Here is a 253,602-nt window from a genome sequence, read left to right on the forward strand (position 1 = left end):
AAGAAATATGAAGAAACAATTGGAAATGCAATAAATATTACAACATATTGAAAATGCAAGAAATATTAACAAAATATTTGAAATGCAATAAATATTAACAACATATTGAAAATGCAAGAAATATTAACAAAATATTTCAAATGCAAGAAATATTAACAAAATATTTGAAATGCAAGAAATATTAACAAAATATTGACAATGCAATAAATATTAACAACATATATATATTAGGACATTAAACTTAATGATTACGAAAATTACAAAATACTTACTTCGTTAGTACGATTTTCCCCACTTTTATACAAGTTCATCGCTTTTGCCAAGACATCTCTCCATTTTGCCATCTCTTTGTTGAGAAGTTTCCACCTACTCGACAATGCCATTTCCGTACGAGTGGAGTCCGGAATTTTTTAAAATTCGGCATGAATTTTTTTCCACATATGGAAAAATTTCATCTCATTGCCTGACAAGGGACAATGACAAACTCGGAGCCAAGCCTCACACAAAGAAACATCTTCCATGGTGCTCCACGCCCCTCCAGTTTCAATAGAAGAAGCCATAAAAATAGAAACTAAAATTACAAGGTGAAAGAGATGAAAATGTTGAGTGAAGAGTGAAGAAAATGTTGAGTGAAGAGTGAAAAATATGTTGAGTAATTATAGAAGTAGAATAAAATGTATGAGAATTGGTGTTGAAAGTGAAGGGTATTTATAGGAAAAAAAATCAGAATTTTTTAGGATTTTTTAGTATTTTTTTAAAAAAAAATTTCAATTTTTTTTCATAATTTTATTGTCCAAAAATCGCCAGCCGTTGGATTAACATTTGGAATCAAATCGGACCGCTGGGAGTGCCACGTGGCTTCCACCCGTTGTGGTGGCGTCGACGTCGGACGCGAGTTCAAATTTTTGCGTTGGTGCGTGCATTGCACGCGCAACGAAAAATTTGAATAACGCGCGACGTCGCCACCGTCGTCATGGCGTCACCCCACCGAGTTTTGGACACAGGCGAAAGTTGCCTTGGGCCAGCCGGGTTGGTGGGTCCCACACCCCGGGCTGGGCTTCACTGAGCGATTTTTTGGCTTTTTCCCCCTCCCCTCGGGCTGGGCTGCATGGCTGGCGTCGCTCTTATGAGAAGCAACAAAGATTGAGAATCATGATCGGTGATGGGCCTCGACTCTCTCCTAAAGACGAAGATAAAAGTCCATTAAATTAATGGGATATCAAATAGTAAGTTTCCTGTTTCTTCCTTTAATAACAAAAAACAAAAAAACCAAAAAACCAAAAAAAAAAAAACAGAAAAAAAAAAAATAGTAAGTTTCCTATTTATAGTAGGTTTAGGCTTACTTTTTTTGTTTCTAGGAAGATTTTTTTTGGGTCTGATGTTTCTAGGAAGATTAATTAGTTCGTTATATGAGTAGATGCTTTGCAATTCAGACTTTACGGATATTAATGAAAGCATCCGCTCTTCCATCTTTATATTTCTACAATTTTCAGTGATTTCGAAACTTTCATATCATACCCAACAAAACCCCTTCTGCCGCAGCATCCCCAAACCCTAAATTCCCTTTGGCCTCTCAATTGAACCATTCCAATAGCAAAGGCCCTATCATGGGAGATCGGTATATATCTCAATTTTCCACCACCTTCGCCGCTGAGCTTACCTCGGATCAAGGCCATGCCTTGACGATGGCTTCACGCCAAGATGACCTACTGGGCAAGATATTGGAGATGGAGAAATCTATGGACAAGTTACCGGAGATGGAGAAAACTATGGGCCAACTGTTCGATTTGATGAAATCAATAACGCAGGAGCTTCGCTTACAAGGCCCCGGTCCAGCCACAACGACGACGCCACTTCCACCTTCCACGGTGATTGAGTACCGCAATCCTAACCATGAGGCTGATGATCTTTACCAAAGGTCAGTTCTTAATTCTCATTGTTGTTGTTGTTGCTGCTGTTTTTTTTATAAAATTAATAATTAAAAAAAAAAAGCTTATGAGAGAATTTTGCTTAAGTTTTCTCTCGCTGCTGGATGCATTTCGAATAATTTGCTTGAAATATATAATAACTGGTTTCTACTAGATAAATTCTCACTAGGCAGGGTAGGTCTTTAAAAAAAGATTTGCTTGACTTGTTGTATACATCTCTCTTCTCTGTCCAGCTTGCCCGATAATTGGGAGCATGCATCAATGACGGTAACTCAAGGGGAAGCTAGATCTGTATGTTTACTCGTGTCATCTTATGGGGATGGGATTTACACTAATGGAGTCTATGAAGTGAAATTCAAACACGGAGGAGAAGTCCCGGTAATTAGACATGTTGCCAAGTTCCGAGAGGGTTATTGCCCTCAGGTTGCAAGGGTTTTCAACCACTCCAATTTATACTACTTTGGTGACGACGGTGGATTTATTGTTGACATGGAGACTTGGTCAAAATATTCATCTATGCCTCCTACCCCAGCCCCTAATAATTCACAAGAAACTATTGTGTACGCGTACGACAAGGTTTATTATCTTGCACGTCGATCAAGCCTCCAACCAGTTACGGAGCCCTCCTTCGGGCGATATGATCCTAATCAGAAGGTTTGGGAGCAAATGACTCCTTTTCCATTTTATGATGATTATGACCGCCATATGCGAATAACTGGTTATGCCGTTTGTCATGGCATTATTTTGTTTTCATTGTGTGGCTTGATAAACGGGGATTTTTGCATCGTTGCTTTTAACGTGGGTAGAATGGATTGGAATCGGGTGAAATTTGACACTTCTGCTTGCTGTGCTCCTCCGTTCCGAGGGAGGGCTGTGGTTGTGGGCAAGACTATCTATGCCTTATACGGGGAGGCAGAGATTATAGCATTCTCCTTTAAGATGGAGAAAGGCAGTGATGATGAAATTGCATATTCCCTAAGCCAACTTTTTATATTGCAATGCCTTGAGTTCGCTCGTCCGCTAATGCCATGGTTTGACGATTTGACACAGTGTTTGGTTCATTTGGGGAACCATGACTTTTTCTATGTCCAGACTGGCTGGTGCGATTCACATCTCAAGGTTCAATATCTTAGTATCACCACGTTTCAAATTGTTGTTGGAGAAGGAGGAGGACATATGATCAAGACCATACATTCAACTGTTCATTCTGTGGATATCAACGGCTCTGAATGGTTCGATCTTGTTTTATGCTTCACACCGTAAGTGTCCCTCACGTTTATTGTGTTTTTATCAATAAGATTTAATTTGTACATTGAAAATTTGTTGCATCTCATATGTAACAATGTTTCTCATTCTTATGAATCAGTGAGTGCGAGGATTATGAACACATAGAAGAGGAGAGTATGGCTAGTATTAGTCAGCCAAGACAAGAAATAACCGCCATGAAGCTGGAAACAGAAGCCATGCTGCATGAAGAAGCGAATGATGATGCGATAATCGGATATTAGAAATTGTGAAATATGAAAATTCAAAAGCATTGGATAGCCACCCACCTAGAAGAAAAAAGTTCCTATAACCTAGTTTAGGTCATTTTAATTTGTCTTTGTTGACTTCCGTTTATTTTAATTTTATGTTTATTATAAGTTTGGCTTCATTCTTCCGAAAGTAAGATGGAAACTGTGGTACTGTGCTAATCTTTTATGGATTAGTTTTCCTCAAGCTGTGACCTGGTTCTATTTTTGCTCATTTTTTTTTTTTTTTTGGTGGTACAATAATCTTTATCCTTTATGTATCATAACTATATGAAGTTTCTCTCATCTCATGGAATGGTCAACGTTGTTCTGGATGTTTAGATCGGAATTGCTTTTGTTGGATCGGACCTATAGTCCAGATATTATTTTTATTATGGAAACCAAATTGTCCTCAAGATCTTTCGATGTTAAATTTACTACTTTTGGTTTTAATAGGTTTATAGAGATTCCACCTGATGGTGTGGCTGGTTGAATGATTCTAACTTCGAATGACAATAATGTTCAAGTTGGTATTCACTACATGAATGATCGTTTCTTGTTACCTTCTGTGTTTGATTCTGGGATTGGATAGACCTTTTTTTGTTTGTTGGCTTTATATGTTTCCTCAAAAAGATGAACAAAGTCTTATTTGGAACATTTTATTGGTACACCTTTATTCGTGTAGTGTATGTGAGTTTAGTATGTTATCGCCCCTCTCAATAGGAAAGGTCCCGAAAAAAACAAAACATCCTTTCTTACATGAAAAATTAGGCGGATCTAATGTTGTCACTAGATACATGTTGAACTTTCAAGACTTTATTCACTCTGCCGGACTCATTGAAGTAGCTTCGAAAGGTAATTCTTTTACCTGGACTAGTAATCAACAACTGGAAAACCATATTGATCGAGCTTTCTGCTCGCAGGATTTTCTTAGAATGTACACTATTGCTTTCTTGATGTCCTTCCCATTTGTGGTTCGGACCATAGTCCAATAATATTCATTCTCTCTGAGAATGTTTTTGTTTTTTGTTTTTTGTTTTAAAAATTATAAAAATTATTATTTTAAAGAAATATTCATACTACATATTAATTATTTATTAATGTGGCTTTTCTTTATTTAATATTTATTATGAAGACTTAAATGTTATAAAATCTTAAGCCTAGTATGAGATTATTCCTTTAGGTGAAAGATGGTACCATTCTTGTTTTCCATGTATATAGGCTTGGAATTGAGTTTTAATCAAATCATCATTGCCATGTCACCTTGCATAGTAGTAACAAGTGGTGTTGTGATATCATTGCCCAAAAAGGGATGAGTCTCATTATTCCCTTACTTTTCTATCATATTTTTCGGTGGTGGTGTTGTGATAGCATTTACCAAAGTGGAATGAGTCACATTATTCCCTTACTTTTCTATCTTATTATTTGATTGCATCTGTAGCCTCTCCTATAAGTATCATCCATCCTTACTTCAATCATTCATTCCAATTATTTAGAATAGATTTCTACCATGAAGTAGTGTTTGAGAGAGAGAGAGAGAGAGAGAGAGAGAGAGATAAATGTATCCGAAGGATAAATGTACCAGAAAGGGGAAATAGGGCAGTGAGGCCAATAGGTGTCACGAACTGGGTCCACTTTGTGAAGGATAACCAAGATATGAAGTAATGTTGTAAAATGATTTGGATTGTGTATATTTTTATGATATTTTCTAAGAAAAATTAGTATTAGACATAACTATCTTTTACTAATTAGTATTTGAGACAAACAATATTTTTACCTAGGAATGAAATTTTGTTTTGGATTTAGCCAAAGAGGAGGCTCAGGATTGGCGCCGAGTACAATGACTAGTCAACCCTATTTGATCTCATTTTGGTTCGTCAAAACCCTATTTGAACCCTAATAATGATTTGCTTCTTGTTGCGATTGTTGTGTTTTAGTATAGGGTTTCAAAAATTGGGGCTTGGATTAGGTTAGGTTTTCCGAATTAGATGTTTCCTATGATGATTTGATTGGTGATGCTACGATTAAATTCATTTAGCATTCTATTATGTCTATGTTTGTTTAGAAATTACAGTAATTGAATTGGTTTTTTGTGTGCGGGTGTGTGGAAAATTTGGGGTTGTAATAGATTTTGAAGGTTTTTATTCAGTTTGGGTGGATTTATATTCGATTTGAGTATGATTGATTGTATTTGTCTGTAATATTTGGTATGGGGGTATGTGGGTTAAATTTATTTATTTTTCTCTCTGTCTCTGTTTTTCGTTTCTGCTTGCCGGCTTGCATCATTATATTTCTTTATTTTTCAGTAGGGGTACATTAGCCTTGCAAATTACCCACCAAATGCTTGATTAAATGCCTCGATGAGGTTGAGCAGTGCAACAAGAGCACAAAACGTTTAATCAAATGCTTCATTAAAAATCATTTGTTAGATGGTCCTACTTGATGATTTCAATAGCCTGATTAACTAGTTTCATACACTAATTGTTTTTTATTTTTTAATGGATATCATATGCAGCTTTGAAGGGCAGGCTATGGCAGCTTTGAAGCGATGCGAGGAAAAAGATGTGTATTGAGGTTTGGGTCAAAAGGTCCCCATCTTATAGAGGCATGATATATATTGGGATTGGGTATGATTGATTGTGTTTGTTTGTAGTTATTTGGATATGATCTGGCGTTTGCAGCTGCAAATTCATTACACCTTGAGTTCTATATATGGAAAAAGTGTGGGGAATTGCCAGAGAGGTATTCTGCTTTTCAAAATCCTTTTTTGAAATATATTAGTCTGTACTATGTAGGTAACTATTGACTTGTTTCTTAGTTTATGGAGCTGCTTCCTATTGCTGCAGCATTTCTTTTCATAAGGGAAGAATAGAAAATTGTCTAATATGAACTGTAATCATAGATACTTGTTGGACCATTGAATTCATGTATGTTGTAACATCCCGTCCCGAAATTTAATTTAATTTTCAAAATTCTAAAGTGAAAGGACGACTTTAATAATAGGGTTCTTTGGTATGTGAGACTTTGTGATCAAATATATGTATGCATGTATGTCAGGCAATGATCTAATCTTATTATAAAGCTCACTTACTATGCATTTGTCTTGATTTGGAAATGGATGATGTCATCACTGTCATATGATATTTTGCAATACTATTTAAGCTTTAATTCAGTGAAATTTTATACAGGTTCTGCATTGTAGTTTTACACAAACTACATTGCAGTTTTGGTAATTACAATTGGATTTTTGCTCTTTCCTTGGCCTTCAACCTCACTAATTTGAAGAGTAGAGGCTACCTAGATGAGGAATTGGGTGGGCAAGAGAAGAGTAAAACCACTCAAGAGCAAGGCAACTCAAAATTGGACATTGCCCAATATGAAGCTCTTCTCAAAGATGGAGACCAAGTCACTTATATTCTTGTAATATTTCATACTTATCATGTTGAGTGGTTTATGTAATGTGATCTAAAAGTTCTTATTTTATGATAAATGTGAAAATCATGGATTTATTCTATTTACAAATCTCTCTCTATTTTCAAATCAATCATGTCTAATTTGTGCAATATTTCACCAAATATATATTTTTTGGAGTTTTTGTGAAGTGCGTATTATTCAGTGACATGGTATCCGAAGGATAAATGTACCAAACGGGGAAATAGGGTAGTGAGACCAATAATGGTCACGTGCTGGGTACAATTTGTGAAGGATAACCAAGATATGAAGTCATGATGTAAAATGATTTGGATTATGTATCTTTTTATGATATTATGTAGAGTGTAAAATGACATTGCTTGACTAGCATATAACATAATTTACTCACTGAGCGGTGGTTTGCTCATCCCTCGCCTATTTTTTTTTTTTTTTTCAGATCAATTAATAGGCAAGAAAAAGATGAAAATAAAGAAGTCGGATTAGTTTAGAGTGATAAAGTTTTTTTTATTTTTTATTTTTATATCTTGTACACTTGTAAGTATATATATATATATATATTAATTGGGTTTATGCTTTTCCTTTAATTTAATATAGTTCATCCTGCTTGTGTAAGTAATCTTGAGGAATTTAAGAGTTGCGGAATATCCTTTTGGCACTTGCATTGATTTTAGAGCAGACATATTTTGGGTAAAAGGATAGCTACACTAAGCAGCCGTCACTTCACGAATTCTGAAATTCTTGAGGGTACACTGTAGCTCTGCATTTTAGGTGTGTGAGGTCATGATTTTTGAAATAACGTTTTCCAATTGGTGTGTGAGGTCATGATACAAAGTAACTCATGTCAAAAGACACCAAAAAAAACTAAAAAAAAAAACAAAACAAAAAACAAACAAACAATTAGAGTACGCATTAAAGTATCTTATACAAATGGATGTTATCTAGTTTCAGTAGTCTAAGAAACTTCTTCTAAGCTATGATCACCAAAAACATGCCTCATCCACTGCCAATCTAATTGACAAGATGAATCCTATCAAAAAAATCAACCCAGCGTGTTCTGAAAATAGTGTCCACGTGCTCGATATTGATACCTTCCTTCTTATCACTATATTGTCTATAATGCTAATAGGTATTTCGCAGGAACCTTAAAAGCTCTGACGGGAGATCAGAATATGATTTACCTTTACCAGTCTCAAGTATCTTACACAAAAACGGCTCCAGCTTATGTCTGTCTCTAGTCCAACCTCGGAACACCTTAAAATCATCATTGTGGTTCAACTTATTCTCCACGTAAAACTTATATATCATCATAATAAATACCGACAATATGTTTCACCCTTTCATAAGGAGTTAATAAAAAGGGGTGCTTCTTCAATTTCTCAACATATTTTCCATAGCTGAAAAGACCAAAAAAAAAAAAAAAAACTCATTAACACACAAGTAACAACATATACTCCACACACACACACACACAGAGTTCAAAAGAACTTACCCATATAATTTTGCAAGATCGTCAAAACATTTAAGAAAACTATCACGCTCAGGCCATTTACTATGTCCCATTGTCAGCAACTTCTTCAGAGTGTCCCTTAAATCTTTGAAATCTTGGATTTTCCTTGAATGTTGATCTTGTACTCTAAGGCTCTTCAAACAACCACCGATGTTACATAGTGTCACTTGTTCCCCAACAACAACATACTTACCAGATACCTTCAACGAGCCATGGAAGAGCCCACAATCATGAATGTAAGCAATTGCCTCTATTAATTCCCTGTCAAATCATGAAATACATTAGTTAACTAAACCATAAATTTATAGCACTATAACAAAAATACTATTCCGCTCACCGTATAGTACCACGCCAGAAATCAGATAAGCACTTATTTCCAACATTGAAGTTCAACTTGTCAGGATCACTAATTTCTTTGTTTTGTAATTTGGCCAACCATTCAGTGAGTGTGTTATCAAACTTTTCATAACACAAGCTCCACCAACCTTTCACCATCTTTCTTTCAGCCTCACTGCATAATTCACCATTGAATGATTTCTGTTTGCAAAATGTATACATCCATGGGCGGAGAATCCTTTTATCAGTTAGTTTAATATTCAACCTGAAAATTTCTTCGACACTCAATTTAGTTCCAGCCTTGGCATCCATATTCATAAATGTCACAGGCATTCCACCTTGTTTATTTTCCTTGAAGAACAACTCACCATCATAATGTTGTTTTCCGCTAACATAATCAACATCAAAATTATAAAAGCTAATACGAGAACCCATTACTTTGTATTTTAAATTATTCTTGCGCCATTGAATTTTAATGTAATCAATGTAATCGGTGTCAATGGGATCATGATCAACCTCCATTTCCTGAAAATTTAAGACCAAAAGACATCATGAGTAACAAATTTGAAAAGACTAACACTGAGAGATTAAATAAGACCAACAAAAAAGAGAAATTAAAAATCCCACAGTAAACCATACCACATCAACATAAATATGGTAGCAATCAAAGGTTAGCTTATCCGTAGAAAACACTTGAGCTCAAAACGAACAGTATTCTCACAAAACACTTGAGCACAACTCTAACAAAAAACAACACAATGTTCAAAACAAAATAAAACAAAACTAGTTTATAAAAAAGAAAACAACCATGCACCACAATGGGAAAAAAAAACCTCCATGTTCAAAACAAAACAAAAGAAAACAAAAATCATGTTATAAATGAGAAAGCATAAGCTAACCTTTAATTGTCGTTGACAATGAGGCAAAAACGTATGAGATATGTGGAGTGGTCCAATAACACCACCTTTGATTAACGAGAGTGAAGCCAAAGAAGATACTGAGTGAAAGAGATATCCAAGAGGGAGGGAGAGAAGAAGGTAGATTATATAGGAGTTTGAACTAAACGGCTTACTCAATTGGCCCTAAAACCCAATCTCGTAAAAAAGAGTAACAAACTCAATCTCATAAAACGAGTAAGAAAACCAAAAATCATAAAAGGGGTATGTTTGTTAGTTTCTTCTTCTATCAAGTCTCCTGTTTCTTCCTTCCCCCCAAAACCAAAAAAAAAAAAAAGAGAAAAAGAAGGTTTTCTGTTTCTTCCTTCAGAAAAAAATATAAAAGAAAATAACTAATAAGTTTCCTATTTCTAGTAGGTTTAGGATTACATTCCTGTTTCTTGCAAGATTAATTAGGTCATTATATAAATACATGCTTTGGAATTCAGACTTTACGGATATTAATGACAGCATTTGCTCTTCTATCTTTATATTTATAGAATTTTCCGTAGAGTTTGAAACTTTCATATCAACAGTCCCTTCTGCCGCTGCAGCCCCAAATCCTAAATTAAATTCCCGTTTTGCCTCAATTTAAGCATTCCAATAGCAAAGGCCCTATCATGGGAGATCGGTGTATATCTCAATTTTCCGTGGCCGACGCTGAGCTTAGCTCGAGTCAAGGCCATGCCTTGACGATGGCTTCACACCAAGATGATCTACTGGGCAAGATATCGGAGATGGAGAAATCTGTGGGCAAGATATCAGAGATGGAGAAAACTCTGGGCCAACTGTTGGATTGGTCGAAATCAATAACGCAGGAGCTTCGCTTACGACAACCCGGTCCACCCGTAATGACGGAGCCGCTTCCACCTTCCACGGTGATTGAGTACTGCAATCCCAACCATGAGGCTGATGATCTTTACCCAAGGTCGGTTCTTAATTCTCATTGTTGTTTTTTGTTTAGTTTCTCGGAGAATTTTGCTTAAGTTTTCTCTCGCTGCTGTATGCATTTTGAATAATTTGCTTGAAATATGTAATAACCAGTTTCTACTAGATAAATTCTCTCTAGGCAGGGTAGGTCTTTGAAAAGATTTAACTTGAATAATTTTATACATCTCTTTTCTCTGTTCAGCTTGCCTGAGGATTGGGAGCATGCATCAATGACGGTAAATCAAGAGGAAGCTAGATCTGTATATTTATTCGTGTCTTCTTATGAGGACGATGAGCACGCTAATGCAGTCTATGAAGTGAAATTCAAACATGGAGGAGAAGTCACTCATGAATCCCCAGTAGTTAGACATGTTGCCAAGTTTCACAAGGGTTCTTGCCATGGTGCTGCACGGATTTTCAACCACTCCATATTATATTGCATTGGACATGATGGTGGATTTATTGTTGACACGGAGAGTTGGTCAAAATATTCATCTATTCCTCCTATCCCAGCCTCTAAATCACTAGAAACTATTGTGAGTGCATATGGCAAGGTTTATTATCTTGCATGTCCATCAACCTTCTTATCATTGACGGGGCCCTCCTTTGGGAGATATGATCATGATCAGAAGATTTGGAAGCAAATGACTCCTTTTCCATTTTATGATGATTATGACCCCCATATGCAAATAACTGGTTTTGCCGTTTGTTATGGTGCTATTTTGTTTTCATTGTCTGGCTTGAGGAACGGGAAATTCGGTGTCGTTGCTTTTCATGTGGGTAGAAAGGATTGGAATCAAGTGAAAGTTGACACTTCTGCTTATTGTGCTCCTCCATTCCAAGGGAGGGCTGTGGTTGTAGACGAGACTATCTATGCCTTATATGGGGAGTCAAAGATTATAGCATTCTCCTTTACTATGGACGAACATGATGATAATGGTATTCATTATTCCCTAAGAAAACTTTTTATATTGCAAGGCCTTGAGTTCGAGCGTCCGGTGCTGCCATGTTTTAATGATAGGTCACAGTATTTGGTTCATTTGGGGAACCATGACTTTTTCCATGTCCAGACTGGCTGGTGCGATGGATATCTCAAGGTTCAATATCTTAGTATCACCACGTTTCAAATTGTTGTTGGAGAAGGAGGAAGACATATGATCAAGACCATATATTCAACCCTTCATTCTGTGGATATCAAGGGCTCAGAATGGTTTGATCTTGTTTTTTGCTTCACACCGTAAGTTTCCTTCACGTTTCTTGTGTTTTTAACGATAACATTTAATTTATATGTTGGAATTCTGGTGCATTTTGTGTATAACAAAGTTTCTCATTCTTATCACTCAGTGAGTGCGAGGTTGAAGAACCCTTTGGATTAGAATGAATCAGCCAAAACAAGAAGAAATAACTGCCATGAAGCTGGAAATAGAAGCCCTGCAGCATGAAGAAGCCATTGATACGCGAATCGAATATTAAGAATTGTGAAATATGAAAATTCAAAACCCTTGGATAGCCACCACCTAGAATAAAAAATCTCCTTATAACTTGGTTTAGGTCATTTTAATTTGTCTTTGTTGACTTCCGCTTATTTTAATTATATATTTATGATAATGTTGTCTTGATTCTTCCGAAAGTAAGATGGAAACTGTGGTACTGTGTTAATCTTTTATGGATTGGTTTTCCTCCTCAAGCTGAAATTATAAAAAAACCCAAGAACTGTGTTTCTAGTTTTGCATGTCTTTTTTTTTCTAGTCCTATTTCTTTGCTTTTAGATTTTCACTCTTGTGGACGACCAATACTGGATCCTATGTTATCTGATGTTTGGATTATTTAGTTTCTAACAAGAACTGCGGGTCATTTTGATTGGATTGGTTTGTTTGCTGGGCACGAAAATGGTTCTGGGAATCTGTTTGGGACTAAAGATGGAAACTGAAATAGAAGCCTTCACGTTTCAAATTGCTCTGAGGAAATCCTTTGTTATCTGATGAGGTCCACCTTGTTTGGATTTTGTCAGTTTTCTGGAACCCTTCTGAGGAGAGCCCATACATCTTCAGCTTTCACTCCCACAAAGCCCAAATATTTAACGTATCTCTCATAATCTCCAATTCAAATGGGTCTTTTTGATTTTCTTAGCCATATTAGTGATTATGCCACTTCCCAATTACCATTCTTTGAGCCCGGAAGAGGTGGCTCAAATCCCAGATAAATTTTTTTGACCGTGCTAAAAAGCGGCAGCAATCGATATATAGATCCAGTTTTGGCTGCTTCCAGTGTAATCCTTAGTCTGCTGCAACATCTGTTTCACGTAAAGCCGACCCCTTGGATTGACAGGTTCACTAAAGACCTTTGTTTTATCACATATAGCAACTAGTATCTCATTCACATTATACTCACTCACATGAATTAAATGTTAACATCTTATTCACATGTACAAGAGGTACGACGTGGCCATACTACCATAGTATTCTATAATTTCTCTATCATATGCTTGTTAGACCCCCTTTGCAAGGAATAGCGCCCTCGTTACTCCGTATCCATTCAATTTCGTGAAAGCTAGCGAATATATCTTGCAAGTTGTTACAGTTGGAAACTTCCAAGGAGGTGGTGCATTCAATGTTATTCCAGATTACAATTGGTGGCACGTCCAGAGCATTTTCAAAGGAAAGCTTTATCCAACTTAAACAAAGAACATGAAGAGAAATATCGTATGCTGATTATCCATTTCTTTTACAATGTCCTATCACAAAATGTTAATTCTATAAGAATTGGAGTTGCAGGTTATAACAAGGCAAGCCAGTGTACAAAGGTGCAGTGCAACCGTCGTATTCAATGGAAACGATAAGCCCTATACCCCACCGTGGCTGTTAACGACAAGGATCTGCATTAACACTTCCGAAATGTTGCAGGACATTTGCTCGGGCATCACTACATAGTGGAGAGGCAACTGATGATGGGTTCAGAAGACTTCTCATTTTATCAAGAAGTAATTATTCCAGGATACTTTTTCCTTCTTGGTATGAAGAATGAGACTTGAGGAAAGTTTGAATCGGGGCATTCACCGTTGTTTAGAATAAATGAAGACGTTCTTCCGTATGGAGCAGCAATTGCATGCATCATTGGCCACAAGGTACCTCCTGGAAAATCAACCCAAATCTACTTGGCCAAAAGGGAACTCTCATGATTAGTTATGAAGCGCTAGGATGAAGTGAGGGTTCTACCCATGTAAACAACTTGCAGCCTGTGAGCTGCATGTGAATTTGATGCTAGAATCTCCCATATGTAAATCTGACTTTGCACAAACAAAGTCAGCTATCCCATTAAGTGTTCCCATTAAGTGTTCTTTCTTTTTTATATATTAATGGTAGAGGATTTGAATTTGGGAACTCGAGAAAAAGTACCATTAGAGCTAGCCTTTGACGGTTGAGAAGAGAAATACCATTAAACTACCGTCAAGTTGGTGATGTACAAATTTATTAAAGACAATGAAATTATTATGATACTAATGTTGAATTAAGTAGACGATGTCCTACAGAATGCTACAGAATCAAATTATGAATGTTGTTTAAAAAACGACAGGTCGTTTCCGTAGGAATCATGTCACGTGTGTAAAATACCCTTCGATTGATGACGTTCTGCCATTAGCGCCTATCATCTACGAGTCTTGGAGCTCTAAAACGGTTGCTTTCTCATCCCTCGTATGATGAGGTCACCGTCTTTGGATTGTTTTGTTGGTACCCTTCTGAGTGCAGAGTCACCTACATCTTTAGCTTTCACTCCTACCTAACCCAAAATTTTAACCCACTCTCTCATATTCTCCAATTCAGTCATCAGATTCACAAGCTCAGTTCTTGCAATCAATGGCTCTCTGCAAATGGGTCTCTTTGATTTTCATAGTTCTGGTGATTATGCCACTTCTCATTTCTTCAGACCATTCTTTGAGCCCGGAAGAGGTGGCTCAAATCCCAGTTAAGTTCCTCGACCATGCTAAAAGGCAGGAGCTTTTTGATTTTATGGTGGGTGTTCGAAGGAAAATACATGAAAACCCAGAACTCGGTTTTGAGGAATTTGAGACTAGTAAGCTTATCAGAGCTGAGCTTGACCAGATGGGCATCCCTTACAAATACCCATTGGCTGAAACTGGTATTGTTGGCTTTATTGGGACTGGTGGACCGCCTTTTGTTGCAATTCGAGCGGATATGGATGCTCTAGCTATGCAGGTTTAGTAGAATTCTGGAGCTTTATAAATTTAGTTTTTGTCAATGTTTGAGTAGGATTATATTCATGTTGGACTTTAGTGCTGGACTTGAGAGAGTTGGAAATTAATCATTAATATTGACTGTTATTTTGAACTAAAGCTAAAGACAAATTGATGACAAGTATTGGCTTTTGGTACAGGAGAGTGTGGAGTGGGAGCACAAGAGTAAAGTTCCGGGGAAGATGCATGCATGTGGACATGATGCTCATGTTGCCATGCTTCTTGGTGCTGCAAAGATACTTCAAGAGCATCACCACGAATTACAGGTTTCCTTGTCCTTCTATTTCTAGAATAGAAGTTGGATTTTTGTTGATGTGAACCTATTGTGTTCTTTTTACTGGTTAATTTTATGGGTTGAAGTAGTTACGTAACCTTGAACATCGTGCTGGTATGGACTTTTGACAATTTCATAAAGCAATTATACAATAAAAATTGTCATTTCAGATGGGGAAACATGGTTCCTGATTCATCTCTGCTCTTACACAAAACATCAGGTTATAAAAAAAATACAAAATCATTATACATATGTGTCCCCTGTTTGACAATCCCCATATAGAAGCATGCAGGTTAGCTGATTGAGATTATCAATCCTCATATGTGTTGAATTTCTTGGCTGGATGTTATGTGGTTACACACATTAGCAGTTTGACTTAGCTTCCCAGAAGTTTACTTATAAAAGAAGAGCTTAGACCCCTCAATAGTAATTGTCATCAAGTTAAAGATGTGACTACCAAAAGTGTATCAAGTACATAGATGACATAATAAGGAGGGAGGAAACATGGTGATGTTAATTGACTTTTGGAGTGCCCACTGGAAGTTGGAATTGCATTATGATGTAGCCAGCTACCAGGGTGGAGCATAGTACTTAGTCTATAGAATGCCAAGTGTGTGTGTATTTCTTAGTAGGGTTATTGGCATATTAAGTACACTTAGCATCAATGACACATTCACCATAAGTTCTTTTCTTACTTACATTTTTGTTAACTTCCCTATGTCATTGGAGCACAAGCATTGTATTCTTCAGTGGATTGTCAATTTGATGAAAATGTACTTTGAATGTAGCATAAGAAGTTGCTTGCTGACTAATGTTTCTACATAAAGAGCTCTATCTTTCCTTTATTGGGATATTTGATTATGGAGCTGCATTATTAGATATTCCATTGTTTTCTGTCAGCTGAATAGCGGTCTCATTTAATATATCTCTCATCTCCAGAAGAAAGTTTTCTTAGTTATTTGTTATGTTTCTTATAGGGAACAGTTGTTCTTGTTTTCCAACCAGCTGAGGAAGGAGGTGGAGGAGCAAAGAAAATGTTAGATGAAGGGGCATTGGAGCATGTTGGTGCCATCTTTGGGTTGCATGTCGCTGCTGATTACCCCATTGGTTCAGTGGTAACCAGGTCTGGCCCTTTTTTTGCTGCGAGTGGTTTTTTTGAGGCAGTAATAAGTGGGAAGGGGGGTCATGCTGCCATTCCACAGCACACAATAGACCCAATCTTGGCTGCTTCCAATGTCATTGTTAGTCTGCAACATCTTGTTTCACGTGAAGCTGACCCCTTGGAATCACAGGTTCTCTTTATGTCTCTCTGTCTCTCCCTCTCCCTCTCCCTCTCCCTCTCCCTCTCCTCTGCTTGTGTCATTTTATATCTCTCAAGTAACCCATCAAATCAAAATAGCCCAAGCAGTGCAGCTGTGTGGAAGTAAAAACTTGTATTGTTCTTGCAGCAGCCGTATGGAATGGAACTTCCAATTATATGTCGTATCAGTATCTTTTTTATAAATGATTTATTTTAGTTCCATAATCCATTTTAGTTCCTGTTATTCCTGTACCTTGGTTCTTCATTACTTTTGAACCTTGATCTTCTTGACCCCTTTGTTTTGCACTACACATATTTTATCGTTCCGTTGCAATAAAATCCTCTCTGTCCCATAAAATTTGAAGTGAAAATTCTACCCAGATCATTTTTGCTTTCAAATATAGAAAGTAATTAAATGTTTTCTTTTCCCTATGCTGTCGCTCACTCATGGGTAAATGTTAACCTCTTACTTCATGTGCCTGTTAGACCCCTTTGCAAGGAATAGTGCCGTGATTACTTCATATCCATTTAGTTATATGAAAGTATATCTTGCAGGTTGTTACCGTTGGAAAATTCCAAGGTGGTGGTGCATTCAATGTTATTCCAGATTCTGTTACAATTGGTGGCACGTTCAGGGCATTTTCAAAGGAAAGCTTTATCCAACTTAAACAAAGAATTGAAGAGGTATTCCTCCCTTTACTTTCGGCATCCTGACTGAGTGCTGAAGTAAAAAATACCCTTTGCTGTCTTTATTGATTTCGTTTACAATGCCACATTGTAAATGTTAGTTCTTTATCTGAATTGCAGGTTATCACTAGGCAAGCCAGTGTACAGAGGTGTAATGCAACAGTCCTATTCAATGAAAGGGATAAGCCCTTTTACCCTGTGGCTGTTAATGACAAAAATCTGCATGAACACTTCCGAAATGTTGCAGGTGATTTGTTGGGCCCTCAGAACATATTGGAAAGGCAACCCATGATGGGTGCAGAAGACTTCTCATTTTATCAAGAAGCAATTCCGGGATACTTCTTCTTTGTTGGTATGAAGAATGAGTCTCAAGGAAAGTTTGAATCAGGGCATTCACCGTTCTTTAGAGTAAATGAAGATGTTCTTCCATATGGAGCAGCATTGCATGCATCATTGGCCACAAGATACCTCCTGGAAAATCAACCCAAATCTACTTTGCCGAAAGGGAGCTTTCATGATGAATTGTGAAGCTCTAGGATTGATAGTTAAGGGCTCTACTCATGTAAACCACAGTATGAACTGCTTGCAGATTTGATGTAGTATCTTCGCCATGTAAAGCTGACCTTTTATCAATAATTCAGCCAACCTGTTGATGATGTGATAAACCTGTTGTGTTAATAGTGAGTGGAAATTTTGTTCTTTCAAAATAACAACTTAAACCCATTTTCATTGAAGAATATCAAAATATCCTTATTTAAATAGTAATGGTTCCTAATTAGTAATGTTCCTCCTGTTCTTCACAAATTATGGCCAATGCAGTTCTATTATACATGGATTTTATGTTAATGCATAGACCTCACCGATCCCTTCATCAAAGCAGAGTATAAGTCATTAGCTAATGTTTAATTGCAATGCCAATAATTATCTCATTTAAATTGAAAACCTACCTTGAACAATAATGAATAATCTCCTTGGAATTTTACTGATAATAAAGATGCTGCACATGTGACAATGTGGCATGTTGCTCATTATGAACCTAAAACTTTAAGTAGGGTATACCCTCAAATGGATAAATTATAGAATGGTACTGGTGCTGAAGAATGAAGATGACATTATGTTAATGCTTTCCCTTATTTGAGGTTACCACCCTTCATATAATTTCCAAAGAATTTGTTTGGGCCAATGGGGTCTACCCCGATGGAAAATGGCCTCGACTTGCAGATTATAGGTCTTAGGTTTGAAGGCTCATAGAATTTTGGTTGAAATCTTGGTTGTGTGTAAAAAAAAAAAAAAAAAAACCCCCCTCTCCCATCCCATGTAGGGTTATTTTTTTGTTGATAAAAGAACGATAGTATTTTATTGACTACCACATTATATCAATCAATCTAAGGCTCTTTTGAACTGTTTTCTAAAATAAGGCTCATGGCCCCAGTGAAGTAAGATTCTGCGAAAAGAAAAAAGGAAACAAAATCAATGAAGTTGTTTCCAAAATAAGAGTCCTGCTAAACCAAGTCTATTGCAATTGCAATTAACCAAAAACTCCTTTCCGTGTTAATTAAAGATCCCCCCAATCAGTGCAGCAGATTAAAGAAGGTGATCAGTTTGGTTGATTCATTCTGTGATTCTGTAAATGTAAAAACTTAAAGTCCAAAGCCAAAATCACCATAAACTTGCAGTACTCGTGTGCCTGCAGCTTGCATAAAAAGCTTCAATTGGTTAAGATAAACTAAAACTCATCTTCTTAAGAGAGAAAAAAGAAGCAGTTTTTTAGATCAAAATGGAGAGTTTAGAGTTGAAGTTTGACAGCGCATGTGATTGTTGGGTGTTGGAGCCCATTGAAGGCTTCAAACCAAGACCCTCAAATCCAACCTCTACCAACAGACCCTCCACTGATACTTTGCCATCATCAATACCTTCACCAACTAGCAATTCTGCACCACCATTGCAACCACTTCCAAGAAGTGGCTTGTCTTCTCCCACTTACTTCAATCTCCATGGTTTACGAAAGCCTAGTCAAGGAAGGTTTCGCAAGATTGTGATTCGGTTTTGGAAATGTATCAAGCCAAGAATTCAATCAAGTCCTGCAAAAAAAGCGAAACAAGGAATGAAGCCTGGTGGTGCCTCAACCAAGACAAGAAGCAGTGTGCAGTCACCACAGGCACATCATGCTGAGTATTATTCCACAATGAGCCCCGATGAGCGCGATGAAAATCTAAAGGCGATCATCATCTACTGCAGGAAGTCTAATTCTACAGAGTCTACAGAAGTGGTAAGAAAATTTCAACTTCATGTCTCTTGTTAACGGTGCTTCTCTCAATTGACAGATGGAAAAACATGAGATATATTGACATGATATGATTTGTATTACTTTGCAGATGGCAGAAAACTGATGTTATATAAGCAGGAGGCAGATTGGATTTTTTTATTCTAGAGTCTACATTGTCTGATTAAAGGTTTCTTTTGTCTCTTTTGTCATACAAATATATTATGAGTTATGGATTCTACTTTTGCCTGTGATGAGGCTTTAGGCTTTAAATGGATGCTACATATCAAGAAGCAGAGCAAGGAAGAGCCATTTTATTTCATGTATATTTCATTAGAATGAAAGCTAACCCCATTAATTTGTCAATTGTCACTCCACAAGAAAGCGAAACCGTAACATCTGCTAAAATTTCTATTATATTTTTCTAAAATGTTACTAAGCTGTCATGGCATTGTTTTTCTTGTTATCACTGAAGACCATGGAACCAAATTCAACATGATACAGGTTTTTTACTATCAGTTACCTACTGGTATTTATTTTGAATGCCATTTGAAGCCCAAAACTAGACCTGTTTTTGCAGGTACCATATGCCATCCCTTTGACTTGAATTTAAAAATGGATTTGAACCTCCAAACCCTAAATCCAAGTCTCAAACCTTTCTCAAGCCTCAAATCCTAACCCCAAGACTATTATGGGGCACTTATGACTTTATTAGGCTTGGATACTCACGTAACTCAACCTAGGGTCATCTTTTCCAATCTTTACCTTATGTTTGGTTGCTGAGAAAGCAATGGGGAAAGTAAAATTGAAAATAGACTCTTTACCTATTTAAGAGTATAGCCGCGCGGCTATACTCTCATATTCGAATATTTTTAGAGTATAGCCGCCCGGCGTTACTTTTAAAATATATTAATATGAATATATTTATGAATATTCGAAAATAGAATCCCACTTAATCGACGGTGCAGGAGACCGTATATTCTTCGGCTGAGAAACAAATTTTCCTTTTGTTTTCCCATCCACTTTCTCAAAGGCCAAACAGAGAGAGAACGAAGGAAAAACCTCAACTAGAAAAATTCTCAGCGATGAAGAAGCTAGCGAGACAATTGAGGAAGTCACAGGACGATGACTTCTCTCTCCCTACGTGGGACGACCCTACTCTCAACGATTCTCGTCCCCTAGACATTCAAGGTTTCTCTGAGTTCTATCTACGATTGGCTGCCAATAAACGCTATCAAAATGAAAATTTTGAATTTTTATTCGATTTTTGATTAAATGGGTTGTCTTGTTTGCAGAACAAGAAGAGTTGGTGCGTTCATTCGAGAAGAGTCAAGCTCAGCAGAGTCATTTATGGAGGGTATATTTTAGTCCTATCCACCAAGTAAACAATTTTGGTTGATTTTCTTTTCCTTGCAACCATGAACTAATTGCTTGCTGATTCTTCTTTTGCTAGCTTTTGTTTGCATCACTTCTCTTTTGCTTCACTGCGTTTCTGTTATACTCGATCTTCCAGCAGGTTTTGTCTCCATGGGAATTGGTATGTTTCTCTCTCTCTCTCTCTCTCTCTCTCTCTCTCTCTCTTATTTAAAGCCAGATCAAGCATTTTGCTTTTTTCTTAGTTCTCATTGAATTACATTTTCCAGTGTTATCAGCACTAGATGCTTGGCAATGGGAATTTTCTATCAATTACATTTCATTAATGCTTTGAAAGACATTGGGTTCAAATTTGGGATGGGTATTTAATAATATTTATTTAAACAATGAGACCTAATACAAGTAGTGAATATGTGGTATCTTCAATTAACGACTGTAAGGATTTCCGTTCTGAGATAAAGTTGGAAAATTTCACTAGGTAGATCTTGTTACTGTGGAAAAGTTTAGAGATAAGCTGTGGGTTGAGTGCATTTTTGTTGTTTATGGAACTTCGGGAATTTGAGGCATGTAGTATTTTCTTGTCAATCTGTTCTCTTCATTTGTTGTCACTCTCTAATATCGATGATGAGACAAAGGTCAGATGGGCAACTTGTTTATTATATGTTGAATTTTGTGGCTATGTTTTTCCGAAAGATATATTTACTCACCGAACTGTCATATTTTGTTCTTGATCACAGCGTTATCATGCTTACTTCATGGAGGAGTTGCACTCATGGATGATTATATCAGCAGGTGTTTTTCCAATACTTATCATTTGTTGATGGTAGAGTCACATGCACTCATGAGATAACCAACTTATAATAATATATTTCCAACCATTCGTTCCTTCAAATTTCTTCCAGTGGTAGCTTCACTGGTCTGATTTGAAACTGTATTCTGTACATGATATGTACCTTTTGGACTTGTTTCATATAGGAACAGGTAGTAATAACATACTTTTCTACTCGATCTATGTTCTTTGGGTTTTAAACCTAATCCGTAATTTTCACTGTTGAGGGAAGCAAACTTAGCATGATGTTTCAGTGTTTAAATGTCTGTCTTGTCACAATATTTTAAGATGAGATAATTAACTAATAAAAACTTTAACAGATTGGCTAGCTGTTATAGCATGTTCATCAGCCATCATAGGATTACTTCATGATTCAAAGCATCACCGGCGATGGATTTGGTACTCACTATTTACTGGCATTATACTCGCAGTTTTCTGGTTGTATTACATGTTGAGGTATGTTTACTTCTCAAACACACACATTCTAACGTGAGTTAATTATCTTTTAATTTCTCTAACCAATATACTTAAGGCACCAACTACTTCTAAACATATATGATACTTGTGCAGATTGCCAAGGTTCCGCTGGGATGTAATCTGGCTTCCATTTGGACCTCTAAGGTATGATCAAATGTGATTTATGTTCGTAAGTTGACCATGCAACTTTTAAATTTAAGTGAGTCATCACGAATGCATATGTATACGTTGGAATTGCAGTGGAGTAGGACTCACTCTGTACGTCGATCATCTACTAACTGAGTCATCAGAAGAGATAAGAAAACTTCGAGGCTATATGTATGCTTACAAAGCTAGCTGAATCTCATGTTTGTTTGTCTTTGACATTGATCCAAGATAGATAGCACAGGGAGTAGACTAAAAGTGTGACTCTGGTATGAGGGAGCTCGTATGAGCTGCGTTAATCGCATGGAAAAATCCTTGTTAAACTCTAAGGTAATTCTCTTTAATCATATTTTGTAAAACTAATTTTGAATAATTAGTGGGGTCTGAGAGTTTATGAATTTTTTTTAGAGGCCTCCTTAATTCTGCTCTCTAAAGTTCCCACTTTCACGATTGGATCACCTTTATCAATTTTTGTTCACACTGCATCAAAACATTCACATGCTAATGGAGTTTCAAAATGTTTTGGGGTTCTATTCACCTAGTGTTCTGGTACCTTATGTGCTCATTGATGTAGCCTCTTGTCCTCATGTATCCTAGTGCTTTGTATGAATGGTGATAAGTCAATGAGTTTCTAATGACCTGTTTCTTCTCTGTTTCCTGATGTATCTGAAATTCATACCTCATAATATTGGAATAATTTCTGTCGTTTAATGTGGTGTTGGTAGATTTTATTTTTACTCGCAAGCTATCCTTCAAATTCTGTTCTTTGATTTTATTTTGGCTGTCGACAGAGTTGTTATGCAATAATTTTTTATGTAGTTTACTAGGTTCCATGCCCTTTCTTTGAAACTGAATCTTAGTTTTTGACCTGGTCTACTTTCTTGGAATCTATGGAATGCTAACCTGAAAATGTATTCTAACTGGCTTTGATGGGAGATATTTGGTAATATTTGGGTCATTCCTATCTCCTTTTGTTGTTGATGGGGATCTGCCTAATGTCTTGGGAGTGTTTATAAACTTTGCTTCTGACTGCTAGTGCTACTTACAGGAAGGGGAATTTTTTATTTTTGTTTTGTAAAAGCGTGAATTTTGAGTTTTATGGTTGTTTTTATTAATATGCTTAATGGAGCTTTGGCTGTGTGTTTGCAGACTTTCTGTATTGGGGATTTGCAGGCTTCATATCTGCACAAAGAGTATCATAAAAGACCAAAAGAAAAATAAGTTGAACGAATTTTATTTATACTTTATGTAATATTTATAAACAGACCTTTTGAGGAACGGTATTGTTTTCCTAACAAAAGATGTTACTAAAACCATGTTAGTCGCGGAGGGCTGGACAAAATGTTTTTTTTACAACTTTTAGCGCCGGTTTCTGTACTGCTGCGTTTGTTGCTTTTTGAAACGTTCTAAACAAATATGGATACTTTTGTAAATTGCATGTGGAACTCTAAGGTATCTTAAAATGTGACATTCATGTCCATAAGTTGTTTATGCAACTTCTAGGTTTATTCATGAACACATAGGTATGCTATCATGTGTATTGTGTGGGAGAAAAACTGAGACAAAAGGCACACTTGTACATGTGAGATTAGGATTTCCTTATTCTTAATGGTTTTGTTTTAATTTTTCTTATTATTTATAAATATGAAAAGGCCAGATTTGTTTTACGTTCTTACGAAACAATTGGCAAAGCACACTCACTTTGTGGCAGTGAATGCGTTAGATTGTTTAAAGATATCAAACAGAGCCTTTTTTTTTCCTTTTCTTTCTTTCCCCTTTGCGTATAATAAAGCAGAGACATTTTGAAAACCAAAAAAAACAACCAAACTCTAAAAGTTAAAAAGTGTTACAGATTATAATTTTGATTTCTAGATTTCGCTTCTGACCAGAAAAAGAAAAGAAAAAGAGTTCTAGATTTTGCTTATTCGTTTTATTGAAAGTTTATATATGTATTTTATTTTCACACCTCATATCAATTAGTTTCGCTCACTGCTCGGAGTCTGAGATCCTCACACCCATCCAGCTTTCCTTGGGCAGCAAGAAAAGAAATCCTGTGACGTCCAAACCCTTATGCTTAATTATTTTATTGTAGGGTTTCCTGTTTGATTTAGGATAGTCCAGTGAGTATATAATCATCCCATCGTTTCTTTTCCTTCTTCTGCAAGTAAGTTTTCATCACCCACCAACCTAAATATTCAATTACAATAAGCTCCAATCTTCAATGGAGACGCACAGCAATCTAAAGACATGGATATCGGATAATTTAATGGCCTTGCTCGGATATTCTAACATCGTAGTTGTTCAGTTCATTATTCGGCTAACTAAGGAAGCAACATCACCGGCTGGTGTGGTGGACAAGCTTCTTGATTTTGGGTTTTCCTCATCGAGTGAAATCGGCACTTTTTCTAAAGAAATCTTCACAAGAGTGCACCGTGAAGCATCAGAGAGGGAAATTGCTAGTTTGGTGAGGAAGCTGCAGAGAACATATGATCACTTGGATGCAGATACCGATGATTATTATGAGTCCATGAAATCGTATTCAAAAAAGAGATGGTACAGGAAGAGGGTGTCGAGTGAAGAAGATGAAGATGAAGAAATGGAAGAAGAGAGACGGGTTAAAAGACGAACTTGGTCAGATGAATGCCAAGATAGTTCAGACTCGGAAGAAGAAAGATTGCGTGATCAAAGGGAGAGGGAGGAATTGGAGAGAAATATAAGGGAAAGGGAAAGGGATGCAGCAGCAGCCACAAGAAAGCTAACAAAGGAAAGGTTAAAACAAAGGGAGGCAGAGGAGGCTTTTTTCAGAACCAATGCTGATGTTGAAGCTTTGAGAAAAGTTTCGTGACAAGTATATTTAAAGAAACTAGGAGATCATAGATGATTTAGAAGATATGAACTACTTATTTGAAGGTGTGAAGCTAACGGAAGCAGAAGACAATGAATTAAGTTACAAGAAGCAAATATTAGAGCTTGTTAAGAAACAGTCAGATCTTGATGAGGCTGAGTTCTCTGTGGCTTTGCAACGCTACAAGGAGCTCAGTGCTTGTGACAAAACGAACTCGTTTTCGGAACAGAAATCTTGGGAGGATCAGCAAATTGGAAGGGCAACACTGATTTTTGGTTCCAAAGACAAAAAAAGATCAATATCTCAGGATGAGTATGAATTTGTGTTTGGAGACCAGATTGAGTTTATCAAGGCTTCAGAGATGGAGAGTACAGATGAGTTTGATGATGTTCGGCAAGTCCAACCCGTGCATATATCCATTTGAGTGTAGGACGAAATCAACCTTGCAGAAGCTGCGGGGAGAGAAAAACATTACCAGTCTACTCATATCGTGATGAGTTACTCCAAGCAGTTGAAAAACATCAGGTTCTTGTTATTGTTGGTGAAACTGGATCAGGAAAAACTACACAGATACCCAATATCTACATGAGGCTGGATACACAAAGCGGGGCAAGATTGGGTGCACGCAGCCATGGCGAGTTGCTGCTATTCTCAAGAAATGGGCGTCAAGCTTGGACATGAGGTTGGTAATTCAATTCGTTTTGAGGATTGCACCTCTGAAAAAACTGTTCTGAAATATATGACTGATGGAATGTTGTTGCGTGATCCACTGGTGGATCTTCTTATGAAAGTAAATAGTGGCATGAATGAGTACCTCAGTCGTTCCTTTTTTAAAGCTCTTCAGCCTAATAGCAATTACCTCCGAATTCAGGTAACACAATAAAATTGAGATAAATGTCAAGTGGTGGCTTGTTTGTTTTTATGTTATGTATATGTACGCAGAATCAAAATACATGCGCCTAAATTATGTTCAAGACAAACTAAGCATGGAATTGGAAAGGAAATCACAAACTGGAAGTTGCATCCAGATTTTTCCTTACTGCAGCTGTGGGATAGTAGCTGGTATGGTGGGTAGCCAACTTGGGCTGGGAGGCGTTTTCATCTTCCTTTTTCTTGAATTGGGAATTCCTCCTTAGGTATAGTTCAACGCAAGACAAAATTCACTCTATTCTTTTTGTCAGTCAGAAAATCTTGTCAAGAAATCCTTGGCAAGAAAAAATCACTGAAGAGGTTTGGATTCAAAATTCCTTGATATCATTGGTTTTGATCCCAAGTCTTCCACTTCCATTTCCAAGTGTTAGTTCTTTCTTATTAATTTTTTCTTTTAACTTGTTAATTTAATCTTAATGTATTCAGTTTAGACATAATTAAAGAACTATATGCCATCCTATTTGTCATCCTATTGCTTATCAGTTAAGATTGCAGGGTTCCAAATAAAATGAATGGTACAGCCAGATTTCCTACATGTCATCTCTGATTCTCTGCTGCTTCCATATAAATTCACTAATATATTGATATGAATGGCAATATGCTGAACATTGATATTTAAGTTTTGATGTTCTTCCAAGAATAGGAAAAGGAATGACGCTTACAGCGTTCCCTCAACCTTATGAGTAATTGTTATATTCTGTGTCCCTTGCATGATACGTGCCAATCCAAAATCTGAAATTTTTGGGTTCATTTGCTCATCCAAGAAAATATTACTGACCTTCAAATCTCTATGAATTACTTTCAAATAAGACTCATGGTGGAGATAAAGAAGCCCTCTAGCGATCCCCTGAATAATATTGAAGCGTCTGCCCCAATCAAGCGCAGGTCTCCGCGCTGGATCTTTTAAATGCAAGCATTCGAAATATAACCAATAGTTTCATTCATATATCCTATCCTATGCATTGAACAATGAAACTGTCCAAGAGAATATTACTGACTTCAAATATCTATGAATTACTTTCAAATAAGACTCATGGTGGAGATAAAGAAGCCCTCTATCGATACCCTGAATAATATTGAAGCGTCTGCCCCAGTCAAGCTCAGGTCTCCATGCTGGATCTTTTAAATGCAAGCATTCGAAATATAACCAATAGTTTCATTCATATATCCTATCCTATGCATTGAACAATGAAACTGTCACTAGATTTTAACGTTTAAATTTCTATAGAAAATACTGACGCATTTGTATGAACAATACTGAAACAAGGGTGTAATCAGATTCAAAATTGATTTCAGGTCCAGTTTAACATTGTCTCTTCTACTTTATAAAGAACTGAAACGTACTCGTGTAGTATACAATTCAGTTTACAGTTATGAGCATTAAATCTGCAGGATGTCTTGCTTGACTGTTTGTGTTGCAAATAAATCAGTGATTCTTTGTATCAATCCAAAATAATTTTGATTCTCTGTGCCCAAACATTTAGTTCATGTGAATTCGTTTGTGGCTTTAAGTTAGTAGGCAAATTACAATGATAAAGTCCAGTGAAACTAAGCAAATAGAAGAGCGTCCAAGTTTCTGTTTGGCATGAACTCATAAATCAGTATCTTCTCATCTTCTTTGACGCAGCAGCCCATGATCCTAGCAAGAGTTTTATGTTGGAGCTTGGAGATCAACAATGTCTCATTTTTGAACTCTTCTATGCCCTGCCCTGATCTACTAGATAGTCCTTTTACTGCTATTTCCTTCCCTTCTTGTAGGGTACCTACAAATTAATCACTTCATTCATGTCCTCATCTGTTATTGTAGCTGTGTGATACTAATTTTCCTTTAGAAAGAGAAAAACAAATAAACAATCACGTCGTAAACTGGACCAAATCCTCCTTCCCCGAGTTTGTTTGTGATGTTGATATTGTTCATTGCGATCAATATGCTATCAAAATTATAGATGAATAGCTCCGATGGATCTTGGTTTATGATATATTCTTGAAGAGTGTCTCTTGAATTCTCCGTAGTATCGATACTCAGAATTCGTGATATACCTGAAATTTTGTGTATTGGATATTTAATTGTTATTTGTTACTTATTAGTGGTTACTTCAGTGATTTTATAATGCAAAATCCATTTAATGTTGTATTTTATGAAGCCCAGGCCCTTCTCTCTTGTCCAGGCCCTTTTCTAAACCCTAAACATAACACGCAACCTCTCGTCTTCTTCAATCTCATCGTCGTCTCTCTCTCTCGCCTCATGTCACCATTGTCATCTCGTCCCAGACCTTGGAGTTCCAAAATGACCTTTTCTTTCTTCTAGGCGCCAGCTTCCGCCTAGACCGCCTAGCGCCCGCCTAGACCGCCTAGACCGCCTAGCCCCCGCCTAGCCCGCCTAGCGCCCGCCTAGACTGCCTAGCCCCCGCCTAGCCCGCCTAGCGCCCGCCTAGGCCATTTATTCAGATATACGTGACAGTGTGTTCAAGGATTTAACTTTTAAAGAAGATTTCCGAGAATTGGAAAAGAAAGAGATGATGCTTACATTGTTCCTACAACCTTTTGGTTTACTAGCACCATGATTTTAACTGTATCTGAACTTTGTGCAGACATATACTCAAACTTGCTCCACCAGTGAGTTTGATCTCCCTTAAACACCGTAGTTAATGCATCTCCAGCAAGAACACACACACGCATTGAGAGAGAGAGAGAGAGCGAGAACATAAAGGGGATATAACTTTTACGTCTAATTTTAGGGTATTTTGACTTGTTCCAATAAGATTTTATGATTCTTCCTTTCATGTTTACTGTTGTGGTATTTTGACTTTGACATATGTATTTTGGTTGTTCAGGAGATCAAGTTTGGTTGGAAAATTGTAGTTAATTGGCTCAATAGTTGGATTCTCTGGTGCAGCATTGGGTAGTGTGGGAGGTGTTGGGGGTGGCAAGGATCAATGTCTTGCTTCTAAGTGTCAGTAATCACTACTTTTCCTTTTAATCTTTTCTTTTAACTTGTTAATTTATTCTTAATGTATTCAATTTAGACAGAACTGAAGTACTGTATGCCATCCTATTGGTCATGCAGGTATGATAATGGGTGCTGCAGGTTCAACAGTATACTTCAATTTGAGACTTAGGCACCCAACACTGGACATGCCCCTTTATAGATTATGATCTGGCATTGCTCTTTCAGCCAATGCTCATGCTGGGCATCAGCATAGGAGTTGCCTTCAACGTCATGTTCGCCGACTGGATGGTTACAGTTCTACTTATTATTCTCTTCTTAGGTAATAACATTTTGACCACAATTTCCTAACTAATTTTTTACTTTGAGAATGAGAACTGAACTGATAAAATGGAATATGTACACAACTAAAAGAAAAGCACATCAAATCTTTATATTTATTGCGCTTAATCGTTCTCTAGAAACTTCAAAACTTGGCATAAAAATGCTTTCAACACCAAACATTTGAACTATTTTTTTATACTTTCAAAGCTTCTACTGGATTGTTTATTAACTTTCCTGTTCCTTCTGAAAGTCACTATTTCTTGAATTATTTGGAAAAATGTAGGAAAATTTTATAGAATAACTGGCGGCTATAATGGGGGTTTATAATTTTTTAAAAAGAAATAGTATAGCCGCTCGGCTATACTCGGGGGGCTATACTCGGGTTTTCAAAAAAATTTAAACAATATTATCGCCCCGATTTTTAAAAACAATTAGTATAGCCTCTCGGCTATACTTGTTTTTTCTAATTTTTTGGAAAAGAAATAGTATAGCCGCTTGTCTATACTGGGGTTTTCTATTATTATTTTTTTCAAAACACATAAGATATTTAATTATAATTGATCAATTTACAAAGCACATGATTTATGTGTTTTTGCAAGATCATCAACAATTCTCCTTATGTCCTTCATTCTAAAAACAGGAAGACAATTATGAGGCCATTGTAAACAACGAGTCGAATGAAAGCGATAAACTTTCACTTTTACCATTCCCTTCACGTTTAGGATACTTTTCTCCTAGGTCAGTTAATCAAGGATCTTGTTGAGGGGATATTATGGTTTATACACCTTAGGTTCTTGCCTACGCAATTTCCAATTCATTGACTGGCTATATATACAGTCAGATGCAGTTTATGTTTTTTTTTAATAAAAGAAAAAATTATATGTTTTATGATATAGATTATATTTTTATTTGAGGAGGAATATGAATCATATTATAAATGGTGTGGTTTGAAATTTTCTCCAATTCTCCATATTGCCTTAACATGTTGTTGTATTAATACTTTAAACCTAAACACAAACTGAAATTTATACAATCTCCTGCCCTGTTCCTTATGCTAGACTCATTGTGACAAATATTTCTCTGACATTTTTTATTTAAAACAAAAACAAAAACAAAAAGGTGAACAGTTGTAACTCTAAAAAAGTTATCATGCACTCATACTCCGGAGACATCCCGCCCAAAGCTCAGCCCAGCCTGTCCATTGATATCGAGCTCAACCTAACCACCTGGACCTGAGCTCAGCTCGATCATTTGTACTTTAGCCCAGCTCGACCAAGAGGTATTTTACCTCACAAATAGAAATCCCCCAAGTCCCCAGATGGGAGTTTTGTGTGGGGAATTGCATCTTTTGGACAACTCCTTTTTGGGACCTTGGTTCCCTTTATCCCCACTTACGTTTTGTGAATTTGGTATGCCACCTGCATGCCAAAACTTGTATATGTTGCTTGTGTTTGTTATACCAAATACCAATTGGATCATGTTTGTGAAAAAAATGGGCACATCAATGTGCACCTGAGGCAAAAATCCAATATAATTGTATGCAATTCCATGTGCTTGCCAATCTGAAACTTGACCCCTGCATATGCAAGACTGACAATTCTAAAACAAACAAGAAACATCAACACGAAATTTCATTCTAGCCAGTATAACCAAAATTAATGAAAAATATAACTAAATCTTATTGCCATCAGTTTTTGAAATTAACTTACCCCTATTGCCATGCTGGGAAAGAATATAACCTAAAGAAGAAAAATTGAAAAAACAAAAACCATTGAATAAAAATAACATCTTGAAGAGTAGTGTCTAGTTACCATGGTGGTCTCTCTGTTTAGAACAAGAGTTTCAACCTTGTTTATACTGCAGAGAACCTCAGACAATATTTTAAAGCAACGGCGATTAGATTCCAGAAAAAAAACTTGGCTTTTTCCGAAGACGTAAATTTCCCCAAACTTTGGCCAATCCATACATCATCCCCTGACAATTTCAAATACTTAAGATTTGGAGCAAAATTCTTGACCAAATTCTTGACACAGTTATGAAGATCCAAGTGAACAAGTATGTCTTCAAGTTTTTCAGCTGAGCTGCTAAGGATAAGGTCAATATACACAGGGGAATCAAGCACAAAACTAAAAGATTTCAAAGAGGAGAATTCAATGGTGATCTGATTTATTCCAAAAATATCTTCATGATGTAACTCCTTGATGCACTTACATGAACGTAAGATCCATTTGAAAAACCCCTCATCTTCTATGAAAACATCATCCAACTTCAAGTATTTCAGTCAATCGCAGTGTTTGAAAAATGGGCCTAGGCGGGCTCGCTAGGCGGTTGCTAGGCGGCTAGGCAGCTAGCTAGGCGTAGCTAGGCAGTCACTAGGCGTCTAGGTAGTAGCTAGGCCGGAGCTAGGCGGCTAGGCGGGCGCCTAGGCGGGTTGGCTCTTTTTCCGGTGCCGAACCCGGAGGACGAAGCAGTGACCGCGAGTGCAAGTTCCGTCCTCTGCGAGTGCGAGCTTTTGGAATATATTTAAAGAGTATAGCCGCCCGGCTATACCTTTAAAATATTCGAATGTATTTAGAAAGTATAGCCGAACGGCTAATGCGTTTAAAAAATTCAAACATATTTGAAGCGTATAGCCGCGCGGCTATACCCTTTCAATATACAATTTTGTTGTATTATTTTAGGGTTTAGGGCTAAAATCCCAAAAACATGAGAAGAAAGCTCCAACTGCACATCATATCTCATTGAAAAAGCAACAAATTACTGTCCACCTTCTTAAATTACCGTGACAAGAAGATGAACTAGGTTTGCACAATGCTGGAGGATGGTGATGGCTCCCTTAGTTCTTTGTTGATAAGTTATAAAAATATGGAATGCAAAGTTTTTCACCATATAAAATCAGATTTACCTCGATACAGTCATATAGATGGATAATGCCAAGTATATTAAGCAGCTGCCTTTTTTGTACTCGAGTATTCTCTTTGTCTGCACATCAAACATTGCATCTAAACTAACCTGCAGTTGAAAGTGATAAATTTCAGTGTAATCTATTAGACATACTATGGAAAGCTGACTAAAGTTGGTAGACGGATGGCAGAGTTTCCTCTTGATCCAATGCTATCTAAGATGATTGTTGCTTCCGACAAGTATAAGTGCTCGGATGAGGTTATTTCCATCGCTGCTATGCTTTCTGTTGGTAATTCAATTTTTTACTGTCCAAAGGAAAAACAAGTTCACACTGACAATACGCAACTGAATTTTCAAACTGGGAACGTGGGAGATCACATTGCCTTGCTTAATATTTACAACACATGGAAAGAGGTAAATTACTCAACACAATGGTGCTACGAAAATTTTGTACAGGTTAGGAGCATGAAAAGAGCAAGAGACATCCGGGATCAACTTAAGCGGCTCCTGGAGAGGGTTGAGATTGAAATAACCTCAAATCCTGCTGATTTAGTGTCGATAAAGAAGGCCATTGCCTCAGGTTTCTTCCCTCATGTGGCAAGGTTGCTTAAAAATGCGTGTTACAGAAGAATCAAACATCCAGAGACTGCCTACTTACACCCCAGCTCAGGGCTAGCACAAGTGTCTCCGAAATGCGTTTTATACCATGAAATTGTGCTCACAGCAAAAGAATATATGAGGAATGTGACGGAGACAGAGCCGAAGTGGTTGGCACAAATAGCTCCACATTACTACCAGCTAAAGGATGTTAAGGATTCTGAATCAAAGAAGATGCCTCGCTGCCAAGCCACTTAAACTGAATACTGTATTTAGAAGAAAATTGTGTATTCTAATGTTTAGGTTTAGAATGTATAGATTCGAATGTATGATAATGCTCACGAAATCCTTTCTGTTTATTTTTGCTTAAAAACTAACTTCTAGAAATTTAATGTTTTCTTTCATGTGTCATTTGCAACATCACGCACTCCGTTTTAACCTTCTTTCTTGAAAGTTTAACAAATGGGCAGCTCGGCTATCAGACTCACTTTTAGATATCAGTACGATTTCCTCCAGACGGAAAAGAAATTTCAAGCGAGAGAGAGAGAGAGATTAAAAGGTAACCAGAAAACCAAATCACTTAAACCAAAAAGTACATTACTGATGCTGAATATTTAGCCAAACAAAAATACACCAAACTACTGAAACAAGTCTTTAGTCTCTCAAGGTTTTTGCCAAAAAGCTTATAAAACTCTTTTTTCTGCCTATTGAATAGATTACTTAGAACACACATTAATGGATCAATCATCCTCTTCAATGACCTTGGTGCCCAACCCACTCAGTCCTTCAGCTGGGATCTCTGCAACGGTAACAAGCGAGTAAAGCTCTTCCTTGGCATCTTCATCATCATTCCTCTTGCGAGCAATGCGAACCCTAATCCTTCTTGGGACGCTCCTGATTCCTCTGCTCCAGATCTGCTTGTTCAGCTTCACATCCACCCTAACGTCATTTGTCCCCATTGCTTTCTGAGCGAACTTCCTGATCTCCTTTATGGCATTAGGAGCCTTCTTCTTGAATGTGCTGTTATGCGAATGGCAGTGCATAAGAAAGTTACTTGCGTGCTTTTCCAAAGCTATTACAGAATTCAATTGATATTGTAGTTCAAGTATTACATGTTGTGCAAATATTACAAACTTCACAACAAACACAGACACTGCAAAAATTTCACAACAATGTTTGTAGGTGCAAAGGCAACAGTAAATTGAAGGTATTATGTGGAAAGCTATATCTGGTTCAATTACCATGTACCAGGTAACAAACAAAGCAACATTCAAGGAAATAAAAACTTATATGAAACCTCCTGCCACCCCAGACCTTTAAACGCCATCACATCTGAGACAGTGATCCTCCTATGACTTCAATAGTCATCCACCTCTGCAACAACTTATACTAACTCCATAGAACAGCCCTACAATCCATACTAAAGCGCACCCCAGCCACCCTCTAGTAGTCTCACCATAAAAAAGGCACCCTAATCCATACACCCAGGAAAACCTGACCATTTCCACCTGAAAACTCTAATTTTAATAATACTCAATCTATAATCACATTGAACAATGACAGCCATCGCCCATTTCCCTGATCCCAATCAAAGTGCCTGCAAGATGTTGCAACCTCGCAAGAAGAACCAGCCCGCCAATTTTGTTAACTAAGATCCGCATTATACCTTTTCTCTGTTCCTGATTTCTCTTTTGACACAATTATATCTTTCTAGTCAAATAACTTAACAGATTTACGTTGGCCATTAAAGCTAAACAAATAAACCCCGCTTGGGTGTAAGTTGAAATTACTCGCTACTGATTTCATAGAAGCAAAGGTGCTCTCTGACAATCCAGAAACCCATAACCATATATGAAGCTCAATTCTAAATCAAACTCAGGAAACAGACCAATATGAGGCTAGCCAAACAATGTGATGAGCAAAACAAGCAGCCACAATCAAACGTTTATAATAAAAATAGCTACAAACCATAAAAGAGAGCATAATATATTACCAGCCATGGAGGCGCTTGTGGAGATTGATGGTATACTCTCTGGTCACCACCTCCTCCTTCCTTCCCTTTGTCTTCTCAACCATTTTCACTCTCCTTCTACAACTGTACCTGCACTGAAATCCCCTCACTTTAGAATCTCCACAACTTAAATATCCAATCTTTAAAAGAAATCGTCCTAGCTTTCAACAATAGGGAACCAAAAAACAAAAGGCATAGATCCAATTCGAAAGATTTTTTCTTTTGTTTACATCGATTTCTCAGCGACCAAACAGAGAGTGAACAACTTAAGCTTTAGAAGAACAACTCCATACGAGGGAAAATGTGCGAAAGAGTGAGAGAGAGAGAGAAAGAGAGAGACTAACCTTAGGGCTTGAAGTGAGGCAGAAAGAGAGAGAGACGAAAGAGAGAGGCGCTGGGAGATCAACTAAAAAAGGAGCGGAAAACCCTAGCTTCCACACCGTTATAAGGCTCTATCAGACTTAGACGACATGTCGCTTGTTAATGCGTTTTGTTGTCATGAACGTCGTGTCCTCTTACATTTTTCTCACGGATGACACTTAAATTACCAATTAGAGATGGTAATAATTATCTGGCAAAAAAAATTAGAGATGGATAAAAAGTCGTTCTGAATAGAAAATTAAAAAAAAAAACAAAGGATCAGCCACCTTTTGCTTTTAAATTTGTGTTCGGGTTTCTTCTTTTGTTACAACTCATTGAAACTTTGTTTGCCTCTTTTTTTTTTTTTGGCTTTCTTTTTCTTTTCTGTGCAAGAAGAGCAAGGCATGAAAGAACATCTCAGTAATGAACGCATATATGTAGACAACAACAAATGAATTTTATGGGTTAAATTTTTAAATAATCCAAAATTGTTCTCACTAATTGTACAAGACAGAATTATTTCATTTTAAAAGGGCAAAGACAAATACGAAAAACAATAGTCTATTAAAATGCAAATCATTATAAAACAAAACGAAAAAAGAACGAAAACAAAAGTCCATATCCTACAAAAATTCTCTATATAGTGTGTATAAAATAAAAAATACAAAAAGCCTATTGACACCGGCGTGGCCGCAGGTCGAGAGGCTAGTGTTTATAAACCGAAATGTCTACTCCGATAATATATTACTGGATAGATAGTATTACTAAATAAATGTTATGAAGCTACAAAGGAGAAATACACATTCATGTTACAAGCCTCGAATGGGGCCAAATAAATTTGTATTTGCTTCCATCTTAGTATCTTACCCTCTCTATAAATTCTGGTTCTACAGAAATTCAGCTATTATTGAGCTTATATGTACCCCTCAAATCATTGAGCATTGAAAAAAAGAACCATCCTAAACTTATTACCGGAACCTTGGCGCTTTTCATGTATCTAGAGCTCTGTTATGTCAATGTCACCTACGATTTTAGGGTCTTCTTGAATATCTCCACAAGCTAAGAGCCAAAACTGTGAGACCAGCAATGCCAGCCAAAATCTGTTACAACCAGCAAAACTAATTTGTTATACAGCTGCTCTAAAGTTTACGAATAATTTGAGATAATTCATTCAAGGACAAATTTGAATAGAACTCACCTTCGCATGTCTTCCGTAACTGGTTTCAGTAGATTGAAAGAATGATCTTAGTGACTTAAAGTGAGATGTACGGGGCATCAAGATCACTACAGTGTACTGTTTTTTGCAAGGAAAAGGCAGTATCTTTTGTAGTGCCAACTGTGCGGTTACTGGTGTCAAAGATTGTCTGACTTTGGACCGGCCTTCTTCTTGAATCTGCGATATACGTTTAATAGTCGTTTGAGTATTTGAATGCATACTACCTCAAACTTTTTGTTGCAATAAATAATTTCCTTCGAATGGAAGCTAGGAAAGGTTTCTGTTTCTAGGAACTACTGTATCCATGACAATTTCTTCTACCCTAAGACTTCACTTGAGAACATTAAACTCCAAATCAAACTGGAACCACTACCCATTCACCAGGGAATTGAGCAATTTAGAGAGACAAATTTAAGCTAACAAAAATGCAGGGGCGGTAGGCAAGTAAGATTACAGCAACCAACCTCAAAACAAGTGCCAACATCACCTGAGTAGACCCTTGACTGGTAGCTGTGCAAAATCCTGTCCAACCAGTAGTAATTCTCCTGAAAGAGTGGGAAATCAGAAACAGAAATCAAGTGGTTTACAATTACATCCATTTCATTCATCTCTAAGATCCAGGAAACTTTATGCACTAAGTGATCATCAGGAACAATTGAGTTGAACATTTGATGTCCTACAATTTGGGGTAGAATGATGTTTAACCGACCAAAATGAACCCTATTGTAACAAGAAAACTTACTTGAAGCCCATTTTCATGGGCTCTTTGCTCAATTTCAAGGATGGTTAAGACATCCTCGTCTGACGGCCCTTCCTCTTGAAGACGTGAAATTTCATCCAAAGTAAGATCGACCTGTTATACGGTATCAAATAGCTAGTTCACCAACCATTCAATTAATAAATAAAAAATAGAAACCTGTCAAGCTACAAAAGCACCAACCAGCTTTGAGGAGATTTCTGGATCACAAGAAAAGTTTATGCTTATATCACCACGAACATTTGCAGTTCTGGAAGGCTTATTACCACCAAGAAATACAGAAACACCTACAGTGTAGATCTATTGCATAGAGGTAATTAAAGAAGAACTGAACCAAAGATGAAGGTGATTAATAGAACTAAAACAATTAAGACACATGCATACCTGTCCATGCTTGAACCGGAGAACCTGCATGATTTTTGTTTCAAGAAGTTTGCTCAGGAACCCAATAATGTGAATATCTTCTACCTGTCATTTAATTGTTTTTCCCCAGATATAAATCATCAGTCAAATTGAAATCGCAAAAGGTCATTGCATCATGATCTGTCACATGCTTCGTAACATAGGAAAGGAGCACACACCATGGTTCCATTGTTCAGTTCCACAGGGAAACACAGCTGGACAGAACATTGTTCTTCCACCATTGGGCTGCGAACAACTTCTCTGCAAGCACGTCCAGTCAAGTGTATTAGAAGGGATTTGGAGCAATAAAAGGAAGTAGGTGTTCAGATATGCACTAACATGTCCAAGGAGTGAAATGAGAAACTTTAGTGGCCTCTTAGATTTAAGACAAGGGCAGGAATGACAATATTCAAACATCCAATAAATTGGGTGGCCGAGGCAAGGGAGAGCAGGGATGCTGCTTAATCAAACCCTTATCAAATAACGGTATTTTTTGTTTGGGAAAAAAAAGGTCAGCTTGAACAATTAGTCCAACTGAAAGCATCCAACCCCATGTAGGTATTGATATTATATTATTATTTCTTATTTGCAACACCTTCTAACCCATGTAGGTATTGATATGATATTATAAATACAATGTGCTATTGCTGCATATGGATTTGTGCTCTATTCTACCTTATTCTGGTTTTAGGAAAAGTGAATGGTAGTCCCTTGAGATCATCACGATTATATTGCAGGAGAGGTTCAGGGGGGTTTGGTATTCCACCCTGCATGGTAAATCACATACCTGTGAGGACATATAATATAATCCAGGTGTAAGTAGACTCGAAAGGAAGTTTTACTTACCAAATACTGCAATATAAGAGGAAGTGCTATAGAGGGATCAATGTTCCCAACAATAACAATGGAGAAAGTTGATGGATCCTTGAAACATTTGTTGAAATATTCACAGGCTTTCAATGGATCAACCTTCCGAAGATCACTTATTCTAATAGGCTGCAAAATATATAATTAACCCAGAATTATAACTAGAACAAACCACATGAATGAAAACTACAATGAACTCAGAATGGGCATCGTACTCTAAAGAAATAGGAGTTTCCATAGTTGAGCTCCTTCACACGGTTTGCAAATGCAGTGTAAGGATCCCTGTCTTGAGCACGGACCACTTCTTCTGCCATTTGCATCACTATTTTGACATCTTCTTCTCCTGGTGTTACATTTGTCGTAAATAGTTGATAGACAAGCTGCCAGCACAAACATTGCAAAAGCTTTGTAACTTAAGAAAACCTTGCAAAAACATGACAAATAAAGAGAACTACGGGATAAAGAGAAACCATTAATTTTTTTTTAATATTTTAAATTTCCATCCTACAACACTTCGTTAACATTGTGATCATAATATGAGAGAGAGAGAGAGAGAGAGAGAGAGAGAGAGAGAGCATGCCTGCAAAGCAGTTTCCAAGTCTGAGGGTGAACAATCACCAGAAAAGGTTCTCATATATGCTCCAAGTTTTGTGCTGACTTCTGCTCTCTTACCAGCAAGCATATCCATAAGAACTGAAGGTCTATAACCATATACGCCAATTTCCCCTGCAATGGTTGGTCCCATTGAGCAAGAAAAGTACTCGCTTTCAGGAAGTTCGGATAAACCCCCATATGAGAACCCTGTAAAGATAACCTATCAAAACAAAATGTCGATAAGAATTACAAACCAACTAAATTACTAGACATACTATACAACAACTCTCAGATCTTTGGTACTACCATACATGAGAACAGAAAGCCATTATATGAGATGGAAAATTTCTCTCCTAATGATTGGAAAGGAACAATATCATATATAATAGTTCTTTTAGCCTTGAATTAATAAACGTTCATTTCATGCATTGGAAATAGAATTTCTTCCTTTCTCTTTCACCCCTAGTTCTAATGACTACAGATCAATTAGAATGATGAATGTCGTCTTATGTTCATAACTTTAACTACAAAAAAACAAGTGACATATTGACAGAGCTTTAGAGCTAAACTCATATAATGAGATCCACACAGTTTCTCCCCAGACATTGAACTACAGATATTGCATTGCTTTCACAGAGTTCCACCTGGTCATCAAGGAAGTTTGTACACTTATAGCAAACTCTCATGCCATTTGATAGAACTAACTCAGTAACTCCAATTTTTGAATATTCCAACTCCTGCACTATATTCCTGAAACAAATAATTTAGAAAGGCTAAGAATGCTGAGATATCAGAAAACGGTTTAAGAGAATTCATAGAGCTGATGATAAATGTAGAATACATAAGAATATAAACTCCCAACAGAAAATGAAACAATTTTATGCCCTTCTCAAATACAAGCAAGCAAAAAACAGAGTTTGCTGCAGAGAAGAGATTCTCATGTGAACTAGAAAACACAAGCACACACAAAGGGGAAAGAACAAAGCAGAAATAAAACTGATATGGTGATATGCATTTCTAAGAAGTTAAGGTCCAAAATTACCCAGGATTAGGTTTTGTATTAACAATTTCCTCTGGAATCTGTTCATCATCCCAAGGAGAAATGATTCTTTTTTCCTCAAGATCATTGATCATTGATACAACATTTTTTAGATCACCTATTGTTGCAGAAGCTCGTGGCTCAATTGTCTTAATGACACAGCTGCATGATGTTTGTAACTTTACTGCATATTTGGATATCTCTGCTGCGGTTATCTCTACAGGTGTAAAAGTCATGGTGAGAAGAGCTATACATTTGTTATATAATAAATCAGATCATTACATGTAGATATGCAATGACTCACGAGGTAGAAGAGTCTTCTGGAGTTGAGCTTCATATTCAATCCCAATAACAGGTTCATTGCGGAGAAAATGCTACCCAAAGGAACATAAAGGCAAAACATTTTTCCAAATCAATACAAACGTCATATTATAAATTGAAAGTTTACAAGAAATCTACAATTTGGAAATACTTGTAAATATTCATCTCGCAAGCTAGTTGATTGCATTTGATCACGCTCCAAATAGGCAGATTCAATCTCTGACATCAGTAAAGCTCGAACAATAGACACTTCTCGTTCTGAAAACCCATGTAATTGTACCCTTGCAACCTGAAGGTAAAGTGTCATTACAATTAGTTCCAAATTAAAAACAAAACAAGTAGAGTTTTTGTATAGGATGAAAAACATGCCTCAGTCAGCATTGATTCTAGGGCCTCAATAGTCCCTTTTTCTTTACAGGATGAAGTCATTATATAAGCCTTCAATGGATTAACAAGAACATCTGCGGAAGCTGAGCATGAGAAATAGGGGGGGTCCTTCCTACGAGCTATCTTAAAGAACCTCTGGTTTAGGGCATAAAGGAACATGGACTCTGCCAGCAAATCCCTATAGTCCCTCACTGTATTCAGCTCACCAGCTGCCATCTTATAGCTAATAATTACTGCAGACTGTCACAAGCGAATTTCAATGTTAAAACTGAAAATTCCACGTATATCACTTGCACGTCCATGAATGTGCAGATCAATTGGTACAAACAAGATTGAGATTTATTTCTGTACTAACCCCAGTAGCTTCAGATTCAACAAAACATGAAAAACGTGGCTCTTCATGAGATGGAACTGTATATCTTGGTATAAGAGGCTGCTCAGGTGATGAAATTTTATGTCCGAAATGATTCTTTATCAACTCAACTACACTCTGAGAGAGAGAGAGAGAGAGAGAGAGATTTTAAGGCATCTTGACTACGAAACAACTCTTATAATTCCAATATGAACATTAACATGTTGACAATGCCAAACCTGGGTATCAGAGAAATCTCCAACAGCTATCACTGCCATGTTGCTTAAATGGTACCACTTACTATAGAATTGCTTCACAGTCTCAGAAGAAACAGTTCGAATCACCTTCTCTAATCCAATCGGTAAGCGGTCAGCGTACTGCAATGAAAAGAAGGTTCTTTTATTTTGGTCAAAACAAAAGAGGGGTCTAAGAATAACATAAGATTGACAAAAAAATTCAACAAGTTTACCTAGGTCTTAGACTTCAGCATACATAGCAGAGAAAATTAAAAAAACTTAAATTCATGTACTTTACCTTAGCAACATCCTTCTACTTAATATAACATTAAAGAAATTATGTAAAACTAGTTCCAAGTTCCAACCCTCTGTGGTTATATGTGTGCATGGTACATTGTTCTATCATGGACCCCTAAATCTAAGACTCAATTGCATAGTCAGAATGTTGTAGGAGGCGCATAAAAACATTACAGGTGATGGTTCATCAAAGAATAAAAAAATCTCCTGATCAAGTTAGTCAGGGATTATAAGCTTCATAGTAGCAGTACCTGTGAACCTTCCATCATCAGAATCCAATGTGCATCCTGCATCCTTCCTGTAGCATTCCGGTTCCCTCTGTATTCTTCCATAACCGCACCTCTTTCTCTTTCTAGATCATCTTTTGAGACACGAACCTGCACATTGCACGTAATTAAACCAGAGATTAAAAATTGTGGAGAATTACCGAACAAGGTAAACTTTGTTTATACCTCAGAACTGAATTCGGCCAAGACTGAAATGGCCTGAGATAACAGTTCATGCTTATCAACAGGAACAAACAACTCGTAAACAGTGTCGTCGGCAGATGTCACTGCATTCTGACAAGCGCCAAATTCTGCCCCAATACTCTCAAGAAATCTGATTATATCATGATTTGTGTATTTCTCAGTTGCACTGAAAGCAAGATGCTCAACTATGTGAGCAACTCCTCGTTCGTCCTCCTCTTCCAAAACTGATCTGCCATGAACCCAATAATATAACAATCCTTTATAAATTCAGGGATATATACATATATGAAAGGTTTGAACCTATTTATCTAGTCAATGAGATAAAATGCTAACTCTACATATGATATAACTTTCCAACTCAAGCACATAATATATTGTTGTGTCATTATGTGCATTTCAATTCCATGTTATTCAATTTCAGTTATTTAATCATCCCAATTGGGGATGGAAAAATCTTTCCTCTTCCTTTACTCACTGCATTGTTCGGTTTCAGCAAGTATAATTGATATTTCAGTTTATTGCGTTGTGGATCAAATTACATTATCAGAATCCCAGAGTATAATAGCAAATGGCAGTTCCCCCACCAAGTTCACCAAAACCCACAGTGAAAGAAACCACTAAATTAAGCACAGAAACACAATTGCCCATGTAACACCAATCAACGACCAAATGCACAGAAGCAATAAAGATAAAGAAAAACAAACCCAATTATAAACAAAAAAGAAGTTGTACCCGACTTTGACAGCAAGAGCGAGCGCTGCTCTCATTCTGGGCTTAGAATTACAACGAACATAGTAACATAGACCATTGTCAAGCCTGCCATAGTCAACTCCAACAGGTTGTTCCCCAAGCACTTGGTCCATGTCTACGTTCACCAGCTTCAATGACCTGAACCCATGTTTCTTCTTCACTGTATTTGAGGTCTCTGCCGGAAGCAAATCCATCTCTGTGTCTCCCTCTTCAAATTGGGAAATTGGACTCACTTAAAAGTTTCAGTCTTTCAGATTTCAGTTATTTGTTGGCAAAGAAATAATCTTTATAATAATAACACCATAATGTTTGTCAAGACTCAGAAAAAAAAACACGAAAGCTACGAACTGCTACTTCTGTGTCGTCTTTTACAATTCGAGAGCTCTCAGCTTTGACTGTGATGCCATCAGACCTTGCACACCATGATCTTGCCACGTCAGCGTTCACATCTTGGGCCTGAGCCCATTAGGAACAAACTTGGGCCCTTTCTTTTCCCTCTAAAGAAGAAGAACTTGGACTTTTACGGCTCCACAGTACCCAAATGGATAGTCTCCTCTTCGGAGTCTTCCACTCTTGAGCTAAGCTGCGTTCTACTTTCATCACCGCAGTCTACAGAGGCGCACGTTAAGGTGCTCAAGAGAGACGCCTTTGCTAAAAGACGACGGTATTTAAGAAACCATGCCTATCCTGCACACCTGCGCGCCTGTTCTTCAAAGTCCCAACACTTCCTTATCCTTATTTCCCAGCAGCGCAAGCCGCTTCCCGCCATTTTGTACAGTTAAGCTTCCATTTCGGAGCTTTTATGCACAGCCGGGCCAGCCCAGGAAGTCTGTGTTTGTGGCTAAAGCGGGTCGAGGCCTAAAGCTGAAGACAGAAAAAGTGAGTGAAGGAGAAGACGATAAAGAACATGACTTTATTGATATAGAGGCTGAAGTTGAAGCTGAATCTGAAGACAGATTTTCAGGCCGAGGTGGGTTCACAGGGAGAGAGGAAGAAAAGGACTTTGATCGGGACCCTGAGTTTGCTGAAATTATGGGTGCTTGTCTTGATGACCCACAAAAGGCTAGGTCCAAGGTAAACCTTTTTTTTTTTGTGGTTTTATTTTAAGGTTTAAGGAGTTTTTATGTGTGAGCATTGACAGAGGTTTAACCAAATTGCAGATGGAAGATAGGTTGAGGAAGAAAAGGAACAAGATATTGCACACAAAGTCTGGTTCAGGTGTACCCATGAATGTGACATTCAACAAGTAAGTTCAGATGGTGTTGGAACAGAAAGCAATTTGTCAGTGTGGGTTTTGGTCCATTTTCTAGCTTGTACATGCTGGGGATGCTTAATATAAACAAATGATCTTGTGCTAATTATTTCCAGAGGTTGTTCCTATATGCAAATTGTGTAAACTACCATTTTTTTATGGTTAAATAACTGTCTTTTTTAAATTTCACTGATGAAACAAGATCATCAAGTGCATTTGTTTACTAACTTAGTCTTGGCTTCTGGCACAACCAGCTTTGGTTTCTCAAACTCATATATATGGTTTGAATTCTACAACACTCCATTGGAACAAGATGTTTCCTTAATCTCTGATGTAAGTACCTTATCCTCTTCTTGAAAATACGTTCTTTGTAATATATCATCAAGTAACTCAGTTGATCTGGCGTCTACAGACCATTCGATCATGGCACATCATTGGACGCATGGGTGGATGCAATTCCATGAATATGCAAGTAAATTTTCAATTACCCTATAAATTTCCGTTTGAAACTTGGTGAGAGCCGATCGGCCATAGAAATATCATACATGACTTCATATCAAGTTTATATACTGGAAAACAAAATGCAAGTTTTTGAGCCATAAATCCCCACCTGCTTTGATCTCATTCATGCAGTTGTCACAATCTCCTTTGGATAAAAGACCGAGTTATGATGCCATTCAGGGAGCAAATGTAACACCAACTACATTTTACAATATTGGAGATCTTGAGATTCAAGACAACTTAGCACGTGTTTGGTATGAGCTCAACTTGAATTTCATGATTTGGGACTTTATGGTGATGCTTAGTTAAATGCTGATGCTTTTTTGTAATTGGGAGGAATGGAAGTGTAGATGGTTCTTGCTCACCAATCTGATAAATTTTTGACAGGGTGGATATTGGCACCAGTGAACCATTGCTACTGGATGTTCTAATAAATGCATTGACTCAGATAAGCTCCGAGTGCGGCTCTCAAATTCCCATATCTTCTACTGGATGTTGCTTGTTTAATGCCTTGGCCTAGATTCATTTGGAAGCTTCTTATTTCGTATATTTATTCTTACTCTTGTTACTTGATGTCTGTTAAACAGCTTTGTTGGAATCAAGCAAGTGGTGTTTGGTGGGTCTGAATTTGAAAACTGGAAGGAGAACTTGACATCAGAGGATGCAGGTTACAGTGTTCACAACATTTAGCCAATTTGGTGTGCACCCAAGATTTATATATTATGCGCAACGTCTGAAGATTGAAGGTCTCAGACTGGGTACAAAGAACGGTCAAGATTAGAGATGCTGGCGTAAAGCCAAATCAATGATAAATTTCGGGTCGTGTACGTGTACCTCATGTTTTGATACTAAGAGATGTATATGGACTACTGCTGAAGGGGGAATATAGGGGAACTAAAATGGGGGCCATTTTCAACCCAGTAATTTAGCATGCGAAGGATCTCCTTATTTTCCCATTAATGAGTATATATCTGTGCAAGTTTTTGTTCCAATATACGATACTTTACTTTGTACCAAACAGATATTACCTAAATTGACAAAGTGGATGTGAAAAAAGCAGGTGACTTGTTTTGTATTTGTAAACACGGATCCCATAACTTGATGCAAAATTGAAATAAAAATGCAAGTTACAGAGAATGAAAACGACACTGACATGTTAAAGGTGGCGTTAGCTGCTCAATTTCATTAGAAGTAATAAAGTTCTGCAAATATTCGAATAACAAAAGCTAGGATGCAAGCATAGAGCTCAAAGATTTACAGATAAGCCTCCAATATTCCAACCCACAAACCACTTTCACCCTACAAATTGCATCAATCGGTAAAGTACAAGGGCATCGCCAAAATTGAAGTCCTTTATGATGCCTCAGCAATGATAGAGAGCTGCACAGACACTTTCTCAGCTATTGATTTGATCTCTTTCACTCTCTCATCAACTAACTGCTGGAGTTGCTCCTCCTGATTTGGTTGATTCTCATCTATCTGAACAGTACTAGCAGCTTCACCAGCTTGTGACCTGAACATCACAAATGACATCTCGGGTTCATAATTGCTTGGAACTTCAATCACTTGCTTCCCAACAGTCCCAGAATCTTTTCCGATAAGATCTTCCTTCATGCGATTAGAAATAATTCCCACAAAATCATCCATATAGCTGTCCACATGATCAAGGCCGAGATAAAGGAAAACCTCCCAACACTGAAGAAACTGTTTCTTGTTGATTTTCAAACTTTTCCGGACATCCTCAATGACTCTAGTGTCTGGCATGAGTCGAGGAGTGTGTGTCTTCTTCGACAATTTTCCTTGCTTTAGTTGCGAAACTGCTGAGCTGACTGCATGCTTGATTGGATCGAACTTATGAAGGCGCAGTACATCAACACAAGTGCGTACATGTTGAAAGTAATCCAATGGTTCTTCAACGGTGAGGTCATAGACGTTTTCAGATATTGCACCATCATTGAGAACCTCAAGAAGGTATCGTCCATAACCCTTGTGTTGATAAGGAGGCAATACCAATATCTGCCATCAACAAGGAAGCTTGTTAAAACTCAACAGCACCAAGATTGCACAAAAAATGAAATTTATTTGAACTACGGACGCACCAAGCTGTTTCTCTAGAGTATGCATAACTAGCAACTGATATATACAAGGAGCAAACCTGACCAATCCGCAACCGAGAACTATCAGGATAATGGTAAAAACGATACACAGCTGTAAAACCAAGCAACATATTGTAGATTTCCCCCTGCTGATCTGTTTTCCTCACGATCAGGACATACAACTCCCAGCTTGGATCCACAACATCAATTGGACTACTACCTAATTCAAAAAACAATTGATGTCATATTCTTACACTCCCCCTTCCCACCTTTTCTCCATAAAAATAAGAAAATAACAGTGTTCTCTGATGATGTGAGATAGGTGATAAAATTACCATCAATAAGAAGAAGAACAAGAGGAATCAAGTGACTGTAAAGGTGTCCAGCAGCTGTCTTGCCCACAACCAAGCGCACAACCTGAAGTTGGCTGTTATTAAAAAATGCAACACAAATTTCTAATATTTTATTATAGTACGAAAAAACAAAGATCTGCACATCAAAATCACCTCCACATCAGAAGTGGCTGCATTAGAATCATTTATTTGTCCATTGGAGGTCTTGTACTGCAACACCTCCCCATTTGAGACAATGGATCTGCACATGTTGTAAAGATAGAATTCATTAAGTAAATAAGCAAAGTTACAAAAATCCAAAAGTTATGGACATAATTAATTTTGATATTTGACCTATGAAAGTATTTCACCATTCATTACCTAATAAAATTCCTCTGTGTTGAAAAACTTTGTAGGAACTCCTCCTCACTCTCAACAAGGGTCAAACCAAAGATTTCCTGGAGAACACTACTAACTTAGCAGCCGAACTAACAACATACTAAACTGAAGTGACAGTTTAAATTGGGAATCAATCCATACCTGAAGAGTTGATTTCAAATCGGTGATCCCTTTGCCTCCCTTGTAACATTTAACCATTTCAATCAGCAATATGACAGAGACAGTGCTAGAAGGATAAGCAATCGGCAAAGTTGACAAATAGAACAGATTGATGTACACACAAAGAGAGAAGGGGCAACAGAATGCCAACACTTACATCAGTTGTGCTCTCAAATGCAATATCAGCAAAGGCATGAAATGAAATACTGCTAACCCATATGGTAATCTGCATTGGATGGAAGATAATAATGAAGCCATGTTGAATCATTCCGTTCAGACTATTAAAATAGTTTAAACATTATTTGCACCAGTGAAGCAAATGATATGAAAGTAAACTTCAATTAAAATGTACAAAGATTACCTGCAGTCCTTTGTAACCATATATCTTCCCCTCATCAAAAAATCTATCCAAGTCAACATCATCTAAACAAAAGTTGTTTGAAGCACCCACTTCCTCTTTGCTAGAAACTGTGATAGCAGCCATTGATTAAGCACGCATGTGAGCTAATGATTGAGATATTATAAAGAAAATACATAGGATTTAAAGCAGAGTATTCGTTCCCAAGTCAACAAGGATAAAAATATCGACAAAAAGTAAGTTTAATATCACATTCCACAATTAAAATTTTCCAACCAATCTGAAAATGTATAAAGCACGCAATTGCATCTATTTTTAACATCCTCGTATAAATTATTAAGCATTCACGTAATCTCAACTCATACGTGTGATTAAATCATTTTCCAGTCACCAAAATCATCACGGCTTGGTTGCTGACTGAATGTCAACCTCAAGTCCAAAATAATCACAACTACGAATTTTCTAGTTCCACGTTTTCTTATTAATCAATAACCAAATAGCTAAAATGGGGTGAGGTCCCAAATTTATTTATTTTAAAGATAAAGTTTCTGGCCTAGGCTCCAACTTTACTGAGCCACCAAACAGCTCATTAAGTTAATGTTCAACCAAACCATCTCAATCAAAATCCCCAAAAAAGAAGTTACCTAAAACTAAAATTTAGCCTCACTCAACAGTATCAAACAGTAATATCCGGTAAATGCGCATAAAACCCATCATACCTAGGTAAATCTTGATGCAATCTTTGGCGTCTACTCCAACATCTGCTCCCAAACCCACAAAAGCACACAAAATTTAGGTCTAAATTAAGTACCAAAACATACAAAACAGAAAGGAGAAGAGAATATAGTGGTTTATAGAAACAACGGAAACATAACTTGGAAAACAGAAGTGAAGAGGACTCACCGGGATGGGAGAAGCCCACACGACGTCGTTTCTTAGGTTCGGTGGCGGTGGGATCGGCGGTGGGTCCTTGCTTCTGGACCATTTCTGGTTAGGGTTTCGGGAGCTGGAAATGAGAGGGAGAGAGGCGGGAAAAATTACACTGTTATAAAATGGGGGGGAATTGGGCATCATCGGTGGTATTTATAGTGAAATTGGCGAAGATAAATATCACGTGATTTGCACGTGCGACGCATTCCAATTTTCCAAATTTATCTGGGCCATTATCCTAGCGCGCGCCCAGTTCATGTTTTTTGGAGCCTTTGGTTGGTAGCTCTGCTTTGCTTTGCTTGCTGGATCTTTGGGTTTTAACCCAGAAAATTGGAGCCGAGCCCAAAATGTTGTTTTTAATTTTCAATTCAATTTTTTTTAACGAAATTTTCAATTCAGTTTTGTTGATGGTTTAGTGTTAGATCCTATTTTGGTGGCTGCATTCCGAAGGAAGTGATTCTACTCCGCCTATAGCAGCGGTTTCGGACAGCAGGCTTTTCGGTCCGATCTTCATGTTTGATTTTTGGTGTCAGTTTGATTTCCTGCAGGATTCTTTCGGGAAGATTGAGATCATAACCCTTCCATGATTTCTGAATAGCACCTCTCAAAAGAAAAACTGAAATCACTTACCAGGTGATACTATGTTTTTAACACCAAAAAAAGTTTCAGATAAAATAGATAACCCAGGAAATTATGACAAAAATATAGGCACAAATTCCTTATATCTTGCATTTAACCTGGTAAAACTTGAATTTGGATTTAAATCGTCATTCTTCAACCACAAGAATTGCATCCCGAAAATCTATGATTAAGATATTTCTGAAAACTACATAGCATTACCAAATCAATCTTCAGCAAAACTTTGTGATAAGAAAAAAAACACAAACAGGGACCTTCCCTTTTTCAGTAAAAGGAAAAGTTTCCACATTCGTCTGGAGATAAATATAAAATGGGAAATCATGTCTCTCTGAACCTGGAAAAGTAAAACTAAAGACACCAAATGAACATAGTAGAGCGATGACACATCTTCCCCACTATCTCACTTCCTACCAGGGGTCTTGACAGCCTGCCTATTCCTCTTCTTGACACCAGACTTGGAGACCTTGAGACTCCTGTGAACAACACTAAGCCTGGCAAGGGCTGCTTTCTTCAAATCGGGTCTATAGAAATTATCTGCCACCTGAAACAATTTACAATTAAAAAACAATTTAGCTAGTGCAGATATCAAAACTGTAGGAAACAAAATGCAACTTTGTGCTCTACAATGAGAAGAAAAAAAAAGGCGAATCACAAAAATCCATATGTTTGACACAAGAGGGCTTAAAAGAAACATACTATTCCAGAACATACAGAACAATTTCAAACCATTAATTCTGTTATGATCGCATGATTTGTGAAGAGAGAGAGTTTATGTTAAACCCGGGGTAGGAATTATAGACACTCATTAAACTGGATAAGTTATTACTTGAATGAGAGGCTCCAAACATAGTATGATCATATCAAATGTTCCAGAAAACCAACTTCATTATAATGACACCACAGTTGAACGAAAATCAGAAAACATTGAAAGGCCATTTTCATTTTTCTTTTGTTCTCACTAAATTTGGGTCTTCAAATACCATGTCAATTTTCAGGTATAAATGAGTGCTCAGAAGCCAAGCGTAACAATTGTATTTCATTGAAAATCCTACACAAAGTAGGATCTTCTTACGTGTTAGCTGCTCATCACTGCTAAAAAGTAACCAGGCGGCTGATTAACATGTTAACAACTGTGGCCACACAGATAATAAGATTGCAACGACATTGTAATTAACCTCTATTGCATTCAAGCATCATTGATATTAAGCATATTAATAATTCAACTCAAATAGCAATAGCTAAAACTAGAGCTCAGGATATGAAATTCGGAGGTACCTGATTGATAACAGCCTTGGCCACACGAGGAAACTCCTTCCTGATCACAGACTTGTGAAGCAAACTGGCAGGCTTGTTCTGCTTCTTCGTCTTAGTGGTGGCGAGCACCACAGACTGGTCTTTGCCTCCGGGCTGAATAGTCACCGTCTTCTTGTTCGCCAAGCCTAATTGAAGTTAAAACAACCGAAAATGAATCAAACGAGTCGTATTCCTAGGGTTTAAGTTTTTTTTTTTTCGGGAAACAAACAGAGGGTAAGAAAATACCAGAATGCTTGTAGGAGTGGAGGTTGTAGAGGTTGTTGGGCTCCTTGCTGAATCGGACGCCAGCGTTGCCTCGGCCGAACTGCTTCACCAAGAAGGAGTTGTTCTTCTTCACGACCTCCCAGATCAATTGTCCTGGAACAGTAGCCATGGCACCTAGCAGCTGTAATCACAAAAATCACAAAATATCAACGGCTCTGATTCATCCAAGACTAAAATGATTCAATATCAGCATGATCTGATTCAATGGAGCGAGAAATGGAATCAGAGAGCGAAAGATCTTAGAGATGGTGAAGAACTTACTCTTGCAGGGAGCGAGCTTCTGTGTGTGAGAGAGGAGGAGGAGGCTCGGTGGGTTCACGAATAAGCTCAAGTATTTGGTTTATATAGTTCTTTTACAAAACCCTAGACACTAAAATGACATGCTGTGGAAACTATATTTATAGATTGAGGAATAACATTGTATCAAGTCCGGCCGTTTGGTCTAGTGGTATGATTCTTGCTTTGGGTGCAAGAGGTCCCGAGTTCGATTCTCGGAACGGCCCTTTTTGTAATTTTAATATGTTTTTCTGAGTTTACTTCATTCTTTCTTTTCTTTTTTGTTATACATGTATCAAAGTTTACTTCATTTTATTAATTACTGTTTTTCACTCCCCTTAGAATTCAAACTTTCTCACTTAACTCTTAATGGCTCTAAAAACCTTAATTTGTATCTCACTGTATAAAGTTCAAGTGATTCACAGACACGACAAGTTTTGAAAGATTCTTTTTCAAATGTCGATAATGTTAAAGCTCTAAAAATCTTAATTCGTATCTCATCTGTATAAAGTTCAAGTAATTCACAGACACGACAAGTTTTGAAAGATTTTTTTCAAATATCGATAGCGTAACGTTCTGACATGACATGAGTATTATAGTAATTTCAACTAATAGAAATTAAATTTTTTTAAATTTTTTTAAAAGTGTTTTAAAAATAAAATAACTATTAAATAATTTACCAAAGTCTATTTATTTCAATTTTTTTTTGCCACGCTGCTTGAAGAACCCATAAAAGCTACCCTGCTCAAGTTGCAAGCTTTAATTTTTAGAATCAAAGCGGCAGCCTTTTCTCTTTGCTCTACAGTTTCGTCGAACTCTCTCCGCCTCTCTCTCCGGCTGGTAAAGTTTCTCTTTCCCTTTGATTTCGAAATATATGAAGTTTCGTTGATGGGTTTAAAGATGAGAGTTTTGGATTGTTCAAATGTCTTTCCTTTCTTTTCTTTTCTTTTTATTTGAAGTGTTTTGCGGGTGAAGCAATGGAAGACAACCTGATAGCAAGCGCGCACTCTTCTGCTTTCAGAGAGTCAGAGGATTTGGAGGGCCAATCCAGCGAAATCGAAGGGTACGATTTCAATCAAGGCATAGACTACCCTCGCCTCCTCAGCTCCATGCTTTCCACTGGCTTCCAAGCCTCCAATCTCGGAGACGCCATTCAAGTCGTCAACCAAATGGTAAACTTTCTATCACCAAACCAACTTCATTGTCATTTAGTTTTTAACCAAACCCATCGTTTTAATTGCACTGAAGCTAGATTGGAGCCTAGCAGACGAGGGTCTAGCTGAAGATTGCGGTGAGGACGAGACGGATTTGAAGTACAGAAAGTCGGTGAAATGCAAGGTGTTTCTGGGTTTTACTTCGAATTTGGTTTCGTCTGGGATTAGAGACACGATTCGGTACTTGGTGGAGCACCGTATGGTGGATGTGGTGGTTACAACTGCTGGTGGCATAGAGGAAGATCTTATAAAATGCCTTGCGCCCACTTATAGAGGTGATTTCTCTTTAGCTGGAGCTCAGTTGCGGTCGAAAGGCTTGAATCGTATCGGTAATTTGCTTGTTCCTAATGGTAACTACTGCAAGTTTGAGGATTGGATCATACCTATTTTCGACCAGATGTTGAAGGAACAAACTGAGCAGGCATGTATCTTAAAGGAGGATACTTTCTTTTGAAGTTAGTTTATTCAATTTATGGGGGGTGTGTGATTGATATGGTTTTTTTTAGCAGAACATATTGTGGACGCCGTCTAAATTGATTGCACGCTTGGGGAAGGAAATAAATGATCGACGTTCATATCTTTATTGGGCATACAAGGCAAGAAATCAACCAAATCGAGCACTTTATGTTTAGCTCTTAAGCTTGTACATCATGTTGGTATTGTTTATTTTAAAGTCTAAATTTGGTTGGATAAATGTTACTGTTAGTTAGTAATGGGGTTGTGTATCAAAATTATGCAAGAGTACCATTGGAATGTTTGTTATCTTCTACTTGTATCTATGAAAATAGTGGCAGTGATCTTTGCAGTAACATTTGGTGTATTTTTGTGGTTGTTTTCCAGAACAATATCCCAGTTTTCTGTCCAGGCTTAACAGATGGCTCACTGGGAGACATGTTGTACTTTCATTCTTTCCGCAGTCCAGGTCTGATCGTTGATGTAGTGCAAGGTATGCTGCTCGTTACTTTGTCATTGCAGCTGATAATTAACTTGGGAAAATGTAATCACAAGATAGCATGCCTTTGAACAGATATTAGGGCCATGAACAGCGAAGCTGTCCATGCAAATCCAAGGAAGACTGGAATGATCATTCTCGGAGGGGGCCTGCCCAAACACCACATTTGCAATGCCAACATGATGCGTAATGGTGCGGATTATGCTGTCTTCATCAATACTGCACAAGAGTTTGATGGGAGTGATTCTGGAGCTCGTCCGGATGAGGCTGTATCATGGGGGAAAATACGGGGTTCTGCTAAAACTGTTAAGGTATTACCTAACCTATGTTATATCTTTACTATGCCCATTCCCTTTTAGCTCTCATTTTTGTTTGCATTATAATATGTACTTCTATCCACCAAATGCTTACCCTTCCAGCGTTTTATCCCTCTGTTTAATTTCCCTCCTTTTGATTGGTTGAACCAGGTACATTGCGATGCAACAATTGCTTTCCCTCTGCTGGTTGCTGAAACATTTGCCAAGAAAGCTGTCGAGACCATGACTTAATATAGTTTCATTGTGAAGATTGATTTATGATATAGAGTTTCAAGTAGTCGTGATGAAGCTGATAACTGCTGGATGGGGCTCAGCAAACATGATAATTACCACATCGTATTCAAGGGTTTGCAAGATCCTATGTAGGATTAGGAATACAGAAATTCACATTTTTCCCCTTGTGTTAGATTTGTTTACTTGTTCTGGTCTATCGTAGGGGTTGAGATGACATACTAGGGGAATTTACTCCTATATGATTGCTAAGTCCATTTACTTAAGAGGTATATATCCCTCTTCTAGTTAGGCCAAAATTCTTGTCAAATTGTTATGTTCACCAAATTACGCCGTTTTTAAGCCATTCCTCCATGAAAATGAGTATTCTTCGATGACCAATCTTTAAATTTTTGAACAATCCTCCCTTTTTAAATTATAATCATTTTGAGCTTGAATGGTTTGGACCTTGGGTTTGCCATTTCATTTGGGAACTTTGGAGATGAAGTTGTTCGTGCCTCATAAACAACGCTCAGAAGAGCAGAGATCACTACAGCAAAAATTTATTTCATTAAAACTCCTGAGTTCAGACTTATAATTCAAATCTCATTAGCATAGGAATATTGCCAAATGCTCAAGCTTAGAAACGTAAGATTTCAACTTTCAAGCATGAATCAGTTAATTCTCCTGCAAATTGTGATCCCATCATCCAAAGAAGCATGTGAAATTTGGACACGAGCATCGGCTGCGAGTAACTTGTTAAGCTCAATAGTCGCCTGTCTGCCTTGTTTCATGTATTCTGGAGTCAATTCCTCAGGCATTACAACTGTTCCTCCCCAGAGGGTGTTATCATAGACAACTATGTTACCCACCTTCAACAGCTTCATTAGCCTCTCATGGTAATTCCAATAGTTCACCTTGTCGGCATCAATGAAAGCAAAGTCAAAACTGCCTTCATTTTCATGCTGCAACATAATCCCCAACCCATGAGAAAATTAAGTCACAAACTTCGTTGTTTTCAGCTAAGCCGAAAAGAATGGTTCCAAATGCAAAATACTTACATGTTCTAGTAGCTTATCAAGAACTGGTAGGGCTTCAGATTCAATGAAGTCAATTTTGTGTTGAACACCAGCTTTCTTTATGATTGGCAACCCTATTTGATCATATGCCTCACGATTCACATCTACTGCTACAATCTGCAATAAGGTATTCAGAACCATAAATAGTTTCAAGTACATGGAAGTTCATTACTTACTAGCTTTCAGCATATTCTTTTATTATAGCCTCGCATGACAAATAAGCAAATTCAGAATTAGTAGTGGCAGACCTTGCCATCCTCAGGAATTGTAAGAGCAGTGAGGAGAAGAGAGTATCCGGTGAAAACACCAACTTCAATTGTCTTCTTTGCATCTACTAGCTTCAACAGCATAGTCATTAACTGACCTGCATCTGGTGCAGTAGCCATCTGAGACCTAAAAAATAACAAGCTTATTAATAATCCACCTTAATAGTTTTCACTCACTCACATGTCAAGTTATGGCTTGGTTATCAAGAAGCTTAATGAAACTTAAGATGCAGGCCACCTTGGGATGTATATGATTTAATCAACATCATAAGCGCTAAGATAAGAAGGACGACAACCTTGGGTGGCTGGCAGTGGCAGCCCTTAGCTCCTTGAGAGGCTCCGGTTCACGGGGATATACACTAGTCTCCAAGATATACTGCCACATTTTCAAAATGAAATGTCAAAAAATTTACAGAAAGAGCATAACAAAAGTTGAGAGAATGTGTGGAACCTGATATAACTCATCACTCTGCAGCAGTCCCTTTTGTGAAGGATCCGATTCCTTTTTCAGGTTGCGCTCCATTTCTCTCCAAATATCTCACAATAGAGTTCTGATAGGCTGCAAGGAGGAAGAAGCTAATCCAAGCAATTCTACAAATCCAACAGTTAAGTTAAGAAGAGAATGATTAAAAATTAACAGGCTTATCTGTACAAAGGCAGAGCACAATTGCAACTCAACTTCAATGGCATCAAGAACAGAGTCACAGGGCCCTATACAAGAATCCCAAAGTTTTGAGTATCAAACTACCACCTTTTAATCTTTTTAGAGTGTCCATGAAGGCTAAAAAGTCTATGAGTATTTTGTGGTTCACAAAATCAAATGCCAACATAGTAAATTTTTATGAACAGATAAAAATCAGACTCAACAGATAAACCCAACTCCTGTAAATTTGACAAACTGTGTGATCATTCTCACATCGACTTTCATCAACCTAATAAACCCATATGCCCATTTATTTACCGCTCATCAATCTCTCAAGGACAAAGTTACCATCTAGGCTACAAATATTCAGGGTATGTATCATTTCTTCCTCAATCTAAAAGTCTGCAATATATTCATTGAAAAGAAAGTATAAAAATATCAAGTCTGAACCTTCATGCATAGTAAACAAACAATTGACACTACGCTTATGCAATAAATTTCACTGAGAAAGGGAAAGAGAGATGGAGAAAGAGAGAACCCGATGAAAACGGAAGGTTGAGTCTTGGCCTTTGAATTTGCTGCGACGGTGGAACCGAAACACATCAAATCATAAATGAGCAAAATGTGCTTTTGATTGATGAGTTGGGAATTTTCCGACCCCACCAACCACAGAATTTTCGTATTTTCCATTGCCGTTCAATTTTCTTTTTCAACTGCAGGCTGGCTGTTATACGACCGTACTAAAGTGTACGACATTCTTTGACTTGCCGTCGCCGCTCTTTTTTCAGAGAAGAACAAGTAATGCTAAGAGCATTTCCACCGATTATGGCAAGGGAGTTACTATGACATTCTTATTCACATAAATAGCTGCCTATCTCTCTAAAGTGTGTTTCAAAGCAGATTTAGGTTTATCATGGCAAATATTATTCATTTTTTTGTTTTTTTCATAACTTTGTTTACTTAAACAATTAATTTGGATAATATTTTCGGATAAGATTTTTGGGTTCCTTACGTGTCAATACCATCATGCTCCATGCCCCTCCGATTTCACTAGAAGAACCTATAAATTTTTCTAGAAAAATACAACTTCAAAATGAAAAAAATATTGAGTAGAAAGTGAATAATAGTAGAAGGAGAAGAAAATGTATGAGGAGTTGGTGTTAAAAGTGAAGAGTATTGGTTGGTATTTATAGAAAGAAAAAAAAAAATCAGTATTTTTTGGGTATTTTTTAAAATTTTCTGGCGAGCGATCGATTAGGGATTGATTTAGTGCCCTATTACAGAAGGCCAATGGATAGACCCAATATCTATCAGTACTCGTGATCTGAGGAGTACCTAGGGAACTTCTAAGGCCTCTACATTGAGGGAAACCCTGCTCTACGTTTCTTTTTTTTTTTTTTTTTATTGGGAAAAAATTGGGCCCCACTCCTTGCCCAAAACGAGTTTTGGTACTCGGGCCAGCCCTCACCTCAAGCCAGCCCAGTTCGCTGGGCCCCACTCCTTGCCCTGACAAAATTTTGTTGCTGAAAACACCATTTTGGGTTTAATCCCCCCAAAAAAGCCCTCCCTTGGGCCCTTGCTGAAAATGCTCTAAATGACCCTGTCTCAACCGTTTATTGCTATAAAAAGTCCTAAAAGTCCAAAACTTTCACTTCTATATAACAACTCTTTTTTGTTTGCCAAAATTTGGAAGAGGAGGAGGGAAAACTCACAGACACTGATATCACGAGAGCTTGAACCCAGGACCATTTAGAAGCATGCCAAAAGTCTGGGTCAATCCAACTAACACCCAATTGGTAACTTCTATATAACAATTGATGCGGCAGCGTTGGTTTATATTTGAGAAAGCATTTGGTGATTGTAGATTGTAGCATCTTTTGACCTGAGTTTTGGATGTGTTTAACTCAGCAAGGCTGTGATGAATGGGACTTGAGTTTTGAATATATTGAGTTCTTGATCAATCACTTCACTTGCTCAACATTGTCATTTTTATGAACTGGGTGATTTTATTTCATCTCAATTCTCAACTGAGGTTTATAAAGTAGTTTCTTAACAGAACTAATCTGATTATGATATTCATATCGACTTTCTGACTCAACTTGATGATCAGCATATGCGCCTGCAGATTGTGATCCCATCACCCAATGGAACTTGGGAAATGTCAACGTTTGTGTCTGCAGAAACCAATTTGTTAAACTCAATTGCGCACAGCCTATACTCCCTTTTGGCCTCTGGAACATCCTCTTCAGGCCAAGCAACTGTTCCTCCCCAGAGTGTGTTGTCATACATAAGTATCCCACCAACCTTAATCAGTTTCATTAGCCTTTGATGGTAGTTCCAATAGTTGTTCTTGTCCGCGTCAACAAAAGCAAAGTCGAAACTCCCTTCCTTCTCTGGCTGCAGCACAACATGCACAAAGCATCACCAATCTTCGAATACTTGAAGTTGAAAAGAAAACAAATAGAGTCAAATACAAAGTAGCAATTTTTTCTCTGCTTACATCTTCTAAGAGTTTGTCGAGAATAGGAAGAGCTTGGGACTCAATGAAGTCAATTTTGTGTTCCACACGGGCTTTTTTTATAACTGGTAAGCCTATTTCGTAAGTTTTTCGGTTGATGTCTATGGCTGTAATCTGCATTCGTGCATTATAAACTATAAAGCATAACTTTTGGTTGTTGTTATATCACTTGAATTGGATAGATATATGGACCAAGTTACCAACCTTGCCATCATCAGGAATTGTAAGAGCTGTGAGGAGAAGAGAGTAGCCAGTAAAAACTCCAATTTCAATTGTTTTTTTTGGGTTCACCAGTTTCAAGAGAAAGGTCATTAGCTGACCTGCATCAGGTGCAGTCCCCATGAAAGCCCTGCACAAGAAAGAATGGTTGGTTCTAAAGAAGACGTGTAAATGTTGTAATTTCACAGTTTTGCTGCACCTTCATTTTTGAAATCTAGAGACTTACATTGGGTGGTTTGCAGTAGCAATTCTCAGTTCCTTGAGAGGATTTGGTTCTCTTGGGTACACACTAGTCTTCAGTATGTACTGCCATTTCAATTGGGACAGGCAGTTTAATTGTTAATATCATGCATACTGGACAAGTATATTCAAATTAGGCAGACTATATATGCAGAGTTACCTCATGTAACTCCTGGCTCTGCAACACAGTTGGGTTTTTCAAGCTCACTGGCTCTCTTTATTTTCCATTGCCGAATAATTCTGAAAATCCTCCTGCATAAAGCAATTTTAGAATAGTACTTGAGGCAACCATGAGATTCATGAAAGTAAAAGAAACCACCAAATATAAATTTCACATGGTTCCAAATTGATATGGAAATTACTTTGATCCAGAGATAAACCCAAAATGTGTCTGGATTGAAGTTCTGAATAGATACTAGCAACACTGAACTTATGAGGCTTTTGTCTCACCTTTGTGCTTGTAACATTTTTACTTTTGTCCTTTTTATAAGCTCTTGTAAGTCGGTTTTGCCTCACAAGCTTTTTGTTTTAACTTTTTATTTATTTATTACTATTACTTGGTTACGTAAAGCAGTTTTCACCCTAGCTTTTCTCAGTTGGGACCTCACAAGCTTGAGGCCTTCTCCAATCATGGTTGTAGCCTCAAAATGTGTCAAACTCATCCTTAGCTGTGGGCCCCAAAAATAAAATTAGGTCAAATTTTGAGATGGCTAGTTTTTATTTAGGAGTTATGTGTGTGGCTTGTATTCATTTAAGGTGTTGTGTGGCTTGTATTAATCTAGGGGTTATGTGGCTAGTTTTCATTTAGGTGTTGCGTGTGTGGCTTGTTTTCATTTAGGAGTTATGACACGTCACTACTATAATGGTGTCTTGTCACTTTTTTTCATGGTTAGAGACTATGATATAAATTGAAGTTGACAACTTGTTTTCATAAAATTTTAAGGGAGATTTTGGAAAAACACAAAGAAGAGAGAAAATTTGTAAAAGAAGCCAAAATGGACAAAATTGCCCTTATTTATTTTTGGATTTCTAAGAAATCATTTACATTTGCATGTCTTTGATTTAAAAGTTGAGAGGTTTTTTTGTCTTTTTTGAAAAAGCTTTGGCTTTTTCCAAAAGTGAAATTTTTTTTGTTGGCTACAACCTAAATTTACTAAATGGGGTAATTGAAATTTAAAAGTTACAAAAGCTTTTTAAAAAAATTGATGCACTTTCCAAATGGTTCTGACCGTTAAAAAAAAGTAACGGCTAGCTAACATTAGTGCGTCTTTAACCCTTGGATATATATGTCTGTTAATTTCTAGTTGCACGAATTGATCTCGTGATCACACCCACATGGTTCTTCCTCATGTTAGGTAGCACCTGCGATGGGCCCATGAAATAAGTTTGGCATGTGAAAATGACTAAATGGCTAAATAACATCTCACATCACTCCAACCGAATTGTCACAAAGCTGATGTGAATGAATGTTGGAGGTTCAACTGTTATTTTTGACATCCTAAAAGCAAGATGTCAAATAAATATTTTATTATTTTTAAAGACAAATGGCTGTGACTTTGATATATAATTTTACTTATTTATTTTTTTTCTTCTTTATCTTTAATGATTTGACTGTTACAATAATTATTTATTTGATATATCGGATAGAGTGTAAAATTGCCACATCAGCCATCAAATTTAAATTTGATGTTTGGTATGGAGATGTCAAATCCTATGTGGCACTTTTAATGAATAAAAATAATAGCTGAAATTTACTTCAACCAAACAACTATAGTCTACGTGGAATGGCGTGTGAAGCCTCCGTTGTCAAAATTGCCGTCAAGTGTTGAAGACGTCTTTTGATTAATTTATAATTTCTTTACCCATCTGGTTGTGGCTTTATCATTCATTTAATACTTATCTATATATTTTTTTTCTTCTTGTTACTATGTCATGCATCTGCTGTCATTATATGCTTTCATTATTATTATTATTTTTAATTCTTTTCCTTTGTTATCGTCACTTGACACTACTATATTGTTGAAATTTTTACCGTTGAAAATTTATGTTGATCTTTTTTATGTTCTTTTCATCAACCAACATGGAGATGGATGATTTTTTTTGTTTAATTGTATTTATGTTACATTTTATAATTAATTTATAAGTATTTTAACTTGATTAATGAATTACTCTTAATACTAAAATTTAAAAATACATTCATTTAAGAAAGTAATAAATAAATCAACACTAATGTAATAAAATAATATTTTTATTTGACATATCGGGTGGGGTGTAAATTATGCAGGATGTCAAATTACCACATCAGTCATCAAATTTAAATTTGATATTTGGTATTTGACATCTCCCACTTACATAATTTTACACTCCACCCGATATGTCAAATAAATAATTATTGTAACAGTCAAATCATTTAAGATAAAGAAGAAAAAAAATTAAAAAAAAGAAAATAATAAATTTAAAGTAACAACCAGCTTTCTTTAAAAACTAATAAAATATTCATTTGACATCTTACTTTTGGGATGTCAAAAATAACATCTCAACCTCTAGCCTTCATTCCACATCAGCTTTGACACATCGGTTGGAGTGATGTGAGATGTTATTTCTAGCTATTAAATGTTTATGTGGCACTTTTGACACATCTGTAGGGAGATGTTAAATACCAAACATCAAATTTAAATTTGATGACTGATGTGGCAATTTGACACTTACACAATTTTACACTCCACCCGATATGTCAAATAAATAATTATTGTAACAGTCAAATCATTTAAGATAAAGAAGAAAAAAATTAAAAAAAAAAGAAAATAATAAATGAAAGTAACAACTAGCTGTCTTTAAAAACTAATAAAATATTCATTTGACATCTTACTTTTGGGATGTCAAAAATAACATCTCAACCTCTAGCCTTCATTCCACATCAGCTTTGACACATCGGTTGGAGTGATGTGAGATGTTATTTCTATGTTAAATGTTTATGTGGCACTTTTGACACATCGATTGGAGATGCTCTTAGCTGTCCTCCAATGGCCTAAATGAAAACAAGCCACACAACACCATAAATGAAAACAAACCACACAACAACATAATAGTAGAATGAATGAATGTTGTACCATAATTTTTCTCAAAATAATAAAATATGGTGGGCCCTAAAATAAAGCCATGCCTGGCTAGAGATGAAAAAATTTAGCCATACATTATTTTTTTAAAAAAAAATTAATATTCTGAAGAGCTAAATTGTAACATGGGTCTACATTTGGCCCTATGACTGTCTTCCTATGAAAATGTTGTTGAAAAACGTATGCCTTTTAAAATAAAAAGTCTTTTACAATATAACCATTTGAACCATATTTTTTAGCCACAATTTTTACATGGCCAAAACAAACCAACCATCTTGGTGAGATATATAAGCAGTAATGTAATTGGCAGATACGATCCATATAGCATAGTCTCGGATATTCTCATAAAATTTAGAACAAAGAGAAACGGAAAAATGTTTTATTACATAACTCTTACAAATGGTAACCTCATCATATTTGCAATATAATGGTCTAAAAATGAAAAAATAAAAAATAAACGACTCAATTTTGACACGAAATTTACATATAACCATCAACCCTTACTTGACAATCATAAAAAATTCAAGTATGTCAAAGAATAGCAAACCTTTTGTGATAATCACATAAAAATGTATCCTATATTACTATGTGCATATAACTATATCTATTGTCGACTCTGCCGGAGGGCCATAAACTTGGCAATTATTGCATCGGAGTCGGGAAGCTTTGGGTGGACATGAGAAGCTCTCTCCTTTGGTGCACTCTCCAATGTAGAACCTGAAGATTTTGGAGTTTCAGTGCTCCGTGCTGTTGCAATCTTTGGAGAAAGACTGGATGATTGCTCCCTTGGAAATGACTTTGAAGTCTCTACATGCGCAGAGGACCTCTTGGATTCCGGTATTGGTTTAGAAGCTGCTTGTTCTACTGGTCTATGTCGCTCCTGACTTCCTGGGCGCATTGAACTCTTCGTCTGGGACAAGGGCATTTGTAGAGTTTCAGTGGCATAGGAGGGGTTTCCGTATGACTTTGAAGTCTCCATGGGTGAGGACCTCTTGGATTCTACAATTGGTTTAGAAGCTGCTTCTTCTGCTGGTCTATGCCACTCCTGACTTCCTGGGCGTTCTGAGCTCTTGGTTTGGGATGATGGCTTTGGTAGAGTTTCAGTGGCATAGGAACTCCTTGAAGAGGTGTTTCCATATGACTTTGAAGTCTCTACAGGAGAGGACCTCTTGGAATCTGGAATTAGTTTAGGAGCTGCTTCCTCTGCTGGTCTATGCCACTCCTGACTTCCTGGGCGTTCTGAGCTCTTGGTCTGGGACAAGGGCTTTCGTACAGTTTCTGTGGCATAGGAACTTCGTGAAGAGGGGTTTCCATATGAATTTGAAGTCCCTACGGGTGAGGACCTCTTGGATTCTGGAATTGGTTTCGGAGCTGCGTCTTCTGCTGGTCTATGCCACTCCTGACTACCTGGGCGTTCTGAGCTCTTGGTCTGGGACAAGGGCTTTGGTACAGTTTCAGTGGCATAGGAACTCCCTGAAGAGGAGTTTCCGTATGACTTTGAAGTCTCTACAGGCGAATACCTCTGGGATTCTGGTATTGGTTCAGGAGCTGCTTGTTCTGCAGGTCTATTCCACTCCCGACTCCCTGAGCTCTTGGTATGGGATGAGGACTTTGGTAGAGTTTCAGTGGCATAGGACCTCCTTGAAGAGACTTTTCCATATTCTGAAGTCCTTGACATGTCAGAAACAACTGCTGTCTTTGAGCTAGAACTTCTAACAGAATTTGAAGAAGAGGGCTGTGTCCTTCTAGATAGTTTAGCACTTGGACGAGCATTGCTTGTGGAAATCTTTGTATGAAGATCTTCCTCACCTTCGCTATCCTCTGAATCAAAGAAACCAAATGTGGATTTTGAGCTTGCCTTTACTTCAGATCCCAATTTTTTATTGAATGGGTCTTTACTACTGCTAACAATTCCATGTGACAGTTCATCCTCTGAAGAATCATCATCGGGAGCAATATATGAGACTCGGTTTCTTCTGCTCTGTTCCTTAATCAGTTTTGTGCTCCCTTGCAGATTATTTGGCTCTTGACTAGAAGTACCAGAAATGATGGAAGTCCCGACTTTCGGAGAATGGGAAGGTTGCTCAATCTTAGTATCCTCAGTGACTTGTTTGACAAACAAAGAGTTTCCTGATGGTTTCCTGGTAAATGGTGGATGCTTATACCCCTTATTCCGCAGGCCACCTGTCAAAGTCCCATAGTTCAACTCATTGTCAGTGTCGCTTACACAACTACACCCCTCTGAAACCTCACTATCTTTCACAGTTTGAGGCAACTGTAGTGTTTGAAAATCGTCCTTAACATTTGAGTCTAATCCAGATTTCATTAGCCCTCGAGATGGCTCACCAGTAGGCAATTCATCATAATCAAACTTTTCTTCCGAGGCAGTGCTATTTTCAACTCCTTGGCTTCTCTCAGGCTGTACATCAACGGAGTTCAAATTAAGAGATGAAGGCAGTAACCATGACTTTTGATTAGAACCCAAATTTAACTCCTCCGAAGATGAAGATCCAAATGACCTATGTCTTGCACTATGGCTCTGTCCAGAAGAAAATTTAGAAACTGTGCTCTGGGAAAGCTTAGACTTGTCTAACTCCTCTTCACTGTCTGAACTTGGGCCATCTGAAGCATCAAAAGCAACAGGCAACAAGTCATTTGGTTCTGAAGAAGCCACCGAACCTGTCAAGTTTTCTGAAAAAACAGGAGGGGAGTGCTGCATCGATGAAGAACTTAATTGTGAAGTGGACTTAAATTGTATTTCATCAGTCTGATGTTTGGAGCTCCCATCATTTAAATGAGCTGAAGAAGAAAATGAGTTTCTATCGGGAGAAGGAAAATAAAAACTAGATTCTTGGCCCTTGAAGTCCTCCACATCAAATTTATATTTATCATCATCTGAACCAGAGTCATCAAAAACCAAAGCAGCATTTCCATAAGAATTCATATGCTTTGTGCTCTGATAGATGTTAGCATCACCAACAAAAGAATCCTCACCCAGGCCAGCGGAAACATTTACGTGATCATTGCTTGAATTTCTTGAATGAGACCTGGCAGATTGTTCTCCAGTCCTCATATCTCCCGAATAAGAATTGTGATCATTCCCTCTCAAAACATCCTCCTGATCATCACTACCAAAACTTGAATTAGATTGGGAGGCAGGCCTACTAGATTTCTCTTCAGATCTCATATCGCCAAAATAAGAAATATTATCAGGTTTCTTTGCCTTTTGCATCTCACTCAAATACACATCAATGTTGCTGGACTGTCTCTTCGTACTCACTTCACCTATAGAATTAGATTGGGAGGAACGCCAGCTAGATTTCTCTTCTGATCTCATATCGCCAAAATAAGAAACATTATCAGATTCCCTTCCAGTTTGCATCTCACTAGCATACACATCAATGTTGCTGGACTGTCTCTTTGTACTCACTTCACCTATAGAATTAGATTGGGAGGAACGCCTGCTAGATTTCTCTTCCGATCCCATATCACCAAAATAAGAAACATTATCAGATTCCCTTCCAGTTTGCATCTCACTAGCATACACATCAATGTTGCTGGACTGTATCTTGGTACTCACTTCACCTATAGAATTAGATTGGGAGGAATGCCTGCTAGATTTCTCTTCCAATCCCATATCGCCAAAATAAGAAACATTATCAGATTCCCTTCCAGTTTGCATCTCACTAGCATACACACCAGTGTTGCTGGACTGTCTCTTTGTACTCACTTCACCTATAGAGTCACGTTTCTCAGGTTCAGATGACTTCCTTTGAGGATATCGATCTGCCATTTGGTGACTATTCAGTGAAGGATCAGTGTTAATGGAAGTCCTACTAGATGTTAAAGAATCTGACTGGCTAAATTTATCCCGTGATTCTGAAGAATGTTGCCTTGAAAGTTCTGCGGCTGCTCTGGCAGCCATGCTTGCCATTTCTGCTGATTCAGCAGCTGCCTGCGCTGCAGTGGCAGCATCCGTAAAGTTCATGTTCCACTTCTGCCTACCCGTTGAAGAAGCATTTCCGTCCCCATGAAATGAATGCCTATTTTCCGTCCCATCAGTTCTATTTCCTGTATGTAAATATCCAATTAAGAATGAGACAAAAGAGAAATTCAAAATAACACTAGCAAATACTAAAATTTAATAAATCACCACCTTCCAGTGACTATTGATGTACCTGAAGATCTCACTTCTGGATGAAATGTGTCAGATGTGGTTACTTTGTTGGAAGAAACATTTGAAGAAGCAGAATCCCGGAAGCGAGGTGAAGATCTTGCACTCTGCTGATTAAAGTTCATAGATACATCATGATTCTCATAACTTTGAGGCGGAACCTGAACATTAGAAGGTTCCTTGACATCATGATTAGGTGGAGGTGGGCCACGCGGAGGTTCCACATGAATTTTACTGGCCGAGCCAAAAGTATTTGGTCCATTCTGCGCAAATGTCACAAAATTCCTTTTTGCCTTAAACAATGAAATGTAATACGACCCAGATGAATCTATAGTTTTATGTTATCCATGCAATATCAAGCAATGAATGAACCAGGCTAGAGCTGAACCAATCTTACCAGCAGGTCCTCCGGAGGCTTGGACTCTTTCTCTTCAAATGATTCAGGATCCCATTTGATGTTATGTTCCTCTGCAATTGCAGCCAAGATTTTCATCTTCGTAGGGCCGTCAGGTGATTTGGCAGATAATTTCTCCACTAACTGAGACAATAACATTAAAAAAAAAATTATCAATAAAACTAATCTGCTGACTTTTGACAGAATACATCCAGCCATCTCCAATAGGACCCATTTAGTTTCCATGTTAAAACTATCCGTGGAAATTGAACAGGTATATGAACATACCATGCGATTTACGCCACAATCTGGCCGCAATTCAACAGCTCCAGAGATAAACTCCTTTCCATATTTAGCAGTGAAATGCTTGCGAACATCCATGAGTTCTGGTATGTCTGCACATCTTGGAGATGCAAATACTACACTAGTAATTGCTTCCTTCAGATCAATGGGGCAGTTTCTGTAACATATTAAACAAATCAACACAACCCAAGTGCTTTTAAAGCAAGAATAGAAAAATACAATATTCAAAGGAGTATAACAATATCACTTATTCTATGATGATAAAATAAAAAAACCAGACAGTAAAATATTCTAAACTCCAAATCCTTAGTTACAGAAACACAGAAATACCAGTAGCTTTATGAATCTTAAAATGAGCAATATTAAAGCAAGCACTGAAAAAAGAGCACTTAACTGACGCGTAACAAAGTATTGCTAAATTTAAACACAAGAGCACATGCATGAACAAAGATGACAAAACTATTGGATTTACATACTTTTGCGACTCGATCATAGGCAAGCGCGCTGCAATAAGTTCACAATATATCTCAATAAGTTCATATGCTGCCTTCGTCTTCTCTTCCCTGAGGACATGTTCAACCTGAGATACAGGATGCACGTAAAAGTCATAAAAAAAAGTGTATGTTATCACACTGGAAATTTCAACAAGTAGAGGCTGCTACTAAGATCAGTCATCAAATAAAAACAACTAGGGCGAGAAGTTTCGTTTCTTCTATATTACTCTTTGGCCTTTCATGGGTGCACCACAGTTGAAATTGGCAAAACTATGGGTTCCTTGCCCATTAAAACCATTTCAGACGACATATTAAGAGAATAAAACATATCAATGCCTTCCTAAAATGCATATTGATGATAGAGCAGGTCCTCCAAATTAAATGAAATAGGACCAACTCCATGAAGAAGCATAGTGTGTACGTACTATACATCTCTGGTTATAATAGAACATAAAACAAAAAACAAAACTTGATTGCAAAAGCAGAGTTGTTGAAGGATCAAAGACAAACCCGAATTCTAGCAGTTCGTTCCTGACCAGTCTCAAGTAATTGGGCCAATTCCCTCTTTATCTGCTTCACTTGTGCATCTTTCTTGTTCTTCAATAGCTTTATCCGAGAAACCGCAAGCTTTAACGACGTTTTGCTGCATCGACACCAATCAAGCCCGCCAAATTCATCAATAAAACAGTCAAATTCAAATACATAACACAAATTTGCGGTAACAAAAACTTGAAACTCCGCAGCAGCATAGTCAACCGCGCAGGAATCATTGTACAAGTACAAAACTCTGTTTCAAATTTTCTTTCTTCTCCTATGATTCTCGGAAACCAAACAGGCCACTAATAATATTTATAAATTTAGAAAAGAAAAAAAAAGGAGAAAAATTACCATTTGGCTGGCTTGAAGCTCCTGTGAAGCATGGTGAATTCAGAATTGAGATTCTTCAAGACCAAATATTTGAACTCTCGACGTTATATGATCTTCTGATTAATTTTCCTCGGCGCCCAAGAAACCCAGATGGCGTATTGATTCGGGAGAAGCGCGTGATAATATAATAATGGAAGTTTCTGATTGTGGAATTTCGTAAAAGCAAAAGAAGGATCTTGCAGAGGAAGGCGCATGGATATTGAAATTTCGTGGAAAAGGAAAACGAAGACTTTTCCCTTCTCCTAAATCACACGGAAAAGATTAAGTTTGGGTGTGGAAGGGTGCAGGAAACAAACAATTAATTTTTTTCTTTTTTTAAGTTTCTGTGAATAAAATAATCCAAAATTTGTTGTCCTGTTCTTTTTATTTTTTTGTTAGTAAACTCTCTTGTCATGTTCTTTCCTTCCTCCTTTTGTGTCTGACATTCTTCTCTTAAATTGTCTTTTTATTTTATAAATAAAATTTATATTCTTTTTCTTTGAGGTTTGGGAAACGGGTATTCGTGGATTTCAAACCGTTAAAATTCAGCAAATATGCATACACCAAGTTAGATTAGATTCCTAATTGTCAATTCAATCCAATTTGATCAAAGCTAGGATCTATGAGATTGGATTGGATAATCGATTTTAATAACGGAAAATAGTCATTGATATATAAAATAGTTATCATTAAATTTATTCCAAACACACATTAGATTGGATGAAGCAATTAGATTGGATTGGATTCGCCCTAGTAAATTTGTCATATGATTTTCACAGTTTTGAGATTTTAAGATTCAATCCAATTCATCAAATCATTAAATTATAAAATACTACGGTAGCATGATCACATGGTACATTTTGTATACATGTTATAATATAGGTGGAAGACATGATTTATTTATCTCTTTTAGGGAATAATATCAATAAATATTCACTTATATTATAATATATATACAAGATGTATAATATGACCGTACTATCGTAGTATTCTATAATCACTTGTATTTCTAGATTCCAAATCGTTAAAACTCAACAAATATGCATCCACCAAGTTAGATTAGATTGCTGATTTTCAATTCAATCCAATTTGATCAAAGTGATCCATGATTTGGATTGGAAAACGGATCACATATTAGAGTATTTTCATAATATTTTTTAATTCTCATATAAGATCAAAGTAGTATGAAGCAATTAGATTGGATTGGATTTTCGAGACTCCAAGATTCAATTCAATTCACCAAATCGAATCAAAATTGAATTAGATCGGTTTAAGCCAATTGAATTTGGATTATAAACACCCCTTACTTTGGAAGACAAAATCATAATAGCTGGAGTTGATATCTCATTGTTTTATTATAAGCCGGTCATTTTAGTCTTTAGATATATTAATTGAAAATCCCTGAGTTTAATGATATCTTAGAAGAAATTTTTCTTTTAAAAAAATACATATGATGTAGACACCGATGTCGGACAAGTATTACAGACCATAAAGTTTTGATTTGAGGCGCACAAAAGTTGAAAAAGGAAGAAAAGGACCATATGCAGCCCACGCTAAAAATGAGTCATGGAATTCATTCAAGTGGATTGACAGATCATCCCACAATATTATAAATCCAGTTACTGCTCCTCACGTCTTGAATATTTGTCCTCAGATACCCACAAAGGTTGCAGAATCTTAATCCAAATGGTTGTAAAATATAGTTAAAGATTCCAAAAACATCAATCATTTGATGTGCAGAAAACAAAGAGCTAGAACATAAAATAACATATATATATATTTTTTTTTTTCATGTATGGAGAGGTTGTAATGATCGGAATTGTCTGGGTTTTAGGTTATTTTTAAGTATTATTCATGCGAAAAATTAGTTAAATCGGAAATTGTTTATCCATTTGATCATCCGGATAATTTTGACATTGTCAACATAAAATATATCTCAACTTCTTAAAGGGTAGTTGACCCACCACCAACATATATTGCCTAACTCCCAACGCGAAACTAACAAATTGTGAATTTAATGAGTAGTTGTCTTGTTCTTTTGTTAATGTCATGCAACTGATGAAAAGAAAAAAGTTGAAAAGGAATATGCTATTACAGGCACATAGTGACAAGGACCTCTTTGAAAGCATAGTTTTCAGGACTCTGCATACATATGAAAACCTTTTCCGTGGGATTTTCCAAATACACAAATCCTAAGGAAAAAGTGTTCAAATGTGCAGCAATATATAGTTCAATCTTCAAATCCAACATCCCCACCTCTATTTTCTCTCTCTTTATGCAGCTGTTAAACTTCTCATGGAATTTGACATTGGTCATAATCTCAAGTCCCTGATGCTTCAATAAAAATTATTGTTTTTGAACTTCTAACAGGACTTGAAGAAACGGATTTGGTTCTCCTAGAAAATTTAGTGATCAGATGAGCAATGCTGGGGGAAATTTGTCTGGGAACATCTTCCTCAGCCTCATTATCATCTCAATCAAAGTAACGAAAAGAGGAACTTGTGCTCACCTTTATTTCAGAGCTCCATTTCTGACTGCATGGTTATTTTTCAAGGCAGTTACCATTTGCAGTGAGAGTTCATTTGCTGAAGAATCATCATCATAAGTAATATATGTGACCGAGGTTTTGGTGGACCCCTCCTTGTATTCCTTGTATAGTTTTGTGATCCCTTTCTCATTGTATGGCTCTTGAACAAGAGTACTGGAAACGAAACAAGTTATGTCTTTTCCAAAACTCGGGTTTTGAAATTTCTTTTCCAACAATGGTATAGCCAACGCGGCTATACTATCACCAGGCCGGCCTTTTTTTGTTTTATAAATAGTATAGCCGAACGGCTGTACCCGGTTTACCAAAAAATTCCAAGAAATAGTATAGCCGCCGGCTATACTCTGAAAAAGTTTTCCAAAAAATAGTATAGCCGGACGGCTATAACCGGTTGCCAAATTTTTTAATAGTATAGCCGATCGGCTATACCATATTGTATACCCTTTATTCAAATGAAGAGCTTAATTGCGAAATGGAGTTAAATTGTACTTCATCACTCCTTTGTTCAGCGCTCCAAGCCTATACTATTTATTTTATAATAAAAAATTTGAAAAACCTTGTATAGCCGAACGGCTATACTATTTCTTGCTAAAAAAAAAAGAAAACCCGAGTACAACAGACCGCTTATACTATTTCTTCTAAAAAACTGAAAAAAATTTAAAAATTCGAGTATAGCCGAACGGCTGGACTATTTCTTTGTTAAAAAATTCTAAAAACCGTGTTTAGCAGCCCGGCGATACTATTTCTTTTTTTAAAAAAAATCTTAAAATCCAGTATAGCCATTCGGCGGTACTATTACATTTTTAAAATTCTTGTCCCTTGTAGTCCTCCTCCACATCAAGTGCTTTGAGGGCTTTCTAAGACATTTGTGTGATTGTTACCAAAATTTATTGAATGAGAACAAAGGGAAGAACTAGATTGTTTTCCAGTCAGCATATCTCCGAAATAAGAAATATGATCATTCCCTCTCAAAACATCTGTAGTAAGACATTTTGAGGATAATGATCTGTCATTTGGGAAGTGTAAGTAATAAGCTCATTCCATCTCGAATTACCTTCCCAATCATCACTACAAAAGGTTGACTCAGATCGAAAATAAGACATGCATGATTTATTTTCAGATCTTATATCTCCGAAACCAGCTTGCAAGTCACTCTTACACATCACCTCAGATTTACTGGACTGTTTCTTCATGCTCGCGTCACCTAAAAAGTCAAACTTCTCAGGTTCAGATGACTTCTTTTGAGGATATCAATCTGCCATTCGGAAACTATTCGCCGAAATGGAAGTTCGACTGGTTCTTGAGGAGGCTGACAGGCAAATTTTGTCATGTGAGTTTGATTAACACATGTACAAGATGTATCACATGACCGTACTATCGTAGTATTCTATAATCACTCATATTCGTGGATTCCAAATCGTTAAAATTCAACAAATATACATCCACCAAGTTAGATTAGATTGCTGATTTTCAATTCAATCCAATTTGATCAAAGTTAGGATTCATGATATTGGATTGGAAAACGGATCACACATTAGAGAATTTCATAATATTTTTCATTTATCATGTAAGATCAAAGTAGTATGAAGTAATTAGATTGGATTGAATTTTCGAGATTTTAAGATTCAATTCAATTCACCAAATCGTTGAAACCAATCAAAATTGAATTAGATCGGTTTAAGCGAATTGAATTTGGATTATAAACACCCCTTAGTTTTGGAAGACAAAATCATAATAGATGGAATTGATATCTCATGGTTTTATTTTAAGCCTGTCATTTTAGTCTTTAGATATATTAATTGAAAATCCCTGAATTTAATGATATCTTAGATGAATTTTTTTTTTTATAAAAAAAGTACATAGGATGTAGGCACCGGTGTAGGACAAGCTTTACAAACCATAAAGTTTTGATTTGAGGAGCACAAAAGTTGAAAATGGAAGAAAATAAGGTGACATATGTAGCCAAGGCTAAATATAAGTCATGGAATTCATTCATGTGCATCGACAGATCATCCCCAATATTATAAATCCAGTTACTACTGCTCACGTCTTGAATTTGTCCTCAAATACTCACAAAGGTTGCAGAATCTTAATCCAAATGGTTGTAAAATATAGTTAAAAGATTCCAAAAACATCAATCATTTGATGTGCAGAAAACAAAGAGCTAGAACATAAAATAACAATAATTTTTTTTTTCATGTATGGAGAGGTTGTAATGATCGGAATTGTCTGGTTTTTAGGTTATTTTTAAGTATTATTCATGCGAAAAATTAGTTAAATCGGAAATTGTTTATCCATTTGATTATCCGGATAATTTTGACATCGTCAGCATAAAATACATCTCAACTTCTTAAAGGTGGCTATACCTTTTTTGACACGCAGGCTCTTTACCTCAGGCTGGGGACTCTTATTTTTTGTTTTATAAACCGTACCGCCGCGCGGCTATACTCGGTTTTCAAAAATTTCCAAACAATAGTATAGCCGAACGGCTATACCAGATTTTCAAAAATAGTATAGCCGTCCGGCTATACGCTGTTTTCAAAAGTTGTTTCCCTGTACTATTTTTGACACGCGGGTTCCGAATCGCCAGGTGGGTGGGCGACTCTTTTTTTTTGGGTTTTATAAATATTATAGCCGTGCGGCTATACACGGTTTCCAAAAATAGTATAGCCGGCTGTACTCTGTTTTAAAATTTTCTTTTCCAAAAATAGTTTAGCCGTTCGGCTATACCGTTTCTCACACGCGGGCCCCTTATCTCAGGCTGGCGACTTTTATTTTTTGTTTTATAAATAGTATAGCCGGCTATACACGGTTTTCAAAAATTATCCAAAAAATAGTATAGCCGGGCGGACGATACCCGGTTTTAAAAGTTTTTTGCAAAAATAGTCTAGCCGACCGGCTATACGCTGTTTTCAAATTTTTTTCTCTGTACTATTTTTGACACGCGGGCTCCAAATCGCCAGGTGGGCCGATTTTTTATAAATAGTTTTTTTTGGGGTTTTATAAATAGTATACAGCCGCGCGGCGATACTCGGTTTATTTATTTCCAAAAATAGTGGAGCGGTCCAGCTATACTATTTAGTATCCCCTTCGTTCAATTGAAGAGCTTAATTGCGAAATGGACTCAAATTGTACTTCATCATTCCTTTGTTCAGAGCTCCAAAAGAATTGAGGATGAATTTCCACCTGGAGAAGAAAATTTTAAACTAAATTCTTGTCCCTTGTAGTCCTCCTCCACATCAAATTCACAGTTGTCGTCATCTGAACTGAACCAGTCATCAAAAATCACAGCTGCATTTCCATAAGAATTCATTCCCTCTGTGCTTTGATGGATCTTACCATCACCAAGTCCGAAATAAGAAATAAGATCATTCCCTCTCAAAACATCTGGATGATCATAACTTGCATATATCATCTCAGGTTTACAGGACTCTCTTAATACTCAGTTCACCTAATAAGTCAATCTTTTCAGGTTCAGATGACTTCTTTTGAGGATAATGATCTGCCATTTGGGGAGTATAAGTAATATGCTCATTCCATCTCGAATTACCTTCCCAATCATCACTACAAAAGGTTGACTCAGATCGAAAAGAAGACATGCAAGATTTATTTTCAGATCTTTTATCTCCAAAACCAGCTTGCAAGTCACTCTTATACATCACCTCAGATTTACTGGACTGTTTCTTCATACTCACGTCACCTAAAAAGTCAAGCTTCTCAGGTTCAGATGACTTCTTTTGAGGATAACGATCTGCCATTTGGAAACTATTCGCCGAAATGGAAGTTGTACTGGTTCTCAAGGAGGCTGACCAGCAAATTTTGTCATGTGATTTTGATGAGCATTGCTGTGAAAGCTCTGCAGCTGCTCTGACAGCTATGCATGCCATTTCTGCTGAATCAACAGCAGCCTCTGCTGCAGTGGTAGCATTCTCGAATTGCCTGTTCCAATTCTTCCTACCGGAAGAAAAATCATTTCCATCCCGAGGAAATAAATGCCTGTCTTCCATCCCATCAGTTTCATTTCCTGATTGCAAATGTCCAATTAAGTATCAAACAAGTGATAAATTCAAAACACCACCACTACATACTAAAACTCAATAAATCACCATTGCGCTGACTATTGATGTACCTGAAGACCCCACTTCTGGATAAAATCTGCAAGATCTGGTTTCTCCGTTGCCAGAAACATTTATAGAAGCAGAATGTTGGAAGCAAGGTAATGATCGTGCATGCTGCTTATTATAGTTTACGGATACCTCATGATTCTCATAATGTGTGGGTGGGCTGTCATCATAATTAGGCGGAGCTGAGCTATGAGGAGCTTCCACTTGAATTGTACTAGCAATGCCAAAGGTATTTGGCAAATTCTGCTCCGATATTTAAAATTAATGGACAGACATGTCTTGAACAATGCAATGTAAAGTATAACCAAGATGAAGTTGAAGTTTTATGTTATTTATGCAATTGCAAGTAATAAATCAACCACCTACAGCTGAACCAGTCTTTTCCTTTTTCTTTTTGGAAACAGAATTTATTAATATCTTATAAGCATGCTATGTTGTGGATTAGAAGTCCACACAAAACAATATACAGCCAACACTCCTCTACCCTATTTCGTACCCCAACACCTTATGTTTCTCACAAGAATTGATATGCAAGCTTGTGGAATAACCCTGCTCACTTCTGCTTCCTTAAACAACCTCATCCACAAATCTAAAGCAATGGTACCTATAGCTGAGCCAATCTTTCCAGCAAGGCCGCAAGAGACTTAGACTCATTCTCTCCATATGAATCAGGATCCCACTTGATGTTATGTTCATCTGCAATTGCAGACAATATTTTGAATCAGCAGATAAAACATACCAAAATAATTAATACATACAAAATAATTAATACAACTATCATACGAGTTTTGACAGAGTACATCCTGCCATCTCCAATTTGCCCAATTTTGGTTTCCATATAATACATAACCAAAGAAATAACACAAGGTATATAAACATACCATAGGATTACACACCACAATCTAGGCGCAGTTCAACAGCTGCAGAGACAAACTCCTTTCCATATTTAGCTGTGAAATGCTTGCGAACGCAAATGAGTTTTGGTATTTCTGCTGCACATCTTCGAGATGCAAATACTACACTTGAAATTGCTCCCTTTAAGTCAACTGGGCAATCTCTGTGGAAACATTAAATAGGTCAACACGATACAAGATCTTTTAAAGAAGAAACTGAAAAAGTGAAAAAGTAAAACAAGATCACTTGTTGCACGATTGTATAAAGAATATAGACAATTAACTAGGACATAAATCACACATAAAAACTTAAGCTACATGGAAGACTTTTGGTGCCCTTGAACCCACAAAAGCATGCAAGACTTTTTAGGTTATTTTTAAGCATTATTCATGCGAAAAATTAGTTAAATCGGAAATTGTTTAGTCATTTGATTATCTGGATAATTTTGACATCCTTTACATAAAATATATCTCAACTTCTTAAAGGGTAGTTGACCCACCACCAACATAAATTGCCTAACTTCCAACGCGAAACTAACAAATTGTGAATTTCATGAGCAGTTGTCTTGTTCTTTTTTTAATGTCATGCAACTGATGAAAAGAAAAAAGTTGAAAAGGAATATGCTATCTTACAGGCACATAGTGACAAGGACCCACTTCGAAAACATAGTTTTCAGGACTCTGCTTATGAAAGCCTTTTCCTTAGGATTTTCCAAATACACAAATCCTAAGGAAAAGGTGTTCACATGTTCAGCAATATATAATTCAACCTTCAAATCCAACATCCCCACCTTTAGTTTCTTCTCTCTTTATGCAGCTGTTAAACTTCTCATGGAATTTGACATTGGTCATAATCTCAAGTCCCTAATGCTTCTGGAAAAGTTATTGTTACTGAGCTTCAACTTCTAACAGGATTTGAAGAAACGGATTTGGTTCTCCTAGAAAATTTAGTGATCAGATGAGCAATGCTGGGGGAAATCTGTCTGGGAACATCTTCCTCAGCCTCACCATCATCAGAAGTAATATATGTGACTGAGGTTTGGGTGGACCGATCCTTGTATAGTTTTGTGATCCCTTTCTCATTGTATGGCTCTTGAGCAAGAGTACTGGAAACGAAACAAGTTATGTCTGCTGGAGATGATAGAGATTGCTCGAACTTAGTATAACCGCCGGCTATACTTTTTCTGACACGCGGGCGCTTTTTTTCCCCAAAATAGTATAGCCGCGCGGCTATATCCGGCAACGGCTATACCGTATAGCCGCACGGCTATATTTTTTTAATTTCTTCTGAAAATAGTATAGCCGCGCGGCTATACTGTGTTTGACACAAGACAGGCAACTCTTTTTTTTAAAATAAATAGTATAGCCGACCGGCTATACCTCTTTTGACACGTGGCCTCCTCATAGCCAGCGGCGATTTTTTATTTGTGTATAGTATAGCCGGACGGCTATACTCTGTCTTTAAAATTTTTCCCCAAAAATACACGTGGGCTCCCAAAAATACTATTTCCCCTCTGTTGAAATGAAGAGCTTAATTGCGAAATGGACTTAAATTGTACTTCATTACTCTTTTGTTCAGAGCTCCAAGCATTTAAATTATCCAAAGGAATTGAATTTCCAACGGGTGAAGAAAATTTTATACTAAATTCTTGTCCCTTGTAGTTCTTGTCATCTGAACCGAACCCGAGTCATCAAAAATCACAGCTGCATTTCCATAAGAATTCTTTCCCTCTGTGCTTTGATGGATCTTATCATCACCAAAGCTAAAGCAATGGTACCTATAGCTGAGCCAATCTTACCAGCAGGGCCTCAGGAGACTTGGACTCATTCTCTCCATATGAATCAGTGTTATAGAGTTACGATAGTATTTCAGTTACAGTAGTTAATCCTACTAATGATAGGAAATGGTCAGTTGTCAGTTACATTGTTATTAGGCCATAACTCCATATTTATGTTTGTGATAATGACTTGTTGTAACTGTAGATTATTCTCTGCAGACTTTATATATATTGTATAATGATCATATGAATAATATAAGGGAAAATCAGTTTCTACATGGTATCAGAGCTAATGGCTAACGCCAATTAGCGATCCTTCATTTGCCAACATTGATAGTCGTTGGCTCTCCTCGCCCGAAAGGGTGTTTGCGTATGTATAGTTCTCCATCTTCTCCTCCCTTCTATAATCAGTAAATTTTTTTTTCTTTCTACAATCAGGATCCCACTTGATGTTATGTTCATCGGCAGTTGCAGACAATATTTTTACTTTAGTTGGGCCTAAACCCTTCATCTGAAAGGAAAACATACAAAATAATTAGTACATCCTGCCATCTCCAATTTGCCCAATTTTGGTTTCCATATTATACATAACAAAGAAATAACACGAGGTATATAAGCATACCATAGGATGTACCCCACAATCTGCCGCACATCATCGAGATGCAAATATTACACTTGAAATTGCAACTGGGTAATCTCTGTGGAAATGTTAAATAGGTCAACGCAATACAAGCTCTTTTAAAAACAATTAGATAAAACAGAGTACAGTGGAGCGGAAAAAATTTAGTATAGCGCGGCTATACTATTTCGTTTTAAAAATTTGGAAAAATTGAGTATTGCCGTTCGGCTATACTATTTGTTTAAAAAAAAAAACCAATAACAGCCGAGCGGTTATACCATTTCTTTTAAAAAATTGAAAAAAAGGCGTATACGTTCGGCTATACCATTTCAAATTAAAAAAATTAAAAATCGTGTATAGCCGGTCGGCTATACTATTTTTTGAAAAAAAAAGAAAAACCGAGTACAGCCGAATGGTCATACTCATGCTATCTCTTTTAAAAAATTGAAAAAAATAACGTATAGCCGGCCGGCTGTACTATTTCTTTGCTTAAAAATCCGGAAAACAGAGTATAGCCGAACGGCTATACCATTTAGTTTTTAAAACTGGAAAAATCAAGTATAGCCATGCGGCTATACTATACATAACCGAGTACATAAAAAGGTAGTATAGCCGATCGGCGGTACTATTTATTTGGTAAAAAAATTTAAAAACCAAGTATAGCCGAGCGGCGATACTAATTTATTTCTTAAAAAATTTAAAAAATCGAGTATCGCCGATCGGCTATACAGCTTTTAAATAAATTTAAGAAAATCGATTATAGCCGCCCGGCTATACTATTTCTTTTTAAAAAAATTCTAAAAGCCGATTATAACTATTTCTTTTACAAAAAATTGGAAAAATCCGCGAAAGCTTTGAAACTGTGCTCTGAGCAAGCAACAGACTTATTGCCTGTTGCATATACCACCTTCGGTTTACTGGACTCTCTCTTCATGCTCAGTTCACCTAATATAGTTGAAGTTGATCAATTAAACTACCTGTGAGTAAATTTTGTTGTGATAATATAGTCGATCTTCTTCTTCTTTTTCTTCAGCTTTGGGGAGATGATGCTGGAAATTGGAAGTAATGGAAGGTTGACGAATACGGGAGCAACCTTGCAGAGCAAGTGAAGCAAAGTAATTCTTAGAGAAATCTAATCTACAATGATAGAGAAGTTGTTTCCGCCATTGCAGTTGAAGAAGAGATGAAGCTGGTACTTGAGGTTGCCATGCTTTGCACTAAGAGCAGACAATCTGATCGCCCATCCCATCCATCCAAGATACATTGATTTAGAGCTTTTACCGGGTCAAAAAACTACAAGAAAAATAAACCCTACCTTTGAAGCAGCAGGAATTATGATTTTGGATGCAGATTACCAATTAGAACAAAACAAAACAAAAACAAAAATAGGATTTCTCATGTGCAGAAAATAGGTTTCCTTCTTGGGTGGCCAGTTGTTGAATGTATCTCAATAACCAGATGGCTCTAGAATAAGAACCAATTGTAAAAATGTACATATCAGAGTCAGCAATACAATACAAAATCAGGTAGGACTGAGGATCCATTCACTTAATCGTAGTTAGTTCATTTCTGTCAAATGAGTTCCAATACCAAGTTTCTGGGTCTTGGAGAAAAATTGTTTGAAGGTAGGCGTACTCTTGAACAAGATTTCTCTTTGGCAAGTCATAGTTCGAGCTTCGAGTTACTGAACTGGCTCAGCATGATAGCCAAATCCATACCTTGTACCATTGTAGGCACGGCTGTCTCATAAGGACACTGCTGAGAAAATCCAACCTTCCCAGATTTTTGTACTTTCTTTATGCAGGTCTTGAACTTCTCATGGCATTTTATATCGGTCATACCTATAAAACCAATATATTATAGCAGAGGATGTTGTAAAACAAACAATGCTAATAACATGCCAATAAAAAAGAAAATAGTAAATTACTAGAATTTAAAAAAATATATATATTCAACAACCAGCTACAAAAAGGGAAGGACAGACAACCGTATGTGCATGGTTCATGACGAACTGCAAACAAAACAGGAAGGACAACTGTTTTGGCATGATTCATGATGAACTGCCCAATCCTTGTATCATCTAAATTCGGTAATATATTTAATTCATGTTGCCCAAGTTGTCTGCCCTTTGTTAATTTATGGGTTTGGTAGTTAATCAAAACTCCAAGAAAAAAATGTTTATATCCGACTGTCACGATGCACCAAGATCAGACAACCAATATATCAACGTGTTGAGCCCTCTAGTTTAAACAACCTTTTCTTTACCCCGCCCTAGATAGAGGAGATGATGCTGTTATTGTTGTTAAATGAATGAATTGTTAACTAGAAACCAACTTGCTCTGTATATGAGTTATCTTATAGAGGAGCAGGCCTAGAATTCAACCAATTACATGTTAGTTTCCATTACATACTTTTTCTATTGACTGGCAAAATGAAACTAGAACCCTTTTGACACAACAAGGACACAAGTTTCTGAGAAATCATAACAAGGATCCAAAGCAAATGAAAATGTGGCTGCGATTTTTTCGAGTGAGTGAAATAAAAAGTTACCAACCATATTTTTACCAGGGCTGATGGCACATAAGAAATAAGCTATTGATGGTTTGTTACCCAATTCACTGCTACTTTCTAACAATCAAAAGTTTGATTCTTTTTCCCACCAGAGAATGCTACTTGTCAACCAAAATGCCAAACAGAAATGACATTTTGTTTCCTATTCATCTAATTCATCTAATCATCCAACACCCAAGAGTCTAAAGCTTATTAAATCAGTGAAGTAACTGAAACAAACACATAAATTGCAGCAAAGCAAAAGCCAAAAACATGTTACTTTATACTTCAAGTTCCACCAAAATTAAAAAAGAAGATACCTTTTTTTCCAACACAATCGTCATGAATCTTGCAGCAAGCATCAAGATCATCGCAGGGCTTCTCCCCTGGGCAGCCGGTCCACCCTACTCCGCAGTACTTCCCGTACCGAATTCCAACAGCTAAAAGTTCACAAACAACAATATCAAAATAAATTATTAATTTAAGAATAAAATACAGAAAAAGAGTTGGATTTGAGAAAGTTATAGGAATTAAAGGATCTAGAGCTTACAATTACAGTTCTCTGCTACGCAGATTCGGCTGCAGGTCACCTGCACATTCCAAAAGCCCAGTTTATTTTAAAAACAAAGTGAAAAAGAACAAATCCGAAGCTCCAAATAATATGGGCTCAATTTTTTTGTCCAATTTTGTGGGAAGAGATATTTACCTCGGAGTCATTGTTGGAGCAGCGGGCGAGGGCGATGAGGGAGAAGATAACGACGGCAAATGCGGCGGCAAAACGTGTCGTACGACGGAGGCCAGCGTCTCGCGACATTGACATTGTCGCTCGCTGTTTTAGTTTTTGGGCTCAACGGGATTAACAGAAACTGAAGTCTTCGGCGCCTTCTTCCTCGAAGCGTTCCGTGTATTAATATTTGTCGTTTCTCTGCGTGTCTGTCTGTCGGTTCCTCATTCGCCGGAATGACGTTACTGGATTTTACTAAAGTGCCCTTCCCGGGTCGCAGCCAAATTGCCAATGGAGTAGTCAACAATAATACATAAATCCATTTTATTTTTTGGTGCAACTTAATTAATAATATATTTTTTTGTTATTTGCGTAGGCAGCTTTTAAAAGTCTATTTTTAAGTAAAAATAATTTTCAATAACTACGATTAATTTTAGAATTTGCTATTCCTACTCCCAAAAAATCCATATGCACACATTTTTCTTATATAAACATATCATAAAGAACAAAAATTACATTTAAAATTATACATAATGACTATTTTGAAGTGTCAATAATAATTTTGTAAAATCACTTTTATACGCAGGCAGACCAAGCACATCGAACAAAAGGTGCAATAATTTGATGTAGCAAAATTTGTTGATGTGTAAAGAATCAACATTGTCTGCATAATTCTTGAGAAAAAAGTTCAAAAGATGAAGAATACTAGTGCAAATGTTTGTCTGAAACTGGAGACATGCAATGGCAGTGTGTACAATTGCAATGTGATTTCACGTATGTTTGATGGCCGAGCAAATAAAAAAAGGCAATTGTTCCTTTCTCCATGGAAATTTGGCCAACCAAGTAATTTTGTTCGAGATTCTCTATCAATAAGGAACATAGCAACAAAATCAGATATCATTTGAGATTTCATCAGAACCAGATTCTACCAGATACTAGAATCCCTTTTAGATTATGACATGCTCATCTTGGCATAATCAGATGGCAATACCGATAATATCCGGCCGCACCATACATTTGGATTCGAGGGATTGATCAAAGCACAAGTAAAAGCTGTTGATTTCAAAGAGTGAGTGAGTCTAACAAAAATTGTGAAGTATTATCATCATATTCATGATTCCAAAAGAGATAACTAAAAAACATCCCATTCAAGTTACTTTCAAATACATTTGATTATTAAGGCTGTCAAACTTGCCCACCGATTTCTCAGCTTCAAAAATTTGTCTAGGAAAACAAAAAAATTGCAAGTACAGTACCCGCAGTTCAGATCCAGCAAATGACATGAGAGGCTTACACGTGCAATCCCTAGAAACATTTTATCAAATGGTTGCTCTCAAGGATAGTAACCAGTGAAGGTAAATCCCCTTCCCACAATCTCACCAGCACAATACCATGCAAAGCACTCCAGCCCAAACAAAGCAGCAATGCCAGCATCTTCAACCTTCAGGTCCTGCTTGTTCTTCCACAAATGCTTGACGTAATCAACTTCCTTCCAGAATGATTCGGTACGGCCAGGAATACTGTAGAATAAAAACTAAGTCAGATGAAGTAACATATATATAATATAAATGTGCATACAAATCATTACAGAAAGACATATTGGGTTATTACACAATGACTACTGCAATTAAAATGCACTTCCAATGAAAGTTCTAAGCTTGAATGAGTTTGTTGGGTATATGAAAGACTTCATAAAAATAAATGTATGAAAAAGAGAGAGAAATTGTATCAAAAGCCTTCTTAGTGATGGGTTCTCAGGTCCCAAAATAAATCCGAGATTTGATGATACACACAACCAAACCATTGGATGCCCATGAACAAATTGCAATTCAAGCACGTATCGAAATAGTCGCTATAAAAACATATTGCCACATCCAGGATGTACAAAGAAAATTGACACTTGGATGCCCAGTACTAAACTATAAGCTACATTATCAACATAAAACCCACCAAGTATCTAGAGCACTTATGAACATAAAGAAAAGGACGAAAAGAAAAGAAACTTTAATTAGCTTTTCCAAAGAGCACTAATTTCTTTACAAAGCAGAGAAATTAAATGGAGGCAATAAGAACATGCAAGGCAATCTACATTCTTCTCCTTCAATTACAACAACTGTATCAACATCAATTCAAGCTTCAGAGCTAGAGAATGTTGCTTATTTAAAGCAGATAAATTACATGATAGAAAATAAAGGAAACTAATACCATAAAAAATTTGCAATTACAAGTTGAAGAGAATAGTTTCTTTGGAGAATTTTCATGGTTTCAATCCTGATGTTGGGCAGAGTGGGTCTGAAATAATCGTATGCCATTATTGTGTGTAATGATAATGCCTGCTAAGATTTGTTACTCAACTCACTTATCTTGAGTTAAGTTGTTTAGTTACTTACTATGCATTAATTCATTCAGGCTCTCTAGGTGGTAGGAAGGAGATTCAACTCACATAAATCTTGAAGAGCATGTAGTCAACATATATGAAACTTTCATTCACTCTGGTACTCCTACCAGAGAAGCCCAAGTTATAACTCAATTCAGTCCTTAGACAAAGAAGGTTAAGAAATATAACCTAGCAAGTCGAGTATAAAACAATTGCTTTGACAGCTCATTGCACTTCTCAACTGTTGGTGGATGCTGAATGTATTGCTTGTTCTGCTCTAACAAATTCTTGTAGTAGGTACTTCCATGCTTGGACACAAACTGTGTTGCTTGACAAGCCTTAGATTGCAACTGGCGCAACTTCGATGCCATCAATGCCCAAATCAATCCTAAGTTCAGAATATAATCAGTTAATTACCTTAAAACAAGTGAAAGAACTATAATTCAACAAGAACAGGTAATCTAGGCACAATTAAAAAGAAAAATTCATCAATTTGCACCATTCACAACAATGCCCCATAAAACACAAGACCATTCTTTATACCGGCACCGCAATCTCTTGCCCAATTTTTTTTCCCCAAATTTCTGAACCCTGCGTTTCATTTGCATCAAAATTAAAATTGCTTATGGGTATCAAGCCAAAACCCTACCCATCGAGATTCTCACATAATTAAATCAGCCGTAAACTTCATATGCTAAAAATAAAAATAAAAAAATTTGCTTCTTGGTCTAAAACCCATAGATTCACATGCTCCGATTTCCAAATCAAAGCATCACACAAAGGGGTCAGTCCAAAATCGCAAGATCTAAACAATCAAAAGAGGAAGCCTTGAGATCAATCAACAAGTTGCAACTGGAAGCAGAGAAAGCAAAATCTGAAGGACATTTTACCTTCGTCTTCGTAGTGTTCGATTGGAATGCAAAGCCGAAGAGAGAGAGTCTCAGACTGTCAGACTCCTTGTTTCTCTTGTGCTGCGCTGCGCGGACTGCGTGCTGTGGTATAGAGGGAGCTCTCTCGTTTTGGGATCAGAGAGGTTTTACCTGTTGGGCTTTCCACTCATTTTCAATCGGGGGTAGTTTCGGAATTTCAGTATGAATTGTAGGCTTTCATTTTTGCTATCTCAAGCTGGCCCAAAAGAAAATCAATTAATTTTCGTCGGCCCACTATTATTCTCAGCCTGCATGAGATCCAATAAATTTTGTAGGCCCACTAAAAAAGCCCGTCGAGAAACGAAAGAAGACTTCCATCTCCAAGTTTAACTCAGACGTAGCTCGCTTTTTTTTTATGGGAAATTAATGCATGAAATATATTATTTTTTTTATTTATTTTAACATGGAATGCCCCTTTTTTTAAATACAAATTTATAAATAAATCCAATCCTAGACATGTATTTATAAAAAAACCCAAACACTGTTTAAACATAGAAACACACCCAAATCAACCCCAAAATCAACAATTGTATATTTTTTGGGTGTGTTTATAAATGGGTTTTGAGTGTGTGTAATAATGAATTTTGGGTGTGTTTATAAAGTGTTTTGAGTGTTTGGTTTTTTTATAATTTCAACTTCCATTTTGGGTGTTTTAGTGAAACTCCCTTTTTTAAAAGGGTATAATACCTTTCCGTGTTCTTGAAATGAGAATTGAAGAAAGACTTTCCACCATGGTCAAACTAACTCTCCCGACAACTTGTTCCTCTACTTGCCCAATGAAAATGAACCTTCCATCAATAGAGTGAAAGGATTTTTTTTTAAATTTTAGCATCACATCACATGAGAGTGATTTGATGACATCCGTCTACTCTCAACCAATGGATCGTATTCGTAGAAGAACACAATATTCATATAAGAAATTAACATATTTGGAAATTTCTAATATGTTAATTAACACAAGATTAGTCTCTTTACACGCATTTTTGCGCTTGTGAAAGGCCTTTTTTTATATAAAAAATTTAAATTTATTTTAGAATTAAAAAGATAATGGGTAGTTGTGTTCTATAAAAATATGATTCATTATCTGATTTTTATTTTTATTTTTAATTTTTTAAAATAATATGAAAAAGTGTGAATTTACCATATTATCCTCACTTAATTAATAACTTCAATTCTTAATGTTTGCATTAATCAATGGCATTTTCTAGTATTTTGAATGTTTTACCATTCTTTGCATTTTACTCTATATATGTAGATAATGAAGCTTAATAATCATATTATATTGCATGCTAAATGACAGAAGCATGGCCGGCTAAACCCTAATGGCCCAATGCTCCTATCTGACATATATAAATCTCATATTCAAATTCAAGGTTATTTGTGTTTATAACTGGATTTATTTCCCATTACAACCCACATAAAACCAAGTGGTCTGATAAGGCATCCTTGATGATTTTATCCTAAATAATTGACGCGGTAGGCTGAAAAGATTTTACGGTCAACATTTTGCTAATGTTTGTAATTGTACGCAGTATCAGTACACAAAATCCTAATTAAAGTCGTGTTAGTTGAAAAACCAAAATTTTATGCCAACCTTCTACACTCGTATAGGTCTAAAAATAAAAAATTCCAGTATCGATAACTTATATTATTGCGATTTGAATCATTTGATTGGGATCATTGTGGACCCCTGCTCCATATTGCTCCATATGGAAATTGGCAGCGACCATCACGCCACTGAAAGCTTTGCACTTTCCAGCATATCATCGAGACTTCATGGAGCCTGTTCAAACCTCATGCCAAGGCCAAAAATCAAATGGAGTAGTTGGCCAAATTTGTTATTTTATGCATCTCTACGTGCTTACTTGGCAGCTGATGATTGCCCTCGCGAGCCACATGGTGGTGATCTGGAGGACTGATTGGTGGGTTTGTTTTCCGTGTGATTTGTCATGGGTAGCGATCGCATATTTTAATGATATATGCGATGTATAATAGTTGACATTTGGCTTGGAAAATAATTAATGGGGTTTGGTGTTATGTGTCAAGAAATTGTCAACAGGAAACTCTGCTACGCAGAAGAATATATGGCAACAACTATAAATATATTCACACTAAACCCTATTAAAAAAGAATGGGTCGTAAAAGAAACTCGAAGAGCGAGAGATAAATTTTTATGTGCGACGGTAATACCAAAAATTAAGTAGGCATCGAATTTCACATAAAAATGAGTTGTTTATTGATTGAGAAAGTTTAAAGAGATTTTTCAATGATCATACCGTCTAATGTCGTTGTTTCCGTGTATATGAAATGACATTATCATAATCTTCGACATATTAGAAAATAAATTACATTTGGAAGTGACTTTCGTGAAGTTCAACCAACGAACAATCCACGTAAGCCTTGAATTAATATATACTTAAACAGTTTTTATAATTTATGAAATATGACAATTTCTCAAAGACAGTTTTGATGGAAGATGCTAGAAAGGTGATGAAAGAGAGATTGAATCTTTTCCTAGTTATATTATGATTTCGCTAAGATTGTTATATTTGAAGATATAAAGGATTATCAAAGTCAAATGACACTTAAAAGTAGTAATATCGATAGACATAAGACAGCTACTAACCATATTATCCCTACATGATTAGATTATCTACTGATGAGCCTCCTGACCTGAGCTCATCTAAACCCTCTCTGCTTTCTTCATCTCTCTGCTTAAACCAATTTCGGTTAGCTATAATCGAGCTCGCCGTATCTCTCAAATGGATATTTACGTTAATTAGATGATTAATATAGCCTAATTATAATTTGATATATTCTGGGCCAGTCTGTATCAAATGGTATATATTATGCATGTGGTGGACCAACATTTGGTAAAGCATGGACATTGCACGCAATGCTCATATAAAAAATTAAAAATTAAAAAATTAAAAAAAAAAGAAACAAGAGAAAATTAACCTACTACATCAATCAGGCTTATGTTATATGAGCATGATATGATAGTGACAGAATCAGAGCTTAATTAATTAAAATGTCAAAGCCTCAAGGGGGGTGTAGACGTTTGATGTTCTAATTTCTAGATATATATGCCATGATGTTTATATATGGCTACGTCTCTCTCTCTCTCTCTCTCTCTCTCTCTCTCTCTCTCTCTCTCTCTTCATCTGTTAATATTCTCGACCCCACATTAACATGTTGTTTCTTGGGTCTTTCTTCGAAACTTGATTAATTGCCCAATGTCATGTATCAAGAGTCAAGTCTTCCAAACTCCATTGATGAGTTCTATATTAACACACGACATGCATTATTTAAGTGACACCAAAATTAGCTCCAGACATGGACTAATATATGACTAATGAAAATGTAATGCTAAGAGATTTTTTTGAGATAAAAACGATAGATTGTATTTATAATTCGGGCACAAAAGTCGTTAGCTAAAGGATATGTTTAGGATGTTTCACTATGGAATGTTTCTCTCTCAATATCAGGCACACTTCCTTCCTCACCACTTGATGAGCTCACTTAAGAGCTAACGCTTTTGTTCAATATTTTTGTTAGAAGCATATCAGAAATTTCATTCAAACTTAAATTAATGCTTCTTGCTCATTCGAGAAAGATAGATGCTTTTGTAGGAAACACTAAAAGAGAGAAAAGTATGCTACTATCAATTGATTATAGAAGTTGGATTTCTGTGAAACTTGCTTTTCCAAGCAAGAAAACAAGGGTGTTGTTTCATCCAATCTAAAGTACGTGTGATGAGACAAATCTGCAATTCCTGATGAACTAGCTAGATTTTGTCTTCTCAAGAATCAAAATGGGTAGAACCATTCAAAAAGAGAAAAAAAAGATAAAAGGATCAAAGAGAGGAAAATAGATTCCAACTTCTCTCTCTTCGTTCCATGAAATTATGTATTCTTTTGAGAGCAACTTCAAGTGTCTGCTCACTCATGTTGGCAAAACACACCCTAAACCAACCTGGTTCAGAGCAGTGGCAAGAAGAGCCTGGAGATATATTTAACTTCACTTCGTGCAGCATAGAGTCCCAAAGAGCCAGTTCACCTCCTCTTGTTGGTTTCTCTAAGAGTGGACTTAAATTCATCCAGCAAAACAACCCAGCATTTCCTTTCAAACACTCAATCCCAGCTTTCTTCAACCCTTCAATGATCATATCATATCTCTTCCTCAGTCTCTCTCTGTTTGTCTTTATGTAATTTTCAGTGAATTCCTTATCAGACAACATGGAAGCCAAGAGATGTTGTGTTTGAGAAGATATTAATGTGAAGCTTGACATCCTTCTTGCTGTTGTTACAATCTTTTCGTTGTACGAGTACACGGTGCCAATTCTAAATCCCGGAAGGCCAAGGTCTTTGGAAAGGCTATAAACAATGTGAACTCTTTCTGAATTCTTGTACTGCCTGGCTTCAAGAATCTCTGCAATGCTCACGAATGCAGAGGATGAGAAGGCGGACCCCGAATAGATTTCATCAGAGACAAGATGGATGTTTTTGGAGGTAACAAAATCAAGAATCTCTTCAAGAACTACCCTTTGGATTGTTGCACCTAAAGGGTTTGAAGGGTTTGTGATTAGTACCCCTCTCACTCTCATGTTCTTGGCTTCTGCATCTTTGTATGCAGCTTCCAAAGCTTGAGGAGTAATCTGGAAATTGTTTGAGCTGTCACAGTGAATTGGTACAATATTCACACCAGTCCTCCACCTTAAATCTCTATCAAATCTGTAAAACAGAATTTGCGCAGAACATAATTAGTTTTGATACATATATGGATTACATAAAAATAATATGCATAAAATGTAAGTTTGAATTGTGGAGGGAGGGACTAGTTCTTACCCTGGATAGTATGGGGTTGGCACAAGCAAAGCATCACCAGGATCAGCTATAATGAAAGTTAAAAGCTCATTGGCTGCAGTTGCACCTGCAGTTAGGACAATTCTATCAGGGTCAAATTTGGCTCTTCCTCCTCTGATTTGTCCCATGAAACTTGCCATTGCCTTTCTGAAAGACACAAGGCCATGGTAATCTTGAAACAAGGCATTTTCTCTAAAGCAAGGCGCTCCTTTTGATCCCCAGTTGGAAGCTTCTGAGTGCTCTTCCAAGTACTTTTCCAACAAATCAAATGAAACCTGTTCAAGAATCAAAACAACAAATGAACTTTAGATGAGAATTCCAACACAAAAAAAATTTCAAAATAAAGTTTCAAGTCTTGGTCATGAGCATGCTACTTACTTGATTCTCTGCCAGCCCCATCTGTATGACACCAGAAGGGTTAGTTGATTGATTATAAGGGTCTTCATCATATGCTTTCCAGCCTGCAAAGTATGGAGAGTCTTCTCCATGAGTATCAGAAACAGCTATCTTTGATAGCCCAACAGAAGGCTGCTCAATCTCTATAGCCATCACTAGCTAGCTCAATTCGTTGCGAAAAAGGTTCACGCTTCTCCTTTTTTTATCTAGGATTGATGGCAACGGCAATGCCTAAAAATATTCAGGCTTCTCCTGTTTTGTCTACGATTGGTGGCAAAGGCCAATGACTAAGGGATTAGAGAAAAGAGCTGAACAGAGAACTGTTTGAATGAAACCTCAAACGGACGGGCCTCTTATATATAGGGAAGGCAAGCCTCTGCCTCTATAGTTTTTTCTTTAAAATATAAATCTCATGCAACAATGGTTGGTTGGTTCTGTCATATTACCAAACTTTCCCTATCTCAATCATCCTAAGATCGCGAACGGCGGTAGCCCGATAGAAAAGAGTCTTGATGTAAGAAATACCGAGGCCCCTCCCGTAGTTTAGAATATCACTTATATTTTTTTTAAAATAATAATCATCCTAATATTATACATATCGAATATGGTGGCTAAAAGGGTAGTTGTCTTATTCCTTAATTAATTTAAAAAAAAATTTATGGGATTTATTATGAGTGCTGCTATTCCCACTCCCGTCCTATTTTCCCACGCACCTTTATCTTTAAAATTAAAAAAATAAATTTACCCTATTATAAAATAACTTTTAAGAACTTAACTCTAAGTTAACACTGTTAAGCCATGAAAATAAAAGAGCCCAGCAAACAACCTCCAGACTACCCACCCGACCTCATGACAACCAAACCCAACCTCCCCTCCTCACCTCACCGCCACCCACATCATCAATTGCCACCTGAACCAAATGAGTTGCTCTTGTAAGATTCCCAGTTGCCCTCCTCTCTATCTTTCTTTTTTATATAGCAGCACTCTTTATTATGCAGCAAAATTGTAGTTGGTTGATACTTCAAACCAATCAAATGATTGCCGTTTCAAACCCAGGGGTTCTGTAGTTAATAAATTGTTTAACTGGAATATGTAAGTTTGGTATTTGTATATAATAAGAAGAAAAATAACCAATGCATAAATCAAAGATCAAATCCATTAAATCTTTTAATTAAACACTTTCCATGCTGCAAACCAAATATTTGAAGAGATCTAAGAGTAGTTAAGTTCTGCTAACCAGACACAGATAACAATTTATCCGAGATTTTAAGATTCTGATCGTTAACAAAGTAGGACAAAGCAGAAACTCCGAGAAGATCTGCTCATGGTCCCACACCATTTGTTCTTAGCAACAAAACATATTTTGACCTGCTTTTCTGCTTTTTGATTGTGTCAATTTACTGTGTTTTTTTTTTCTCTACAAAAATAATTTGCGATTCAAGCCCATCACTGTCCATTTTGATTATGTTTTTTTTTTCAATAGCATAAGAGTGTTACAAGTTTGCATAAATGGGATTGTGTTTTTTTTTTTTCAAATTGCATTCATAAATTACGCCATGAGAGCAATACAAATACAATAACTACAAGGCTCACTACAACTACTGCAATAGAGAAATCTAATGACAACATCAAACTTATAATACATACTACAAACTCAAAAATAGTCCGGACATAAATATGTCTGAAAAAGCCAAATATATAACACTCACAACGCAAACTACAAACGCAAACTCTCCCACATAAACACTACAACTCCGGGACCATGGGTATGAAGGTTGGTACTTCTCTACGAACCCCAAAATAGCAACAACAATATTTTTCTTGTTTATTTGCAAATTTAATAATTGTTATGGGTTGTATTTAGTAGGTATATTATGGTCGGGTTTATGTCCATTACAAATTTCTATTTTTTTGGCATTACTGATTAAGTCCATTAGACCATCTCCAACCATGTTGGGGCTAAATTCAAATTTTCACCCTCCAAAATACAACTATTCATGTATTTTCAGGACTCAAAATTTTTTTTCTCCAACCTTGTAGACTCATAATTTGAGTCCCAACTTTATTAAATTGTTTAAGAATGATTAACCCCTAAATTTTGTTTCTTGTTAATTTTTCTTGACATTTTTTTTGTTTCAACACTTGATTTAATTTTCTAAACATTTTAATCTAAAAAATAAAATTCCAAAACATAATTGAATTTCACTTAAAAATAAAAATTACAATACCAATGAATAATTTGAACTCTTCATTGAATTATGTAAGTGTGTTTAAATTATTTAAGCATTTTAAATAGACAATCATTAAATTTTGGTTGAGATTGCTTAAAATTAATCATGATTATTGATTCAAATATAGTTGTTGGTTTATGTGAACCATTACAAATTTCATATTTTTTTGAGATTTCTCAAATTTCCAAAATACATGGGTTGAGATGGTTTTTGGAGGCTAAAATCAAAATTTGAGTTTCCACCCCAAGGGTTGGAGATGGTCTTACAAGAGTTACACGAGCCTTTTTTTTAAGAATTCAACTTTTTCTCTCCGTTTGGATGAAAGAATTGAAAATTGCATAGAATTCTTAAATGACAGAATTTAGATTTCCATCTTTTAACTTTCTGGCAATTAATAATTTCAGTATTTGGATTTATATGTCGAATTTTGTAAATGACTTAAATTACAGTGAAAAACGAATTCATACTCAATAGAAATTGCGAATTAACGTCTCTTTTGGAGGAAATTAAACTCGAAATTTTGATCCCCGATTTCCACTATTATGTCCCCGTGTCATTTAATAAGTTCAATGCTTAAGTTGCCAAACAATGAAAATATCAAATTTTCCTCTTCAATTCCGGACTTTTAGCTAAATCTTGAGTTATTTTTCTCCATCCAAATAGAGAGTTTGTTTCAAACCAACTAGTGGTTTGTTTATATAGGAAATGAGACGTTAAGATAATCCACTCCTGTGATCTGGTAATGGAGAGGGTCATTTTTCCATTTACTTGTCACAACATGAATATGAACCACAATAACATAAGCATTTGTCCGGCAAAAGAACCAATACCCGTATATACATACATATATAAAATGTTATATGACATGAGCATATAATGTGGAAGGTATTTGCTATATATATATATATATACATATTCGTTGAGATCTCGTTTCTAATTTGTTATTGGTGTAAGATTTCATCAACTAACTTGGGTTGTGGATATGAGAAAGAAAAGCAAAAGATAATTTTAAAATGTTGCTCGAGGTCATGAAGATCCATGTACAAGATAGCAAGAGAGATTTTGCAATTAATAGATAGAATCCCTCCTACTACTGCACCAAACTTAGAGAGAACGTGAATACTAGCTACTGATGAGATGACGACTACAAAGCCAACTTCAGCCTTGCCATGGACAGACAAGTATCAAACAAAAGTTCCACACAAGATATGAAATTTCAATTTTATATCAATAAAACTTATAAATAAATAATCAGATTGCCCTTTAAAATAAATAATAATGAGATATATCGAAGTCGTGGGCAATTCATTTTCCATGTTTTCATGATGACCTTCTGTTTGCCGCCTATATATGTCTAATTTTTTTGATTAAAGAGTGTAATTAAGGGTTGCTGGCAGCCATCATAAACTAATTAGCTAGCTTGCTAAAGCAACTACATAGTAATGAATTAGGTAGTTAAATTAATATAATTAAGAAATTAATATTATGATATATGTCAAGCTCTTTGCCAAGAAAGTGTACTCACATTTCCTAGGTGGAGTCCAACTCAGAGGCAGCCATGGCCATGGTCGAAAATATCAATGATATCGGAAATATCGGTAGTCCAAAAACATGAAAATTTCAATGGAAATATCAAGATATTATCGATATCGATAAAAATTAAATAAAAATCACGGAAATTATAAGAAAAATTTGAAAATTTTTATTAAAACTTTGGAGAATGTTTATTTAGTCGATTATTTATTAGTTTATCAAAAAAAATTAGAAGGAAATGCATTACATGATAGATTTAACTGATTTAAGTTGAGTATACAGCGAGCTATCAAACACTGTGAGTGTAGAAAATATGTAGTAATTAATGAAAAAAAACATTAAACACACCATAATCATTTATATATAATGATTTATTACAATATTTTACATTATACATTGCATGGTAAGATATGTGTAGAGTAAGTGTACCGTGAAGAGTATTCATCAAATGATAAATTCCCAAAATAGTTTTGCATGTAATTGTTAACATGTCACCCATATAAATATAAATATTTTAGCATATTATCATTAAAACATAAGTGATATATGGTGGTTAAGGTGTTGGAGGAGTAAAATGGAGCGATATCGATATTTTCGATATTTTAGCGATATTACACCAATATTTTGACAAAATATTGCTGAAGTGTGAGCGAAATTATCGATATTGATATTTTTCGATATTATCGTCGATATTGTAGATATTTATACGATATGTACATGGATATGTTCCGAAATATCCGTGATTCGAAAAAACCGAAATATCCTCGATATTTTCTATATTTTCGATATTTTAGCGATATTACACCGATATTTTGACAAAATATTGCTGAAGTGTGAGTAAAATTATCGATATCGATATTTTCCGATATTATTGTCAATATTGTCGATATTTATACGATATGTACATAGATATGTTCTGAAATATCCGTGATTCGAAAAAACTGAAATATCCTCAATATTATCGATATTTCAGACTATGGCCATGGCCATGCATGGAAGCACCCCAAAAATTAGGACAAGTCAATTGGACTGTCTAATTAGGAAAATACTTGCCTCCTTTCTTGGAAATACGGCTATTAGTAGCTAATGTGTCAACATCCTCATAATAAAAGGCCAAAGTTGATGTCACTTTATGCTGTTCAAATGGACTACAAATGACAGATTGTATTTGCCTTTTATCTTGATAAAAGTGTTGTAATGTGTAGCTAGCTAGCTAGCCAAAAATGACCTAGAGATGGGAAAATGCTTCAATTTTGAAAATAATGGTCGGCCTTTAGCAAGATTGGGTAGGTACAATTTTTGTATTTTAGACATGATCGATCAATCATACATATAGGAAATCTATTTCAATTGACAAACATTGCGCCGAATCTCATCACTGGTTAAAAGCATATGCATATGTGGAAAAATCTCATTATGTTATATAAAATGCTTCTGTTTATGTAATATGTGGTATGAATAGGTCCACATTTGGTTCTTTCAGATTCTTTCAGATTTCAAATAAAATAAAATAAAATAAAGATGTGAGTCACATATATATGATCAAATGAAGAGGCTGGTCTCCTGCAAATGTACAAGGGGAAAATGGAGCTGGTGTTTGCAACCCAATCAAAGACCAAATATCTTCATGGAAGATATAGAACCAATGACAATGTGCGACTTGGACACGGAAATTCTTATTATAATTAATCTTGCTAGCTAAGATCATGCACAAGAGAGAGAGAGAGAGAGAGAGGGGAGTGTAGAATATTGGGCAGGTCAGATTTTAATACTAGTCTGCCTCTATTAAGAGAGAAACTTTGTTGCAAGTTGCAACAGGGATAGCACTATTTTTCAATCCCTGATTATAACGCTATAATACACTTGATAAATTTTTCACGTGGCATATTTTTATTGACCTTATTGACCAGGGATAACGAAACAATGTTACTCCCTCCTCTATTAGGAGATGAATTGCTGAACTGGTATAAGGTTTTGTACTTTTAATTAATTTCTAAGGAACATATATATATATATATATATATATATATATCCAATCCAAGCCTAAGTACGTTGTAGTAGCTAGTTTATAAAATAATTAAGGATTTCAAATTGCGTGGTTTTGTACCAACACGTTTTGTGAACCCCATATGAGGCTTTGAGAGACATAATCCCAACTTGGCCAAAACCGTGTTTACTGATGTCTGCAGAAAAGCATATGTTTTAATTGTCTTTATTATACAACTTTCCTTATGGCTCTGCAGAAAACACGATCAGCCTTACATTTAGTACACACAAATTAATATACAGCCTTACATTTGCTCTTGTTTTTTTTTAAAACCCCCACTTGCATTTGTGATTATATATATCAAAGCGAATTAAGCTTTTCTGATGCATATATGTGACAAGAATGACCTTTTTGTGCATAATTTTCTGTCTTAACCATGTGCCTCCTTCTTATTCTTCTCAACCAAATTAATGCATGTATTTGTGTGTATGTACATTGTATTTCATTATTATTGATGTCCCTAATGGGGACATTCAGACATTATTATCGTGCGGATACCATGTATTTTGTACTACTTCTCCTTACTTTTTTGCTTGTTTACAATGGCATTTGCACGATAATAATGTACGAACATTCAGATAAAAGAATATTGATAAGTCCATAAATTTACACATTTATGTACTCTTTATACTTAGTTTTTGTAGGAGAATTTGATTTAAAAATGACTTATTACTTTATTTTCTCAATTTTCAGCTTTCCAAAGCAAGTAATTTGTTTTCAACGAAAATACGATTTTTTTGCTGGAGTTTTAGTACAAGACCAATTGGAAATGAAAGCTTAGACCTTGAAGATGATTGTAGAATTTTTCTAGAATTTTCTGAGCAGCCAATGAGAGCAGTCTTTGAAGTTAAGTCAGCATAAGGTGCAATCCCGTCAAAACTGTGTTGATGTGGAAGAATGACTATTTGAAGACTTTCCTAATTTTTTCTCAAGGCGTGTGATATATGGCTGGAAAGATATAAGACAAAAATATACAATTTACATAGTTTTGCCGAATTTTCTTGGAGGAGGAACAACCCCAAACGTGTCTGCAAAGTAACTGACGTGTTATCCCAGTCCAAGTAGGAAGATGAGTCAATTACTTACCAATTTTGAATTTATGTTTTAATTAGGTTTTTCTTTATTTTTACGCTGCTGTAAAAGCCTACCTAGGGTAGGAATAGACGTGGGGTTTAAGCATGAGAAACAACTCCCTTGGGGACACGAAAAGACAAGAAGAAATTGAAGACGCCGGAAGAGTACCGCAATTGGCTAAGTTTTATTGTTTCTTCCTTATGTTTTTGTTTATGTCGAATTCTATGATTTGTGTAGCTAATCTTCTTTTGCTACGGCATGATGTAGTCCTAGTATAATAATCTAGTTTTTTTATTTTACATATTTATTGATTGCCGTTTGATGCTGGATTCTTAATCACTGTGCTTAATAACTTGGTTGATTATCTTGATGCTTGGATCGCCTATGATATTTAGTATAATAATCTAGTTTTCTTATTTTACATATCTATTAATTGCCGTTTGATGCTGGATTCTTAATCACTGTGCTTAATAACTTGGTTGATTATCTTGATGCTTGGATCACCATCTAGACTTTTAATTGAGTTAATTAGATGCAAATTATAGTAAATATCATACTTAATTTGAGGCTTGCTTCTTGTGATTAGGATTTGTAATTCGTCTAGGGTAAATACCATACTCCTAGAGTTTACATGCTTGTTCGAGATTTTCATTGATCTTAATGAGTTTCTCTATGTTGATATTTGACCTAAATATCATAGGCGAATTGCATGTAGGAATATACGAGTTAGCCTAAATACCATAGATAATTCATGAAAAATGAAAACTAAGTGGCGATATCAAATTGTTAGTTAATAGGTAGGTGAATAAGAGGCTAGATCGGATTACTAGTGGTGAATTCATTGTCCTAGTGCTTTTATCAATTTGAATTTCTCATCCTTGTGTTTCGTGACTTTCTACTTATTTTGTCTTTTAATTTCGTTGTTAATTAAATCATTCTTTCAAAAACCCCTTTCGTGTTTACGTGAGTATGCTACGTGTTTAATTTCTTGTTTATATAATTAGAGTAGTTAAAGTATTTTGTGAAGTAAATTAGGTTGGACTAATTGGAAGTTGAACTCAATCCTCGTGAGAATGACCTTGTATTTGCCATACTATATTACGATTGACATTGTACACTTGCGAGTATAATACTAATCTTTATAATCTCCGTTTTTCAGGTTGTCTAAAATTCACAACAAATATATACATATATATAGTGAATTTGTGATCCAAGAACATCCATGCACACAGGCTTTTGGTGATAAAATTAGATCAAGATTATTGACACCAAACATGCACGTTTGTTTCTGGTTTTGAATTCTTAATATATGTGTCACCTAACCTAGCTCTTATTAAATTTTGTTTTCCATATCTGATCTTGATCTTTCTTTCTCTTTTCCAATATATATAAATGTCTATTGCACCTCCCTTGCCAACCAGGCAACCACCGCTGGCTCATACATGCCTTAGTTTGCATGCATGGGAACTCATGAAAATGCTATATATATTTCTAATAATAAGGCCTCGTAAATTGAATTCAAACACATGCTTGCATATTTTATAAAACATATATTCAAGTCTAAATACAATAAGTAAGAGGAAATTGCTTTGAAACTGAAGGCTTGTAGACCTTTTCTCTTGGAAGAATTGGGTTACTAAAGCTGCCAAGTAATCTGGTTTTGTTCCCATGCATATATATATTAAAATGTCATTATAGTTGGCCTATGGTTGCAGAAGGCCTGACAAATTGAGGGTTTGGACTAATAAAATACATGTTATATGATAGTTTGGAGTTGACTTTGTTAATGACTTTTACCGCAGATTAGAAGAAAGTTTCAATTGGCAAATGTCTCAAGATCAACGACAGTATATAAAAGCGACTGAATGTTTACTTATATTATGTCTTACACTTATTGTGATTTTTAAGATTTTTTTATATTTCCAAGTTATAATTGTCAAAGTCAAATGGTGCGCTTAAATGCTAAACTTAAATATAATACTAAGTAGAGAATCCGAACCCCTTTTTTATACCCTTCGAACTCAGATCAAAATATGAAATATATGATCTTAAATATCTCTCGAATGCGTGTTTACATTATTTTTTTGATTAATTAATGTAATCAGTGTTTACTGATTAATATATTCAGGGCCTGCTGTGTATCAAATTGTATATTATGCAAACCATATCTTAATTAATCATGCCAGGTTATACATGAGAATGACATTGCAACGTCAAAATCAGCTTACATATTGTCAAAAGTTGGAAGTTCAAGGCAATATTAATTGAAAATAATAATATTAATTGCAAGACAAGTAAGAAAAATGCATAATATTAATCTGAACTCCATCAATTATACAAAATGAATTTGTGAGAAACTTGCTTTTTCAAGCAAGAAAACAAGAGAGATGGTTGTTACAATTCAATCACATCTACAGTACTGTATATGTAACGAGACAATCCTCCTAAGAATAAAAAATGGGTAAGATCACCAAAAAAAGGAAGATAAAAAGAGAGGAAAACAGATTTCTAGCTAGCTCTCTCTTTTTTCTCCATGAAATTATGTATTCTTGTCAATGCAACTTCAAGTGTTTTCTCACTCATGTTAGCAAAGCACACCCTAAACCAACCTGGTTCAGAGCATTGACAGGAAGAGCCTGGAGAAATGTTTAGCTTCACTTCATGCATTATAGAATTCCAAAGAGTCAGCTCACCTTCTCTTGTTGGTTCGTCCAAAAACGGACTTAAATTCATCCAGCAAAACAACCCAGCATTTCCTTTCAAACACTCAATCCCGGCTTTCTTTAATCCTTCAATGATCAGATCGTATCGCTTCCTCAGTCTCTCTCTGTTTGTCTTTATGTAGTTTTCAGTGAATTCCTTGTCAGACAACATGGAAGCTAAGAGATGTTGTGTTTGAGAAGATATTAAGGTGAAGCTTGACATCCTTCTTGCTGTTGTTACAACCTTGTCGTTGTATGAGTACACGGTGCCAACTCTAAAGCCTGGAAGGCCAAGGTCTTTGGAAAGGCTATAAACTATGTGAACTCTTTCTGAGTTCTTGTACTGCTGGGATTCAAGAATCTCTGCAACGCTTATAAATTCGGAGGATGAGAAGGCGGATCCCGAGTAGATTTCATCGGAGACAAGATGGATGTTTTTTCGGGTGACAAAATCAAGAATCCGTTCAAGGACTTGTCTTTGGATTGTTGCACCTAATGGGTTTGAAGGATTTGTGATTAGTACCCCTCTCACTCTCATGTTCTTGGCTTCTGCTTCTTTGTATGCAGCTTCTAAAGCTTGAGGAGTTACCTGAAAGTTGTTTGAGCTGTCAGTGTGGATTGGCACAATGTTCACCCCAGTCCTCCACCTTAAATCTCTATCAAATCTGAAGAAGGAAATTTAAGTTGACATTAGTTATGAGAATTCGAATACAGAAGTCACAGATAGTATGCATGAAAAACAATAAATAACACTTGACATGTTATGTTGTCAGATTATCATTTGGATAGTGTCAACTGTCCGACAAGAGAACATTTCCGTAACTTCTAAAATAGTTAAATTCCGTGTTGGAGGATAGTTCTTACCCTGGATAGTATGGGGTTGGAACAAGCAAAGCATCACCAGGATCAGCTATAATGAAAGTTAAGAGCTCATTGGCGGCAGTTGCACCTGCTGTTAAGACTACCCTATCAGGGTCAAATTTGGCTCTTCCTCCTCTAATTTGCTCCATGAAACTTGCCATTGCCTTTCTGAAAGACAAAAGGCCATGGTAATCTTGAAACAAAGCATTCTCTCTAAAGCCAGACACTCCTTTTGATCCCAAGTTTGAAGATTCTGAATGCTCTTCCAGTTCCAAGTACTTTTCCAACAGATCAAATGAAACCTGTTAAACAAATTAAAAAACTAACATTAGGTGAAAATGCTAAAAAAAAAGAAAAAAAATTCAGAATTTCTTCTTCTTGGTTTTCTAAAGCAATTGATCATTGTGATCATGAGCACTTACTTGATTCTCTGCAAGTCCCATCTGTATAACTCCAGATGGATTGCTTGATTCATTATATGGGTTTTCATCATATGCTTTCCAGCCTGCAAAGTATGGAGAGTCTTCTCCATGAGTATCAGAAACAGCTATTTTTGATAGCCCAACAGAAGGCTGCTCAATCCCTATAGCCATAACTGGCTTTCTTATAAAAAAGCTGTTATGACTAAGAGAGATAGAGAGGAGTTTGATAGAGAACTGTTTGAATGAAACCTTTAAAATGACCTCTTATATATAGGAACTCTTTGAGAGCCTTGCCATTAAAAATTCTTAATAAAAAAAGGCCCCCCTCAACTTGCCTGGTCTATTGATAAAAAAGAACAAAAAGAAAAGAATCAATGATTGATTCTGTGACACAAGCAAGATACATAAAAGCTGGCCTTTTACTTATGCAGTTTTTATCTCATGAACATGTACCAACAACTGTGAATAAATTATCCTGCGTTGTCAAAGCTTTCTTTTATCTTAATCTCCATAAGATCTGATTAAGATATGGAGGTATAATTGGTTATTGGGTTCCCTCTCTCTGCAAATCCCCATGTTCTTCCCAACCTATGACAAATCAAATCCTTGCTGAGCAAACTCTAAATCCCATGCTGAAAACCAAATGATGCATGAAATTAAAATGCTTTTACAAACAAATTATTGTTTCGAAGAGATCTAGGAGTGGTTAAGTTCGATTACGTGACAAAGATACCAATTTTCCCAAGATTTAGATTCTGATTTGTGGACAAATTAGCTACAAGGACATATAATTGAAGCCCCATGCCTGCTGCTGACACATCACACATGCATATGCATTAATTCGCAGCAACAGAATTTATAACTTGGGGGTTTTGAAGTTTGTAGCAATAATCATCTCATGGTTCTAATTAAATTCTCAAAACATATGTACTATTGTTAATTATAGCAGAATGCAGTGTTTTCTTTTATTATATTATGTTAGATCATGCATTGCCCCTGATATCCAATCAGTGACAATTCTTAGGCATGTATGCAACATTTTTCATTTTCTTATTTTATTTTTTACAAGCGGAGGAAGAGATATTTTCTCTGTGTTTGTGCATGTGTGTGTGTGTAAATTCAGACACAACTTGTTTGAGTGGCAAAATGATTAGGGGAATATGTTTTTGGGGGGTGAAATTCCATGTGCAAAAACTCAAACAGCTAGCTGCATCAGAGATTTGCAATCACTACATAGAATCCCTCCTAATGCATATATATACAAAAGAGAACGTGAATGGAGTGATGAAGATGACGCCTGCTAAGGCCATTTCAGCCTGCAAGGCACGGACAAGTACCACCGCAAAAAGTATCCATCAGATATTGAGCTTCCTTCAATTTTAATCAGATTAATGCAGTCATGGGCAATTACACTTGTTTCAGTGGAAGGTGCTTTTCATCTCATTAAAAACAATCCAATAATGCAAGGGGCTTGTAGCTTAAGTGGATAAGAGCATTTATCCTTGCACCCGAGGTCCTAAGTTCTATTCCCCTCTCCCCAAACCCAATAATTATAAAAAGGGATGGTGGGTTGTGTTTTACCACTTATTAAAGCAGAGACATGCCAAAAAGTAAACTTATTGAAGCAAAAAGCTGAAGCCTTTCATCTGTAGTTAAGTATGTGCAGTCAAGTTCAAAATAAATGGATTAGGTATTAATTAGTAATTAAGAAGCTGCATTGTCGGTAAAGCTCATTGCTGAGAAAGTGTTTGATCACATTCCTATGTGGATTGCAGCTGGGAAACATCATCAAACATGTCATGGAATGGAATGGAAGCACACCAGAAACGAGGACTGACAAAGACAGACCAGTTGGCTTTACATGGAAACAAACTGCATGCACAGTCTGTACTGTCCAAGATGGCCTTTTTCCCAGCATCAGTAGCTACCTCTAATTAATCAATTAATTAATTAAGCAAGCCAAAAAGCTGTGGGGAGATCATATAATTACTTGAGATTAATGAGATTTTCTTAATGGTCTAGCAGCTGCTGTGTCAACATCTTCTGAATAAAGGGCCAAAGGTTGTCCTTTCATGTTGCTCTCAAGGACTACAACTGAGTCACAGATGAAAGCTAGCAATCACATTACATTGTACTAAATCCATCTTTATATATGTAATTTGTGGTAACTGGGCAAGCAGAGGTCTACATTTGATTCCCTGAGATGATTTCATATGTCAAAATAATAATAAATAATTGGGGATATGAAAGGGTTCCAAAAGTTGTAAAAAGCAAAAAAGAAAGGGAGTTGGCATGTTTAATTGTAACCCAATTATCAGGCCACAAATCTTGGTGAAGATATAATAGCAATGACAGTGAGCCACTTGGGATTTTTTATTATAATCATGCCATGATCATGTCAAAGAAGATAACTAAAGATTATCGGGTAGGTGAAGGCTACATCTAATTAATAGTTTATTCCTCACTCTGCCTCTACTACAATCAATTGCTTAAATTGGTTTATGGCTATATGGATTGTAGTAAGAGGTAAATTATCATAATCAATACTCATTTCTTCTCTTAATGTTGAAAGAGGTACCGTGTTTGATCCTCGTCTTTTATTAACTAAAACAAATAATTTCACCATACTCAACGATTCCTTTCCGTGTTTTCATATTTGTACGAACACGTCTTGTGAACCTCATATGGAGCCATGAGCTTTGAGGCATTGAGAGACATGATCTCAACTTGTGCATGCCAATGTTTACTAATGTGATGTCTGCACATACACATGCCCAAGGACCAAGGCCATGGTGGTCTTCATCTTAGAAATTTCCTACATGTTCTGCTTCTGCATATATAAAATGGAGGTCAGCCTTGTATTTAGTACGTACACAAATATATATGCCTTTTTGTATATATGCTTCCGTAATGCCATTTTCTTAATGTTGTTTGCTTTAGTTGTAAAGCATGAAATGCGATCCACCATCGTCCACATAGACTTTGACTTACCAATAATGCATTAATTTTCAAACCTCTACATTGGTTATAGTTTTTTTCCCCTCAACTTGCAAATTGTTTTTGTTAATTTCTGTGTAAATTATGGTTGAACATATATAGCTCAAAGTAATGTCTCTACATATGTGCCAACGATCACCTTTTTGTGGAGAATTTCCTACGTCTCAACCATGTGCTTTCCTCTCATCCCATCCTTTCTCAAATTCCTTCCCGATCAAAAAGTCAACTTTTCAACTAATAAAATATTCTAGGGATATTTTAGTCTTTTTCTCTAAATACAAATCCACGGCTAATAATTGCATAGTTGAAGTCTCTTGTATATATTCCCTAAATTGTGATCCAACAACCTCCATGCAAACACAGGCTTAGAGATAAGATTGCTTTATCAAGATTATTAATTATAAGATGCACACCAACCATGATTTCTTTCTTGTTCTAAAGTCCATTTTGTTAAAAAACGCTCCCGATTCGTGCAAGGAGCATGTAGCTTAAGTGATTAAAAGTATTTATCCCTACACTCAAGTCCTAGGCTTGATTCCTTCCTTCCCCAATATTACTTGTATAAAAAAAAAACCTCCCAATTCAATTATTATAGTCAAGAAGTTCTTACGTTTTATATTAAAACAAAAAAATAGAATATATATATATATATTGATAGTCGATCAACATAGCATAGCATGTTGGATTAATAGGCAATATATATTTAGATGTATCCATATACTCTAGCTCATTGCCAACCAGGCAACTACGCAGGATCAGCTAGCTGATTGACAATCATCTCACATTTATACATGGCTTCACATTGAAACTCATGAAAATTGTTCATATTCTAGTAAAGGCCTCGAAAATTGAATTCAAACACATGCCCACATGCGCATATATACTTACAATTTCTTCACTAGCTATGGTCCTTAAATTTTCTTTCTTTCTCAATTTGTAATCAATAGATCATCGTGACGTTATGAACAAAAAAATAATTGTAATTATAATTGCAATGAGTCATATGTTAAAAGTTACAATGATGTTCAGAACCAAAAAAAAGAAAAAAAAAAAGAATCGGGTCTAGCTTAGTGAAAAATGGTCTTGATTTGCAGACAAGTGGTTCGAACCCCCATAAAACCTTGATAGTATTTTGTAACTATCGCTTGTATTTAAAACAATAATAATAACAAAAGAAAAATCGATAATTATTTATTCATAGGACTAGCCCAAAATATTCATAAGATTAAATGGGCTTGGTATGAGCATAATTTAAGGCCCAAAAATGTGGGGTTCGATCCAATCATATATGTATGTCAGTACGTTGGTTTCTCGGTTCCTGGAAAAAGAAGCCATTTCCATGGCTTCGCTGTCGTCTCTCACTCCTCCTACAGTCCCGCTGGAGCTCTACGTCACCAACCGCGAAAAGCTCCTCAGTTCTCTTCGCCATAACTTCTCTCAGTCGTCTCGTCCCATCCATGGCTTCGTCTTTCTCCAAGTAATCCACTTTCTTCTCGCTGATTTTGATTCAATGTATTTTCATAAAAAAAGAAGAAAAAAAATTGAGCTTTGGTTTTTCGCAACTGGTTTTTGACTTGTTGTTTTTAGGGAGGCGAGGAGCAAAATCGCTATGACACTGATCACACCGAGCTCTTCAGGTGCATAGTTGAAATAATTACGTTGTTGATCATATTATTGTTGATATTCAATTTAGCTTGGTTTATGTCTGTTTAGGTATTGTTCAATTGTATGAAGTACCAGTATGTAAAAATGACCATTGGAATTTCCAATTTAGCTTTCGCTTTTACGTTCGTTTAAAAAAAAAAAATTGCCACTTAATTAGACTCGGTTAAGAAGTATCATAGTTCAGAGTATGATTTGTATATTATGCTATGAAAGGTGTTTGGCAACTGTTGGTTGTTGTGACTGCAATAATTGGTTTGCATCAATGGATGATTTATTTATTTAGTTTCTGATTGCTGTCGAATTTTCGTTTGCAGGCAAGAGAGTTTCTTCGCTTACTTGTTTGGAGTAAGAGAGCCTGGCTTCTATGGAGCTATCGTAAGTACATGGAAGTAGGACACTGGGGTTGTTCTTGAATGCAAATTTGTTTTTTATTCGGTGTTTTTTTTTCGGTTTTAGCTCTCATGGGTTACATGTAACGCATTGTTCTTCTTGTGGGCTGATCTTTTTGTATGCTTTTTCCTTAAGGACATTGCAACTGGGAAATCTGTTCTCTTTGCTCCTAGGTTACCCACTGAGTATGCTGTTTGGTTGGGAGAGATCAAGCCTTTATCCTACTTCAAGGTGATTGACGGCTTAATACATTTCTCTGTAAACATAAGATGCAGTTGTTATTCATTAGCTCACATTTATGTTATTCATTTGCAGGAAAGATATATGGTTAGCTCGGTATACTACACTGATGAGATCACAACTGTTCTGCATGATGAATACCAGGGATCTGGTAAACCTTTATTGTTTCTCTTGCATGGGGTCAACACTGATAGTGATCTATTCTCAAAACCAGCAGAGTTTCAGGTTAATAAATCTCATGCTCCCTGTTTATCTCATACCAGTTATAGATACCTTCAGAATAGGATTTGCTGCATCAGTTCTTGTTCAGGTGGTTAAAGCTGGAGTTGGGGAATGATAGGTGTTAGTTGACTAGATGAATAAATTATAAAAACAATAAAGTAATGACTTATTGCATTCTCTGTTTTAGACACATTTTTCTTTAAGCAGAATGTTATACTGAATATAAATTCTTAATCTTTTTTTAGGGGATTGATAAGTTTGACACAGATTTGACTACCTTGCATCCGGTTTTGACTGAATGCCGTGTCACAAAATCAGATCTGGAGCTTTCCCTTATCCAGTTTGCCAATGATATCAGCTCTGAAGCTCATGTTGAGGTAAGTTTCTATGAAGATGTTCCATTGCCCATATGTGTTACCAAACATCATATACATATTATAAGAAATAAATGTACTTTTAACACAAATTCTGCATGTCATCCTCACTTTATGCATGTCTAATGACAAGAAGCAGCTCAGAAATGGATCAGTTATTTCACTGTTGGATGAACTTTCTGCCCTTCGAAATCTTGATTTTGGACTGATCCTTATTAGATCTTTAGAAATGTTTCAGACCTTGAATGTTTTTTTTCTTAGTCATGATTGCTTTTTTTCTTTCTGACCAGGTCATGAGAAAAGTTAGGGTGGGCATGTACGAGTATCAGCTGGAAAGCATGTTTCTTCACCACACCTACATGTATGGTGGCTGTAGACATTGCTCGTACACTTGTATTTGTGCTACTGGTGAAAATAGGTAAACTTTTCTTAATTAAGCCATGAGTCAATAGAATAATCTGCTCAATTAAGATTTCCTTTTGATTTCATTGGAGGTATGAATGTATCGATATCGACGTTAATCTCAACTGTAAGCTATTGGCTAAAATTTCTATTGTTTCGAAAATACAGCAGTGTTCTCCATTATGGACATGCAGCAGCTCCAAATGACAGGGTACAATATACTTACATGCTAAGTACTTTGTTACATAATGAAAATTAGCGAAAATTCATAACATCTTTTGTGCAGACCTTGGAAGATGGAGATTTGGCATTGCTTGATATGGGAGCTGAATACAATTTTTATGGGTCTGACATCACTTGTTCTTACCCAGTGAGTATGCATAGTTTTGTTTGCAATTAAGTTTAGCTAGGGTTAAGGTTTACTAAACCATGGACTGCATGGTAATAAATAGTAGTATGGAGGAGACTCTTCTTGTGGTACAATGCCTATTTGTTTGACTTTTCCCTGAGCTTTCTCAGAATTCTTTCAACCTTATCTGCAGGTGAATGGAAAGTTTAGCTCTGACCAAGCACTTATATATAATGTAAGTGCATTAGTATTACGGCATAGATCATATCTTCAATTCTTGCTCTCTCTATCAGTGGACGAGCTCACACTCCTGTATGTATGTGTGCTTGTCACTCCAGGCTGGTATGCAGGCCTGCCACAAGAATCATATTTCTGTGTTTAACATTTTCTAGCATTTTGTAGTAGATATGTACTTTTTGTTTAAAATTGTCTTGTTTTCTGCAGGCTGTCCTTGAAGCTCACAATGCTGTCATATCTACAATGAAACCCGGAGTAAGCTGGGTTGATATGCATAAGTATGATTCAATCCTGACTGTTTTCTGTAAACAAAAGATTAAGGTGTTTGCTAATATTATGTGCATTCTGATTCTCTTTGCCTCATTATTTACAGACTAGCAGAAAAGGTTATTCTTGAATCATTGAAGAGAGGGAGCATCCTAGTTGGGTAAAAACCATTGTATCTCAATTATGTACTCTAGTATACTTACTTGCAAGTTGTGTGTAGTTTTGGAATTATAAATTTACTTAAGCTGCTCATTGCTCTTGGTTCTAGCAACGTTGATGATATGATGGTTGATCGATTGGGTGCTGTTTTCATGCCTCATGGTCTTGGGCATTTGCTTGGTATCGACACTCATGATCCTGGTGGCTACCCAAAGGTTATTATGAACAAGTTTATGCTCTCCTTTCTAGTTTATCTTTCAGAATTCCTTTTTAAATAATTTTTGGCATTTTTCCTTGATGGAACTTGGAACAACTGCATAATTTGCAGGGTTTGGAGAGGCCAAAAGAACCTGGATTAAGGTCTCTGCGTACAGCAAGAGAACTCCAAGAGGGAATGGTTAGTATTGATTTATAGATCAAACCCTTTCACTAATGTTCTGAATTTTTTTTTTCCTGAACGCTGGTTAAAATAATTCTTTTGCATTTGATAGTTTGTCTTTGGGGATTGTTTTGTAGGTGATAACCGTGGAGCCTGGTTGCTACTTCATTGATGCTTTGTTGGTTCCAGCCTTGGGAAGTTCAAATACTACTAAGTTCTTCAATCACGAAGCAGTTAGTAGATTTAAAGGTTTTGGTGGAGTTCGCATTGAAAGCGATGTGGTACATCCCATCTTCTGAACCCTATGATTCCTTTTACTGATTTTTGACCTGTGTTCCTTGTCCACTTGGTCGCATTCGCATTGTGGTTATATGAAATAATAACATGCCACTGAAACTGTACATTTTGCTCAACTCTCTTCAGCTGTGTTGCGTCTGGTTCACGTATATCTCGTTTTCTTTATATGGTTGATGTGTGCTTATACATTATTCTGGTTGTTGTAGCTTGTCACGGATACCGGTTGTAAGAACATGACAAAGGTTCCTCGGGAAATATCAGAGATCGAAGCAGTAATGGCGGGAGCACCGTGGCCACTTGATAAAGCTTCTACCGGAAAGAGCTGATAGAACAATCGTATCCATAATGGATTCTGCTATTTGTCATGGCATAAAGAATAATATAGAATCTCTCTCCAAAAAAAAAGAGATAGAATAGCGCAGCATCCGCTGTGAAATATTGTTGTAAACTTTTAACTATATATGCGGTCAGATTTATTTGTTCTCGTAGCTATCATCTCCACATTTTTTCATTATACTTTCAAATGTTTATTTTCTTCACTAAACAATAGAAGAATTCCAAAGCTAAAAAATTATAGTAATTTTTCCTCCATGATGAAAAGAAAGGGCAATGCTGTGTTATTATTAATCACATATTTTTCAAGGTCAAACAAAGAAATTGTATGGAAATGTCTTGTTAAAGAGGGCGAGACGATTAAAAAAAGAAAAAAAAAAACAAAGAAGTCAGTTTCAAGTAAACTAGAAACGCCGTCGTTTGGTTTCCGCATCATGGACCTTGGGCTCTCTCTCTCCCGCGTCGGCAAGCAAAACGACGACCCTTCCACTTGAAGTGGAAAACGACCTCCAACGGCCCCACTTTACTAATTTTAAACAAAAGCTTTAAACTTTAAAAAACACGGTGTCTCAAAGACTACGAGCCATTAAGTACCCAAAAACCCCTCGCAAAACCCTAAAAATCGCTGTCAATGGGTCGCCGAAAGAACAACAACAGCAATCAGAGCTCAGCTGGCTTCAGCCACTTGCCCCAAGGCTCCAAGATTCGCTTCGCAGACAAGGAAGACGAAGACGAAGCTCTCAAAGACGCCTCCGGGAGCGCCAACCACGACGAGTCCATGTGCGACCCCGAGCTTGACAAGGCCGTTGATGACTCCATGGGCGAGCCTGAGGTCTCTTTCATCGCCGCCGATGATAAGACCAGCGCCGACTATTACTTCGACTCCTACTCTCACTTCGGTAGCTTCCTTTCTCCTTCGTTTACTGGTTGTTGCTTGCGCTTTTGTTTTGGGTTTCTCTTTGGATGCTGTGAAAACTGAGACAAAAGGGATTTGAAAAAAGGGAAAGTTTTTGTTTGGATGATTGATTTTTGGGTGTGGGTTTGGAAAGTTTCGAACTTGGTTGCATTTTTGTTTTCTAAGTTAGACTGTTGTACTAGTTTTAGTTGATTGGGAGCTTTGGTTTGAGTGCAATGGCAGAAAATAATGGAGCGATATCACAAAATTTTGATGCTTTAATTGATTGCATATTGTGATAGTTGCATTTTTTTATATATTATAAAATCTTTCTTGTTTTGTTTCGATGAGCACTTGCTACAAAAGGCTTAATTTGTGTTTTGTGTGATTGCAGGCATCCATGAAGTAAGTGTGTGGCACTTGGATACCTCAGTTCTGCATTTCGTTCTTGTAACCTCTTGCTAATACCCATTGGATGCTCCCTGACTATTGTCATCTTTCAGGAAATGTTGAAGGATGTAGTGAGGACTAAGACATATCAAAATGTTATTTATCAGAACCAGTTTCTGTTTAAGGACAAGATTGTTCTTGATGTGGGAGCTGGGACTGGAATTTTGTCCCTATTTTGTGCAAAAGCTGGTGCACAGCATGTGTATGCGGTATGTTTTTCTTAAAGAAAGTTTGTTAACAAATCAATTTCTAGTAATGCATAGTATTTTTCTTATTTTGTAATGTAGCTTGGTTATGTCTCCTTAATATTACTGATATGACAAATGCTTTATCCACAGGTTGAGTGCTCAGACATGGCCGACATGGCAAAAGAGATTGTTGAAGCAAACGGATTTTCTAATGGTAGTATTTTCAGAGTTCATACCTGCATGTAGTTCTGTCTCTTGACAATGCTTTGACAAAATAAGTATTCTGTGTACTCATTGGTTATTTGATAAATGCAGTAATAACAGTTCTGAAGGGAAAGATTGAAGAACTTGAGCTTCCAGTCCCTAAAGTGGATATAATTATCTCAGAATGGATGGGATATTTTTTGTTGTTTGAGAATATGTTAAATACAGTCCTCTATGCTCGTGATAAATGGCTTGTAAGTAGTATTTACATCCTATATTTAATGTTTGTGATATCTATGCCAAGAATAAATACACCTTATGCAAACTAATTATTCGGTTGGGTGGGGCTTAGGTTCCTGTGACCCTTGTAGAGGGATACAATCCATTGTAATTGTGATGTTTTGAGCTCCTATGGGTTAATTTTACTTGTTGATCTTTGCATATAAAAGCCAGGGCATAATCTCTGTTACATTCAAGTCAAAGATCTATCATGCTTTGGCTTATTTATATAAAGATTTTTTCTTTCTTTCTTGTTTGTAGGTAGACGATGGAGTTTTACTACCAGACAAAGCTTCACTCTATTTGACAGCTATCGAGGATGCAGAGTACAAAGAAGACAAGATAGAATGTAAGCCTTTTAAACTCTTGTGTGTATACACGTTGATCATTGTTGACTTGGTCCCTTAGGTGGACTACAAATGTTCTTTAGTGCCATGCAAATGTACATGTAATCTTGCAGCTCATCTTTATGAATTTTTGCTTCTTACCTCTTGCAATTTTCATGCTATTCCAGTTTGGAACAACGTATATGGCTTTGACATGAGCTGCATCAAGAAGCAAGCCATGATGGAGCCCCTTGTGGACACAGTTGACCAAAATCAAATTGTTACAAATAGCCAGCTACTCAAGGTGGGAAATATCTATGCAGTGATTACCCTGCTGCACTAAGTGAAATAAGTCTGGCCTCTTTTATGCTATCAATTCTGTCCACTAACATTCTCTAATTTTCTTCATACAGACAATGGATATATCTAAGATGACTCCTGGAGATGCTTCCTTCACAGCACCTTTCAAGCTTGTTGCTGAACGTGATGATTTCATTCATGCTCTTGTAGCCTACTTTGATGTGTCTTTTACAAAATGCCATAAATTGATGGGCTTCTCCACAGGTCAGTATCTGTATGCTTTACCTCTTATTTTCATTCATTTGTTGTCTGGGTCAAAGTTTGTTTTGGAAATATGGTCATTTAAAGCAACAAATAAATGGAAAAAGAAGAATATGGGCATTCGTTCTCAAGTCAAGCCCCAAACCAAGTTTCAATCAAACAATGGAATTGAGGTAATCAGAACTTTCTGACAACTTGAAATATAATGCAGGGCCAAGATCACGGTCTACTCATTGGAAGCAAACAGTCCTGTACTTGGAAGATGTGCTAACAGTATGTCAAGGAGAATCCATTGTCGGAAGCATGACTGTGGCACAAAACAAAAAGAATCCCCGTGATATTGATATCATGCTCAAGTATTCATTAAATGGCCGACGATGCACGGTCTCGAGGGTTCAATATTACAAAATGCGCTAAGTTGAGTTATGCTATTGTTCCATCGAGAAAGCAATCCATAATTGCAACAACTCAGTGTTGTGGATTGTTGTGTTAAGCCTGTTCGAATGTTGCCTCCCTTTAGGTTATCTGTGCTAGAAGGAGGCATCATTGTAGCATCTGTACTTCTAATTATTCATTTCTTAAAATTGTAATGTCCAAATTTTGATGCTAAAAGGTTTGGAATTTATTTATTTTAGTTGATGACTTGCAATTCTATAAATCTTATCTGTTCTTTCCTTGAGGTAAAAAGTTTGCATGCAAGTGATTTTCATTGAAATAATTGCAGGCATGCATGTATGCTTTAAATTTTTTATCATAAGTGTAATGCTATTACGAACGAGGATATGAGCAAGAAAAGAAGTATTGGGTAGCTGCCATTGCTTTTCAGAAGTTAGAAAACACGCCAACTGAAGCAAAAATCGCACGCAGAAGTTGATACAATTGCAATAAGGTAATGGAAACAACTGTCGAGTATTCTGGAAGGGCATAACAAAACGGCAGCAAATCTACTTTTTAACTTCTCCGCAATTTTCGTCCCAAAAAAAAAAAAACTTCTCCTCAACTTCCTACTTAAATGTCAAAACAATATTGATACAATTAACAAAAACGTGATTACTCTCATACAAGTTACTATAATTCAGTGAATTTTTTGTTCTAAAGCTCTGCCTTGTTGGCCTTTGTACTCTTCTTTGAAGCTGGCTTTTTCAGTCCCCTCCACGTTTTCCGTAACCAGTTAGAGACTTGGTTTGCATGTTTCTTTAGTGTCTCCCTGGTCTTCGAAATTCCGTTGGTGATCCTCTGTTTCAAGTCACTCTTTGTGCTTTCTTTTTCTCTCAAAACTTTTCCCTGTTTAAGAAAATCTTTTAAATGCTGAAAGAAACAATATGGTTTTCTAATGGAGAATTTGTAGACTTAAGATTTTGTAATTACCAATTTTGAGGGAATCTGAGTGTCCTCATCGTCATCATCTTCATCATCGGCATCCTCACCACCATAATTTTGATTCATCAATTCATCTCTTGAATACATTTTCATGCCTGGGGCTCCTGGCATTCCCTGAAGAATGGTAAAGCAGAATATAGGTCAAAATTCAGCACACTAGTATGATATGAAAATTTTCAGCAATGCAAGGACAATTACCTCCATAGATTTCATTATCTTTTCCATTTCAGCTTCTTTAGCTGACTTGGCCACAAAAATTTCTCCAGGAGTCCTATTCTGGAACACACAAGATATTATCATGAGTATCAAAAGTAAGCGTCTGCTCATGCAGCAAGTCGCGCAAAGCCAAGCATCTAGATTTATAGTATCCTATGTAACATAATGACTTGACCTCCTCAAAAATCAAGGTGATTATGATCAGTGGTAGAGACTAGAGATTAACATGTATACAAGGCAGCAGTCATGAATCTCCACGTCAACCTTATTAGGGTCTCAAATCTGTATATCTAGTAGAAAGTCTTTGAAGCACGTTACCTACCTGATTTTATAGGTTGTGGAATAAAGACACCATCGTTGGTTACACATGAGACCCATGTGTGTACAAACAAGTTTCAGACTAATTTTCTACTGGCCAAACTTAGTTAGGAAATGAAGGATAATGTAATGATCAGCATCTTAAAATCTCTACTTGACATACCTCAAAGACGTACGGTTCATGTTGAAAATAAAATTACTTGGCGGAAAAGCACAAGAGTTGCAAAGATTGACCCATATCTCAATTAACTACATAGGATGATCCCTTACAGACATATTGTGCAAAGAATGAATTGAATTGAATATCAAGTCAAGAAAGCAGTTACCTTAGGAACTCTGGGAGGCTTGGTACTGCATGCTTTAGTAAGGTCTTTGCATAGATAATTAACCAATGAATCAATGTCAGGCTTGGATTTATATAGATATTCAGCAACGTCAGTATCAGAATACCCCAAAACCTGCACTATTTCAGATTAACGCTTAATTTAATTGTAATATATGAACATTCAGACTAATGCAAATTGAAGGCCAAAATCAAGAGAGAGGATGAATTGTTATCGTCGCATTTGCAGTTCCTAAAATAAAAAACATATTGCAGAGTTCATATTAAATTAAGAAATCATTTGACTTTCTCACAGTCAATTAAAAGGAAAATGAAGTGGAAAACCAAAGAATTTAACTTGATTGGTTGCAAGGATCAATATTTTAGGAAGCAAAGTAACCCAGATACACAAGAAACTAAAAAACGAGATCCAAAACCTCACCTCCTGACAAGCTCGCTCTATTGTCTTGCATTCCGAATTACATTGTCCTTCAGAACCTTGTTCCACCAGCTGAGAAGTAACAAATGATGTAGAAGGTCAGGACAATGAACAACAAAATGTCTAATATGCCTACAGGAATTTGTATATCCACTATACCATCAAAATATTAGCAAGCCATACTTTCCAAGCAATGAATAACTAAACTCAACTATATGTAAGCACAAAACTCAAAAATACCATTTAACTCATCAAACAGGCCTAAAACCAAAATCAAACCCAAGAAATTGTTACCTCCAACTTATCTCCTTGCTCAACTATATCAATCTGCAAAATCCAATCCGCCTCTGCCTTCTTCAAATTACAGACATTCTCCGAAATCTCAATAATCTGATACTCCGAGATCTAGCACCAAAAAACGAGCACCCACTTTCAAATTCAACAGACGCTCTGAAACAAAAGCATATTGAAGGCTCTGGAAGAAAACCCAGATGATAAAAATACCTTCTTGGGGGTGATCTCAGCTTGCTTCTTCTTAACTTGTTGGTGTAGCTGAGCTGCGAGCTTCTCACAGACTTGGCATTTGATGAAAGGAATGTCTTCCTTCCTGGCAACGGTCATTGGTTTCTTAGCACACTCGGAGATTGGCACACATGCTAATACCACCAACACTGAGATTGCTACAAGAATTCGCTTCAGTTTCGCCATAACTCTCTCTCCAGAATTCAAACAAGAACCTGAACACAGAGACCAAACAGTGACAAACACAAGAAGTTTGATCCTTATGATGATTTTCACCAAAAAAGACGCAATCTTTTGTTTTTTGTTTATTTTCGTTTTGATGGATCAATTTTTCACTTGGTCAGCCAAAACACGTAGTTGTGAAATCCAATTTGCTCCTATACGTGTTTCCTTGCATCTGATTGGTGGTTACAGCATAGTGTAGTAGTGGGTCCCGCTTACCAACCAATAGAATACGAGATACACGTCTTACTGTCAAACTCTGCCCATGACCCGACCCGACCCATTGACCCATCTTAGCTATAACAAAACGACACGTAGTGTTTACAAACGGCGGTATCCCCTTAAACCCTAAACCGTTGGCTTCTTCAACTGACCTGCTCATACAATTAGGGTTTTTCTTTAGCACAGCTCCTTATCACATTCCTCACTGAAACAAATTGGTCGCATTTTAGGGTTCAACCATGGCTCTCGCTTTAATTGACTCCAAAAGTTCCTCAATCCCAGCAAACCTAAGCCCTCTGATTGGCGAAAACTACGACCTAAAGCTAACCCAATCAATTCAAAACCTTTTAGTTGAAATTCACAAGGAAAACCCCAAATTCTCCCACTTCATCCAAGTCTTCTACGACCTAATGCAAGCTCAAGTAGACCCACCTCTCGAATCCATCTGGGTCTATGCCGCATTGACGTTTCGTAGCCGTAATCACCCAAAAGAGGACCCTTTGAATCGAATAGCAGCCGCAAAAGACTTATTTCAGCTGGTGTCCTCGTGCTCAGCTTCGGTCAGTTCTTTGAAGAGCATCGCATTGCTTGCTCCAGTGGTTTATGAGGTGTACACTGTGGTTGTTGATTTGTTTAAGAGGGACTTGTCATTGAAAGCAGAGAAGAAAGTGATGAAAGCAGTTCAGAATTTGGTAGGAGTGGTTCTTGGTTATGCAAATGTGTGTTCTTGCAAGGATTTGGGTGAGAATGATGGTTCAACTTGTTCAAGTTTGATTACTCCTTTTGCGGATTTAATTCGTGTTTGGATGAACTCAAATGAGGGATCAGAATTTTTCTTACCTTTAGTGAGCAGTGACGTGTTTCGGGGGCTTAGTGAGAGAGAAGGTGATGTGGGTTACTCGGCAGGAGTTGTTATTGCAGAGGTGTTTTTGTTGAAACTGTGCCTGATTTTCAAACTTGGGACTTCAACGAAGGAGTTGGAGATAGAGTTAAGGACTTGGGCTATTGCTTCCATTACCGGATTTCAGAACTTTTACCTTTTTGGTTAGTGTTGTTTTAACTTTTTCTTGAATTAGGACATGGTGTATGTATATTTGTTATCAAGATTTTTCCTTCTGCATCACACTTTTATATTAGTAAGGCATGAGTTCTTCATGGGCTAAAATGGCTGAGGGTTATTTGCACCAAAAAGGACTGGGATAGACATTAACAATGAATGCTTTATCATATATAACTTTTCATTGTGCTTTTGCTATGTTTCTTCTGTTTCATCGATTTCAAAAAAGTGAAATTATATCACACGAATCTAAAACTGTTCGGTAGTTTCCTAGTTACTGCATGCCTTGTGTTTCACTGAATAAAATTTCATGTCTCATATAGCGATGATGATTTCATCAGATTCTCATATTTATTGTGCTAACATCCTTATCTTTGTGTCAAATAGAGGTGCTTGTGAGGATGCTGCTGGAGAAGACTTTGCCTGTTACCTCCCTTTTGGTTTGTATTCCTCTTTTAAAATGTTTAGTTTGATACTACATCTGTCCTATTGTTTGTTTCTATTCAAATAGTGGGCTTCTAGATGCACATTGTGTTTGCTCGCCAGACTATATTGACAGGAAGTGGAATTATCTTTTTGTTGATATGATCTTAAAAGTAAAGTTCGAATCTTGTTACTCTTTATATGCAGAGTTCTGAGGATGAAGTTTTGTTGAGGCAAGTGCTGTATGATTCCATCATATTGGTTGAGTATTCTTTCCTCAATCCTGAGAGAGTAATTCACTTACCTCCTGAGCACATGAAAAGTATTGCCATGAAAAGATTGATTGTTACTCATGAAGCAGTGGAGTATTTCAGGTACGAAAATATAAATATAATTATATGTCCAGAAAGAAAAAATGAAATAGAAATCAGCATTTCATTATGTTTTTGAAATTCTAGTGAAACCCTTATGGAAAAATTTCACTACTGGCTTGCTTCAGGGAGCATGGGGATCAGAGGAGAGCCATTTCTTATGTAACTGCGTTTTCCAGTTCACAATTATCTTCCCAAATAATTAAATGGGTAAAGAATCAGATTCCTGAGGATGACGGTGCAATCAGATCAAAGGGCACTTCACCTAAAGCTCTTATAAGTAAGTGATTCTACTTCCGTTTGTGGTAAATCAACTATAAATAATTTTTTTAATGCTCTCTCTCATATCGATCTCATTCTCCAGAGTGGCTTCTTAACCTTGAAGATCATGGCTTAAGAGTATTTGATGATAGCATGGAAAACTTTCGTACTAAACTGGTTCATGAGATGTCCAAATCAGACTCTGAGCAACCGGCTTCTAAGTTGGATAGCAAGAAAGTGGATGATGATCTTCTCTTTTACATAGATAACAATGGAGACGAGGAACATGCAGATGAGGAGAATGAAAAGGTGAAAGAATCAATGAGTGCTGCGTTTGTAGCTGCTGCGCATACAATGACCTCATCAGAAAAAAGAGGAAGAAAACGGAAAGAGGGGAAAACCCCTGAGAAGAAAGAGAAGATAAAATTTGTAAAGTATGACCTTCGTTGTAACTCTGACTCAGCTGGTGGGAGGTCCTCATTCATCAATAATGATAGCCTAAACAGTGGGAGTGAAGTTGAGAATCCCCTCTCTGATGAGGATACAGAATGAGAAGGGCAATAATGTAGTTGCTTGTGTGATCCATAAAAAGTATACTATATTTTTTTCCGACTACCTCGTGCTCATGCAGAATACTCAGGCAACCCGATACTCGAGGCCTCCTTATAAGTTGTATACTGAAGGTTAATACACTGCCTTACAGGTATCAGTTTTGTTGTTTCTTTAGTAGTTACTAGAAGGGGAATATCGCATTTTTGTGTAACTTATTTGCTAGATGGAATACAAACTTTGTTGTGTGCAATAGTAAGAAATGTAACGTTTTGGCAAACCATAAAATTTTGGCATCAGTTTGGAGGGTCGGAAATGCCTTAGAAGTGTGTAATTAGGAAGAAGTTCCTAATTTGAAAGTTTTAACCAGTCAAGAAAAAAAAATATTACGTACTTAACTGTAGAAATCAGTAAGGAGCTTTAAGTTCATCAAAGAGATGGAGGTTCCATATCATACTGAAGCTTTACTCAATACAAATTTAAAACCCTGCAGCCAGCTAATGCCCTGAACCCAATGAATATATACAACTTTCTTTTGGTCAATGAATATATACAAAAAAATTCGGTGGCAACCAATATGATATGAAGGGTACCAGACGAAAGCAACACAACTAGGGAGGTCCACATGTGGCTTTCAAACTTCACAGTTCACATAGCATCGACGCCAAGCAGCTGCAGTTTTATACTGCTTATCTTAGACTCGCTGTTTGGTCTACACAACCCAGGCTTTTCCACATGTGAAAGTGCATATGAGGTTTCAATATTCTGGTCCTCTGTGTGCATAGGCTCGTTCCTCTGGTCAAACCTGATAAATAAAGAATCCAGACCAAAAGAAAACCGTGACAAAGAATGTTACTAAATGTTCCATTCTATGAACTTTAATGACAACACAATTCATTCTCAAGAAAGGGCACTTCATCCTTCAACTTTTATCTCATTCTGGAGCTTCAGAACTGCCACGAACCTCCTGTTGAGATGTATATCATACTCGTCACTCAACCTACAAAAGGAAGTAGAAGTAGAAGAAAAGGGATACAATCTTAGAAGACAACAATACCTTATCCAAGTGGCAGTGAAGGAAAGACTCTATTAGCAAACCGTACATGCCACAGAAATAGGAACCTTGTGATAAATCCATTCAGTCCAAGAGGGTGCTTTGCATTAAGGGAATTCAAGTACCAAACCAAGAATTCTTTCCCTATATTTCATCTATGGTACAAACCCTGATCAAAGAACTGAGACAGATACTCTGCACAAAGTTGCAAAAAATGGTGGGAATTACAGCAAATGGTGAAAGTATCTAACTGAGCACCCACTGTCACCCCCATGCACATAAGCCTGAACAAGGAGATGATTGCTCAATCAGAAATTAGTTACGCTGCAAGATCTCATCAGAGCAAATGACTTTAGAACATGAGTAGTGAAAAAGGAAATCTACTTCTACACCTACCTTTGGTTGCAACCCCATATTAGCACCAGCAAATGTATCTAATATTTGAGTCTTGAGATCAGCAACCAAAGAGTTCCAAACTCTCGCGACTTGAAGGATCAATTAAAATAAAATAAGTGTTAATCATTCTGCAAAAAAGTTGAGAACCTCAAGGAATCAGACAGGTCATTTACAGGAAGCACAGGATCATCAGGACAATCGAAGCAGCTCCCAACTGCAAGAACTATTGCGAAGTTCTGAAGAGGAACAATGTGAACAATAGCAATCAGTTTCACACAATATACTTCAGGAAAAAGAAAAGAAAAAAGAAGAAGAAATGCACACAAAGAAAACCATCTACGAACCTCATGGCCAGGAGGATTGATATGATATATGCAGACGCGGAGTACAAAAGAAGCGGCTTCAGGACAAAAGAATAACCTTTCAAACAGGGATACCAGCTCAGTTTGTTTTAAAATGGAGGAAAAAAAGGGTAATCAGGAACCATAATTTTTTTAATTGTCTATTTATGTTATGAAAAAAAAGAGAAGCAATATAATATGTTGAGAGGTAGTACTCTGATAAGATTACAGCAGCATTTCTTTGGATTTTGGTTCATAGTTCATTATGAGGACAATGTTTAAAATGCTCTGTGGAGCCCGACTATAGAGCTTCTAATGACAAATCACCAGAAGTCATTACAGGAGCAAGCTCCACTCTTAAAATGATGAAACCGCTTGACGTCACGAACAACTATTTCCCGATTTGTGACCTCTGAAATGAGCTTCATAACCTCATGGCAGTCTCCACAGATGCGTAGATTTTTAAAAATCCGAATAGTTTTTGGAGGATTGGTACTTATAAGGGAGAAGGCAAGAGCCAACCTTTCACTATGATATTGGAGATGCTCGTTTTTTTCCCTTTCAGTGATATTATGAAGCACGTCTTCTGTTTCCGGTATATAACCTACTGAATTCAGCTTTTCGCCTAGTTCCTCCAATTTCAAATGGATATCCCTGATTCTTGGATGTGAACCATCTTGAGAGACAAAAGTGTTGACTTGTCCGTCAACTTCAACCCAGCTACAACCAGGTTCTTTCTTAACACCCTGACTGGACATTAATTTCCTGACTTTGCTAACATCATCCCACCTACCTTTGACTGCAAAGATATTAGATAGTAAGATATAAGTTGAATCCATCTCAGGTTTAAGCTCAAAAAGCTTTTTTGCAGCTGTTACACCAAATTCTACATTACCATACATCTTACAAGCCCCTAGAACAGTCTCCCAAATAATGGGATACGATGTTAGTTTCATTGTCTCAATGAAGCTTTCAGCCTCAATAAATTTTCCAGCCCTAACAAGAATATCAACCATACAAGCATAGTGCTCAATTGTAGGAGTGATCCTGAAAACTTTGCTCAGTGAGTCAAAGTGCTTTTTCCCTTCTTCAACTAAACCCAGGTGGCTGCATGCAGAAAGGATACCAATGAAGGTTACTTCATCTGGTATGGTGCCTTCATTCAACATTGTTGAAAAGGCTTCAACAGCCTTCTCTCCTCGCCCATATTGGGAATATCCACATATCATGATGTTCCATGAGACTGTATCGCGTGAAACTAAGCCCGCAAAGATATCCTCAGCATCACCTATGCATCCACATTTTGCATACATATCAACAAGTGCACTACTAACAAATAAATCTCCCAAATGCCCACTCTTAATTGCCATTGAGTGGAGCTGCCGCCCATTTTCCAGCATAGCTATACGGGAGCAAGCACTCAAACAGCCAGCAAGGGCGAACTCGTTTGGCTTCACTCCTTCTTGTTGCATCTGACTGAAGCAAGCAACAGCTTTCTCTGCTTGATCAGTTTGTGCATAACCCGTAATGATGACTGTCCAAATGAAGAGGTCCCGAATACTCAATTTATTGAAAGCTATCACAGCATCTTCCAAGAACCTAATTTTGGCATACATGTCGATGAGAGCTGTCCCTACAAAGTCATTATCATCGAGGCTAGTTTTGACAATATGGGCATGTACTTGTTTTCCAAGGCCTACATCCAAGAGGCTAGAACAAGACCTTAAAACACTAATGAATGAGTACATGTTGGGCTTGAAACCTTCAACAAGCATTTGGTGGAAGATTCTTGGTCCTAGGTCACATATTTCATGATTGTGCGTTCCCGATAAAAGGGAATTCCATGAAATCAAATCACGATCTGTCATTGCCTCAAAAACTTGAGCACCATCTAGCACACGCCCAATTTTCATATACATTGTGATTAGAGCATTGCTGACTGAAATATCAGATTCACAACCGTATTTCCATGCAAAAGCATGGACGCTTTCACCAAAATGCAGATCTTTGAGATCAGTGGCAGCACTGATGATACTAGAAAGACTAAATTGATTTGGTGAGATTCCTGTACTTATCATTTCACGAAATAGCACAGCCACTTCTTGGCATTGCCCTTGTTGATCAAGGCAAGTGATAATTGCACTCCAGGCCACTACATCAGGATTTTTAATCCTCCTGAATACTTTTACCGCATCGATTGCCATCCCACACTTTGAGTACATATCAACTAGACTGCAACCCAGGAATTCATCTATCTCACACCCACTTTTAATTGCTAGGGAATGCAAAAACTGACCTCCTCTCAAATTTCCCGAGTTTGCACAACCTTTGAGAACAGTAGACAAGGTGAACTTGCTCAACCTCATTTCTGATTCCGTCATTCTGCAGAATAATTTCAGAACTTGCTGTCCGTCACCTTCTTGAGCATACCCATTAAGCAATGCATTCCACGATACAACATTCTGCTCGGGCATACAAAATAACACTGTATCTGCAAGTTCCATCTCACCACATTTTGCATAAAGACCGACAAGAGCGGAACCAACAAAAACATCCGAAAAGAACCCCAGTTTCACTGCTTCAGCATGCAACTGTTTCCCAAAACCTAAATCGAAGCACAAAGAACATGCTTTCAAACCAGTTGCCAATGCAAATTCATTTGCTCTCGTACCATCTTTCTTCATCTCACAGAATAATTTAACAGCATCAACACCAAAACCTTTAACTACAAATCCTTGAATTAAAGTAGTCCATGACACGACGTCCCGTTCTGGCATCTCATCAAGCACTTTACGTGCATACCCACAATCCCCACATTTTCCATAGACATTAACCAATGAAACCCACAAATGCGAATCTGGATCAATCCCATTTTTTATTACCTGTCCATGAATAGCCTTCCCCTCATTCAAAGACCCTTGCAAAACACAGGTACGAAGCATCGCAGAATAATGTATAAGCCTCTTCTTGCTATCGAAAACTCTAGGCCTGGTCTTCACATTGCTTCCTACCATTTCCTCATTAGTTGAACTGCCGTTATTTACTCTTACTTCATGAAGCTGAGTCTCAGAGTTTGGGACATCGCTGAGAGCCAAATCACTGATGGGATTCAAGTCAAACGCTTCCAGAGCAGCACAAGACGAGGGCTTTAATTTAACAGAGAGCAATAGTGACCTGGAACTGAGACTAATCTTGTTATGTAATTGAACCGAAGAAGTGGGTCTTTGGCAAATGGGCAATAAGAGACTCCGGAAAGCAGGTGACATTCGCAGAGCTTTCAAGTCACATTCCATCTATTTGAAACAGTTTGTAATTATCAAATGAACCCAAAAAAAATGGCTTTATAAACAGACACAAAAAGGTTATCCAAATATAGGCACAAGAAGAAATCAACAACACAACATAAATTACATAATCTAGAATCAACAACACAACATAAATTACACAATCTAGGAACGTTAGCTAAGATTACAGAAAAGTTTCATGCTTTTCACTTACATGTGCGACCAGGACGGTGACAAATGAACGCCGGTGACGTCGGTTGACGACTGGCAGCCAGCTACAGCGGCTGATGCTTCTTCTCTATCCTTTCTCTATTGGAAGTTCCTCTCTCTCTCTCTCTCTCTCTCTCTCTCTCTCTCTCTCTCTCTCTCTCTCTCACTCTCCTGTGTAGGGGTTTTGCTAAAACCCCGACTGACTGCAGTCGCGGGCTTTCTAAAAGTGTCGTAACCGCCGGGTCGCCTTACTTCATTCTCTTTGTCTAGATAAGATGAAACGACGTCGTAGAAGTGTTCAGAAAGCAAATTCTACTGAAGCCCAATAGCTAAGCATAGAGCCACAAAGCAGGCCCAAACCGGTTCAGAGCGAGGAGGGTGTATCATCGTCTGTCCTTCAATTTCGTTAATTGCATGGAAAAACTCTGAGGTAATTCTTATTAGATAACATTCGTAAAAATTAGCGGTTTGAGATTTTCTGGGTTCTGATTGTGTAGTCGGGTTTGGTTCAAACTTCAATCCTTTTGTGAAATTGTTTAGTATTTTAATTCAAGGAAGTTGAATTTGAACATTAGAATTGGAGGTTTTGAAAATAGTTCATACATCATTGCTGTTACCCCATAAGACATAGTAATCTTGATCGGCCGTCTGTTAATTTCTTCTTCTCCTCTTCAAACAGGTAAAAGGGATTGATCTTTTGCTTACCCAAAGAAAAAAGTAAAACACTTCGGTTCTAATTGTATGATAAATGACTAATTGGATGATGAGTTATTGGAATTTTATCTGTGTTTGGTCCAATAGAAGGGTTCTTGTATTAAATTACGTTTTTTTGTTATGAGCTAAAGTTCATCCTTAATAATTGGGTTCACTCATCACTTTGTTGATTCTGCATTATGTCATTTGTGTTGTGTTGTTGATTCTGGATTATGCCATTTGTGCTGTGTTGTTGATTTCTTGCTTTTTCTATACTTTGATAGCCTTTGTGTGTATGTTTATAGAGCCTTTTTCTTTGATTCATTTGATAATTAAAAGCTGTTTCAAATAGAAACATATAAAAGCCTTTCTGTAACCAGGACTTGAATTCCATTAACTTTTTCTGTGGGATACAAACAAGAACCTCCTGTATCAAATTTCAAAACAGTATTATTCTACCCTAGAATAGTTTTCAGAGTGGCCTCTGGGTTCTATTAGTTTGAAGATCAATATTTGTTCTTAGATTTCCATGTATGCGTCATCTATATGGTTGTCTTTCATTGACTAGTCGGACATGACAGTTTTGGCATCACTGTATTAGCATAGATGCTGTAAAAAAAAACAATAATAATATAAAGAACAGAAACACTGTTGACCCGCATTTGGCATGATTGTGTCCTGGTGCCAGGACATGATATACCTCTCCCATATCATGTCCTAGTGATCTTTCATTTGTTAAGTTTTGTAGCTGTTTAATTTCTGCAGATGTTTAATCCTTTACATTTTCAGGCTTTTCTTACTGCATTTAGTTGATTCATATGATGCATATAAGCTGTCGCATCTGGATCTCTCAGTTTGTCATCTCATGTTTTGTTAGTCTGTATGGATCACTCCATTATGGTTGGTTGTATTTGGCATGATATGGAATTCGGTGGTTCTTTGAAACATAATCTTAGCTTTTGACCTAGTCTACTTCTCTGTGGAGTGAGTTGGAATCTGGTTACATGCTGCGTGGATTGGAAATTTGACTGTTTTGAGGTTGTGATGGAGTGCTAACCTGAAACTATATTCTACCTACCTTTTATGGAAGATATTTGGTAATGTATGGTTTATTGTTTTCCCCTTTTGTTGTTGATTAGGTCTTGGGATTGTGATTTTTGGTTTGCTTTTGTTAATATGCTAATGGAGTTTTGGTTGTGTGAATTTTCAGGCTTTGTCAGGATTGAGTGTGCAGTCTTAACAAAATTACAAAATCAGGTTGGAGGTCGTAGTAGGTCCTTGGCTCAAGGAGTGATGTTTTGTAAATAATAAAAAAAGTAGCCTCAGCGAAACTTTTGACAATATTTTCATGTTGTGTCTGTAAGTATAAACCATATGAGAAACGGTTTTCCATTTTAAACAAGCGTAGATTCTTAAAATTCTGTTCCGAATGAACAAATCACTGCCCAGACAGAGTGAGGAGACGATTTACCACTCTGACGACTTTTAGCTACGGTTATAAGTTTCGTCGACTATAGTTTGAATTAGTGGCGCTTATCAACGGTTAGCGACGACAAAAACCGCAGCTAAATCTGTTTAAAGGATTGAGACTCAAAAGTCGTCACTAATTATTTTAAAACCGGAGCTAAAGATGCACACCGTCATTTAAAACCAGACTGGCTACTTTTCTGCTGAATTAAATGTTTTTTTTTAACAAGCGATAGTCTAAGCTAAAAGTAGAAAGGAGTTTCTTACACGTACAATCAAGATGTCATGAGGGTTAAAACCAAAGACCACTTGGCCGAAATAAGTGCTTTTATTTTCTTTTTTTATGACAATTTAATGTTTCTCCTTTTGTTTTCGAGTTCACAATTATTTTCCTTCCAATATAGGCAATTTAGTAAACCAAAAAAGAATAATTTTTATTTTCATTTGTCCAATATTATATCTACAATCACCACGGAGGAATGAGTTGTTCCATGTTATGATAAATCTTGATGTCTGGCAATGGGAGAGTAGAAAACCACAAAAGCAAAGTTAAGTTTTGGAAATTTTGTAATATCTTCTTACTTTTAGATATGTGAAAGCAAAGAAAGAAAAACTCTACCAAATATAAAAGAGAATCAAATCAGATTATGCTTACAAATTTCAATAATCAATATCATGTGGTCAATTTAGCAAGAATCGATATCTCCTCTTACTCAAATTCGATCAAAATGTTATGTCTCACACCAGTATAGGACATGAAACAACAATAGTAAAGACATTCACAGATTCATCTCCAAATAAAACCATCCCCTTTTGAATTGACGAGAGTAACTTTTCACCCAATTATTACAGTAATATCTCAACGTATTTTACAAATAACCTCACTGGTAATTAGTAAACAATTCAAGAAAGAAAACTATTTTCAGTAAGAAGAAAATATAGTATGTAAAGCTTGCCAAGTTGTCGACATTAATCTTATATATGCTAAATACTCATATAAATAACATGATATGCATATCCATATGTTTACTGCTAGAGTCTATATAAGCATGCAGTTTAGGATTCCTCATATATCCCATATATTTATTCCGTAGATTTATCTTTTATCTCAAGAAATAAAGATAACTAAATACTAAAAATGAAATGCAACCATTCTTTAGTTCTTTTTTTAAATAAATAAATAAATTAAATGATGGGTCTAGAAACTTAACAAAAAAGATTAGCACATAACCCATTTTGGGATCATCTAAATTACAGCTTAAAAAACATGAAGGCTCAAAGGAAAAGAAAGGTCAAGGAAGTTACACCAATTTTGGTGGGAACATAAGAATAAGAAAACTTGTTAACAAGAGAAATTGGCAACAATCCAATTATCCAATAGGTGATGCCCATATTGGGGGACATAATTTTAACACATTGTGATGGCATTGTTTCACTTTCTTGATGGTCATAAGAATTACCCCCATAAACTAATCAACCCATTTGCAGCCTGCCAACTCCATGTTTGGATTAGCACCTGTTCTCTGGCCTCCAAATCTGGCTTGTAATCTACTTCTAATGTCTGCTTGTCAAGCGCCCTCCATAGTTTTAGTTCCTTGAACTCCGGAATGGCCTCCTGTAGGCGTCTGCATTTTGTGTCAGTGGTCTTTAAGATGGAATGAGCTCTTGAGGACCATTTGATTCTCAGCCATAGGCAATGCATCAGCATATATCTGATAACATGTCCATGCCCCAAGCCATTCCCAATCTTAAGAGAAATTTATAGTTTTCATTCTTCATCGAGCTAGCCCTTCCAACTGTGAATAAATCTCCCTGATCATGGGATGTGTTCTATCTTGAGCAAAAAAAACATGGGTTTGAGCATTGACCTCTAGCCAGCTACACCCTGGTGCTTTCGTAATTTTCCGACTGTGCATCAATGCCCTAACCCTTGCAACATCATCCCACTGCCCATTGGCTGCATAAATGTGAGATAACAATATATAATTGAAGTCCATTTCAGGTTCAAGCTCAAATAGCTTCTGTGCAGCTCTCTCACCAAATTCCACATTCCCATGCATTTTACAAGCCCATAGAACAGTTTCCCAAATCAAGGGACTCTCTGTGAGTTTCCATTCCCCAACAAACCTTTCAACCTCATTAAATTTGCCGGCCCGACTAAAAATATTGACCATACATGCACAATGCTCAATTGAAGGAGTAAGACCATACTCCTTGCTCAATGAATTAAAGTGCATCTTCCCTTGATCAATTAAACCCATGTGGCTGCATGCAGAAAGAACACCTATAAAAGTAACCTCATCTGGCCGAACACCTTCATCTAGCATAATCTGAAAGGCTTCAAGAGCCTTCTTTCCTTGACCATGTTGTGAGTATCCACATATGATTGTGTTCCAGGAGACTCTGTTTCTTGAATCCGAACCCTTGAATATCTTCTCAGCATCTTCTATACATCGACATTGTGCATACATATCAACAAGTGCACAAGAAACATATGTATCGTTTGACAGTCCAGACTTCAATGCCAGTGAATGGAGTTGTTGTCCACTTTCTAGGATTGCTGAACTGGAGCAAGCACTCAAACAACTAGAGAAAGTAAAGTTATTGGGCTTCACACCTTGTCGTTGCATCTGATTGAAACTCTTTACAGCCTTCTCTCCTTGATTAGTTTGTGCACAACCAGATATGAGGACTGTCCAAGTGAAGAGGTCTCTTTCGATCAATTCGTTCAGAATTACATATGCATCGTCCAAGGACCTGCCTTTGGAGTACATCCCAATGAGAACAGTTGCTACAAATCTATTAGCGTTGAGGCCACTCTTTATGATATGCGTATGTACTTGCTTTGCAAAAAATACAGTTAACAGGCTGGAACAGCATCTTAAAATGCTGATATATGTGTACGTATCAGGTTTGAAACCTTGCGCAAGCATCTCTTTGAAGACATTTGGCCCATGATCACAGTTTTCACTGTCATAAATTCCACACAAAAGGAAATTCCATGAAGCTGTATCTCGAACAGGCATTTGATTAAATGCATGCCAACCTTTTTGTACAGATCCAACTTTCATATACATTGTTACAAGTGCATTGCTGACGTAATTATCAGATTCGAAACCGTATTTAAATACACAAGCATGAATGCTTTCACCATAGTGCCAATCACCCAGATTCGTTGCAGCAGTCACCATACTAGCAAGGGTAAACTGATTCGGTCTTAAGTTTGTGTGCCTCATTTGGCAAAACATCTCGGCTGCTTCAAGGCTTCGGCCTTGTTGATCAAGGCAGCTTATCATTGTACTCCAGGCTACTATTTTCGGATTTTTTATTCTCCCAAAGACTTTGAGTGCATCATCTGCCAATTCACACTTCGAGTACACATTAAGAAGGCAACTACCCAGAATTTTATCAAGCTCACAACCAATCTTGATTAGAAGAGCATGCACAGCTTGACCTCCTCCTAAATTTTCCATGTGAGCACAACTCTTAAGCACAGTCAATAAAGTGAATTTACTAAACTTCAATCCCTGAATTTTTAGTCCGCAAAACAATGTCAGAATCTCTTTCCAATCACCAATCTTACCATATCCATCAAGCAAAGCATTCCATGACACAGCATTCTTCTTGGGCATGTTAAAGAACACCTTATTTGCTAGTTCCAGCTGTCCACACTTTGCATAAAGATCAACCAGAGCAGACCCAACAATCCCATCCTGAAAGACTCCTAATTTTATAACTTCTGCATGCAACTGTGTCCCAAAGTCCAACTCTAAGCTAATTGAGCAAGCTTTCAATCCAGCCGCCAAGCTTAACCCGTTTGGCATACCACCATCCTTCCTCATCTGACAATAGAATTTAATCAAGTCGTAGCTACATCCTTCATGTTCCAGCCGAGACATTAGCTTATTCCACAACACAGCATCTCGTTCTGGCAATTCATCAACAACCTTACCTGCAAACCCAAAGCTCTCCAATTTCACAAAAAGACTATCCATTGAACTGCAAATTTCCAAACTTGGGTGAATCCCATTTTTGATCAGTTGATCCTGAATCGCCTTCCCCTCGGTCAAAGGCCCTTTTGAAGTGCAACTACGTAGCAACCCAGAAGGGCCAGAACAGAGACTCGTCCTCTCGTTTGGGTTATTCTTGGATAATTTTCTGAGTATGTTCTGAAAGCGCTCATCAAAACACGACGCCGTACAGTGTTCAGTGTCATTGCTAAAAGAAGTGGCTTCTGCATGGGATAAAGCGGTACTAATGGGACAGAAAGCAGCGCGAGAATGTGGGAAGGAGAGAAGGTTGCCAGGAAGTTCAACGAAGAAATGACCTCGAAAAGCAGTCCGTAGGATACGCATTGCAGTCCCATGAAGACAAGCCTCCGAATGTGGGAATCAATTCACTCTCATGTTTCCTCGTACAAATAGCGAAAGCGATTGATTAAAAAAAAAAAAGGTATGAATTGGACCCGTTACATCACCATATTGTATATTAAACTATTTCTAGTCTAATTACTCTAAATTAATTTTATGAGACGGACTCACGACCATAATGGCCCACCTCAAAATATTCTGAAAACTATTGAGATATAATTCAACCAACTAATTTTCTGTTTTGCGGTACGTTTGTTAATTATCCTTAACCCGATGAATAAATTTGATGACTCTAAACTTTTTATGAGGAAAATTTTATTTATATTCTTTGATGTAGACGTATCTAAGTGGAAATGCAGTTCAAAGGAATTGAGAGAGAGAGAGATTCTGAACGAATGGGAAGTTCCCCTGTTATTGATTTCTCGTCATCATAAATAAAAGTCAATCCAATTTGTTTATAGTAGAATTTACAGACAGCTCAAAGGAATGATTCCCTTATGACTGACTACAAAAGAATGAATCAAAGTCTCCTGCTCCCTATATAATTATATTATATATGACATATTCTTCCCCCCTCTGTATCTACAACCCCTCCCCTCCGGCCACTTCTTCTACCCCTTTTTCCTGCTTAAACAATAAAAAATTTAACAAAAGAACCAAAAAAATAAGCAACTTTTGAAACCTCATTCACATCACTTGCATTATTTCCAATTTCCGCCTGTCTTTTGACAATGTTATCGTCCTAGCGAAACACGGGTCTTTATTGGTTTTAGTTTCAAACCCATGCTTTCTGGGGAGAGAAGCTCTGGGAGATGCAAGACGGGCTGAGTGGGCTCCTAGGGCTGTCACTGAAATGGCATGGCCTATACAAGCCATACCCCATGAAGAAGTACTCCATAGGTATCAACATTGCATGTGGCTGCTCCTCTGTTACCATGGATCCACAAGCCTGGACCTGCACCAACACAACCCATCCATCCTGTATTGAACTCTCTCTCTTTGATTCTTTTCAAAATCATGCACATCTAATGATAGATATTTAGAAGAAACAAGTATAACATGGCATGCAACATACCTCTACTAAGGCACTATATCTCCTATCCAACTTTGCGGTCATGTGGAGAGCCTCAGAGTGGAAAGGGGAGCTATCCCCAACAAAAATAAGTGTGCGACACCTTAGCGACTTCAACCCTTCAGTTATGTCAGGTCTCCTGAAAGTCGGAAAAAACAAAGTTATAGACCATCAAAATATATTGCATTTATCTCTGTGGAGGGGAAACCGGAAAGTAAGTAAGCAACTCCAGCACTGTTTACCGATTAATTGCTTGAAGAAATCTAAAAACATTTGAGCTCTGCCTCTCTTCCAGCAACTGAAGAAGCAAACAATGCAAGTAAATCAAACAGATAAAACCATTTGAGAATCATGTTCCAGAAAACATGCAGTTTACCTAAAAGAAATTTAAATTAGCTGAAGCACTCACTTTTCTGCATGCTTGAACTATATCTGACTCTGGAACTTCAGCACTACCACGAACCTCCTGTTGAGAAGTATAACATACTCATCACTCAATCAAGCAAAGGTAGTAGAAGTGGAAGAAGGATACAATGTTAGAGCACAGCAATACCTTACTGAAGTAGCGCTGAAGCAAACACTCTTTTAGCAAACCACACATGCCATAGAAATATAGCATATTCGACATCACCTAAAAATTACAAGTAGGCATAGGTTTAATATTCAAAATTAACATTTACTCACAACAAATAAGAGCTAAGTTTAGAAAAAGGACCTTATTATAAAACCATTCTGTCCAAGAGGGTGATTTGCACAAAGGGGATACAAGTATCAATCCAAGAACACGCTCCCTATATTTCATCTATTGAATAAAGATTGATCAATGAACTGAGATTGAAACATTTTTAAACATAGTTGCAAAAAAATGAATGGAACTTACAGCAAATAGGGAAAGGATATAAGCACCCGCTGTCACCCCCATGCACATAACTGCACCAAGCCTGAAGAAGGAGATGTTAGTGCAATCAGAACTAGGTAATGTGCAAAATCTCATCAAAGAAAATGACATTAAAACATGATTAGTGAAAATGGAAAACCACTTCTACACCTAGCTCTAATTGCAACCCATTATTAAGAAATAGTCTTAGTCATTACCCAAAAAAGTTGAGAACCTCAAGGATCTGATCTGCCAAGTCATCAACAGAAGGCACAGGATCATCAGGAAAAATTGAAGCAGCTCCTAACTGCAAGAACTCTTGTGAGAGTTCCAAAGAGAAACTGTGAATAATGGCATTCAGTTACATAAAATATTTTTCAAAATTTATATGATTTGGTTAAAAAGTATACAAATTTATAAATAAACCCAATCCTATAATAGACATATAAACACACCCCACTTGAAGCAAACCATTTACAGACCTCATGGCCAGGAGGACTGATATGATATATGCAGAAGTTGTGGAGCAGCAAAGAAGCCGCTTCAGGACAAAAGAATAACCCTTGGAAACAAGACATATCTGCTCAATTTAAGAAAGAAAGAAAAAAAAGTGTTAGAAAAATAAACTTTGTAGAATTGTCTAATTGTGTTAAGAAGAAGCAATATATTTGAGAGCTTTAATGTCCATTCAGAAAATAAGGTATTAAATTTTTATTAAGAACAGCAAAAGGTAAAACTCAGACTGCCATTTCAAACAACGACAAAATGGAGCCAGGAAAAGAGACTTTATTGCACTTACGATTTAGAGCTAAATCGGGATAAGTGATAAGTGCAGGCTTCTCTTGGTCTCCATACACAATAACGGACACAGAACCACAGCCAGTTCGTATAAAATGTTCCTGAGGATAAAAAAATTGTAATAAATGAGTAACAACCAGAATAACAATATCAGAGCAAGAAAAATTAAGCATGCAGATTGCAAATCAACAACTATATCTAATTGACAAAGAAAACATCACAAATTTACAAGTTAAATTATTTTACTACCATTATATTTATATGATATATACATAAACATATAGCCTTTATTTAAGAGATATCTACTGTGTCTTATCTATGTGATTATTAAAACATTCAAGTAAGGGGAAAAAATTCCAGGAATCCAGCTTTCCAGATAATTTTATTCCCTAAAGAGCTTCCCATGTGCACTTACACCTTTTTCAGGGAACTCAAACTGACCTGCCACATCTTTGACATAACTTTGTTAAAAATAGATGAAACAAATAAGTGGTTCTGGATATCAATCATTTAAATCTCTTGAAAAAGGAAGAAAAGAAAGTGGTGACAGTTAAAAAGAGAAGCATGGAATCTAATATATTAAAGTAGAAACTAGCTTTAAACTAATCAGAAACTGATAAAAAAAAATAAGATATAGATGACATTTTAAAGCAACAGCTAGACTTGTCAATAGAGTGGAGAAATAAGACCACGAAAGGTATAACTTTGGTTTCTTCAACAGACAGTAACACACTTTGAATAAACCACAGAGATTGACTCATCGAAGCGACCAGCTTCTTGCCCAATAAAGAACATCACACAAGAAGGAAAGAATCAGGGAAAAAGAAAAAAAGAAAACCCCCCATTACTGAGTTGAAGCTTAATCCAAACAAATCAACAAAAGGGTCTAAATGAGTACTTCCTATACTAAATAATCCAAAGTCATCTCAAACATTCAACCCTTTCGCATAAAAGTTCACAAACCGGAACAAAGCTAAAAGGATATTAAAATATAAGGAGAGTGGAAAAGAAAATCACCATGAGAATAAATCAGGTGGGATTGCATATGGAGCGAGAAGATGTTAACGTGTACAAATCCCAAATACACAAATGCGCACTTAAAAGGAAAGCTTCGTTGCATCTATAACGGTGAAAATGTAAAAAGAAAAATGATATCTAGCAGATCTAGAATTACCATTTGCATATCTTCAGTATCCCAAAATTAAATTTTTAGCAAACCCATTTCTAGAAACATCTGAAATTAAATGGTTTAATGTTCTTCTTATCGAACCAAGCCAAATAGTCACCGCTGTCGCATGCTACAGAGGACTTGGGGATGGGGAAGAACAAGCATCCAAAATACAAAATGTGACTTTCCTATCTCTTTTCCTATATTTTCTATGTAACCAAACAGGAGATAACTCCAACATTTCAAAAGCAGCAAAACGTATTGCAAACCAAGGTTCCCAAGAAAATAAACATGAAAGAAGAAAAATGAGAACCGTAAAAAATTCAAAATTTCGAAAGATTAAACTCAATCTTTGGACCCAATGCCAAAACACTTCGTCCCAAATTAACTTAAGCTTTCAGCTAGAATACCAAATCCCAAAACAAAAGAAGAAGGAAACAACAAAAATTAATACAGAAAGAAGAAGAAAAAAAATCAATCTTTGAAGTAAAGCTCGAACCTTTCCACCAAGATAGATCTTCTCCATATCGAGGGAGACGGCGTCGTTTGATTCAGCCATGGCCAACTCTGCGCGTCTCCCAACAGCCCCTCTCTCGCTCTCCCTCGCTCTGTCTCTCTCTTTCTTTCTCTCTCTTGAAGAAATGTAGGCCTTTGGCTTCGTTGTGGCTTATATACAAAGCGACTCTTTCTCTCTCTAAAGCGAATAAATAACCTGCGGTTAACCATCACCGACGCTCCCACGCCTATCCGTACTAACGGAATTTAGTCGTTAATCTTTTACCCGCGGTCAAATTCAGGCAGTTGCTTCGATACGACGTCGTAGCGTCCCTTATCCGTTAAGTTTTCGCGGCTATTGAATTTACCGTAATTTATAGATGCTCGTTTTTACGGTTTCCGGATTTACTGCTCATTTTTTTGACTTTAAAGGGAATGATAGTGGCATGCCCCTATCATTGTGGTTTGACTAAAAGTGTTTGGTGTCCTAGTGATGTGTACACCAGTCATTGGATGCTTTTTTTTATGGGTCCCATGTGGGCCATGTGCACTTTATTTAATTTTTAATCCAAAGAAAAAAAATAATAAAAAGGTTACATGTTTTGGGGATTGGACATGTTTAGAAGTTACAATACTCTCTCTCTCTAGTTGCCTTGCCTTTCAACTGACTCAATGATTAATCATGCTATCTTAATCATGATTTGATGGAATATCTTTTTTCATCACATTTTTTTTTGCATGGTGTGTTTGATCCCTTTTGGTGTGAATTGAATTAGTTGCCATGAAAAGGAATAATATTTCAATAAAGCTAAGCTAAAAATATCAAAAAGAGGAAAAATAGAGTTTGGAATATGGCTATTTTAGGGTTTTTCTTTAGCATTTGGTTATGGACAGAGTCTTCTTTATGCAGGTTGCGGTTTGTTATGGGCATGAGCCCTGTTATGGTTAAAACTGAAGTTCTAGATGCAACAATTTTGCTCAACTCAAATGTGGAAGAGGTTAGAGCGTTCTTATGGGTCAGGTAATTGTTCTAGAGTTCTATTAATACTAAATCATGACATATTTTGGGCAATTGAAAACCGGCAATACGTAGTATTGTCAAATATAAACTCTACCATATTCCAGTATCGTTGTATTAAAAAAAAACTATAATCTTCCCAATATTAACTCAAAACATCTCATTTCCGAAACAATCAATTTTCTATTTGATATTTTTGTTCTAATGAAACTATACAACTTATTAGCCCTGCAAACAGTCCTAATCAATTACTATTTCATTGAAAAAGACCAATTGATGCTCCTGACCATCACATTATTGAGTATGTTGGCATTGTTGTTTCTACATTACCAACCACTTATATTAGGCCTACCGACTTTAATAGGACAAGAGGCCCAGTACAATTTTAGGGTTCCGTTGTTGTCCTCAAACGGGCTGTGTGTTCATCATTGTTCATTGTGTTCTTAAAATTCCAACATAGCCCCCAAAACAAAGTTTTCATTAATTAATTAGTTATTTATTTTTGAACAACAACAAAAACAGAAGCCGTCACCAAACGCCGTCGCTTAACTCTTGATTGACAGTTGGCGCGTTCAGCTGCTCACCGTGAACAGCTTTTCTTGGCAGGCTGGAAACCGCCTCCGGCGCTCGTAATGGCGGGAATAGTTGTGGTTTTTGACTTTGACCGAACCCTAATCGACGGTGACAGTGATAGCTGGGTCGTTGCGGAGATGGGTCTCACTCAGCTCTTCAATGAGCTCCGCTCTACTTTGCCATGGAACAAACTCATGGTTTGCACTCTCTCCTTCTCTCTTTGTAAATCTTTTCAGGAAGTAGATTTATAGAAAAAGTTCAAATTTTTATTGATATTTTTATCCTCTGGTTTATTGAACACTTAGCCTAATTGTTCTGTTTGGTCAGATATAAACAAGAAAAAAGATTAAGAATTTCTATGCAACCCAGTTTGCAAACTTTGTATTATTGCTGAGAGATCCTTGCGTTTGTGGGTTTTTAACTTTGATCATGGACTTATTGGTTTGTTAATGTTAATTAGCAACATACACACAACTAACAATGAAATGAAAACCAGTTATGATGCCGAAGGACTTAGCCTTATTAATGTTGACTGTTAAACTTTGTAGGATAGAATGATGAAGGAGCTGCATTTGCAAGGAAAAAGTTCTGTGGATATTAAAGAGTGCCTCAAAAGAATTCCAATGCATCCAGGGGTAATTGCTGCTATTAAGTCAGCTCATGCTTCAGGGTAAATTTTTCAGCCAATTCATTTATAGTCGATTGTATGTTAATTCTATTTTTCTTTTCGTTTGGTGCTAAAACAAACGATGTGGTGTTCAATATGGTCATTGCAGATGTGATTTGAGGATTATTAGCGATGCAAATCAGTTTTTTATTGAGACAATCTTGGAATGTCATGGGTTGTTAGGATGCTTCTCACAGATTGTCACAAATCCAAGCTTTGTTGATGGAGATGGAAGACTCAGGATTTTTCCATACTGTGATGTGGGCTCACCTTCTCATGGTTGTAATTTATGTCCTCCAAATTTGTGCAAGGTGAATTTTCTTCTCCAACCAATATGCATTTGTTTATGTCCGATGCTCATGTACTCGGAGTATCATCCATTTCAGTTATATATTACTTCCACATATGTGCTTTTGTTTCTAGTGGCATACAACTATGTTTATCTTTACAATTTAGTACCTATGTACTAAGAGTTTCTCAGTTGCTTTATCAAATAACGGACTGGTTTTGATGATTGGAGCTTCTCTTTAGATACGACTTACGCATTACCATCGAGGTATAATATTCATAAGTTTAGCAAATAGTATGTTTTTTGGCTTGCTGAGGGCTCTATCTTCGTCTATCCTATGCCTGGACCAGTAACAAATAATAACAAAATGGAGACGTGTTCAGTTTGTAATTGCTTTTTCTTCCTATCTATAGGTGATTGTAACTTTTGCTATTAATTATTTGGCCCTATTTACCTTAAAAAAAATTGTTTCAAGAACAAGAGATGCACACTTCTAATGTATATGATATGGTCCTGTTTCCAGAAAAAGATCACAATACATATAGGAGCCACATTGAACTGTTGCCCATTCCTTTCCAATCCATTTTCAGTAACATTTAGGGGAAACAAATTGGATGCACTTTTTGCTGGGTGATGAGTTATAAGACTCAAGTGTTTGTATAGAGGTATCAAATCCACTGATTCTTCCATGGTAGCTCCCAAGTAAAATTGATCTGCAGGATATGCAGAACATTGAATTGATTTCTTTCTATCATTCACCATCCCAACTATTTCAAATTAAACGCAGAGCTAAATATTTCTATCATTTCTGCTATGGGGGTCAGGATAAAAGTTTTGTGACTTGGTCTAATGCAAGTGTGCTTTAGTTTTGTCCCCAATTTTGCCATTTAAGAGGCTTATTTTCCCATCGATATGTTTTACTGCATAAAATGTTTTCTCCATCTTCTCATTACAGTAGCTTTGTTCCATATAAAACTGAGGTTCTATTTATGATTTCCATTTTAGGGTGTGGTGATTGATAAAATCCGAGCTTCTGTTTCTGCCAATGGGAGGAAAAGATATATCTACCTAGGAGATGGGAGAAATGATTTTTGCCCAACTTTAAGGCTTGTAGAAGGAGCCCATGTAATGCCAAGGAAGGACTATGCTCTATCGAAGCGCATTTACAGCAACCAAATGCTTATCAAGGCTGACATCCATGAATGGAGTGATGGAGAGGAGCTTGGGAAGATATTGCTTCACCTCATCCACAGAATTTCTACTGAAGAAATTAATTGTAGTGACCTCAGTCAGCTGAACTCATCTGACCACATATGACAGACAATGCTTGATGAAGCACTCCCTCAAACTCTCCCTGTTCGTCACTAGCAATCGAAGGCGGAAATTGCTTTCTGATAGAAAGCAATTTTTCCCGTGACTTAAATTTATGCAACACAGATTTGAATGTATTTTGGATCATTAATATTAGACTGTTGCTTCTGATCAAATTAAGAGTGGCTGGTGAGTGTTGAGAAACCCACAAATTTTCGGTCTCTAACCGAGTTTAGGAACTCTTTCTTTGGTAGTGTTGGACGGTACGCATTTTTTGGATAAGTTCAGAAAAATACTTTCTATATCAACTTTTTTCTGCTTCTGTTTTCTGTAGTTTGCAGGTTTTATTGATATCTATGTTCTATGAATCTATGCCTAATCTCTATATAATTTTGGTTTATTAAATTCACAAATGCTGGCACGTGTTACACGGTCCATTGATGCTACTAGCTAGTAAAATAATCAAATTAACCATTCATATTCATTGTTCATGATGACACTAATTACACTGAAGTCAAAATTGAACAAAGGGAGAAGTCTTTTATTTCGTTCAATTTTCTACTGATGGTGTGCTTGAAACTTGTGACTAATGGATTTGATTTGATTTTTATTATTTTTAATCTGGCTATATGGACCTGTTTTGACTTACCACATAAGCCCATGATCGAAACTGGCCCAGTAATTGGACGGTCCTGATTGTGAGATTCTTCTATACTTTTGAAACAAATAAAATAGAACTGAAAGTAGCTGAACATTTCTCTGTAAACCAATAATTCTTTTTCTTACATAGAAAAAGAGGGAATCCAAGTCAAGCGTGTGCGTCTCTTACTTGTACGCTGTCCTCTCCCATACATATAAAATCCATAAAACACATAGAGAAACGTTTCGATTCTTTTCTCTCTCCCTCTCTTCTCTGCGCCAACTCCTCCTTCGATCAGCTACCCAGAATCTCTCTCTCTCTCTCTCTCTCTCTCTCTCTCTCTCTCTCTGTTTCTTCAGAGGGTGCTGCAATGGCAAAGAAGAGGGAAGAGAGAGAGATGAATGCCTACCTGGATGGGATAATAGATGCCATGCCTGTGTTTGCCAAGGAGCTGATTGCTGGTGGTGTTGCTGGTGGTGTTGCAAAGACTGTTGTTGCACCACTTGAGCGTATCAAGATTTTGTTTCAGGTACAATTGTGTTAAATTCTCCTTCAAAATATGGACTTAGATTGATTCTTTAATCTTTTTGCTGTGAAAGTGGCTAAAGTTGACTCTTGATTTTGGGCACTGTAAAGATTGGTATTACATTTTGCTTCTTGGGTGTTTGAGTTTCTGGGATTTAGTCAGTGGGTAGATTTCATCTAAGATGACTGCTTTTTACTGAACTGGTGCAAATTTTATGGATTGTGAATTGGTTTCTGCTGTTGGGTGTTTGCTGGTCTCAGATTGAATAATACTGTGATCATTAGAAGTTCAATGGGTTACTTTATTTGATTCGATTTTTCGATACTTTGTTCTCCATGACTTTGTTTTATAGAGACAGTCATGGGGTCAATAATATACAAACAGAATTTCAGGAGTTCCAAGCAAGAAAATCCGAGTTAACTTTCCTTCCCCGACCCAAAAAGGAAAAACAAAAGAAGAGAACTTGGAAGATTTTTTGAGAGAGAGATAAATAGCTTATTTAATACGTGCCTTGATTTTGTGTGTGGTTTTGCTGTTTTGTCTTCTTCCTTGAGTGGGAAACTGGAGGTTAAGATATTCCTTCATGTTTCCCATGGCGATTAGAAACAAATTATTAACTTAAACTGGATTTACCATTAAGCAGATTATCCTTGAAGATTGAAATAATTTGTTTGTTGTCTTTTGCAGACCAGAAGAGCAGAGTATCAGAGCATAGGGCTGTTTGGATCCATTAAGAAAATTGCAAAGACAGAAGGGCCTTTGGGTTTCTACAGGTGGATCCCTGAGTACATAATCATTTATGTGAAGGTTGTGTTTTCAAGTTTTCAATAACTAACATATTTTCATACAGAGGAAACGGAGCTAGTGTTGCAAGAATTGTTCCCTATGCAGCTTTGCATTATATGACCTACGAACAATACCGCAGATGGATTATTCTCACCTTTCCTGACGTGGGGCGTGGACCTGGTCTAGATCTTGTGGCAGGGTCTTTTGCTGGAGGAACAGCTGTGCTTTTTACTTATCCTCTTGATTTAGTTCGGACTAAGTTGGCTTATCAGGTAACTAATTGAATCGTGAAAAATCTCTCACTCAAGTGCATGAATTAGTTGCTCTTTACACTTCCAAGAAACTTTTTTTTGACAGAAGCCATGTTTGTTTTGCAGGTTGTTGGTTCACCGAAGTTAAATGTTCAAGGGGTGGTAAATACTGGACAAATTTATAAAGGAATTCTTGATTGTTTCTCAAAGACTTACAGAGAGGCTGGACTTAGAGGCCTCTATCGCGGTGTTGGTATGGATTTGAAAACTGCTTGTATCATCCACTGCTGTCATTGTGTGTTTCTATAGTTGTTAAGATGTTTGCAACAATTTTGCATTTAACGCATTAACATCATTATCAGCTCCATCACTTTATGGAATCTTCCCATATGCCGGTTTGAAGTTTTACTTCTATGAGGAGATGAAGCGCCATGTCCCTCAGGAGCACAAGAAGAGTATTATGGTCAAACTTGTATGTGGTTCTGTTGCTGGTCTATTAGGTCAGACTTTTACATATCCCCTCGATGTGGTGAGGAGGCAAATGCAGGTAATGTACTTTATAAGGGTCCTTAAAATACTATTTGACAGAAAATTTGTGACATTGATGGGTGAAAATCATCTGAATAGGTTCAACGAATCGTGTCATCAAACAGTCCAGAGATGAAAGGGACAATGGAAGTCCTTGTCATGATCGCTCAGAAGCAAGGATGGAAGCAATTATTTTCAGGACTTAGCATCAATTACTTGAAGGTGGTAAAAACCTAGTCAGTCTTTTCACAGAAAATCCCTTGGCTTTCTTGTCTAATCATGTTTTGGGATGTTGTAATTCAGGTCGTACCATCTGTAGCAATCGGGTTTACAGTTTACGATGTTATGAAGTCCTACCTTCGAGTTCCTTCAAGGGATGAAGCCGTGACAAAATTGGTAACCAACAAAAGAAATACCCATCCATCCTCCCTTCACTCCTAGTTACTTTTTCTTCCAATTTTTCACTTCAAGTAACAGTCCTGCACAATTGATTGGGAGCTTTTCCTTCCCTTTTGAATTGTCAATTAGGTTGACTTTTTGTACCATTCATGCCATTTTCAGCTGTACATTTCATTCTTTGGAGCTGAATAATAGCCCCTCGGTAGGTTAAACCCCTCCCTTACACATCCTACAAGCTCTAGTTTCATTGATTAAGTTAGCAGAAATCATCAATTAGGCTACCTTGTATATTTAGGAGAGACGATTCTCTTGCAATGTACATATGGAGAATTTTGACCCCTGTAATCGTTCTTAATTGAATAATAAGGTTTGAGTAATCTTACTAGCTTTTCTTGTCTCTTTAAGATATTGGCTTAAGAACTTGAAATGCATCTGTTCAATGTTTTATTTACCACTGCCCCCCCGGAAGCAGATTCCATTTTTGCCTTTTTCTTTTCCTGGGAATAAAAGGCGAAAAAGGAATTCATTCTTCACTAATGGCACAGGCCCCAGAAGCGGATGCCATTTTAGGTAAAATATGAAAGATGCAAAAAGGAATCATACAAGGCACCTCCCAACTTTTGAACCATGGTTGCTTAATATTGAAAACACTCGACCAGATTATGCTTTCAGAAATAAATCAGAGAATCAATCAGCAAGCAAACAGAAACATAATCGTAAATTTGTTTTCTATTGAATGTAATTGAATTTAAATACAAGATTAATGTACAAGAAAAGATATTCATAAAAAAAACTACAAAGTTAATTTCCAGCCAAAAACTTCCTTTGATTTTTCATGCTGCACATTGAACATTACATAACGTAGCACCACAGCCTCGACTCTTGTAGAGAAGCTGTATGCACTAGCTGCTGATAAGTTTACCAGTAATCCCCACAGGAGCATTTCCCATCCTTGAAATGATGGAACCGCTTGTTATCCCTAACGATCAGCTCCCTCCCAACGATCTTTGACATGATTTTTATTGCATTATGGCAGTCGCCGCATATTCGAAGATTCTTAATTATCCTCAGAGTTTGCCTGGCTGGAGTACTGATCAGACCATAAGCAATTGCCAAACGCTCGCTGTGATACTGCAAGGCCTGCTCTTTTGCCTCCTGATCAATGTCATGAAGCACATATCTTGTATCTGGCACATAGCCTGCTTCCCTCATCTGTCCTTTCAAACCCTTCAGTTTCTCATATGCCTCGTTTGTAATCTGATACTCACTGACCCTATTCTTCTCCTCTAGCATGTTAATCTCAGAGTGCTTCTTCCGCGGAGGCAATGGGATTTTTTCAGCATTGGCCTTAGAAGGATCGAGACTAACCAACAAATCCTCAGCGCGATCTTCAAGCTCAATGTCTCCATGAATCCGTGCAAAGTTTCGAAGAGCCTCCCAAACTTCTGCAGTAGGCTCAAATGGCATTTTCTCAATGAATTCCTCTGCCTCATTCAAATGACCAGACTTTCCAAGAACATCAATAAGCCCTAAATAATGCTCAATCTCCGGCACAATCTCATACTCATTCTTCATCGACTCGAAGTAAGTTAACCCTTCTTCCACAGCTTCCGCGCTAGCACATGCCGCCAAAACCACTACAAATGTCTCCTTATTGGGCTTCAATCCTAAATTCCTCATTTGTTCAAACAACAGCAGCCCCTCATCACCCTGCCCATTCACCGCATACCCATGTATCATTGAATGCCACAAACTCATACTCTGCTCAGGCATTCGATCGAACACCTTGCGTGCGTCTCTCATACTCCCACATCTTCCATACATTTGAATCAATTTAGCGTTCAACTCAATATCTCCGCGAAATGGCGACTGTTTCATAAAATCATGAATCTTTTTCCCAACCTCAAGCGACTTCGAGCTGTCACACGAGTCCAATAACACACAAAATACACCATAATCAGCGGAAACATCTTGAGCCATATACTGCAACGCCTCTTTGACCTTACCCTCCTTGCACAAACGCATCAAATCCACATCTTTTGTGTTAATACGCAATGGGGCACTCACATTTTGGTTGTTTAACTCTTCACCGTTCGCTGTTGGTTCATTTGGTTGCTGGCTCTGGTACTTGTTGCCCTTGCGTAAAGGTTGGGTCTTGTACTGGGAATTGGAGCGAGATGTTGTTGGTTGGGGCTGAGAGGAGCCAGTGTTGCGGCGATGTACTCTGGGATTATTGGCACTGGGAACTGCATTGGTGCAGAGAGGTTTGGATGGGGTGGGATTGAAGGAAGAGGAAGGTGTGGTTTTGAGGACCGAAGGAAGAGTGGTGTTGAGATAGAGCTTATCAGGAGGGCTTGGAGTTATCCGAGCTCTGAAACGAAAAGAGATAATGGAGTTTCCAGTTGGCTGAAGAGAAGAAGTCAGAGAAGCCATTGATCTGCTAAAACTCTGCTACTATTGGAAAAGCAGAAAGAGGGAAGAAGATGTGGAGTGATGGGATAATTGGGTCATTGGTCAATGTGGGCTTTGCTCACTCAAAGCCATGTCAATGGATGCAGCAAGAGTTCTATTGTGAGGGCCTTATATGGCTCTTAGTTAAGGGCTTATTTTCTAAGCGTTGAATTAAATTGATTAATCATTTGATTAAATTAGTTAATCTAATTCAACAGTTAAGATATAGAACTTCATCTAAGGGTCATATAAAAGCCCTCACTATGACTCATCAATGCGATTAGAGGCAAGCCGACTGGATCTAGCCCAATTAAAAAGGCCTTTAGTTACAAACTAATTTCGAACCCACATGGTACCAATGCCCAGCCACATTTGCACAATCTACCTTCGCAAAAGATCTTTGGTCTTGAAATTCAACTCTTGTCAAAGTCTATTTACTTTTAATTTGTTCATTCATTCTTTCACTTAATTGGATCATTTATTATTTAGATGCTAAACAAACTTGGACATGGTAGAAATCGACTTTTGTGGAAAGTTCACCCTAAACCTTCCCTCCATAAAATGTTTAGTATTACTAAGCTAAGCTCTCTGCCTTTTTGATTGTCCAATGCTCTAATCCAAGGCTCAACAAGGTTTAGATAATCTCATTTTAAAAAGAAGAAGATATCAAAGTTTTAATGTTTTGAGAATGTAATAATGCTTCGTCATAAGCATAACGATAAACAACTAACATAACTATCACAAGTTCACAACTCTCATTCTCATATAATATAGTCAGACCACTCGGATATAAACGAAGTATGGTCCATGGACTCGCCAGGCACATCCTCAAGCTGCGACGGCCGTTCCTTCCCGCCAACCAACCTCGCCGGATTCCCAACCGCCGTCGTCCTCGGCGGCACATCAATCAACACCACCGATCCGGCCCCGATCTTCGCCCCATCCCCTATCTTCACATTCCCTAGAATCGTCGCGCTCGCGCCGATCAAAACCCCATCGCCGATCTTCGGGTGCCGATCTCCGCCGGCCCTGCCGGTCCCACCCAGCGTCACGTGGTGAAGTATCGACACGTTGTTTCCGATCACCGCTGTCTCCCCCACCACCACCCCGGTGGCGTGGTCGAACAGCACCCCCTTTCCGATCGTCGCCGCCGGGTGTATGTCCACCGCGAACACGTCGGCGATCCGCGAATGCAGCGCAAGCGCCAAGGGCCTGCGTGACTGGATCCACAGCTTGTGCGCCACTCGATGAGCCTATAAATCAAATAAAACAAAATCAATTCGTTTATTTTCTTGCGTTTTCTCGGAATCAAAACAGGAGATTAAATTGTAGCCCTAAAATCAAATTAATTACCTGACAGGCTAAGAAGCCCTTGTAATTGAGCAAGCAGTGGGAGAAGGAGACGCATGCGGGGTCACGCTCCCGGGCGGCGCGGAGATCGGCAACGGCGGCGGCGAGCAGAGAGGGATCGGAGGAAAAGGTGTTGAGGAAGAGGTCATAGAGGAGCGTGGAGAGGAGAGTGGAGGAGCAGAGCTTGTTCCCCAAGTGAAACGACAGGGATCGCTTCAACGACGAGTGGGAGAGTATCGTAGAGTAGAGGTAGCTGGCCAGAGCCGGTTCGGCCTCGGCATCGCGGCGCGCCTCGGCTTTGATCTGGGCCCACACCCACGCCTCGCCCTCGACTTCGGAGGACGACTCTGTGTGTCGGAGCTCGCCGGCTGGCATCTTATCCGTTGATGTTTATCGCCGCTACGGCGCACGATAGTGGAGAGCAGTGGAGAAATGGTTTGTGAAACTAGGGGATATGTGGTTTGTGAAACTAGGGGATTTGTGCGGTTGAATTAATTACATGGGTTGCTTTAGGGAAAAATTAGGTGGCGTACAGTCCAATTCGTTCTTCTCTCTGTCTTTTGTTCCACATGTCACAAAAAAGTTAAAACGGAAAGAAAAAAATCCAGTGATTTTATCTTATCTTATGTTTGCAAAGAAATGCATTCCTAACTAGAGAAGGCTAATTAAAATACAACAGGATCTAAATCAGTTGAGAAGGCCCTGATCAGTGATTTCTGATTTGAATTCCATGACATTTTAGCAATGTGTACCATCGCTGGTATAAAAATAAAATAAAAACTCAAAAATAACAAATCATGACTTAAAAGGAAAAAAACAAAAACATAAAATATGGGATGAAATTACACAAAAGGATATCAAATAAAACAAAAAAAGTCAAACCAAATTCACACCCAACTTCTTTTTAGGCCAATACAACATTATTTTAAGGCTTAATTATATACGTCTTTCAACTTATCTCAGACACATGGTGAAAACGCTCAAAGTACTTCAACGCAAAAACTGTCTCACGTTACCCTTTCCGTCAGCTTTTTGAAGTTCCACGAATGTTATCGCTCATCTCCCCAAAATTCCGAACAATAGCCCCTCCCTTTGTTATGTTCATCACTTATTTACCCTCCAAAACTCGAAATTTCTCCTAACCAACACAACTAGCAGCAAGAACAACTCGAGAGGTTGAAAAATCATACCGGATCGAAGAAAATGGTGCTCTAATCGCCCGAACGAGCAATGGAGATTTTGGGTAAAACCGCCAATTTCTTGCTTTTTTCGGTGATCCGCACGACGGTTGGCAGCGGTTGAGATGTGAGGGTGGTAGAGGACAACGTCTTGGTTCTTTTGATATCCATGTCGCCGCTGGGGTGGCCGGAGGAGGCGATGGCGCCCAAAATCGTGCGATGAACAGAATAAATGGGAGGAGCTGCTCGAATTTTGGGAGATGAACGAACGTCAGAACGGAACTTCAAAAACTGACGGAAAGGGTAACGTGAGATGCTTTTTGCACATTGGGGTACTTTGAGATGTTTTCCACCACACGTGTAATCTGAGATAAGTTGGAAAGCACGCATGTACATAATTAAGCCTTATTTTAAAGGGTGTGTAATAATTTGATACAGAAAGCTACAACATGATCTGATAGGCATAACAATCAACAACAAATTGAAGCCTGCATCACCAATTTCTACAATCTATTTTCACAGAGAAAAAGAAAACCCCAAGTGGATTTACTCTACTTCCCTTGTGTTATGTTGCTCCCCAGCTCCTTTCATGAGTAGTTTCACATAGAGATCCTTTCTGTAAGTAAGGGCACATAATTTGTTTTTGCTGTCACAGCACCTTCTTCCACTTCCTACAATAGGATGCCTTGTGCAAAAATATCCATCACCTACATCCACCACCACCCCACATGTAGTATCATAGCTTTTATTGGACTGTCAAAACTTGAGCTTGAACTTCTCCAAATTCACATAATGCGGATGAATTCTGCTCATAGTTTGAAGTCCCAAAATTAAAGGGTTCAAAAGCCACATCATGCACATATTTTAGTTTAGCTTCGTTCGCCTACTTAGATTATTCTTTTCCCTTTATGCTCATGACATCTTTTCCTCCCTTGAATCGGATGCCTTCTGCAAGAAGAGCCATCAGCCAAGATGAATCCACAAATGGAAGTGAAGCTCTCCACTGGATCACGGATAATAATTTGAGCATCATGAAACTCTATGCTGCTAATAGCACTGCATTCTGATTCTGAGTCAACGGTACTATTTGATATCCCAACTCTAGTTGACCTATTAATCCTCATCCCCTTGTGTTTAGCACACCTCTTTCTTCCTGGAACTGGTGGCGTTCTGCAAACGGAGCCATCAGCCAAGACGAATCCACAAATGGAAGAGAAGCTCTCTACTGGATCACGGTTAATAATTTGAGCATCATGAAACTCTATGCTGCTAATAGCACTGCATTCTGATTCTGAGTCAACGGTGCTATTTGATATCCCAACTCTAGTTGACCTATTAATCCTCATCCCTTTGTGTTTAGCACACCGCTTTCTTCCTGGAACTGGTGGCGTTCTGCAAACGGAGCCATCACCTACATCCACCCCACAAATTATAGTATTCTCCTGAGTAATGCCAATTCTATCCAAAACTAACCTAGGCTGTGATCTGCCAAGCTTGAAAACTTGAGAAAGGGGATTGTGGCTCTCCCTATTAGCATAAGCACTGAACTTATCCTCTGGTGAAAGCAATTCGCTTGATTCAATCCTAGTACCCACTTTCTTCGGACTGAAAGGCACAAGCTTCTGGGCAATATTAACAAATCGTGTAGTGCTTGAAGATACCATCTTAAGTTTTTGAAGGACATCATCGGGGCGTCTTGCCCCATTAATGTTTGTGTTCCATGCATAATCAAATGTGTTAAGCAGCTGAGTTTCTGTTTTCAGCGCAACACTTTTGTTTTCCATCTGTAGATACAATCAACAAAGAAACGATAAGGGCATATCATATATTCCAATCACATGGCCAAAATTGCACCCAGAAGTGCTTCAGAATTCATAAATTCCAATTACATATCAGATATTCCAGTCCACACATAAATAATGGCAAGCACAGGATCACTATTTACTATGTACGTGTTTGTATGAGAATCCCAAAAGTTAACACAACTAAAAGCCTCGAGTTGTATAAAAGATAGAAAAACTTCATACAAATATAGCTTCTATCTAATTATGATGGTCCCATATATGTAGTAATGGTATGAACATGAAGGTGGACGAAAACCCTGAAATTAGAAATTCATGAAGCAATCACTAGTATAGCCATCCATGACAACAAGGAAGAACAAAAGTGGTAACTTAATAAAAGCACGATACATCTAATTCAATATCAATCACACGAAAAACCCTAGTAAAGTTCAAACTTCTTAAAAGGATCAAAAAATTTAGATAAACTTACAGGAGCCCATCTGTACACAACGGGGTAGTCTCTTGACAGTATCTCAGCAAACAATCCCGGCCCCTTTTGGACACGGTCGCTAGGATGACCAGTTGGGCAGCCATTGCCCAAATGAGCACCTGAACGACCATATTGCTGAAGTCGTGTCCTCACATTATCAGCTTGTCCAAGGTACACTGGGACTATATAGTCTGGGTCAAGCTTGCCAATCTCACGGCCTAAACCAGTACGCAAGACCGCGATGCCAAGTTCATAGACACCTGGACTCTCCTTTTCAGGGAGGTTATGAACCCTGTATCTTTCAGCCCCTTCTTTTCCCAGTGAATAGTCTTCCCAATCCGAAGGACCAACCAGAATCTAAAATTCCCAATAAAAATGTAAAAACAAAAACACCCAAGTTGTAAATACCATATAAAACTGAATTTTGGAATCTGGGTAAGTAGTGGGAGTAAATTTGAGATCTTTCAACAGAGAAACAAAAACCCAGAAATCTAATTTGAAGATACAGCTAGTCAGTCAATAAAATGAGTAGAGGACAGAGAAAGTAATCAAAATCTCCAAATTCAGACAAACAAAAAATCAAAATCTCCAAAGATTTCAAATTACAGATCGAGTAAAAAATCAAAATTTCAATTCCAATTCCAGTTCCATCAGGTGAGGCAGAGAATTACCTTCCAATTGGAGAAGTGAGAGTCGTGTTTGGTGCGCTTGCAATCTTCCCTCTTCAACCTTGTGACAACGGTCAAGTCGCTGGCTCCCATTTGAGGCTTTGTGGCCTTTTGCCAGAAAATGGCTGTTAATCGCGCCCTTTATCAGCGCCGAGATGATCCCCTTTCGAAAATACCACTTTGCCCATTTAAAATTGAGGCGCATCCAACCCCAAACTGGGCTGTGGACTGACCCAGACCAAGTGACAACTTTTTTTCTCTCTTCTTCTCTGGTTGAGACTTTTTTTATTTTTTCATTTAAAATAGGGAGCTGTTATTCAGACTCCCAAGAGGTATCGTACACTTTTTTAAGCATAATTTCACACTCATATTTTCAGAGGGAGAATCTCAATAACTATCATGGAGTATCAAAAACAGTGCCTTTAAGATAAACGGTGACCGACTTGGTACTGAAAACGAATATTAGTGAGAAGAAAAAGGAGACTGATTCGAAACAGCCTCTTTATAATATGACACCAAGCTTCATATCGTGCACTTGTTTCAAAAGCAGATTCTTCTTCAATCTTCTTCGTTCACTAATCATGAAGCTCAAGGTTTTGGCCTATATACGCTGATGAGGTCTTGAAATGTATGATGGCCAATATATATCAAGATCCAAGTTCTCGTAAAAGTTCTTCAATCTTTTTAATTTGCTGGGATTTTTTATTTAAAAAATAGTATCGCCGCACAATTATATTCTGGTGTTTTTTAAAACCTGCATAGCCGGACGGCTTTACTGGGGTCTTTTTTAAAAATTATATTACCGCCGCGCGGCTATACTGGGGGTTGAGAATGTGAGATTTAAAAAAAAAGAGTTAGTCGCGTGGCTTTACTTGGGTCGTTTTTAAAACTTATCAGTATGGCCGCGCGGCTTTACAGAGATTTTTTTATAAAAAAAGGGTATAGCCAGCGACTATACGCTTTTGACACGTGTGCCGAATCGATATAGGTACCAGGCGGGGCTATTTTTCTTTTCCAAAAATATTTTAGCCGTGCGGCTATACTCGAGAATCTTTTTTAAAATAGATTATAGCCGCCGCCTAGCTGTGCTCCGGATAGAGAGTGTAGCCGCGCGGCTTTACTGGGGTCGTTTTTAAAATTTATTTATAAATAGCATAGTCGAGCGGCTGTGCTCGAGTTTTTTTTAATAGCCGAGTATAGCCGGAGTATAGCCATGCGGCTATACTGGCAATTTTTTCCATAAATAGTATAGCCGCACGCGAAATTTTTTTAAAGATTATATCCGCCCGGCTATACTCAGGAATTTTTTAAATAGACACGGTATAGCCGTACGGCTTTACTGGGTCCTTTTTTTTTTCCTTCCCGAAAATAGTATAGCCGCCGGGTGTACTGGCGTCGGTTTTTTTTAAAATTTATTTATAAATAGTATAGCCGGGTGGCTATACTTGGGATTTAAAATAGGGAGCTGTTATTCGGACTCCAAAAAGGTATCGTACACTCTTTTAAGCACAATTTCTCACTCATATTTTGAGAAAGCAGAATCTCAATGACTTTTGTGAAGTATAAATAACAGTTCACTTAAGATAAATGGTGACCGACTTGGTAACGAATATTGGTGAGAAGAAAAAGAAGACTGATTCGAAAGAGCATCTTTATAATATGACACCAAGCTTTATATCATGTACTGTTTCAAAAGCAACTTGTTCAATCTTCTTCGTTCACTAATCATGAAGCTGAAAGTTTTGGCCTATATACGCTGATAACGTCTTGAAAGGTATGATGGCCAAGATATATCGAGATCAAAGTTCCCATCAATCATCATGCATGTTTGATTCTTCCTAATATTGTTTTCTTCATTATGTCTCTTCGTCAAAAGCAACTTTATCAGCCAAAAGATAATGCACCAAAACTTGTATTAAAACACCTTTGGATAGACGCGGAAAAGGAAGTGGATTGAGACATCAAATTCAAGATTCGAAGCCTATTAAGGTCCATTTGCCAAATGCTTACCCACCCATTATACAACTTTATTCAGAGAAATATAACTAAATAAGAGAAAAACACGCAAACTCAATATTATATAGTCCATGAAACTTCATCATTTTTAACTTTTTGATAAAGAAGACACTCAAAGCAATTCCATTATTTTCTGACTTCAACAAAATGAAGGCACTGCAACATGTTACCTCTAAGGTCCTACACCCTAGATAAACTACATGGGGAGAGGGACACAACTTAGGATGTTCCTCCAATGTTTAATTCAACCTTTTGTCTAGTAGCTAGATTATAATAGGGAGTGGTCCTACACCTATAAGCTTAAATTTGAACTCACTCACAATAACTAGTGACAAAAAGGAAAAAGATAAACAATAAAGAAGATGGGTAGTTTTGAAGATTGCGTAAGGTTTGAATAATTGACATGATCTTCCAACCAAATCTAAACGGGTAAGAAAATAGACGTATGTGACACAAATGTGATTCCTCAAAGAACTAAGAGCCACCACAATTCTTGTTTCTTTATGAAGAGACAAATGTTTGTCGATTATTCAATATTAATCAGGTAAGTTCTTATTTGAATCTACTATTAAAAATAACAAACGACGCTTAATATTACGATAGATCTGCACGAAAAATTACACTTATAAATAAAGATCCATTAGTATCTTCTTCCTTTATATCAAAAGCCAATTAAAAGGGGTAGTGAGAAGACACAAACATATTATATCTTTGAAGTTATGGCTAATCGACATCTCATATCCCTTGTTACAACGTTAATTGTCAAAAGACAACCACTAAAAAATATCACATAAACCAGTGTGACCAATGATCTCTTTCCTATATATAAGTTATTCATTTTCGTTCCATTAGCACATAAAGAGTTACCACTTCCAAAACTTACAAATGAAAAGACTCTCTTAACAGCAAGAAAGAGAAGCTCCAATCATCGATCTGCTCTTTGGTCTTCTTATTATTAATCAGCTAGTGTCGTGTTTTTAACCTAAAATCTCCCCTTCTTTTTGTCCTTTTATTGGTTTTATCGTTGGCGCTACTTTCTTGCAATGATGCAAAATTCCCAAGTGAGAATCTACCAACAAAAAAGTCCAACTTAGGCCACCTGCTTCTTCTCTCCATGACTTAATCAAAATTCTGCTATACTTTATATTAACATCAAAGCACCCCGAGAGCAACATGCAAAGTGTAGACTCCTTTTCCACGAAAGAACCGATCTTTTTTTGGGACAAATGAAAGAACCAAACTTTGTGTTTGAAATTTTTTGCTCTGTTCTGCATTAATCCCAAAGCTTGTGTTGTCTTGTACAGTCATAGAGTGTGAGAGGGGGTTTGGGCCCCTTTACATGTCCTTTAACGGCAATGAAGTCAGTGAGTGGTTAAAGTACATAGAAGACAGTGCGTGTCCTCTTCTACTTTCGTGTTTCTTTTGTGTTCTTGTCATCTGGGTAAAGATCAAAAAGCTCCTTCATTTGGTTTCTGCTTCTCACAGTGATAATGCGTGTATTTATGCTTCTGGGTTTTGTTTCTTTTGAGAATTTGGATATGGGTTTTGATTGTGGGGTGTGTTGAGGAAGTGTGGGGTTGTAGAATTTCAAATTTTTTGGTTGGGGCAGAGGTATGAAAGAGAAGAGTAATGGGGTTGTGGCTGGGAAAGTTGTGGTGGTTGCTGTTAATGCTTTGAGGGAAATTCAAAAGACTGCTCTGGTGTGGGCTTTGACTCATGTTGTGCAACCTGGCGATTATGTTAAGCTTTTGGCTGTGATTCCTTCTCACACATCAAGTAAGCCAGCCTCCTTGTTTTTTCTGTTTCAACTGAAGAAAAGTTGCCCATTTATATATCAAAATGTTAAAGATTCACACAAAAATGCAAATTGCATTGCATGTTCGCTAATAATGCTCCTTGTTTTTTCTGTTTCAACTGAAGAAAAATTGCCAGTTAATGTTTCAAATTGCATTCCTTTTGGTTAATTAAGGAACTTTCTAGTGTATTGGCAATATGTTCACTTTTTTTCTGTACTTGCCTATTGGGAATTTGAAAATCTTACCGATGGCATGTTAAGTTTGACAGAGGTGCTTCACAAATTTGAAGCTTTGATACCAGTTTCAAAATCAATTGAATCACAACCGAGTTGAATTATGTATGAGATGTATCTGATTTTTTTCTCTCTTTCAAATACCATGTGTCCAGGTAAAAAGATATGGGAGTTTGCAAGATTTACTACTGATTGCACCACTAGTCATCGGAGGTCTCTTTCAGGAACCGTGTCAGATAAGAAGGATGATATTGTGGACTCATGTTCTCAGATGGTGCTCCGGCTCCAAGATGTTTATGATCCAGAGAAGGTTGGTACATCAATTCCGTTTCCAATGGTTTAGTCCTTACATGTTTCATTTCTAATACCAATCCATTCCCATCATATTTTGTTCACAGATAAAGATCAGGATAAAAATTCTCTCTGGCTCACCGTGCGGTGTTGTGGCTGCCGAAGCAAAGAGAGCTCAATCAAATTGGGTTATATTGGACAAGTAATACGTCAATGTAACCTTAATTTCTATTATCACATGCTATAGCCTACAGTTTCTTATTTTAGGGATTGCTGTTTAGATGTGTGATAGCATACAATGGCATCATATGTTGATTTCAGAATGTTAATCCTTAGCCAACACTTATGTGCATGAAAGCTTTTTCTCCAGAATACTGTTTGTTTCCCTTATTGCCTGTTGAGGTTATCAAATTTTATTCGTGTGCAGACAATTGAAATATGAAAAGAAACACTGCATGGAAAAACTGCAATGCAATGTTGTGATTATGAAACGATCTGGGCCAAAGGTTCTTCGCTTGAATTTGATAACAAAGACAGAACCTGAAGTGCCTTACCCTTCATTGTCTGAATCAGAATCTTCACCAAAACGTCTAAAAAGCAAGTTTGAAGAGTCGAATATGATTAGAGGGCCAACTGTGACTCCTAGAAGTAGTTTTGACCACGAGTCACATCTGACTGCAACTGATATTGGAACATCATCCATATCAAGCTCAGATGTGGGGACTGAACGAGATTTTCTTTCCGAAATTTTGGGGAGGTTAAAGCAAGAGTATCCATCTACTATTGAAGGAAATCAGAATTTGAATGAATCTGATACCGAGACAAATAATGAAAACCAGAGTTCTTACTTCACAAGTTCATGTTGCCAGCCTTGTATGGCAGATTATCTAAGTTCTGGTGGTGAGTTTTCAAGATGTGCGGTGGAAGGTTCAGAGAGACCTTATGATAAGGCTCTGATTTCAACATATGGAGCCTTGCTGGATAAGTTAGCTAACTTGAATCGAGAACCTGATGTTGGGGTCTTGAATTATCGGCTTGATTTGAATTTAAGCAGAAGTGTACGTGAAGCAATTTCATTATCCAAAAATTCACCTCCTAACCCTCCTCCATTGTGCTCCATATGTCAGCACAAGGCACCTGTTTTCGGAAATCCTCCTCGGTGGTTCACGTATGCGGAGCTGGAATTTGCTACAGGTGGATTTTCACGAGCAAATTTCTTGGCTGAAGGTGGGTTTGGTTCTGTGCACAGAGGTGTCTTAGCACATGGTCAGGTTGTTGCTGTCAAGCAATATAAATTGGCTAGTTCTCAAGGTGATCAAGAATTCTGCTCAGAAGTTGAAGTCCTGAGCTGTGCACAGCATCGCAATGTTGTGATGCTGATTGGGTTCTGCGTGGAGGATGGAAGAAGGTTGCTAGTTTATGAATATATATGCAACGGGTCTTTGGATTCTCATCTATACAGTAAGTTCTCCTCTATCCCTGATTTTTTAATGCACAAAATGAAATGCTACTACTAACGGATCTAAGTTGCAAGCATGCTCTAGTATTTCCTCTTTACTTCAGATGAATGGCAACATTTATGTTCGGTTTTCAAATTACATAGATTAACAGATTGAATGGGTTTACTGATCAAGAATCAGATTGTCAAACAAATGAAAAGGTTATGGTCTTGACGTTAATAAGGACCCTGTTATTTCCAGGATTCTCAGTTGGGTATCATCCTTTTGTCTAAAGTGTGGATATATACATTACCGAGAACACTTTGCTCCACAAGTGCATTACACCTTCTTTACAAACTATAAATGTGCGTATTCACTTCTGTGACCAACCAAGTTAAGGGGATGCTAAAATTTTCAGGACCACAGAGACATCCGTTAAAATGGTCTGCGCGACAAAGAATTGCAGTTGGAGCAGCTCGAGGGTTGAGATACCTTCACGAAGAGTGTAGAGTGGGTTGCATTGTCCACCGTGATATGCGACCAAACAATATCCTTCTGACGCATGATTTTGAACCCTTGGTATGTCATACACTCCTCATCTCTTACAAAACAAAATTCAACTTCCTACTCCCCTTCACCAGTTGTATGTTGTCCTTGATGAATCACATCTTGTATGAGTAGTGTTTCTCTTCGTGTGAACCCATATGTGCATTGAGGATGCAGCGTTAAATTCCATACATGTATCACTCAGAGTAACTCTTACCCAGTTCTGGGTTTCAGGTTGGAGATTTTGGACTGGCAAGGTGGCAACCAGATGGAGATGTTGGGATGCAAACAAGAGTACTTGGAACATTTGGGTAAGGCCATAGGACTTGAGAAAAAACCAAAAAAGTCTTTCTCATTATACCAAATTACAATTGACAAAGTTTAGACTAAACCAAAAACTGCCTCAAATGTAGTTACTTGGCTCCAGAATATGCTCAAAGTGGACAAATCACAGAAAAAGCTGATGTCTATTCCTTCGGGGTAGTTCTAGTGGAGCTTATTACAGGACGGAAAGCTATGGACTTAAACAAGCCTAAAGGCCAACAGTGCCTCACTGAATGGGTAAGCATGAACAAGATAACTCTAATTTGAGATCGTGCAGTATATCAGAGATAGAACATCTGACATCTTTCTTTTTCAAAACATACTAAATAGAGTTTTGATAGGATATTGAGACTTGTGATAAATTATGTTTTACTCTCATATTGGTCATTGCTTACACTCATCTGTGTGGAGCAGGCACGGCCCTTGCTAGAAAAGAACGCCATTTTCGAGCTGTTAGACCCGCGGTTAAGGAGCTGCTATTCGAATCAAGAGGTTTGTAACATGCTGCAATGTGCTTCCTTGTGCATCAGGAGAGACCCTCATTCCAGGCCTCGCATGTCCCAGGTATGAGTTGATGTCATGTCACCCTCACTCACTGCATCTTCATTTTTGCCTGAGAACCGCTGAAAATTTCTTGTCCATTTGGTTCCTATAGGTGCTTCGGATTTTGGAAGGCAATGACATCCCCGCAAATTCGACAAAGAATTCTTGAAGGAAAGAGGCATTGTGAGAACAATCTGTAAACGATCCACAAGATAGCTATACATTTTTGTTCCAAAAGAACAAAAGAAAGGTATTGTTATACATTCTAGTTAATTAGTTTCTGTTGTAACGTGTAGTTGTAAGAGAGGTAGATATGTCTGTCATCAATTCCTTACGAGTTACAAGTTTACAACCATATGAATGAAGTTGATGAAATTTCATTCCATTCCTCCAGGCCTCACTCTTGTTGTTGCTACGTCAAATTGAATATCTGGAGATTTTGTAGACACATAACATCGTCCTGTTAATATAGTAATTATCAACTGAGTAATGTTCTCTTGCGAAAGAGTTTGATAATAAGATCATATTATAGACACATTTTTCGTGAAGCCAACATGGTTGCTGACGCTTTAACCATCGTCTTGATCATGCACGTATCTGGTGGCTCGGTAGTACGTAACTATGGGATGGGACGGGGATGGACCTGCTTCAAACCAGGTTATCCATAATTCATACATTTTCATATTATTATGGTATTATTTTTTGGATTTAAATTGGAATACCCTGATTTCGATCCGATTCATTGATCACAAGGGGTGATCCTCTGCCACTCATGACACTGCTTGCCTCTGCTATGAAGTCACCTAATGAGTTTTTCTACATGTTTGTTGGTAAATTACCCACCTCTTGATATTATTTTAAGGAATCATTAGATGGTTTTCCATTATTTAATATAAACGTAAAAAATCAAATCCGAGCCATAATAAAACAGAGGGGAAATTGTTAAACACTACTGTTCAATACTCATATACAAAACATATCAGAATTTCAAAAAGAAGAGAAGGCAACGGCTCAAAATCATTACTTGCTTGCTTCCATATCCCCAGAGATATAACGCAGATTACTGTAAACAGCCAGACGACCGACATCTCTAATCCGGCTGATAAGAGCTTCAGGGGATGAAAAACATCTAGCAAAAACAGTTAAACAGTAGTGTATTATTGCCTTACTATTTATCTTTTGTGCTTTTTCATTTTTACTTCTATGAGTGAGATGACAATAAAACATTCACGTTAAATTGCAATTGCGGCCTCTAAGAACAAATTTTCGTCTATGAAATTCCTCCTGCACAAGATTGTAGAGATTAGAACAGGATGAAAAGTGTGAGTTTCTTCTAACATCAAACACAAGCTTAAACCACCGCATCAAAGTGTTGAAACTGGCAAGTCCTGCAACACAACCACATAGAATGCTTCAAAAACAGAAATGACAAGAGTTTAATAATCATGACTTGTTATAAGAAAAAAAAAATCACAGAGACTGCCTACAATACACCACTGATATATATAGATTACACATTTTCTAAGTTACAGTGTTTGTCAACTCACAGTATACTCAACTTAAATCACTCAAACCAACTATGCAATACACTTGCTTTTTTTTTTTTTTTGGGGGGGTCAAATTAATAGATAATTGACTAAATGCACATCTTCTAAAGTTTCATTAAAAGTTTCCATATTTTTATCACAATTTCCATCGTTTTTATACAATTCTTACCAATATCGATACTTTCCCGATATTTCCATGTTTTTTGACCACCGATATATCCGAAACTCCCGATATTTAAGACCTTGGTCTCAACCTTTTGAAACCTAAACATGTTACTGATGTCAATTCTGCCATAAGAATAAAATTTTATGGGGACTACTTCAATTAAAATGGACAAGGGCTGTTATTTGGTGCACTAAGCCTTGACTTACTAAAATGAAACACTTATATAAAACAGAAATAACACTATTTTGTTATTCCGGTCACGACATGACAAGCATCGTAAATTTTTTACGAGACTCTCTTTGGAGCCACCCGTGTTCTTATTAAAAAAACACAACAAAAAAGGTGAATTTGGTGTATTATTTTCGGTAATTATAGTGCGAAAGTGGTAAAAATTGGGCCAAAAAAAGTGTGAGAAGCTATAAGCCCGGGAAAGGACTGAAAGGAAAACCAGAGTATGAGTCTGAGTGAGACCACGGGACGAACACCATGTGTGCGCTGGTGAAAGTTGGCAGCAAGCGCTTAAGCTCTGTGCTGAGCAGCCTCAACTCTCTTTCCCTGCGTCGCTTCTGCAGCACACTTGCCCCTGGCTCCATTCATCCCACAGCAATCGTTCACCCCAATGCCGTTTTGGGTCAGGTACTTCATTTGCTCCTCCTCACAATTCTCAACTAAAATAGCTACTTACTGATGAAACTGATAGTGTGGTTTTGGCTGTGGTGTTTTTGCGATCAGGGTGTTTCAATTGGTCCCTTTTGTACTGTTGGGTCGACCGTGAAGGTTGGAAATGGCTGCCAATTATACCCGGGAAGCCATATATTCGGAAATTCAGAAGTTGGGGAGCGTTGTGTTTTGATGACGTGAGTTTTGAATACATATAAATTGTTGAAAAGTTGATAAAGGTTTCACTTTTGATTTCAAGTTTTGAACTTTGCATTGTGGTACAAAATTTGTCAGGCAGTGGCGCCGTTGTTGGTGATGATCTTCCAGGCCGAACTTTGCTGGGATGTAATAATATTATTGGACACCATGCTGTGGTTGGTGTCAAATGCCAAGACTTGAAGTACAAGGTCAGTTTCAATGTTTCATTTATGTAACAAAGTCAGCAGGATACACAAAATTTTCATGACCAAATTCCCTAGTTAGTGTTCGTTTTATGATTTAGTCAGGGGATGAATGTTTCCTTGAGGTTGGGGACAACAATGACATCAGGGAGCATACATCAATCCACCGGTCTTCGAAGTCGAGTGATACAACAGTATGTGGATATGATAATTACTTTTTCATTTGTACTTGTGTGTCGTGTGTTAAGTTTCATGCTCTGATACTAGTGTTCTGTGATCAGGTTATTGGGAATAATAATCTTATCATGGGTTCTTGTCATATTGCCCACGATTGCAAGATTGGAAACAACATCATTTTTGCAAATAATACCCTTTTAGCAGGCCATGTTGTGGTGGAAGTAAGCCCTTACGCTTTATTTGGATTGTGAGATTTCAAATTTCAGGATAGTGGTTGATGTTTTGTAGAAAGATATTTTCTTTCACTCCAAGAAATATATTTGAGATGTCCGTTATATTTTTTCAAATCAACAATGATACATTCTATCTTTGCATTTCAAATCCCTTGTCTTTGCATTTCAAATGTAATTTATATACGTCCTATCCTACTTGCTGTATCTGATATATAGTCATGTTTCAAATGTAGGATTATGCTCACACTGCAGGGGCTGTAGTTGTTCACCAGTTCTGCCATGTTGGTTCTTTCTCTTTTATTGGTGGTGGCTCCGTGGTATGACATGATCTTACTCTTTACCGTCTGTCATTATACACTATAATTTCAATAGCTTATGTATCAAGGGAACCTGCACAATTTCTCTTGTCTATTTATGAGTGTAAGCCATGAATTAACTATAAATTTCCCACTGTGCAATATTGATTTTACATTCTTATTTTATTTGCCTGAAGATTGCACAGGATGTTCCAAAGTACATGATGGTTGCAGGAGAAAGAGCTGAACTTCGTGGTTTAAATCTTGAAGGTCTACAACGTCATGGTTTCACAGCCCAAGAGGTTTGCGTAAATTTTTTTTTCAGTTGCACTTTTTACTTCCTTATGTTAAATTGAATGTCTAAAAGAGCTTTTTTCCTCTGGGCAAGGATCTAGATCAGAAGCCTGCGAACAGCTTACCAAAAAATATTCATGCCTGCTGAAATTTCCAAGGGTTTCGATGAACGTCTGGCTGACATGGTATCATATTCAACCAAATCCCTCACCCTCTCCATGATATAATTTTAAATCGTTGGTCAATGGTGTTAAATTCATTTTGCAGGAGATGAGTGATGAATTGGCTCATATATCTGTAGTTTGTTCCATGGTGCAATCTATCCGTGACTCTTTTGAAGGAAAACGACGTGGAATATGTAAATTCAGACATTGGAATGGCTCTTAAAAACATGCAATAGGTCAGTTTCTTTATTCCACAAAACTGTTATTCTATTTTCAGAATCAAGTACGAGAACTCTTTACAGAAAATTAAAGGTGTAGATACATCCTCTCTTTCCCCAATTTGAATGGTATCTAATTATATATATAATCTAAATCCAAAAGCTGACATGCCATATTTTACCAATATCCATATCCAAGCTTCCTAGGTACAGAAAGAGCGATTTCCCTATGAATTGTTGTAGTTAATGTGGTTTTTATTTCTTCTTTTTGCAGTGATCTAACTGCTATTGTCTTTACAAAATGGCTGAGCATGTGGACTAATTTGTTGTATGAAGACCTTACCAGGCGGTTCGTTGTGTTGTAATGAAGATTTTCTATTGGGCCAGTTCTCATTGTTTGATAAAGGAATACTTTGGTGAAAGGATGTTTCAACTTGTGGGTTGTTCCAAGGAAATTACTTGTGCAATGTCTTTGAAGTCAGAAACAAACATTTTTTAAGTTTTGTGCTTCTTGATAATGTTGACCTTGAAGCACATGCTTTTTGTACAAGCAGACTGAACCTCTCCAAATTCAGAGAAAATCCTAGGAATTTGATTGTTCTGGGTTTTCAATTACATGATGGATTTTTTTATTTCTTATTTATCCTCTGTGATTACCTGAATAATGTATTAACTGAGGTATTCTAGAAGTTTGCTTCTTCGAAAAGCAAATCAATAAAATATATATGTTACAAGGCAATCTTTGAAATTTTCTTTGTTCTCGAAGTCCATTGGTTTCCTTCTTCATTTGAATGTTTAGAATGGCAATGAATCAATTCAAGGTCACTAAAAGGCATAATGACTTTGATTTAAAAACTGTTGTTCTTTGTTCAAGCTTGTGATAACTTTGACTACATAATTGGTTGCTTCAGGGACTGAAACAAATTAGAGAATTTTCCAACTATTGAATACTTTTCTTCATATCTTATACTGGGGGGGAATGTATATCCACCGTAAGATATGAACAAGATTTCATATACAGGGCAAATTAATAATTATGTACTCCGCACTATGCATCCAGGTTCGAATCTCCCTTCTCGTAGTTTAGATTAGTTTAAAGTATAATATCGCTTGTATAAAAAAAAAACAAAAAAAATTATAATTTTCTGATGTATAGGCTCCATATGAGCCATTCATTTTCAATTCCCGATACTCAATCCACCAGCTCAGGATAAATTCCTTGTGATTGTGATTATAAGAAAAGCACTGATGAAATTGCTGACCAATTTAAATTGGCCACTCTATCAAGTACCAGGAGAATCATATGTGCTACAATTGACTTCAATTTTCAAAACCAGAGGCTTTGTTCAAAGAATGATAAAAACCTTTTTTCAGTGCGGTCCAAATTGCTTTGATTTTCCAAGTTTCCTCATCTGCATAGTGAAGATTCTTTCTTAACTTTGACTTGGAAGCAATGACTTGAATGGCCGCACCTCTTTGTATGTTTAGAAAGACACTTATTTCTAGAATCAAATCTTATTTTATTGCAGCAACAAAAATAATAATAAATAATAAATAAAAATGTAGAAAAAATAAATAAAAAAATATTATTTTATGTGCAATAGAATTGACAGACGTTAAGTACTGATGTTCTTTGGCTTACTGTTACAATCATTCCCTCTCCACAAATAAATAAAATAGACAACTGACAGTAATATCACTTCTGTTGTGGCTGCTGATATGAGATTATTTTGAAGAAAAAAAGAAAAGAAGAAGAAGAAAAAGAAAAGATGCTTAGTGCTTGTACATTGTATATTCCTCTACTTCATTTGCAGTTGCAGCTAATATTGGATCATGGCATATGATGTAATCTTTAGCACTAATGGAAGATTAATTATGTATATAATATGATAATGATATGAAAATGAGATATAAAGGCATTATGCTCTCAGTTCCTAATTAAAAAGATTAAAGAGCAGTTGAGATCTGGGTTTTGAATATGACCCATGTCAAAACCTTGTCCATTCTTTTAACTTTTTTTCCCATATTTGAACTTAGAAATGTGTGTGCTACTTTTTTCTATCTTGCTTATCAGTGGATGCTAGTGTTTTACAACCTCCCATTCTCTTTTTCCTTTATGTTTTGGTTGGACTATAGGGAAAGAACTAGACTCAAAAAGCAGTGCTATAATATATTTAAAATAAAAAATGAACTCATTTCAACTGTTGATTCATTATTCCCCTCACTTGTTTCAACGATTATGATCATTTTACATCACATTACGCGCGTGGACAACTAATCTAAAATTAAAGCAAAAACATCGATCATGGTCCGATACTATTGCTTCACTATACTCTACTTGTACTTCAACAATTGGTGCACCCTGTTGTTCGAAAGTTGATCATTCCCTTCTTTAGATGCAGTGGTATTTTTAACTTGAGCAACTCAGGCTGATGGGTACACATAATTATTTTATGGCCATTTATTTCTCCTAAAGTTGATGCCTTTTGGGTTTGTGTGGGAAGCAATTGTGGGCAGAAAAAGAATGATTTCTAATCAAATCTCTGTACCAGATTTAATATAATTATTGAACACAGGAACATGATTTAGCAAGACATATATGCTTTAATAATCAATCTGTACAACTTGGTACTTAAAATAAATATTCCCTCCGAGTCCCTTTCAGATGAAGCTGAGATCTCAAGCTCACCCCCATTCTTGCAGTTTTAGCTCATAGGCTAGTACAACCCTTTGACAAAAGGGGACAAGTATATCAATGCAATTAAGGGAATTTAATTATAATTACTATTTAATAACATAATATATTCAACTGTCAATTATAAATATCCTCTGGTTTCATACGAGGGAAGATTCGTTTCTATAATAATGCCAAATGCAAAATGCATAATAAAATAAATAAATAATTTGGAAGTGTTTCCTGGTTCAGACATAGAAAGGACTAAATAATTTTCAACTTGGCCTCCTGATATATTGGATTATTTTCTTTCTCCAACTTGCTTAAAATCTTAATTAACAAGATGGCCCCACGATTAACATTAAGTAAGACAAAAGTAGTTGCGTGAGATATAAATATGTCTATCTAAGTTATTAATTATAGATATCTCATGACTCTCTCTCTAGATTTTGAAGTACTCGTGTATTGCTTTACCAATAGGGGAAAGGGAATATACTATTCTTCTCCTTTAATCAAACTGAGGGATTCTATATATTTTGTGTGATAATAATTATGGTAGACCTTAGCTAAAGTGATTAGCCATAAATTGTGCATATAAAATAATTTAATGAAAAAAATTAAGTGATACGGTTATGTTATGAGATATAAAAAAAATCGAGGATAAATAATTATGTAAGACTTGATAATAGATGATATAGATTGATAATCAACTGTCGAATAAAAACAAATTTACTTGCCAACAATATGGAAAATGGCCATGATGATGATGATGGTGATCATAGATTTTAAGCGATTTCGATTATTTCAATGTTTGATTAGATGGTGATCATGATCAAATCATTAATTTGTACATCAATCTATTTTGAGTATTAATTGGTCCACTGATTTGAAATGGACAATAATTTTGGCTTCCTTCCTTTGAAATTATTGGTATTAGGGGGGCATATAGTTGTTGACTTATGAGCAAGAGCCTAACATCCTCCTTAATTTTTGGTGGAACTAACTATGAAAGTACTGAAAAATATCATATAATGTTGAACTAATTTCGGCTAACATTATTCTGTTTTCTTTTTTGCCCTTTTTGGTTGTCTTAGAATGGTAAGGTATGTTGTTTCCATGAGTTTCCTAAGAAAGTGCAACATATGGGTTGATCAATGTATAAACTTTCAAAGTAGTCTTCCTTTTCTTAGATATTTCTCACCCACCTACTTCCAAGATATTGGAAAAGTTCATTCACCTTTCTCTTTCTCTTCTCTTTCACGGTACACACCGTATTCAAAGGTAATACATAAAAAAACTCATTATGTACACACTGACTTAAATGTGAATATAATTATTAACTAACTTTTAGTTTAGTGATATTTCGCTCTGTGGTGATTAAAAAAAGGATACGAACATATAGCTACCTGCGATTTATCTTCTTATATAAAGTAGTAAGTAATTGGTGTTTAATAAAAAAGGAAAAAACACAAAACACAAAAAGCTGAATAGTTTGCTAGAGGGTCCCCTACTCATCAATATTTGTACGTACGTAGTATATATGCCTACAAACTCCAGAGGACAAAAAGTATCCTGTACAAGATAAGATTTATAATTTGTATAAAGGGGGGCAGAGAGAGGTAGGTAGTTATACAAGTTTTGTTAATATGTTTAGAACCCAACTTGGAAAAAAAATCCATCAATAAATAAATATCCATCCAATCATCTTCTCTTGGTGTGCATCCATTTTCATAAACCCCACCCTCACCCCCCCTTCCCCCATCATCTTATATACCACCAAAACACTTTACTTATTCTCCCTCTCTCCTCTCTGTCTTTCTCTCTCTGTGTCTCTCTCTCTCTCTCTCTCTCTCTCTCTGAGTTTTGGACTTGTTATTATTTGGAGAATTAAGTGGAGGGAAGGCACTTAATAATATTATCATTGTTCTTGTCTGGGTGAAAATGGGCAGAAAGTGCTCACATTGTGGAAACATAGGCCACAATTCAAGGACCTGCACAAATTTCAGAGGGACTGGTACAAGTTTTAGTGTTGGTCATGTTGGGGTTAGGCTCTTTGGTGTCCAACTTCATCATCATGATCATCGTCATCTCATGATGCCTTCATCATCTAATATGAATCATCATGTGGCCATGTCCATGAAGAAAAGTTTCAGCATGGATTGCTTGCCCACGTCATCGGCCTCATCGTCCTCCCCATCTTCTTCAAGAATTTCTGTGGATGAGAATTCTATTCAGGATAAAGCATCCGTCGGCTATCTCTCTGATGGCCTCATATGCCGAGCCCAAGAGAGGAAAAAGGGTCAGTTCCCATTTAATCATTTCTTTCTTCTTCTTCTTCTTATTTTGAAAGGAAAATAAAAACTTCAACATGAAGGGATATTTTACTTCAATTTCTTCTGTGTATTCAGTTTCTATAGCACATTTTCTGCACAAATTAGTCACCCATTTATTTTTTGCTTAACATACTTGTAAATGTTTATTATATATATTGATCTTATTTTCATGCATATGTTGTTAGGAGTTCCATGGACAGAAGAGGAGCACCGGACGTTTCTAATCGGTCTCGAGAAGCTTGGAAAGGGTGACTGGAGAGGCATCTCTAGGAATTATGTGACCACAAGAACCCCAACCCAAGTTGCCAGCCATGCTCAGAAGTACTTTCTCAGGCAAGCAACCCTCACCAAGAAGAAACGACGTTCTAGCCTCTTCGACATGGTATATAATATACATATATGTTTAAAAATCTCCCCCTCTTAATTAAAATTTATGTATGGATTGAATTTTAATTTTGTGCTCAAAATTCACTTATGTTCATATATGTGACAGTTTGGGAGGAGCAACAATATCAATCTGTCAACTGGTCATCCTGCCAATACCAACACCTCTCATTATAAGCAGCCATTAAGCGATGAGCATCAAGTTCTTCCTCCTCAACATAACAATATTATTCATGACAATTCTGGTGCCACGCTGCCTCTGCTTGAACTTGGCACCTCCGTAGCAGCTCAAAATCCAAACTTAGATAATCGAAAACCGGATCACTGCAGTGCTAATCAGCAGCTGCCGGTTTGGATTTACGGATTGATCGATTCCCAGATGAAATATTCATCAAACATTGCTGCCTCAAAACCAGCTTCATCAGCATCAGTTGTACCGGATCTAGAGCTCAAGCTTGCGGCGCCAACTAGTCCTAGTTTGGAACAAAAAAATAAATCTTCCCCATCCCCTGCAGGTCCCCTTCTTAATCTTGGACCAATTAGTGTTACATGAAAAAAAAAAAATTAGTCGATGGATTGGGGATGCATTATAGAAATGATGATGATTTTGACTTTAACCCAATTAAGCAGCTGAGGAGGGAGAAGGATCTCAAGGAGAATTCATGGGCCACTTTTACTTTAGTTATAGTTAGTATATGTCTTAATTATATATTTAACGTTCTCTTCTTTTCCCTTCCTTTGAATAAACGAGGATGTATCCATAATCCATGCATGAAAACTTATTATGGAAGTGCTTAGTGCTTAACTTGTTTGGAATTAATTAAAAATTATTCTACTTTATGCTAACTATATGTAGTTAACCAGTTTCATTGGTTGCTAGCTAACAATTATTGGCAGTGATATTATCTCTAAAATATATATAATCCAAAGCGATAATCAATTCGGGAAAAAGGGCTTTCCACAGATAGGCGCATTTCAATATTGACCTAACCATTGTTGGGTCTTCTCACTAGGTTTATTTTAATCCAGGTCCTTATTTATGGTATTGATTTGCAAATTAAAATAACACACAGCATTTTCAAGATTGTTCTTCGTAATAAATAAAGAAAGCTTGATATCTTTGTGCCAGTCTGGCTAATGGTAATTAAGGAACAGAAATCCTTGCACAAAAGCAGATGCAAAACACAAACACATGATTAATCTGCACCAATGATTTGATGACAAATGTGAAGGTTTCTTTAATGCATGAATACAGTTTTGTTGAATGTTTGATGATAAGTAAGTACGATCTAACAGTGACAACTGTCGAAAAGAATACCAGAGAGGAAAAACGTGCATGGCAGCATGAGAAAGCTAGCGTTTTTGGAAGATTGCTTTGTTACTTGAAAATATATATATTGGTTTGTCGTCGTATTATTTCCATAAGCGTAGCTTCTCTTTTCTCCATTTCCATCGTAGCCAAAAACAACTAGCTATACATAGTTAATATCTTTGAGTGCCGACAGGGTGTGAATTCCTATGATACTTTGATAGTGTGTATGTAAGAAACTTTCTTCTCAGTTGTAGTTTAGACTATTCGCTTGTATTTAAAAATGAAAAAAATCATGTATGTCCAGGTCTTTGCTCAACAACACCACAGCTTGACTCTCTTACATTCTGTAATTTCCAAGCAATTTCATCCCTATAATTTACTGTCGGCTCCATCCCAAAAAGTTCTTAACTTTTTAAAGTCAATTTAATGTAATAGTGAGGAAATTAATTGATGCACAAGAAGAAAAAAAATTCAATATGCAGCAAAACACTAGCTAGGAAACAGAAAGAAAAAAGATCTGGAAACCGTGGACTGGTGACCAGGATACAAGTAATTAACTACCATTTTCATAAGTTTGACTACAATATTCCCAATACTCAAGACTTTTTGTGGAAGTTTGAATGTTTCAAAAGTCTAACCAGAGCCTTAGTAAACACTTCAATTCCTTGACCACAATTGATAATTCCCCAATCTTGTTTTATCTTTCTAGGGTTGTTTTTTCCCTTGTCTTGAGGGGCATCTAGCACAATCTATGATTTGGAGAGTACCTCAAGAAAATCCATATCCCTATAACATTAGAACGACAGAGTTATTAGTTCACCAAATAAAAGAAGACAAAAAAATTTCATTAATTTTGTGTGACCACACAGCTGACACATCTGTATGCTTTTCTATCGTTTTTAAGATAAGGAAGAAATGAAGCTAGTCCACATGTTCACAAGAAAACACAATGTCACATTCTAGGGCTTTCATGTCTAGCTAGCTCGGAGTAGGCAGGGACATGGTTCATCGGTAGGAGAAAGACTTCTATGAAATATGGATAACATTATTTTGTTATTTCCGACCAATAATACATTATACGCGTGATAATATTTCTATGTGACATAATATTATTGGTCGGGGATAGCAAAACAATGATATCCCCCTTGCAACTAAGTTTCTTTGCTATCCCCATTGCAACTAAGTTTTTCTCTAGGGGAGGGTTCTCTTTGAGTGTGCTAAATTTACAAGCCAACCCCCTAGCCAAAAAAAGAAAGAAGTTTCATTGCAATCTTCTTTCCTCGCCTACACGAGAAAAACTTATCAACATCGAAGATGCTGCTGTGACAATATTCTAATCCAATTACACATGATCATATTAACCTTCTTGCAATGTAGTGCATGATTGGCTTGAAATATTGTCATATTAGCATCCCGTTAATTGAAATTAAGTACTTCTCCCTCTTGATGGGAAACTGACGTAGAATACATGGTTGAGTTGATCGAGGAAGAGCTGGATAGGTGTGCAACGTCGTCGCGGCAACAAAGCCCAATTTGCGCAAATATGGGTCATGAGCTCAGAATCAGGCCTATGACCCATTGTTTCAAAGAGAACAAGGTGACGAGTGCAACTCACCACTTTGTTGTGATACATGAGCTATGTTAGCTAAATTTTATCGTTTACTTTGACTTTTCAGCCTTTAAAGTTTTAGAATATTTTAGAAAACTTTGTTTATTTCCTTTTCGCTTTCTAATTAGTTTTCCTAGCAAGCCTAAGGTTTTCTTTATATAAAAGGAATGCGTTAGAGCGTCCTGAAGAATCATCTTATTTTCATTTTGTTGGTGAACTCCGACGTGTTATTTTAGGGCAATCGGTCAATGTCCCTATTCCACTATATCCCTTCCTAATAGTGGAGTTGAAATAATAGCACTAACCATGTGCTTGGAAATTCTTCGATCCTTGTGTCTGTCTGTACGTATTTGTTTTGTTTGATTTAATACTATCTGTCACATTTATTATCACTTTTAAATTACAGAGACATTCAACCAACTTGCTATGTCTTCTTTAATACCCGTAACTATCTGTGTGTGGTGTCAAATTGTTTGGAAAAACCTTTACTCAATCAAAACAAAATCCACATATCCACTTTCATGTTCACATGAATCTTGTGGAGGATACAAGTTTGTTTCTTCCAGCAAGCAGACACAAATCCCATTTATCTTTTCCCTTGTTTCAAATCTGTACAAACATGCATACACATTTCTGTCATGAATCATAATGCTGCATGCGTAAAAAGCATTGCCATCACCCTCATTGGAGCCCTGTCTTAATAACATTTTTTTTTATTTCAGCTAATCTCAGTTTGTTTAATTACTAATCTGGTTTTGAACCATATTTAGTAAACTAATGATATGTGGTAGCCTGGTAGGTCATCCCCCATCATACAGTAAAGAAATGAAGAAAAAGAAAAATATATTCTTGTCAGCAGCAACTAGCAAGCAAGGTTTATTTATAGCCAGAGGCAGGCACCACCGAGGGACATAAGCATTCTGTAGCCGCATCATGTCTGCAAAAGCTAAAAAGTATTACATGTATATATATATATTAGTGAGTGCATACTTAATGTTAATTATGTCATGTGATGGTGACCGGCCTCTTAATTTAATTAAGAACTAATTGTAAATTAAGACTGAGTTACTAAACTAGTGAACAATCTTTGTCAGTAAAACGTGGATTAACCAACTATTTTAGTTAGCTGACGGAGAATTTGCCTTGATTCTTTCTCATTAGTCGTTTCGTCATTTGTTTTCTTCCTGAAACCAGTTCACACTCTAACCATTTTCACTTTATTAATTGTAATTATCAACTGGGTTAAACTGTATGTTTCCTTGTGGTTCTGCCTATTTTCACTTTCAACCTTAACATCAAAGATGACTTCTGATGATCATGTAGTTTTTTTTATATATATTTTATATGGCAGCCTTGCCTGACTTCCACTTCCATGGTAATTTAACAGATGAAATTATCTGTAACTATCACCACTGGATTGATTATATTCCCTTTAACGTGTTAAGAGAGCAATGGCCGACAACTTCCCAAAGATATATTTGGATATTATTTCATGCAATCAATAGAGTTTACCTCAATTTGCTTTTAAAGTAATTATTATTACTGTAATATGATGAACCCAAGTCAAATTAGGTAGGGAGCACCATGTTTTAGTGACAAACAGCCAAGATGAAATTGCATCTTCCCTTAAAAAGAACCAAAGTTTAAGAAAGAAAAAGAAAACTGTGGTATCATTATAAGAACAAATACATGATACATTTGAGTTTGGGAACATCGCTGATTCTAAACTAGGGAAGAAAAACAAGACAACTAAAATTATCAACCTCAGGAGGAGAATGGGGGGAGAGGAAATGATTTACATTACAAAATGGACACTATTTCACAAAGAACAAAATTTTCTGGCTCGGTATCTCCAGTGTGCTCTGTTTTTCTCGGTCGCTGTTGGCATTAGGATTCACTATTTTCTTAATCATTCAGATGCATGGAAAGTAGGCAACAATTTGAGGAGCTTTACAGTTTAGAAACTTTTCAACCAGTCGACCTCCTCTGCACTCTTAAATACCTCTCCTCCAGAGTATAACAACCCCATAAGGTAAAGGCGCATTTTTCTGGTTCATGCTTTGTTTAATGTCATGAATCATGAGAGCCTTGGACCATCATAGCAATACGCTTAGCACTGTCTGAGCGATAGCTTTCTCCTTTAAATCCAATCTGGGAGGAGAAACCATATTCAAGATATTTCAAAACACTAGCTCCAACAAGAACTATGCAAAACTCTAAACTGACACCTTTTTGTATGGTGAAAATTTAACGAGTAAATGTGCAAGTGCCGATCATTACCACAGTTGGGTTATCAGGGGAAAACCACCGCAACAACACGCCAAGATGAACAACAGCAGGAATCATCTTGAAAAGCAATGGCGTAGTGACCTGCACCATTAGATTACAAAAATATATATCCCTTTAAACAGGCCATGTTTTCAAACTGAGCTGCAATTAACATTTCAGTAGATGCCGCACGTACCAGACTGAGAGCTGTTGTGCCTAGAAGCAACAGATATAATTTACCCTGCAATAGTGATAAACCTTCAGTTACAAAGTCAGGTTATTTTAAACTTAAGTCCCTAGATTAGCTGGGGTTTGCAAAGAGATTTAAGTTTATAAAATTCCTTGGTAATTTTACAGGTGAAGATGCACTCACCTCAACCAGATGAAGATTAGAAGCACGGCTTAGAAGAACAAAAGAAAATTCTCCAATTTGTGCCAGAGACATCCCAACCTACGCATATGGGATAACCTAAGGCCCCTCCGTCAATAAAATGTATGAAATAGTATAAATACAGGTAAAACTGTGTTAGCAGTTTGCTGAAATCTTACAAGAAGGCAAGTCTTGTTATTGTATCCAAATCCCTTGACCACACTGGCAACTACTATAGTTTTTATAATGATGACCAATATAACAGCTGCTAATAAAATATCAACATGATTCCAAAGGAAATGAACATGTATTAACATCCCAATGCTGGCGAGAAAAAGAGCAGCAAAGAAATTACGAATGGGCTCAACCTGAAAGACAAAGAAACCCCCCAAATAAGAGCAGAAACACAAGTAAAGATAATAATCTTGAATTCAAATGTCATGATAATTGATAAGAAAATTCAATAGTATGTACCAAGACAAGTTAAATGAAAAAGCCGCACATTCCTAGAATCATCAATCATAAAAGGGGAAAACAACTTGTAAAGCCTGTATCAGGCACCCCACAACTTCTTAAGTACATAATGAACAAAAGATATCTTACTTGTTCTAGTGTATGCTGACCAAGATCAGTTGTTGATATCATCACTCCAGCCGCAAAGGAACCCAGTTCAAGGCTTAAACCCAGCTTATCACTACACTGAAATGACATTTGAAAAAAAAGAATAAAAAAGCATATTATATCAATCCTTTAGTCATTAGATAGAGATGTGTGAGCATGGAAGCAAGTGCTGTAGAACTCTGGGGAAAATGTTCAGGGGGTAGGCATCAACTAACAAATATGTAACCCCTAATCCCCCTACTTTCCCCTTTTCTTTGTTGATGACGCAAGTAATTTGCTCAAAACAATGGCAAGATGGTCTGTTTATCTTACTTGAGCATATTAACTGGAATGAGTCTGTCCTTCTAAAATGGAAGATGTAAAAGATAGGAAATGAGACATACCCAAGCGACAAGTAAGCAGAATGCCACTGATGCCAATTGATAGAGTTCATTAGTCTGCACACAGTAATTGTTCAGCCAAAACAATCTCTAAAATTAAAGCATCAGACTGCATCAAAATTGAAGATTTATCAATACCTGAGAAGATAGGCTTATCATAAGCTTAAGGAACCATGGTACACAAGTACGTGATAATATGGACAAGGTGGCCAAAAATATAAGCAACACCACCAACCTGTAATAATGGATTAGCATGTGAAAAGAGACATGTGGCACTAATGGACACTCAAAACAGGTAAAATAGAATTAATTGCAATATCACTAGAGAAACAGAGCAGTTAAGAGTTTCCTAGATGTGCCAAAGACTAACTATGCTGTTTTTGGCTTTCCACAGCTGAGTAATGGGAACTACATAAGTGTGTATAAATGACCCTGCTTACAACCTGCCCAACCACTTGAATATCCCAAATAAAGCATAAGCTTAGAAAGCAATATCAATTTCTCAGTTATTTCATCTACATAATCTTAAATTATATTACTAATTTAACAATGACAGATGAACTGTTGTTGTGATAAGTAAATAATGACTGATTAACTTTCTGTTGCACACTCAAGGATAGAGTATCCAGCCTTTATTCGACCAAAAGAGTATCAGGCCTTTAAATTGCTAACTCAGGTCTGCCACCAGCTCTTTAAGCCTGATTGCATCCTCTCTCTTTTCCCCGTTTTGGTGCTGTTGTGAATTTTTGCTAAAATGTGTTGATTTGTTTATGCTTTACATGAAAGTCATTTCAACCTAAACATTTGGATGAACTCATATGATAGGATGACCTTTCATAACCTTTACTTACGATTTAGTCATGGATATTACTCCTTGAAGAATACCAGAACTCCCACCCAGAACTGGAAGCAGAGCAAATAGCAAACCCACAGCACAGTCCTAGTAGGACGCACAAGTTTAAATCAGTGAGAAATCATAAACCTGAATCTTCAATCATTGTTTAAATACAGAAACTTATCAGTGATAGATGCTGTAAAGTGAGAAATTGTGGTATCACATACCTGCAGTATAAGAGTGCCAACCACAACTTGACCATGAAGAGCACTAATACTATTTCTTTCCATCAAGAATTTCAAAACCTACAGACCAAAAAGGATGAAACAATACATAATCTAAGATGTGGCACAGGAAGATCAAGTTTCAAGAATACATGAAAACAAATGAGATTTGACAAAAGGAGAGGTAGGCAAGCTTGTTTTCTGGTATCACCACTTAGATACATATTGCACCAACTAGTCCATCCAATTGCATATCAACGCCTCATATTGAATAAGAACACAATAAAATTTTATGCATACTATGCAAACAATTGTAAAGCGGTACTAAGGTCAGATTAACATAAGATGAAGACACCCACAACCCATTTGCAAGAATTATTAAATTGGTCATGAATCCATATACTTCCCCGAGGTAAAAACATAAGTGGTACATGAGAAAATATATAGAGATATCAGGGCAAAGAGAGTCACCACTGCTGTTGAAGACATAGAAAGAAATGCACCAACGAATACCCCTTCAGAAGGTCTCCCACCGCATAACTAGAAATAGCATGCAGTAGTCACATTAGAAATCCATTGAACACACAGATCTAAGTGGAAAGAAAGATAGTAGAAACAATTATAACATGGAGTCATAAAAAAGAAAGCAAGAGAACCAAAATGTTTTGAAGTATAATACTAATTTACACTTGTCTCTTAGAGCAAAATGGCTAGGCTTAGTCCAGCCTGACTACCATGTGGTGCACATGGTATAATTCCATAGCCCCAGAAACACATAACTACCTCAAATACCCAGTCCAAGGTATGAAAATTGGAAACTCCAATTGGGTAACAAGTCCTTTTGAAGTATTTGTTTCACAATATATATGTAACACAAAATGTTGATTAAAATGCGGACATACTGAGGCTGTTATTCCACACAAGCACATAAACAGGAAAATTTGCAGTAGACCTCCCAGAACAGCCACTATTCGAACAACCCGAAGCTGCAAACTTGAAAAGGAATGAGTAGTATCATGGCCTAAATTAACAGACAAACAAAACTCAGAAGGAATACTGCAACATTAAATTTACTAGCCAACCTTAGTAGCCGAGAATTCCAAGCCCAAAGCAAAAAGAAGAAAGATCACCCCAAACTGAGCCACTGTCTCAACCTACATGCATGTAATTTAATAAGGAAATGGAAGTAATGCGTATGAAGATACTTTAATATCATATGACAACATACTTGCACCATTTCACTGACAAAACTTAAGCCTCCAGGTCCGATGACAGATCCTGCTAGCAAATATCCAGTAATAACCTACAAAAATTCATAATGTAGTGAGTGATGACTTTTAGGACAATACGTTGATCTAAAGGCAAAGAAAGACTTAGCATATAGATGCCAGGACTTAGTTCAGAAGATAATTCCCAATCTTCAAATAGAAATTCATTATAAAAGAAAGCGAAGAGCTATGATAGTGGACTGACTGGTTGTCCAGCACAGGCAAAGGCAATTCCACCACAAGTTGCAGAGACAATGACAACTACAAGATCTGAAATCAATCTGAACATATGAAGAGGATATATCAGCCAAAAGTTTCAGTGGCTCATAAATGAAATGGAAATAATAATAAAGAAAACATAAGCTGACCTCAAGTCCAACTGCAGCACAGGATATTTTGACTTGCGATTAGACATAATAAAGACATTGTCCTGATAAAATAAAAATAAAACTTTCAGCATGCTGAAAAGTATCAGCTTCAAGCACAAGACAGTGTATATATTATCCAAAACAGCAGTATGTTATCGTCACCATAGAATTGTTATGTGTGTACATTAATGTACTTTTATCCACTTAAACTTTCAGTTACCTATCTATATTACAATAATATAAATGAATCGTGAACTCAATAAAATTATCCAATGACAGATGGCAGGCATACCTTCCGATCTATTAAAGTTGGCATATCTTCTTCTCCATTCTCATTATCCAGATGGAAAACATCCTGAAACTGAAATGACCTAACATAAAGGTCACAAAGATGTCAGCGAACTCACTTAAAGTATTCCTATTCCAATTACAACCACTTCCATAAATTGAAGTCAAACATATTTGATCTTCAGTTCACAAGATAGAAGAACATACTTCTCCTCCTTGCTGTCATTTTTCTTGGACTTAACTCTAGCAACGGTTTCCAGAACTGCCTAATAAACAAACAGTTAAGCTTTCAATCTCGGGCCAAGGATTATGCAAAATCACTCATCCATAAATGTAAATAAATGATATACTATCAAGTTGGATCGGATTAGCCTTGATCCATGTTTAATGTGTTAAGCTGAAAAATTCAAATCCTAATCTGATAATCCTATCAAATCATCACCCTTGTCCAGTTAATTTAATAAGATACAGATGAATTATACGAGAACCTGATTTGTTGACAGGCCTAGATAGACTCTTCAAGCCATATCCAACAGAAGAAATGTTGGAGTGATAAGTCTACATAAATAGCATCCACCATAAACTTTTTTTTTCCTTTGATCAATCTAAAGAATTTTCTTTTATTGGTAGCTAAGATTAAAATGCGTCAAAGGTGTTAACTTTTAAATCTCCATAAGCAATAAGTTTATCTATGGTTTCTTTTCGACCAACTAAATCCCAAAATAAGCTTCTAGGTGATTATCATCCAGTTACAAACTTACAGACCATTTACCTTGATTAAGAGAACTGAAAATATCAAACACATGTTAAAAAAAAAAAAAGAATGCAGCAATTCTTAAGCTCTGTTTGTTTTTCTCACACTCGCCTAACTCGAACACCAACAAAATTACTTAAAAATCGCAAATTTCAGAGCATGTGAGTGCCTACCTGCTGTTCATTAACGCTATTATTGAAGCCACCAGCATCCGTGGCTGCACAAGAAGACACAATTTAGACCAATCATCTACTGTCATTAATTGCTTCAAATTTTCCACAGGAGACAAACAATGACAAAATCAACTTAGCAACTGAATTAAATTCCACATTTTTCATCACCAACAGACGATTTAACAATGCATGCAACGCCAAACATGAAATTTAAGGCCGTTAGGCATTCAATTCGATCAGAGCAGCAATTGAAAGCCACTTATGGAAATTGCAAACCGAGGAATTGAAGCTCGGATCTAAAGAACCTTGATTTTGCTCATTCTCAGGGAACTCCCGCTCCAGAGCCCGATCAATCATGTCGGCGAAGCTGTCCTCCTCAGTGGATCTCCCGCGCGACGAGTTAATTGACTCGGCATTGGCGGCCTCCGCCACCGAGTTAGACTCGTTCGACTCGGCCGACCCGGTAGGAACAGCGACGAAAGAGCAGAGAAGAAGAAGAAGCAGCGCGAGAGCCGCGGACGATCGGAGCCTCATTGCAGAGGCGTGGTTGTGGAGTGTGCGTAGAGTGATCCCGGCGTAAGTTAGCAAAAAGGACCGTGCTTTTTCGCTGAGAGAGACCATCCACCAGGTGGGAAAAAAAATTCAGTTGAGTTGGAGTGGAGATGGAGGAGGTGATGGTGAAAGGACGAAAAGTCCTCCAGACGCAAAAGTGCGGGACTCTCAGATGTCGACTGTTGAGAGATAAGCTTAAATCCTACGCCCGAGCGCGTGTTTTCACTGCCAAAGCACGTGGAAATGCAATCTACGCTTGCAGCTGCCAGTGGGTAGTTAAACGGCGTTTCCCGCACCTCCTTGGGAGGGTGCAACTGTGGGGAGAGGATCCGGTGCGGTGACGGCGCATGAAAAGCCGATGCAGCTCCAACGGTCAATTAGTGCGTACGGTCACAATAATCTCTTTTCTCTTGCATGCGCGCCAGGGCGCGCGCACCCGCGGCAGTGGGCACCGGCTATTTATTTATTAATAAATCGAAACTTTCTTATATTTATTCAAGGAATTTCTTTGTTTATGTTGTACCAAAGAAAAGGGCTTTTTCACTTTTTATTTTGTTGGGTTGTTAAGCATGGGACTTGGAAGCACGTGTCACACGATGGATGCTAAAATTAGAGGTTAAGCAAAGGTCAATAATGATGAATTTGTGCTTTTTTAGGAGGATGATTCATCAATTAATTGACATCTTCCCCAAATCATATCCAATAACGATGAATGTTTGTTGTTTGAGTCGGGCTCACATTTATTTGTGAATAATGACTTTTTAAAAGTGCAAAAACCTCTGTTTGGGGATACTGTGATGTTTTTTTGGAATGTCTTAGTGCCCTTTATTTTGAAATGTTTCTTGTCCTGAAATGTCCGATTGAGAAATTTTTTCTTTGCTTTGATCTTCTTGAAGCACTATTGTTGCTAGGGTATGGGCCCTCCTTATTTATAACTCCAAGTGAGTTGGGTTTCAAGCTGTATATTTTATTCTCACAGTCTTGTAATGTTTGTGCCTATCTATTTATGTCTTTTAGAGTTTCTGTATTGCATGAACCTCCATTTAAGGTTGTGTTTTTTGTGTATGTACTCTGAATTTTTACCTAGTTTTCAATGAAAATTATTGTTTTGCAAAAACAATAACAGCTCAAAAAAGTTTATTAGCAAAATTGCAATTATTTTGATGTCCTCTATTTTCTCATGAAGAAGAACAAACAAATGGATAATAGGGATTGCTCAGCTTAAGTAGAGGCACATATTTCCTTAATAAAAATAAAATTAAGAAAAAAGAAAGTAGAGGCTCACACACACAAGAAAGTCCAATGAAAGTGAAGCTCCTTTGGGCCACTGCATTCGGGATATTGTGCAAAGCCCAAAGAGAAAAATGGGCTCATTAAGTGAACATTTGAACCACAAGAAGACCCAATTTCTTGTCCTCTGTTATTTTCCTCTCCAGAACTCGAGGAAAACGACGACGTCTTCTGGTGTTGTAGTAACCTTGTAGAACTACGACCGTTGGGAACGGGGGCTCTGAATCGTCGTCTACAACGCTGAATGGTGTTGGGATGCTGTGGCCTCGAATTTCGTTAGTCGCATGGGAACAGAACAGCCTTGTTAAGTTCTAAGGTAATTCTAATTCATCATATTTTGTAAAATTAATCTTCAATAGTTTGTGGGGCTCCGATTGTGCAGTCGCTAATTGCTGGGTTTGGTTCAAACTTCAATCCGATTGATAAATTTTTTGGAATTTAATTCAATGATGTTGAATTTTGAATATTAAATTGGAGGTTCAGAAAACTGTTCATATATCTCACTGCTATTAGGGTAATTACCCAACAAAGCATAGTGATGTTGATTGGTGTCTGTAATTTAGGGATGATGTTTTGCAGGAAAACAGAAAAGTAGAACCCTTCGGTTTTTTTCTGGAAAGGATATTTAGATAAGCAGCAAATAAATGGCTAATTAGATGAAAAGTTCATGTAATTTTACCTGTGTTTTGTCCAATACAAGGATAGAAGAAGAAAGTAAGGTCATAAATTAATTAGAACATGATTTTATTTTTTTTGGCCATTCACTAGGGAGGAGGAGGGGGGAGTATTAATTTATATTGGGTTGCCACAAGATTTTCAACTACTTGAATCGAAACCGGGTGCACTTTGGGGGGAGGGGAGAGTTTGACCAACTTTTCCACTGCGATGCCACCCCATGTTCTTGAACTGAAATATTTAGGAAGTGGAATGTGGTATGTGAACAACTAAAAACTAGTTTTAGAAGTATCAGTTCTTCACAATAAGCTACCTTCCTTGAATTTAGTTTTAGAGAGCTCCCTGATTCTGCTTCTTTAAAGTTCACAATTTCAAGATTGGGTCACCCTTTTCAATTTAATTAATGATAATGAAGTTTCAAAATGTTTGATATAACCAAGAAGTTATTCCCTAGGATAGTTTTCAGATTGACCTCTGGGCTCTGTTTTTATATGGTTTCTTTCCTTGACTAGTTGGAGGTGAAGTATTTGGCATCACTGTGTCAGCATAAATGCTGTCAACAAAAAAGGAAAAAAGAACTGAAATAGTATCTTCAAATAACACAAACACTAGCATTGCAGCAAGGAAAGCATAAATCTAAGTTCTTGGATAAATTTAAGTTCTGGGGATGTTGAATCCTTTACATCTTGAGGCTTTTCTTACTGCGTTTTGCTCGAGTCATATTATGAAAATGAGCTGTTATACGTGGATCGTTTTCATTTCGGACCTTCATAACAATCTGCGTCTGAGTTTCCCATCTCATGCTTGTTGGTGTGTATCGGTTACTTCATTCTGGTTGGTTGTATTTGGCATGATATCAAATTCAGTGTATTTTGTTGTGCTTCGTATGTTATTTGATAGCTTTTGGAGTTCTATTTCACCTGGTGTTCTGGTGCCTTCTAATGCTCGTTCGTATGCCCATTGTGATTTTTAACCTTGGCATTAGTCTGCGTTTGTGATATGTTGATGCCTTTATTTTTTTTATTTCAGCACTTTGGCTGCTTGTTTTATTGCTATTTTCTGAGGTGGAAATCTGCTCGAAACGAGTACATCTACAAGTCCGTACGAGACCCTTTGGTTATTGGACTCTCTTTTTGATCCGAGAATACTATCCCTCAGTGATTTCATTTAGTATGCACAATCTTTTCATCAGAGTAAAACACCAAAAAGAAGACTTCAATTTGCGCAAATTTTGACAAATATATATAAATATGGACCATATGAGAAATGGATTTTTTTTCCAAACATGCGGAGATTCTAAAATTGCGTTGCTGAATGAACAAAACACTGCCCAAAGGGTCGGAAGGGATGGTTCAATATTTTTTTCAACTTTTAGCGGCGGTTTTTCAGACCGCTTCTAAAAACCTTTTTATCAACGTTTAACGACGGTTAGCAACAGAATAAAACGTCGCTAAAGACGGTATACTCAATTAAAGACTAAAATTTCGTCACTAAAGCTCGTAAAACGCCGCTAAATATGGAAAATCGTCATTTAAAAGTATGAGCTACGGTTCTCCTGAATTAAGTGTTTCTCCTCGTGTATTCTGATAGACATTTAATTTCCTTCCCTTCAAATACTATGGGCAAGTTATTAAATGAAGTAAGCAAGAATTTACTTATCATTTGGTCAATCTTTACCATCAGAATGGAAGATTGTTCTTCTCTGTTACGATATAACTTGTAAATCTTGACATCTTGCACCAATGTAAATTCTCCCTCAAACAATTGAGAGCCAAGTGACTTGTAAGGTCAGAAACCAACAAAGCAAAGTAAAAGTTGATGGTTTTGAGGTGTCTTCTGACTTTTAGATATGCTAGAGCAAGAAAAACTAAGTCAATCTCTCAACTAGTCTAAGTATTAGACAGTCTTCAAAGAAATTAAAACTTGGAGTAACGATTTTTTTTGGGTCAACAACTTGGAGTAACGTGAATGATAATAAACACGGACATTAGAAAATAAAGGTTCCCAAAACTTTTTGGATTGCCATGGAACTTGACTTTCAATGTCTAGCAGTATTTTTGCATTTTTTTTATTTAAATAATTGGATTAAATGGTCAATGTTATTTGATCGTATCGATTTTGGGCCAATGTTACTGGCAGGTTTTTCTTAATATAGATATTTTGTTTTGTTTTCTTAAATCATAATGCAATATGTCAAAAAATTCCTTCGTACAAAACAATTTCTTTTATTTTTAACCTCCACTTGCTCTCACACAGTTGCTGTCTAACCCCTTCAACCAAGCTACTTGTATCTGCTTCGTTTCCCGTACCTTCAAGCATGGGCCGCCCTTTGATGCATTCTTGGGAATGATCTTTGAAATATTTTAAGGCACAACACAACTCAGAGGATTAAATTTAATATGTTGTCTGTAGATACCACACAAAATATGGACATAAAACATTTACAAGGATAAACAAATCTCCAAAATGACAAGCTTACAAAGGAAAATACTTCACGAAATTTGGCAAATGAAATCTGTGGGCGCGATACAATGTAATAGCACATTTAACTTAGGATATTCATCAAGCTGTTCTGATGTATCACAACAATTAACTGTTACTGCAAGCCAAGGATTGGAACTCAACATGTGCTGCTGAACATGCAAACAATTTGCTACTTCACATCTGCAAGAGATAGCCTATAACAATTTTATAATAGGCAATTTAATTGATGAGAATTTAACTTCAGGGTTTTGCATATTAAATGAGATACGAACAGTCGATATACATCCTAGCTGTCCATATCTGATCAAGGGGCAGATATATAAGTTCTCAAATTAAGTTCAAATTAGATCCTTATTAAACAAAACACATGACATGCTGCATAAACACAAGGGTTACTAACTAAACCGTTTCTTAATAGTGATTATGGTTCAGTTGTGGGCTTGACTTGGAAGTATCTAATTGCCTGATACCTACCGGCAACAACTTTCAGACAAAAGCGCCCACTGTCAGAGTTTCTCAATCCCCAGTTTTTCTTTCCCTGTTTGAATGGAAATTCATTCAGGGTCAAACTGCCCCTAGTTTTGCTTAAACGAAGAATTACAATGCAAAAACAACTGACCAGAGTAATGCCCTACAAAAATATGCATATAATAAAGCCCACTTGACAGAAACCATATGGACACATGGGGTTACAAGAGAGATAATTTAACTTAATCAGGGAAAGTTTTTTGCTTGCAAAAATGAATGAAAGAAACAAGACTTTGTTTACGAGAAAGATCTTGATTGACTTGTTGGTCAGAATAGACTATAGAAAAAAAATATTCACATGGGGTTTTTGACAGTTGAACTTGGACTGGAAATTTTGCTCTTTTCAAGGCATCCAAGCAAGTCTCCTTTCAACGAGGTTAATCTGTAACTGCCACATCTTGTAATCTAACTACCCTCTATCTATGTAATTATAATATTGGTAATTATGATATTTTCTGGGCCTATATATACTCCATTGTATAACCTATCTTCTACATCAGGATTAGAGAAAATGAAAGAGATGGGAATCCCTGTGATAGACTTTGGTGAGCTCAATGGGGAAGAAAGGAGCAAAACGATGGATCTTCTGCACCAAGCTTGTGAGAAATGGGGATTCTTTCAAGTAAAGAAAATTCTGTTTTTCCTTTCCTTTTTCTATTTTCATAACTAAATGGACATCAATTTCACATCGTTTTGACAAATATATTGCTTAACATTTGCAGGTTGAGAACCATGGAATTGATAAACAGCTGATGGAGAAAGTGAAGCAATTGATAAATAAATACTATGAGGAAAATTTGAAAGAGAGCTTTTATAAGTCAGAGATGGCTAAAAGCTTAGAGCAAGATATTACCTCTGAAAAAGACTGGGAAAGCTCCTTTTTCATTTGGCATCGCCCCACATCTAATATTGAAGATATTCCAAACCTCTCAGACGATCTTCGGTAAGTCACTTAACCATAGGATTGGAAGAAATCATAACTTATGCACTGTAAAATGACACTTCAAATCATATGTGCAGCATAACAATGAATGAGTACATTCCTCAGCTGATTAAGATGGCAGAGAAACTTTCTGAGCTCATGTGCGAGAATCTTGGTTTGAAGAAGGGTTATATAAAGGATGCATTCTGTGCTGGCAAGGGTCCTTCTGTGGGGACAAAAGTTGCAAAGTACCCTCAATGTCCTCAGCCAGAACTTGTTAGAGGACTTCGAGAGCACACTGATGCTGGTGGGATCATACTCTTGCTCCAAGATGACCAAGTTCCAGGTCTCGAATTCTTCAAAGATGGAGAATGGGTTGCAATTCCACCATCCAAGAACAACAGAATCTTTGTGAACATAGGTGACCAAGTGGAAGTGTTGAGTAATGGAAGGTACAAAAGTGTTTTGCATCGTGTCATGGCGGACAAAAATGGAAGTCGACTGTCCATTGCTACCTTCTATAATCCTGCTGGTGATGCAATTATCTCACCAGCTCCCAGACTCTTATACCCCAATCATGTCCGCTTTCAAGATTACCTGAAGTTTTATGCTACCACAAAGTTTTCTGACAAGGGCCGCAGATTTGAGTCCATGAAACAAATTGCATAACAGGTTCCTTTCCTAAAAGTGGAAATTAAATAAATTTTGCGTCCCCACTCATGGGTTTTTTTTTTCCTTATTTGATGTTATGTCATCTACATAAAAGACCAATCAGAGAGAGAGGAAAAAAAAAAGAGAAAAAAAAGGAGAGGCTTGGCAACTGGATAATGTATTTCTTTCTCTCTCTTCTTTGCTTCTATTTTTCTGTTTGTTTGGGGAGTTCTTAATAGAAATAATGGTATCTCTTATGCTTTCAAGATGAGGCAATATATGTTTTTATCGATTCTCTTTCGTTAATATGATTAAGACTTGTTGAGGGATATACCATCAGTGTTGTATATAGATATTGATAATTTCATTTATGATATCAATAAACTATTTTACAAATGAGGACAAAAATAACCTTGTTACCATATAGCTTTTTATCCCAGCTAGATCATAGTATCGAATTAATTCTCGACACTGGCTTATAGGATACACATCTACAGCGCCCAACATATTACTCACAGTAGGTGGCCTACATAATGAAACAATTCATCCAAACTGATTTATGGGATATCCTTTGGGCCTGCTCAGAGTAAATTTCCTATAGTTCTTCGTATTCATGTTTTATGAGTAAAAGGAACAAAGGTTATTATGACGGAAAAGAGAAGAATAACCAAGCAGGTCAAACACAACCACTACAGTAGCATAATTGCTTTCTGAACATTACTTGAATACCTAAATGGTTTAAAACATAACTATAATTCAATATAAACAGAAAAACCAGTAGCTTAGATAATGCTAGTGAATGAAGATCAATAGTTTAAAATGGCTTGCTCTAAGACTAAAATTTCAGTAGAACTTTCCCACAAACTAGCTCATTCACGTGAAAAATAGCTTTTGATATAAGATCTAGATGGTATTCAAAATGTACATTCATAGAAACAGGCTCACAGCACAAAAACTCATCCAAAGAATTACAATTAATCAAAGCTACAAGCCAGCCAATTTACCTAATATAGATTTGGCTAAGAACGTTTTGTTATGCTCAACTACTCTAGTCAATATAAGCTTGTGATGCTTCAAGAATGGAGAACATTTGGTGACAAAACATAACAAAAAGTTCCCAAATTTCAGAGAGTTGGAAAATCTTTCAGCCAATTGCTGAACCTGGTAAATAATTTGGTCAACTGAATTCTGTGATAAATGAACATTATGATTCAAAATGCTTTGGAGCAGGTTAAAAAATGATTCTGTCCATACCATTTTATCAGTTATCAGATATTGATGGCAAGGAAGACAAATGACTTTCCTCTCATCTTTTTCTCCACACAGCAGCTTCTGACAGAAAGAAGCAACATGAGCTGGGTGCAAGCTTTCCTTGATGATCCTCGTGATCACATCATGTATGGGGTTGTTGATGCCATCCCGTCGAAGAATTAGTGGAAATAAGAGTGCATACTCACTGGCCCTTTGATGAAGCTTGCAGTACTCTACTGTTGCAGTCACTAGCACACGAGAAGCTGGTTCCTCAAGAGCCAACAACTTGGGAAGGATGATCGAGCACAGAACCTGGCTTGGCCAAGTAAGCTCTTCTTCATTTCCACTTGTTAGATGAGATAATAGAATTGAAGCAGTCTCATCATCAGCTAACCAAGGTTCAATCAGACCCAAAACCGTGAAAGAATCTCCTCCTTTTTCTAAGCAAAGTTCACGAATTTCTTTCGCTAATCCTACAGTTTCAGAAGTTGATTGAAAATCCACAACCCGAGCTTTCAAACTTACTGCCCTTTTTTTAATTTCAGGTTCAAGATGAACACTTTCTGGATTATCAATATTCATTTCCTCCAGAACATCATTCATATCCTCATCTTCACCCTCTCCAACTTGACTCAATGAGCCATAGATATTTTCATAATTACCATTCACTGTCCTCCAATCCAATTCTTCTGGCGATATAGGAAGCCATGGTAGAACCAAGTCACTGGAAGCAGCGGAATCCTTAAGCCAACCCGGCAAGGACTCAAACTCATCCTCCCCAGAATCCAAACTCAAGCAAGAAATCCACTCGTAACTTGACTCAGACACTACATCGAGCAGATTGCGTGCAGCCCTCTGTACCCAAAAGTCAAGCTCCTGACTTCCACTCAAAACGGTCCTGGCCAGCTTAGCCAAATCCCTGCCTGAAAACCTTTGACGTTCAAAACCAAGAAATGACAGAACCCGCGACTGAACCATGTTCGGTAGAGTCTGTATCAACATCACCCTGTTCATCAAAACTCACTATCAGTCGCCAAAACCCATGAAAATTATCAAAAGAGCAATTGGTTTTCAACCCTTCACCTATTTGTACACGGAGGCCAAGCCGAAGATGATGAAGAAGACTCATCGACGACAATCGAATCCAAAGGCTTCATTAGCAACGAGAGGAAAGAGCCTGTGGTAATCGGGGTCGAGGTTGACGATGAGGCACTGAAAGATTGGTTTAACCATGTAGAAGCTTCGGATTCGGGAGTTGGGGAGGTCAAGAAGATGTCGAAGAGCGGGACCCATTGCTCCATTTTCGCTTGCTCTGCTGTTGGGTTTTGGAGGTTTCAGCGTTCTGGGGTTTTGAGAGTCTAAGAAGACGCGGGAAAGTTAAATGTTCGTTTTTAACTAACAGTTGACTGGAGTATCAGTTTTTGTTTGTACTTGTTGCCAAACACGGCCTTTTGGAAATTTCTCGTGAGTTGGGATGGGATATTTCCAAGGACCAATCAAATCCAAGCCACGTGGTGGCTTGCGCTGTTTTGTTGAGTGCGGTTGGCGGCGTGTTGATAATCGCGGTAAATGCGCCTTCGCTTGTGGCTCTTGGTATAATCGCTTCTGAGAAACGCGGTTTCATTCACTTTTTGTTTCGGGTAATTTCAACGGCATGTAGTAAAGTCGTAAACTTCATAAATTTTGATACGGAGATCAAAGCTTCAGAGGGTGTGTCAATTCGCGTGAATTTTAAGTTACTGTCATTAGCATTGACAAAAAAATTAATCTCTTCTAAAAGGAAAGTTTCTCTTGTACTTTTGCTACATGGAGATGGAGTAGAAGTTGAAAAAACTAGTAATAATTAAAAAGAAGAAAAATTTGCATATCACCACGTGCCGTGATGATGTAGACATAATCGTCGGTTACAGATAAGTTTTGCAGGTTGACCATTCTAGCTCTCCGTTACACATCTTATAATACTTTTAACAATACAGTAAAAAAATGAAACTATGCCTAATAAAAATACTTTATTTACATCAAATCAAAATTATTAGTCCTGATCTCCTAGACCAGAGGGTTTCAAAAGATTTGTGGTCACCTCTTGTTGGATATTGATCTAACGGTTTAAAAAAATTTCTTAAAAGGAATGCAAAAGTGAGTGAACCATTAAATTTACATCCAACGGTGAGTGATCACAAATCTCTTGAACTCCTGTAGTCCAAGAGATCAGGACTATCAAAATTATTTTGATTGTTTACTATCGGACTAATGGAATGATATCAACATATTGAGATGATATTGACATAATGAGACTATTTGTTACACTGCTCTTTGACAACTTTGCTAAGAGCATTCCATAAGAGTGAACAAGACGTATCTTCTGGGATGTAAGAGAACATCTGATCTACCTTAGCCAATAAGATCAAAGCCCTAATTGCACACAAAATCCCAAAGCATATATAATCACAATTCACACCAAAACAGAGCAAAAACTAACAAAGCAAACACAAAACCCCTTCCCCCACCTGCTATCCCAAAACACAATCACATCCCATCTCTCACTCTCTCTCACACCCTCCCACTCCCCAAAAATTATTCCACCATGGGAGTGAGCAACAAAATAACTGCAATTCTCAATTTCATAGCCCTCCTCTGCGCCATCCCAATCATGGCTGCAGGCATATGGCTTGCCTCAAAGCCAGACAACGAGTGCATCCACTCTTTTCGCTGGCCAGTCTTTGTTCTTGGTGCTCTCATGTTGCTTGTCTCTCTTGCTGGCTTTATTGGTGCCTGTTTTAACAAACAGGGTCTCTTGGCTCTCTACCTCTTCTGCATGGCAGCCCTCATCATCCTGATCCTTGTGCTGCTCATCTTCGCTTTCACTGTTACAAGGCCTGATGGAAGCTATTCTGTGCCTGGTAGGGCCTATCGAGAGTATAGGCTTGATGGGTTTTCCAAGTGGCTTAGGGACTATGTCACGGACTCTGGGAATTGGCAGAAGATAAGGACTTGTTTGGCTGATTCTGATACTTGTCCTAAGCTTAACCAGCAGTACATCTCTGCTGATCAGTTCTTCATGGCTCACATCTCTCCTCTTCAGGCAAGTTTCTCTCTTAATTTCTCTCCTCTGTTACTAAAAAGGTTTCTTTTTGTTCAATTTTTGAGAAAGATGGTTTTTTTAACTGTAATTATTGGTTGAATTTCAGTTTTCATGAAAAATAAAGATACCCTTTTATCCATTTGACAAAAAGGAGTTGATTTACTGGTGTCTGTTTTAGCAGAAAAGTAACACTTACTGTTCTTTGATTCCTCAATCCTTACTTTCCCAAATGCCACATTATGATTGTTAACTTATGACAATTGCATGGTGAAGTTAAAGTGGTGACTGAAGTTACTCGAATATGACAGAACTAGATCACTTGATGTTGTAATCAGAAATTTACTGAAACTTACATACAGTAGACTACAGTGGGACCCACCAATGGTGTTTATATGCAACCCACACTACATGCCCCCTATCAACCTTTCAACATGGACCTTGAATGAGTTGGCTTGACTCAGCATGATTTTTGATAATGCATTAGAATTAGATTAATAAGAGACACAACCTCATGATGTGTGGGGGCATCTCAATTGCTCTACTTGATAACAATTGGTTGCTCCTATTGTGAAGGTTGAAGAATTTGTGCCAATATCCACAAGTGCCTATCTTCTTAATTATTATAAGAAATCATGGATGTTAGACCAAATTAAAGTAAACCAAAATAACATAACTGGGGTCACAGTTTCTAACTTTCTGTTGATTGAATCATTGAAGATTAAAAAGAACATCTTGGTGTTGCTGCCAGCTTTTAGCGCACATATTGACAAAATTTAATGGTGTTTTTCCTTTCTGTTCCATATTATTTTAACATACATTTTTGTTGTTGGGTTTTTTTATGTAATTTTTTTTTCTTCTACTGTTTTACAGTCAGGATGTTGTAAACCTCCAACACTGTGTGGCTACAACTATGTGAACCCAACATTGTGGATAAACCCAGTAAACCCGGGAGCTGATCAGGACTGCTTGTTATGGAACAATGACCAAAATCTGCTGTGCTACAACTGCAATTCTTGCAGGGCTGGCCTATTGGGGAACCTGAGGAAAGAGTGGAGAAGGGCAAATGTGATCCTTATAGTGGCAGTGGTGGTGCTCATTTGGGTCTATCTTATTGCCTGCAGTGCCTTCAAGAATGCACAAACAGAAGAACTCTTCCGCCGCTACAAACAGGGATGGGCTTGAGCTTGCCTTGTTTCCAAACACAACCCAATTTTTACTTCACTGGTTTTTGTTTGTCTTCCTTTTTCACATACTTGGATGAATGAATGTGTCTATGTCAATAGTGTTAGTGTTGTACATATTCCTCTCTTCTTTTTTCTATCTAGATTCTGTGGATGGAGACAATTGACAGGCAGTGAAATTCTAGTAAATTGAGTATTCAAATACTGATGAGAATAGAATCTCAATTATCAGCTTCTTTTTACTGGTTTAAGATGCTTCTGTTTCAGTGGTCCTTGGCTTCTTGGACAGACCTCTTTTATTTTTTAATATGGGCAATTTGGCAGCATTGCAGCCAACCCTCACGCGCGCTCTTTTTAATGCCTACCTCCTAAAATGTGCACCGACTTCGCCGACTAGCGAGACCAACTTTGCAAGGAACAAGGTGATCAAAATTATATAGTTAGAAACTATTGTCCAAGAAGAGAATTTCGAGCTCTGCTTTTTCCTTTTTCCAGAGATATTACCAATTTAGAAGATCAAGAACATATAATGGTGGCATGCACATTGGAGTGAACATTACAGGCAGAAAAAGAAGAGGCAAAACTTGCTAAGTTCACTTGCTATGAATTTGGAATTATTGGTAACAGTTTCTCTTGAGATTAGGCCATCGAAATTCGTCGCGTCATGTATCTATACCGTAGATAATTTTCTAGAGTATACAATGTACATGGGATCTGAGCGTCCAGGGTTGGGAGATATATCCACCCCCTGCAGACAGTAGCACACTAGTTTATAAACTTACAGTTTACGTCTCCACGCCTAATAGTACATGGTTTGATTGTATTCAAAAGAAAGTAATGTGGACAGCACAAATAATATAGGGTATACCTGAGGTGGTTCAAATCCTCCGGCGTAGTGGAAGTAGGATCCGACGATCAAACCATGATCAGCATCACCAGTTGATGTCCATATTGAGATTGCTTTAGTCCAGAAACAACGGTTGGAAAAGCTGTTTAGACATTTTCATTAAGTTAGAAATGGTTGAGGAGAGACCTGAAAGATTAAGAAAAACAACTAAAGCCTCTCTCTCTCTCTGTGTAACCACTCTTAGTTTTCTGTGCAGAATGAGGTATAAGATGTATCCATACATATGACACATTATTTTATGCTTTGGATTTCAAATTTGTAGCTAAACCTGAGAAGGCACATATTTGACTGAAAGCAGACAGTGTGATCGGTTATCACCTCATTATAGCAAGTCCACCAGGCTTAAGAATCCGGCTCATTTCCTTGAAAACATCTAGAGGCTTTGTTATATAATCAACACTAACCTGCAATTTGAAATTCATCTAGTTCTGAGAGCAGTATAAAACATTGTACCTTTCAAAATGAAGTGCTTAGAAACTGGAAATGAATGATGTAAACATAACCAGGTATTTTGAGCCCCAAAAGCATCATGGAACTTACAGAAATTTAAGAGATGGAAAGAGATGCACATACCACATTAGTAATCACATCAAAGGAATTGTCTTCAAAGGGAAGTTTAGGGTTCACATTCAAGTCTTGCACAACATACTTTGTCAAAACCTACAAAGTTGAATCAATGAGGGTATATTCATATCATCAATACAATGATTATATACATGATTAGTCAACAATTACTATAGCTAATGAAAAGAAGACATACAAGCTTCACCATACTTATGCAATTTCAAAGAAACCTATTATTTACATATTAATGCATCCTTGGTTTAAGAAATTACATGTTATATGTCCCTGTGAGCTTTTGGTTACAATGACTGCTTGCAGAAAATATCATCAGAAAAGGGACTAATTAGACTCTCTCCTCAAGACAGGACAGTTTAAAATGCATAAGGAATTTACTTTAAGGGACTTAGTTTTGGTTTAAACCCACTCAACAGAAACGTGAATCCTGTAAGAAAATTCATAATCAAGGCTATGATGCAATTGGCATTGCAAGTAAGAAAAACAGGTTATGTCAATATGTTTAGATTCTAAACATGAGTAACTAAAAAAGAAGTACTGGATTCCGCTTGAGCTCTTCTTCATTCATGCCCATCCCAACTATTTGCTCTTGCTTGTATCCCGGTGGGAAGTGACTGACCTAGACACAATATCAAAAACAGGATTATTACTCCTAAAGTAAAAATTACAAAATTTGCAAGTGGAACAAGGTTCAAACCAGAACTTAAAAGATCTCACCCAACTGCTACACATATCCAGGATGCACACTCCTGGACTGTTGCTAGGAGGAAACACCTTCGAATAGTACTTGGTCAGCGCCGCAATGGCTGGATCATCAATATGTGTCACAAAGCGTGGAGCCTCATAAAACAATTGATCTGATGACCTGATGAAATCAATTTCTAGTTTTCAGAACTTGTTAAACGTAACCCAATCTTCGGCTGAAAGTTTCAGCATTGGAACACCAAAATGCCAAAACAAAAGTTTAGATGTCTTACTCATCAAAGCGCTTGAAATCCTCCTCCTTGAAGGGAAACTGCTCCGGCCATTCCACATTCTTCAATATCTTTAATTTGACACAAAACATAAGGAGATTAGGCAAACCAAACAGAATTCCAAAAATTCACAACATCAAGCACATCAAGCAATAGATTAAATTTGAAGAATTCATAATATTTTTAGATACAGAAGTGGCCCAGCAACAATCTAATAGCTCTGTTTGTTTGCAGAACAGGGTTTGTGAACCAATTCAACCAAAGCCCGGTACTTTAAGGCTTTTACTGTTTCAGCGTACAAGCTAGACAAATTACTCGATTATCCATAACCCTTGAAGAATCCCACATAAGAATGTGAATTTGCCTATAAATGTCAAAACCTTAGATTCAACACAGCACCTCTACAAAATCAAAATCCAAAATTGGAGAAAACCCAGAAACCAAATCAATAAACTAAGCAAAGAACAAGAATTTAGCTCCAAGAATATACTGAAATCGTACCTCTTCAAAAGAAGGACCGCTCTTGAGCCTTGCAGAGGCCGTGAAAGACTTGCCACCAACAGCACCAGACATGTTCATCAATTGAGCCCAAAAGGAGACCCCCAGGCCCAACACCAAACGGCGAGGCGCTCTGCCTCCAGTTTTCCACTTGTTTAGTGCTTTTGCTAGAATGGGAACAGACCCAACAGCGCTAGGACCCGAATGAGATGATGAAGAAGAAGGACATATACCCGCCAAAGTTGGCAGTCTAGGAGAGAGTCTGAGGCCAATGCATTGGGGCATTTTTAATAGTTTCAGTGACACATAAAAGGGAGGGACGGCTCGAACTACCGTTTGACAAAAATGAAGATGATACCGAGGGAAAAAAAAAAACCATTCTTTCTAGATTATCTGGAAATATTGGATCACATCTTGCCACATCTGTGGTGGACTTACAGTTTACGTGGCCTATCAAATGATAGTGTTGCTTTTTTGGACTGCTAATTGAACACATGCTACACATAGGGAAAGTGGATAACTTGTGTTCTGAAAATTTTTACCAATTTCATACAAATTATATTGAAAAAAGAAACATATCAGAGTAGTGAGTTGAATTTGCATATGCAGCATATATGTACTGAAATTAGTTTGTAGAGCATTTGGGAGCTTTAAAGATGTATGTTATGAAAGTGGAGGTTATTAGATTGAGTTGTATGTAGTGAAAGATCTTTTTATCTTTTATCTGGTGTAAGTTCAAGTTAATTTGGTACTTTCAGGTTTCTGAGCTTGCAAAGTTCATACCTTCCTTTGGCTCCTCCTAATGTTGCAGATACTCTTCTCTCTCAATCTACATTTGGCTTTTCTGGCAGCTCCTTGCTTTGCTTGTGGGTTTTCCCATTTTTCAGATAGTAATTTGCAGTCTATTCTTCCATTTATTGTAATTTTTTCTTTTGGTTAACTGATGGAACAGTCCAGAGTCTAGGCAGACCTCTCAAAGTTTTTACTTGAAAAAGATAGAATTAGCCCCATTTCGAAAGGTGCTGGTGTCCCTATTGGAAAGAAAGGTGAATTTAAAGTCTATAAACAAGTACAGATGTGTAAGCTCAAAAACTTAGATCTACCGCAAATTGCAAGATGACAAAATGTGGTGTTGTTGTAGATGGATTGTGGTAGGCAAGGTGAGGAAGGGGACATGAAGGATCGTTGAGGACAAGGAAGTTCCAAAATTAGTGACAGCAGAAAATAGTACCTCTGACTAGACAGAGTAGTAACTAAGCAATATATTTAAGGTCAATGCCAGAATAGATAAACAATTGCTTGCTAGCTAGCTTGCAGAAATTACACAGAAAATTCCAAGAGGATAAGTGTGAATCCAATGTTAAATTAAATCAGTTGGAAGAAAATCATATGATCCAAATAAATATATATTTTATAGATGAGATGCATGATTGCATGTGGGAGGAGAAATTCTCCATCATATATTCATGAATTATGTCAAAGGTACAGCAAGTGGCCTCTGAGCCTGCACCAGAAAAGCACCACCTACTATTCCATTTGAAAAGGGCATGGTTGTGAGAGCATCATTACATATAATCAAAAAAGGACAAAGGCCAACCTAAGGAGTTGGCTTGATATATATTACTTACTTTAAAAAAAAATGTTATATTGTTAAATTATCGATGTGAATAATTAATAAGGTGAATATTTTATGATTGTGTAATTGAAATTGACGATCTAATAACATAAATCATTATTTTGCATGTATATAATATGTTGAATTCACGGTAGCTAGTTTTCTCTCTTCTCTTTTTAATTTTCATCCTATGAAAATCTGTTTCCCTTCATGTATATCACAAATATGTTTCAAATCATATACCATATCTTATATTATCTTATGAATTCCATATTTGAATTCTCTTGCTTAACCACAATGAAAAATTTAAAATATTTGGTTGGAATTCACCCCATGCAGGAAGCTGACTTAAGCAATGCAATAATACATGCAAAAGGAAAAGAAAAAGGCAAAAGGCAAAAGGTCATATATCGCTTCTAATATTTAAATATACTTAGAACAGCAATTGATGGATACATAGATCTAATTATAGTTTGTGATACATAAACTTTTGACCCACCTATAATCCAAATTTACAAATTACAATATCTTCTTTGAGTCTGATTTTTGTCTTCTTTTCTTTTTATAAACGAGGAAATGAGTTGTGACACGTTCTAATATTATGAATGTAAAGTGAGTTAGGCCACTCATTTAACATAGTGTGTCCGTATTTTTGCAATCGAGTTCGAAACACCTTTTATATAATTTAGAAAATTATTTTGTCAAAAAATATTTAATAAAAGTTTCTACACGTTTTTAATTTATTAAATGTTCTGTCTAAAATACGTAGCAAAGACATCCACTTCAAAACCTCTATTTATACGACTCCCATTTCCCTCCCTCATTCTCTTCCTCCTCCTTTCTAGGATCGCCCCTCTCTCTGATCCCAACCCAACAAAAACTCCTCAAGCGGGTCGACCCGACACCTCTCTCTCCTCCAAAAATGGACCGACCCAGATTCGTAATTGAAGCATCCGAGGCCGAAACAATGGCCAAGCGATCCAACCTCACCGTCCTCCAGCTCCTCCCCTCCTTAGTCAAACCCGCCCAGGCCCTCGCCCGCCCGCCCATCTCCAAATTCCACGTCGGAGCCATCGGATACGGGTCTTCGGGTCGGATCTTCTTCGGCGGCAACCTCGAGTTCCCGGGTCTCCCGCTCCACTACTCCGTCCACGCCGAGCAGTTCCTCGTCACCAACCTCTCAATCCACAACGAGTCCAAACTCGAATACGTCGCCGTTTCGGCGGCTCCCTGCGGCCATTGCCGTCAGTTCCTCCAAGAAATCCGCGGAGCCCCGGATATCAAGATTCTAATCACCTCGGCCGAGTCCGGAGATGACAATTCCGGGTTAAACCGGTTTGACCCGCTTCTCCATTTGCTCCCCCACCGGTTCGGACCCGAAGACCTTCTCGGAGGAGACGTGCCGTTGCTTTTAGAGCACCACCACAACGGGCTGTCGTTTTTGGGCGAAACCGAGATTTTAACCAACAATTTTAAACTGAATGCGGAGTTAAAAGTCGCGGCTTTAGAGGCCGCGAACAAGTCTTATGCTCCGTACAGTGGGTGCCCGTCTGGTGTGGCTATTTTGGACTGTGATGGGAATGTGTACAAAGGGTCGTACATGGAGTCCGCAGCTTATAATCCGAGCATGGGCCCGGTTCAATCGGCTCTGGTGGCTTACATTGTTGGTGGGGGTGCTGGGTATGAGAAAATTGTAGGTGCGGTTTTGGTGGAAAAAGATGGAGTTTTGGTTAAACAAGAGCACACAGCAAGGCTGCTCTTGCAGGCCATTTCCCCCAAGCTTGAGTTTCGGGTTTTTCACTGCGCTTCGGGTTTGAATGCCTGTAAAAAGTCTTGATCTTGATGACCATGAATGTGATGAGTAATCTGATTGTGATCAAGTGTTGTTGCTATTGGATGAATTATGAATCAATGAAATGAATGAAGGATGGTGATGGTGATGGTGATGGTGATGATGATGATGATCAATTGTAATGTTTGAGTTTCTAATTTATTTTTAATCACAGATTTCTGTGTACTGGTTTGGACTGTACATAAACCAATAAGAAATAATGTCCTTGGCTGCATGATGCCATGCAAATTGTAATGGATCGACTTTGTTGTAAGTTTGTCACAAAGTATATGAATCTTTTGGGCTTTTTCTCTTTTTCCCGTTTGGATTCTCTGTTCTGGCTTTGTTTTCCTCTCTTCTCAATTTGTGATTTGTTGTCAATCAAAGATTGGAACACAAAAAAATGAACTTATCTAAACAATTAGAGTTAATCATACATTCTCCTCCAATGAATTCTCGGTGTTTTTATTTATAACAAACGTGTGGATTCATATTTCATGGTTTGTTTTCCTTGTGGGATTGTATTTTCCAGTTATAGCAGATTGCTCAGTTGAGTACTTTGCGTTATGAAATTCGCTCTTTTTGACCCTTTTCGTTCCTGTACGTTGCTGTCATGACCTTGTAGATGCTGCCATATGGTGGCTGCCAAGAGCCAAGCTTTTTTCGAAAGTGCTTTTGTTAGCACAGTCAGCCAAACAAAAGAAGAATGATTCCCCTAAGCTCGTGGATGGTGTAGATAGAGTAGCAGTACTAAATTGAATTGGTCCACTCATACTTGCAAATTGATAGGCCTGTGGAGTATCTACTGAGGTGGATTTCCAGTGCACCACATCTTTAAGACACTTTCGCCTTTCTATAAACCTCTAGGAGCTGCTTTGGATTTTAGGTGAAATAAGATGGGTAGGGTTGGTTATATCTGGTGTGTAGGAGGAAGTATCACATCAAAGTTACTAAATTGCTCTGTTTTGATTTGATGCCAGTTACAAGTTGGCATTTCTGTTGTTTTGCTCATCTAGAGGGTATAAGGCTCTTCTTAACGGGCATTCGAAGGTTCTAACATTTCGGCAATTTCATCTGAGGTAGTTGAGTAGTTGGATCAAAATGAGCAGACAAGATATGGCAAGATCTGGGTTGCTTTACATTGTAAATAATGAGTCTTGTAAAGAAAACCAGAGTCTAGAAAGACAAATTCAAGCTAGGGACCCAACCTTTGCACTGAAAGTGACAGAAACCTGAAAAGTGGAGCTTCCAAGCTGTAACATAGAAAACTTCAATCCATTACCATAACCATTACTTTTACTATGACCTAGAAGTTTAGCTAACAAAGAGATAACAAAACCTTCATTACAGTTTGGAATCTCATGCTGTATGCCTGTCTCATTCCAGAGCCAATCAAGTTGAGATGCCAAGAACAAATTTAGTTTACCAAAATATGAAAAGATGCTGCAATCTGAGCATACAGTTCTCTTATCTGACCCTGCAAGGGCCATGTCTCATATCGGTATCATCACGAAGATATAAAGGAGCTTGCAATTTGGTTGAAAATTTCAATATATTATCTAACATGTAGTTCTAGCCTTCTAGGTTACACAATGAAGCTGGAGCATTTACATGTAATTGAATACTTCAAGATAATGAAACAGAGTCCAAAAGCAACTTTGACAAAACCAGTCCACGTGTGTACATCATGTTCCTATCTTCTTGTCCTTCTCGTGCACTAACTTTGGAAGCAAAAGTTGCATCCTTATCTACCCATCAGTCCCCTTTTTTGGTTAACCAATTGACAATGTCGAAGAAAAAGTTGGAGCTGCTTGAACATACTGAAGCACTCTGTTTTCATCAATTCCCATAGAGGAAGAACCTGAAACCTGAAATTGTCTATTGCATCTTTGCAGTTTCAGGTCCAATTGCATGACACCATTTACATATGAATTTATAAATTTGAGTCCTGTACACGTTTGCAAAATTGGAAAGAAATAGTGCAAACAGTTACAAGTGGTACCTTTTTATAAAAATCAATTAAAAGAAAAGGAAAGAAAGTACAATTCTACAAACAAAAATATGAGGTAAAAAGAAGCCCTTACTTTTAATGATTCCAGGGAATTGATAGTGAAGAAACAGAAATTCACAGGATGATAAAATCACTATTGGGGCAAAGAATAAGAAGAAGAGGCAGCATTTTTCAGAGGCACTTTCAAAGCACGTGCACCACCTGATCCAGGACCAGGCCCCCCTTCTTCATCCACAATGAAGACATCCTCAGGCTCCCTTAAAGCTCCATGAACCAACACAACCCCAAGGCCAATGGAGAAGTCCTACAATGATAAGATATTTCGCACTGGTAAGAAAAAGTGCGACGATTGTGACCAAAAATAGAGAAATCGTCACCAATCGTTCATCGATCCGGTAGCCTAGAACCATCAAGGGTTGGTCATGCAGGAAATACAGAAACAACCATGCAACCATCGTGATGATGAAGACAATCAATGAAATGGGATGCCATAGTAGGCTTAGGAAGAGAATGAACAATATGATTATGGCATAGTTCATACGAAAGAACACCACGTTGGACTTGATTCTTTGGATTGATTGGTTGAAGGTGGTGGGAAGTGTGAGATCTTGCAGCTGAATCATCTCCAGCCATGGTCTACGTTTGCCAAGCCCCGACTCAATCTGTTCTTTTGCACGTGCAACAAAATGCAGGTTCAAGGAAGGAGGGGGTTCTGTCGGAATAGTCCCGTAAGTTGTCATCGTCCGGTGGCAGGCAGAGATGGAATGAAGAAGAAATGGCATGGAGGTCTGTGGCAGAGAAAGAGTGCAGAATCTGTGCAGCTTGGATTTCTAATTTTAGAGTTAGTTAGATCACTGATCACATATCAGCTACGTGTTGGGTTAATGTTTAAGTTGTTTGACTTCAAATATTTTACTACCAAAAGATGTACAAAATCATACAAGTAGTTTATACAGAAAATAAAAAAATAAAAAGTGAAATTGGACGGTGCCATTAGTTCCATACAAAGAGACGTTTGACAAGTTCTCTTATTATGTATGAAGGATTTTTCTACATTTTTTTTTCTTCATGGAATAGCAAATTCTTCTTGGCACAATAAACCTTTGACATTCATCAACCAAAACAACGCATAGAATGGTAGAAACTCTTGAAACAATTTCTGCAACTCTTCTAGGGCAGTCACTGACTGGCTGGGACCTCTCCTTGCTGTACCCTCCACGGCCCTCCATAAAACTTTGGCTTCATAAGAGGCACTGCCTGGCCTGGATGATCCTCCCAGTATTTCTCCTGCACAATTTCAAAGGTGCAGATATTATTTAGGTCTTCAAAATTTGGTATGACTAGATTTATCACCATTGAACTTTGGATAAATAAGTAGACATGTATATCCAGTTAAACCAATTCACCGATACCTTAATCTCAAAAAGATATATAAACTTAACCACTTTCCTAAAAAAGAATGAAGTGAGCTTGGATAAGAATGGAGATCATCATATATAAGCGAGCAAGTGACAAGTCCAGATTAGCTAAGGGCCACTGGCAGGCACATTAAGAGTTGGCACCAACACTTTGTGACACAAATGATGTAATCTGACAGAAAGCCGAAATGAGACCGAATTCTTTGCCAATCACTGAATAGATACAAAAGGAAAATAAACAAATGAAAGAAAAATCTAATGGTAGGTTGTTGACAACCACAAGAATTCTCCTATTGAGGCCAGAACTGAAAAATAGGGCATCTTCCCAGCCCTGTTCCTCTATTCTCTGTGAATATTTTCAAAGATCAGAGCAAATTAGTTTCTCTTTAGATTGCAGCTCTGAGACTAAAAGGCATATGGCAACAACCATAAATTACTGACGGTGAAGTGAACTAGACCTATAGACCTAATCAATAAAGTGTGTAGGAAATTAGGCATCAATGCTGCTCCTTCCAGCTCCAAACCTGTTGACAGGTCTGACAAAGTGACACTCCTCTCATATGAACTCATACAATATATACCTTGAAGCTGGAGAAACAATGCCATAAGCATTATCAAATGGCCTCTCCTAAACTATACATCAATCAAACAAACCCAAAAAGTTTACAACAGATTTCAGTCCAACAAAAAGATTTAAGAAGAAACCGAACTTCGGTGCAGGATTTACTCTATTTCTTATAACACTAGTTTAGGACATGTTCTCACTAACATTAGAGATATAAGCAACTTGACAGATCTCAATCAAACAGGTTTTGAACATTCAAAACGTCTATTTTGTGCACCATTTGATGTTGAAAAAAAAGAAAAGAATCCAACTTTCTCTTCTTCTGAACTACAACACCAGAACTAAAACCCACAAACAAATTTTTGGTCTAGACCCACTAAAGTAACCAAGAAAATTAACAATAATATTAATAAAATAAAATCACAAAAATAGAAGACACAGCAAAGTAATTACCTTGTATAGCTGCTCAGTGATAGCAGAGCCAACGACCCCAGTGTAGAAAGCGGCTACATAGATAGTGACCAAGGGTGTAAACGATTTGGGTCTGCTGTAAGGCTCAACCATGGTCCAAAGAATCATTCTTTCCCACTTTGTGTATATATAGTCTGCATATTTCCTCCATACATAGCTCGTCATTTCCACCAGAATTTCTTGCTCAGCTACAAATGGGTATTTTTGCAGTTTCTCTACAAGAGGATACGTAATCTAGGGTTTTCTTATTATTGGGTTTTCGTTTTTTTTTTTCCCCCCGAATTTTCTCGGCAGCCAGACGAACTATTTCAATCAGCCAAGCCGTCGAAGAAGAAAGGGAAAACCAGTTGCAGTTAGTAGAGACAGACAGAGCATATGTAAAATTTCAAACGGCATGTCGTTCACTGAGGTTTGGGTAAGGAGCCCAGTGAGGCCCAAACAAACACTACACGTACCCATCACAAAACAAAGTTACCTTTTATAGAGTACTGTTATTTCCACCCACCTAGTCCTATTTATCTCATGCCATCTAACAAGCCCACAACAAATCTGCAGAAATGGTTGAAGAAATTAGTTAATACAAATTTATAAATAAACCAAATAGACTAACAAGCCTATTTAAACATAGAAACACACCCAAAATCAATCCCAAAGTCAACTTTTTGGGTGTGTTTATAAATGGGTTTTGAGTGTGTGTAATGATGGGTTTTGGGTGTGTTTATATGTTTAAATGGCTTGGGTTTTTTTATAATTTCAACCCCCATTTTGGGTGTTTTAGTGAAACTCCCGTTAGTTAAATGGTAACTTAATTGCTAATCTGGCGGGAAGAAGGTTGCTGGCAATAGCTCTTTGATTGTGGGTTGGACAGAGTATATATCTTCAGTGTCTTTATTGGATATCAGACCACAAACTGACTGCAATTCCAAATTGTGCTTTCAATTGGTTGCCTTGCTATGCACTCTTCTTTCACTCCAATTTGGATCTAATTCCAATTATCACTCCTGTGCAATCTCAGAGAGAGAGGGCTGTTTTCCATAAGGACGAGGGGCAGCTTTGGGGAGGTGGGGTTGGGGTGGATTATTTTTTATGTTTTTTAATTTAATTTAAATTTTTTTGCCATAATATTATAGGTTTTGCTTGAATTAATAATGAAGGGATATTTTATGAATTATGGTGGGTGGAAAGATATGATTGTGTTTTTTCAAATTTATATGATGGATGAAAAGATAAAGTAGGTTGGGAAATAGAACAGAGAGGTGGAAATAATAGGACTCTTTATTTATTTTGTTTTTTAAATAAATATTTACTGTATCTTTTAATATTTTTATTATTTAGTTGAGCAAGAGAAAAAAAGATAAAGACGAGAAGAGTGAGATAAACAGATTAAAGAGATGATGAGAGAGATAAATAGAGAAAATGATTTTCCAAATGAGCAAACTTCAACCTGATTGTCCGGCTGTTATAAACTTGGAGAAAGAAAGAATCACTCATATCATATATTATGAACCTGGAACGTCTTTGTCCGCAGAATTTTCAAGTAAATACATGACATCCAGAATAAGAATGACAAAGAATGTGGCAGAACAGCAACCTGTGCTTTGCGTTGTTTTGCGTAGGGGGAGGGAGCAAATATACAGAATACAAGTCCCAAGCTGAAGCTGACTATTGTGGGGTTTGATACTATGGACCGATTTTCTTAAATACAATTGACTGAGTTGAAGAAGTTCTATGATGAAGCAGATTCCGAAGGCTTGTCCTTTGGAACTGAGGAAGGTTCCAGTACAAGATCTCCGACTCCCTTTGGAGGTCCAATGCTGCAACGAGCTGTGTTGTGTAATGCAATAGCATCCTTTAACTTCTGGAACTGCATAAGATTATGGACACAATCAGGTCACTTGAAATGAAAAATGTATGTGAAATTTCCTAAAAGCATTAGAGCAATACTAAAACTTCAGCATCCACATTACCTGCATCACACATATAAATCTAACACAATGAAAAGAAGATAATGGAAGATGATTGTTTCCAACAGTATGCCATTCAAGTTTACTAATTCTCCTTTATTCAGTTAAACTAATCAGAGTTGGAGTTTTACGCCAACTATGGTTCCCATTTTCAAAAAGTAGGTACTTCAGAGGGTACAACCAGTTTCTAAGGTGTAAAAAGAAAAGAGATGCTATAAAAATCATAAGATTCAACATTCTTCCCGGTAACCTAAATGATAACACAAAAAAGGAAAAAAGAAAAAAAAGAAAAAGAAAACAGAAGTTCAATAAGTACCTTAGCAAGTGAACACGAAAAGGATTCAAGCTGTCCCTCAGCTCCACGATAAAAGTGGAAATAGGGAAGTACCTTCACGTTCATACTTTTGCACATTGGCTTGTTCTCGTCAAAATTCACTTTCAGGAATAAAATCTCAGGGTGGTCTTCAGCTGTTCTGCAGAGCTGACACATGCATTAAACAACAATATCAGGAACACAGCACCTCAACTATATAAAATCAAGTGTGATACGTTCAACATTATCTAAGTTTCCATTGAAGTGAAGTAGTTTCCAGGAGATTTTTACGAAATGAATTTTTAACATTGAAGGCCTCTTATGTTCCATTGGACATTTGAGCTGAATCTTTGGGTAGTAGAGCCATCTCGCCTCCTCAAAATCATATGTACAGCAATTTGAACTGGGTGATTTCTTGTTTATTTATAACATAGGCGGCATGCAATATAACCAGGAAAAAGTGAAACAACCAAAGAAAACACTCAGCTGACCGGAATTAGTTCCGAGTTCTCCAACAAGACATGCCACTGCTTCCTTGGGTACAGTTGACATCTGGAATCAAACCATTCCAATGAACTTGAAGTCTTACAGTTCAAGTTAGCAAGCGCAAACCAGGAAAGGTTTCAATGACACCAGTCCTATGTATACATGAATGTATTTACACATATATGCATATGAACATTACCTTCTTCGCCGCTTGTTTAAAAGTCAAACAACTACGGATTTATTGTCTCAGAAGCTATATGAAAGTTTTTTAAGCAGAAAGTAACTAGAAGGAATGAAGATGAATTGACTTTTATTTCTCCAAAAACTGGAACAAAATTATGAAGAAATGTTCAAGTGACAAAGGAGATTACCTTAGGAAATAATGCACGGCAAGAAGCACACCAAGTCCCATAGAATTCTACAATAACTAATCTATCACCAGCTTGGCCTAAAGCACTCAAAAATTCTTGTGTAGAATGAATGTCAACCATATTTGGAACACTTCTTTCCCACCATTTTGGCTGGTCTTTGTCTTTTTCAGCAACAGTTGCCTGTACCTGCATGCACGAAAGGGTACAACAAATACACAATAAGCCATAAGACATTCACTAATTATCAGCTTAGTCCAAAACTTAGGGAAAACTAACAAAAAATAATTTCCAATCGATTTTCCTCTTCCCTTTTGAGACTACCTAAATCATAAAACTTGACAGTAATGTGGGCCTTTCTGGGTGAAGTGAAGAAAAACTGAAAAACTGAAAATTTGCTAACCCAAATTTCAACTTTAACAGATAAGCAAATAAAGCTCCGAAATGCAATTGATCAAAACAATTTAGACAGATTGGTTTCCCTAAAATACTTATAATGTGCAGAAAACTTGGTAATTGAACTCAATTCACAAACAAATTTCCCAAAGGTTTATAATATATGGCCCAATTACAATATCCCAAAAAATGGGTCCTTTCAAATTCAAGCAAATATTTAGTAGATAAGAAATAATTGGAAGAAAATGACCAGTTATGGTTAGAAATACCTTGAAATGCACCAACTGCTTTCTGGGTCTGAAAGCAACGCGAGTAACAGACGAATATGAAAGAGGATAAACCCTTTTATATGGGTTTTGATTGGGTGGGAGGCCCGGTTGGAGAGAATTGAAGGAGGAGGTGAAGGAGGTGAGCAGAGACGAAGAGAAACGCAGTGAATGGAATGGTAATCGAAAAACATCAGCCATTTTACTTGAAAAAAAAATGGAGAAAATATAGAAAAAAGTAATTAAATAACAGAGCCGTTGAAGATTTTGAGAAAGCTGAGGCGGGTGAGCTCTACACGTACGTGAGGGTCAAAGCCGCCGAAGAAGAAAGGCCATGGCTTTAAAGAAGACCAGTTGTGTGTGTGATAGCATCTAGCGCTGTGTGTGAACCAGAAGACGATGTTAGTTTTTGGTTGATTTTTTTGATGAAAAGTTTTTGGTTGATTTTGATTCTACTTCTTACTCTCCAATTTCAATAATAAAAAATATATTTGAGAATTTTTCTATTTAAATCCCACATTTTTCTTTGTTAACTTCATATATATATTTTTTTAAAATAAAAAAAAAAACCAAAAACAGAGAATAAGGCTGTTTTTGTGATTGCATAAGTAACAAATGACATAATAACATTACATTTTAGTAATATTTGTATTAGTTTTTGTTGACTTTCCAAGTGGTATTTAATCTAAATTTTTATAATATTTAAAATGAAAATATTGTGTAATTTCGTATTTAACTTCAAAATTCTCTTTATATTAACGTGTTATTTCTTTCTCAGTTAAGAAATTTTTTTTTAGAGAAAAAAGAGAAAGATTTCTAGTGAGTTGATATTTTATAGTCAGTAAAGGGTTTTGGAAAAGTAATTGAGTTTTGCATTATTCACAAGAATTGTAAAAGTCAACAAAACTTTAAATTGGCCGTGAGAAGAACCAGGCCGCTAACCATCTAACCCACTTGGGCCATAAAGAGGGTCTGCCTTTTGGGCTGATGCCTTAGATTCGGCTTACCCAAACACCCCAAAAACAAAATAAATAAATAAATAAATAAATAAAAGCAAAGAGAATCACATGATGTTACTAAGAGAACTCTAATCTCTATTGATCTGTTATAAAGATTGCTTTGAATTTAAGAGATTTCAGAAGTGCTGCCAAACACAGATCTTTTTAACTGTCGAGAGATGAATTCCCAAACCATTGAGGTTGAAATAGGGATTGCTCTTTAATATGAACTCAAAATTACATATATTTAGACAACACTAATGTATACTACCAGATGATGTCTCTTTACAAAGCTACAGAAATTACAACTCAGCATTTAGAGGCGGGATCCTGTTCGTGGTAGCTCCTATTACATGAAGCAAACAGATGGAACAATACTTTCTATTATGCTTCATCATGCTTCAAATAGTGTACATCACACTTGCCTGAAACAAAGCATGTCGCAAAGAGTGAGCTCATGGATCAGGAAGTAACTGATACTGCCACCTTTCTGCGATCTTTGTATTCATGACCTTATAACCTTGCAAAAACATAATCATATGGTTCCGTGATAGCCGAATTCGCCAACCACCGCTCAATCTTCAACCAGCTGACTCCACCTGGGATATGCTTGGGGGTGGATACTAAGCACTAGGCAAAAGAACAGACTTTGAAAATGATAGAGATCCATTGTTAGGCGCACCCTGAATATTAAGAATCGTAGTGACCAAGTTGTATATGTGGACATTTTCAAAACTAGGAACCTTGCGACCTCTTGCAAACTGAGGACCATGCCCAACGAATATGGTTCTCATGGAAAATACAGCATTGTCATAACCATGTGATCCTCCACATTCTCTCCGCTTCGTCCTCTTTTGTTCTACCTTAAACCCCTCTTCAACCAACCCTATTATAGGTGGAATCCGATCACTCGCTGCATAATGGAGCCTACTAGGAAGCTCCTCCTTAAGATACATTCTCAAATTCTTCCCATTCTCAACTTTCCCCGATTTCAATCCTTCGTTCATCTTAGCAACAACATTCGAAGGATCAATTCCTGAAGGCGGACGAATAGCAAGTAATGGAGTATGTGACAGGACCCAATTATCAGGAATTTCAATCCAAGAGGCCAAATCATCTAGGTAAATTAGCTTTTTATCACAAGTACCAACCATCCCATGATCACCCAACAAAATTATAGTAACATCCTCAAAGACCCCTCTTTTCTCTAAACCTTCAATCAACCTCCCAATCATCCTATCAATTCTAGCAACAGCTTCAGTAATCTCAGGATCATCAGGCCCAACCTGGTGACCCTGATGATCAGGGTCCTCAAAATACAGAGTCATAAACGCAGGAATTTCACTACTAGGCAGATCAAAGTAGTTCAAAACAGTATCAACCCTTTGCTCAAAAGGAACAGAACCATTATACTGCATGCAAAGCTTTTCAGGGCAAGTCCAAGAACCTTTATTTACCTCAGAACCAGGCCAGAAATAAGTGGCAGCCTTCAAACCATGATTGACCACAGTCTCCCACAAGGGCTCACCTAGCCACCACTTGGGTTCGTGGCTTCCCATGTTGAAAAACTCCCCTGTGTGCGGATCCACAAAGTGGTTGTTGACTATTCCATGATAAGCAGGGTAAAGACCTGTGACAATTGAGTAATGGTTAGGAAATGTTAGAGTCGGGAACACAGGAATCAAACCCTGCTCGGCCTCGGTCCCATTGGCGATGAGTCTACCGATATTCGGCGTCGGAGTCTTGAATTGGTACCCGAATCGAAACCCATCTGAGGAAACTAATAAAACCACTGGATGGTCAAGTTTTGCTAAAGCCCGAGCCTTGGATTCGACTGATGTGGAGTTGTGTGCGGGCGTTGCTGTGGCCTTTGATGGGTTCGAGAAGAAGAGGAAAGCGAAAGCAATAGCAGCGGAGAGAGCTATGCAGGTGATCAACAAGAGAGAGATGAAGATGATGGTGGTGCTGGGTTTGTGAGAACGGCATGAGGTAGAAGGTGAGGAGGTGGATGAGTCTGTGTTGAAAGAGAGCAGAGCCGTAGCTGGGTTTGGAAGCTCTTCATCTTGGGTTGGGATCGGTGTGGGTTTCATGGGCAACGAATCCGAACCCATTTCGACAAACCAGCTAATTTCTTCTGGTTTTTCTTCAATGGGTTCAGAGAACTGGAGAATTTGTGATGTGGGTCTTGCTGTTGAGCTATGGAGAAAGAGAAAGAGAGGGGCTTGAGTAAGATGCAAGGGTTAAAGGTTTGGTCTTGTTGTTGCAGACAGTTTGGTGGAAGGTGGCTTTCAACTTTCAAAGAAGACGACTTGTTAATGGTTTTCAACTTTTCTGTGGACCTGCTTTGAGCTGGAAGGAAGGTATGTACGACAACGGATTGGTGTTGGATATTCCAATTCTACGTAAAACGACTTGTCGTTTCTGTCCTCTCCCTTTCCTTTTTGTTGACGACGTCGTTTGACCCTTCACTCTCACACAATCAAGCAAACAAGAAATAAAGGTGTCTGCTTACTGAGGGAGGAGTTTGAGCAGAAAAATGGCGTACTTGAGCATGGGAGAGGCCCACAGGAGAATCAACGACTACCTCAACCGCTTCTCCGACGCCGTTTCGACCCAGGACGGTGCTTCCCTCAAGCAGCTCCTCTCTCTCTCATCCAACAACCCCGCTATCCTCTCTCTCGCCGATGCCCTCAACGTCTTCCAGGTCATGCATTTACATGAATGTGTATTTATATATGTATTTGTTTCAATTGGAATTTTAGGGTTTTGATTTGTGCTGTTATTATGTGTGACAGGACGCCAATAGATTGATTAAACAGTCCGATAACGACACTCAATTTGGTGAAATTCTGGTTCATCTGTTCCGTGCTTTTCAGAGTTACCGAGTCGGGAGCTTCATTGATTCTTACCAAGCCTTTGAAAAATCTGCAAAGTATTCATCTTTTAGATTGGTTTTGATTAATTCTGTTATATGTATGTAATTTTATATCTGGTATTGGTATTTGACTATTGGTGGTGGTGGATGTGCAGTGCTTTTATTCAGGAGTTTAGGAACTGGGACACAGCTTGGGCTTTGCAAGCATTGTATGTTATAGCCTATGAAATTAGGGTTCTAGCCGAGAGGGTAAGACCCGCAATTTCCCTTTTCTATTTTTTTCCCTTTTAATAAAAGAAAAGAATAATATGTGCTTTATTGTTGACCTTTCACAAAATGTGTGCTTTATTTTGTTACTGGTTGTGGATATATTGGGAAGGCGATTCAAGTGAAACTGTTATGTGTGGCTTTGTAGGCTGATAAGGAATTGGCTTCAAATGGAAAGTCCCCGGAGAAGTTGAAGGGAGCTGGTTCTTTCCTTATGAAAGTTTTTGGTGTTCTTGCTGTAAGATTTCTTACTTTGATATTCAATTTCTTTCGCTTTTCTTACAAAAACTTTGGTTTGTAGTTTTTCCTCTCTGAATGAAAGTCGATTGTTTTACTCCTGCTTCTATAACATTAACATTTGCATTTTTTTTTTCTTGGATTTTTGTGAAAAATACTACTATAAATTCAAAAACTAATGTCATTGTTTATCCTTATGAATCCATATTGCTAACTCTTTCATTATTGGTAGGGAAAAGGACCAAAACGTGTTGGAGCATTATACGTGACTTGCCAGTTGTTTAAAGTTTACTTTAAGGTAAGATTTTGTGCACAGTTATGAATTTATTAATATTTTTCAAATATATCTGAATTAGCTATTAGGGTCTCTTTTGAATTCTGAGTAAACCACACGGAACCTGAGCTGCATCATGATGAACTATCTTTTATTACTCTGCAGCTTGGTACAGTTCACCTTTGCCGCAGTGTGATAAGGAGCATTGAAACTGCAAGAATATTTGATTTTGAGGAATTCCCTAAGAGAGATAAGGTAGGAATTGACTTTGATTGAGCAGATGCGATTTTCTTTCCTTTTCTTTCCTTCTTCCCCTCCCCTTTTGAATTGTGCAACTAGTTTTTATGTTTATTCTCACTGTTGTACTGTGATATGCAGGTCACTTACATGTATTATACAGGCCGCCTAGAAGTTTTCAATGAAAATTTCCCTGCTGTAAGTAACCTAATTTCCATGGTTTAGTAGTGTGCAAGTTTCTTGTTTATTAAGTTATTTAAGTGGTGTTTTTGGTCTTGGTTCGGGGTCACACTCTGGATTCTGGAATTTAGAGACACTTGATAGAGAAATGAGCAGTTCCATCCTGTGTCTTATGGTCATTTTAAATAATGAAATTGGATTAGATTCACTCACAGCAGATGTGTCATCAGATTATAGATTTGATATCAGTTGGTGTCTTATCCTATACTGAATTCACTTATTTCTATGCATGTGAAAGCTCTAGAACTGAAAATCTAGGTTTTCTTCAGCCGTGCTATTGACTAAATTGACTTTTGTCACCTCGCAGGCCGATCATAAATTGTCGTATGCCTTGAGGCATTGCAATCCACAGAGTGAAGCAAATATAAGGTTCGGTTCAGGTGTGCTTGTTGCATATATGTTGCATCTGCATGATAGACTTTATGGGGTATCTTTGTAGAGAAAATGATTGTTGTTGTGCCTATATATTCTTTGGCTTGAATCATCTTTTTATTTGTATGATGTTGATACTAGAATTTGATTTTGATAATTGGCCAAACTGATCCACTAGTATCTATCTATCATAATAAGACAGATGGATGATCATTTTACTTCTATTCTGTTAAAATGATGGTGTTACCTGAATCTAAAATTAAACATGTCTTACAGAAATGGTTGTATACATCAATATCCTTCTAATTTTCTGCCGTTTTAGGTTTATATTCTTACTCGTCATAAAACATCTTGTGAGAAGAAGTCTAACATGAGATTTATAAATTTTGTACCATCCTTTTATTTTCTACTCATTTTTAAATTGTTTGTATTTAGGATGATATTGAAATATTTGATACCCGTGAAGCTTTCAATTGGCATCTTACCAAATGATTGGCTTCTGGAAAAGTATAACCTAGTTGAGGTTTGTCATTCCCTTTGACTTGTTTGTTATTTCCTTTACCTACAAGAGAAATTATTCAATGGGGTTGATGTGAAATGAGTTTATGTTACTTGTATGCTACGTAAATCTATTTACCAGTGTTCTCAATGAAGAAGAGTGTAAACCTTAGCCTGCCCCCACGCCCACTTTCCCGCCTTTTCAAAGCTGTGACTAAATCCTAGTTTACAACTTCTTGCTTTCACAGTATAAGAATGTTGTACAAGCTCTAAAAAGAGGTGATCTCCGACTTCTTCGGCATGCTCTTGAAGAGCACGAAGATCGGTATGCTTGGCTTTCTTTCTGAAAATCTTGAGATAGATAAAAATCATTTTCTGGAAGATGGAAACTGAGTCCCGTTAAAATAAAACAGGTTCTTGAGATCAGGTGTTTATCTTGTCCTGGAGAAGCTAGAACTCCAAGTCTACCAGAGATTAATAAAGAAAATGTAAGTTCCCGTGCCACTTTTTATAGTTTGATAGTAGAATTACTCCGAAGATTCAGTTCATGACTACCACGTGCTCATCCTGCAGTTACATTATCCAAAAGCAGAAGGACCCGATCAAAGCTCATCAGCTGAAATTAGAAGTAATTGTCAAAGCATTGAAATGGCTTGAGATATCCATGGATCTCGATGAGGTGGAGTGCATAGTGGCCATATTAATATACAAAAATCTTGTGAAGGGGTACTTTGCACACAAGAGCAAAGTTGTAGTTTTAAGCAAGCAAGATCCTTTCCCTAAATTGAATGGAAAGCCTGTCAATTCATAGAGAAAATTGACAGAAGTAGTTTGGTGTTGAAAAATATGCTATGTAGATGTTATGGGTTGGCCAGTTTCAGTTCCTCGTCATTGGAATGAAGAATTGCTGCTTTGTACCTGAAAAATGTTGTCAAAGGGAATCATATGGAGGGGTTTGGGCCACATATGAGGCAGCTTATAACGACAAAAGCTATACAAGTCTCTTATTTTTACAGCCCTTGTAATTTTGAATTTTGTGAGTCATGTTTTTCTTTTTTGAAAATCTTGAGAACTCAACAGCCATCATAGATTCATGTTCATGCTCATTATTCACCCCAAATATATATCAATTTTTGTTAGGAATTATGTCTATTTCTGCATTGATGTCAACTCTTCAACCTTGATTTCATCTGTTCTTTATTTCTCCATTTTCTTACATATTTTCATCTGAATATTAACATTGTTATTCCTCAACAGGCGCACTGTTGATGTGTAGTAACCTGCAAATTAGTAAATTAATGGGGGTTAATATTGTTTTACCGCGGTTAATTCTTCTTGCACCTCTGTGCTACCGTGAATTAAATACGTACAAAATCCCAGTAAACAAATAGATGCACAAGCATATTGCCCTTAGCAGTGATTCCACCGATGCGCCTAAAAAAGTTTAAAATCTTGTTTCCAGCGGCAAAAGCTAGCCCTGGCAGGAGATGAGGCCCATGAACCCAGGCTAGCCCTCAGACAAGATTTTTCTTAGTTTCAGCTCTAATTTGCTGAAGTCAGCGATGACATTAGCAAAATAAAAAATAAAAGAAATTTCAGATTTCTTTTTTTAGTAAATACTTAGTTGTAGTTTTCACTTCCCACACCAAAACTCTATACAAATTTCTCTCCTCATATTTCATGTGAATAGTTGTTGTCATGGCAATTGGTGGAAACACAACCTTTTGCAAGGGCAGTAACTATTCACGTGAATAGTGGCTGCCCTAGCCCCCCTTGCCATGGCAAAGGGCAAATGGGTGGAATTGCTCTTATAGATAATCAACTCATTGGACAAATATATCAAAAAGGATATCATCAAGAAATTCCAGGCATTAGGCAAAATTTGTAGAGGTTCCATACACCAACCAAACTCCCAAAAAAGGGGAAGGAAAAAAAAACAAACCAAAACAACTGTCACTTCAAATATGTAATTGCTTCAGTACATAAGCGCTCATCATACTATTGGAACATGATCTGAAATATATCCACTTGGCGGTGCACGAAGCAAACTGACCAACTTCAACTTTGAAGCACCATCAGAGTTCAGAGGGAAGGGTAGTCTGTATGTTTGAAGGCATCAGAATATTATAACCATCTGCTGCAGTTGAAACGAGCATGCCAGGAATCTGAGCATGCCAATGAAGTTCTTTGAGGTCTTTTTGTCCCTGTTACCATAAATAACCATGAGTTAAATGACTGAACAAGTGAGGGTTTTTCGAATAGAACAGTCGGTCAAAACTGTTTACCTGATGGACAAAAAGAAGTTGTGGAGGTAAATCTTTTGGAGCATTCACTTGCTCCTTTGTTTTAGCTTTGAATTCTGCCTCCTCTTCCTCATCATTTTCCAAAGATAGATCCCATATTCTGGTAGCGAAAGCCAAATGACAAAATATTTTGAGTTCAGACATAGAAAGCACGAAAGTATTAGGTTTTAATGTAGGATTATCACTCTAATATGGTCTTTAAATATTACTTACGTTAGCTGATTGTCAGAAGATGACACTGCCAAAGTGGAGGCTTCATGTGGACTCCACTCAATGGATGTGATGGGGTGTTTATGGTATTCAAAATGTGCAACTACAGAATCTCCTTCCTACGTGCAAATAGAGGAAAGAGGATAAATAATTTTAGTTGTTGATTATCAATGAACTTAAAAAAAGCATAATTGAACCCAATTTAACACTCATGGTAAATGAATTACAAGAGAAAATGTCAGACGGAACAAGGCATACCTTAAGCAATCTAAGATCGCGAATGGAAAAAGTACCATCATCACTTCCAGATGCCAGCATACAACTAGCCAGCCTAAGAAAAGAAAAATGGTGCCAAGGTCATCATATCATATGAAGCACAAAATGTATCACAACAAACAAAAACAACAAACGTTCAAGATTTAAGCACCTATTCCAAGAAATAACATTCACATCTGCATCATGCGCCTTAAAAGAAGTTGCTGGTGACTTTCCCAGACGGATATCCCATATTGCTATGTTCCCATCCACAGAACAAGAGGCAAATACATCAGGTTCAGTAGGACTCCACTGCAAAGATAAAAGGTAAAAAAGTATCGCTAACGGATGAGAAAATATTAAGGAAAACTACCTAACTAGATTGTAAGGTTGACTATATGCTTTATAACAACAAATCGAACTTTAGCTTCCCATCTTAGCTACATACTTGCAGATCCTCCACACTTGAAGTATGTCCAATATACGGAGTAGTATCAACATTCCATGTGGAACCTGATGTAGGTTCCCACAAATGTATATAATTCTTGCAATCCCCTTTTAAAATCAAGAACATAAAAATAAAAAAAAATAAAAATCATTAGTTTCAATGGAAAAAGCAATATATTATTAAATGCCCTTGATAGAGAAAAAGAAGATATTGAACTAAGGTAACAATAGTACCAGATAGAAGCCTTCCAGGTACAAGTGGACTCCAGTCTAGAGCAAACCCTTCATCTTTATGCCCAAACTTAACCAATGGAGCCTGGTTAAAAACTGAAGAAGCTCCCTGGCTAACGTCTGCCTCTGATTCTGCTAAAGCATTTAAATGAGAACTGAAGTCCCAAACCTGCAAGAGTAGCAGGATTAATCCATGTTTAAAGTAAAATGTAAATGGTCATTCAAGTGTCAGTTTAATATGAGGAACTTGTATTTAATGTAGTTGTGAGTTTATTCTATTAAACCATATAAGGAACTTGTAGTCATAATCTATTCTTTATACTCAAAATGTGTACATATTTATATAAATTGTAATTGATGAAGAACTCATCCAGGATATAAGGATATAAAGTCTGACCTGCACATGACCAGTATCTGCCCAAGATGCACATATATGGGGATTTTGTGTCATGGCGCGTATACGATTAACACATCCTTCATGAGCTACCTTGCGCAACTGTACATGAGAACAAGAAACATGGATATGCGCATAGATGAGATCAAAACTAAGCAAGATGAAGGTGAGATGAATCATGTCTGGGATGTAACAAAATATTGCCTGCAAAACCGGTGCGCCAGATCCACCAGCCTCCTCATCATTGCTATCTTCGTCACTATCACTATCCTCACTGTCCATATTAGAGTCTTCATCTGCAGGTTTGGCAGGCACTGGTTCGCGCTTTTTCCCAGAAATGTTGGATACTTTAAATATTCCAAGAGAGTTCCAAGCAGCTTTCTCTGCCTGCACAACAAGAAGTTTGAGTATTCACCATCACTATCGGATGGGTGAAAGAAAAGCGAGAGATAAATCATCAGAAATTTAAGAGATAAAGCTCACCTGAGTCCCGGCAACGAAATACACTGTATGGGGGAACTCTGTCCGAACCAACCCCAATGTATCTCGTACAATATCAAAGCTGTCAAAAGTAATTCACTTTTAGCAGTGAATTGGAAACCTCTAAAACATAATTCAATACTCTGCGTAAGCCATAAGAGTTTCCGACGTTAAAAAGCTAATCATTAAAAGCCAAAAAAACAATAAAAAGCAACAGGTGTATGCTTAGTTCAACTTAGTTATGCTAAGTTCAGCTAACCAAGCTCCAACTCTTCAAACCCAGAATTCAAAGTTTAAACTTAAAGCCTTTCCTGCAATTTCTGGGCAACCAAAAAGAAGAATAAATGAAATTCAGAGCAACCTTAAACAAGGCCAACCAATATGGAAGGCATGGAGAGAATTGTAAGCTGATGGGTCACACTGGAGCTCTTCGCCTTCCTCCAACTTGTCCACCCCTGGTTGCCATACCTTCGCAGGCATCGATGGTATTGCAGAGGAAGAAGACCCATCTCCTTTCTTTGAGCCCTAAGCAAGAATTCAATTCGATTGAATTGGTGAAAGATAAACCCCAATTGACTGAAGTAATTAAACAATTAAAGGCGATGGAAGTGGATTGGAGCTGACCTTGTTCTTTCTCTTGGCTTTCTTAGGGTTCTTGATGCTTCGGACCATTTCTAATCTTCAGGTTTTCCAGAAACAGAGACTGATGAAGCAATGAGAAACAAAGCAAACCGAAGAGAAAGAGGGGTTTTGGTGGGGCTAGGGTTTTAGCTTATCGGGCTTCGGGCTTCCTGCTAATAAAAATGCTATATTTTTCCATCCCAAAAATAACTTATTCATAAAACAAAAGGGCCTGGGCTATTGGGCTAAAACTGACTGCTTTATCCGTTTGGGCTACAAAAACGAAAAAACAAAAAAGTGTCTGTAATGGCATTACTTCTAGAATGACTGACTTATTTGCAAAAGTCTTGTACATGTTGAAAGGTTTGAAATTTTTATTGGATGCTTTTGACATGTTCGTTTAATCCTTCATGGTTCGAACTTCTCATAGTCCGACTCTCTCTCTCTCTCTCTCTCTCTCTCTCTCTCTGGTTCTGTATTTTGTAGAGCCATTTTCCTGATTTGGAAATTGGAACATCTGATATGCACCTCACATCACATTATTTATGGCTAATTTTTCAATGGTTCTATTTCTACTTGGATGGAAGTTAGAAATAACTTTTTTGTTTCTATCTAATATTGCTGTCAACTTTAGGTACAGCGGCTGGATGGATGCATTGCAGATCATATAAATGGCTGAAGGTGCCCTCTGAACATCCCCTGTGTTGCATGGCATATTCCAGCTTCAGCTTTTGCACGCTTAGGGACCATTTCAAATTTACAGGGAAGCATTGAGGAATGATTAGCATCCAAAAAGTTTGCTAGAATGTCAAATAGAGAAAAAGAGTTGCCTTTATAGGGGGAAGCTTGTGGAAATTTTTTTCCATCCTGCCCCCTGTGTTGCAGGACTTGACGACGACGAAGACGATTGGTTTGGGTAAACAACGAGACGGACTTTATTACTTGGTCGCATTGGCGTCAGCAACACCGAGCCCTAAATTCAGATCCTCCGCTGCCATTGCTAGCCATCCATCTTGTTCTCATGTCACCTCCTCCACTGACTTGTGGCACCGCCGATTAGGGCATCTATCTTCCTCTAGATTAGATTTTATGGCAAAAAATTTGCTCAATTTTCCTTTCAAATCCAATAATCCTTGTGATGTTTGTGCACTTGCAAAACAATGTCGACTTCCTTTTTCTGCTAGTTCAATTTCGTCTGTTAGACCGTTTGAGTTAATTCACTGTGATATTTGGGGCCCCTACAAAATTCCTTCTTTTTCTGGTGCTAAATATTTTTTGACAATTGTGGATGATTATTCTCGTTTCACATGGGTATTCTTTATGCAGCACAAAAGTGAAACACAACATTTACTTACAAATTTTTTCTCCTTTGTCAAAACTCAATTTGCTGCATCCATTGCTAATATTCGAGTTGATAATGGGGGGGAATTCTCTTCTATGAAAGCCTTTTTTCAACAAAATGGCACTACTTACCAACACTCTTGTGTCTATACACCCCAACAAAATGGGGTTGTAGAGCGCAAACATCGTCATATCCTTGAGTCAGCCCGTGCCCTTCGCTTTCAAGCCCATCTCCCTTTGCGTTTTTGGGCAGAATGTGTTCTCACCGCTGTACATTTGATTAATCGTTTGCCCACACCACTTCTTTCCCAACAAACTCCTTTTGAACGCCTTTATGGCAAGATCCCTTCCTATTCCCATCTTAAGGTTTTCGGGTGTCTTGCCTATGCTACTGATGTGCATGTCCCTCATAAGTTCGCTCCTAGAGCCAAACGTTGTGTTTTCCTTGGTTACCCGGTCGGTCAAAAAGCCTACAAGCTCTATGACCTTACCACTCATAAATTTTTCACTAGTCGTGACATTGTTTTTCATGAAACTATTTTTCCCTATGCGTCCCTTCCATCCATTCCAACACCTCTAGCCCCCGTCCTTCCTCATTTTGTGTCTGACCCTCCTATTTCTAACTCATTCCCTACGACCTCCACAGCACCATTAGAACCGGTCCATCCCGTCCCTCCCTTAGCAATGACCCAACCCGATTCTCCTTCTACGTCTCCGCATCCAGCCACCTCCACTTTTGATCAACCCATTCCTATTAGCGTCGTTCCGCCCCCTCCCGTACCAGTTTTACGACGTTCTCAACGACATCACAGTCCTCCACGTGCTTTACGTGATTATGTTTGCAACCAAGTAACGTCTCCCAAACCGTCGCCGTCTTCTTCGTCTGGTTCCACCAAAGGTACAAGGTATCCTCTTTGTAACTTTCTCTCTTACCATCGTTACTCACCACAGCATCATTCTTTTGTTGCTACTATTAGTCAGGATGTTGAGCCCAGCTCTTATACCGAAGCAGCTTCCCATTCACACTGGCAGGACGCCATGCAATCTGAATTGGCAGCTTTAGAGGCCAATCACACTTGGTCCCTCACTCCTCTCCCTCATGGCAAGAAACCCATTGGATGTCGCTGGGTTTATAAAATCAAACGTCACTCAGATGGCACCATAGAGCGTTATAAAGCTCGTTTGGTGGCCAAGGGTTACACACAGTTGGAAGGTATCGATTATCATGACACTTTTTCTCCCACTGCTAAAATGATTACTATTCGTTGTTTATTGGCTCTGGCAGCTGCTCAGGATTGGTCCCTTCACCAATTAGATGTCAACAATGCTTTCCTTCATGGTGATCTCCATGAAGAAATTTATATGTCTCCACCTCCTGGTCTTCAGCGACAGGGGGAGAACTTGGTGTGTCGCCTCAACAAGTCGTTGTATGGTTTAAAGCAAGCTTCTCGTCAATGGTTTGCCAAGTTCTCAACAGCTGTTCAAGCTGCCGGATATGTTCAGTCCAAAGCGGACTACTCGTTATTCACATGTCGGAATGGAAAGTCCTTTACCGCTCTGTTGATATATGTTGACGATATTCTTATTACGGGTAATGATCTCAAGGCTATATCCACTCTTAAGCAATTTTTGCATAGTCGTTTCCGAATTAAAGATTTGGGGGATTTGAAATATTTTCTAGGCATTGAAGTCTCTCGATCAAAGAAAGGTATTTCTATTTCACAACGGAAATACACTTTGGAAATTTTGAAGGATGGTGGAATTTTGGGTGCTAAACCTGTGAACTTTCCCATGGAGCAAAACATAAAGCTCTCTGATACAGGTGAATTGCTTAGAGATCCATCTCAATATAGGCGACTTGTGGGACGCCTAATTTATTTAACTATTACTCGGCCTGATATCATGTATTCGGTACATGTATTAAGCCGATTCATGCATGCACCACGTAGACCACATATGGAAGCTGCCTTGCGTGTGTTGCGTTATTTGAAAAGTGCTCCAGGACAGGGTTTGTTTTTCTCTTCTCAAAATGATTTATCTCTACGAGCTTTTTGTGACTCGGATTGGGCTGGTTGTCCAATGACTCGTAGATCCACTACAGGTTATTGTGTTTTTTTAGGATCTTCACTTGTTTCTTGGCGAACAAAGAGGCAGAAAACAGTGTCACTCTCTTGCCGAATATAGAGCCATGACAGGTACATGCTGTGAGTTGTCTTGGTTACGTTCATTATTGAAGGATTTACGAATATTGCATCTGAAACCGGCATTGCTACATTGTGATAACAAAGCAGCCTTACATATAGCAGCCAATCCCGTTTTCCATGAGAGAACCAGGCATATAGAAATGGACTGCCACTTTATTCGGGACAAAATACAGGATGGTTCGGTTGTAACCAAGTTTGTTACTTCGGCAAATCAGCTTGCGGATGTATTCACTAAACCGTTGGGAAAGGAACCCTTTTCTACCATGATTCGCAAGTTGGGAGTTCTCGACATTCACTCTCCAACTTGAGGGGGAGTGTTAAGAAGGTCAATGATTTCCTAATGTTCACAGGATGGATCTGGAAACAAATATGTAATTATGTGCTGTAGAATATTTCTTTTCCTATTGTAATTTAGATTCCTAGAATAGCTTAGCATCATTATAGGAAATCTCTTGTATAAAGTTACACCCTCTGACTCAATGAAAATTATTCAGGCAAATATCTTTCTTCCCTATTTTACAGATTGGGCATTTGAATTATCTCCAAGTAATGACTTGTACTAGACTTGGTTATGTTTTCCTGTAATATGCATGCAGGAATAAGATTTCGAGATGTGACTTCTGAAATTAGTTTAGTTTCCAAAGAGGGAATAAGATTTCGAAAGTGCGCTTATTTTTAGCGATGGTATCAGCACCAGTTGCTATAGCTCTGTTTTCCCACGCCTAGCGACGGTTTATTTGGCGCTAAAGGTCCTCGCATAGGCACAAAAACCGCAGCCAATACTGAAACACCGTCGCAAAAATTCGAACAGTAACAGTAACAAATTAAAGTGTTTTTTCTGTTTTCAGGTAGGCCTTTCTTTTAATATCCCTAAACTACTATTGGCAATTTGGTAAACCCTGTAGAAGGTGCAATGAACTTAACAAAATTCGACAAAGGTAATAGTAAAGGCATCTTTCCTCAACCTTCTTTTCTTTTTTTTCTTTTTTTATTTATACAAGCGATAATTGACATTAAACTAATCCTAACTATGCAGAGGGGGGATTCGAACTTTGGTGCAAAGTGAAGAGCACATCTGCGCTAGCTAATTTGGCTAAGCCCATCTCAGCATTTTCTCAATGCTTTAGATCCAATTAATGTGACACTTTTTTAATATTCAGAGCCACAACCCAAAAAAAACAAAAGTATTTTATATTAATAAAAGATATGTTAGATGAGGAAAGAGATGGGCATGAGAGGGTAAACACTGTAGCATCCAATCCTTAGTCCTAGACGGGCCTTGCATGACGACGGCGCCATTTTGCTCGTATACTACAAGCTGCCAGATGTTGCCACCTCTCCAACTGGGAGTCCTCTATATGACCGAGCCTCTTGCTAAAATGCCACCAAAATGTGGAGACAACAATGTTCAAGTTGTTGGCTCTGATGGCAAATGCTTCAACTTTCGTATGGGCCTTGACAATTCTGGTTGACTTGGGAAATTCAGAAAAAGAGCTCAATTCTGATGCCCAATTTAGAAGCTCTTCTCCGTAGAAGTCACCTTTCACAAGACACTTGATCGCTGAGGAACCACTTACATTAGTTGGGTATGACCATGCCGTACCTTGGGTGATGAAGAGCATCTTATCAAGTGGTTCTCCCTCTCGAACAATATACTTGTCTTCGCTATACTTCACGAACTTAAGATGCTCACAGATTGCTTTCAACACGTTTTCATTCATATTTTCCAGCATTGGGACCTATATAATATTAATTTTATTCAAGAAAAAAACAAAGAGAATAAATTAATCTAGCAAGGGATATAAATTTATACTAGCTAGGAATACGAACGCATGCATGTTATGTTATGATGAAAAATCCAATAAACATGTACATACTTTTTTCTTTACTTCAAAATCTTGTAATATATATATTCCATAATTTGGTAGACAAATTAAGTACTTACTTTTTTTATTAAATTCAAGCTGAGATGCCGCATAATACGTCTTTGGTGTATAATAGGAATAAGAGAGAGAACATTCTCCACATCAACTTCTTTGTTTTCTTCAAGTTTTTGGTGCAAGTTTTTCGTGATGACCATCTTCAAATTCTTATCACAAAGGGCGTTTTTATACAACCATAAATCTATATCTAGATTCATCATCTGCATCTTTTGTCTCAATTTAAGCTGACTTGATCTTTGTTGTGACATCTGCATGCGGTTAATTTTATAACTAGTTGGAATGAAGATGTGAAAAATAAATGGTTTAGATATTTGAAAAATCCTTAATAGAATAAGACTATATATATATATATATATATATATATATAAAGGCTAATCACACAAACCTGTATCCTTGTATTGAGATATAATAAAAATAGCACCATGCCACTTATAGATACGAAAATCGAAAAAACGATTTCCCCCCAATAGAGACTAGTCTGGAGGTTTGAACCTAAAGAACTGCAAAATTAAAAAAGACAATATATTAGATACTAACGTCTAGGCAAATTCTTCAATAAGTATTTTATGTTAAAAATTGTTTACATATTTCTAATCTTGACTGTTGGATTGCATATATATTGCATATTAAATCTATCAACACATCTAATGAATGCAATCCAACGGCCGAAATTAGAAATATGTAACCAATCCTTAATTAGTACTTATTATAGAATCTCCCCAGTGTCTAAATTGAAGTAGTAACTTTAGTGCACGTTATATTTCCTTCACCAAATTTGAACTTGGCTCTTTCTTCAACAAAGAAACGTCATTTAAATTTCTTTTTATTTAGTTATAGAAGGTGATTAGAATTTTATTAAATCAATAAGAATAATAGTATAAAAGGATACATATAGTAAATGGAGTCATTCCAATAATAATATGGCAAACACGGGTAAAACCTCTCCAATGACCTAAGTCAACAGAAGAGCTGAAACTATCTGGAGAGAATCACTCTCCAAAGTAACTTTTCTATAACCCCTGTCAACTGCCATAATTTCCTTGAATCTAGTCCAATGACATTAAGGACAAAAACTAGCCTCTAACCGTCTTGATTCTCCTAGATAGACTAAGGACACCCGGCGAACTCAACTAAGTTTCTGGAATCATAAGAGAGAAAAACACAGAAAACTCATAGAGTTTCTGGAATTTATTGAACAAAGTAAACAAAAAAAAATTAACTAAAACAACGACGGCAAAAGGAAAATCAACTGTCACTAATCTTCCTTTAGGACATGACATAGGGAGCGCCACCTAGTAACTCCAGGGCCTCAACACACAAATAAGCAATCAATCTACCGTGACCAAGCCAAAACACCTCAAAAAGCAGCCTCACAAGATGAGGCATAACCAATACCAGCCCAGAGAAGAGTGAATCGATATAAGTCCACTAAAAACCGAAGAACAACGAAGATCCAGGGAAAAACCCTCTGGATCTAAAGCTCTCTCTCTCTCTCTCTCTCTCTCTCTCTCTCTCTCTTAGCAGTTAGGATTTTATAATGTTTCTTGTCTAATGTTGGATGAAGACGTTTCGAAACTCATTTAATTGACCCAATGACATAATACAACCATTTAATTTTGTTTATGATAAGCATTAATTAGCTGTGGGATTGTATATAGATAAAGTGAAATACTCTATTAAGAATTTTATGTTTAGAATTAGTTAACGATTTCTAATATCAGACGTTGAATTACATGTATATTGCATATTAAATTCATTGACATATCTAATGAATTTATATTTGAAATTTAGTTAATTAACATCAAACAGTTATGATACCTCAGATTGCGCAATCCCCACCAGAAACTTTGAAGGAAGTTTCGTTTAATAGACGTTGACCTGGTCAAGTCAGACTGAAGAGCGTAGAGAAATATACCAAAATCGAAGATAGTTGCATCTGGTGGATTTATAGGGCATGATGCCTTTATATGCGTGATATTGAGATGCGATTTGTTGGAGGTAATGTCGACGCCACAGTAGAAAGACGGTACCAAAATCGAAGCATAACCTGTTTGAGCGAGATCACATCCCGCCCTTTTATCGTGACAGGCATGCCCCCAACAATCTACCTCTCGTTGAAGAGAAAGACGGTACCACAAGGCTCCGTATAGCTGAAGGACACCAGCAAGCAAGGCAGTTAATAATAATATAATCTCAAGTTTAAAAAAATATTTTTTATACAAAGTAAAAGTAATAATGGAGGAGAGGAATAATTGAACACATTGAGTTAGAAGCCCCTTGTGTTTTGTTTTTTGTTTCATACAAAGTCCCTTGTTATTTTGGGGGCGGTTAAGTGCGTGAGTATGGTCTCCATGAAATGACAAAATCATTTTAGACGAAGTTTGTTTCAAACGTACTAGACTCAAAAAATTAATTTAGAGTCAATGGGGTATAGCCTAATAGAAAATGACATTTACTTGTGGACTAATGTTTTGAGGTTTGAACCCTCGTGGCACATTGACAGTGTGTGTGAAAAAAACCTCTCTCCCCCGATATTGCATGAATGAAAAATATTATTTAGGCATTAAATTGTGACAAATAATTTAGGTACTAAATTTGGACAGAAGCCAAAGTTCGGGTTCCCAAATTGGAAAAAAAACCCCCCAAATTTTAAATATCCATTCAAACACATCCAGACATTGATAATGCAAGTTTACTTAGGAAATTTTTGTGCTAAAACTAAATTAAAGTAAGCTGAAATATATATATATATATATATATATGAGAGATAAGATTGAAACTTACATGAGCGGCAAGGATGAAGGGAAGAAAATCCAATATAGCATTAAGCCATCTTCCTATTTTAGTTTCTATGTTAGTACACCGCTTGAGAAGCTTGTATGTGTGATGAATCCGTAGTGTATATTGGGCCGGAAGAAGAAACTCATATAGTGGAGCAAATAATATTGATAGCTGGAAACATTACATGATGGTTTAAGCCAAATTAAATCTGATATTATAAAAAGTATATTAAATAAATTACAATAATGATATGTTGTATTTCACATATGTTACATTTTTAGTTATCCACATCTGGGTCTATTGGTGATTAATTTGCAGCTGCAGCTATACCATGCATGCGTGTGTGTTGACACTAAAACAAATAGTTGAAAAGCAAAATATTGAATGAAATTGACAGAATAGAAGGCTTATGTTGATTACCTGTGGAATGGAAAGAAGACGAAAAACACGAGGTAACGCCAGAATAAATGATTTCTTTCCTATTGTTTTTCTTTTTCTGGAGGAGGCCCCAGTTGTCTTAGCATTAGGCTTGCTACGAATCAGCCGCCCACCAAAGGTGTCCATTACATAAAAGAGATCTAGGGCGGATCGTAAGCCCACAAATGACCACAACAAGTATACGTCCGAATGGTAGCACGTACGGGCCCCATCTACGACAGTAATGTAAGGGTAAAAAGGATCAAGGAAGACAGCAAATACACATGATATCGTAAAGACTATATCCCACTTCCGGAGGAACGTCGTTGCTGGCTGCTCGTAATGTGGACCAAGAATCTCCTCTGTTGTTGGCCATTGTCCACTTGATCTGTGCGCTCCAGCTTCATCATGATCAACACTAAACAAGACACACAAACAAAGAAGCATTTAGATACAAGTTTTTCTTTAAAAGAAAAAAGGAAAATGTTCTGAGAATTAGAGAAAGAAACTAGCCTTTAAATCAGAAGACAAAAAATGACTAATAACTAACCTTATGGCTTTACAATATTTGGGACTTGTTATAATGAAATCGTGAATACCACGACGACTAACTGGGGACCCAAAGGACATTCTATGTACAACGAACCCCTAGTTCTTTATAACTGTAACTTAAAAACGGAAAAAAAAAAACTAACAGAACCTAAATCTCTATGTATATATATAAAGCAAAAGGCATTATATATATAGATTTAGGCGTTAGTGTATTGGATGGGGACAACTGTATGTGATTGAGCTTAAATGAAATAAGATAATTTAGAAACAAAGTGTTCCGAGAATTAGAGACTTTTAATCAGGAATTAAGGGAGCAAAAACTAACCTTATGGCTGTTGAGTCATGATTGGAGACCCCCATAACTCAAGCTTATTGATGAGCAGGAGGAAGGAGCTTGTTATAAGCCCCCTGCGAATAGTCAAATATGTGTGTGGAAAACTAAAAGTTCGATAGAATTATCAAATTTTGATATAGTCCTAGTGAGAATACCCCTGCTAACCTGAGACTAAAGAGATGATTCATATAAAAAAGATGGAGAGAGAGGTTTAAAGAAGTGCATTGAAACTTATACCAGTGCTTGCAGGATACACCCTGAGAGAGAGAGAGAGAGAGAGAGAGAGAGAGAGAGAGAGAGGAACAATATGGACAGACCGAAGAGAGGAAAAATGTCTTTTGGCACCAAAAATAAAAAGAGAGAGAGAAGATAAATGTCTGGATTTTATTTCAAGTACGGCCCAATAAGATGAAATAATTTTGCTTCCACTAGGCTTTCTGCTTTTTTAATTGTCTCTTTGTGCTAGAGACCTGACCTACTTCGCTTATGAATTGTATTTTGAATGATTGCCTGGTTTGAACAGTGATTAATGTATCTAATTGTTTTATGTCATCTTAAAAGACAATTCCACAAAATAATGTTGGCTCCTGCAAATAGTCAAATATTATGTTTGTGGAAAACTAAAAGTTAGATATAATTATCAAATTTTAATCTAGTCCTAGTGAGAATCCTTGCTAACCTCTCTGAGAGAGAGAGAGAGAGAGAGAGAGATGGAATTTTTCTAAGTATATATATGGTCCACTTATGTGACAAATGAAAATAGGCAATCAAAAAAGTCGAATTTTTTTTTTTAAAGTATTTCATAATCTATGACTCAAAAAAGTTGGGAGTCATAGTCTTTGGCAAAAAGATGAAATAGTTCAACTTTATTAAAGCTGATCAACTCTCTCTCTTAAAAGCAGATAGCACGCGTCGCAGCTCATTGCATTCATCTTCTCTGATTGTTAAAAAAATGTAAGCAGATAGGGGCGACCTGAAAGTCTTTCCTAGCGAAAGATTTTTTTAGTGTAATCGACACACATGTGAAAATTATGCGGGGTGTTTTCATTCCACTTTATAATATGTATACATATATTAGTTGTCTCATGCATTTAATACCATCTACGGTATGTATCTTTAAAAAATTTGTGCTTATGCGTAAGTAAATGCGGTAGTTTTGAATGAGAAAAAAAATAAGAAGAAGAAGAAGAAGCAGCATCTAATTACCTATGGAGGATATATTATTACCTCTAGAGGTAAAGAAACCCAACCAACGGCGTATTATGTTTAATTACCTACAGTGAGGAGATATAATTATCTATGGAGGATATATAATTACCTATAGAGAACAATTCTCGTATGTCTGTCTGTCTCTCCTCCCTCTCTCATCCGTCTCTCTTTTTCTCTCTTGTCGGTTGGCGGTTTTGGGTTGACGTCGTTTGCAGCTCTGTCAAGGTCTCCTTCGTCTACTACCTCCATGGTCTGACTAGACCCACCAAAAATTGATCAATCTTTTTCATGTTTTGGGTTTCTAGTTCCATTGAAACCACACTGATTGTTCCTTTTCTTTTGTTAATTTCAATTTGGGAATCTAAGGTTTCTGATTTTAATTTCAATTTTTTCAATTTAGGGTTTTTTTTATTTTTATTTCAATTTTTTTAAGATATTAAAAATAGTTTGGAGTTCAATACTAAACAAATTTTTAGATCTTAAAATTACTATTTATGCTTGATTTATTGAATGATGTTTTTGTTAATTGGAATAATTTGTGTGTGTGTGTTTTTATTTTTTTATTTTTTATAGCATTGTTTTCATCTTTAAAAACGTTGGAACTTTAACACTATGACCCCATGGGGTTAAGAATCCTAGATCCACCACTGAATTATTCACAAACCCAAGTAGCTCGCTGGTTAAACCACAGTTAATTAGCTCCAAATAGTATTGAGTACGCCAAATATATATGGAGGAGTGGAAGTTATAGAATTATCAAATTAATATCAATCTTGTCTATGTGTGAAGAGACTAAAGTCCTGGTACTATATATATATATATTATTGAATACATAGATGATCATTGAGAGAATATCTATAAACTAGACAGTTCAGATTATTGAATACAATGTGTAGTCCATATATATATGTATATATTTGAATTGCAAGCACTTTTGCTCACCACTTTAACTCAAGGTATATATGCTAACTACCCTTCTCAATACTTGACACGTATCCATAATCATAACCATAATTACATTAATCAAAGTAAAAAGTTAACCGTGATTATGTCTATGGACATGTGTCAAGTATTCAGAAAGGTAGTGAGCATACACCTTAAATTAAAATGATTAGCAAAAATATTTTCACTACCCCAAAGAATCCCATTCAAGAAATGGTGGTTCACAAAAAAACAAATGGTGGTTCCAAAATCTTCTCACCCGACCATTGCAGGCAGAGAGAGAGAGAGAGAATGAATATTTTTTGGCAAAAAAACAAAAGGGAAGATAAATGTCTGGATTTATATTTCAAGTATGGCCCAATAAAGTTGGAGTGTTGTCAAAAGAATTATTGTTAATAAAAAGATGAAATAATTTTGCTTTCCACCATGCATTCTGCTTTATTAAGTCAGTCTTCGTGCACAGTGAGTCTTCATGCTAGAGGCGACCTCTAAGTCTTCGTGCACAGTTGAGTCTTCGTGAGGCGACCTCTAAGTCTTCGTGGACAGTTGAGTCTTGGTGCTAGAGGCTTAATGATTGCCCTGGTTTGAACTTTGATTAATGTCTCCAATTGTTTTCCGGCATGCACATATCAATATGTCATTCATCTATATTAATTATAAAGCATAAATTAGTAATATCATTTGACAGTGTAACGATTTTTCTAAAAAATTTATTTGTACACACAGGTAAATCTGGTATGTTTTGAATGAGGGGAAAAATAATAATAAGAAGGGGAAAAAAAAGAAAGAAAAAAAGAAGAAGAGCATATCTAATCTAATTAGGTAGTTTTGAATTTATGAATTGGCTTTCTCAAGAAACCATTCTTCAAAAAAGTGAATCCAAGAATCTGAAATCTAGATCTAAAATGATATTATGATTTTCAGAACATCTAGATGCAGATATGACAACTACAAATAGATTTCAAAAAACTGGTTTTCCGAAATCTCACACTGCAACCTCACAGACTTCACTAGGAAAAATGAACTCTCAAACTTTCCTTAAAATGCAAGATATTTCAGTAAAGTCACGGCACAATAAGACAATGAATTTTTGGATAGATGGGTAAAAGCTGGCAGAAAAGTTATAATCGTACAAGTAGAATGACATGTCATCTTCATATTATATTTTTAAAATAAAAAATGCAATGAAATGCATGATTTTGTTTACCTTTATCAGATGTCTCCTTGCCGAAAAAAAGCTATCTTGACATTCTTTGCAGAGGTCCATTAAGCTAGCACCATTATCCTAATCTTGATCCATTGAGCTTTTAAATTACAAAGTGAAATTACAAGAGTGTCAAGACAAGCTAAAAACCATTTTAAATGGTTGATGAATGATTAAAATAATAATAATAATAATAATATTCAGAGCCATTTTAAACCATTTAGGTTGATGAATGATAAAAATCAAGGTATCACATAATTAATTAAAGAGCATGACTTGGCTCTTTAAGATTGACGAGGAGCTCTACAAAGTTTCAACCAAAAAAAGAAGAAGAAGAATATTAAAATAAATTGTGACCAGAAGCTAGTGCTTTTGACAAATACACTTCATTATTGATATTTTACCCAATAGAAAATTTGAATTTGAATAATGTTTTAGCAAGTTTACACGTTAATAGTTTTTAGTTGACAAAGTTTTTATGGAAAAACTGAGAAAAGAATTTACACGCTAATAGTTTGAACAATTACATTTACTTATTATATTTAGTAATTGGACAATTACAAATGGCATTACGAAACATGACAAACAAGAGAACTAATCCGAAGCCCCCAAAAAACAACAAAAGTCTTTACATTAATAAAAGATATGGTATTTTTGATTAATTTTACTCCAAATAATCCTTGCAAATTGGACCAAAGATGAGAGATAGAGATCTCTCACCTCACGTCACACATTAGATGAGGAAAGAGATGGGCACGAGAGAGTAAAACACCGTAGCATCCAATTCTTAGTCCTAGACAGGCCTTGCATGACGACGGCGCCATTTTGCTTGTATGCTACAAGCTGCCAGATGTTGCCACCTCTCCAACTGGGACTCCTCTATATGACCGAGCCTCTTGCTAAAATGCCACCAAAATGTGGAGACAACAATGTTCAAGTTGTTGGCTCTGATGGCAAATGCTTCAACTTTCGTATGGGCCTTGACAATTCTGGTTGAGTTGGGAAATTCAGAAAAAGAGCTCAATTCTGATGCCCAATTTAGAAGCTCTTCTCCGTAGAAGTCACCTTTCACAAGACACTTGATCGCTGAGGAACCACTTGCATTGGTTGGGTATGACCATGCCGTACCTTGGGTGATGAAGAGCACCTTATCAAGTGGTTCTCCCTCTCGAACAATATATTTGTCCTCTCTAAACTTCACGAACTCAAGATGCTCACAGATTGCTTTCAACACGTTTTCATTCATATTTTCCAGCATTGGGACCTATATAATATTAATTTTATTCAATGAAAAAAAAACAAAGAGAATAAATTAATCTTGCAAGGGATATAAATTTATACTAGCTAGGAATACGAACGCATGCATGTTATGTTATGATGAAAAATCCCATATATATATTCCATAATTTGGTAGACAAATTAAGTACTTACTTTTTTTAGTAAATTCGAGCTGAGAAGCCACATAATACTTCTTTGCTGTATAATAGGAACAAAAGAGAGAATATTCTCCACATCAACTTCTTTGTTTTCTTCAACTTTTTGGTGTAAGTTTTTCATGATGAACATCTTCAAATTCTTATCATAAAGGCCGTTTTTATACAACCATAAATCTATATCTAAATTCATCATCTACATCTTCTGTCTCAATTTAAGCTGACTTGACCTTTGTTGTGACATCTGCATGTCGTTAATTTCATAACCAGTTGGAATGAAGATGTGAAAAATAAATGTTTTAGATCTTTGAAAAAAAATTTCATAGGGAACCCAAAGGGTGTCCCTCAAATAAAATTATTTGAGGAATCACTCAATAGAATAAGACTATATATATAAAGGCTGATCACACAAACCTGTATCCTTGTATTGAGATATATTAAAAATAGCACCATGCCACTTATAGATACCAAAATCGTAAAAAAGATTTCCACCCCATAAAGACTAGTTTCGAGGTTTGAACCAAAAGAACTGCAAAATTAAAAGAGACAATATATTAGATACTAATGTCTAGGAAAATTCTTCAATAAATATTTTATGTTAAGAATTGGTTACATATTTCTAATTTTGACTGTTGGATTGTGTATATATTGCATATTAAATATACCAACACATCTAATGAATGCAATCCAATGGCTGAGATTAAAAATATGTAACCAATCCTTAACTGAATATTCATTGGAGAATCTCTCGAAAGTCTAAATCGAAGTAGTAGTGCGCATTATATTTCCTTCACCATATTTGAACTTAGTTCTTTATCCAAAAAATAAAAAAGATTTGAACTTAGTTCTTTCTTCAACAAGGAAACGCCATTTAAATTTCTTTATTATAGAAGGTGATTCTAATTTTATTAAATCAATAAGAATAACAGTATAAAAAGATATAGACAGTAAAGGGAGTCATCCCAATAACAATATGGCAGACATGGGTAAAACTTCTCCAGTGACATAAGCCCTCTCAATCCCATAATTTCCTCAAATCTAGTCCAATGACATTAAGGACAAAAACGAGCCTCTAACCGGCATGACTCTCCTAGATAGATTAAGAACACCCAACAAACTCAACTTAAATTTTGCAATCATAAGAGAAAAAAACATAGAAAACTCATAGAGTTTCTGGAATTTATTGAACAAACTAAAAAAAAAAAATTAACTAAAACAATGATGGCAAAAGGAAAATCAACCACCTCTAATCTTCTTTCGGGACATGACATGAAGAGCGTCACCTAGTTACTCCGGGGCCTTAACACACAAATGAGTAGCGGATCTACCGTGACCAAGCTGCAACACCTCAAAGAGGGGCCTCACAAGATGAGGCACAACCAATACTAGCCCAGAATAGAGTAAATCGATATAAGTCCACCAAAAACCAAAAAACATTGAAGATACGAGGAAACAACTCCCGGATCTAAAGCTTTCTCTCTCTCTCTTAGCAGTTAGGATTTTATAATATTTCTCTTTTCTAATGTTGGATGATGAAGTTTTTTTCGAAACGTCATTTAATTGTCCCAATGACATAATACAACCATTTAACTTTGTTTATGATAAGCATTAATTAGCTGTGGGATCTTATATAGATAAAGTGAAATACTCTATTAAGAATTTTATATTAATAATTAATTAACGATTTCTAATCTCAGACGTTGGATTACATGTATATTGCATATTAAATTCACCAACAAATCTAATGAATTTATATTAGAAATTTAGTTAATAAACATCAAACAGTTATGATACCTCAGATTGCGCAATCCCCACCAGAAACTTTGAAGGAAGTTTCGTCTAATAGACGTTGACCTGGTCAACTTAGACTGAAGAGCGTAGAGAAATATACCAAAATCGAAGATAGTTGTATCAGGTGGATTTATAGGGCATGATGCCTTTATACGTGTGATATTGAGATGCAAATTGGGGAAGTGAATCTCGGTACCACAGTAGAAAGCATAACCTGTTTGAGCGAGATCACATCCCACCCTTTTGTCGTGACAGGCATGCAGCCAACAATCTACCTCTCGTTGAATAGAAAGAAAGTACCACAAGGCTCCGTATAGCTGAAGGACACCAGCAAGCAAGGCAGTTAATAATAATAATCTCAAGTTTTAAAAAATATTTTTTATACAAAGTAAAAGTAATAATGGAGAAGAGGAATAATTGAACACATTGAGTTAGAAGCCCTTGTTATTTTGGGGGCGGTTAAATGTGTGAGTATGGTCTCCATGAAGTGACAAAATCATTTTAGACGAAGTTTGGTTCGAAGTCCCATGACATCTTGACAATGTGTGTGAAACAAACCTCTCTCTCCCAATATTGCATGTATATAAAAAAAAATATTTAGGCATTAAATTGTGACAAATTATAATTTATTAGCTACTAAATTTGGACAGAAGCCAAAGTTCTGGTTCCCAAATTGGAAAAAAACCCCAAATTTTATATATCCATTCAAACAATATTTGTTGTCATGATATATTCATCCATACATTGATAATGCAAGTTTACTTAAGGAAATTTTTGTGCTAAAACTAAATTAAAATAAGCTGAAATATATATATGAGAGATAAGATTGAAACTTACGTGAGCAGCAAGGATGAAGGGAAGAAAATCCAATATAGCATCAAGCCATCTTCCTATTTTAGTTTCTATGTTAGTACACCGCTTGAGAAGCTTGTATGTGTGATGAATCCGTAGTATATATTGGGCCGTAGTGCAGAACAATGGAAACAAATATATATTTGAGCTTGAATAAGATTGGCCAGCAATTATTACCTGCACACATTAATTATACAATGATTTATATATATCTATATACACACAGATTTAATTTGGCTTAAACCATCTATAATGTTTCCAGATGTTAAAAATAAATTACAATAATGATCTGTTGTATCCACATCGGGGTCTATTGGTGATTAATTTGCAGCTGCAGCTATACCAGAATGCTATTAGCTGCGGCTATACCATGCATGCGCGTGTGTTAACAGTAAAACAAATAGTTGAAAAGCAAAATGAATGAAATTGACAGAATAGAAGGCTTATGTTGATTACCTGTGGAATGGGAAGAGCACGAAAAACACAAGGTAACAGCTTAAGGATGGTTCTTGCCTCAAATGATTTCTCTCCTCTTGTTTTTCTTTTTCTGGAGGAGGCCCCAGATTTCTCAGTAATAGGCTTGCTAAAATTCGCCGACGACAAAATATGGCAATGTCCACTGCATAAAAGAGATCTAGGGCGAATCGTAAGCCCACAAATGACCACATCAAGTATTGGTTCGAATAGTAGCACGTATGGTCCCCATCTATGGCAGGAATGTAAAGGTAACAAGGATCAAGGAAGACAGCAAATACACATGATATCGTAAATACTATATCCCACTTTCGGAGGAACGTCGTTGCTGGCTGCTCATCATGTGAACCAAGAATCTCCTCTGTTGTTGGCCATTGTCCACTTGATCTGTGCCCTCCAGCTTCATCATGATCAACACTAAACAAGACACACAAACAAACAAGCATTTAGATACAAGTTTTTCTTTAAAAGAAAAAAGGAAAATGTTCTGAGAATTAGAGAAAAAAACTAGCCTTTCAATAACTAACCTTATGGCTTTACAATATTTGTGACTTGTTATAATGACTAACTGGGGACCCAAAGGACATTCTATGCACAACGAACCCCTAATTCTTTATACTTATAACTTAAAAACGGGGAAAAAAAAAGAAAAAAAAAACTAACAGAACCTAAATAAATAAATGAGGAAAAAGTTTGGCTCCTCAAGATTGAGGAGGAGTTCCTCTAGTTTTGACACGTGTCAAGTTATTTTAATATTCTTTGTTCTTTTTTAGTTGAAACTTTGTCAATATTATTGGAATGTGATAAGTGTCAAAATCACATTGTTGAAACTTTGTCATCATGATTGTGTTTTTTAGAGTTCCTTGTGTTGGAATTTTAAAAAGGTTTTAAAAATTTAACTGTTTTTATTTATTTAATTAATTTGGCTGTTTTATTTTATTTATTGTGAGGATATACATATTTAATTTTCAGGTATTATTTATATATTAAATGCCTTAATTTTCTGGTTTAATGTGGTGAAGGTTGTAAGTTCTTGGATGCATATAAAAGGCCACTCCTCTTTCACATTTGATACACCATCAGAATATCACATACCATAATCTAATTATCTCATTTTCTACTTTTATATATATTCTCTACTTTCTATTAGTATTTTTTGGCAATGGTTATGTGACTTGGATACCTATATTGGTCTATGAACGTGCTCATAGCGGATCTTGAGTTTGTGTATAAGGAGTTGTATCTTGGAGTCTTGTAGACCGTCAAGACTGCACGTAGGAGGCTACAAAGGCTTTAGGATAGCGTTCTTGACGTGCTTCACCTTACCAAGCTCACATTCTTACTTTTAATTTATTTCGCTTTTACTTACCTATAAATTTGTTTTTCTTCAGTTTCATTGTACCTTAAAAGCTTTCCAATTTGTTTATATGTTATTTATAATATAAAGGTTTTTGTATTGGGAAAGAGAAAAACTATAGTTTTTATAATACCTTGCTCATTACAGTTGCTACATCTTGATCAAAAGCTGCAGTGCAGTTTTTTGTATGTTGCATGAGTTATTGGGCATGATCGAAGGGTAAGAAGTGGGATGTAGTAGTGGTATTGGGCGTGGTCGAGAGCTACGTCTCCCATTTTTTGTTCTTAGTTTCCCTTATTATTTCAAGTATTGTCTTTTGCTCCCTTGCTTTTTTTTTTTTTTTTTTTTTTTACGGGGTTAAACAACTGCCATCTCTCTTCTTTAGTTAGTGGTCGAAGTTGGTGGGAAGGGTTGATTATGTCGACTTGTGAAGCCAAATTGGGATAATGTGTACTGAGGTTGTGGGCCTGGGGTTGTTGGGTGTGGTTGGTGGGCGTGGGGGTATTGGATGTGGTCATGGGCGTGGCTGTCGTTTCTCGTAGAATTTTGGCGTGGTCGTTGTCGTTTTGGGCGTTTGGTGTATTAGATGGGGTCAAGTGTATGTGATTGAGCTTAAAAGAAATAAGATAATTTAGATAATGGCATTTTTTGTAATTTTGATGGGTTTTTAGTGCATTATTGAAAAATTATATGCCACTTTTTGACCATTAACCTTAACCAAATTAGGTGAAATTTGATTATTATCTACCACAATGGTAAACTCCCAAATGACTATAAATCAAAACTCCCTTTAAATTAATACACCTCTTCGCACGTGCTTTCGGCCTGCGAGATGCTTTTTATTTTTTTTTATTTTAGAATTTAAATTTATTTTAGAATTAAAAAAGATAATTAGTAGTTGTGTTCCAAAAAAAAAAAAATTCCATTATCTGATTTTTCTTTTGATTTTAATTTTTTTTAAATATGAAAAAGTGTGAATTTACCATATTATCCTCATTTAATTAATAATTTCAATTCTTAATGTTACCAAGGATATTTTCTGGTATTTTGAATGTTTTACCATTCTCTACCTTTTACTTTATATATAAAGATTATATGAATTTTTAAATCAGTTTTTTTCTCCACCTTTAGATTAAATCCAAGGGTCGAGGTGATTACAAATTCCTTGGACCATAGAGTCCAAGAGAATTGGGGTGGAGGGTTTCATTTCCCTCAATTTCTCATGTGACAGGGAACTATTTCTCATACCTGGACTTATCAAACATTTGATTTTTCATTCCCATGCCCCATTAATGCCCATACCATCCTCCCGATCACCGTCTCTACTATCATCACCAACATCAAATATGATGGCTCATCACTATTTCAAATTAATAGAAGTTTATAAAAATCTATCAAACTCTATAATAAGATTCCAACAAATTTCATAAATTTTTTTATGAAATTCAATCAAAGTATATGTAGAGTTATGAAAGTCAAATAAAACATATAGAGTTCTAACTACTTTAAAAGAGTTATAGGCATGTGTTAAGTCTTGAGAATGATGATAAGGGTAAAATGGTGAGTACAAATACATGCAACAACTTTTTTTTCTTTTTGTAAATAAATCTTAAAAAAATTCATTTCCACTTGGTACGTATAGGATCTTTTGTTTATACATAGAAAAGTTTCCTTAAAAAAGGAAAAAAAGTGTTCTAAGAGTTAGAGAAAGAAACTCTGACCATTCAAACTGGAATTAAAGAAGAAGAAAAAACTAGCTAACCTTATGGCTGTTGAATCATGACTGGAGTCTGTCATAACTGAAGCTTCTTAATGATAGGAGATGTCCTATGAAGTATGAGCAGCAGCAAGAAGCATGTTAAAAGCCAGTACCAGAAAAGTTGGATATAATTAGCCAGTCCTAGTGAGAAGAGAAGCCCCCTGCTAACCTGAGACTAAAGAGATGATTCATATAAGATGGATGGAGAGAGAGTTTAAAAAAGTGCATTGAAACTTACACCAGTACTTGCAGTAGTGATACTGTAGTTATACAGGCAGAGAGAGAGAGAGAGAGAGAGAGAGAGAGAGAGAGAGAGAGAGAGAGAGAGAGAATGGGTAACAGCTTAAGGATGGTTCTTGCTTTAAATGATTTCTTTCCTCTTGTTTCCCTTTTTGTGGAGGAGGCCCCAGATGTCTTAGCATTAGAACGTGTTTACTACTAATACTATGGGATCAAAACATGATTTATTTATTTTAGGGGGATCATCATGAAAAGTTAAAAAGCCTTGTAACAATACAAAGTTACTTTTGTGCTGCTGTGTAACCAATATTAAATCATTATTAACATATAAAGATAGATGTTTATGTATGTTGCCAAGTCTAGACAAGGTAATATTCCAGTTTTTGACAGCATAACTCTGCATGAGTAATAGTTTTTTTTTTAAATATATTATTTTTAGGATAAGATATTTAATTACGTGGAAGAAATACAAACTTATATACCTGTAGAATGAGAAATTTTTGTAGGTACTTGGTACACCAGCTGGTGTACCCTCCAATGGGAATGAGACACGTGTAATAATTTATTTTTAGCCTTAAAATTGCAGTAACTTTTAACTCTGTTAGCCTTTTGCTGCAATCGGAAATCTTTTCATTTTTTATTTATCAATTTTCAGTTTTTCAAACAAAACCCTAAAAATACAAATTTTCTCTGACAACAACGCTTTTGCCGTCAGGGACAGCAGCCTGCTGTACGTTTTCAGCTACTCTATACATGGACAAAGAAAAAGGTGATTACCTGCACCCTACTCCCACATGTCTTTACTTTTTTAGTTGGGGAATGCTAGCAACCTTCTCTTCAACTTTCTCTTTTGGACCTTCTCTACTTTCTTCATGACATGTGTCCATTTCCTTACACTTAAAATAATGTAATTAATGCATCAAACAAGCCATCATTAGTTTTCCAATTTTATCCTTATTAAATATATTGATTTTACTGTTTTCTTTAATTTATTCAAAAAAAAAAATTTACAAACTTCTTACCACCTTGTTAAAAATTAATTAAGAAAAAACGTTTTTTTTTATTAAAAAAAAAACTCTAAAGCAATGAGACATTCAAATAAGACTTAAAAATTAAATAAGAAAAAACGTTACTTTTATTTTTTGTTGCCTGAAAGATTCCAAAGGAAGTAAGGAGAGACATTGGTTTAATCTAAAATTTGGTATGCAGAATTTTAGGAATTTTTTCAAATAATCAAACTCCAAAGGCGGGAAGGGATATAAAAAATATAAATAAAACTATGAACTTCCTATGGAATCTGATTATTTGGGTATATATATATATATATATATATATATAGTTGTCACTGAAAATTCTCTTTAACTTTATTTAGTAGTATAAAAAAATGCAATTAATGAACTTCCTTTTGAAGGAAGTCTTTTTTTTGTATAAAAATGTGATCTTTCTATTGAGTGTATTTTTAGGTCATTCTTTTGTGTTTAAAAAAATAGAATTTTTATCTCTGAAAAAGATAGACATTTTTTTAACTGACATTTTTTATTATTTAATTGTTTACATATGGTAAGAGAGTTGTACAATTATTTTTGAACAAATTGAATGACAAAACATTTAATAAGGGTAAACTCGGAAAACAAATGTTGGTTTGTTTGATGCATTAGTTACATCGTTTTAAGTGAAGGAAAGTGACACATGTCATGAGGAAAAGGGAGAAGGTCCAAAGGAGAAGGTTAGAGAGAAGGTTGCTAGCATTCCCCTTTTTGGTTTTCGGGACTATTTCATGAATTTTGGTTTCATTGGATTATTATATTGTGGTTTGAGTTCAACATGTACGTATTTTTTTATTTATTGGCTTTGCTGCAGGTTACTTTTGAGTTACTGTTTCATGAGTTTTGATTCATTGAATTATTATATTGGCTTTGCTCCAGGTTCTTCGAACATTGGGGGGAACCTCTTTACCACAACCTCTACAGTATGCCTTCATTCATTGAAATTGCTACAAATGGTTTAAATAAGAGCAAGCATGTTTGGAAATTGTGAACCATTTTTTTTTTTGAAAGGAAAGACTTCATTCAATTAATCAACATGACAAAGGAATGTCGGCATGGGTAGTATGGCCTCATTAAAACCTCCCTAAAGAAAACCCGATGGGAAAAACTTCAGGGGAGGAAAAAGAGTGCCACATATGCCCGATTACACATGAAGATATTAAATCAAACGACAGTAGGCTCGTGCCAATCATCATAAACAGCATCCATAAGCCACAAAGGACCCACATCCAACCAGAGCGACAAACTTTGATCGCGCAGACTGAAGCGGGCAATGCGATGGGCAGCCTTGTTCGCTTGGCGAGGAACATGTCGAACAGCAGTAGATGCGGACTGACCGAAGGCGTCGCACTCCATCCACCAGACCTCCCTCAGCAGCAAGGCATTCCTCCTCATAAAGGGGTATAAAAAAATGAACTTTCTCTTTGTCTTTTTAGTTTTTCCCATTCAACTTATGCACGTGTATGATGTATTGGCTTTGCTCCAATCAAATGCAACTGGCTATTGTTCAAATACAATTTAAATTTATTAAGAGTAACTCCACCCATTTGCCCTTAGCCATGGCAAGGGGGGAGCTAGGGCAGCCACTAGAATAGTAGTTGCCCTTGCAAATAGTATTTTGTGTTTCCACCAGTTGCCCTTGCTAAGGGCAGTTACTATTTATTTTTTTGTTTTATTCACAAATTTTTTTACCTCAATAATTAATTTGGATAATATTTTCGAATAAGATTTCCGGGTTCCTACGTGTCAAGACTATTCATAATCGGATAAAATTTCCGAATAAGATTTTTGAGTTCAAATTTCGGATGAATTTCAAATTTTAGATAAGATTTTCATCCAATCAAATTAACACAACGTCGGGACCCGTGGGAATAATTATGAAGCGTTTACAATATTTCACCACCTCCTAACATTCATGATGGGTGAAACTTTTTTTGCCACCCCCGGTTGCACCGAACCACATTTGTGCTTGAATCAGCTATTTAACAAAAAAATGGAAATGCAAGAAATATTTAAAATATATTGGATATGCAAGTAACAAAATAAAAATAATGGAAATGCAATTAACCTTACAAATAAATTGGAAGTGCAAGAAATATGAAGAAACAATTGGAAATGCAATAAATATTAACAACATATTGAAAATGCAAGAAATATGAAGAAACAATTGGAAATGCAAGAAATATTAACAACATATTGAAAATGCAAGAAATATTAACAAAATATTTAAAATGCAAGAAATATTAACAAAATATTGAAAATGCAATAAATATTAACAACATATATATATTAGGACATTAAACTTAATAAAACGAAAATTACAAAATACTTACCTCGTTAGTACGATTTTCCCCACTTCTATACAAGTTCATCGCTTTTGCCAAGGCATCTCTCCATTTTGCCATCTCTTTGTTGAGAAGTTTCCACCTACTCGATAATGCCATTTCCGTACGAGGCGACTCCGGAATTTTTTCACATTTGGAAAAATTTCATCTCATCGCCTATCACGGGACAATGACAAACTCGGAGCCAAGCCTCACACAAAGAAACATCTTCCATGGTGCTCCACGCCCCTCCGGTTTCGATAGAAGAAGCCATAAAAATAAGAAATAAAAATACAAGGTGAAAGAGATGAAAATGTTGAGTGAAGAGTGAATAAAATATTGAGTAATAGTAGAAGTAGAATAAAATGTATGAGAATTGGTGTTGAAAGTGAAGGGTATTTATAGGTATTTATAGGAAAAAAAAATCAGAATTTTAAAATATTTTTTAAAAAAAAATTTCAATTTTTTTTCTCATAATTTTATTGCTGGGGCGTGCGCGTGGCTTCCGGCCGTTGGACTGCGTCGCGCCCGCGTTAGTGCACGCGGTTCAAATTTTTTACCGTTGGGCGTCGCTGCGTGTCGACGTCGACTGGCGTCGAGCGCGTCACCTCTCGTTTTGGACCTCGGGCGGTTGCCTTCGGGCCAACCGGGTTAGTGGGTCCCACACTTCACGCCCTGGACTGTCCGCTGAGCGCCATTTTCCCCGGACTCGGGGCTCCTCATTGGCCTGCTCTAAGTGGCTGGAAAAGAGTGTGGATTTTTTTTAAAAGAAAACGAAACTTAGCGTCAGTAGGCTTAGAAGGCTCAAAGACCTTGTTTCTATTGTTGGAAAAGAGAGGCTTGTTTTAGATCTTAGCTGCAGAAAGAGGGTAGGAAGCCAGCCAAAAATTAAACCTTCTTTGTTCTTATTTATGTTTTTTTTTTTTTCAGGGCTAAGCAGACTTATTTATTTACTTGATTCTTGATATGAATAGAGTAACAATTTTTTGAGACAATTGCATATGTTGAGAATCAGAACTATCAATATCTAATCATTATTAAAGTGATTTTGTTGCTCTGATGGCAAATGCTTCAACTTTCGTATGGGCCTTGACAATGTTGGTTGACTTGGGAAACTCAGAAAAAGAGCTCAATTCTGAAGCCCAATTTAGAAGCTCTTCTCCGTAGAAGTCACCTTTCACAAGACACTTGATCGCTGAGGAACCACTTGCATTGATTGGTTATGACCATGCCGTACCTTGGGCGATGAAGAGCATCTTATCAAGTGGTTCTCCCTCTCGAACAATATACTTGTCTTTGCTGTACTTCACCAACTTAAGATGCTCACAGATTGCTTTCAACACGTTTTCATTCATATTTTCCAGCATTGGGACCTATATAATATTAATTTTATTCAAGAAAAAAACAAAGAGAATAAATTAATCTAGCAAGGGATATAAATTTATACTAGCTAGATAGGAATACGAACGCATGCATGTTATGTTATGATGAAAAATCCCATAAACATGTACATGCTTTTTTCTTTACTTCAAAATCTTGTAATATATATATTCCATAATTTGGTAGACAAATTAAGTACTTACTTTTTTTAGTAAATTCAAGCTGAGAAGCCGTATAATACGTCTTTGGTGTATAATAGGAACAAGAGAGAGAATATTCTCCACATCAATTTCTTTATTTTCTTCAACTTTTTGGTGTAAGTTTTTCATGATGACCATCTTCAAATTCTTATCATAAAGGCCGTTTTTATACAACCATAAATCTATGTCTAGATTCATTATCTGCATCTTTTGTCTCAATTTAAGCTGACTTGATCTTTGTTGTGACATCTGCATGCCGTTAATTTCATAACCAGTTGGAATGTAGATGTGAAAAATAAATGGTTTAGATCTTTGAAAAAAATTTCATAGGAGACCTTAAAGGATGTCTCTCAAATAAAATTATTTGAAGAATCCCTCAATAGAATAAGACTATATATATATATATATATAAAGGCTGATCACACAAATTTGTATCCTTGTATTGAGATATAATAAAAATAGCACCATGCCACTTATAGATACGAAAATCGTAAAAACGATTTCCCCCCAATAGAGACTAGTCTGGAGGTTTGAACCTAAAGAACTGCAAAATTAAAAAAGACAATGTATTAGATACTAACGTCTAGACAAATTCTTCAATAAGTATTTTATGTTAAGAATTGTTTATATATTTCTAATCTTGACTGTTGGATTGCATATATATTGCATATTAAATCTATCAACACATTTAATGAATGTAATCCAATGACCGAGATTAGAAATATGTAACCAATCCTTAATTAGTACTTATTAGAGAATCTCCCCAGTGTCTAAATTGAAGTGGTAACTTTAGTGCGCTTTATATTTCCTTCACCAAATTTGAACTTAGTTCTTTATGTGTGTGGAAAACTAAAAGTTCGATAGAATTATCAAATTTTGATATAGTCCTAGTGAGAATACCCCTGCTAACCTGAGACTAAAGAGATGATACATATAAAAAAGATGGAGAGAGAGGTTTAAAGAAGTGCATTGAAACTTATACCAGTGCTTGCAGGATACACCCTGAGAGAGAGAGAGAGAGAGAGAGAGAGAGAGAGAGAGAGAGATGGAATTTTTATGTCATCTTAAAAGACAATTCCGCAAAATAATGTTGGCTCCTGCAAATAGTCAAATATTATGTTTGTGGAAAACTAAGAGTTAGATATAATTATCAAATTTTAATCTAGTCCTAGTGAGAATCCTTGCTAACCTCTGAGAGAGAGAGAGAGAGAGAGAGAGAGAGAGAGAGTTTTTCTGAGTATATATATGGTCCACTTATGTGACAAATGAAAATAGGCAATCAAAAAAGTCGAAAAATTAAAAAAAAAGTATTTCATAATCTATCAAAAAAGTTGGGAGTTATAGTCTGGCAAAAAGATAAAATAGTTCGACTTTATTAAAGCTGAGCAACTCTCTCTCTCTCTCTCTTAAAAGCAGATAGCATGTCGCAGCTCATTGCATTCATCTTCTCTGATTGTTAAAAAAATGTAAGCAGATAGGAGGCGACCTGTAAGTCTTTCCTTGTGAAAGATTTTTTTAGTGTAATCGACACATGTGAAAATTATGTAGGGTGTTTTCATTCCACTTTATAATATGTATACATATATCAATTGTCTCATGCATTTAATACCATCTACGGTATCTTTAAAATTTTTATGCTTATGCGTAAGTAAATGCGGTAGTTTTGATTGAGAAAAAAAAATAAGAAGAAGAAGAAGAAGCAGCATCTAATTACCTACGGAGGATATATTATTACCTATAGAGGTAAAGAAACCCAACCAACGGCGTATGATGTTTAATTACCTACAGTGAGGAGATATAATTATCTATGGAGGATATATAATTACTATAGAGGACAATTCTCGTATGTCTGTCTCTCTCTCCTCCCTCTCTTGTCTGTCTCTCTTTTTCTCTCTCGTCGGTTGGTGGTTTTGGGTCGACGTCGTTTGCAGCTCTGTCAAGATCTCCTTCGGCTACTACCTCCATGGTCTGACTAGACCCACCAAAAATTGATCAATCTTTTTCATGTTTTGGGTTTCTAGGGTTTCCATCGAAACCACACCAATTGTTCCTTTTCTTTTGTTAATTTTAATTTGGGAATCTAAGGTTTCTGATTTTAATTTCAATTTGGAAATTTGGAAATTTAGGGTTTTTTAATTTTAATTTCAATTTTTTAAATATATTAAAAATAGTTTGGAGTTCAATACCAAACAAGTTTTTAGATCTTAAAATCGCTATTTATGCTTGATTTATTGAATGATGTTTTTGTTAATTGGAATAATTTGTGTGTGTGTTTTTTTTAAAATTTTTTTTTTAGCATTGTTTTCATCTTTAAAAACGTTGGAACTTATATTGAGAGTGGAAGTTATAGAATTATCAAATTAATATCAATCTTGTCTATGTGTGAAGAGACTAAAGTCCTGGTACTATATATATATATATATATATATTATTGAATACAGAGATGATCATTGATGGAATATCTATAAATTAGACAGTTCAGATTATTGAATACAATGTGTAGTGGGGGTTACAAGAGAGTCCCTCAAATAAGCTTATTTAGAGGGACACCCTTGTGGGGGCCCATTCACATTGTATTTTCATAATCCGAAACTTCTATTACTTAGGTATTTCCTTGAAGATCACAAATGCAAAAAATCACTTGAATCCGAAATCATTTGACTACTCAATCGATGGTTGTAGGTTTGTTTTATTGAACCATCAGAATTGTTAATTTTGTTGATCACAACTAGATGTCTTAATTGTTTCATTTGTCTACTATATATTATATATAGACAAGTTTTCCTAAAAATAAAAGAAAAAACGTTCTGCGATTTGAGAAAGAAACTAACCTTTCAATCAGGAATTAAAGGGAGAAAAAAAAGTCTGACCTTATGGGTTGAGTCCAAATTGGTACTTAGGTGACGAGGGGTAAATTTAAAAGATATTCAACCAAGAACGCAGCAAACTTCACACACTCTAGACCTTGACCAAATACTCTTATGACTAGTCAACTGTCATATATGAATTATACCAAACAATAACATACACAGAGCACACCAAGATGTACCTGCAAGCCTAGAGAATTACTAGTGACAACCTAGGCACTCAGAAGGACCCGTCAATCTAGGCATCCCATGTGCTAGCAACAACTATGGTGAAAGTGTGTGAAGACCAAACAGCAGAATCAAGCAAACACCAAACAGCAGAAAAAGATGACTAGTCAACTGCACAAACCTGATGACTAGTCAGTGTCAAGAACACAAACCCAGAAAATTTCTGAGTTGGAAACTAGAAACTGCTTACGAAACCCACCATTGGGAAAAATCATCAACCACCAAGCAATCCACTAAGTAGAAAAAGATTCTTACAAAGGAACACAAGCAAGCTCAAGAAAAACCTAGATCTATTTAGGAAGATGAGCTATACCTCCTTTGTGCAATCTTCTTCTCCAACTTAGCAAAGCTTGAAGCTCAGTTCTTCATGGCAATGACACTCATTCTCCAGCTCTCATCCCATGGCACTAGCTTGCAAGCTCCAACACAAACCGAAACCAATTTGGATTCAAAGGAGAAAGACCAATTTCTTCAAGAAACCATACTCTTGAAGAAATCAATCTTGAATCTGACCTAGATATAAATGAAAAATGATTTAAGTAGCTAGATGCAGATTTCGGGTTTCAAAAGCAGTTTTTCAAAAAGATATTAATTGGAAAAACTCATAGATGAAATATTTGGTTTTCTCTTGAGGAAGAAGAAGAGAAAGATCGCAAGCCAATCTTTCCAAAACTTCCTCCCCAAAAGAGACAACAGCCAAATGAGAAATCTCGTGGCTTTTAATGTCCAACGAATTCCTTAGGTCAGACAACCCACTTGGCAGCTGAGAGAGAGAAAGAATAAAAGGACAAAACAGTTTGTTATCCAGCTGGAAGCAAGGATGACTAGTCATCTGAGAAACGGATGACTAGTCATCATTTTATGAAGACTGTTTAATGTAATGATATGCAATGCTCAATACCTTTGTCAAATTGCTTGAGCCACCATAGAGCAGAGATTAGAGAAGAGCACCAATAAAAGTTTTCCCTAATCTAGACTTGAGCTTGATAAATTACATTACACATCCTATTACAAAGTTGTCAAGGGAAGCCAAAAGAAAATAGTAAAAACCATACATTAACAATCTCCCCCTTTTTGGCTTTCCTTGACAACACACTCTCTAAGAACACTCAACCCAAAACCGAGACTAAGGAGATGATGAAATGAAGATACCTGCAAGAACAACCAATCTTCCCGGCACAAAAACAAGCATATTATCACAGAAATTTTAAAACAATGTGCAATGTGGGGTTGAGAGTGTTCTCCCCCTTGTTGATAAGGAAAGTGCAAAAAGGTAGAGAGATAGAAACAACATACAAAAGGGTTTAACCACAAAAGGATAGGCAAATATGAACAAAGTTAACAGCAAATAACTTAGATTGATGACTAGTCAAATAACAGTTGTTTAAAACAGTACAGAACATAGATTTATGACTAGTCAAATACTAGTTGTTCAAAACAGGACAGAACAACTCCCCCTATCAAAATGCACAGACTAATCACAATGTGATTACAAAATAACTCCCCTACCGACCTGCGGAGGGTACAAGATTAAAACCACTACACAAATAGAAACTCCCCCTAAAGCAAAAACACCCCATTTAGAAAACATACTCCCCCTGAGTATCATATAGCATAAAGGAATTAACCTTTGACGTACTCATTAAGCGAACTTTCCATAAATAGCCAACAAACACAAAAGTGCATCAAGGCTAAAGAGAATAAGAAATGGAGCATAAGTTGCAAAGAATCATACCTAAAGCAATTAAAATCAAGTGGCTGAATTTAATTTCAATGTGTACACATTACACATAAAGAAACTCCCTTAAAAAGATAGAGTTTCAGCAACATATTTATCAAAACAAGGGACAACCAATGAATTTTTCTTTACACACCATAGTACAAAATCAAGACAAAGTACTAAGGTTTCAAAATTTAAGGCATCAATCATTGTCAATTTGAAGAAAGCACCAAGCAAGATGAACCCTAAATTTTTGCTCAAGATTGAGGACATGCGAGAAAGAACACAAGACATAAGTCTCTAGGTTGTCCAAAAACACAACATAGCTTCCAAAAAGCACAAGAAGAAGAGAGTGTACTAGTGAAACGGGCTAGTCACGCATGTCCAAATTTAAGGTGGCATCAAAAGACCAACAACCTCATAAACACAACCAAGAACAAAAGAGAGCAAATCAATCAAGATAAGGCTTAGAAAGGCAACATTGATGTATGAAAATGATAAAAAGAATCAGCAAGAATGTTGCCAAAACACATGCATCTCAAAGAAACTCCCCCAACAAAATAAATTAGCCAACAATCCAAAACTCATATAGCACAGCAAACTCGTAAGGATTTCAAGACCAACTTATTAAGGTGACTGGTCATAGACCAAAGTGGCATCATCCAAACACGACCACACATAAACACAGTACCGGTGTTGAAACAGAAGGTGTAAATGAGACAAGGAGAAGACAAGTGAGCCTTTGTGCTTTGTGTCATAACCAATGGTCTTAGTTCTTAGAGAGTGAAAATTAATTTCACCAAAAGGCACAAGATCCCTATTAAGCATACAGCATGACTTGATGGCCAGAGACATAGCTAAACAATAAGAGACAAGACCAGATACACGGTCAGAAACGAAAATAGATCATGATGACTAGTCAACCACAATCAGCGTATGCTATAGTGACTAGTCAACCAGAGCAGTAATCACAATAAGCATCATGTTTAGTATCGACCTTATAGAAGATGAAGGACTTTGCTAATACACAGAGAAGCACTAGCAAACATATCAAGTGATCAGGGATGTTCAGCAATCATTGTCTAGACTAAGTCTTCAAGCACATGAATTAAAAAAGAAAAGAATTAAAGGCCTATGCCGAGATCAATCCTAACAAGATGTAAGCAGTTCACAACATTACAAAGTGTTCCAAGGACAAGCAAATGACAAGCTCCCTTTCATGGAAAAATCACAAAGTGCAATAGACCTATAAATGCAAACATGAGATTGCAGCCAAGACAATCATCATTCGAGTTACATAAAGCAACAACATCAATAGAAGACTACTCAAAAGTGACTTAAGGAACCCATAAGAGAGACAACCAGGTCACATATGGTAACATGGGTCAAATCCAAGAAGGACTAAATACCTTAAGACCAAACCAATACCAGTGACCAATGACTAGTATATATGACTAGTCATATGGGCTCAGAAGACAAACACCAACATTACTTAAACAAGCAAACTCACAGATTTCTCAAATGTGTGACCAAACCCATGACATGTCAATGAAGAAGCTTCACTAAAGCAAAGTATGGACTATCACAGCCAAATAGATACAAGAGAGACTACCAAGTAGTCAATGACTCCAAAGTATGCTCACAAATGCATACAATAAGACTCAACACAGTCCAAACCACATCAAAAGAAAAGAGCTTGAATGACATAAAGTGTAGAGCCCCTTTAAGCACAACAAATAACACAACAAAAATGCAACCAATAATGAATCAGTGAGACACAAAGAATGCTAGATTGGATTACTAGTCATGCGATGCAGAAATGATTTCCAGAAAGCTAGCATGAAACACATTGACCCAAGACATAGCATACAAAGAGATATCCAAGCATAATAAGCCATATTGAAATGGAAGCAACTAGAATTTGAATTAGAAAAACGACATGCAATAGAATAACATGCATCTCCATAACATGTGCTTAGGTTATTTGGAAAAACACAAATGGGAAATAGTTGAACTACAAAGATTAACATGCCAAGGCAATATATGCACTCAATTCCCAAAATCAATGAGACACATAAGTTAGAACTTCTCATGAAGCTTAGAGTAAGGAGTTTGGGAAAATGAGGTCTAATTCAATATGAGCTTCAATAATGATTTCCAAGAGTTGCATGAGACTTTCCAAGCATCAAATCTAATATAAGTTCTAGAAATCAAGGCATAAACCCTACCAAGAAATGTGATCCAAAAGTTGACATTTATCAATATTTTAGAAAGGCATAGCACACTTGCTTGTACAATTTTGCTTTTCTATTTGATGATGTACAATGCTCTTCCAAGCGCTTTTACCTTTTTATAAAAAATGAAGTATAGCACACTTGCTTGTCCGAAAATGCTTTTTCTATATTTGTGGACATTGCTTTTCCAAGGCTTTTACTCCAACAATTTATTTGCATTTTGATTTCCAAATGGATCAAAAGATCAAGGTAGAGAGACAACTACAAGTGATTTTAGACACTTTATAGATAGATCAAAGCATATCATGCAACCCAAGTATATTCAACAAAAAATGCTCAAAATTGTAGACAAGAATGGGGATAACTCTTTCACACCTACAACATCATGAAAAGACTTCCACTCATAAGAATCATGCATCTTGAGAGAAGAGAGCTTACATGCAATTTATTAACACAAACAAAATGAAAATTCATATTATGAGCACATGAAATTGAAAATACAAGTTAATCCATTTTGCACAACCCAATAGATCTTTGAAGGAAATCAATACCTTCAAGTATCTAGCGGTTGAAGAAGAAAAAAAAAAAAAAAAAAAAAAAACAGCTAGTTGCTTCTCAATAGACACAAATTGCAAGGCAAGGCAATTACTAAGATCTCTTGTGCAAGAAAATGTCTTAAGTCAATTAGTCAAATGTCACCAAGTTCTTACATAAAGCATGGAATTTAGTTGGACTCAAGATTCAAAGGATTGTGAGGGAGATGACTAAAAGACATGCACACAATGACCACATCTTTCTAAAACAAAAATGAAATAAATATATAAAAAATAAAAAAGAAGAAGTAAGATGCATGTGCATGACAGGGTATCTAGACTCCATGAAGCAACCACAAACAAGAGAATGGTCTAGATACATAAGATAAAGAAACTAGTCACCAACATGAGGAAGAACATGGTCTTCCTTCTTGATCCAAACTTGCTTCACTTTTGAGACTTTATGAGGCATAGAGATCACCTTAGGAATTTTGACAGCTTTATAAAGAAGATCATTCACTTGAGTTTGAAGTAAGTCGTCATTTACTTTCTTGAAATGAACAAAAGGCTTTTTCTCAAAATTCCTAAACTCAAAACACTTTGGTCTAATGTGTCCTAATGTGCCACAATGATGGCATATAAGAATGAACCTTTTTGGTTGTTGAAAACCAAATTTTGCAAGTGAAAAATGTTTATCTCTTGTACAAATAACAGATTTTGCAAGCTCACATGTTTTAAGAGATGAAATATGGTTCTTAAAGCCATTTGCATCGGTTGCTCTAGACACATTCCTTAGAGCATTACACCTAGGTCGAATATGACCTTTCACACCACAATGGTAACAAGTAGGAATGAATCTTTGAGTCCTAGTTGGCTCTAAAACATCAAACTTTGTATTTGACTCCTTGACAAATGTGGTCAAATGAGGAGGGGCATATGAACTAGAACAACCATAACCAAAAGCAATTTTGTCTCCATGAACCTTACCCATATTCAACATTTTATCCACCTTTTTAGCCCCTATGGTAAGCTTGATCACCATGTCATTTGCCTCATTTATCTGAGTCAACAAATTCTTGTTGGAGGCATGGAAAACCAAGTTGTTTTCCTTGAGCACATTCAATTGGTTTGAAATGTCATTTTTAATGACAATCAATGAATCCTTTTCACTCTTCAAGGTCTCAATATTTTCACTCAATTCATTATTTGCTTCTTTAAAAGTGCAATTAAGAATTTCCAGGTTCTTTACCTTCCTTTCAAGTAGGAAATTTCTTTCCTTAAGCTTGGAAGTTTCAGTAAAAAGGACATCATACTTTTCACATACCCTAGGTATGACTGGTCATCCTGTTTCTGTATGACTGGTCATCCTGCCTATCATCTCCAGACACAGATTCATTTTTTGAATCAGATTTTCCTTCCTTAACTACATGAACTCTAGCAATGCTAGAGTTATGAACAGAACCAACAAGGGCAAAATTATTTGTCTCTTCAAAAGATGAAGTGATATAGTTATTGGAATCAACACTATCACTATCACTCCATTGTGCACTAATTGACTCATCTCTCCCATTAGACTCTATCATGTGGTTATTTGCACATTCCACATCAGTGTGACCAGCACCACCACATAGATAGCACTTTACAAGACCCTTCAAACTTTTGTCCTCCCTAAAGCCATAAGAGTCCAAAAAATTCATCTCCTTAAAAACATTGTCTTGAGACACACATGTAGACGAGCTAAGAAGATTTTGACAATTCCTAGTGACTTTGGTTTTACCTTTGACAACCCTTCTATATTTCTGAACAAACAAGGCAAGCTCATCATGAATGCAATGAGCAATTTGGTCCATTTTTATGTTTGCAAACCTAATACCAATTAGCACCCAAAGGATCTCTCTATTTATATTAAGAGCTGGTGCTCTGATACCAATTGAAATTGGTACTTAGGTGACGAGGGGTAAATTTAAAAGATATTCAACCAAGAACGCAGCAAACTTCACACACTCTAGACCTTGACCAAATACTCTTATGACTAGTCAACTGTCATATATGAATTATACCAAACAATAACATACACAGAGCACACCAAGATGTACCTGCAAGCCTAGAGAATTACTAGTGACAACCTAGGCACTCAGAAGGACCCGTCAATCTAGGCATCCCATGTGCTAGCAACAACTATGGTGAAAGTGTGTGAAGACCAAACAGCAGAATCAAGCAAACACCAAACAGCAGAAAAAGATGACTAGTCAACTGCACAAACCTGATGACTAGTCAACTGTCAAGAACACAAACCCAGAAAATTTACAGAGTTGAAACCAGAAACTGCACCCAGAAATCCACCATTGGGAAAAACTGGGGGTCATCAACCGACCAGGCAATCCACTAAGTAGAAAAAGATTCTTACAAAGGAACACAAGCAAGCTCAAGAAAAACCTAGATCTATTTAGGAAGATGAGCTATACCTCCTTTGTGCAATCTTCTTCTCCAACTTAGCAAAACTTGAAGCTCAGTTCTTCATGGCAATGGCAGCTCCTTCTCCAGCTCGTTCATCCCATGACACTAGCTTGCAAGCTCCAACACAAACCGAAACCAATTTGGATTCAAAGGAGAAAGACCAATTTCTTCAAGAAACCATACTCTTGAAGAAATCAATCTTGAATCTGACCTAGATATAAATGAAAATGATTTAAGTAGCTAGATGCAGATTTCGGGTTTCAAAAGCAGTTTTTCAAAAGATATTAATTGGAAAAACTCATAGATGAAATATTTGGTTTTCTCTTGAGGAAGAAGAAGAGAAAGATCGCAAGCCAATCTTTCCAAAACTTCCTCCCCAAAAGAGACAACAGCCAAATGAGAAATCTCGTGGCTTTTAATGTCCAACGAATTCCTTAGGTCAGACAACCCACTTGGCAGCTGAGAGAGAGAAAGAATAAAAGGACAAAACAGTTTGTTATCCAGCTGGAAGCAAGGATGACTAGTCATCTGAGAAACGGATGACTAGTCATCATTTTATGAAGACTGTTTAATGTAATGATATGCAATGCTCAATACCTTTGTCAAATTGCTTGAGCCACCATAGAGCAGAGATTAGAGAAGAGCACCAATAAAAGTTTTCCCTAATCTAGACTTGAGCTTGATAAATTACATTACACATCCTATTACAAAGTTGTCAAGGGAAGCCAAAAGAAAATAGTAAAAACCATACATTAACACCAGCCCAACTTCATAGTTGAGAAGCCTAACCACTATTCTTCTCGTGCCCAGCGAATTCTCGTGCTCGGGTTAGGTGGATTTCTACCACCCCTAAACAGATCCCAAGTGATTTCTGGCCATTCAACACCTTGCAAATTGTGGAATGAGGACCACCAAATTTTTTTATCCAGGAGGCCCCATATTTCTTGGCATTACCTTTACCGCGACGTCGCTTTATGAAAACCAAAATGTCCATTCCATAAAATAGATCGCCGGCTGATCGTAAGGCGAAAAATATCCACATCAAGGTTTGGTCCCAATAGTAGCAGTCCTATCGTCGATGATGACGGGAACGTAGCAGCTCAAAGGATCAACGAACACAGCAAATGCAGATGCTACAGTAAATATGATTTCCCACTTTCGAAGGCGCACACACACACACAAAGGCCATAAATTAAACAAGAGAGCGAATCAACAAATTAAAAATTCATAGTAGGTTTTGAGTAACCAAAAACAAGAAAAAGAAATAGCATGAGATAATTTGTGTTTTTGACACTAATGAAACATAAGATACTTTTTAAATAGCATGAGATAATCTGTGGATATATCCTTTGCATCTTCTCTCTTAAGTTGAGCTGATCTAATATTTTTTGCGACCCCTGCACATATTTGTTTAATTATTAATTTTTAAAACAATTTGATGATGAGTTTTTTTTTTATAGGAGAAATAAAAACACTACATACAAAATCCCCGAGGGCACGCAGGCCCAAATAGGTCAAAAAAGAAAGGCACCGAATAGTTCAAAGGCAAACCAGCCTCCCAAAGCTTGGACGGGGTAAGCCCATGCCCCAAGCTAGTCACAGCATCAGTCGTAAAGTTTGCCTCACGGAAGACATGACTAAACGAGCACAAGTCAAAGAAGGTGCTGAGAAGCATAGTATCTTTAATCAGGAGCTTGATACTCCAAGGGTCCTTAGCTTTCTTGTTAACACAATCAATGATGAGTTTAGAATCACCTTCAGCCAAAATTTTACGCCATCCTCTATGAGCCGCATAGGCAAGACCATCCCGTAAGGCAATACACTCTGCAGCAGAGATGGTATTCTCACCTATATTCTTAGCCCCAGCCAACAGAATATGACCATCAGAGTCACGAAAAACAAAACCAGAAGCTGCAGACCCATGTCGGACAGAACCATCAAAATTTATTTTTACCCATCCACTTGGGGGAGGTTTCCATTTAATATGCATAGGATAAGAAGGTCTCTCCACCTTCTTACTATTCTGCTTCTAGTAGTCTAAACCAATCTGCCTAGCCACAGTAAGGACACGAACAGGATGAGGCTTTATATCTTTAAATATCAGGTGGTTCCTTGCTTCCCAAATCTGCCAGCATAACAGAAAAGCTTTGGAGAGACTATCCGGGCTTGAGGAGTTAGGTGTAGTCGGTAGAGAACCCAACCAGGTGAGGAAATCAAAGTTTGGAGAAGTGATCTCAGGAGCCAAGCTGGTGCAGCTCCAAATGCTTTGAGCAAAGTTGCAAGCGGCAAAGAGGTGAGGAATGGTTTCCCTGTGGATATTACAAAAGGACACTCAGGATTGATCTGAGAGAGGAAACGGTGCAAATGGCCTCTGACTTGAAGTCTTTTTCTTATGAGTAACCACGAGAAAATTTTGACTTTAGGGGGAACCTTGAGGCCCCACATTTTCTTTAATAGAGCTGCTTGAGGATGATGACAAATGTCCTGCATCTGCACATGATAAGCACTTTTAAAAGAAAAAATTCCACTGGGGTTAGGCCCCCAAATTAATTGATCCTGCAAAGGGGATAGAGGTCACAAATTTTGTCTATAATATCCTGGTCAACGATATCTTGGAGCTTGCTTATGTCCCATTATTGATCAGTTAGAAACTCAGAAACAGCCACATTAAGATTAAGAGAGCTTCTC

At 36.9% G+C, this 253,602-nt stretch overlaps 42 protein-coding genes, 3 long non-coding RNA genes, 2 other non-coding genes and 7 pseudogenes across 72 annotated transcripts; 25 read left to right on the plus strand and 29 right to left on the minus strand.

Moving 5' to 3' along the window:
• The first annotated feature begins 1,370 nt into the window (after positions 1 to 1,370).
• Positions 1,371 to 3,674, plus strand: LOC103340779 (uncharacterized). The gene is made up of 3 exons (XM_008244225.3): positions 1,371 to 1,918; positions 2,162 to 3,187; positions 3,295 to 3,674. The coding sequence occupies exons 1-3, from the start codon at positions 1,608 to 1,610 to the stop codon at positions 3,434 to 3,436; spliced, it is 1,479 nt and encodes a 492-aa protein (XP_008242447.2). The 5' UTR covers positions 1,371 to 1,607; the 3' UTR covers positions 3,437 to 3,674.
• A 1,602-nt stretch (positions 3,675 to 5,276) lies between these two features.
• LOC148914536 (uncharacterized) lies at positions 5,277 to 6,953 on the plus strand. Its single transcript, XR_016122755.1, has 2 exons — positions 5,277 to 6,181; positions 6,628 to 6,953. It is a non-coding gene; the product is annotated as an uncharacterized LOC148914536 (long non-coding RNA).
• A 2,981-nt stretch (positions 6,954 to 9,934) lies between these two features.
• Positions 9,935 to 12,198, plus strand: LOC107881751 (uncharacterized). Its single transcript, XM_016796308.2, has 3 exons — positions 9,935 to 10,577; positions 10,782 to 11,816; positions 11,924 to 12,198. Exons 1-3 carry the CDS (start codon positions 10,270 to 10,272, stop codon positions 11,958 to 11,960), a joined length of 1,380 nt encoding a protein of 459 aa, XP_016651794.2. The 5' UTR covers positions 9,935 to 10,269; the 3' UTR covers positions 11,961 to 12,198.
• Positions 12,199 to 12,468: 270 nt separating this feature from the next.
• LOC103340778 (IAA-amino acid hydrolase ILR1-like 4) lies at positions 12,469 to 13,761 on the plus strand (annotated as a pseudogene).
• Positions 13,762 to 14,210: 449 nt separating this feature from the next.
• Positions 14,211 to 17,757, plus strand: LOC103340780 (IAA-amino acid hydrolase ILR1-like 4). Its single transcript, XM_008244226.2, has 5 exons — positions 14,211 to 14,793; positions 14,972 to 15,097; positions 16,083 to 16,397; positions 16,961 to 17,089; positions 17,213 to 17,757. Exons 1-5 carry the CDS (start codon positions 14,434 to 14,436, stop codon positions 17,618 to 17,620), a joined length of 1,338 nt encoding a protein of 445 aa, XP_008242448.1. The 5' UTR covers positions 14,211 to 14,433; the 3' UTR covers positions 17,621 to 17,757.
• A 2,558-nt stretch (positions 17,758 to 20,315) lies between these two features.
• Positions 20,316 to 23,612, plus strand: LOC103340777 (histone-lysine N-methyltransferase). The gene is made up of 8 exons (XM_008244224.2): positions 20,316 to 20,546; positions 20,651 to 20,712; positions 20,809 to 20,892; positions 21,467 to 21,521; positions 21,879 to 22,014; positions 22,129 to 22,179; positions 22,276 to 22,509; positions 23,329 to 23,612. The coding sequence occupies exons 1-7, from the start codon at positions 20,441 to 20,443 to the stop codon at positions 22,373 to 22,375; spliced, it is 594 nt and encodes a 197-aa protein (XP_008242446.2). The 5' UTR covers positions 20,316 to 20,440; the 3' UTR covers positions 22,376 to 22,509; positions 23,329 to 23,612.
• Positions 23,613 to 24,264: 652 nt separating this feature from the next.
• On the plus strand, positions 24,265 to 26,132 carry LOC148914537 (pre-mRNA-splicing factor ATP-dependent RNA helicase DEAH1-like; annotated as a pseudogene). The gene is made up of 2 exons (XR_016122876.1): positions 24,265 to 25,895; positions 25,967 to 26,132. The product of XR_016122876.1 is annotated as a pre-mRNA-splicing factor ATP-dependent RNA helicase DEAH1-like (transcript).
• A 6,273-nt stretch (positions 26,133 to 32,405) lies between these two features.
• LOC148914538 (pre-mRNA-splicing factor ATP-dependent RNA helicase DEAH1 pseudogene) lies at positions 32,406 to 33,113 on the plus strand (annotated as a pseudogene).
• Positions 33,114 to 33,278: 165 nt separating this feature from the next.
• LOC103340776 (large ribosomal subunit protein eL31) lies at positions 33,279 to 35,220 on the minus strand. 2 transcript variants are annotated; one of them, XM_008244223.2, is made up of 3 exons: positions 35,082 to 35,220; positions 34,720 to 34,832; positions 33,279 to 33,746 (listed from the first exon to the last, which is right to left on the minus strand). In XM_008244223.2, exons 2-3 carry the CDS (start codon positions 34,800 to 34,802, stop codon positions 33,467 to 33,469), a joined length of 363 nt encoding a protein of 120 aa, XP_008242445.1. In that variant the 5' UTR covers positions 34,803 to 34,832; positions 35,082 to 35,220; the 3' UTR covers positions 33,279 to 33,466. The 2 variants fall into 2 exon arrangements, with proteins under 2 accessions (XP_008242445.1, XP_008242444.1); XM_008244222.2 differs by having other exon boundaries at positions 34,720 to 34,827; positions 35,082 to 35,205.
• A 498-nt stretch (positions 35,221 to 35,718) lies between these two features.
• Positions 35,719 to 43,148, minus strand: LOC103340775 (Insulinase (Peptidase family M16) protein). The gene is made up of 21 exons (XM_016796505.2): positions 42,768 to 43,148; positions 42,018 to 42,264; positions 41,817 to 41,942; positions 41,272 to 41,409; positions 41,036 to 41,170; positions 40,663 to 40,920; positions 40,445 to 40,582; positions 40,277 to 40,346; positions 39,976 to 40,189; positions 39,578 to 39,683; positions 38,920 to 39,153; positions 38,555 to 38,719; positions 38,319 to 38,468; positions 38,148 to 38,239; positions 37,652 to 37,733; positions 37,455 to 37,538; positions 37,254 to 37,370; positions 37,056 to 37,166; positions 36,778 to 36,858; positions 36,296 to 36,490; positions 35,719 to 36,197 (listed from the first exon to the last, which is right to left on the minus strand). Exons 1-21 carry the CDS (start codon positions 42,977 to 42,979, stop codon positions 36,129 to 36,131), a joined length of 3,024 nt encoding a protein of 1,007 aa, XP_016651991.2. The 5' UTR covers positions 42,980 to 43,148; the 3' UTR covers positions 35,719 to 36,128.
• A 174-nt stretch (positions 43,149 to 43,322) lies between these two features.
• On the plus strand, positions 43,323 to 45,621 carry LOC103340774 (oxidoreductase/transition metal ion-binding protein (DUF3531)). Its single transcript, XM_008244219.3, has 7 exons — positions 43,323 to 43,859; positions 43,946 to 44,031; positions 44,292 to 44,370; positions 44,450 to 44,509; positions 44,671 to 44,792; positions 44,926 to 44,997; positions 45,126 to 45,621. Exons 1-7 carry the CDS (start codon positions 43,464 to 43,466, stop codon positions 45,226 to 45,228), a joined length of 918 nt encoding a protein of 305 aa, XP_008242441.1. The 5' UTR covers positions 43,323 to 43,463; the 3' UTR covers positions 45,229 to 45,621.
• Positions 45,622 to 45,692: 71 nt separating this feature from the next.
• On the minus strand, positions 45,693 to 48,943 carry HAG2 (histone acetyltransferase of the GNAT family 2). Its single transcript, XM_016796467.2, has 10 exons — positions 48,786 to 48,943; positions 48,602 to 48,643; positions 47,886 to 47,992; positions 47,682 to 47,750; positions 47,507 to 47,545; positions 47,348 to 47,424; positions 47,141 to 47,228; positions 46,970 to 47,051; positions 46,694 to 46,854; positions 45,693 to 46,554 (listed from the first exon to the last, which is right to left on the minus strand). The coding sequence occupies exons 1-10, from the start codon at positions 48,865 to 48,867 to the stop codon at positions 45,892 to 45,894; spliced, it is 1,410 nt and encodes a 469-aa protein (XP_016651953.2). The 5' UTR covers positions 48,868 to 48,943; the 3' UTR covers positions 45,693 to 45,891.
• A 656-nt stretch (positions 48,944 to 49,599) lies between these two features.
• Positions 49,600 to 51,431, minus strand: LOC103340773 (Ribosomal L28e protein family). Its single transcript, XM_008244218.2, has 4 exons — positions 51,291 to 51,431; positions 50,991 to 51,150; positions 50,727 to 50,890; positions 49,600 to 49,992 (listed from the first exon to the last, which is right to left on the minus strand). The coding sequence occupies exons 2-4, from the start codon at positions 51,136 to 51,138 to the stop codon at positions 49,852 to 49,854; spliced, it is 453 nt and encodes a 150-aa protein (XP_008242440.1). The 5' UTR covers positions 51,139 to 51,150; positions 51,291 to 51,431; the 3' UTR covers positions 49,600 to 49,851.
• LOC148914539 (small nucleolar RNA R24) lies at positions 50,456 to 50,547 on the minus strand. Its single transcript, XR_016123029.1, has one exon. It is a non-coding gene; the product is annotated as a small nucleolar RNA R24 (small nucleolar RNA).
• A 29-nt stretch (positions 51,432 to 51,460) lies between the features above and the next one.
• On the plus strand, positions 51,461 to 51,532 carry TRNAP-UGG (transfer RNA proline (anticodon UGG)). The gene has a single exon. It is a non-coding gene; the product is annotated as a tRNA-Pro (tRNA).
• A 481-nt stretch (positions 51,533 to 52,013) lies between these two features.
• DHS (deoxyhypusine synthase) lies at positions 52,014 to 54,419 on the plus strand. Of its 2 annotated transcripts, none has more exons than XM_089043068.1 (7): positions 52,014 to 52,145; positions 52,265 to 52,477; positions 52,554 to 52,940; positions 53,026 to 53,115; positions 53,360 to 53,465; positions 53,547 to 53,782; positions 53,939 to 54,419. In XM_089043068.1, exons 2-7 carry the CDS (start codon positions 52,283 to 52,285, stop codon positions 54,017 to 54,019), a joined length of 1,095 nt encoding a protein of 364 aa, XP_088899194.1. In that variant the 5' UTR covers positions 52,014 to 52,145; positions 52,265 to 52,282; the 3' UTR covers positions 54,020 to 54,419. The 2 variants fall into 2 exon arrangements, with proteins under 2 accessions (XP_088899194.1, XP_088899195.1); XM_089043069.1 differs by having other exon boundaries at positions 53,029 to 53,115.
• Positions 54,420 to 54,545: 126 nt separating this feature from the next.
• On the minus strand, positions 54,546 to 56,800 carry LOC103340770 (S-adenosyl-L-methionine-dependent methyltransferases superfamily protein). 3 transcript variants are annotated; one of them, XM_008244216.2, is made up of 6 exons: positions 56,525 to 56,800; positions 55,795 to 55,934; positions 55,640 to 55,719; positions 55,326 to 55,470; positions 55,060 to 55,194; positions 54,546 to 54,963 (listed from the first exon to the last, which is right to left on the minus strand). In XM_008244216.2, exons 2-6 carry the CDS (start codon positions 55,864 to 55,866, stop codon positions 54,673 to 54,675), a joined length of 723 nt encoding a protein of 240 aa, XP_008242438.2. In that variant the 5' UTR covers positions 55,867 to 55,934; positions 56,525 to 56,800; the 3' UTR covers positions 54,546 to 54,672. The 3 variants fall into 3 exon arrangements, with proteins under 3 accessions (XP_008242438.2, XP_088899196.1, XP_088899197.1); XM_089043070.1 differs by having other exon boundaries at positions 55,795 to 56,054; XM_089043071.1 differs by lacking the exon at positions 56,525 to 56,800 and having other exon boundaries at positions 55,795 to 56,518.
• A 1,172-nt stretch (positions 56,801 to 57,972) lies between these two features.
• LOC103340769 (putative caffeoyl-CoA O-methyltransferase At4g26220) lies at positions 57,973 to 59,430 on the minus strand (annotated as a pseudogene). The gene is made up of 5 exons (XR_016122658.1): positions 59,414 to 59,430; positions 59,124 to 59,178; positions 58,950 to 59,029; positions 58,709 to 58,853; positions 57,973 to 58,618 (listed from the first exon to the last, which is right to left on the minus strand). The product of XR_016122658.1 is annotated as a putative caffeoyl-CoA O-methyltransferase At4g26220 (transcript).
• Positions 59,431 to 62,442: 3,012 nt separating this feature from the next.
• Positions 62,443 to 68,601, minus strand: LOC103340768 (Regulator of Vps4 activity in the MVB pathway protein). Its single transcript, XM_008244212.3, has 7 exons — positions 68,333 to 68,601; positions 67,955 to 68,087; positions 67,427 to 67,530; positions 66,936 to 67,107; positions 66,651 to 66,791; positions 66,258 to 66,516; positions 62,443 to 66,150 (listed from the first exon to the last, which is right to left on the minus strand). The coding sequence occupies exons 1-7, from the start codon at positions 68,362 to 68,364 to the stop codon at positions 62,684 to 62,686; spliced, it is 4,308 nt and encodes a 1,435-aa protein (XP_008242434.2). The 5' UTR covers positions 68,365 to 68,601; the 3' UTR covers positions 62,443 to 62,683.
• An 11,141-nt stretch (positions 68,602 to 79,742) lies between these two features.
• LOC103340767 (putative phospholipase A2 homolog 1) lies at positions 79,743 to 81,756 on the minus strand. The gene is made up of 4 exons (XM_008244211.3): positions 81,566 to 81,756; positions 81,410 to 81,449; positions 81,180 to 81,299; positions 79,743 to 80,150 (listed from the first exon to the last, which is right to left on the minus strand). Exons 1-4 carry the CDS (start codon positions 81,677 to 81,679, stop codon positions 79,972 to 79,974), a joined length of 453 nt encoding a protein of 150 aa, XP_008242433.2. The 5' UTR covers positions 81,680 to 81,756; the 3' UTR covers positions 79,743 to 79,971.
• A 907-nt stretch (positions 81,757 to 82,663) lies between these two features.
• LOC103340766 (uncharacterized) lies at positions 82,664 to 84,990 on the minus strand. The gene is made up of 3 exons (XM_008244210.3): positions 84,851 to 84,990; positions 84,150 to 84,348; positions 82,664 to 83,103 (listed from the first exon to the last, which is right to left on the minus strand). Exons 2-3 carry the CDS (start codon positions 84,329 to 84,331, stop codon positions 82,917 to 82,919), a joined length of 369 nt encoding a protein of 122 aa, XP_008242432.1. The 5' UTR covers positions 84,332 to 84,348; positions 84,851 to 84,990; the 3' UTR covers positions 82,664 to 82,916.
• A 3,555-nt stretch (positions 84,991 to 88,545) lies between these two features.
• On the minus strand, positions 88,546 to 90,616 carry ACS7 (1-amino-cyclopropane-1-carboxylate synthase 7). Its single transcript, XM_008244208.2, has 3 exons — positions 90,133 to 90,616; positions 89,737 to 90,029; positions 88,546 to 89,622 (listed from the first exon to the last, which is right to left on the minus strand). The coding sequence occupies exons 1-3, from the start codon at positions 90,301 to 90,303 to the stop codon at positions 88,746 to 88,748; spliced, it is 1,341 nt and encodes a 446-aa protein (XP_008242430.2). The 5' UTR covers positions 90,304 to 90,616; the 3' UTR covers positions 88,546 to 88,745.
• Positions 90,617 to 99,407: 8,791 nt separating this feature from the next.
• Positions 99,408 to 101,238, minus strand: LOC103340764 (1-aminocyclopropane-1-carboxylate synthase 7). Its single transcript, XM_008244207.2, has 3 exons — positions 101,021 to 101,238; positions 100,602 to 100,900; positions 99,408 to 100,402 (listed from the first exon to the last, which is right to left on the minus strand). The coding sequence occupies exons 1-3, from the start codon at positions 101,189 to 101,191 to the stop codon at positions 99,544 to 99,546; spliced, it is 1,329 nt and encodes a 442-aa protein (XP_008242429.1). The 5' UTR covers positions 101,192 to 101,238; the 3' UTR covers positions 99,408 to 99,543.
• Positions 101,239 to 105,327: 4,089 nt separating this feature from the next.
• Positions 105,328 to 109,486, plus strand: LOC103340763 (Metallopeptidase M24 family protein). Its single transcript, XM_008244206.2, has 16 exons — positions 105,328 to 105,494; positions 105,605 to 105,654; positions 105,997 to 106,057; positions 106,208 to 106,303; positions 106,388 to 106,537; positions 106,780 to 106,911; positions 107,199 to 107,326; positions 107,479 to 107,521; positions 107,597 to 107,680; positions 107,853 to 107,894; positions 108,104 to 108,174; positions 108,270 to 108,323; positions 108,432 to 108,537; positions 108,651 to 108,719; positions 108,839 to 108,982; positions 109,205 to 109,486. The coding sequence occupies exons 1-16, from the start codon at positions 105,357 to 105,359 to the stop codon at positions 109,322 to 109,324; spliced, it is 1,488 nt and encodes a 495-aa protein (XP_008242428.2). The 5' UTR covers positions 105,328 to 105,356; the 3' UTR covers positions 109,325 to 109,486.
• A 408-nt stretch (positions 109,487 to 109,894) lies between these two features.
• On the plus strand, positions 109,895 to 112,892 carry PRMT11 (arginine methyltransferase 11). 2 transcript variants are annotated; one of them, XM_008244205.3, is made up of 9 exons: positions 109,905 to 110,230; positions 110,621 to 110,631; positions 110,730 to 110,885; positions 111,015 to 111,078; positions 111,180 to 111,322; positions 111,609 to 111,696; positions 111,862 to 111,977; positions 112,087 to 112,237; positions 112,446 to 112,892. In XM_008244205.3, exons 1-9 carry the CDS (start codon positions 109,963 to 109,965, stop codon positions 112,649 to 112,651), a joined length of 1,203 nt encoding a protein of 400 aa, XP_008242427.1. In that variant the 5' UTR covers positions 109,905 to 109,962; the 3' UTR covers positions 112,652 to 112,892. The 2 variants fall into 2 exon arrangements, with proteins under 2 accessions (XP_088899213.1, XP_008242427.1); XM_089043087.1 differs by lacking the exon at positions 110,621 to 110,631 and having other exon boundaries at positions 109,895 to 110,230.
• Positions 112,893 to 113,080: 188 nt separating this feature from the next.
• Positions 113,081 to 115,784, minus strand: LOC103340760 (nucleophosmin). Its single transcript, XM_008244204.2, has 7 exons — positions 115,414 to 115,784; positions 115,204 to 115,314; positions 114,913 to 114,981; positions 114,475 to 114,606; positions 113,813 to 113,890; positions 113,603 to 113,728; positions 113,081 to 113,518 (listed from the first exon to the last, which is right to left on the minus strand). The coding sequence occupies exons 1-7, from the start codon at positions 115,615 to 115,617 to the stop codon at positions 113,327 to 113,329; spliced, it is 912 nt and encodes a 303-aa protein (XP_008242426.2). The 5' UTR covers positions 115,618 to 115,784; the 3' UTR covers positions 113,081 to 113,326.
• A 198-nt stretch (positions 115,785 to 115,982) lies between these two features.
• Positions 115,983 to 118,824, plus strand: LOC103340759 (SNF2 domain protein). The gene is made up of 5 exons (XM_008244203.2): positions 115,983 to 116,919; positions 117,320 to 117,372; positions 117,563 to 117,729; positions 117,855 to 118,006; positions 118,091 to 118,824. The coding sequence occupies exons 1-5, from the start codon at positions 116,115 to 116,117 to the stop codon at positions 118,537 to 118,539; spliced, it is 1,626 nt and encodes a 541-aa protein (XP_008242425.2). The 5' UTR covers positions 115,983 to 116,114; the 3' UTR covers positions 118,540 to 118,824.
• Positions 118,825 to 118,961: 137 nt separating this feature from the next.
• LOC103340758 (putative pentatricopeptide repeat-containing protein At3g23330 pseudogene) lies at positions 118,962 to 123,965 on the minus strand (annotated as a pseudogene). Of its 5 annotated transcripts, none has more exons than XR_016122653.1 (6): positions 123,826 to 123,965; positions 120,543 to 123,620; positions 120,331 to 120,406; positions 119,987 to 120,222; positions 119,594 to 119,874; positions 118,962 to 119,503 (listed from the first exon to the last, which is right to left on the minus strand). The product of XR_016122653.1 is annotated as a putative pentatricopeptide repeat-containing protein At3g23330 pseudogene, transcript variant X2 (transcript). The 5 variants fall into 5 exon arrangements; XR_016122656.1 differs by having other exon boundaries at positions 119,594 to 119,785; positions 119,987 to 120,075; positions 120,160 to 120,222; positions 120,331 to 123,620; XR_016122654.1 differs by having other exon boundaries at positions 119,987 to 120,075; positions 120,160 to 120,222; positions 120,331 to 123,620.
• Positions 123,928 to 125,916, plus strand: LOC103340757 (uncharacterized). Its single transcript, XR_514737.2, has 2 exons — positions 123,928 to 124,251; positions 125,725 to 125,916. It is a non-coding gene; the product is annotated as an uncharacterized LOC103340757 (long non-coding RNA).
• A 1,264-nt stretch (positions 125,917 to 127,180) lies between these two features.
• Positions 127,181 to 130,544, minus strand: LOC103340854 (putative pentatricopeptide repeat-containing protein At3g25970). Its single transcript, XM_008244314.3, has one exon. The coding sequence runs from the start codon at positions 130,334 to 130,336 to the stop codon at positions 127,757 to 127,759; it is 2,580 nt and encodes an 859-aa protein (XP_008242536.2). The 5' UTR covers positions 130,337 to 130,544; the 3' UTR covers positions 127,181 to 127,756.
• Positions 130,545 to 130,736: 192 nt separating this feature from the next.
• On the minus strand, positions 130,737 to 134,924 carry LOC103340756 (protein NDL1-like). Its single transcript, XM_008244200.3, is given in 12 exon segments — positions 130,737 to 131,162; positions 131,165 to 131,306; positions 131,427 to 131,562; positions 131,666 to 131,721; positions 131,833 to 131,889; positions 131,977 to 132,054; positions 132,139 to 132,225; positions 132,304 to 132,364; positions 132,519 to 132,607; positions 132,783 to 132,880; positions 133,100 to 133,199; positions 134,766 to 134,924. Coding segments are annotated over 12 exon segments (1,041 nt in total). The 5' UTR covers positions 134,826 to 134,924; the 3' UTR covers positions 130,737 to 131,085.
• Positions 134,925 to 136,142: 1,218 nt separating this feature from the next.
• Positions 136,143 to 138,927, plus strand: LOC103340755 (Pyridoxal phosphate phosphatase-related protein). Its single transcript, XM_008244199.3, has 4 exons — positions 136,143 to 136,549; positions 136,901 to 137,022; positions 137,129 to 137,330; positions 138,314 to 138,927. The coding sequence occupies exons 1-4, from the start codon at positions 136,412 to 136,414 to the stop codon at positions 138,623 to 138,625; spliced, it is 774 nt and encodes a 257-aa protein (XP_008242421.2). The 5' UTR covers positions 136,143 to 136,411; the 3' UTR covers positions 138,626 to 138,927.
• Positions 138,928 to 139,480: 553 nt separating this feature from the next.
• On the plus strand, positions 139,481 to 142,153 carry LOC103340754 (Mitochondrial substrate carrier family protein). Its single transcript, XM_008244197.2, has 7 exons — positions 139,481 to 139,788; positions 140,473 to 140,558; positions 140,636 to 140,843; positions 140,949 to 141,075; positions 141,185 to 141,369; positions 141,450 to 141,572; positions 141,654 to 142,153. Exons 1-7 carry the CDS (start codon positions 139,630 to 139,632, stop codon positions 141,789 to 141,791), a joined length of 1,026 nt encoding a protein of 341 aa, XP_008242419.1. The 5' UTR covers positions 139,481 to 139,629; the 3' UTR covers positions 141,792 to 142,153.
• Positions 142,154 to 142,460: 307 nt separating this feature from the next.
• On the minus strand, positions 142,461 to 144,305 carry LOC103340753 (pentatricopeptide repeat-containing protein At2g15690, mitochondrial pseudogene; annotated as a pseudogene). The gene has a single exon (XR_016122940.1). The product of XR_016122940.1 is annotated as a pentatricopeptide repeat-containing protein At2g15690, mitochondrial pseudogene (transcript).
• A 542-nt stretch (positions 144,306 to 144,847) lies between these two features.
• SERAT1;1 (serine acetyltransferase 1;1) lies at positions 144,848 to 146,160 on the minus strand. The gene is made up of 2 exons (XM_089042521.1): positions 145,554 to 146,160; positions 144,848 to 145,453 (listed from the first exon to the last, which is right to left on the minus strand). Exons 1-2 carry the CDS (start codon positions 145,923 to 145,925, stop codon positions 144,962 to 144,964), a joined length of 864 nt encoding a protein of 287 aa, XP_088898647.1. The 5' UTR covers positions 145,926 to 146,160; the 3' UTR covers positions 144,848 to 144,961.
• A 957-nt stretch (positions 146,161 to 147,117) lies between these two features.
• On the minus strand, positions 147,118 to 150,253 carry LOC103340752 (protein EFFECTOR OF TRANSCRIPTION 2). The gene is made up of 3 exons (XM_008244195.3): positions 149,674 to 150,253; positions 149,003 to 149,359; positions 147,118 to 148,512 (listed from the first exon to the last, which is right to left on the minus strand). Exons 1-3 carry the CDS (start codon positions 149,761 to 149,763, stop codon positions 147,616 to 147,618), a joined length of 1,344 nt encoding a protein of 447 aa, XP_008242417.2. The 5' UTR covers positions 149,764 to 150,253; the 3' UTR covers positions 147,118 to 147,615.
• A 2,553-nt stretch (positions 150,254 to 152,806) lies between these two features.
• On the plus strand, positions 152,807 to 157,675 carry LOC103340750 (Protein kinase superfamily protein). Of its 3 annotated transcripts, none has more exons than XR_016122601.1 (10): positions 152,807 to 153,462; positions 153,871 to 154,025; positions 154,114 to 154,208; positions 154,434 to 155,467; positions 155,864 to 156,024; positions 156,226 to 156,302; positions 156,405 to 156,552; positions 156,730 to 156,879; positions 156,971 to 157,108; positions 157,391 to 157,675. XR_016122601.1 is itself a non-coding variant. In XM_008244194.3 (9 exons), the coding sequence occupies exons 1-9, from the start codon at positions 153,300 to 153,302 to the stop codon at positions 157,025 to 157,027; spliced, it is 2,040 nt and encodes a 679-aa protein (XP_008242416.2). In that variant the 5' UTR covers positions 152,807 to 153,299; the 3' UTR covers positions 157,028 to 157,363. The 3 variants fall into 3 exon arrangements, 1 of the variants encoding a protein (XP_008242416.2); XR_514736.3 differs by lacking the exon at positions 157,391 to 157,675 and adding an exon at positions 157,253 to 157,363; XM_008244194.3 differs by lacking the exon at positions 157,391 to 157,675 and having other exon boundaries at positions 156,971 to 157,363.
• Positions 157,676 to 157,817: 142 nt separating this feature from the next.
• Positions 157,818 to 161,753, plus strand: LPXA (bacterial transferase hexapeptide repeat-containing protein). Of its 2 annotated transcripts, XM_089042522.1 has the most exons (10): positions 157,818 to 159,207; positions 159,304 to 159,428; positions 159,530 to 159,638; positions 159,734 to 159,826; positions 159,914 to 160,030; positions 160,276 to 160,359; positions 160,536 to 160,640; positions 160,734 to 160,817; positions 160,900 to 161,032; positions 161,289 to 161,753. In XM_089042522.1, exons 1-9 carry the CDS (start codon positions 159,058 to 159,060, stop codon positions 161,017 to 161,019), a joined length of 987 nt encoding a protein of 328 aa, XP_088898648.1. In that variant the 5' UTR covers positions 157,818 to 159,057; the 3' UTR covers positions 161,020 to 161,032; positions 161,289 to 161,753. The 2 variants fall into 2 exon arrangements, with proteins under 2 accessions (XP_088898648.1, XP_088898649.1); XM_089042523.1 differs by lacking the exon at positions 161,289 to 161,753 and having other exon boundaries at positions 160,727 to 160,817.
• Positions 161,754 to 165,482: 3,729 nt separating this feature from the next.
• Positions 165,483 to 167,251, plus strand: LOC103340749 (uncharacterized). Its single transcript, XM_008244193.3, has 3 exons — positions 165,483 to 165,987; positions 166,207 to 166,403; positions 166,515 to 167,251. The coding sequence occupies exons 1-3, from the start codon at positions 165,630 to 165,632 to the stop codon at positions 166,956 to 166,958; spliced, it is 999 nt and encodes a 332-aa protein (XP_008242415.2). The 5' UTR covers positions 165,483 to 165,629; the 3' UTR covers positions 166,959 to 167,251.
• Positions 167,252 to 170,968: 3,717 nt separating this feature from the next.
• On the minus strand, positions 170,969 to 177,647 carry KEA4 (K+ efflux antiporter 4). Of its 2 annotated transcripts, none has more exons than XR_016122711.1 (20): positions 177,181 to 177,647; positions 176,876 to 176,919; positions 176,156 to 176,214; positions 175,953 to 176,031; positions 175,661 to 175,722; positions 175,498 to 175,573; positions 175,253 to 175,327; positions 175,107 to 175,178; positions 174,927 to 175,010; positions 174,496 to 174,564; positions 174,028 to 174,105; positions 173,817 to 173,905; positions 173,104 to 173,200; positions 172,969 to 173,022; positions 172,568 to 172,663; positions 172,144 to 172,332; positions 171,968 to 172,063; positions 171,791 to 171,835; positions 171,607 to 171,696; positions 170,969 to 171,477 (listed from the first exon to the last, which is right to left on the minus strand). XR_016122711.1 is itself a non-coding variant. In XM_089042914.1 (20 exons), the coding sequence occupies exons 1-20, from the start codon at positions 177,494 to 177,496 to the stop codon at positions 171,397 to 171,399; spliced, it is 1,833 nt and encodes a 610-aa protein (XP_088899040.1). In that variant the 5' UTR covers positions 177,497 to 177,647; the 3' UTR covers positions 170,969 to 171,396. The 2 variants fall into 2 exon arrangements, 1 of the variants encoding a protein (XP_088899040.1); XM_089042914.1 differs by having other exon boundaries at positions 171,968 to 172,045.
• Positions 177,648 to 178,699: 1,052 nt separating this feature from the next.
• Positions 178,700 to 180,562, plus strand: LOC107881724 (uncharacterized). Its single transcript, XR_001678322.2, has 2 exons — positions 178,700 to 179,033; positions 180,422 to 180,562. It is a non-coding gene; the product is annotated as an uncharacterized LOC107881724 (long non-coding RNA).
• Positions 180,563 to 181,780: 1,218 nt separating this feature from the next.
• Positions 181,781 to 186,765, minus strand: LOC103340747 (fanconi anemia group E protein FANCE protein). 3 transcript variants are annotated; one of them, XM_089042416.1, is made up of 3 exons: positions 186,312 to 186,765; positions 185,232 to 186,234; positions 181,781 to 182,070 (listed from the first exon to the last, which is right to left on the minus strand). In XM_089042416.1, the coding sequence occupies exons 1-3, from the start codon at positions 186,527 to 186,529 to the stop codon at positions 181,885 to 181,887; spliced, it is 1,407 nt and encodes a 468-aa protein (XP_088898542.1). In that variant the 5' UTR covers positions 186,530 to 186,765; the 3' UTR covers positions 181,781 to 181,884. The 3 variants fall into 3 exon arrangements, with proteins under 3 accessions (XP_088898542.1, XP_088898543.1, XP_008242413.2); XM_089042417.1 differs by having other exon boundaries at positions 181,781 to 182,056; positions 186,312 to 186,749; XM_008244191.2 differs by lacking the exon at positions 181,781 to 182,070 and having other exon boundaries at positions 184,843 to 186,234; positions 186,312 to 186,749.
• On the plus strand, positions 182,704 to 184,243 carry LOC103340748 (ACC oxidase 1). Its single transcript, XM_008244192.2, has 4 exons — positions 182,704 to 182,804; positions 182,905 to 183,026; positions 183,127 to 183,347; positions 183,425 to 184,243. The coding sequence occupies exons 2-4, from the start codon at positions 182,916 to 182,918 to the stop codon at positions 183,993 to 183,995; spliced, it is 903 nt and encodes a 300-aa protein (XP_008242414.1). The 5' UTR covers positions 182,704 to 182,804; positions 182,905 to 182,915; the 3' UTR covers positions 183,996 to 184,243.
• Positions 186,766 to 187,517: 752 nt separating the features above from the next.
• On the plus strand, positions 187,518 to 189,695 carry TET2 (tetraspanin2). The gene is made up of 2 exons (XM_089042721.1): positions 187,518 to 188,314; positions 189,185 to 189,695. Exons 1-2 carry the CDS (start codon positions 187,813 to 187,815, stop codon positions 189,490 to 189,492), a joined length of 810 nt encoding a protein of 269 aa, XP_088898847.1. The 5' UTR covers positions 187,518 to 187,812; the 3' UTR covers positions 189,493 to 189,695.
• A 249-nt stretch (positions 189,696 to 189,944) lies between these two features.
• On the minus strand, positions 189,945 to 193,369 carry LOC103340850 (S-adenosyl-L-methionine-dependent methyltransferases superfamily protein). 2 transcript variants are annotated; one of them, XM_016796397.2, is made up of 9 exons: positions 193,233 to 193,369; positions 192,453 to 192,711; positions 191,955 to 192,022; positions 191,695 to 191,842; positions 191,516 to 191,596; positions 190,972 to 191,058; positions 190,717 to 190,802; positions 190,360 to 190,480; positions 189,945 to 190,239 (listed from the first exon to the last, which is right to left on the minus strand). In XM_016796397.2, the coding sequence occupies exons 2-9, from the start codon at positions 192,528 to 192,530 to the stop codon at positions 190,162 to 190,164; spliced, it is 747 nt and encodes a 248-aa protein (XP_016651883.2). In that variant the 5' UTR covers positions 192,531 to 192,711; positions 193,233 to 193,369; the 3' UTR covers positions 189,945 to 190,161. The 2 variants fall into 2 exon arrangements, with proteins under 2 accessions (XP_016651883.2, XP_088898846.1); XM_089042720.1 differs by lacking the exon at positions 193,233 to 193,369 and having other exon boundaries at positions 192,453 to 192,988.
• Positions 193,370 to 194,881: 1,512 nt separating this feature from the next.
• On the plus strand, positions 194,882 to 196,214 carry LOC103340745 (cytidine deaminase 1). The gene has a single exon (XM_008244189.2). It carries the CDS (start codon positions 194,987 to 194,989, stop codon positions 195,899 to 195,901), a length of 915 nt encoding a protein of 304 aa, XP_008242411.2. The 5' UTR covers positions 194,882 to 194,986; the 3' UTR covers positions 195,902 to 196,214.
• Positions 196,215 to 197,428: 1,214 nt separating this feature from the next.
• On the minus strand, positions 197,429 to 198,688 carry LOC148914540 (PRA1 family protein F2 pseudogene; annotated as a pseudogene). The gene is made up of 2 exons (XR_016122961.1): positions 197,980 to 198,688; positions 197,429 to 197,843 (listed from the first exon to the last, which is right to left on the minus strand). The product of XR_016122961.1 is annotated as a PRA1 family protein F2 pseudogene (transcript).
• A 99-nt stretch (positions 198,689 to 198,787) lies between these two features.
• On the minus strand, positions 198,788 to 200,720 carry EMB2752 (embryo defective 2752). The gene is made up of 2 exons (XM_008244188.3): positions 200,343 to 200,720; positions 198,788 to 199,193 (listed from the first exon to the last, which is right to left on the minus strand). Exons 1-2 carry the CDS (start codon positions 200,523 to 200,525, stop codon positions 199,086 to 199,088), a joined length of 291 nt encoding a protein of 96 aa, XP_008242410.1. The 5' UTR covers positions 200,526 to 200,720; the 3' UTR covers positions 198,788 to 199,085.
• A 1,107-nt stretch (positions 200,721 to 201,827) lies between these two features.
• On the minus strand, positions 201,828 to 204,667 carry ACHT2 (atypical CYS HIS rich thioredoxin 2). Its single transcript, XM_008244185.3, has 4 exons — positions 204,157 to 204,667; positions 203,495 to 203,680; positions 202,641 to 202,805; positions 201,828 to 202,224 (listed from the first exon to the last, which is right to left on the minus strand). Exons 1-4 carry the CDS (start codon positions 204,352 to 204,354, stop codon positions 202,087 to 202,089), a joined length of 687 nt encoding a protein of 228 aa, XP_008242407.1. The 5' UTR covers positions 204,355 to 204,667; the 3' UTR covers positions 201,828 to 202,086.
• Positions 204,668 to 205,346: 679 nt separating this feature from the next.
• Positions 205,347 to 207,462, minus strand: LOC103340741 (Alkaline-phosphatase-like family protein). Its single transcript, XM_008244184.3, has one exon. The coding sequence runs from the start codon at positions 207,260 to 207,262 to the stop codon at positions 205,775 to 205,777; it is 1,488 nt and encodes a 495-aa protein (XP_008242406.1). The 5' UTR covers positions 207,263 to 207,462; the 3' UTR covers positions 205,347 to 205,774.
• Positions 207,463 to 207,620: 158 nt separating this feature from the next.
• Positions 207,621 to 211,297, plus strand: EER5 (proteasome family protein). The gene is made up of 12 exons (XM_008244183.3): positions 207,621 to 207,855; positions 207,947 to 208,083; positions 208,182 to 208,275; positions 208,442 to 208,531; positions 208,763 to 208,828; positions 208,970 to 209,059; positions 209,183 to 209,239; positions 209,589 to 209,650; positions 210,089 to 210,176; positions 210,400 to 210,476; positions 210,565 to 210,639; positions 210,725 to 211,297. Exons 1-12 carry the CDS (start codon positions 207,688 to 207,690, stop codon positions 210,960 to 210,962), a joined length of 1,242 nt encoding a protein of 413 aa, XP_008242405.1. The 5' UTR covers positions 207,621 to 207,687; the 3' UTR covers positions 210,963 to 211,297.
• A 691-nt stretch (positions 211,298 to 211,988) lies between these two features.
• Positions 211,989 to 215,255, minus strand: LOC103340738 (Transducin family protein / WD-40 repeat family protein). 2 transcript variants are annotated; one of them, XM_008244182.2, is made up of 12 exons: positions 215,096 to 215,255; positions 214,833 to 214,996; positions 214,475 to 214,553; positions 214,196 to 214,378; positions 213,995 to 214,093; positions 213,601 to 213,766; positions 213,368 to 213,474; positions 213,092 to 213,231; positions 212,923 to 212,995; positions 212,668 to 212,783; positions 212,437 to 212,554; positions 211,989 to 212,355 (listed from the first exon to the last, which is right to left on the minus strand). In XM_008244182.2, exons 1-12 carry the CDS (start codon positions 215,141 to 215,143, stop codon positions 212,227 to 212,229), a joined length of 1,422 nt encoding a protein of 473 aa, XP_008242404.1. In that variant the 5' UTR covers positions 215,144 to 215,255; the 3' UTR covers positions 211,989 to 212,226. The 2 variants fall into 2 exon arrangements, with proteins under 2 accessions (XP_008242404.1, XP_088898544.1); XM_089042418.1 differs by having other exon boundaries at positions 214,833 to 214,987; positions 215,096 to 215,243.
• Positions 215,256 to 219,576: 4,321 nt separating this feature from the next.
• Positions 219,577 to 224,995, minus strand: LOC103340737 (cyclic nucleotide-gated ion channel 1-like). Of its 4 annotated transcripts, none has more exons than XM_089042423.1 (7): positions 224,902 to 224,995; positions 223,782 to 224,196; positions 223,365 to 223,532; positions 222,399 to 222,730; positions 220,966 to 221,080; positions 220,583 to 220,828; positions 219,577 to 220,376 (listed from the first exon to the last, which is right to left on the minus strand). In XM_089042423.1, the coding sequence occupies exons 2-7, from the start codon at positions 223,923 to 223,925 to the stop codon at positions 219,906 to 219,908; spliced, it is 1,476 nt and encodes a 491-aa protein (XP_088898549.1). In that variant the 5' UTR covers positions 223,926 to 224,196; positions 224,902 to 224,995; the 3' UTR covers positions 219,577 to 219,905. The 4 variants fall into 4 exon arrangements, with proteins under 4 accessions (XP_088898549.1, XP_088898547.1, XP_088898546.1 ...); XM_089042421.1 differs by lacking the exon at positions 224,902 to 224,995 and adding an exon at positions 224,656 to 224,895; XM_089042420.1 differs by lacking the exon at positions 224,902 to 224,995 and adding an exon at positions 224,329 to 224,526.
• Positions 224,996 to 228,530: 3,535 nt separating this feature from the next.
• Positions 228,531 to 232,824, minus strand: LOC148914541 (cyclic nucleotide-gated ion channel 1-like; the record flags this gene model as incomplete). Its single annotated transcript, XM_089042671.1, has 6 exons — positions 228,531 to 229,283; positions 229,451 to 229,495; positions 229,867 to 229,981; positions 231,247 to 231,560; positions 232,081 to 232,272; positions 232,552 to 232,824. Coding segments are annotated over 6 exons (1,410 nt in total), but the record flags the coding sequence as incomplete, so codon positions are not given.
• Positions 232,825 to 253,602: the final 20,778 nt, after the last annotated feature.

Source organism: Prunus mume, linkage group LG8, assembly GCF_029339155.1.
Source record: "Prunus mume cultivar Tortuosa linkage group LG8, ASM2933915v1, whole genome shotgun sequence".
Taxonomy (NCBI): Eukaryota; Viridiplantae; Streptophyta; class Magnoliopsida; order Rosales; family Rosaceae; genus Prunus; species Prunus mume.

Bases quoted from the DNA above. Each gene is read 5' to 3' on its own strand.
- LOC103340738 (XM_008244182.2), bottom strand. From the start codon at position 215,143: ATGGTCCGAAGCATCAAGAACCCTAAGAAAGCCAAGAGAAAGAACAAG. The intron at 213,475-213,600 runs GTACTATTGTTA...TGATTTTAAAAG, and splicing joins ACCTGGAAGGCTTCTATCTG to GGGATTGCAAGAATTATATA. The intron at 212,356-212,436 runs GTAAACAGTTTT...TTATGGTAACAG, and splicing joins AACTTCTTTTTGTCCATCAG to GGACAAAAAGACCTCAAAGA.
- DHS (XM_089043068.1), top strand. From the start codon at position 52,283: ATGGAAGACAACCTGATAGCAAGCGCGCACTCTTCTGCTTTCAGAGAG. The intron at 52,478-52,553 runs GTAAACTTTCTA...ATTGCACTGAAG, and splicing joins TTCAAGTCGTCAACCAAATG to CTAGATTGGAGCCTAGCAGA. The intron at 52,941-53,025 runs GCATGTATCTTA...GGTTTTTTTTAG, and splicing joins TGAAGGAACAAACTGAGCAG to CAGAACATATTGTGGACGCC.
- PRMT11 (XM_008244205.3), top strand. From the start codon at position 109,963: ATGGGTCGCCGAAAGAACAACAACAGCAATCAGAGCTCAGCTGGCTTC. The intron at 111,697-111,861 runs GTAAGCCTTTTA...ATGCTATTCCAG, and splicing joins CAAAGAAGACAAGATAGAAT to TTTGGAACAACGTATATGGC. The intron at 112,238-112,445 runs GTCAGTATCTGT...AATATAATGCAG, and splicing joins ATTGATGGGCTTCTCCACAG to GGCCAAGATCACGGTCTACT.
- LOC103340752 (XM_008244195.3), bottom strand. From the start codon at position 149,763: ATGGGAGCCAGCGACTTGACCGTTGTCACAAGGTTGAAGAGGGAAGAT. The intron at 149,360-149,673 runs GTAATTCTCTGC...TGGGAATTTTAG, and splicing joins CTCACTTCTCCAATTGGAAG to ATTCTGGTTGGTCCTTCGGA. The intron at 148,513-149,002 runs GTAAGTTTATCT...TTGTATCTACAG, and splicing joins TTGTGTACAGATGGGCTCCT to ATGGAAAACAAAAGTGTTGC.
- LOC103340749 (XM_008244193.3), top strand. From the start codon at position 165,630: ATGGGCAGAAAGTGCTCACATTGTGGAAACATAGGCCACAATTCAAGG. The intron at 165,988-166,206 runs GTCAGTTCCCAT...ATATGTTGTTAG, and splicing joins AGCCCAAGAGAGGAAAAAGG to GAGTTCCATGGACAGAAGAG. The intron at 166,404-166,514 runs GTATATAATATA...TATATGTGACAG, and splicing joins GTTCTAGCCTCTTCGACATG to TTTGGGAGGAGCAACAATAT.
- ACS7 (XM_008244208.2), bottom strand. From the start codon at position 90,303: ATGGCTATAGAGATTGAGCAGCCTTCTGTTGGGCTATCAAAGATAGCT. The intron at 90,030-90,132 runs GTAAGTAGCATG...ATTCTTGAACAG, and splicing joins TGGGGCTGGCAGAGAATCAA to GTTTCATTTGATTTGTTGGA. The intron at 89,623-89,736 runs GTAAGAACTAGT...TCTGTTTTACAG, and splicing joins CCAACCCCATACTATCCAGG to ATTTGATAGAGATTTAAGGT.
- LOC103340759 (XM_008244203.2), top strand. From the start codon at position 116,115: ATGGCTCTCGCTTTAATTGACTCCAAAAGTTCCTCAATCCCAGCAAAC. The intron at 116,920-117,319 runs GTTAGTGTTGTT...TGTGTCAAATAG, and splicing joins TCAGAACTTTTACCTTTTTG to AGGTGCTTGTGAGGATGCTG. The intron at 117,730-117,854 runs GTACGAAAATAT...GGCTTGCTTCAG, and splicing joins GAAGCAGTGGAGTATTTCAG to GGAGCATGGGGATCAGAGGA.
- LOC103340760 (XM_008244204.2), bottom strand. From the start codon at position 115,617: ATGGCGAAACTGAAGCGAATTCTTGTAGCAATCTCAGTGTTGGTGGTA. The intron at 114,607-114,912 runs GTGAGGTTTTGG...GAAATAGTGCAG, and splicing joins TAGAGCGAGCTTGTCAGGAG to GTTTTGGGGTATTCTGATAC. The intron at 113,519-113,602 runs GTAATTACAAAA...TTTCTTAAACAG, and splicing joins CTCAGATTCCCTCAAAATTG to GGAAAAGTTTTGAGAGAAAA.
- LOC103340774 (XM_008244219.3), top strand. From the start codon at position 43,464: ATGCCTATCCTGCACACCTGCGCGCCTGTTCTTCAAAGTCCCAACACT. The intron at 43,860-43,945 runs GTAAACCTTTTT...ACCAAATTGCAG, and splicing joins CACAAAAGGCTAGGTCCAAG to ATGGAAGATAGGTTGAGGAA. The intron at 44,998-45,125 runs GTGCGGCTCTCA...TCTGTTAAACAG, and splicing joins TTGACTCAGATAAGCTCCGA to CTTTGTTGGAATCAAGCAAG.
- LOC103340767 (XM_008244211.3), bottom strand. From the start codon at position 81,679: ATGTCAATGTCGCGAGACGCTGGCCTCCGTCGTACGACACGTTTTGCC. The intron at 81,450-81,565 runs GTAAATATCTCT...TGGAATGTGCAG, and splicing joins GCTCCAACAATGACTCCGAG to GTGACCTGCAGCCGAATCTG. The intron at 81,300-81,409 runs GTAAGCTCTAGA...GTGAACTTTTAG, and splicing joins CGTAGCAGAGAACTGTAATT to CTGTTGGAATTCGGTACGGG.
- LOC103340737 (XM_089042420.1), bottom strand. From the start codon at position 224,408: ATGTCCTTTGGGTCCCCAGTTAGTCGTCGTGGTATTCACGATTTCATT. The intron at 224,197-224,328 runs GTTAGTTATTAG...TGTCTTGTTTAG, and splicing joins AAATATTGTAAAGCCATAAG to TGTTGATCATGATGAAGCTG. The intron at 222,731-223,364 runs GTAAGTTTCAAT...GGTGTCCTTCAG, and splicing joins CCTTCATCCTTGCCGCTCAT to CTATACGGAGCCTTGTGGTA.
- LOC103340763 (XM_008244206.2), top strand. From the start codon at position 105,357: ATGGCTTCGCTGTCGTCTCTCACTCCTCCTACAGTCCCGCTGGAGCTC. The intron at 106,304-106,387 runs GTGATTGACGGC...ATTCATTTGCAG, and splicing joins AGCCTTTATCCTACTTCAAG to GAAAGATATATGGTTAGCTC. The intron at 108,538-108,650 runs GTTATTATGAAC...CATAATTTGCAG, and splicing joins ATCCTGGTGGCTACCCAAAG to GGTTTGGAGAGGCCAAAAGA.
- KEA4 (XM_089042914.1), bottom strand. From the start codon at position 177,496: ATGGTCTCTCTCAGCGAAAAAGCACGGTCCTTTTTGCTAACTTACGCC. The intron at 176,032-176,155 runs GTATGTTCTTCT...CCTTTATGTTAG, and splicing joins AATGACAGCAAGGAGGAGAA to GTCATTTCAGTTTCAGGATG. The intron at 171,697-171,790 runs GTACGTGCGGCA...CTAATGGTGCAG, and splicing joins GCACAACAGCTCTCAGTCTG to GTCACTACGCCATTGCTTTT.
- LOC103340766 (XM_008244210.3), bottom strand. From the start codon at position 84,331: ATGGCATCGAAGTTGCGCCAGTTGCAATCTAAGGCTTGTCAAGCAACA. The intron at 83,104-84,149 runs GTTATATTTCTT...TTTATTCTACAG, and splicing joins TTTTATACTCGACTTGCTAG to TATTCCTGGCCGTACCGAAT.
- LOC103340779 (XM_008244225.3), top strand. From the start codon at position 1,608: ATGGGAGATCGGTATATATCTCAATTTTCCACCACCTTCGCCGCTGAG. The intron at 1,919-2,161 runs GTCAGTTCTTAA...TTCTCTGTCCAG, and splicing joins GCTGATGATCTTTACCAAAG to CTTGCCCGATAATTGGGAGC. The intron at 3,188-3,294 runs GTAAGTGTCCCT...CTTATGAATCAG, and splicing joins CTTGTTTTATGCTTCACACC to TGAGTGCGAGGATTATGAAC.
- LOC103340775 (XM_016796505.2), bottom strand. From the start codon at position 42,979: ATGGATTTGCTTCCGGCAGAGACCTCAAATACAGTGAAGAAGAAACAT. The intron at 37,539-37,651 runs GTGTGTGCTCCT...ATTAAATGACAG, and splicing joins AACTGAACAATGGAACCATG to GTAGAAGATATTCACATTAT. The intron at 36,491-36,777 runs GTTGGTTGCTGT...CGTATATCGCAG, and splicing joins ATGTTGGCACTTGTTTTGAG to ATTCAAGAAGAAGGCCGGTC.
- LOC103340780 (XM_008244226.2), top strand. From the start codon at position 14,434: ATGGCTCTCTGCAAATGGGTCTCTTTGATTTTCATAGTTCTGGTGATT. The intron at 14,794-14,971 runs GTTTAGTAGAAT...CTTTTGGTACAG, and splicing joins TGGATGCTCTAGCTATGCAG to GAGAGTGTGGAGTGGGAGCA. The intron at 17,090-17,212 runs GTATTCCTCCCT...TCTGAATTGCAG, and splicing joins TTAAACAAAGAATTGAAGAG to GTTATCACTAGGCAAGCCAG.
- LOC103340764 (XM_008244207.2), bottom strand. From the start codon at position 101,191: ATGGCTATAGGGATTGAGCAGCCTTCTGTTGGGCTATCAAAAATAGCT. The intron at 100,901-101,020 runs GTAAGTGCTCAT...TTTGTTTAACAG, and splicing joins TGGGACTTGCAGAGAATCAA to GTTTCATTTGATCTGTTGGA. The intron at 100,403-100,601 runs GTAAGAACTATC...TTCCTTCTTCAG, and splicing joins CCAACCCCATACTATCCAGG to ATTTGATAGAGATTTAAGGT.
- ACHT2 (XM_008244185.3), bottom strand. From the start codon at position 204,354: ATGGCTGATGTTTTTCGATTACCATTCCATTCACTGCGTTTCTCTTCG. The intron at 202,806-203,494 runs GTAATCTCCTTT...TGCATGTGTCAG, and splicing joins GCCGTGCATTATTTCCTAAG to CTCTGCAGAACAGCTGAAGA. The intron at 202,225-202,640 runs GTACTTATTGAA...AATCTTATGCAG, and splicing joins TTTCGTGTTCACTTGCTAAG to TTCCAGAAGTTAAAGGATGC.
- LOC103340850 (XM_089042720.1), bottom strand. From the start codon at position 192,734: ATGCCCCAATGCATTGGCCTCAGACTCTCTCCTAGACTGCCAACTTTG. The intron at 191,843-191,954 runs GTAAGACATCTA...TGATTTCATCAG, and splicing joins GATTTCAAGCGCTTTGATGA to GTCATCAGATCAATTGTTTT. The intron at 190,481-190,716 runs GTGATAACCGAT...ATGTCTAAACAG, and splicing joins GGTGGACTTGCTATAATGAG to CTTTTCCAACCGTTGTTTCT.
- LOC103340754 (XM_008244197.2), top strand. From the start codon at position 139,630: ATGGCAAAGAAGAGGGAAGAGAGAGAGATGAATGCCTACCTGGATGGG. The intron at 141,370-141,449 runs GTAATGTACTTT...TCATCTGAATAG, and splicing joins TGGTGAGGAGGCAAATGCAG to GTTCAACGAATCGTGTCATC. The intron at 141,573-141,653 runs GTGGTAAAAACC...GTTGTAATTCAG, and splicing joins TTAGCATCAATTACTTGAAG to GTCGTACCATCTGTAGCAAT.
- LPXA (XM_089042522.1), top strand. From the start codon at position 159,058: ATGTGTGCGCTGGTGAAAGTTGGCAGCAAGCGCTTAAGCTCTGTGCTG. The intron at 159,429-159,529 runs GTGAGTTTTGAA...TTTGTCAGGCAG, and splicing joins GAGCGTTGTGTTTTGATGAC to TGGCGCCGTTGTTGGTGATG. The intron at 160,360-160,535 runs GTATGACATGAT...ATTTGCCTGAAG, and splicing joins TTATTGGTGGTGGCTCCGTG to ATTGCACAGGATGTTCCAAA.
- EMB2752 (XM_008244188.3), bottom strand. From the start codon at position 200,525: ATGACGAGCTATGTATGGAGGAAATATGCAGACTATATATACACAAAG. The intron at 199,194-200,342 runs GTAATTACTTTG...GAAATTGTGCAG, and splicing joins TCACTGAGCAGCTATACAAG to GAGAAATACTGGGAGGATCA.
- LOC103340747 (XM_008244191.2), bottom strand. From the start codon at position 186,529: ATGGAGCAATGGGTCCCGCTCTTCGACATCTTCTTGACCTCCCCAACT. The intron at 186,235-186,311 runs GTGAAGGGTTGA...TTTGATGAACAG, and splicing joins TGGCCTCCGTGTACAAATAG to GGTGATGTTGATACAGACTC.
- LOC107881751 (XM_016796308.2), top strand. From the start codon at position 10,270: ATGGGAGATCGGTGTATATCTCAATTTTCCGTGGCCGACGCTGAGCTT. The intron at 10,578-10,781 runs GTCGGTTCTTAA...TTCTCTGTTCAG, and splicing joins GCTGATGATCTTTACCCAAG to CTTGCCTGAGGATTGGGAGC. The intron at 11,817-11,923 runs GTAAGTTTCCTT...CTTATCACTCAG, and splicing joins CTTGTTTTTTGCTTCACACC to TGAGTGCGAGGTTGAAGAAC.
- LOC103340770 (XM_008244216.2), bottom strand. From the start codon at position 55,866: ATGGAGCGCAACCTGAAAAAGGAATCGGATCCTTCACAAAAGGGACTG. The intron at 55,720-55,794 runs GTTCCACACATT...AAAATGTGGCAG, and splicing joins AGAGTGATGAGTTATATCAG to TATATCTTGGAGACTAGTGT. The intron at 55,195-55,325 runs GTCTGCCACTAC...ACCTTATTGCAG, and splicing joins CAATTCCTGAGGATGGCAAG to ATTGTAGCAGTAGATGTGAA.
- LOC103340748 (XM_008244192.2), top strand. From the start codon at position 182,916: ATGAAAGAGATGGGAATCCCTGTGATAGACTTTGGTGAGCTCAATGGG. The intron at 183,027-183,126 runs GTAAAGAAAATT...TAACATTTGCAG, and splicing joins AGAAATGGGGATTCTTTCAA to GTTGAGAACCATGGAATTGA. The intron at 183,348-183,424 runs GTAAGTCACTTA...TCATATGTGCAG, and splicing joins AACCTCTCAGACGATCTTCG to CATAACAATGAATGAGTACA.
- LOC103340854 (XM_008244314.3), bottom strand. From the start codon at position 130,336: ATGCGTATCCTACGGACTGCTTTTCGAGGTCATTTCTTCGTTGAACTT.
- LOC103340777 (XM_008244224.2), top strand. From the start codon at position 20,441: ATGAAGAAGCTAGCGAGACAATTGAGGAAGTCACAGGACGATGACTTC. The intron at 21,522-21,878 runs GTGTTTTTCCAA...AAACTTTAACAG, and splicing joins ATGGATGATTATATCAGCAG to ATTGGCTAGCTGTTATAGCA. The intron at 22,180-22,275 runs GTATGATCAAAT...TTGGAATTGCAG, and splicing joins CTTCCATTTGGACCTCTAAG to TGGAGTAGGACTCACTCTGT.
- LOC103340755 (XM_008244199.3), top strand. From the start codon at position 136,412: ATGGCGGGAATAGTTGTGGTTTTTGACTTTGACCGAACCCTAATCGAC. The intron at 136,550-136,900 runs GTTTGCACTCTC...TAAACTTTGTAG, and splicing joins TGCCATGGAACAAACTCATG to GATAGAATGATGAAGGAGCT. The intron at 137,023-137,128 runs GTAAATTTTTCA...TGGTCATTGCAG, and splicing joins AAGTCAGCTCATGCTTCAGG to ATGTGATTTGAGGATTATTA.
- LOC103340745 (XM_008244189.2), top strand. From the start codon at position 194,987: ATGGACCGACCCAGATTCGTAATTGAAGCATCCGAGGCCGAAACAATG.
- LOC103340773 (XM_008244218.2), bottom strand. From the start codon at position 51,138: ATGGCTACTGTTCCAGGACAATTGATCTGGGAGGTCGTGAAGAAGAAC. The intron at 50,891-50,990 runs GTATTTTCTTAC...AACTTCAATTAG, and splicing joins CCACTCCTACAAGCATTCTG to GCTTGGCGAACAAGAAGACG. The intron at 49,993-50,726 runs GTACCTCCGAAT...AAATTGTTTCAG, and splicing joins CCAAGGCTGTTATCAATCAG to GTGGCAGATAATTTCTATAG.
- LOC103340776 (XM_008244223.2), bottom strand. From the start codon at position 34,802: ATGGTTGAGAAGACAAAGGGAAGGAAGGAGGAGGTGGTGACCAGAGAG. The intron at 33,747-34,719 runs GTAATATATTAT...TTCGCATAACAG, and splicing joins CACAAGCGCCTCCATGGCTG to CACATTCAAGAAGAAGGCTC.
- LOC103340768 (XM_008244212.3), bottom strand. From the start codon at position 68,364: ATGCTTCACAGGAGCTTCAAGCCAGCCAAATG. The intron at 68,088-68,332 runs GTAATTTTTCTC...GTGTCGATGCAG, and splicing joins AGCTTCAAGCCAGCCAAATG to CAAAACGTCGTTAAAGCTTG. The intron at 67,531-67,954 runs GTTTGTCTTTGA...CCTGTATCTCAG, and splicing joins AACGAACTGCTAGAATTCGG to GTTGAACATGTCCTCAGGGA.
- EER5 (XM_008244183.3), top strand. From the start codon at position 207,688: ATGGCGTACTTGAGCATGGGAGAGGCCCACAGGAGAATCAACGACTAC. The intron at 208,829-208,969 runs GTAAGATTTTGT...ATTACTCTGCAG, and splicing joins TGTTTAAAGTTTACTTTAAG to CTTGGTACAGTTCACCTTTG. The intron at 209,240-209,588 runs GTAAGTAACCTA...GTCACCTCGCAG, and splicing joins TCAATGAAAATTTCCCTGCT to GCCGATCATAAATTGTCGTA.
- LOC103340741 (XM_008244184.3), bottom strand. From the start codon at position 207,262: ATGGGTTCGGATTCGTTGCCCATGAAACCCACACCGATCCCAACCCAA.
- LOC103340750 (XM_008244194.3), top strand. From the start codon at position 153,300: ATGAAAGAGAAGAGTAATGGGGTTGTGGCTGGGAAAGTTGTGGTGGTT. The intron at 154,026-154,113 runs GTTGGTACATCA...TTTTGTTCACAG, and splicing joins ATGTTTATGATCCAGAGAAG to ATAAAGATCAGGATAAAAAT. The intron at 156,880-156,970 runs GTATGAGTTGAT...TGGTTCCTATAG, and splicing joins CCAGGCCTCGCATGTCCCAG to GTGCTTCGGATTTTGGAAGG.
- HAG2 (XM_016796467.2), bottom strand. From the start codon at position 48,867: ATGGTCCAGAAGCAAGGACCCACCGCCGATCCCACCGCCACCGAACCT. The intron at 48,644-48,785 runs GTGAGTCCTCTT...GTTTGGGAGCAG, and splicing joins TGTGGGCTTCTCCCATCCCG to ATGTTGGAGTAGACGCCAAA. The intron at 47,993-48,601 runs GTATGATGGGTT...CTGCTATCACAG, and splicing joins TTGCATCAAGATTTACCTAG to TTTCTAGCAAAGAGGAAGTG.
- TET2 (XM_089042721.1), top strand. From the start codon at position 187,813: ATGGGAGTGAGCAACAAAATAACTGCAATTCTCAATTTCATAGCCCTC. The intron at 188,315-189,184 runs GTTTCTCTCTTA...TTTTACAGTCAG, and splicing joins CATCTCTCCTCTTCAGGCAA to GATGTTGTAAACCTCCAACA.